This window comes from Aedes aegypti, chromosome 3 (assembly GCF_002204515.2).
Source record: "Aedes aegypti strain LVP_AGWG chromosome 3, AaegL5.0 Primary Assembly, whole genome shotgun sequence".
In the NCBI taxonomy this organism is placed as follows: domain Eukaryota; kingdom Metazoa; phylum Arthropoda; class Insecta; order Diptera; family Culicidae; genus Aedes; species Aedes aegypti.
In genome coordinates this window covers 295,507,574-295,795,931 of record NC_035109.1, presented here as the reverse complement: position 1 = coordinate 295,795,931, position 288,358 = coordinate 295,507,574, and the positions used below count along the sequence as shown (strand labels likewise).

The following is a 288,358-nucleotide window of genomic DNA, read 5'->3' as shown; positions in this document are numbered from 1 at the left end:
TACTTCCGACCAGGCCCACGTCGTACAGCTGTGAAGGCGTACGTGGCCTTATTTGTTTGTATGTGTACGAAGGCAGTTCATTTGGAACTTGTGACCTATCGACAGACCGCTTTCTGCAAGCATTCAGGAGATTTATAGCCAGGCGAGGACGTTGCACGGATGTGTATTCCGATAACGGGACCAATTTTGTAGGTGCCCGAAATCAACTGGAACAGCTATTTGAACTTCTTCGTAGCAACGATCATCGTCAAAAAATGGTAACGGAGTGTGCCAAAGAAGGTATTACTTGGCATTTTAACCCTCCTAGCGCACCACATTTCGGTGGGCTCTGGGAGGCTGCAGTGCGTTCTGCAAAGGGACACCTTTTGAAGGTTTTAGGTGAGCTCGTCGTTCCATTTGAGGATCTCTGCACTCTCCTAGTCCAAGTAGAGTCCTGTATGAATTCCAGACCGCTAACACCTATGTCAGACGACCCATCTGATCTGGAACCACTCACTCCTGGGTATTTCCTTATCGGTGCTCCACTAGAGCAATTACCGGACCACGACTATACCGATTTTCCGGTGAATAGATTGCACATGTGCCAGTTGATCCAGCAAAAACTGCAGATATTCTGGAAGCGTTGGAGAATGGAGTACCTTACTCAACTGCAAGGTCGGATGAAACGTTGGAAGCCTGCAATACCGATTTCAGTGGGAAAACTGGTAGTGATTAAGGAAGACAATACGCCACCACTTCGGTGGAGGATGGCAAGAATTCAGGAAGTACATCCGGGGGCAGACGGTGTAGTTAGAGTTGTTACCCTGAAGACCGCTTCAGGATTGTTGAAACGCGCGGTAGAGAAAATTTGCCTTCTTCCCCCATCGTCTCAACCTGTTTAAGCCATGAATCGATCAAAACCCACCACCAATTTAGTGTTCGAAGAGGTCATTCTTTATTTTCAGAAATTCCGGAATTTCAGGTTGGGGGAGTATGTACAGTTGTAATAATCACCAGAAATCTGATCGGATGACCCCTTGATTATCGCTGTGGAACCTATTTTTTGACCACAGTATATCAGATCATGGAAACCCAATACTACGTTCGATCTCTAATACAGTGGCCAATGTGTACGAAACGTGTAGGAAGAGAAGAAAAAATGCACTTTTGAAGAGGTCAAGGTACGGAAAAATAGAATTTAAGTTAGTCATAAGATGCCAATCGCTTAGAGCAGTGAACGGTCATGGGACCAAAAATTGTAACTAGAATTAGTGTAATAAATGTTGAATGTTAGTGTAAAATAAATTGAATGTTGAACGTGTAATAAAGTGTTATGTAATTGTAAATAAAGTGTGTATGGAATAAAGTGTATAGTGTCTTCAATAAAAAACTTTGGAACCTTGACTCACCCGAGCAAACAAGACAGCCCAATACTTGGCCTAATTCCGAGGAAGGAGCCTCCCGAATCGCCTGAAATTCACCCAAGGTAAAGGAACCAGTAACCAGGTGCAACAAACAATATATATGTTCAGTGTATGTAAATGCAGTCTACATTCTGGTTGATGAAATAAATAAATAATTAAACAGACTCTCATGATGTGCTGCAGAGCATGATTGTTACAGAGAGCGATAAGCAGGTAATCAGCAGCAATATCTGCCAAAAAAACAGCAAAATTTCCTAACACTTTTCCAAGGGGGTTTTCTAGAGAACTTCTCGAACAGAATTCAGAAAGTATTCCTGTACGACTTTTTAAAGAATTACGTACAGAAAAATTAAAATTCATGGCAGCAATTAAAAATCATTCCTGATGAAAAGAACAAACTGAAAAAGTTCTGAAAAAAACTCAGAGGGATTCGCTGGAGATTCTAGAAACACCTTAATGGAATTCTCGATAATGGAATTTTCTGAAGTAATTCTTGAAGTCATGTCTAGAAGAAATTCACATGGTGGTAACATTTTTTTACTTGTTTTAATTATGAATCGTTGTTTACGGCCAACCAGCCGAGTGGAAGTTTAACAACTACCGAAAAGCTAAACATTACATATAATTTGCAATTGGATTAGATGGACAAATTGATGTGAAGATTTGCGAAAAAGTTACACGTCTTCTCAGTGAGAATCGAACTCACGACTCCCCGATCTCTAGTTGGGGCGCGTTAACCACTACGCCCGTAGAGGACTCATGAACGCAGAAGTTAACCTGAATTCGATTTCAGCTCAATAATCACGTGGTTCTCTTTCGCAAAGTGCACCTCTTTCGGAAGAATTAGATGCCCATCCAAACACAACGCTTTCTATATATATCCAATGCCTAGCCCGAGAGCGCATTGTTTTTTAGATATAGGAATAGCACACTACACTAGCCAGCAACTGCGTTGGCTGAGGTTTCTATTGTGTGGGCTTCCAATGGGTCGCGACGTTCTCAAACGACCGGTTACGGAACATGAGTCCGTTGCTCGATAAATACTTGTTTTAATTATGAATCGTGGTTTACGGCCAACCAGCCGAGTGGAAGTTTAACAACTACCGAAAAGCTAAACATTACATATAATTTGCAATTGGATTAGATGGACAAATTGATGTGAACGGCTGGTTGGCCGTAAACCACGATTCATAATTAAAACAAGTATTTATCGAGCAACGGACTCATGTTCCGTAACCGGTCGTTTGAGAACGTCGCGACCCATTGGAAGCCCACACAATAGAAACCTCAGCCAACGCAGTTGCTGGCTAGTGTAGTGTGCTATTCCTATATCTAAAAAAGTAAGAGGTTGTTTCCGAGATACGACCGCCAAGTTGACGTTGGATAACGTTAGCTTCTTCTATTTCCTGATTTAGGACCGTCACGAACTTATGAAAGATTTACCTAGAAATCTAAAAATCTAATCAATTTCCAAACTATTTGTTGCATGTCAATTCTGATCTATTATGGATATTGAGTGTTATTATTTGGTTGGTTCGGTTAACACTTCAACACCGATAGAACCGGTCGATGGAAGAAAAAGCATGGGCGGTAACTTTTGCTCTCCAAATAAACAGAGAAAACTCTTTCTGTGTTCTGTTTGTAGTATGAAAATGATGTCCGTAATAGGGAATGCATCACCAAACTCGCAACTAATCAATGATCATGACTGCGATAATTGACAAGAAAATTATGAATGAAATGGATCACTTGGGAAATGCGACCGTTCCTTATGAATAATCCCAGAGATAATCATATTCTTTAGTCCTTACATTTAATAGATGGAAATAATATCCTTGGGGGTCATCCATTTATTACATAAAGGTTCATGGGGGGAGGGGGTTTCAGATTTCTCACGCGCTATACAATTTATATTTTAATTTATTATTATTTCTATACAAAAATCAAACGGGGCTGTGTACAAGACCCGATTGCATGACGTTAACTACGCTGCGTCCTCGGAACCAGCCTCAAATTGCCGTATTGTCAATTATTAATAATTAATCAATTATTGTATGATGGAATGAGATGAATTAAGAGATTATAGCAAGTATGTGGTAAACACATTATGGAATATTATACAAATAACTCTTTAAAACACATTTGTTGGCTCTGAAAAGGGCCGATTGAATTGTTGAATTTGCGTAACACGGACACATTTTGACGGCGCACTGGTTTCAATCCTCCTCGCCCGATGAGATTTGCGGTGCGGATGACGATGTGCGCTTCAACAAGCGGCTTTGGTCGATTTTCTTCAGCCATCTCGTACAACAGCTTGCCTCTGGTGGCGAGGAGCTGAGCAGGTTTGGAGGAGCTCTTACCAGCTCGAAAGCGAAAACAGAATCAAACCAGATTCAACGAGGGAGGGATGTTTTATACCCTTAGAATAGCAGATGATGCTCCTCCTTTCATATTCTTCGTTTTCTTATCTGGGAAATAGGCTATATGAAACTGATGTCTGGGTAAGGGATGTACAGATCAGTGATGCCACATACACAGATTTATCTGTAATTACACAGATTTTTTACTGTTCTTGCCTACAGATATCTGTGATCACAGATCACAGATTTTTGAGATAGAAAAAGATTTTAAAGATTTAAGGATATTTAGCGAATTAAGGACATGGTTTTGGGAGATTTAAATCAGAAATGCTATTACTCTATTTAGTTTTTCTCAAAAACTCAAGTTATAATAAGTTTTAGAAACAATAACGCATTTTTATTTTACATCTAGAACAATAAGTTCAAATTAACAATTGTTGACATGCCAAGAACAGCTGAAATACGTTTGTAAAGAGTCTTTTTTTTTTTGAATAAAAGCATTGAAAATTTGATTATTTTACAACACAGATATTTACCAAGATTTTTGGAGGTTGACTTACGATAAAAAAGATTTTTTCAGTCGAAAACACAGATAAGAGTTGGAAAAAATGTGGCAACACTGGTACAGATTAGCATTATGCTGTTATTGCAACCCGACGGCACTGCAGCAGCATCCTCGGAAACAGCTTCAAATTGCCGTATTGTCAATTATTCGTAATAAATCAATTATTGTATGATGCTATGAGATGAATTAAGAGATTATAGCAAGTATGTGGTAAACACATTAGGGAATATTATACAAATAACTCTTTAAAACACATTTGTTGGCTCCGGAAAGGGCCGATTGAATTGTTGAATTTGCGTAACACGGACACATTTTGGCGGCTTTGGTCGATTTTCTTCAGCCATCTCGAACAAATTAAAGAATATTACACAATCAACTCTTTAAAACACATTTGTTGGCTCTGAAAAGTGCCGATTGAATTGTTGAATTTGCGTAACACAGACACACTTTGACGGCGCACTGGTTGCAATCCTCCTCGCCCGATGAGATTTGCGGTGCGGATGACGATGTACGCTTCAACAAGCGGCTTTGGTCGATTTTCTTCAGCCATCTCGAACAAATTAGGGAATATTACACGGACGGTGACGGCTGTGCCGCTCGATCTAATGAACCAGAATGACCACGCTAGCCTCCCGCATGGCAATGACAGCGGAGCAATGGCTGGTAGCGACGATTTCTGGCCGAAAACGATTATGCTGGCTGGTGCACTCAAATGAGCGGCTTCAGTTGCTGCGGCTCCGAAATGCGTGGTTCTTCGGTTCTAATGCGTGTTGTATTCGCGTCCTATTGAAAACTGAACTGAGGACGCGAATGACTCTCGAAATTTGCTTGCCGACCGTGTTCACAGTCTGACGGCAAAAAGAAGAATGAGGGAAGAAGTTTGTTGTTGTTGTTTGAGAGGGACTTTAACCCGAAGGTCATTCGTCCCTAACTGATATGAGGGAAGAAGCAGGGTGCGGTGCGCTTTTATAGTGGGAAGCGGAACCGAAAAATGTGCTTGAACGTGATTGGTTAGATAAGAAAGGGGTCAACGTTTTACGATACTTCAATAGTTTGTTGCTAATAATCAATAGTGTCCTCCATTTGAATCGACGCGTAGATAAATTTCCAATCGATTCATGGATAAATATTGAAAATCTATCGATAAATGACTGAGTTATTAGCGGTCAAAACCTGACCATTTTTCGTTACATGCTCAATTTTTGGTTTTTCTGAATTGTACCCCCATATGTTGCCGTAAGACGTTATCCAACGTCAAAACAATGCGCTCTCGGGCTAGGCATTGGATATATATAGAAAGCGTTGTGTTTGGATGGGCATCTAATTCTTCCGAAAGAGGTGCACTTTGCGAAAGAGAACCACGTGATTATTGAGCTAAAATCGAATTCAGGTTAACTTCTGCGTTCATGAGTCCTCTACGGGCGTAGTGGTTAACGCGCCCCAACTAGAGATCGGGGAGTCGTGAGTTCGATTCTCACTGAGAAGACGTGTAACTTTTTCGCAAATCTTCACATCAATTTGTCCATCTAATCCAATTGCAAATTATATGTAATGTTTAGCTTTTCGGTAACATTTTTTTGTTTTTCAATATTTATGCACCACTTTTCACCAGTTCTAACTATATAAACTATAAATAAACTCTCCTTTTTTTAAAATCTGTGTCTTTTAATCATTGGTCGAATGGATCCGGAGATATTCCGAAGTTCCTTGGGAGACCGATGCGTAGCCTGGGTTATGGCTACATTTTTTTTTCGACCATTCACTTTTCGAAACAATACTCTAATGAGAGTCTGTTGTGAAAATATGAAGCGATTTGGTGCAGCAATTTATAAGTTATGAGTGTTTTTGTTTGTAATTCCCCTCTGGCCGTTGGAAGATCTTGAAAACTTAAAAAAAAAACATCATTTTGTGATTTTCAGATTTCTTGGATATAACTCAACTCATTGGTATGTTTTCACAGAGGAGCTCCTTATTACAAAACATTTTATAGCCCATATTCATATTAGAAACAAAATGGCGGCCAAAGAAATTGTATATGGGGAATGCCGGTCCCCTAAGGAGCATCGGAATATCTTCAAAACCAAATGATCAATGATCAATATCGCCACAGATTTATAAAATAGAAGAGAACTTGTAAAAAATGGTGCATAAATATTGAAAAACAAAAAAAATAACGGTTTGAATTATTGTAGGGTTAAAAATTGAAGGTGCTGATAAACAGATTAATTTCTGTGGATTTCTTTGCTTTATTTTAGCAACGAAACGTGCTTTAGTTATTGATATACGGTTATCAACCAATGGAAATAGAGCGATGATATCATGTTGAAGGTGTGTGGGTTCAACTCCCGATCGGTTCAAGATCTCCTTGATATAAAATTTCTATGACATTGATGGTCAACAATTGATGAAACACATGACAACTTTAGCAAAGAAAGCTTCACAGACAATATACACGCTGTCCGTCGATTTTGGCAACACATCCAAACAATGTCGTGTTGGATAGGGTGATTTAATTGACACAAAACTGGGGTATCACTTTCTCTTCATCTTCTTTCTGGCGTTGCTTCCCAAATACGGCAGAGCCTGCTCATCACCTTAGTGTTCCATTTTCCCTTTCACAGCTATTTAGGTGATTATAAAACGAAACCAAACTTTGAATTTTCAAGTGCACAAGACTGGGGAATCTGACAACAGTTCGCGTTGAAAATCAATCAAATTTGAAAATTTGATTTGTGGCTTCCACCCTAATTGTTTATTTTGTAACAGATACGCGTATTTGGACTAAAATTATAATATTTTTCAATCTCAGTGTCAGCATACATTTCGAAGGATAAACAATAAGAGCAGAATTAAAAGCTATCATATTAAAATCTACTTTGTTAATTTACTTCATTGAGAATCTGCTCAGAGAGTTCAAACACGAAAAAGAGTAATTTCGATTTGAAATAAATCAGATTCACAGCCTGTATATAAAAAGCAATGGGTGATAGTACTAAAGTTATTATTATTATTATCTTAATTAAGGAGATTTTCAGCCCTATGGCTGGTTCATCTCCGTCAGTACTAAAGTTTTCAGTTCCTATCTGCTTGGTGGCATTTAAGTAGAAGTGTCTAAATGAAAACATTCGTTAAGACATTCAGTAAATATAAAACTCAATGATTTTCAAGCTTAACGCAACGTCTCCTAATAGCTCTAGCAAGCTTATTATCTGAAATCACAAACGAAACCCTCTCCCAAAATGACGCAATCTTTTCAAACTGTTGATGAAGGAAATTACCTCCCTAGCTATCGTCTACCATCGAGTGAAATGGACATCATTTTCCTCGCAGGTAACGATTTCACAGTTTCGATCATGCAGCAACTTAGTGTGAAAACTGAGCCTTTTTATTATCATTTAAAAAAATCTTCAAGCAAGATCTGGACAATATATCGCCTCTCTGATATACAAGAATAACGAAATCCACAAGTTATGACTTATGAAGCTCATAACGATTATCGTATCACGAACAATCCCATATCAAATACTGAGATTGAAACCGATACGGCCACCCTACAAAACCGGCAATCCAATGTAAACCAATTTTCCAAACAAATCAATAAAATCACTAAACCACGCGCTTTAATTGCAATCCAATCGACTTCAATTGCATCAAACTGTTGTAAACAACCGCAACCAACAGGGCATCCAGCTGTCCCATGAAGAGCCAATCCAACCCTCCGTTCCCTCGCATCGTCATCGGAAGGGTTGTGTTGTGCAAATATTTTCTATTTGTCCAGGCCCCCGGTGGGCTTTGCGGTGAACGGAACGCTTTCCACGTACTTACACAAAAACCAAAATTTAACCCTCAACCACACACGTGGGCTCTACTACACTGTATAGTTCAATCACATTGGCGCTGAGCAGAAAAGGGTGATAATTTATGGCTAACAGAGCCAGAATTGTCATGGGGATACAAGAGCTTCTGTTGTTCACTTGAATAGGAACATAATTTTTGAGCACATGAAAAAAATGATTTACATAAAATAAAACTACAAACGACTTCAGAAAACTCTCACGTCTTCCAATTAGGACTTCTTTCATGCTTACCAATAAGCGCACGTGAATGGCATTTCCATTATTATATTCCTTTATCAGTATCATTTCAAGCATAACGTACAATATGGCCAGTCTTGAATTTTGTTTTAAAACCAAAAGCTTGTTCTAAACAGAAAGTTTCGATTTTCTGTTATTAATTAGGTACAGACAGACGGGGTTGGTGGTCTGATGGCTACCGCTTCTGCTTCATATGCAGAAGGTCATGGGTTCAATTCCAGGCCCGTCCCTTTCCTCGTACTTTGTAGTGGTATATCTCTCACTTGCTTCTATCTTCCATTCTAAATATATCACACTCAAACTATTCGTTCATAGCAAACGCTAGAACCAGAGACGGACAAGAAACCGTTTCCCTAACGCTTCCCACTTCCACGCGCACGCCTGATACATAGGCAGACTGCTAACCACAAAAGCAAACCTCTCTGCCATGCCTTTCCCCCATCCATACACTCCCGCATGAACTGGCGTGGATGCAGTGGAATATACGGTCTACGTGGGAGCCAGTTCAATGCATTATCAATTCCTCCCCCTTCCCCTCATTGGTCCGCATTCTGACGTGGCAGGTGCCATTGTTGCCTAAAAATAGAAGATCACCAGCACTTATACACTGAGGATGCCTGTTAGTCCCAAGCAGTCATTCGGTTGGTTCCTTGTGTAAGTGCAGCTGATCTGGCGATACTGGAGTGCATCCACGGGCGGCCAATCAAGCTCAAGCTCAAGCTTAATTAGGTACAGACATTTTATATATTTGTTATATTTGGCTAGGTTATCCTCAATATGATCCATGAAAGTTAATTTTTTATCTAAGATGAGCCCTAGATACTAAACTCCATCTGACCAATTTATTAGAACCGCTCTCACCGTGATAACATGTCTACTTGAATGTTTCAAATAAAAGAATTTTATAAACATGTGGGAATATTATTAGTTAAGTTTTGGAAGCATTAGGAGAAATCTTCCATTTTTGCAAGTATGAAGAAAAAATATCCAAACTTTTTTGCAATCGACTACAGATGACACGCAGGCTTAGTCCTTTGGCGGAGAGGCCTGTGTCATCCTCAAACAAAGATTTTTGACATCCCTGAGGTAGCTCAGGTAATTCAGATGTGCCCATATTGAATAATATTGGTCCTAAAATGCTGCCTTGAGGAACACCAGCTCTTACAGGAAGTCTTTCAGACCTGGAGGTCTGATAATTAACCTGAAGTGTACGATTTGACAGATAACTTTGAATTATTCTAACAATGTATGTTGGAAAATTAAAGTTTTTTACAGTGATACCTCCATGAGTCGATGTTCCATGACTCGATATCGACTCATGGAACCATACTAAAACAAAATATCATGGTTACTATGATGGTCCCTAGAAGCAGCTTTCCAAAGGATTGCTGTTCCATGACTGTTCCATGAGTCGATGGTCCCTTCAATATCGACTCATGGAGGTTTCACTGTAATTTTACGATCAAACCTCCATGCCAAACACCGTCGAATGCTTTTTCTATGCCTAGAAGAGCAAGACCAGTATAATAGCCTTCAGATTTGTTGGAACGGATCAAATTTGTTACACGTAAAAGTTGATGAGTGGTCGAATGTCCATGGCGGAATCCGAACTGTTCATTGGCAAAAATTGAATTTTCGTTGATGTGGGCCATCATTCTGTTCAAAATGACCTTTTCAAAAAGTTTGCTGATGGAGGAAAGCAAACTGATTGGACGATAGCTAGAAGCTTCTGCAGGATTTTTGTCTGGTTTTAAAATTGCAACAACCTTAGCATTTTTCCATTTGTCAGGAAAATATGCTAATTGAAAACATTTGTTAAATATATCAACTAGAAATGATAAGCTACTTTCTGGAAGTTTCTAGATGAGGATGTAGAAAATTCCATCATCGCTAGGAGCTTTCATATTTTTGAATTTTTTAATAATAGTTCTCACTTCTTCCAACTCAGTCTCACAGGAATTTTCGAAAACGTTCTCTTGATTGAATGAATGAATTGTCTTTATTAACGAGACTTTCAGCCCTTGGCTGGTTCGTCTCTTTCTCTTGATTGAGAATATTTTCGAAGTCCTGAGTAACTTGATTTTCAATTGGACTAGTAAGTCCTAAATTAAAATTGTGTGCGCTTTCAAACTGCATAGCAAGTTTTTGAGCTTTTTCGCAACTAGTTAGTAATTTTTTTTCCTCTTTCAATGCCGGTATTGGCTTCTGAGGTTTTTTCAAAATTTTAGATAATTTCCGAAAGGGCTTAGAGCCAGGGTCCAATTGAGAAATTTCATTTTCAAAATTTATGTTTCTTAATTATGAAAATCGATTTCTTTCTGCAAGTCCTGCCATATAATTTTCATAGCAAGATCGCAAGTGCGTTGAAATTGCCTTCTCCTCACGTTCTTTAGACGGATTAAGAGTTTAAGATCATCGTCTATAATCACAGATTCAAATTCAAACATTTTGGAATTTGTTAAACTTCTAAGATCATTATCGATATCAAGCTTTGTTTGTAAAGAAATGATCAAGATTAGAATCAATATATGTTTCATATATATTCCAGTCGGCTCGAAAATAATTGAAAGTGGAGCTTATAGGATTGAGAATCACTTCATGAAATATTTGAAATGTAACAGGGACATGATCAGAATCAAAATCAGCATGAGTAAACAGTTGGCTACAAAAATTACTACAGTCGGTTGAGACCAAATTATTCGTAGATGGGTTTCTAGAAGAGGAAAAACATGTAGGGGTATTGAATTGAGAAATATCCTGAAAAGCAATCATCAAATAAAATTCTGCCGTTAGAATTACTTGTGAATATTTCCAGGACCGATTTTTGGCATTAGTCACCAATGACAAATAATTTTGACTTATTGCGAGTCAATTTTCGCAAGTCAGTTTGGAGCAAATTAACTTTCTGCCCAGAGCATTGAAAAGGCAAATAGGCAGCTATGAAAGTATATTTATCAAGCTGTTTTTTTCCACAGAACCATCTAAAGTTTTCAAAATTTTAGTTTTAAATGACGGAAACAGTTGATGTTTTATACGCCTATGAATGATAATTGCCCCATCAAGTCGATCGTTACGATAAACGAAAAAGGTAGGATATTTTTAAAGTTTGGATCCAGGTTTTAAATAGGTTGCTGCTATATGTATGTTATTAACTGTAAGAAAATTAAACAGCTCGTCCTCTTTAGCATGCAAAGAACGAGAATTTCAATTTAAAGTATTTAAATTATAATTTATTGGATCCATTAGAAAAACGTAATCCAATAATAATTTGATTAGTAAATTTTACACCAACTTGAACTGCATCAGTCATTATTGGTGGCTTTGAACATTGCATCAATCATAGTACGAATAGGAGAGGTGTTCAAATTACCTGCTATGATATCGGCAAAGGATTTTCCTTGAGTAGATACATTCGAAATTGAAAGATTCGATCAGCCCGACAGATCAAAATTAGTTTGTGAATGAGCATGAGCATTCCTGATTGGTATGATTCTCAATCAAGCGATCATTAACTGAAAAATGCGCATTGTTCGATATTCAACCAGGGAATGTCCGGAAACGACCGTTAGCGTAACGGACATTACCGTTCATCTGCCTGGCGCGAGCCTCGACAACTCGCCTACGCGAAGGGCATGCCCAAAAGTAAGACTTATGATTGCCTCCGCGATTTGCGCATATGAACCTATCGGTATCATCCTTCACTGGACAAAAGTCCTTAGCGAGAGAAGAACCTCCGCAAGTCATGCATTTAGCATCCATGCGACAATTTTTTGTACCATAACTCCACTTTTGGCACCGACAGCACTGAGCGGGGTTCTGGTAATTTCCTCCAGGTTTCTGGAAATGTTCCCATGTCACACGGACATCAAACATAAGTCTAGCATTTTCTAAAGCTTTAATATTATTTAGTTCTTTTTTGTTAAAGTGAACTAAATAATATTCTTGACAAAGCCCTTTTCGAACAATGCCCGATTGGGTTCTCTTTTTCATAATGATTACTTGGACTGATGAAATCCAAGTAAATCATTTATTCCATTTTTGATCTTTTCAGGTGACTTATAGTCACTTGAGAGATCATTCAAGATGACTTTGATCAAACGTTCAGTTTTGTCGTCATAAGTAAAAAAAAAATGTGCTTCTTCTCTTCAAGATGTTTGAGAAGAAGTTCGCGATCTTTAAGACTTTCCGGCAAACGCAACAGTCTCCTTTTTTGCGATTTAGAAGGAAACCTGGATTCCCCTAATGGAGTTCAAGATCTCCTGCCTAAATCCTCCAAATTCGGAACAATTGACCACGATAGGTGGCACTCTTTGTTTCCTCACTTGAAGCTAACTGTCTGTCATTCAGAGTTTCATTTAATTTCAAACCCTTCAACATTATTACCATATTTATTGGTGCCACTTTTTTCACTTACGACATCCGAACCAACTCGTTGTTGGGAGAGATAAGTTCATTATGCTACCTTTTCGTTGCTGTTGCTGTTGTTTCCCTGTGTGGGGACCAATAATTTCATTTATCAACCTTTTTGTGCGAGTTTCATTATTTTTTATTATCCCGTTGTGGTATCTGTATTGCTGCGCTTAATATTTCTCGCAAACATGATTGTGCATATTTATTTTCGTGCACTCACATACCTACGCATTCTTTAATTTCCGCTGTCAACTCGAGCCTTTTCTGCTGTACCGTTGGTCAAGAATATTTTTCATCATTTATGCTCAACTATAAATATTGCCGGAAATTCGATGCCTATAAATAATCATCAAGCCAAAATGCACCGGGAAAGAGCAGCGGGACCGGACAGGGTGGTGTGGGAATATCGTTATAACAAGGGATAAATTTATTCACAGAAGTGCGGGAAAATACGCTCGTGGTGATAAGGCGGCAATCGAAATATAAAGAGAAATTGAATATTTTTGCTTGCAGTTATTTAATGTTTGAAAGTTATGGGAAGTTCACAGAAATATGGAGTCTGGTAAATCTGCTGAAGGAAGTTTTGATACTACTGAAGGACTGAAGCTCAGTGCCACATAAAAAAGTGGATGCCGTAATCCGGGGTAAGATTGATGGGAATGGCTAATCTCGTAAAAAGTTTGAATCATCATTTATTGATGGTACATTTTCGAACCATGAATTGATATACAATAAGGTATTTGCGCAAATTAAGTTTAATTCATATGTAAAATAGTCAAATTTTCGAAACAATGATTTCATGCATCACATAAGTTCTGCAATCGATATTACCAAGATAAATGCAATTCAACGTGAGAACTTTGAATGCATCAGCACGTGTTGGGCTCCTGTCGGCGTGAACGTGGCTGAAAACCGGAAAACGTGAATTCCGAGTGGCGGATCCCATCGCCAACACTTCATTCTAGTACCATATCTACTACAGCGAAGACGACAGAGAAGAACGTGGAGTTAACTTCATAGTGATCGGAAAGTAGGTAAAGCGAGTTATTCGATGGACAAGTTTTTCAACTCCAGCATGATCATATGCGCCAACGAACGGCATGAATAAAAACTTCTATAAGAGCCTAGATAAGGCCTATCAAAAATCTCCAATAGAATATGTCAAGACAGTTATCGGTGACGCATATGCGCAGTTCGGGAAAAAAATCTTCCAACCCGTCATTGGAACGAGAAGCCTCCATTCTGTTACCACAGGTCCGCGGCTTGGGCCATCCCTCTTCGCTGCTGCTAGAGGGATGGCCCGAATGGCGATGCATGCTCCTCAATAGACTACGTGCTGGTTAATGGGCGACATTATCCGCGGTTATCCAACGTCTGGAGTTTCAGAACTAAAAGAACGCTGCGCTTCCATACCCAACGATTGTCGACTGATGGGGAGCGGTTGGGGAAAATGTACGTTTTTATAGATGTCAACCGCCTGTGCAACATTATCCACGAAGTTGTAACTTCAACGGTGTAGGAAGCGATCAACGACGAAGACGACTGGGCAGAACAGAACGCGGTACAGGACAACTAGAGCTGAAGGAAAGTGAATCCACCTCAGAAAGGAAAGGCAGCACGAAGAAAGTGTGGTAGCTGAAGCTCAAGATCATTGGCGTAGGAACAGGGGGGGCCAGGGGGGCCTGGCCCCCTCCAGAATCATCCAGGCCCCCCCCAGATTTTTTGGTGATAATAACAAGAAAAAAACAATTAAACATGAAACAAAATTTTCTGAATCATGTTATTGACAAAAATCTCTTCAGTAGTTATGTTACTTTATGTTGTCAAAATATAGTGAGAAAACCTCGCTTGTCTTACACAGCATCAACGTGGCGGTTCTGACTTCGGTGAATCGCGCGACAACCGAAAGCTTAACCATCTGCTGTCGATCGATTGATTTCTGTTAGAATTAGCTTCTTGTTGTATGCAATAAGCGCAATTTTCCGACATCTCCGTTGCAAAACTTACCGTGGTACAAACAAGCGTCAAAAAAAGCAGCATTAAGCCAATGTGCTGTAATACCACATTGGCATTAAGCAGCATATTCACTGCATTCAGATTTCTCATGTTTTGAAATAGTGATGATTTTTCTTATGAGAATTCAATTAAGAAACCCATACATTAACTTCAACTCGTATATTGTTCCAAAAAAATAATTGAAAAATTAGACAAAATTACTAAAGGAATTTCTCATACAATACATAGCGGGAATGTCGAACAATAAGACTTAACTTTCAAGGAATTTTGGCCCCGGCAATATCATTTGCTGAAACCATTTCAGCAATACACAGTTTTGCTGATATACAGCACTTTTTCATTTGTTTGCTGAAATTCAGCAATATCACTTGCTGGATAATTGTCAACGTTTTCGGATTTGCTGATTTTCAGTAATTTATTTGACGGATTTTAAAAATTGCCGTAAATCAGTAAACAAAATTGCTGAACTTACATCAGTAATCATGTTTTTACTGAAAACCAGCAATCTGTTCGATCTGTCAAACGATAAACTTCGCAAACAAATCAGATTTGTTTTCACGCGTGAGATCTGACTGTCTTGAGCTTTCGATGAAGTCAATATTTAAATATATGTTTTTTTTTTCAAAATTTTTGAGTTTTCCGATGGATAATCCAACTCCAAGTAATTTCCAGTAAGTACAAATCATGTAATTATTGCTTAATTTTAATTTGTGATTGTATTACAGAATGGCGACAAAATTAGAAAGGCGAAAGATTATACGGCTCTACCACCTTCCTAAAAGCGCACAACATCGGTTTTCTTTTATTTGATCAAAATGTTAGATTGTTTTATTGGAATAAAAGTGTATAAAATATGTAAAAACTTATTGTCTTACAATTTGCGAGGGCCATAAAAATCAACTATTTTTACAAACGGGTTAAATTTTCAATTGCTGGAAAGCAGCACAAATTTGCAGATTCCCAATTACTGATCAACCAGCAAAATGAAAAACAATTTGCTGGACGGTCAGCAAAACAGCTGTCAGTTTTATGCGAATTCGCTTTGCTGAAAGATCCAGCAAATTTCATTTTGCTGGATCGATTGCTGAATTTACAGCACAAAAAAAATCAGCAAAAATTTGCTGGTTTACAGCAATAAAATTTTGGTGTGTAGTTTTCTTCAGATGAATAGCAGAAATTTTACCTGATGTGAAAAATGTAACAAAATTGACAACAGTGTTATATCCCAGCAATTAATTCTCTCTTTGATTTTGATTTATTTTTTTTAAGTATTTCCGCATGAATAAATTTATTGCTTAAACTATATGTTTCCAAGAAAACTTATTATTTCATAGATTATTCATTTTTTTTATAAATCCAACAAATTTGCAACAAAAATGCTCAAAAAAAATTTCGATATTCTTTATAGAATTAAATCAAATTTCTAAAGGAATATTCAATGGTAGCTTCAGAACTTTTGCAAACCTCTTAAAAATGAATCAACCAACATTGTGGAACTTGTTCATACTTTCAAAATAAATTCCTCATGGTGAACATCCATTCCTTCTATTTCTACTTTTGATTACAAAATTGATTCCGGAATATGTTTGCACATTTACCTAAAAACTGTTACCTAATCATTAAAAAGTTCAGTTTTCTCTCGCAATTCCTCCAAAAAATAGTTGATTCTGTCAAATCTAACGCAGAGATAATTTCTGACAACTCTATTATAAATTCTTCTGTGATTTTTTTTAAATAGTATTCACTCTTAACAATAATGGAAATTACTGTGGACGTAATTCATAGTATGACTGAATGACACATGATGTAAATGATAAAACGACACAAAAATGTGTCCTTGCAGATGTATTGAACAAAAAATGTAATTTTACATGTTAAAGGACACGAAAACGATGTCACTATGATCGGCAGATTCTACCCCATTACCCCGAATGCCATTTCCCCAAATCACATCACCCCGAATTCCATTACCCCGAATGCACCATAGCCCCGAATTCCATCACCCCGAATGCTATTTCCCCGAATTCCCAATTATCTTCACATGATGATATTGATGACATTTCCCAATGATTTTGAAATTCGGGGTAATGTCATTCGGGGTGATGGGTCGTTCGGGGTTTTGGAATTCGGGGTAATGGCGTTCGGGTTAATGGCATTCGGGGTAATGGGATTCGGGGTAATGGGGTAGAATCGATCGGCATTTCCCGAATCAGACGTTATGGTATTTAAATGTGACATAAATTCACGTCATACGGCTCGCTTCTTTTATGTGCATCCAAAAGACGTAAAATCACATGGTTTTTTCGGAGTGTGTTCTCAAACATTTATTTCCAAATTCTCCCGCGAACCCAAGTAACCAAATTGCACTTTATTTCGCCCTGCGTGCTAATATAGTGCTATAATACAGTTGACATACCCTATATTGGCCGTATAATAGCCTTATAAGGCCAAAAAGGCGAATTAGAGGGCTAATGGTTGGGGATGGGAAGTTAAGTCCTTAAGAAATATTTCCAAAATACTATTGCGTCAAAAATTCTTTCATGTCTCTTGCCTTCGAACCTTCAGAGAACATTTGTTGAAACCCCCCTGGAAAACTTTTGCTTCCGAAATTAGCGTATCGGTAAAGGAATCTGTAGAGACTAATTCTATAGAAATAATTTTATCAATTATTGGAAAAATCCATTTGGTTTGAATTTTTGTCTGATACGAGGGCGGAATTCATAGAGACTATCTGACAGAATTTTAGAAAACCAGAAATCAAGGTAGGATAGATTTCAAGAATAATTTCTAAATAAAATTCTGATGGACCTTCTTGAGAAATTTGTTGTATTTGTAAATTCATTAGAGATGTTTTAACAATCCTGTAATTTACCCGTATAGAAAAGATTATAAATTATCTTTTATTGTACCATTGCCCATATATTGCCTGTGGCATATAGTGCCTGCTTCAACATTTTGTTGTTTCTCCTCCCTTCGCATGACGCTTTGAGGAGTTTTGTACAATAATCTTTCCATACTTCAGAATGCAATATTCTAAATAATATAAAAAATGTAGGAGTTTAGAAAAATTGCAGAAATTTCTCAACAAATTTTCAAAGTAATGCAAAAGTTTCCCCTAATATTTAAATGCATTTAAATCGCACATTACGAGCTTTACCACAATGCATCTTAGACCATAGTTTCCCAATATGTGGGTTGCGATGTGAGCTGATGTCTGGTGGGCCACGAAAAATATTCTAAGTTTGCATTTATTTTCTACGTTTTCGAAATTCTACCAAGCCTTCTTGAGATCAAGTATCATTGTATCATTTTTGGCTTCAATGATTGGTTATCTTGAATCGGTAATTTTAAATTTACTTGAGAGTATCTAAATTTGAAATATCCGTATGATAATTTTCAGAAACTATGACCATGAAAAATGGTCAACAATAGAACTGACATCTGGCAGAGTATTTTTTTCGAAACAAACTGCACATATCATATTTAAAATGCATTGTGACAATATGTAGGATTATTTCAAAGAATTTAACGATTGGATTTCAGTGAATTTTTTTCACTGACTATCACTTTTTTGGTTAAATTTCAAACTCAGCTAAATTTACCTGACTATGTTAACAAAAATAAGTCTCAGTGTGTCAATTTGTTACTAAAGTTGTGGATGACGTTAATAATTCTTTGTTTTTCTGTTCAGAAAGCTATACATTTTTTCGTTTCAAACGTGGTGAAGGTTTCCTGTTTATATCGGAAAGATTTTTCTCTAAAGTTCATTCATCCTCAATGCAAGAAATGGTCACTCTGATGTTGAACGATGATATTTTGACGTTTATTTAATTGTATGGAAATACAAATCTGTGAGGTACACTGTCAACAAGTTTAAGAAATTCTACGGTTTAAATCTTGAATTTTACGACAGAAATTGAGTAAATTTATCCAAATTATATTTAAGCTGCAATTGTTCAAAAAAAAAAACAACAGAGATCTTTTGAATCTATAAAAAATATTGAAATATTCCTGGAGTAGTTTTAGAACCAAATAATGGAGAATGGATGAATACTTAAAAAGTTTTTTATTGAAGAATCCTGAGATTAGCATTAGCCAAAAAATTGGAGTTATTGCTTATTTCTTGAATCTCCAAGAATACTTGATGGCACTTTTAGAGAATTTTTTTAAAAAGTTCAAGAATTGCGAAATCTTTGTAAATCTGGTGGAATTTTTTTTTAAATCCCAAAAGAATCGTTAGTGCTGTTCAAAGGAAAAAATATCTGGAAAATTCTTAGTTGAATCTCTGGTTTTTGTTTTGTTAAGATCCTTACAATAATATTCTACAATCCTAATATTCTAACAATAATAAGGGTATTCACTTAACAGCGTAAAACGCTGCGTAAATCATGATAATTTGATTATATTAAATCTTTCACAAAATTGTGTAAACTGCACATGAAACATTTCCAGCTGTCAAAAATCGACACAAAATCGATCAAAGAATGCGTTCGTCGTCGTAACAACTATTATCAGAAGAAATAAACATTCCACTCATGTTCCATTACGACGCTCATGATGGAAGTAAGTTTACTTGAGCAACTATTTAACTAATCTTTATTGCAAGGACCACTGGTGTACTGAAGCTACCTGAAAATATTTTTAACGGAATGTCCCATAATGCCGTATTATTAATGAACATTTCAAGTTTATGGCATCATATATCATGTTTCAGGTATCGCATGTTCACAAATCGGTGATCGGTGAAAGCTATCGAAAGAGCTGCTATTGGGCAAGGTTTTGTGTAGTTCAGATTACTTGAGTATCTCGGATCAAATGAAATAACCTCTTAATATTTTATATGACCTATTCCTATTGATTTATTAGAGCTAAAATTTACTATACATGTTTTATAATGCAATTAGAAGCACTCCACTAAAAAGAGTGGAATCAACTGCAAAATGAACGGTGGCTCCGAATTCTTCACTGGTAGTAGGAATCCGATTAGAAGAACGAGAATAGCTTACGGTAGCGCTTGTGATGGTATATTTGCACCAGTTGGAAGCGAATCTTCGAGTCGTGGAACTGCTGAACGCAACGCGCAATGACCTAATATTCCACCAACACTTCTTAAGCTCTAATATTGAGTGCGCGTCCTGAAGGAATTGCAATAGTTTATGGGTACCACGAATAAAAATGCACACAGTCTTATAAAATATGAACCGAGATTAAACAATAACAAATTCTTGAAACGTTTTTGGTTGGGTGACTAGATTATAACCTCATCAACGGTCAGTCAAGAAAGGAAGTATTTCATTTGAAATATTTCTTTTGCCAATATTACGCAGAACCTTAGTTACGCAGCTTTAAGTGAATACCCCTAATATAATTCTCTAAGAAATCCATGAACGGATTACTCGAGAAGTGTTTGAGTATTTTCTCGGAAAAGTTTTTGAAAGAACAGTTGAACGTATTCCTCTAGGAACTTTATAGAAATGTTAGAATTCTTCAAACATGTCTCATTTAGGATTTTTTGGAAAAATAAAATCAATAGAGTTTTGTAGGAATTCGAGATGTTGCTTCTAGATTTTTGATATATCTAAAAAATAATTACCTGTTAAAAACTACAGATAGGTCTGCGGATAACTTCTCTTAGAAATCATCAATAACATATTACCAATTGAATTCTTTTTAATTGCTCATTAAATGCTTGTGGAATATTCACCCTCATTCTTGTTTACGGCGGATCCAACTTTCGATCGAACCCTATTCGTTCGAATCCATTGCCCATTTGATTTTGCTGGCGTAAACGAGAATGCGAAAGGGTTTTCGATCGAAAGCGCATTCGTACGTAAACAAGAATAGGGGTGATTACGAGGAATCCTTACAGTAACACCTGGAAGAGTCATTTTTTTTTTGCAGAAAGTTGTTGTTGCGTTTTTGTTGGTGTTTTTTTTGTTGCGATTCTTCCAACAATCCTATAGAGAAACTTTAAAAATAATTTGAAAAGTAAAGTTTGAAATACTGTTGGCGTACTCTCTGAATAATTCGTAGAATAAATCCTTGCTTGGTAATGTTGAAGACAATTTTGGTGAGGCTCCTAGAACTTTTGTACTATTTTTTGGAGAAATGCTTAGTAATTTCTGAAAATCCTAAAAAAATTATCAATGAACACAGGAGGATTCTTTGAACAAACAATTGGAATTTATATGTAATAAGTACCCAGAGGTCCTTCCAGGAGAAATGATTAAGGCGAAGAAGGCCGTCATTGACATTTGTACGCGTCGTTGATGATTGTTGCTAATTCATCTCACGATTCCTAATCAAAGATAATCCGTTGGGTTTGCACTGATACAGCTGAAAAAGTATAAGCATACATTATGCATGTTAGCGCGTACAGTGATACTTTATCAAGTCAATATAAACTATCAAGACTGAGTTTTTTCACTTTGAAAAGCAAGCTGAAAAGTCATAATTTTTGCCAAAACGAATGACGGGCTACTTAGCCTTAAAATAATGTCCAATACATTTTCTGGCGGAATTCTTCAAGAGATTTTTTAAGCAATTCGATAGAGATTCTCCGAGAAATTTTCTGGTGAGATCAGAAAGTCTGGGAATGATTTTCCATGTGAATCCTAGGACAAACTCAATTGAAATTGGTAAAGGAGTTCTTGGAGAAGGAATTGAAAAGTAAGAAATAAATTCATAATGAACCTCCTGTGTGAATTCTCAGAGTTTGTTTGTTGTTTGTTTTGTTTATTTGAGATATTCTACACCAAAATGGTGCATTCATGTCTAATTCTCAGAGGAATCTCTTCAAAGCATATGGTTGAATACCTGAAAAGTTCGTAGAAGAATCACAAAGGACATTTCTTCTGAGTTTGTTTGCTTAAATTCTTGAAAGATTTTTTACTGGATTACAAAAAGAATGAATCTTTTTCGTAGCAAAAATTGAAATTTGCAAATATCTCTGATCTGCCGCAAAATGAGACAAAATAACAAATAAATAAAATGAATATAAATCTGTCAAAACTACGAAATTTGAAAAAAATCGTGATTATTGCGACCGACATTACTTCTATAAAAGCAGTATTTTCTAGGCCCCCCCTGGGCCCCCTCCAGAAAAAAATCCTAGCTACGCCAATGCTCAAGATAGCATGAACCGGAACGATATGGGGAGATTTTATGCAACGGTCAATGGCATGCGGCACAATACAGTACCGGTGCCCGCCATTTTCCATGATTGAGAAGGTAATTTGCTGACCGATAAAACGGCGGTGGCTGCCAGGTGAGAGGATCACTTTCAGAAGTTGTTAAACGATGAAAACGGCAATGTGGCGAGACACAAGGTGAAAATTGATGATGACGATCGAGCTGTGGACCCACCGACTATAGGAGAGGTTAAAAAGGGTGTCAGTGAGCTGGAGATCTGTAAGGACGAGATCCCGATCGAGCTTCTCGTGTACGGAAATGAGCAGCTTTATCAATCAGTCCACAAAGTACGCCTGGAGGTATGGGAGGGTGAAAAAATGCCCACCAGCTGGTTGGATGACCTCATACGCCCAATCTACAAAAACGGGCACCGCACGCTATGTCCAAATCAGCAGATTATGAAAATTGAATGTACTGTAACGGGACTAGAGGCGGCAAAAACCTCGGATGTAATACTACCTCCGCTCAAGCGCCAGACAAGTGTTATCTTGCCGCGAAGGAGCGAGTTGTCTCAAACAAAGAATCCCGACCCGGCTGCGAGACCTCAGGGCGAGTCCTTAATCACGACCGTAACATCAGTACACGACCTCCAACGAATAAAAACAAACTATCAAGAAAACGATTTTAACACTTCAGGGTGGATGGGTTTCCTTTGAAGGTTTTCCCACCCAGAGCCTATTCTACTCGTCCCGAAAATCGAAATCCGGAAATACTAGCTTTCCTTTATCTAAATGTACGAACACTAAAATCTTGCCAAGGCTTGAAAATGCATTAGGTACCTTTTTGTTCAATTTAAGATTTGCTCATGGCTTTATAATTATCTTCTTATAATGTAAGGGAGGTTAGTATTCACAATTTTTGGTAGCGCTTACTTGATCCTTTCCCATTGTCCTTATTCCTTATCCTTCCTTTCTTGATCCAACGAATCCTTTTCCTTTACACTCCGAATCCTTTCTCCGTTCCACTCTCCTCGGTTCGAATTCCTTTTTGGTCGGGTACCGTACCCGTGCCATCGTTTCAAATTCTCACGGCCCTCTAGTGACCGCTAGCGAAGACAGTGCGTTACGTTTTGAGTGTCACACACACTTCGCGCTGTGACGTTTTCGGAAGCGTGGTGAATTTGCGGTTGTTGTTGTTGGCCGAAATAATTATGATGGTGGTCCTGGTTACGGCGATCTGTTACTCGCTACATCGACACGAGGCTGATTATGCTGCGCTGGCACTATGCTCATCGGCCCAACGTACATCACGTCGATGAATACTGTCGACGGTGGGGGCTTTGGACAATCCGCCCCGTCCTAAGGGTGAACCTTCACTTGAAGGAAAGTTCTTCAAGCGAGACAGTATTTGGAGTTAGATTCTAAATTTGTTTTTCGTTGGATCGCAAGAGTTACATGATTGCAAACAAGCACGATACCACCAGCACTAATCTAAACATTTGTTTGTTATTTTAACAAAATTGGAAAATTTTTACTTCTACTAAATCTTACTTTTTAAGGGGGGTCTGTAGCCTTGAGGTTACGCTTTCGCTTCATATGCGGAAGGTCATGGGTTCAATTCCCAGCCCCTCCACAAAAAAAACCGTCCAGCCACCAGAAGACGCCTCACGGAGGACCGTGCTTTGGAGAGCACATCCATCCTTCGTCAGTATCAGAGACAAACTGACCCTCTTCGCAGGCAGCTAGCCTCACTAACAGCAGAGCTCTCTCCTACCTGCTCGGTGTGAGAGTATAAAAGTAGGAGAGAGTGGAAAGCAGATGTAAATATAGATAAGTTAAAAATAGCTACAGATCAAATGATTCCGGCACAGTAGTGGCCACGAGCACGGAGTGCCTTAAAAAAAATCTTACTTTTCAACTGCATATATATACCTTTCACTCTTAATTAGATTGAGCTTGAGCTTGAGCTTGATTGGCCGCCCGTGGATGCTACTCCAGTATCGCCAGATCAGCTGCGCTTATACAAGGAACCAACCGAATGACTGCTTGGGACTAACAGGCATCCTCAGTGTATAAGTGCTGGAGATCTTCTATTTTAAGACGACAATGGTACCTGCCACGTCAGAATGCAGACCAATGTGGGGAAGGAGTAGGAATCGATGATGCATTATACTGGCTCCCACGTAGACCGTATGTACCACTGCATCTACGCCAGTTCATGCGGGAGGGTTTGGATTGGGGGAAATGCATGGCAGAGAGGTTTGCTTTTGTGGTTAGCAGACTGCCTATGAATCAGGCGTAAGGAAAGGCATGCGCGTGGAAGAATGGAAGCGTTAGGGAAACGGTTTCTTGGCCGTCTCTGGTTCTAGCGTTTGCTATGAACGAATAGTTTGAGTGTGACAGATTTAGAATGGAAGATAGAAGCAAGTGAGAGATACACAACTACAAAGTACGAGGAAAGGGACGGGCCTGGGATTGAACCCATGACCTTCTGCTTATGAAGCAGAAGAGGTAGCCATCAGACCACCAACCCCGTCCCTTTCACTTTTAATTAGATTCTATTAAATCACTGATTGACTTTCAATTTTATATTTAACTTTTTACACAGAGCGTCCTAACTGTTCGACGGTTTAGATTAAGGTGAAGATGAATCGAAGCAAAACTTCAAATTTTCAAGAGCACGGATCTGGAGAACCAAACACCAGTTTGAGCTGAAAACTTAATCGATTGGTCACCACCAGCGAGTGACCAATCGATTAAGTTTTCAGCTTAAACTGATGTTTGGTTCTCCAGATCCATGCTCTTGAAAATTTGAGGTTTGGCTTCGATTCATCTTCACCTTAAAGAGGATGGCTATTTCAGAAATTTTGGGCTAATACCCTGCACCGGCGGTACCCGAGTTCGTGAATGTTCGTCGTTTTTCGTGTACTTCCTTTAAGAGGACTCCTTCCAAGAGTTCAGTATATGGGTTAAATTTTCATAATCGGAAGGTTTTAAAATATTCCATCGGTGAAATTTTGATTTTTTCCACTTCTTAACTATTTTTTCATATACAACCCATGAAAATCACATTTTTTATGCATTTCAGCTCATACAAAATGTATGGAAAAAAAATCACCGATAGAATATTTTAAAACTTTTCAAATATGAAATTACAGATCAAATACTGATATCCAGCGGGAAAAAATCTTCGGTACATTAGATCTTTACAATCTGCTTGTTTATATATAGCGTGCACCGACTGGAGTGTACCAATTACAGAGCGATTACCCTACTGAAAAAGTATGCTGCCGGTAGCAAAGCTTATATGATTCCATGCAAAACTTTCTCCAGAAATCATGCTATCAATTTTTCCAGAAACCCATTCAGATATTTTCTAAGGTTGCACCCATTACACAGCGCAGCTATAATAACATTTTTGCATCTCTCAAGGATTAAATTATGAGTCTCTAGTAAATTTGGGATAACGAAATATAATATTGCTCGCAGAAATGCTCCAGCACGTTACAAATTTTAGCTAAAGGTCTCCGAAGTTGTATGAAACAATGATTATTTTCAAGATATCATGAACTAAAATTTATGATTGTTTGAACATTTTATGTGTTTGGTTTAAATGGCTCGATGAAATTTAGATTAAATAAACTTTTTCAACATGTTTGCAGTCTCCTTCCAAATATTTAGTTTCTTTTATAAGAAAAACTACACTGCTACTAAATCGTCAAAAAATTGTTTGTGCATCAAAAATATTATAAACTTTGTTGATTAATATTCTTCAACACAAAAAGCTGAAATTTAGTAGCAAATTCAACTAATAAATTGTAATGCAGACAGTTGACTAAAATCGCCAAATTCTACATTTTCAGCAGCCAATAATTCAGAAACTTGTCGTGGTATGATATTTTCGAAAACAGCGGTTGCTCAGTAACAATAGGCTTAGTTGGTAAAGCACTCGTCTAGCATACAAGAGTCCTGGGTTCAAATCCCAGCCGAGCACGTGGATTTTTTTCATAATTTCACCCATAATTTGTCCATCTTTACCACGCGTAATGAATTAATTAATTTAATAACCATGCGGATTGGAAGCGTCAATTTATAAGTAAATAGCTGTTTTGGGTGCTTGCAATAAAAAATTGTTCCGCAATGTAATTCGTCATCAAACGTCAACATCCCACCGCAAAATCGCTAGTGTTTGGAGGGGATTTTAAGGTGAAGATGAATCGAAGCCAAACTTCAAATTTTCAAGAGCTGAAAACTTAATCGATTGGTTACCACCAGCTAGTGACCAATCGATTAAGTTTTCAGCTTAAACGAATGTTTGGTTCTCCAGATTTGTGCTCTTGAAAATTTGAGGTTTGGCTTCGATTCATCTTCACCTTAACCTCCAAATTGCCAAATAATCTCCAAATCATCACCTCCAAGTTAGTTCTAATACCATCCGTTATATGAAATATGGTGGCGCGTCGATTGTCTCAAGTTTATCGTTAAACAGTCACAGGGTGTCTACTCGTTTACCGAAATGAAATTCCCTGATAATTCCAGGTTTTTCCAGGTCTTGAAAAAAAAAATACCAGATCAAAAACAAATTCTAAAAAAATACATAAATGATCGACGAATAGTTAGTTTTAGATGACCAAAAATATATATTCAAAGAAATAATGTAACGATAAATTTGAAAGTATTGTTCCTTTCTAAAACCTATCTGTTTTGTTCTAAAAGTTTAAGCAACATAGGAAAACCATTCGAAAAATATGATGATTTTTACTCAATTTCCACAAAACACAAGAATGTTTATCAACTGATTTGAAAATGCTATTATTCATCAAAGTCAGATATTCCCCAGTCTATTCGATCTTAAGGAAAAACTAATCTTTCGTTTAAAATGAAATTAAGATAATAAATCTTCGAGCTGTTTAGTAGAATACCTATAATTAGATGAAAAACCGAATTTAGTACTATACCATTTAATTCCTCCGACGAAAGTCGAGTCTAGTACAAGTACACGACACTGAAGACGGCCCTACAGTTGAGGTCGAAATACGCGTATCTGTCAAAGGATATAAACTCTAGTGGAATTAAATGGTATAGTACTAAAATCGGTTTCTTCATCTAATGAAATTAAGATTTATGAACATCAGCGACATAGGGGGGCTGGGGGCAAGAAGGACACCTTAAGATATATAGGTTCAAATCATGGTTGATAAGCACAATTTTTGAAGATTATTCCAGTGTAGGGGCAAGCTCAGCTCTTGTTCTTAATTATGTTATCGATAGATTTCAAAAATATAAGAAACACATGATGATTTGAGATTTTTGAAAATGTCCCTCCTTATGAGGTTTTTAAATGAGGCACGGGGCAAGAGTGTCACTCGTATGGGGCAAAAAGACCACCAGAGCAAAATGTCACAAATTTTGTATATTATTATTTACCCGCCTAAAGGATAAATTGTAGAGTAAGTAAGGATAAAAACTGAGGGATAAAAGTTGACTTATAGTAAAAAAGTAATTTTACGAAATTAATTTAGTTTTCATCTTATTTGACTGTAACAATAATAGTTAAAATTTTCAGAAACCATTTTAAATGTCCAAGATGGTTTATTTTGATTTTATTTAGTAGGAAACATTGATTGAATGCAATGTTAAACAAGAAAAATAAAAGTTCATTTGATTTTATATGAGAAAATTGCGGTGTCCCTCTTGCCCCATAAGACATACTGTTATTATATATGTAAAATTTAATGTCAAAAGGACTTTTTCGAATAAAATTCCTCACAGCTATATTAAACAATTGAAAATCATCAATACTGTGCGGAAAAATCAATATGTTTTGTATTTATTGGGAGTCAAACCTTGTTTTCCAGTCTTACATTCTTATAATATTTTGCATATTTTGCGTTGGTGAGTTTAAGACATTTTTCTATTTTTTTGTAGTAAACATTTTTAACTGCAATATTTACACAACCCTCAATTAGTACTCAATTTATACTTATCCTGCGTTAAACATAAAAAAATTGATTTGAACTACGTGAAATTAGAGGTGGCACTCTTGCCCCGGGTGTCCTTCTTGTCCCATGTCCCCCTACCCAGAATATTTCTCTGTAGAACATTTTGTATTTTTTCGTTATTGACATATTGGAAAACCCTAGGCTGGTAGCGACTTATCGTCTTGAAAATAAGAACTTGAGAGACCTCTTGTTTGAAAAAAAAAGAAACAATTACGAACTAAAACGAGGTCTTACTTACATGAATTATGAATACAAAAAGCAACCTAACAGGAACCACGACATGAGAGTTAGATTCCTAAGTTGAACAGACATTTTTAAAAGACTATTTCTAAGACTTTTTTGGAATTCCTTGTGACATTACAAATAAAACTGCTCGTTTTACTGTGGATCACGAACTCTATAAATAATTCTTCCAAAAAAAAAATGTTTTGAATACCTTCGAAAATTCAATCTAGATTTATTTACAGAAATTACTATGAAGATTCCATAAAGAATCAGACATTTTTCAATTATGGATCAAATTCACCAAAAAATATTCCATTGATTTCCCTATGACTTTCTTTAGCATTCCCGATTAGGAGGGCACATTCAAAAATACAAAACTCCTTCAGAAATCCTTCCATTTTTTTTAATTACTCAAGGAGGTCTTCAAAGAATTTTTCATGTCATGTGTTATGTGAGTTCTAAGTATGCATTGATGAATTTCTACATGGATTTTTGAATGAACTCCTATATTTTTGATAAAATTATTCTTAGAATGTTCTTGATAAATTGCTAAGATAACTAGAAACAATTACAATCTCGGAGTAATGTCCTACAAGAAGTTTTGAAAAATTCGGACTTAATCCATAAAAAAAACTATCTATGAATCATCAGAGCGATACCTCTAATAATTGCTATAGTATTAACTGGTGTGGAATCTTGAATAGAGTTTTGAATAAGCCATAGAGATATGGAAATTTTAAATATTTTTTTTTAGAGAAATCTTTGAACCGCAGCAATAATATTTTGATAAAATGCTGAAGAAATGCAGTGAGAAAATTCTGAAGGAACTTAATGAGGAATCCCAGGTCAAATTTATCGAGGAATATTTGGAAAAGTTTATAACAGATTTCATCGAACAATGTCTGAATGATTTTTGGAGCGATTCCTGAGAGTAATCGTGAATAAATTTGCCTAAATGAAAAATAGGCATAGGAATTATTGTAGGGGGTTTCTTAGAAAAATGTTGGGACCGATTTTTTTTTTAAACTCTGGAATAAAAAAGAGAACCTGCAGGGTCTGTGGGAAATCTTCTAAACTAACCATCTAAATAAGGAATAAACAGGAAATATTGGTGAAAAATTCTGTGGAAAAGCATCTGGAGGAAATCCTGGGAAAATCTTTGTGAAAATTCTGCATTTTTTTTTTCAACTCTGAAATAAACGTTTGTGGAAGCGTTGGATTGCACTAAAAATCGTTGGTATTATTCCTGGAAGTTTTCCAGAAGAATTTGGAAGAAAATTTAGAATGTTTACACTTATGTTTCATATGCTCATGAACGACACCCAACTGGAACTATACTTGCCTTTACCGATTTGGCAATCTGTTCGTTGTCTAAACATGTTTTATGCTGAATAATTAAAAAACGTTAAAAAATCATATATATCAACTAACGTTTTGATAGCGGCGCAGCAGAAAATTTTTTGATTGAATGCTACCATGTACTACTGCTTCAAAATAATTTCCCTGAGTGTAGCCGAAATTCCCTGAGAATTCCAGGTTTTTTCCAGGTTGAATCAAATTCCCTGATAATTCCAGGTTTTCCAGGTTTTTCCAGGTAGTAGACACCCTGCAGTCAATACCCGCTGTTCTTGTTATTTTTTTCAAGAGCATTTCCAGGAGTGCTTCAAAAAATTTCAAAAGATGTTTATTTTGTTTCTATCAGAGCTGCTCTATGGATAAAACCAAAGTACCTTCAGAGTTACGTTTGGACCTTTGATTGTGATGCTTGCTCCTGCTGGAGCGCGCAATTTGCGATTTGCAGATACAAAAAAGTGGACCAAATCGAACTTACTGGAATCTATCGCAAAGCTTCGGAGTAGGCGTACGTGCCTCCAAAAAGAGAGACAAAGAGATTAGGGTTGACCATCAATTCCACTAACACCAAATACATGGTCGCTGCTAGAGACAGATACACCCTAATGATGTTGATGCCGAGGTAGTGTTTGATAAGGATGTGTTTTAATTTGTTGCTGATATTCCAGCACAACGTGTAATAAACAATATTCGTGTGAAATCCTAAAAATTCACGATACAGATTCATGATTCACGAGCTGTATCGAGTGCTTAAAGAAGCAAATATTATGAGAAGCACTGCATACGACAGACTTCAGTTGGATGGTCGCTAACTGCGTGGCATTCGAACACTGGTTTATTGGCTTTTATCCCAAATATATAGCCCAGCTAACAAGCGAATTCACTGAGGATAATATTTGGGTCCTAAAATTTTTAATGGAATCTTGTTTTTATTCAATAACACGAAAGAGCATTTTACTGCAACTACTTTAGCAATATGTCCCGCTCAAATAACGACTATATCATGTTTAAACTTTAATTTAAAAATTGGGTCCATAAATGAACCTTGACACTTAAGATCATGTTTGACGTTCGATTAGTCGACAAAAACACCACTGGGGTTTTATTTTTACCACTGGGATTGTTCCTATCTGACATTTCGGAAGGAACACGGAAAACAAAATACACCCAAAATTTGAGTTTAAGCCAAGGAGTGTGACAAAATCTAAAAAAATGTTTTTTGGACTCAAACCAACGGAAAACATTAGAAAATTGAGTAAACATGTGTTATTGGCCTAAACTTAAGCGTTTGGCACTAAAATTGGGACAAGGCTTTAGGACCCTATTTCCATAAGCTTCAAATTATCTGCGCTGTAAGACTGTCGCAACAATGTTCTCACATTATCCCCATGGGGTGATGTGCTAATATCCATCGTATTAAGCATTGGTCAGTGAGAACTGCAATTTTCCCAGTATTGCGGTGAATGATGCTGATACAAACCGATGCCAAACTATTTTTTCTCAAAACGGTTTTAGCATTGTACAATAACATTTTGATAAATCTTGATCTCTTTTAGGAAATAATGCAAAGAAAATGCATCTTACCGTATTCTCAGTCCGTCGTATCGTTTTCAACTCCGTCGCGATCAGTTTCCAGATTCGTCTCACAACTTACGGCTCACTGTGTGTATTGTATGGTTAAAACACAACATATCAACGCTATAATAAAATGTTTTACTAGAATATATAAATCTACGGGCATCTCCCTCCATTCCTTCAGCATGATGGAATATACCAATTTCCTTTAAAATTAATTGTTCGTCATCATAATTCAGCCCAAACATATGAACACAATACTTTTTGACCGTACAATTATGGCATTTGCTCACAGTACAGCGAAAACAACACAATCAAAGGAACTGTATTTTTACGTCGAGTGTCGCGCACACATTGATGCGCACAAGCTTTTTTTTTTCTCAGTACGACGGATTGAGCTTTGTTTACATTCTCAATTATACGCGGCGGTTGAGGAAATTTCGTAAAATTTTTTGATTTATTGAAGTTTTACGGCATGTGATTGGAATGAAATCTCGCGGAACATTACTAAAGGACCTATGAACAAATGAGAAATTCTCTCCTCTCTCGTTCTCTTTCGATTATAACAGTGGAACACTACAGATTTTGAGAAGTTTTTCACTATAGATCGAAAGTCAATTTACTTGACTAGCGTTTCATACAAAAAACGCAACAGAAGAGATTAATGTGACTCATTTATTAATGAAAGAGAAAGTAAACAAAGAGAGCCTCTCAATGTTAGATAGGTCCTTTAATAATGTTCCGCGAGAAATCCTTCAGTGAAGAAGTACGAAGGTTTTCCATAGTGAAAATAAGTGCCCGGCGAAGTAAGTCACCCACGGGGCGGGAAGAAACTTGTGTTAGAAAGTGGTGTGGCTCAGAAGATCGCTAAGCATTTCTTTCAAATCGTGTTCGTCCATGCGATTTCGATGAAAAAGTGCAAAGTGGATAATTGAATTGAAGTTATTTACCGAAATACAGTAGTTTTATTGCATTTTTGGTGTACAAGTGTACAAACCATAACAGCTGTCACAAAATTACACTTGGATAATGAATCTATGTTGCAGGTAAGTTCGAATATCCACCGTAGTGAACATTTAAAGTTTGATACGACGAATAGTAGCGCTTACGTCGAAGTAAAACAAAGCCCTACCTATTTATACCGCAATTAGCAATCGATTCAGTGATCAAACTAGTTAAGATAACACGACTCAATACCACGAAACGCCGTCTTTCGTTTATCCCAAACAAATACATTAATCGAGATTTGAAGGCGATGATCAAACCTCCACAGCATCGACCGGCATGGCATGAACAACTTTGGTAAATTGCATGAATAAATTAGTAAACCTGGGACGTCAGGCGTGTGGCTGCTGTTGCCAGTTGTTGCACTTTCTCCGTCATCGCAATGTATCGGTTGGAGCAAATGGGTGAGGCCACTTATGCCAAGCTTTCGCAAATATGTATAAGTAGGTACCGTAATCCAGGGGAAAATTGATCACTGGGGGCGAAATTGTCCATTTCGAAACCGAATTACAATTACTCTCATGGATGCTAACCATTTCGTGTGCATTACAGATGTTCTAAGTTTCCTAGGTTATGGAATGCCAATAATGTTCTAAAGCTATTTTATTTTTCAAAATGTTTAGATTGCATAAAATTATTCAAAGTATTCGAAGTAATGTAATCAACATTGTTGACAAAGTCAGTAACGTTAAATGGGGTGAAGTAGATCAATGAAGATTCTGTTAGGTATATAATATTTTGTGTGATGCTTGTATTATAAACCAAATATTTTTGAAACCTGATATTTAGTATTAATTAGTTGTTTGTCGAGTTTTGCAAACATTTTTGACAAATTTAGTTTTTCTTCATTTGTATACACTATAGCAGTTCCAAAACACTGATCAATTTCCCCCCGGTTTCCGGTATATACGATTGCATTTTCATTGCCACGCACATCGGATTCCACCCCGGTTAAGCTCGAGTACGTGTTCTGCATGAAAAACTTCATTTTCCTGTATTGTGACACAACTGCGGAAGAGCAAATTACAACCGGGGTGTCAGGATCCACCACATGGCGTATGTTGTCACCTCTAGCTGGGCTGGCACGGACTACAATTTCAACGTCATTAAAACCAATTTAGATGCAGAGCTTCTCTGCAGGTACCCACTACTTGAACTAAACTCTCGTGTGACAAGCAATTAACTCATTTAATTTGTTCGGTTGTGTTGCCTGGAAGGACTGACTACTACACACTAGAACTGAAGCATGAACCGTAGCTTTGTGATACGCTATGTTTGAGCATGGGATATGTGGTTATCAATGGTGGTGTACAATTTACGCACAGGATTTGAACAGAATACTAATCAGACGCAGTTTGCACCAGTACTTATGAGATTTATTATAAGTTATTGTTATTTGAAGCATTGGTCCCGTTTGTAACAATATTAATTCCAATCTGCTTCACAAAATTGCATGATCATCCAGCAGCTTACAATGTTGACCGCTGCCTTGCAATCAGGAGCTAAGCAAGTTTGGCAAAATTAGCTGCCGTGATTTAATTAAAATATCCAATCAACTGAAGCAATGCAGTTGATGGTAGTAAAGCACAATGGCATACTCTCTTGCCAAAATGAGAACCCGTCCTGTTTAAATGCACAAGCTTGAATCAAGTTAAAATACCACGTCAGCTTTACTAGGAACGCGTAATTTTCGCATGGATAGGCCCAATTTGAACGCGACAATTCGATATAGAATGTAACACTCTGATTACAGTTTTATGAACCGTAAAACGGGGTAACTTTGATAGTTTTTTTCCAAGAAAACTTGAAAATTTATGCATGCTGTTTTAAAGAATTTTAATTTATATTTTTGAATCCAAGCTATCGATGGATTACTATCTATGGATATATAATTTTTCATATAATCGAAAGTCGGTTTTCTGTTTTGGGGTTACTTTGATAATGGAGTATAAATCGAACAAATTTGAATGAATAATCTAACATTTATAGGGTATTGCATACCTCTAGGCGTTTAACATTATATGGAAATTTATGACTTAGATTACAAAAATGGTCCCAGTTTGTGAAAATGGTTTTCGCTAAGAGATTTGAGACCGTATTCAAGTTCTATAATAACTAGGCTGTCAGAGATAAGTGACCAACTATTCAAAATTTCATCAAATAGTGATCGTAGAAGATTGTTTGTAAGCGTTTCGAAAATGCTAAAATCGTATCTATTTTTAATATTCGTATATAAAGCCTCAAATGTTCTCCATTCGATTGAAAACAGCTTTTACATGAAGTGTCATACTAATGTTCTTGAGTTTTACATTCGTTTTGCTTAACCGATAAACAGAAATTATGATATTTCGTTTAGTATGTGGTGGATAACGCACTATCAAAACTACCCGCTTTATCAAAGATACCCCGTTTTACGGTATTTTTTTTTTTAAAAGACACCTACACGTTAATGCTTCCAGTGAGCCATTTTGCCCTTTGAAGGAAGCACCACACTAGACAACGGACTAGCATGCTACGCCCAGTGGTACAGTCGGAGAACATTCCTCACGAAAAGTTTTCCGGCCTGCAGCGGGAATCGAACCCACACACCTTAGCACGATGCGGCTAAATGCCTGGTGACACTAACCGCACGGCTACGAAGTCGTGTATTTCAAAACGGTTACGAGAAAATTGGTAGCCATAACCCCATCGATGACCGCAGATGCCATCAGTAAAGCCATAGTACCGTAAAACGGGGTATATTTGATAATGCGGGTAATTTTGATAGTGTGGGATTCACAACAAACTCAACGATATCACATAATTTCTGTAAATCAGTTAAGAAAAAGGTATTCAAAAATAAATAATAGGAGTATTCACTTAACAGCGTGAAATGTTGCGTAAGTCACGGTGAACTGATTGTTTTAAATGTTTCACGACATTGTGTAAACTGTGATTGGAATATTTCAATCTGTCAGAATTCAACACATGATCGATCAAAGTACGCGTTGGTTGTCGTAACAACTATTATTTGAAAACCAACAACCCTTCAAATAATTCATTTATCGACAACCGGAGCAGAAAATTATCAAACATTTCCATAAAATGGCATCAAAGATACGGTGCGCTATAACAGACTTAAAATCGATTGTTTGGTGCAGGCTTCTACTTAACAATTAATTATTCCCTGAAACGTTGTTCCCTGTTCTCGTTTAACACACTATACGAAAAAAAAACAAATTCACAAGAGCATTTAATTTATTGTGACCAACATCATTCGAAGGAACATTTTCTACCGATGTTCGAAGGTGTACAACAAGATGACTGTCGGTGGTTTAAAATAGTTGAGTAATGTGGATTCAGGGCTGGATGATCATTTTTTCATTATTGATTACTGTGGTGATTTGATTTCTCGGAATCAAAATTTACCCTAATGGAACGTCCATAAATGATGTAGCATTATTTGGCAGAGTTCTGACACCCTCTCTACCCTATCGTAGCCTATTTGCCTCCATTCCCCCCTAAAATACAACGTTATTTATGGACGGTCACAAACTGAAACTGTGCTAAACACAGTCATATCACAGATAAAATAAGTGCTGTTCGCTGGCGTATTGAATTGGTTTTTGGACAGTGTTGCCACAAGTACAGATATATCTGGAAAGGTACAGATTTTCTGATAGATTTTGGTACAGATTCTGTACGGTACAGATTACAGATTTTCACGAAAAGGTACAGATTGGTACAGATTTTTGAAATTGACGATTTTTGTAACAGGATACGTGAAATTGGAACTGATTTCCTAAAAACCATTAGTGCAAGGTACTATTTTTATTGAATTTTATAACAGTTATATAATAAGTGAAATAATATCTCGCATACTCTGAGATAACGCCCTAAAAGCCATTGGTAGCCATGTGTGTATAGAAATAATGAGCTACACACATGGTTACCAATGGCTTTTAGGGCGAGATCATAAGTTATGCGAGATATCAATAAAAACTATATGAAATTTCCAATTTAATTTGGATTTCTTCCAACAATTTATGTTGGATGTGGTACAGATTTTGGGTACAGATTTTTAGAATCACTGGTACAGATAAAAAAGATTTTTGAGCCTTCGGTACAGATAGAAATGTGGCAACACTCGTGCTTATTCTGCGCGGCGTGTGAGTCGAAACAAGTTGCTCTCACGGCGAGTGACGTGAGACGACTAATGTTTTTCAAATGGGAGCGAGTCGACAATTGTCACCTCATTCGACTCGTGTCACCTCACACGCCGCGCAGAATAGGCACGACTGTTTTTGGATGCCGCAAAGAAAACGATCACTACCGAAAGTGAATCCCAGATGAAAACTATCCAATAAAATTTGACGCGAGCCTCAAGCAACAAGAAATTCTAAGAATGTGCTTGATTGGTTACGATTAAAAATGTGTCATTTGTCAACGCTAAGAGGAATTATTTCATTTGAAATGTTTCTTTGCCATTTTTACGCAGATTCTTATTGCAATTTTAGAGATAACTTTCCGTTCTACGTTTGAACAGAAAGCTACCGAAGCCGTCACATTACTGATTTTCACAAAACATCATCGATCGGCTGCGATGATACCTTGGAAACCACGCCAATGACTGTTGTTTTCTGCCGTGTTTCAACGCTTGGGACTCTACAAGCATACTTTGATTAGATGGTTTCGTTCAATGATACAATGATTTTCAAGCCTGCGGTAGAACTTTGACAGCTGCGGTAGAACTTGGCGGCTACCGCAGAACGGAAAATTTTCAAAAGAACCGTAATATTTACGCAGCTTTAAATGAATACCCCTAATATCATTATGACACTTCATGTCACTTAGCTCAATTTGAAATAATTTGCAACTCTATATTCGAATAATAGAAATTGATGAGATTTTACCATTTTGGAGACGCTTACGAGTAATATGTTGTAGTCTATATGATGATGCTAAATATAAAGAATTCGCCACTTACACAGAAAGAAAAATCTATGTAAATTTCAGCGTAAAATCGTGCACATAAAGGGAGAGCCAGATCTGTCACAAATTTACATGACATAAAATTACATCAACATCATGTAAATTTATGCCAATTGTCGCGTAATCGGTTATATTACACGATGTTTAGCGGAAACTTACTTGATGTTATTGTAATTTTACACGATGTGACGTGTAAATTTGCGACATTTCTGGCATTCCCTTCATGTGCATGATTTTACTCTGAAATTTACATGGATTTTTCTTTCTGTGTATCCTTGACAGCTTAGTTGTAGTAGAGCTTGAATTAAGTACCAAATCTGATAGCAGCACTTTGAGTTTATGGAGGTAATTGTAACAAAATTAAAACAAAATCAGTTATAATAGCAAAAACTGTTTCAAATGTGTTTCAATTTAAAAAATAATTGTAATACAATTTGTTATGAAAAATCTGAGAGCAATTGCTTGTACATGCATGCTTATGGTCATGTAAAGAAAGTAACAAATCGTGTTAAAATTCAGTTATGGAAAAGAACAAAATAATATATTTTTGTTAGATTTGAAGCATAATGAGTTACAATTTTATTTATATTATAACATACTTTGTTTCAATTTTGTTTAGTGTAGAGGAAATTGTGTTATAATTTTTATTATTTTAACTACTAACCAGCCAAAATTATAAGACATTTTGTTAGACAGAACGCGCTAACTAAATAGCAAAACCTGTTATAACTCTGTTGTAATCCACTGGTCGGGTATGCAAAGCCTTGAGTTGAGTTGAGTTGAGTTGAGTTGAGTTGAGTTGAGTTGAGTTGAGTTGAGTTGAGTTGAGTTGAGTTGAGTTGAGTTGAGTTGAGTTGAGTTGAGTTGAGTTGAGTTGAGTTGAGTTGAGTTGAGTTGAGTTGAGTTGAGTTGAGTTGAGTTGAGTTGAGTTGAGTTGAGTTGAGTTGAGTTGAGTTGAGTTGAGTTGAGTTGAGTTGAGTTGAGTTGAGTTGAGTTGAGTTGAGTTGAGTTGAGTTGAGTTGAGTTGAGTTGAGTTGAGTTGAGTTGAGTTGAGTTGAGTTGAGTTGAGTTGAGTTGAGTTGAGTTGAGTTGAGTTGAGTTGAGTTGAGTTGAGTTGAGTTGAGTTGAGTTGAGTTGAGTTGAGTTGAGTTGAGTTGAGTTGAGTTGAGTTGAGTTGAGTTGAGTTGAGTTGAGTTGAGTTGAGTTGAGTTGAGTTGAGTTGAGTTGAGTTGAGTTTGAGTTGAGTTGAGTTGAGTTGAGTTGAGTTGAGTTGAGTTGAGTTGAGTTGAGTTGAGTTGAGTTGAGTTGAGTTGAGTTGAGTTGAGTTGAGTTGAGGTGAGTTGAGTTGAGTTGAGTTTGAGTGAGTTGAGTTGAGTTGAGTTGAGTTGAGTTGAGTTGAGTTGAGTTGAGTTGAGTTGAGTTGAGTTGAGTTGAGTTGAGTTGAGTTGAGTTGAGTTGAGTTGAGTTGAGTTGAGTTTGAGTTGAGTTGAGTTGAGTTGATTGAGTTGATTGGAGTTGAGTTTGAGGTTGAGTTGAGTTTGAGTTGAGTTGAAGTTGAGTTGAGTTTGAGTTGAGTTGAGTTGAGTTGAGTTGAGTTGAGTTGAGTTGAGGTGGTTTGAGTTGAGTTGAGTTGGAAGTGAGGTTGAGTTTGAGTTTGAGTTTGAGTTGATTTGAGTTGAGGTTGAGTTGAGTTGAGCTTGAGTTGAGTGAGTTTGAGGTGAAGTTGAGTTGAGTTGAGTTGAGTTGAGTTGGAGTTGAGTTGAGGTGAGTTTGAGTTGAGTTGAGTTGAGCTTGAGTTGAGTTGAGTTGAGTTGAGTTTGAGTTGAGTTGAGTTGAGTGACGTTGAGTTTGAGTTGAGTTGAGTTGAGTTGAGTTGAGTTGAGTTGAGTTGAGTTGAGTTGAGTTGAGTTGAGTTGAGTTGAGTTGAGTTGAGTTGAGTTGAGTTGAGTTAGTGAGTTGAGTTGAGTTGAGTTGAGTTGAGTTGAGTTGAGTTGAGTGGTTGAGTTGAGTTGAGTTGAGTTGAGTTGAGTTGAGTTTGAGTTGAGTTGAGTTGAGTTGAGTTGAGTTGAGTTGAGTTGAGTTGAGTTGAGTTGAGTTGAGTTGAGTTGAGTGAGTTGAGTTGAGTTGAGTTGAGTTGAGTTGAGTTGAGTTGAGTTGAGTTGAGTTGAGTTGAGTTGAGTTGAGTTGAGTGAGTTGAGTTGAGTTGAGTTGAGTTGAGTTGAGTTGAGTTGAGTAGTTGAGTTGAGTTGAGTTGAGTTGAGTTGAGTTGAGTTGAGTTGAGTTGAGTTGAGTTGAGTTGAGTTGAGTTGAGTTGAGTTGAGTTGAGTTGAGTTGAGTTGAGTTGAGTTGAGTTTGGCATAATTGCCGTTTGGCATAATGATCTAACTCAATAATTATGCCAATATCGGCATTTTCGAGGCTTTTACCGAGATCAGCACCACTGAGCCCATAGCAAAAAGAACATAAAGTATCGTTGAGCTGTTGCGATACACATATTTGAAAATAGTAAATTGGCAAAGAAAGTTCGCAGTTATTAATAAAGGGAACGCACATATTTTGCTGCAAATAAACTGTCCCAGTTTGTACGTAACACTTGATGAAAATTACTTGGTAGAAGAAGGAAAAATTTATTTGCAAAATATTAAAAGCTCTTATCAAAAGATCTATTACTGCAGCATAATACAAAAATAGCCTATATACGACAGCAGATTATTTTTCGTTTAAAATGTGAAAGGCTCTAACACTACATATCTTCTCACAACATAACTTAAATGAACAACACATTTTTGAAAGAAAATATATGTGGCAAAACTTTTGAACGATTCAATATAAATTTTAATTTTGAAAGTGTACATCAAAAACACTGGAAAAGTAGCACAACCCATAAAAATAACTGCAATAATCGATTTCTCTTTTCGCTGATTACTTGAGCAGATCAATGTTATCAATTGCCGCCATTTTGTCAGATGGAAACAACAAAATATTTAAAAAATAAAGAAATCTTAAAAGAACAGCCTATGTATAGAAGAAGGTGAAATTTGTTTCAATTTCAAATGAACAGTGTTTATGCCTATAATTGGTTACATCATATTTAAAAAAAAACAATTTTTGAAAGAAGGGTAAATTAGTGCTATTTATATCAAAATCTTCAGTGCAAAAAAATATTCCAATAGCGGAACTCAAAAGAAGAATTAATATTTGAAAGAAGGGTAATTTCTGCATAAATTATAAAATATTATTGACAATAACTTTCCTAATATGCTTTAGTTTATTCAAGAACGTATGTTTGTAGAATAAAGTGACATTTTGTATCTATTATTGTCAATTATTGACTCCAAAACAAGCCCGAATCTCATCTTAAAAAAATCTTGGTTTTAGACTCATTATGCCAAACGACTATTATGCCAAACGACCATTATGCCAAACGACTTTATGCCAAACGGCTTTATGCCAAACGACTTTATGCCAAATGACCTACCACCATTTGAAACACGGTAAACTACAGCATGCTCATCGATTTCAAATCAACCAACTTGAACATGGTGATCATGACACAAGATAACCATAAGTAAAACACACTGAATCCGTGTAGGGTGATGATCTATGCACCCATAGATTGACGCATACGAATCTGAAATGGAAAGCTTCAAGAACTTATGTGGAAATCTATGGAATTCATGTTGTCGGTTCATGAATCAGTTCATGAAAGCAAAACTAAAGAATTGTATGTGTAACACACACGAAGTTTCTAAGAAAATCACAACAAATCGATATAGACGTTCAAGAATCGATCCATAGTTTTTAACACACGGATCAAACGTGTGGATTTTTATCAGTGTACTATACAAATACACGCTAAATGCATGATTGATAGAGTCTCTTCTCTCGGGTTTTTTTAGCAAATTGAAAATATACAACACAGAAATGGCACATTTGCCTTAAATAGTGTCTTTGAAAACTTTTTTGTAAATAAAATGAACTGCAATAAATAATGAAGCTGTACAAATCTAGGGTTGTTTTCCATGTTTTAATTTGCATTTTGCTTATCGCGATTAAATTCAGACTGGTATGTCGGCACACTGATATTTTCATAAACCAATAGAATTAAAATCCGCAAACAATATTGATTATAATGATAAAAGGTAATGTCCGTTTCTTGCTCTAGCGATTGCTAAAACATATGATTGAGTGAGAATCCAATGGAAGATGGCAACGATTGATTAATATATAATGATCCCATAACCTGTAATTTCCATAAATCATCACTTATTACATAAACCATGAACAGGATCTCGACTATTGTTCCAAAGCTTTCAATCCTATCCAACGAAAAACTCTTTGTTGACTGGTAGCGTATTACCAAACGAGCAGCGATTTTCGCATCAAGGGAATAACCGCGCTGTCAGATTTGATTTTGATGTAATGGAATTTTGATAAATTTTCGGCAATATTTAACGGAGCTTATCGCTGATCCAATCATATAATCGTTGGGATTTCTTTTTTGAAAGGTGGAATTAAACTTGACGTTTTACTCTTCTCACTCCAAGCAGCTCGAAGGCAATGCAAGGTTAATATAAAGAAGTGGTTTGGCTTTGTATCAGCCTAACAGAATTTAATTTGCCCTGTAACTTAGTCTTCGTTTGATTCTTGAAATTAATACCAGCGTGTTCAATAGTTTAGCAGGTACTCATCAATTGCCAATTTGTCGGTAATGATATTGACACGTGATTGATGCTGATTACCTATATCATCCATATCAGATGACACCCGACAGCCCAATGATCCACTCAAATAGGCAATTTCAAGGAATCAGGACGGATTGACTGGCGGTGTATCACTTACGATGAATCCATTATTGTATTGGTCATCACCAATCGTGACCCTACAGCCGAGACTATCGCTTCCACATGTTCGAGGTTAATTATGACACGGCCGGATTGATAAACGATGGTTGATGCAAATGTCCGCAAGGCTTCATTTGACGTTCCGGTGAACATTCTGATTTGTTAGGTCGAGCGATGAGCGCTGTGGTTTTAGATACTGTTGATTTTTCTTCCGGAATTCTGAAAATTTATGGAAAATTTATTTATGGTGGTTGATTAATATGTAGCAAATTCAAGGTTTCTAATCATCGATTACAAGCGGAACATGCTTTATCTCAAGCAGAAAAATATCGCTATTTTCTTAGTTTGAGGTCTGGTTTTTAAAATATTAATAATTATAAAGGCATTATTTATCGATTTCAGTCAACTTGCATGCATGTTTACCAGCGTTTATGCGGATTTATGTGCTTAATTTACAACTTAAATCAGTTTTTCTGTTCTAAAGAATCCTTATCAACGTTTTTTTGTAATGTTTTCGTGCTTCAAAAGGTACTTTTTGACGATTTGTGATATTATTGTATCTTATAGAAGTAACGATAATATTTTTGACATGATCAATCAGATGTATGAAAACAATGTGAGTTCTCATTTGCTTCGCTGCCGATACGATCAATAAAGCTTGTTAACGGCTGCTTGGGCACGTCAGGAGTTAATCATCAATATTAACCTCCTTTTCCCGAGCAGCCTAGATCATAGTTTCCCAAACTGTGGGTCGCGACCCCCAGGGGGGTCGTGAGCTGACCTCTGGTGGGTCGCGAAAAAATCTGAAGTTGCATTTATTTTTAATGTTCTTGAAAGTCAAACTGTTCTCATATATAGTTTAAAAGAATCAGTGGTTAGGCATTGGATCAGTTTTGGTTTTAATGATTTATTATTCTGGAAATTTTCATTTCAAATAAGATTTGGAATATCTAAAGCCAAAACATCTGAATAATCATTTTCAGAAAATATGATCATAAAAATTTCAACAATAGATCTGACAAAGTCATTTGTTAGGAACAAACATCACTTATCGTATTTAAAAGTTTTTGCGAAAATACAGTGAATTTTTTTTTTCAATTTCTTTAGTATCATTCCAAACATTACATTCATTTCTTATATCTAGGTATTCTGTGTTATTAGACAACACTATCATCCTAATTTGGTAAAACAAATTTATGATTTTATTAACATTTTGTTAACAACATATTACTTTTCATTTGCCGTAGCAGTTCAGATTTTTTACAGGTGAGTCGATTTCACCTGCTTATAAGAGAAAAAAACTTAACCTAACTTAACCTAAACATATAACGCATTAATCATGGCAATAGAAGATTGTAACGATTTTTGCCTGAAAAAATATGGTGAATTATTTTATACCAACGCAAGTGTACGTGGAATTTATGTGTATGTCGAAACATGCACTGTGTCTGTGGTAAATTACAGAAAAAACAGCTGTTTTTTCTGAAATAATATTTTGAAAATTTTTCTGGTGAAATCCACAACAATTGTTATATGTTTCGTGGTTTTTACTGTCTATCAGCACTTTTTGCTTAAATTTCCAAACAAGTAATGATGTGTAGTAAATCTTCGAGCTGTTTAGAAGAACATCTTCTTTTATTTAATAGTGTGTACTTTTCTTACAAAGGTGGGGATCAACGTAGACATTTTTATTTTTCAGTTTGGAGTGCTAGAAATTTAATTTTCTTGTTTGGCCAGCCTTGGTTTTAGGTAGGGTTTAAACCCGCTTAAAAACGTTAATTATTTTATTTAACTTCTTTCGTGATAGTTGCTTATTTGCTCCAAGATTAAACCCGTGGTGTTAATTCAAGACTCACTCACCCCCATTTCAAAAATTGCTCTTTCTGATGGTTAAAGATGATACTTCGTCGATGTTAACGTTGCACTCTATTTTTTTTTGAACGCCTTAATAGCTTCAATATTAAACAAATTACTTTTCTGTTCATTTTGGTGGGTCGCAAGGAATATGCTTGATCGCTAGGTGGGTCGTGCTCAAAAAAAGTTTGGGAACCTATGGCCTAGATAGCCGCGTAGTGTCGGTAGCGGTTGTTTCAACTGGCTAAGAATTAACACTACGGACTGCCTGTTCCGGTGGTAAAAGTCCACCTCACAGGTGACCCCTAATTTATGGTGTGATGCGTACCGTGCCTAAGAATGAATGGTTAGGGGGGTCTAAATAAAACCTAACCGCAAACGGAGCCTGTGGGGTACCAGGGCGCCCTCCACAGTATTGAGTCCTTCCTGTGCTACCCGGAGCAATGGTGCAGGTGACCTTGTGTTTCTCCGAGATAATCGGCTGCCCTTCTTCAGTCTCTATCTTGAGGCTTAATAAGGGTGGGATTATGAATATGTTGACATTTAATTTAAATTATCACCTATATGGATTCGCATTATGCGTTTTACACAGTGTATTCTGTGCTCTCTCGCCTTTGGCGACTTTAAATAGATACCGATCTGGTTTTTTCGTTGCTGGTCTTTTTCGTGCTGAGATTGCAAAAAGCTTAATCCTGCCTAGTTTGGGTAGTGGCTACGGTTAGGTTAGCTCAGATCAATCTTCAGCATAAAAGAACAGCAACGATCAATCTTTGCAGACTCATGCAAAATGGTGCAGCCCAAGTGGCGCTAGTTCAAGAACCCTACTTTCGTAGAGGGAACTTCTATCTAGGTAACCTTGTGGACCCAGTTTTTGCTACTTTTAGCAAGCTTGAAATGGCAAACTCGCGCTTCATCCCGAGCAGGAACAAATAACTCCCCAATAACTTATGCATACCATATTTTGATATCATACCAAAATTAGGTATTGTTCAGTTATCAATACCTCATTTTGGTATTACAATGGTATTTGAAAAGAATGTTTAAAACAATTAAAAATACTTCATTTTGGTATTCGACAGGTATTGAGGACTGCTGGAGGTATTGAACTAGTATTGAAAAGTTTCACTTTTATATAAAAATCCATCAAGTATTATTTAGGTATTACAATACCTGATCTAGTTATCAGCTTGGTATTTGTAGAATATGCAGAAGGTATTATTTGAGGTATTTTACCTCTTATGCAGGGCTCATTCATACCTCATTCAGGTTGTAAGTATTGGAAATTATCTGGTATGGAATACCTCAATTTGGTATTCAGTAGTTATTTTCTTCTGCTCGGGATGCCCCGCGCATGCGTGCTCGTTAATAAAGCAATCGTTGCTACACTCATTTCTGAGTTAACTACCAGAGATGTATGTGCTGTCACAATCGATGTTTCTGTTGGTGACCTCAACAGGAAATACGTCTATTGTTCGGTATATTTACCACATGATGAACCATCCCCAACGGATGACTTCAAACGAGTTGTCGTACACTGCGTAACAAAAGGCCTTCCGCTGATTGTGGGCAGTGATGCCAATGCTCATCACATCATCTGGGGCAGCTCGGATATCAATTTGAGAGGCTCCAGTCTGATGGAATACTTAAGTAGTACAGACCTTGGATTACTTAACATAGGCAATCGCCCAACCTTCATGGTTTCTAATAGAGAAGAAGTGTTAGACATAACGCTCTGCTCGAATAGAATCAGTCACGAGTTGACGAATTGGCATGTATCAGATGAGGAATCATTATCTGATCATCGCTACATCTTCTTTGAACATTCAAATGTAACTGCGCAGACTTTGCGTTTTAGGAATCCCCGGTCAACAAACTGGGAACTCTACATTGAATTGGTTGCGACCAAATTTCATGGATATTCTCCGTCCATTGAAAATCCAAGTGATCTGGATGATGCCGTTGATACTACAACATCCTACATTATGGAAGCTTTTGAAGAAGCATGTCCTCTGCGGTCTGTAAAGACTACAAGAGGGACCCCATGGTGGAATTCCGATCTGACTAGACTCAGGAAACAATGTAGAAGGAGTTGGAACAGACGCCGTTCAGCTGGATCAGAGTCGTTCAAGTCAGCTCGCAAGGCTTACAAGAAGGCTCTTCGTTCTGCTGAACGATCCGGCTGGAAAAACCTTTGTACAAATGTTTCCAGTTTGAGTGAAGTCAGTCGGTTGAACAAAATTCTTGCAAAATCTAAGGATTTCCAAGTGAACGAAATTCGCTTACCTAATGGTGACTTTACTTCTTCCGATGAAGAAGTTTTAGAATGTTTATTCAATACACACTTCCCCGGATGTGTGGACATAGCATCTACGGATGAACCAAATGTCTTATCATGTAGTTACGAGTCTCTGGCCTCGGCTCGCAGTATCGTAACTACTGAATCGATTCAATGGGCACTTAATAGTTTTGCTCCTTTCAAATCTCCAGGAGCGGATGGGATTTATCCTGTTCTGCTCCAAAAGGGATTTGAGTCTATCAAACATGTTTTGAAAAAGCTACTTGTAAGCAGTTTTGCTACCGGGTACATTCCCAAATCCTGGCGTGATATTACTGTAAAGTTTATCCCAAAAGGAGGACGTGCGTCGTATGAGGAAGCGAAGAGTTTTAGACCAATCAGTCTGACCTCTTTTCTTCTGAAATGTCTGGAACGCATTATCGATCATCACATCCGTGATGTTTATTTGGCAAACATGCCTCTTCATGTGAATCAACATGCTTACCAATCTGGAAAGTCCACTATGACTCTTTTACACAAAGTTGTATACGATATCGAGAAAGCATTCGCTCAGAAGCAATCGTGCTTGGGTGTTTTCTTGGATATTGAGGGTGCCTTTGATAACGTGTCTTTCGATGCCATATTGGAAGCCGCACGAAACCATGGGCTACCTACAATGATTACCAATTGGATTCATCAAATGCTCAAAAACCGACATCTCTTCTCGACATTGCGTCAAGCAGCGATTCGAAAATTGAGTGTTTGCGGATGCCCCCAAGGGGGAGTCTTATCACCACTTTTGTGGAATCTCGTAGCAGATACGCTATTGAGGCAACTCAATAATTGCGGTTTTCCAACTTATGGATTTGCCGACGACTATCTAGCTCTGATAGTTGGTATGTGCATAAGCACCCTATTCGACCTGATGCAAAGTGCTCTTCAGGTAGTCGAGAGTTGGTGTCGCCAATATGGCCTTTCGGTTAACCCGAATAAAACATCTATTGTTCTTTTTACGGAAAGACGAAACCGCGATGGAATTCGACCATTACGTCTTTTTGGCACTGAGATTAATGTGACTGATCAAGTAAAGTATGTCGGAGTCATTCTAGATTCCAAACTTTTATGGACAGCTCACATTGATTTCAGAGTCAAAAAAACTTGTATGGCCTTCGGTCAATGCCGGCGAACCTTTGGTAAAACTTGGGGCCTCAAACCCAAATATATCAAATGGATTTACACAACAGTTGTTCGACCAATATTGGCATATGGATGTCTTGTGTGGTGGCAAAAGGGCGAAGTGAGAACAATCCAATCAAAATTGGGCCATCTCCAAAGGATGTGCTTGATGGCGATGTCTGGTGCGTTCTCTACAACTCCCACAGCAGCGCTCGAGGCCCTTTTCGACGTTGCGCCACTACACATATATCTTAAACAAGAAGCACTTTCTTGCTCTTACCGTTTATGGGTACTGGATCTACTGGAGAAAAATCCAGTGAATCGTAGATCTACACACACTTCGTTGTTTCCACTTTTGATGAATTGGGACAAAATTGTCCTTGCTCCAAGTGATCTCACAATTGCTTGTAACTTTCCTTACAGGAAGTATATCAAACAATATAGTATGTTACACTGATGGCTCCCTTCTTGAAGGTAGAGCTGGTACAGGAGTATATTCTCGTGAGCTAAGGCTGAATCAGTTTTACTCACTTGGTAGAAACTGCACCGTTTTTCAGGCGGAAATATTTGCTCTTATGTGTGGAGTGCAATCAGCACTTCAACAGCGCGTAATGGGTAAAGTCATATACTTCTGTTCAGATAGTCAGGCTGCTATAAAAGCTCTCGCTTCGGCCAACTCAAGGTCGAAGCTTGTTATCGCATGTCGAACTCAAATTGAGGAACTGAATTCAGTCAACTCTGTAAACCTTGTATGGGTACCTGGCCATTCTTCCATCGCTGGAAATGAATTGGCTGATGAGCTAGCTCGCGATGGAGCATCGCATGACTTCATTGGCCCTGAGCCGGCTATTCCAATTTCGAAGTGCTGGGTGAAGCTTCAGATAAACTCTTGGGCGGCAACTCAGCACAAGCAATATTGGAATAGTTTGGAGTCGTGTCGTCAAACAAAATTATATATTACTGAGCCATCTCCAAAGGTGGCGAAGTATTTAACAAATCTGTCAAAGCAGAATTGCAGTCTCTTGGTCAGAGCGTTGACAGGCCACTGCCGACTCAACTATCACATGGCAAATATTCAGCGTGCTGACTCATTTGTGTGTGATAGTTGTGACTCCGATTATGGAACTTCGTATCACCTGATATGTAACTGTCCAGTTTTTGCGCAAATGCGATTCCAATTACTTGGTAAACACTTATTAAGTGAAACTGAATACAGAAGCCTGAATCTTCAGGACATCCTGTTATTCTTAACCCGCTGTGGTAATGAGCTATAGGCTCTCTTTACGCTCATGCGTTTTGCAGTGCCCTTTTTAGGGCGCTGTTCGAACCCATTTGTGGTAAGGAGCTACATGCTCTCATTTCGCTTATGCGATCTTCCCTCTTCAAGGGACCCCACTCCTATTTCCTCCCATCTTTCCCTTCCCTTTCCTCTCCCATCGGGTAGATGATGAAATAGGCTCAAATATGGCGATGGCACAAATCTCCCAACTGGTGGGGAACGTGCCTTTGGAGCCGGCCTTCTGATACCTGTATACGCAGTTTTATATGACCGTGCAAATAAATTCGCAGCATACAAACTGAGCTCCTATTGCATTCTAGACATTGGCAAACAAGATATACACAAAAGCAGTCCTCTCAATACGCTATCCATTTCACTATTCGTTAGAAGTAGCACTTCTTAACCCGTATTGGCCTGAGTGAAAGAAAAATAACTAAAAATCTCACCACTCAGCGATTTTTTATTTCCGTACAAAATGGGCCGAAAGGTCTCAGATTTTCATGAAACTTTATCCACAGGCAGGGCTCATCAATACATGAATAAAAAAATTGAGAAAAATTCAGGATCGCTTATTTTCCCGGAAAACTCAGTTGGAATTTTTTTGTTTTCCTATGACACTACTTACTTTGAAAAATCATAACTCAAGAACGAAGCATCATAGAAACAAAGTTTTTTTTTATAAAAATGAAAGCAAATTTTCTCAGGAATAAAAAAAAAATATTAACTGGAAAAAGTTTTCCACAAAATTTTCCACCGTTGAGAAAATTCGTAAAGAAAAGCCGGAAAAACTATGCTCCAACTCGTGGAAAATTTTCAAAAAAATATTTTTGAGAAAATTATTTCATAAGCTTTAATCGCTGAAATTTTTGAAATGTACTTTTTTTTCGTTTTTGAGTTATGCCCAATTTTGTAAAAAATGCCATTTTGAGCCTTTTCTTTGAAAAATCATAACTCAAGAAAGAAGCATCGTAGAAACAAAAGTTTTTTTTTATGAAAATGAAAGCAAATTTTCTCAGGAATAAAAAAAATATTAACTGGAAACAGTTTTCCACAAAACTTTCCACCGTTGAGAAAATTCGTAAGAAAAGCCGGAAAAACTATGTTCCAATTAGTGGAAAACTTTCAAAAATATATTTTTGAGAAGGTAATTTCATAAGCTTTAATCGCTGAAATTTTCGAAAAGTACTTTTTTTTCGTTTTTGAGTTATGGCCAATTTTGTGGAAAAGGACCATATAAGCCTTTTCTTTGAAAACCCATATTTCAATCGCAGCATCGGAAAAACAAATATTTTTTATCAAAGCAATTGCAAATTTTCTAAAACATCTGAAAAAAGATATGGGATTGGTTTTAATGAAGTATAAGTTGGAATTAGAGTTACTGTGCACGTGCTGTAGCCTTACGTGCAGGAGGCCTCATTGCTTGCAAGCGCATGGGCGCGCTGTACATTGTGAGCCCTTTTTTGGTGCGCCTCATTTTTCTTGAGATGTGTCTCAATGCGGTCTCATGCGCTCCGTCACATGTGCTGTTTAAAATTCTGCGCAATAATTGAAGTGATTACAAAAGTTTTCAACGAGGATCGAAATTGTAACTTTTGGATCGCGAGACTTCGACCATATCATGTAGGCCATCTAGACACCTGCATAATGAGGCGAAAATAGTTGTAGAGGCTCTTCGTTACTAAGCAGTTGTTTCACAACTTGGATACCGATGGCAAACCGTAGCGCTGAGCAGCGCATGAGACGAGTCTCCCCGAGTGCACATCATCTAGCGCACGCTTTCAAAATTCTCGTGAGCCTCCGTCTAGCGCAGCACACTAGGGTTCCGATGAGCTGAGAGACGGTTTGGTCAGTAGATTTATGTGCTCCTGAGAAATATGTAACTCTAGTCGGAATGGATGATATTTTTCATGAAAAATTACACCGCTAAGAAAAACTGAAAAAAACTGTTTCTGCCTCAATTTTTCATTACACTGAAAAGGGATTCTTTCTTTTCTATGGAACAAATAAGATTATTATTTTTTTGACGTTGGATAACGTCTTACGGCAACATATGGGGGTACAATTCAGAAAAACGAAAAATTGAGCATGTAACGAAAAATGGTCAGGTTTTGACCGCTAATAACTCAGTCATTTATCGATAGATTTTCAATATTTATCCATGAATCGATTGGAAATTTATCTACGCGTCGATCCAAATGGAGGACACTATTGATTATTAGCAACAAACTATTGAAACATCGTAAAACGTTGACCCCTTTCTTATCTAACCAATCACGTTCAAGCACATTTTTCGGTTCCGCTTCCCACTATAAAAGCGCACCGCACCCTGCTTCTTCCCTCATTCCAGTCCGTACGTTCGATCTGATCGGACGTGTTTCGGTACTCGTCTTTCCGAACCAGTTTGGTGAAAGTATATTTTGCGGTGACTGTTCGTCTTGCATCCGGATCCCCACCATGGGTGACTCGGCGGCCAATCCGGCCGCGAAAGCAACGAAGCGTTCCAAGAAAGAGGTTGGAAATCAACAGAGCGAGTCTCTCGCCAGTCGCTCCCATTCGACGAGCAGGAAGAAGAAGAAAAAGTAAGAGGTTGTTTCCGAGATACGACCGCCAAGTTGACGTTGGATAACGTTAGCTTCTTCTATTTACTGGCTTGAGACAGTCACAAACTTATGAAACATTTCTTTTGCTAAAAATCCAATTAATTTTCACACTATTTGTTGCATGTCAATTCTGATTTATTATAGACATTGTGTGTTATTATTTTGTGTTAATACAAAGTAATAACTTTACATGTATTCAGAAGCTTAGGCGATTATATTGAAGAATTGTTTTTCAAATGTATTAATTCAAAATAACTCTTTTTCATTGATTTTGTGGCCCTGAAAAGGGGAAATTAGGGAATATTACACAATCAACTCTTTAAAACACATTTGTTGGCTCTGAAAATGGCCGATTGATGAATTATTGAATTTGCGTAACACGGACACATTTTGACGGCGCACTGGTTTCAATCCTCCTCGCCCGATGAGATTTGCGGTGCGGATGACGATGTGCGCTTCAACAAGCGGCTTTGGTCGATTTTCTTCAGCCATCTCGTACAACAGCTTGCCTCTGGTGGCGAGGAGCTGAGCAGGTTTGGAGAAGCTCTTACTAGCTCGAAAGCGAAAACAGAATGATACCAGATTCAACGAAGGAGGGATGCTTTATACCCTTAGAATAGCAGATGATGCTCCTCCTTTCATTTTCTTCGTTTTCTTATCTGGAAAATAGGCTATATGAAACTGATGTCTGGGTAAGGGATGTACAGATTAGCATTATGCTGTTATTGCAACCCGACGGCACTGCAGCAGCATCCTCGGAAACAGCTTCAAATTGCCGTATTGTCAATTATTCGTAATAAATCAATTATTGTATGATGCTATGAGATGAATTAAGAGATTATAGCAAGTATGTGGTAAACACATTAGGGAATATTATTCAAATAACTCTTTAAAACACATTTGTTGGCTCTCAAAAGGGCCGATTGAGTTGTTGAATTTGCGTAACACGGACACATTTTGACGGCGCACTGGTTTCAATCTGCCTCGCCCGATGAGATTTGCGGTGCGGATGACGATGTGCGCTCCAACAAGCGGCTTTGGTCGATTTTCTTCAGCCATCTCGTACAAATTAGGGAATATTACACGGACGGTGACGGCTGTGCCGCTCGATCTAATGAACCAGAATGACCGCGCTAGCCTCCCGCATGGCAATGACAGCGGAGCACTGGCTGGTAGCGACGATTTCTGGCCGAAAACGATTATGTTGGCTGGTGCACTCAAATGAGCGGCTTCAGTTGCTGCGGCTCCGAAATGCGTGGTTCTTCGGTTCTAATGCGTGTTGTATTCGCGTCCTATTGAAAACTGAACTGAGGACGCGAATGACTCTCGAAATTTGCTCGCCGACCGTGTTCACAGTCTGACGGCAAAAAGAAGAATGAGGGAAGAAGCTTTGTTTTTTTTTGTTTAAATGTTATTTATTTCAATGTTTTTGTTCGATACATTTGAATGGTACATGAGTGGTCAGCCAATTGGCTCTTCAGCTCTGATAATTTTTGGTCGTAAATATTTACGATATTGGATGTGTGCTTGTTAAAAACCTGATACTAGCTATCATTTAATGATGTTTATTTTAATTGGATAATTTGATAACCTACCTAAGAAACTGCCAGCCAAGGTGAGCTGGAATGTGAACCGACCAGATCCACTCTAGAAGGCGTTTTCTATAACGAAAAGGCCTAATGCGTAGATCTGGTCGATTCTGGACTTACAGCCACGAAGACGGGCAACCAATTGATGGAAGATAGTCACCAACTGTTCTGCCGTAAACAGTGTGCTTCCATCTTCTTCGGGAAGTGGTTCGGATGTCGCTTGACGCTGGAATCCTGGTGGTTTAGCTAGCCATTGGGATGGTGGTGTCTGTCGAGCCTCGGAACTAGGAGCCGATACAGCACCAAGCGCCGGGCGTTGAGGTTGAAGAGCTGGAAAGTTCGCTTCGTTGAGGACCGGGGCAGCCTTCCTCCTCTTCGGCTGGTTGTTGATTGCGGACTTCTTTCGCATCGCGATGAATTCCGCACGTTTTGGACATTCTTTGGAGCTTGCTAGATGCCCGCCTTCGCAGTTAGCACACTTCGGTGGCTCCATGTTGCATCTATCGGCAGTGTGATGCTCGCCGCAGTCGATACATCGTCGGCCCATACGGCAGTTTCTCATGCCGTGGCCGAAACGTTGACACCTCAGGCATTGGGTGACTTCTCGGTGTATCGGGTTGTACCGTTCCCAAGTTATTGCGCAGTCGTCGTAGGTCCTCACCTTCTGAAGTTCCTTCAGGGTAGCCGTTCCTTTTACAAGGTGCACGAGGTACGGCTGGTCCCGGTATTTTCTCGTCGTGTCACGTCGAGAGATTTTGTGGACGGCGAGCGGGACGAGTCCGTTTTCCTTCAGGTCCAGTTTCAGTTGTTCAGTGTCCATGTCCTCCAGGCCACGGAGCACCACTTTCAATGGCCTTGTTGCCGGATCGTCGTGGGTGTAGTGCTCAACCCATGGTTTCACCAGGTACTCCAAAGCTCGATGGTAGCAAGCTTTTGAGTCGAAGATTAACTTGACTCCACCAGTGCATAACCGGAATGTGCACGTAGCGGGGTCGTCACGATCTAATAACAAGGGCCGCAGGAACGCCGGGTTCTTGTTAGGAACGTAGATTGGCGGGCACTTCTCCTTCCGCTGAATATTTCCTGGCTGGGCCGGCGGATTGCCGGTCGCATCGTCCACTAGCGCGTGGAAAGTATTGCTTTCGAGTAATTCCTTCTCGCGTTGCTTATCGGGCGGAATGCCAGCTGGATCCGTCTTTTGACGTTGGATAACGTCTTACGGCAACATATGGGGGTACAATTCAGAAAAACGAAAAATTGAGCATGTAACGAAAAATGGTCAGGTTTTGACCGCTAATAACTCAGTCATTTATCGATAGATTTTCAATATTTATCCATGAATCGATTGGAAATTTATCTACGCGTCGATCCAAATGGAGGACACTATTGATTATTAGCAACAAACTATTGAAACATCGTAAAACGTTGACCCCTTTCTTATCTAACCAATCACGTTCAAGCACATTTTTCGGTTCCGCTTCCCACTATAAAAGCGCACCGCACCCTGCTTCTTCCCTCATTCCAGTCCGTACGTTCGATCTGATCGGACGTGTTTCGGTACTCGTCTTTCCGAACCAGTTTGGTGAAAGTATATTTTGCGGTAACTGTTCGTCTTGCATCCGGATCCCCACCATGGGTGACTCGGCGGCCAATCCGGCCGCGAAAGCAACGAAGCGTTCCAAGAAAGAGGTTGGAAATCAACAGAGCGAGTCTCTCGCCAGTCGCTCCCATTCGACGAGCAGGAAGAAGAAGAAAAAGACGGATCCAGCTGGCATTCCGCCCGATAAGCAACGCGAGAAGGAATTACTCGAAAGCAATACTTTCCACGCGCTAGTGGACGATGCGACCGGCAATCCGCCGGCCCAGCAAGGAAATATTCAGCGGAAGGAGAAGTGCCCGCCAATCTACGTTCCTAACAAGAACCCGGCGTTCCTGCGGCCCTTGTTATTAGATCGTGACGACCCCGCTACGTGCACATTCCGGTTATGCACTGGTGGAGTCAAGTTAATCTTCGACTCAAAAGCTTGCTACCATCGAGCTTTGGAGTACCTGGTGAAACCATGGGTTGAGCACTACACCCACGACGATCCGGCAACAAGGCCATTGAAAGTGGTGCTCCGTGGCCTGGAGGACATGGACACTGAACAACTGAAACTGGACCTGAAGGAAAACGGACTCGTCCCGCTCGCCGTCCACAAAATCTCTCGACGTGACACGACGAGAAAATACCGGGACCAGCCGTACCTCGTGCACCTTGTAAAAGGAACGGCTACCCTGAAGGAACTTCAGAAGGTGAGGACCTACGACGACTGCGCAATAACTTGGGAACGGTACAACCCGATACACCGAGAAGTCACCCAATGCCTGAGGTGTCAACGTTTCGGCCACGGCATGAGAAACTGCCGTATGGGCCGACGATGTATCGACTGCGGCGAGCATCACACTGCCGATAGATGCAACATGGAGCCACCGAAGTGTGCTAACTGCGAAGGCGGGCATCTAGCAAGCTCCAAAGAATGTCCAAAACGTGCGGAATTCATCGCGATGCGAAAGAAGTCCGCAATCAACAACCAGCCGAAGAGGAGGAAGGCTGCCCCGGTCCTCAACGAAGCGAACTTTCCAGCTCTTCAACCTCAACGCCCGGCGCTTGGTGCTGTATCGGCTCCTAGTTCCGAGGCTCGACAGACACCACCATCCCAATGGCTAGCTAAACCACCAGGATTCCAGCGTCAAGCGACATCCGAACCACTTCCCGAAGAAGATGGAAGCACACTGTTTACGGCAGAACAGTTGGTGACTATCTTCCATCAATTGGTTGCCCGTCTTCGTGGCTGTAAGTCCAGAATCGACCAGATCTACGCATTAGGCCTTTTCGTTATAGAAAACGCCTTCTAGAGTGGATCTGGTCGGTTCACATTCCAGCTCACCTTGGCTGGCAGTTTCTTAGGTAGGTTATCAAATTATCCAATTAAAATAAACATCATTAAATGATAGCTAGTATCAGGTTTTTAACAAGCACACATCCAATATCGTAAATATTTACGACCAAAAATTATCAGAGCTGAAGAGCCAATTGGCTGACCACTCATGTACCATTCAAATGTATCGAACAAAAACATTGAAATAAATAACATTTAAACAAAAAAAAACAAAGCTTCTTCCCTCATTCTTCTTTTTGCCGTCAGACTGTGAACACGGTCGGCGAGCAAATTTCGAGAGTCATTCGCGTCCTCAGTTCAGTTTTCAATAGGACGCGAATACAACACGCATTAGAACCGAAGAACCACGCATTTCGGAGCCGCAGCAACTGAAGCCGCTCATTTGAGTGCACCAGCCAACATAATCGTTTTCGGCCAGAAATCGTCGCTACCAGCCAGTGCTCCGCTGTCATTGCCATGCGGGAGGCTAGCGCGGTCATTCTGGTTCATTAGATCGAGCGGCACAGCCGTCACCGTCCGTGTAATATTCCCTAATTTGTACGAGATGGCTGAAGAAAATCGACCAAAGCCGCTTGTTGGAGCGCACATCGTCATCCGCACCGCAAATCTCATCGGGCGAGGCAGATTGAAACCAGTGCGCCGTCAAAATGTGTCCGTGTTACGCAAATTCAACAACTCAATCGGCCCTTTTGAGAGCCAACAAATGTGTTTTAAAGAGTTATTTGAATAATATTCCCTAATGTGTTTACCACATACTTGCTATAATCTCTTAATTCATCTCATAGCATCATACAATAATTGATTTATTACGAATAATTGACAATACGGCAATTTGAAGCTGTTTCCGAGGATGCTGCTGCAGTGCCGTCGGGTTGCAATAACAGCATAATGCTAATCTGTACATCCCTTACCCAGACATCAGTTTCATATAGCCTATTTTCCAGATAAGAAAACGAAGAAAATGAAAGGAGGAGCATCATCTGCTATTCTAAGGGTATAAAGCATCCCTCCTTCGTTGAATCTGGTATCATTCTGTTTTCGCTTTCGAGCTAGTAAGAGCTTCTCCAAACCTGCTCAGCTCCTCGCCACCAGAGGCAAGCTGTTGTACGAGATGGCTGAAGAAAATCGACCAAAGCCGCTTGTTGAAGCGCACATCGTCATCCGCACCGCAAATCTCATCGGGCGAGGAGGATTGAAACCAGTGCACAGTGGGACGGATTGGGGTTTTAGGAGGAAAGATGGAACTCACGCCTTCAATTGTGATTTTACGTAAAAATGATGTTCTACAAAGTTGTTTCTATTATAAAAACAATTTTTTTGGTCGTAACGAAAATTAGGGTGACCCTTTGTAAAAAAAAATAACCATCAAAACTTTTTTATTTTAAGGAATATTGAAATAGTTTGTTCTACAAAGTTAAAGATCGGAAAATTTAAAGCTGATTTGACAAAAAAAAGTTTTTTCCTAGCTCGAAAATTGACCGTTTTAGAGCATTTTTCGCTATTGATGTAGGGTGGCCCTTCAAAAATAGGTTTTTGTGTGTTTTTTTAGATTTCTCAGCAAAGTTGTCTTCCCTTCATATTTAGAGCCGATTGAGACGCATGTTTCGAGGTCTGTACAATTGTGTAGGTGATAGTTATAAACATTTTTCATATAAAACAAACGTCAAAAGAGTTCAGCAATAAAAATAAGGAGAAAAGTCTTTTGAAAATAAATTCTAAATTTACCACACGGTTGAATTTCCCGGCATGGCTCCTCCCAAACATCCAAGTACTTCTGTTTTGGGATTTGTCAGGCTTTTTGGGAAACATTCTGATTGGAAGTTACGAATGCTTAATTGATGCAAATCCGTTTACAAGTAATTTGTCCACCGTAGGAGATATATCGTATCTGAAACGGTATATTACTAAAGTACGATTCCTGATTATGACGCTGACTTTCAAGCCTAGATTAAGGAGAATAACTAAATGCATTATTTGATCATGTTTAGATGTTTTGACTAATTAAGGCTATAATTTAGAGATAGTTAATTTGAGAGTTCTTTTAAAAATCTGTTATTAACGGTTATTAACATATGAACCAGTCATATTGTTAGCAAACAGATCCACCGAAGAATAATACGATTTTTATTCACATTTTCAAGCTATCGTCATGTCAACACATTTTTTTTTCCCAGCTAAACCAACATATAGAAAATGTTTTTTTTTTTTTTGTTATTAAGAAGTCTTTAACTTTTCATCATAAAAAATTGTATCAATTTTCTTTTTTTTTTGGCATTGCGTCCCCGCTGGAACAGATCATACTTCTCAGGTTATTGTTGTTAAGAGCACTTCCACAGTTTTTAACTGAGAGCTTTCTTTGCCATTTTTGTCATTTTGCACTCGTGTATCGTATGTATTAGTATCGATGATACTTTATGTCCAAGGAAGTAAATTAAATTTTCATTACGAAAACACTCTTGTATCTATTTGTTTCCATTAGCTATATCTTTTATGTTTGCGTTTTAATTAGCTCGAAAAGTGATGGGAAGACAGTTTTGCTGAGAAACTTGAAATAATAAAAATAAAACACAACAACCAATTTTTGAAGGGCCACCCTACATCAATAGCGAAAAATGCTCTAAAACGGTCAATTTTTGAGCTAGGAAAAAACTTTTTTTGTCAAATCAGCTTAAAATTTTCCGATCTTCAACTTTGTAGAACAAACTATTTCAATATTCCTTAAAATAAAAAAGTTTTGATGGTTATCTTTTTTTACAAATGGCCACCCTAATTTTCGTTCCGACCAAAAAAATTGTTTTTATAATAGAAACAACTTTGTAGAACATCATTTTTACGTAAAATCACAATTGAAGGCGTGAGTTCCATCTTTCCTCCTAAAACCCCAATCCGTCCCACTGTGCAGTGCGCCGTCAAAATGTGTCCGTGTTACGCAAATTCAATAATTCATCAATCGGCCATTTTCAGAGCCAACAAATGTGTTTTAAAGAGTTGATTGTGTAATATTCCCTAATTTCCCCTTTTCAGGGCCACAAAATCAATGAAAAAGAGTTATTTTGAATTAATACATTTGAAAAACAATTCTTCAATATAATCGCCTAAGCTTCTGAATACATGTAAAGTTATTACTTTGTATTAACACAAAATAATAACACACAATGTCTATAATAAATCAGAATTGACATGCAACAAATAGTGTGAAAATTAATTGGATTTTTAGCAAAAGAAATGTTTCATAAGTTTGTGACTGTCTCAAGCCAGTAAATAGAAGAAGCTAACGTTATCCAACGTCAACTTGGCGGTCGTATCTCGGAAACAACCTCTTACTTTTTTTATTTTATTAATTCAATTATTCAGTATATAACTCACATTTTCATCTTAATACTATCTATTTTTTCAACCGGGAAGATTGTCTTTGGTTGCTAACACCAGAAGATTTTCGTTCCTTTGTATTATTAAGAACGAAGCATGCTGTATTTTCTTGGTTTTCATGTGCATCTGAGAATTCACTTGCAAAAATGCTTCGTTCGTCTTTTAGTATAAATGAATGATATTTTTTTGTTCCAGGAATTGGAACAAGGTTAGAAAATCTTTCCTGAAGAAATTTTTCAGCCTCTGAATAGTCATTTTCAGTTGCATAGATAAATTCCCAATCTTTTTTAAATTTGTCTTTCACCTTTTGCGACACAGCCCAAGCGAAAAGTTGTTTGGCGTTATTAATTTCTGCTGACTTACTAATACTAGCATCTCTAGCCATTCGCTTAATGTCAAATTTCAAAAATGTATGCAACCATGAAAATTATTTTAAAATTAAAGCAGAATGGCACTTTTTCCCAACCTCACATTGAAAAGGTCCTTGTGATGGTATCGGTGGCAACATTAAGCGAATGGCTAGAGATGCTAGTATTAGTAAGTCAGCAGAAATTAATAATGCCAAACAATTTTTCGACTGGGCTGTGTCGCAAAAGGTGAAAGACAAATTTAAAAAAGATTGGGAATCTATCTATGCAACTGAAAACGACTATTCAGAGGCTGAAAAATATCTTCAGGATAGATTTTCTAACCTTGTTCCAATTCCTGAAACAAAAAAAAATAATTCATTTATACCAAAAGACGAACGAAGCATTTTTGCTAGTGAATTCTCAGATTAACATGAAAACCAAGAAAATACACCATGCTTTGTTCTTAATGATACAAAGAAACGAAAATCTTCTGGTGTTAGCAACCAAAGACAATCTTCCCAGTTGAAAAAATAGATAGTATTAAGATGAAAATGTAAGTTATATACTGAATAATTGAATAAAAAAAATTAAAAAAATAATGATAATCTTATTTGTTCCATAGAAAAGAAAAAACCCCTTTTCAGTGTAATGAAAAATTGAGGCAGAAACAGTTTTTTTCAGTTTTTCTTAGCGATGTAATTTTTCATGAAAAATATCATCCATTCCGACTTATACTTCATTAAAACCAATCCCATATCTTTTTTTCAGATGCTTTAGAAAATTTGCAATTGCTTTGATAAAAAATCTTTGTTTTCCGATGCTTCGATTGAAATATGGGTTTTCAAAGAAATGGCTTATATGGTCATTTTCCACAAAATTGGCCATAACTCAAAAACGAAAAAAAGTACATTTCGAAAATTTCAGTGATTAAAGCTTATGAAATTACCTTCTCAAAAATATATTTTTGAAAGTTTTTCACTAATTGGAACATAGTTTTTCCGGCTTTTCTTTACGAATTTTCTCAATGGTGGAAAATTTTGTGGAAAACTGTTTCCAGTTAATATTTTTTTTATTCCTGAGAAAATTTGCTTTCATTTTCATAAAAAAAACTTTGTTTCTACGATAATTCGTTGTTGAGTTATGATTTTTCAAAGAAAAGGCTCAAAATGGCACATTTGCACATTTTTTACAAAATTGGCCATAACTCAAAAACGAAAAAAAGTACATTTCGAAAATTTCAGTGATTAAAGCTTATGAAATTACCTTCTCAAAAATATATTTTTGAAAGTTTTTCACTAATTGGAACATAGTTCTTCCGGCTTTTCATTACGAATTTTCTCAACGGTGGAAAATTTTGTGGAAAACTTTTTCCAGTTAATTTTTTTTTTATTCCTGAGATAATTTGCTTTCATTTTCATAAAAAAGCTTTGTTTCTATGATGCTTCGTTCTTGAGTTATGCTTTTTCAAAGTAAGTAGTGTCAGGGGAAAACAAAAAAATTCCAACTGAGTTTTCCGGGACAATAGGCGACCCTGATTTTTTCTCATGTTTTTTTTTATTCATATATTGATGAACCCTGCCTGTGGAAAAAAGTTTCATGAAAATCTGAGACCTTTCGGCCCAAACCCGTACGGAAATAAAAAAAATTCCCATGAACGAAATGAGAGCATGTAGCTCCATACCACAATGCACATTGGTCCCAAAGCCATATCTAGAAAGACAAAAATGATTGCGCCTAAACCGTCAATTTTAGACATATGGTGTCTTCGGCAAAGTTTCTCCATTTTTTTCAGAGATGTGAAATTAGGGTGGTCCACATGGTTTACAAGATCAGCACATAAACTTTTTTGCTGACGCATTTAGGACTACACAATGTTCTACAATGTTTTATAACAACCGATTTGGAGCAACTTTGCCGAAGAACCCAAATTTCTATCTCCTATGGTTCGCGAGTTATGATTTTTTTTTAACAAAAAAATTAGGGTGGTACTGAAAAATCAGTTTTTTCTTGACAACTTTTTATACGATAATTTCTCGCAAAAACTTTGTTCCGAGTACTTTTAGAACTTTTGATTGCGCAACTTTTTGCTGAAGAAACTACTGTTCTATCTCTTATGGTTACAGAGTTATCAGAAATTTTCTTCGAAAAAATTGTTGTTTTCAAATGCCGATATCTCCGAAAGGCGCAAACGGATTTTCAATCTTTTGTCAGCATTAGAAAGATTATTTTTTTCTCTGTTTATGCTGAAAAAACTGTGAGGACGTTTTTTGTTTGAAACGATTGACAAAATTTTGAAAATAATATGTTTTTTAACCGAAAATTGTCTATAACTTGAAAAATATTCGAGATAGCTTTTTGGTGCCTTCAGCAAAAATGTGCAAAATTGAAAGTTCTGAAAGTGCTTCATACAAACTATTCATAAAAAATCAACGCTTTAAGATATTTTCACCGTAAACCGAATTTTATATGATAAAGAAAGCGAAAAAAGAGATATTTGCTGGAACAACCGGAATAACTGTATGTAAAATCATTTAAAATTGAAAATATATGTAATGAAATAAGATCGATCACAGTAGCTTAGCTTAGCTTAGCTAAGACTGACTACACATATCAATGGTTGCTATTCCGTGATTGACGAAAGCATGTGTTATTATATTTTACTTATTTGAAAAGAAACAAAAACTCGATTGGCTGGAACATCATAGAACACTCTTATTCTTATGCCGACACTTACAGTGGCGAACCATCCAAAGTTTGTTGAATAAAGTGAACCTTTCGCAAGTCTACACTTGTAGTGTCGAACCATTCAAAGTTTTTTTATAATTACAAAAATATAGATAAAAAAATAGATAAACATAAATAATTCATGAATTAGAGTTTATGTCGATACTCACAGTGACGAACCATTCATAGTTTGTTGAAAATCATATTTACGTCCTACCGTTGTATCGATTAAATGTGCAGTCATACATATTTTATAGATTAGAAATAGTAGCATGAAACGAGCTCACCAATTGATCCGTCATCCTTGACTGAGCAGCCACAATCCACATTCAGGTTAACTCGTTTGCTCGGCTATATAAAAGCACTCAGAGAAAATAGGCGCACAACCCGAGAGGGAAAACAACTGACGACTGCTCCGGCTTTGTTGAAGCACTGCCAAGGAGCAATCGTCAAGGTTGAAGATCAAACAGAACTAACCGATCGCGGAACTTTTTCACTTCACTCGACCGACGCGCGACATGTTTGATCCTGCCCTCGTCACTCGCTCCCGCAGAAGCAAGCGTCAAGGTAGGAAGATCAAACAGAACTCGTAATGAAATAAGATCGATCACAGTAAGCGAAATATTAGGAGTTAGGGAAAATTAGTTGCTGAAGCAGTTTAAAGGGGGCAGGATCCGCCATTGCTTTCAGAATTTTCAAAAGCAGTTTTTTCGTTTAAAATCAAGAAAATTTATAGGAAAATGTGTTCACTGTATTCTATTCTCCAATCGAAACACAGTGAACACATTTTCATCGAATAATTTATTTTTTCGAACAGAAAAACTGCTTTTGAAGTTTCAATGATGACGATGATTACGATGACGGCGCGTTGAACGTTAACAGTGATCCAAGGAACATTAATCCATCAACGTAGTATTGTTATTTCTCGCGACATAATGTTTGTCCCGCTAGCCTATGCCGTGGTTGGTTATAAATTGCTACCGCTTCGGCTTACTAAGCAGAAGGTCGTGCGTTCAATACCGGTCCCGTTTATTATATTATTAACCCTAAACGATAACAAAACGTATACTTTGAAGAATTCCTTCAAATTACCAAAACGTTACTTCCCGTGATATCCTCCCATAGAAATATAGAAGTATCTGCAATTGTTCTATCTGGGCATCCAACTTATGCCATTCAATTCAATCAAATCCAATAAATCTGCCACAACGAATTAGTCAGGGCAGCATTCGCTTGTTGAAGAATGCATGAATCTTGAATTTGAACCAGATATAAATCCCAAATACTTGTCTAAGGTAACGAAACAGAAGGTGGGTCTTGATCACTCGAAAACTGTTTCAGCAAATAATTTTCCGTTTTTCAACTCCTCAGATTCCGCTTACTATGATCGATATCAATACATGATAATTCAATTTTAAATGACTTTACATACAGTTATTTCAATTGTTCTAGCAAATATCTCTTTTTTCGCTTTCTTCAGCGTATCAAATTCGGATTATGGTGAATATATCTTAAAGCGTTGATTTTTTATGAATAGATTGTATGAAGCACTTTCAGAACTTTCAATTTTGCACATTTTTGCTGAAGGCACCAAAGAGCTATCTCGAATATTTTCAAGTTATGGACAATTTTCGGTTAAAAAACATATTATTTTCAAAATTTTGTCAATCTTTTCAAACAAAAAACGTCCTCACAGTTTTTTCACCAGAAACAGAGAAAAAATTAATCTTTCTAATGCCGACAAAATATTGAAAATACGTTTGTGCCTTTCGGAGATATCGGCATTTGAAAACAGCCATTTTGTCGAAGAAAATGTCTGATAACTCTGTAACCATAAGAGATAGAACAGTAGTTTCTTGGGCAAAAAGTTGCGCAATCAAAAGTTCTAAAAGTGCTCGGAACAAAGTTTTTGCGAGAAATTATCGTATAAAAAGTTATCAAGAAAAAACTAATTTTTCAGTACCACCCTAACTTTTTTGTTAAAAAAAATTATAACTCGCGAACCATAGGAGATAGAAATTTGGGTTCTTCGGCAAAGTTGCTCCAAATCGGTTGTTCTAAAACATTGTAGAACACTGTGTCGGTGCGACGGTGGACATGGCCCAATTTTGATTGGATTGTTCTCATTTCGCCTTTTTGCCATCACACAAGATATCCATATGCCAATATTGGTCGAACAACTGTTGTGTAAATCCATTTGATATACTTGGGTTCCAGGCCCCAAGTTTTACCAAAAGTTCGCCGGCATTGACCGAAGGCCATGCCAGCTTTTTCGACTCTGAAATCAATGTGAGGTGTCCAAGAAAGTTTGGAATCCAAAACGACTCCGACATACTTTACCTGATCAATGCCAAAAAGACGTAAAGGTCGAATTCCATCACGCTTTCGTCTTTCCGTAAAAAAAAAACAAAGGATGTGTTATTCGGGTTAACCAAAAGGCGATACCAACTATCGACTACCTGAAGAGCACTTTGCATCAGGGCGAAAAGGGTGCTTATGCACATACCAACAATCAGAGCTAGATAGTCGTCGGCAAATATATAATTTGGAAAACCGCAATTATTGAGTTGCCTCAATAGCGTATCTGCTACGAGATTCCACAAAAGTGGCGACAAGACTCCCCTTGGGGGCATCTGCAAAAACACTCAATTTTTGAATCGCTGCTTGACGAGTATACGGCTCATACGCTGCTAGTGCTAGATGCTGCTGGCAAATAAACATATCGCACTAAATCGTCGTATTTTAATACGCTTTTCATTTGTTCATCATTTTGTTTATTTTACACATCAGCGAGGTATCATTGATGTCTCCTACCCATAAAAATTTTGTTTTGTCCATCCCAAAATAATTAAAACAAGAACACTGATGGCGTCCAGTGCATTGATGTTGGGTTGGAAATTATTGGCTCTTGCCACCCCCCTGTAGCCACACAAATCGCGGCGTCACACCATTTTTCCCAATTCCTAATCGTTTTTCTTGAATCACTTTTAAATTAATCTCTTTTCTACAATATATAACTTCACACGTAATCCTGCACATCCTTACTTGTCCATGTACATTTCTTCGATAAAACACTTGTTATCCCGCCAAATCGATTTCGGCACACCGCAACACGTCTACACGCGACTGACAACCAACGTACAAACAGATGTGATAACACTCAGGATCGATCCATGAGCATGAGAGCCGAATACCATACCACAGCACTAAACCCGCTTGTTCGTCGACTGTTTCCAACGGTCGGGAACAGTTAAGAACTGAACTGAATATTGCGACGCTTATATTAAATCCACATCCAGCGGCGGCGGTAACACGCATAAAATATGCGCACAAACGCAACGTCAAAATTCAAATAGGCTTGGATTTATTCATTCTACAATGACGCGAATGTTCCAAATTTGCTAAAGCTGCAGAATTTGGTCATTTTTATTATCACTGCGACGGAACATCGGCTTTTTAAGATAATCGCGTTTTGTGGATTTTTCTTGCATATCACAATATAAATAAAAAATAACGATCGATCATCAAGACGCAAGGCACTATTTCTCAACAAAAAATAAAAGCAATCCAACATTTTTTGTGTCACAATCATAGTCTCATCTCGATCACTCCGTTCGGTTTATCGGATATCCAATTTGCGGACGTAAAAATGCTTTCCGGGTAAACTGCGTTCTTATGCACTATCGGGTGAGTCCGCGTTCCGTTGATACACATCGCAATCAGTCCGCCAACGATGACCATCGATCCGAAAGCCGTCAGGGGTACCAACTGTCCGAATGGAACCAAAGCTACTATGAACGGGGCCACCAAGAAGCAGGTCTGTATAAAGTATGTCAAAATCCGTGGTCACAATTAGGCTCAATACGTTAAAAAATTGAACTTACCCTTCCAAAAATGGTACACGAATATGTAGCTCCACTCTTCTTGCTCGCGCCCACCAATTCAGCTGTGCAGGTGAAACATAGGGCTAAACAGCAGGAAATGCTTATCTTGGAGATCATTGCCGTTAGCATCAGAAGGGCAATCCGGCTGCTGCCCGTAACTAGAGTAGATGATCATATTCAGTCATTTTTTAGGAGAGTGTTTGGTCATGTTCAAAACAACTAACCTTCTGGTGGAATCAACCATGCCAGGTATGCTACTGAGCCGCTTAAAACGTTCAACAGTCCACACCAAATCCATTTGTTCTTGGTGAACATTATGAGAAATAGTCCGATGAATGTTCCGGTCATCTCCGATACGCCTTTTGAAGGATAAACGTTATTTCAACGAAATATTCTGAATTTTCTTAGCAACCATCTCACCTGCAGCAACAGTGTTGATCTCGATTTTCTCCCTTCCGAAAGCTGTAATATTCAACAGCGTTCCGTAGTACGCAGTTAAGAAAATTCCCCACGCCAGATGTACGCAGATAAGATTCTTCGTCGCTGCCTTCTCCTTCCAAATCGTCCACCAAGCATCGGGCTGTGGCTGCTCAATAGCTGCCTTGGAGAGTGATTCCAACTGCTGATCCAAATTGCTCGGAATGATATCTTCAGTCCCGTTACATCTGGCTGCTTCCAACAAGTATTCCTTGGCTTCTCGCACCCTTCCATGCTTGAGTAGCCACCTCGGAGACTCCGGGATCCATCTGTAGGTAATCAATGCATTAATCCAGATCATATTGTCTAGTTGAAAGATTGACCCACTTATGCAAAACGATGTAGAACAACGTTGGTAACGAGATGGCCAAGTAAAGACCAGACCAGCTGTTCACTATACTGGCGAGTCCTGGGAGCATGATCACACCGATCGCCCAAAACTGCTCAAACATGCAAATTGTAACGGTTTTGAACTTTCCGCCAGTTATGTCGCTCACTTCAATGAAAAGAAAACTCATCTAATGTTTTTGAAACATAACTTCAAGGACAATACTCACTGATAACACTTCCTGCCGTATACATGAAGGCACAGAAAACTGCACTCAAGCATCGGAACATCGCGTGCATCTCGTATGCAGTTACAAAACCGGTGAAACAACCAACTGCGACCTGGATGTACATACCTAAAATGTTGAAGAAATTAGAATAGGATATCTTTTGCACCGGAGAAGAATCCCAACCCATCAGCATCGTATTTCTCGGGCTGATCGTCTTCAACAGCTGAGTTGCGATGATTCCTCCCAGGAGTACGCCAAACAGATGAGCACTTTGCGTAAGTGCTATCAACGGGTATCTGAAGCAGACACGAGAAATAAGTGCAAATTCTTATGGTTTTGTTCTTGTGGAATTACTTATCTGTCATACCTTGAGCACACCAAATCGAATTGGGTAATTATGGAAACGTGTTCCGACAGATGTTCGAAAGCTGCGCAGGGAACAAGCTTGGTGTTGTTACTAGGCTGCTGCCATGATGTGAGGTTTTCGTCATTGTAGTACTGGGATAGAAAAAAGAAAAGATTTGAAAAAATAGTTAATAGTATCTAAATAGAGACTTTTTCAACAAATTTATCCAACGAGACCTGCTGACTTGATAGAAATAGAATCATGCTCGCTCACTGTATAATAGGGTGCAGCTTATTTTTCGAAATGTCTCAGAACGAAGAATTCGTGTGCTCTTCTGAATTCAAATCACATAAAAAAGGGAAACCTCAAATTTTGAGCCAAAGATATTAAGATTTAGAGGTGGCGCAAGCGACTTGAAGATGAATTTTCAAGTTATGAAATATGACCTTCAGTGAAGTCATCATAACTTTGTTATTTTCCAACCAATTCAAAGCTTTTAGCATCATTCTTTTCAAGATTAAATTTATGAAAAGTTTGTAGAATATAAAATTTGTCGAAAATCAAAACTAGTCTAAGTAAAAATTAGTTTTCTCAAAAAATTTCATGTTTTTACTAAAAAAAAACATTTTTATTTGACCATAGTAGGTTTTGAATTGTAGGTACAATAGATGTATTTAAAAATTATTTTGACTTACTTATTTGACAAAAACATGAATTTTCAAATGAAATCATTTTTTTTTTTTCAAAGGTTTTGTCATTTTTTTTTATTGAGTTTAGTTTTAAAAATACAATGTTTGTGTAGGTCCTTAATCTATTTCTCTTTATATTTATCTCTTAGCAATTAGAGCAGTTGACAACTGTCATTTATGCATTTTAAGCTATATTCAAAAAACTACCAAAATGCTTTGCAAACACTTTTCCATTATTCCATCTCATTTCTCTTAACTGTTTTTTAAACACATACAAATTAGGTTCTGAAACTCCTAGATTGTGAGATACAACCCGAATCGTCAGCCAGAGCGCAGATTTTTCTTTTTGAGAGTTCAAATTTATATTGCATGATAACAGTTGTTCAATATCTCTACACTTTATACCTAGGCGACCTCGAACGATCTGGCTGCTCCATCCCCAAACTTTTTTTGTGGCTGGGCAATCTTTTAGCCTATGCTTATTGCTATCATGGTGACCACATCTTTTACAAATATCATCGCTACGAATGCCGTAGGCGCACAATTTACTGTTGTTTGGTATTAAGTCATTTACAAAACAAAAAACCTTTGCACGATCCTGGGTAGGGATGAAATTGTAGTTAATTTTTTTTTCCAAACTGTTGGCCAATCAACGACTACCAAATTCTCAATTTTAGGCGTACAATTATTTCTATCCACCAAACAAGCATACAAAACTTTAGTGCTTGGTAGATCAAACCTCGTTTTTAGTTCATTTGCTTCTTCTAACCAAACCCTAGCATTTTTCGTGAGCCTCTGGGGCATCGAAAAATTTAAAAGGTAGGATTCTTCATGATTGTCGCCTGCATTATCAAGATTATTTAATATGTTTCTAATAAAAAGTGCTTTAATTTTTGACTCTGGGTCCACTAACTGCAGCCCATCTTTTTCATATTCTAAATATAATTGATTTCTTTCTACCTTAAAAATATGCCCGGACCATAAAAACTTTCCACAAGCTGATTTCAATTAAGCTAAATGTCGATTTAAAGGAGGAAAAACTTGAGCAACATACCAAACTTTCGACAAAATAAAAGTATTCACTACCCAACACCTTTCGTACAAATTCAGGTTTCTTACTGAGTGCCTTTGCAATGTCAGCTTTATATTATTAATCACGGTATCATAATTATTTACAATTGTTTTATACAAGCTTCTATGGAAATTTATTCCAAGAATTTTAAGTGCATCAACTTCTTTAACCAATTGAGGTCCAAATCGAGCCTGATTAAATCTCATAAAGGCTGATTTGGAAAAAAATATTTTAATCCTAGCATATTTTGAGAAATTTTCAAATATCATTAAAACCAAATCAAAATCATTATCATTTCTCACAACAATGTTGAAGTCATCAGCATACACTATCACTTTAATAAATTTATCATAAATCCAGAATCCTGTCAAATTTGCGGATAATTGTCGAATAAGAGGTTCTACGTACAACACAAACAAAATCATACTAAGAGGACATCCTTGTCGCACAGAAGTACTTATTTTTATTTCATCTGTCAAAAATCCATTGACTTGTACTCTAGATGAGGCCACTTCATAAATATGTTTAATGCATATTATCAGTTGTTGTGGAAAATTGAACTTTTCCAACACTCTCCACAAATAATTATGATCCACTCGATCAAAGGCTTTTTTCAGATCGATACTCAGAATACTCCCTTTAAACATTTTTGTTTCACATGAACGCGTCAAGATTCTTCGTAAATCCTTCAAGTTATTTATACATGATGAGTTATTTAAACAAGCTGTTTGTCCCGGTCCTAACAATTTATCAAGTATTTTCATTATTCTAGTGGCAATTATCTTCATTAAAAGCTTATAGTCACAATTAAGCAACGAAATCGGACGATAGTCATCCAACGTAGTCGATCGAGTTCCTTTTTTGGTATTAAAATTATTACCCCATCTGAGAAGCCTTTATGTGGCTTAAGGGCTCCCGAAAGATAAGAATTGAAAAGTCTGATCATATCGTCTTTCACACAATTAAAATTCTTGGAGTAGAACTCGTATGAAAGGCCATCTGGGCCCGGTGTACGCTTTTTAGCACAATCTGCAAGTACTTTTTTCAATTCCTCTTCGGATATTTCTTCAACAAGGCTCTGACTATCTTCGGTAGATATTTTCTGTGTAATAAAATTAATCGGATCATTGGAGGCATCGGATGTAATGTTCAAATCAGTGTTGTTAAACCGCAAACTGAAATATTCAAAAGCAATGTTTTTGAGCTTCATTGGATCGACAATTACCGTGTTATCTTGTTTCAATTTAAAAAATCTACTGGAATTATTATATTTAATTTGAGAGGCAATTTGAAAAACATTTATTATCTCTCCTTGTAAATAGGAAGTCTCATTCATACAATTTGACAAATGTTTAAGCCGATCATGTTCAATTTCAATAATTCTAGATTTTATTATCTTGATATCTAGCCAAGTTTCCTCACCCCTCTGTTTTTTATGCATCGATTCATACAGTTTACCGTTTCCTCTCGAATTTTTGAATTTATTTCCCAGCTTTTTGTTTTAAAGAAAGTTTTACTTTTAAAAATTTCCTTCCACCATCGGTCGATGTCATCATTATGGGTTTGCCGTAATTTCCACTCTGTACAAGCAACGGAATACTGCTCGGATGTATTTTCGTTGTTCAAAATCGAGCTATTTATCTTCCAAAAACCTCTTCCCTTAGGTATAATGTCGGTTTGGTTCACCCTAATTTTCATCAAAATTCCGCAGTGGTCAGAAAAAGCCACCGGAACCGTACGAAAATCGCTAATATTACTGATAAAAGAAGCATGGGTATAAAATCTATCAATCCGCGAAGCTGAATTGTTTCTGTGAAACGTGAATTCGTTTTTTCTCAGCGATAGCGCAACATCTTTCCATCCACACATATCTACTAACTGTCTCAGGCCCGTGCAATAATTTTTTGTCTCACCCACACAATCGAATCCATTCAATATGCAGTTCAAATCTCCGCCCACAACATTCGTGGAGGCACCTGGTTTGTTAAGATGTACAGTCAGATCATTCAAAAATAAGGAGTCTCGTTCTTTCTTGCGATTTTTTCCCGAATATGCATAAACGTTTACATAATTAACATTATTAACTACTATTGATGTTATTCTATTACCGATATCAAGCAATGGCTGCGCAATATCGAAAGAAGCTCTCACAAGTATAGCAGTTCCGGAACCGTTTTCATCAACGTTAACAACCGCACGATGAGACGGAACAAAGGAAAAGTTCGCGTATCGCACTTCTTGTAAAAACAAGATATCGATATCATTGACATTAATAAAATCTCTCAGCAAAAACTTATTGACAGTTGTCGTACTGCTATTCAAATTAATGCTACCTACATTATGAATAAAGTTCATGTTGTCTTTCAAATACTATTATCACTCATTGATTCATTAGAAATTTCCTCCATCTCTTCCTCATTCGTCCCTTCGACTGGATCCTCTTTACTTGCTTGCTCACCTGACATAGAAAGTTTTATCTGCTTCGTTTTGCTCCGGGTAATGCGGTCGAGCGCATCGCTCACGTTACCGATCGTGTTGCTCGATTTGGTCCAAGTCTGTGTTTGAGTTGTCCGAGTCAGACAACTGATTTGTATTCTGCCCTTTGTTTCTTGCTTTGTGCCCCCTTTTTGATGAACTCTTTCCGCTTCCCTTCGCTTGCTCTTTTACCACCGACCCTGCGTCTCCATCTCCATCGACGATCGCTTTTTCCCCTCTCGCTACTTGTGATGTAGGGGAACATAGTCCAAGACGCACTGATGGGGTAAAATGGCCCACGTCATTAATCCATTCCTAGATCGTTTCAATTTGTATTCTTTGCCAAACGAAGTTAAAATATGTTTAGCTAAGAGTTGCCGCCACAACCCTTGGACATAAACTCATAGATTTTTCCTCAATTTTCCGGTGAAATTCAACATTTTTCCCTTTTTTGCCTAAACATTAAGGTTTTCCGATGATTTCATAAAGGAATAAGCGTTTCCATACCACAGACCAAACTCATGGAGAAACATGGTTGCTAACTAGTAGTTCTCCATACTAAATGGCATTTTACCCCATCCATTTGGTCATTTTGAACCACCCCCATTTTTCAACCAACTTTTCTACACGATTTAAACCCGTTCTTCTTCTTCTTCTTGGTATTACGTCCTCACTGGGACAGAGCCTGCTTCTCAGCGTAGTGTTCTTATGAGCACTTCCACAGTTGTTAACTGAGAGCTTTCTTTGCCAAAGTTGCCATTTTCGCATTCGTATCTCGTGTGGCAGGTACGATGATACTCTATGCCCTGGGAAGTCAAGGAAATTTCCATTACGAAAAGATCCTGGACCGACCGGGATTCGAACCCAGACACCTTCAGCATGGCTTTGCTTTGTAGCCGCGGACTCTAACCACTCGGCTAAGGAAGGCCCCGATTTAAACCCGTTAAAAAACTCAAATTTGGGAAATGTTTTCATGATGGTAGCTAGCAAATATTGTAAAGTTACTGTTAGGACTTCGAATGGCGTTAAAATGTGGATCTCATTAGGAGAAAACGACACAAATCCTTAAAGTGGCATTTTGGACCATTTTGCCCTACGGTTGCTCTCCTGCTCCACATCGGCACGCAAGTTCATTCGCTGACCTTGAACGACACCCATCTCGGTGCTTTTGAGTGTACCCAGGTTAGGCTTACCAGAAGAATATTTCAGAAAGGAGGACATATTGCTTTACTGGCTTTGACAAAGGAGGACATTTCAAAAATTTTGTCACACCAGAGCAAAAATTGATATTGTTGCTCCTTGAAGAAAAATTCCATAGGAATCATCTAAAACGGATTTTTATCTCTTTCAGTTCTTTGTTGAATAAAAGTAAATGAATGGACCTGAATGTCTCGTTTTTTCATATCACTTTTCCTAATATACAAGAGAGGGCCTTAGCTTAGTTGATAACTTTACCCCAATATAAGATAATTAAAATACATTCATTGCAAGTGAAAAACAAATTTATTGAAACTCCAAAAGCATCTCAACCCTAGATAGCATAAAAAGGAACGTTGTTGACTGAACATGTACAGCAAGATAACAAACAAGAGTTTAAGGACTAATGAAATGTTACCTTCAAAAGAAACCTAAAATACTTTTCATACTTGTCTCTGGGTTGGGTGATAAAAAGTCGAAAGACAAAACGTCGAATGCCAAAACACCGAAAGAACAAAACGTCAAAGGGACAAAACGTCGAAAGGAGAAAATTGTAAAAAAAACGAGAAGAATGATTTTGTTCCAGAAGAATTGTCCAATCGACCACAATGTGAAAAAGTTATCTGAAAAACATCTCCAAATCGGTATTGAAAAATGAATGCTTTCGACGTTTTGTGCTTCCGATGTTTTGTCATTTCGATGGTTTGTCCTTTCGACGTTTTGTATTTTTCGACGTTTTGGGTTTCGACATTTTGGCTTTTGACGTTTTTTTTCGATATTTTGGCCATAAACTATCCCTTTAGGTTCCGTCTTTCTGTAAAAAAAACTGTAATACAAAAAACCGTAGAAAATTTGTTTAAATGTTATTATACTTTGTAGAAAAAAACATTATTCAAAGAATTTGGTAGTAATTTGCATTGATTGATTGTTGATTGATGCTAAAGCAATAGCTCAAGATCTATCTCTCCCGAATCTAAGTCGTGGCTTTGAAGTTTTTCTTGACATGACTCAACCCTTGATCAAAATTGAATTCCTTCCAATAAGCTCAAGAATAAGTAATCAGAAAATTAATGGGGATAAAATTGAATATACGATTAATTTGAAAAGGAGGACATTTTCAGTCCAAAGGAGGACGGGAAGACACATGGTCAAAAAGGAGGACATGTCCTCCCAAAGGATACCATCTGGTAAGCCTAACCCAGGTTCTCTCCAGACTGCTCAGTTGAATGCGTGTTAGTGCCAGACGAAACTGGCTGCTGGTCCATTGTATCAGCACTACCGCCAACAACGTCAACGGCGTCAATAGCTGATTTAGTTGTCGTAGTGGGACTTGTAACAATAGTTACCCCTTTCTGCATAGTTGGCTTGCTCCAACGATTACCATTAGCCACGATCCCGCTGTATGATGGTTAACTGGCATTCGCCATTCTCTCGTTTACAGGTCTCTTCTGTGGACACTCAGCTTTTAAGTGCTCTGCACTACCACACTGATAGCACTTATTCACCAAACCTTTGTAGAATACACGTGCTTTCATATTCCGGACGTTAAGCAACGCAGGAATCTCGACTTTGTCCTTCAACTCTAGGTAGACACCTCGCACAGATGTCCAAATAGGATAACCTGTTTCTTCACCATATTTTTCTCTCACCATTCGAACAATTTTACCGTATTTTCCGAGGACGGCCGCGATTTCACGGTCTTCGATTTCCGGAGGGAGATTAAACAATCTCACATAACGCACAATGGCGTTTGCCGGGGAAAGTTTCACTGTTGCACTTTGATACTTGCTGTATGCGAATTCCATAGTATCCGGGAGATTCCTAAGCGTATTCCTCATATCCTCATCGGTCTTGAATTTGATGATGACCGAGACGTCGTTCTTGTCCTTGTACATAGATAAGAGTTTTTCACTTTTCAGTCCCATTCTTGTCTTCATGAAACCGAAAATGTCGACATCCGATGGTTCTGGGCTACCTCTCTCGAAACGCAACCGCAATGAGTTAGCTCTTAACTCAACATCAGCCATTTCTACAATTCTGTTTTCACTTATTCACTTCAAACCAGAAACCTATACAACAATTCAGCTGAGCTGAAAAACGTGCTCGCTGGACACGTGCTCGATATTTCTCACCGCGCGCTATTGATTTGCGTCCGTTCTATACCGAGTCACCGCACAAACTGATCATTAAAACTTAAGGCGCAACTGGGTTTTATTATTGGTTAAGCCTCAAAAAGGTCTTAGAAGCAATTTTTCATAAACTTTATAACAAACGTATACCGTAAAATGGGGTGTTAAGGACTCGTGGGGTTTTAAGGGATTGAACTTCTCCATCGAGTTTGACAAGTCACAAAAACGTCGAAAGTCGATATATCAGTCATCTGAAATGCTTGATTTGTTCGGAGGATTGTGAACTGCAGTATGCGATAGGGAATGTCAAATAAAATAAAGTATTATGAAGTTTAGATATTGAAAACGATTCAACAATTTTTTGTTCAAATTTTATAGGCTAAATACATTTAGCTACAAAACTATGAAACAATATTAAGATAAATATGTGAGTAACTTAGAAGATAAGTATATTTAATTGAAATCACAATGAAAACAACAAATTTTGAAAATTTTATCTAGATTTCGAGTTTTAATATTTTTTATGGAAAAAGTCTGTTTTTGAAAATACGTGGGGTGTTAAGGGATTATCTTTTCTACTTTTTCCAAGTTACTAAACTCATTCCATTTATGCTGTAATATATTTCAATATATTTTTGGCTTACTCCGTAGAACTGCATTGTAAAAGTTAGGGACCCTGTTTTGTTTGTTACTGAATATCTCCAAAAATGTTCAATCTCAAAAATTGGTTAAACTGGTTGGAAAATCTTGTTAACTACGTATTAAAGTAAATATAGGATTTTTCTAGATATTATTTCCAAAACTTGTTCGAACTTACTGGTAAAATTTTTGATAAGTTAGAAGGATTCTTCTTGCAAAATGGTTTTGCAGCCGTTGTTCCTTTCAGTGGTAATCCTATGAAGTGGTAAACAAAAATAATATTTTGTCATTTCTCAGAGTCTATAAATGAAAAGTTGCGCGAAGAGTTAAAACAAATCTATCGAGCTTTCAAACCGTCCAGCTATCAAACAGATCAGCAAAACAAATAAAGGCTTTTTTCAAAGACGAAGGAGAACAATCATTCAAAGAAGCCTCTTCGCGTAACTCTCTGTACATAGACTCAGTCATTTCTGAGCTCTTTTTGAGAAACTTCGCGGCCCCGTCGGGCACTTAACTTGTTATATAGTGAGCGTTAGATTTCCGCTCCATACTGGAACACTTTTCTTCTTCGGTATTTTTCGACCATGCAAATACTTTGTTTAGTGTGGTGTTATATTTTCAGTACAAATTGACCATTTCCCCTATTAAAAATAAAAGCTTGTTGCAATGATCCTTATACTATAGATTATTTAAGAAGTTGCTCTGCATAGCTTACAGGATTCGTAAACTGTAAATTTTTAGGTTATGGTCCTGTTGCATATAACTATAAAAATCATATCAAGACAATTTTATGATGTTTTGATAGTTCCCAAATAGGATTAATAACTATGAAAAATTTAGCAGTTAAAATGAAACGGTTTGCGTTTGCAGGAGTTCCAAGTTCAATAATATTGATGTATTATCTGATTAAGGTTGAACAAAACTTATAAAATTGAATGAAAGCACCATAGTTATTGACCAAAAATATTATGTTTTGCTGTTTGAAAAATATGGTGTTATTTACGAAACTCAAATTCCTTAACACCCCATTTTGCATTTCTGTCAAAAATCACACATTTTCATTATTATCTCAGAAATCTGTCATGAGACCATTATAATTGTATTTGGCTTTTGATATACACAACGAGAGAATGGTAGAGCAGTACTTTGTTCAATTATTGACATACTAGAAGTTGCTTGAAATTCTAGTTGAAATTTTTTTTCATCCCTTTACACCCCATTTTACATTTTTAATATTTGCATTTTTCAACTTGAAGTTTTAATATGATGCTTCATCATCTTTTGGAAAACATTAAAAATGTAATTTCCGGCGAAAAATAATCAACAATTCGAAAAAAAAAGTTTTCATTAAAAATTTTGTTTTTGGGTAGTTTCTGTTAAATAACTAAGTCAAAATATTTTATAATTGAATTCGTTGTATACACATTATAAAAACAACTAAATCAGCTTCAAAAGCATGTAAAAAGATTTGGAATCGAATGAGTATTCATGAATTTATGGTCAAACAAAAACTATTTTTTTAGTAAAAAGAGGAAAAAAATTTAAGACAACTACTTTTAACTAAGACTAGTTTTGATTTTAGATAGATTTGATATTCTACAAACTACAAATTTAATTTAAAAGAGAATTATGCTAAAAGCTTCAAAATTGGTTGGAAAATGATAAAGTTAAGAAGACTTTACTGAATGTCATACTTCATAACTTGAAAATTCACCTTCAAGTCGCTTGCGCCACATCTAAATCTTTATATTTTTGGCTTGAAATTTAAGGTTTCCATTTTTATGTGATTTGAATTCAGAAGAGCACATGCAGTCTTGGTTTTGAGACATTTCGAAAAACAAGCCACGCCATAATGTATAAGCATTTTTGATTTTCAGAGCAATCCCTGGAAAGATTTGCAGATGAATCCCAAGAAAAATATCCGGAAGAATCCCTACAAGGATTTCCAGAGGAACTTCTGGAAGGAATTCCGGAGGAATCCTGTACCGATTTTCAAGTAATCCCTGGAAGAATTTCCGGAAGAATCCTTGGAAGGATTTCTGGCGGAATCCCTGTAAAGATTTCCGAAGGAATCTCCGGTAGGATTTCCGAAAATCCCTGGAAAAATTTCCGAAGGAATCCCTGTATGGATTGCCAGATGAATCCCTGGAAAGATTTTAAGAGGAATGCCTGAAAGAATTTCCAGAAGAATGCCTAGAAGGATTTCCGGAAGAATCCATGGAAGGATTTCCGCAGAAATCCCTGTAAGGATTTCCGGAGGAATGCCAATAAAGATTTCCGGAGAATTCTTTGGAAGAATTTCTGAACGAAAACCTGGAAGAATTTCCGAATGGATCTCTGGAAAGATTTCCGAAGGAATATCTGGAAGGATTTTCGAAGGAATCTCTGGGATGATTTCCGATGGGATCTCTGATAAGATTTTCATAGCAATATCTGGAAGGATTTCTGAAGGAATCTTTGAAAGGTTTTCCTAAGGAATCTCTGGAATCTCTTGTTGGATTTCCGAAAGAATTTCTGGAAGAATCTCTGGAAGGATTTCCGAAGGAATATTTGGAAGGATTTCCGAAGGAATCTCTGGGAGGATTTCCGAAGAAATCTCTGGTAGAATTTCCGAAGGAATCACTGGTAGGATTACCGAAAAACTCTCCAATAGAATTTCTGGAAGTATTTCCAGAGGAATTCCTGGAAGGGTTTTCGGAGGAAATTCTGGAAGGATTCCCAAAGTAAACTCTGGAAAGGTTTCTGAAGGAATCTCTGGAAGGATTTTGGAGGAATCTCTGGAAGAATTTCTGAAAGAAGCTCTGGGTGGATTTCTGGAGGAATCTCTGGAAGAATTTCCGAAGGAATCCCTGGAAGGATTTCAGAAGGATTCTCTGAAAGAATTTTCAAAGGAATATCTGGAAGGATTTTCAAAGAAATCTCTGGTAGGTTTTCCTAAGGAATCTTTGAAAGGATTTCTGAAGGAATATCTGAAAGGATTTCCAAAGAAATCTCTGGAAGGATTTCCGAAGGAATCTCTGAAAGGATTTTGCAAGGAATATATGAAAGGATTTCAAAAGAAATCTCTAGAAGGATTTCCGAAGGAATCTCTGAAAGGATTTCTGAAGGAGACTCTGGAAGGATTTCTGGAGGAATCTCTGGTAGGATTTCCGAAGAAATCTCTGGCAGGATTTCCGGAGAAATCTCCAAAGGTATTCCTGGAAAGTTTTCCAAAAGAAGCTCTGGAAGGATTTCTGAAGGAATCTCTGGGAGGATTTCCGAAGGAATCTCTGGAAGTAATTCTGAAAGAATCTCTGGAAAAATTTCCGTAGGAATCTCTTCAAGGATTTCCTAATTTCTTCAAGGATTACCAGAGGAATCTTTTCAATGATCTCTGGATGGATTTTGGAGGAATCTCTGGCAGTATTTCTGGAGGAATCTCTGGAGGGATTTCCAAAGGAATCTTTGGAAGGATTTTCGAAGGAATCTCTGGAAGAATTCCCGAAGGAATCTCTGGAAGGTTTCCGAAGAAATCTCTGGAAGGATATCATGGATATCTCTGGAAGGATTTCCAAAGGAATATATGAAAGGATTTCCAGAGGAATAATTGGAAGAATTCTTAGAAGGGTTTTCGGAAAATCCCTAGAATGATTTCCGAAGGAACCTCTTGCAGAATTTTTGAAGGAATCTCTGGAAGGATTTCCGATTAAATCCTTTCAAGGATTTTTGCTGGAACCTCTTGAAGGCATTGCAGAGAAACCCGTGGAAGGATTACCAAAGGATTCTCTGGAAAGATTTGCGAAGGAATCTCTGCAAGGATTTATTTTGTAGTTCTGGAAAGATTTCAGGAGAAATCTCTGGAAAGATTCCTCGAGGAATCTCTGGAAGGGTTTCCGGAAGAATCCACGGAAGGATTTCCAGAGAAATCTCTGGAAGGATTTCCAAAGGATTTCCGAAGGAAACACTGGGAGGGTTTTCAAAGGATTTCCTGGAAGAATTTCCGAAGGAATCCTAGGAATTGTTTCTGAAGGAATCCCTGGAATGATTTCCGAAGAAATTCAAGAAACAATTTCCGGGAAACCCTTGAGAGGATTTTCGAAGGGATCCCTGGAAGGATTTTCTCTGGAAAAAATATTGAAGGAATCTCTGGACGAATTTCCATAGGAATCCCTAGTATCCCTTCAAGTTCATGGAGGAATCACTAGAAAAATATAACTCTAGAAGAACTCCAAAAAAAAGCTCTGGATGAATATCCAAAGGAAACTCTGAAAGGATTTCCATAGGAATCTCTGAAAAGATTCGCATTGGAATCTTCGAAAGGATTCCCACAAAAATCTACGAAAAGATATACACAGGAATCTCACCGTGCCTGCCATATGGGATACAAATGCGGTAGATTTGCATTAAAAAGCATTCAATTAATAATTAAGATTTGTGTTGAAAAGCATTCAATCAATTATTAAAAGTACTTATGGTTTATTGAGCTAATAAGTAAGGATTATTCTATTCGGGAAAAAATTAAGAAGAAATTATTTCAATACTACTGAAAAGTCTTCTTGAAAATAGTTTATTATTTCAAAAATCTGGTAATGTTTCATGCAATGTTTCCTCTAAAGGTTTGAATTTTACTGGGCTTCGAAGTTCAATGGCTATCGTTTCTGCTTTGCACGCAGAAAATTATTTGTGTCTCTTTCCTATTACTTTGTGGTGCTTCTATCTATGGCTGATGTCATTCTCTAATTATATATCTCTTATAGTATTCGCTAGATCCAAAAAAACACGAAACGATATAGTGTTTGATCTTTCATTTTCTACAGTAGTAGCTCTACTACTTTCGTACGCCTCATATATTCTTAACACGTTAACCACAGCGAACATTTACCATGCCAGCTTTAGCCCCAATGCCTATGTAATTCACATGATCAATGCAAAGGATTTGATGGTCTGCATTGAGATAGCAAATGCAAAATCATATCTCCAGTCTTCTTATAATTGGCCCACATCTCGGAGTGGCAGATAGCGTTATTTTCTAAAATTAAAAGATCGCTAAAATTAAAAACACACTGCGATTACCTCTCAGACTGCTGCTACAGTATGGCCCATAAAAAAATGCGAAAATCGTCACATCATGTTTTATGGTAGTTTTTACATAGAAAATGTGAATGAAACATAAATATTATTCATTACTAGTATTGTTTAATCTATTTAGAATCAGATTTTGTTTTGGACACGATTTTTATCTGTTACTTTCACCCTACCAGAGAGGAATTGGAAGCATACCTTCAAATTTTGTCATGCGGACGTCGAGCTCAATATCTGTGTGATGAAAGCTTCTAAAATATCAACGATGGTGTGAGATTCTTCACAGGCCTTGTCTCCAGCATACGCCCATATAAAATGATAAAATTGATTCATACCTGGGTAATTGGAGACTTAAACATATTTTCGAAAAAACAATTCATTTTGGAGAGCTTATATCGAACCTTCATATAAGTGTAATAAGTGGCTTCGTTTTGCTCAAAACCTATGAGCTAGTATTGGTATAAGTTGTCTCTAACCGAAGGAACAAATTTCATCCTCAAAAATTTGTTATAGGCCTCTTATTTTATATTCAACCTTAACAAAAAGTAAAGGCATATCAAATTTATAAGACGCAATTGCCCTGAAAACCATGACCCTGGCAAAATATTTTATTGTCATCGTGAAAAACAGGTTTTCTAAGAACTCCTCCATCCTCTGATACCAAACAAACTAAAATTTTCAACAATAAAGTGTGTTTTTTTTTGAAGGTGGAAAGTTTATCACCAGAGTATACGACAATCAGACGCTGTTTCTAGCTTTGGGCGGACAAAACCTTTGAACTTATTTGCTTTATTACATTATTTAGGACAGTAAAAAATATATGACAAAAATTGTCCTGAATAGCGAAGTTGTGTCAGAATTTACTACAATAATCAGAAATTATATTCACTATCAAAAACAATGAAAACAACGCTTGTGGATGCTATATTCACGTTCAAACAATTTTCGCATTTTTTTATGGGCCATACTGTAATTTGGAGAATATGGAATAGCATCCAGTGATGGTTTATCAATTCAAGCTTAGCGTTCATATGATCAAATCTGATTAGCAGTTTTAAAAATAACTAACTTTCTCAGCAAAGATTTTTGTTCGCGCTGCATTTTTTGCATAGTCAGACCATACGTTCTTCAAATTTCCGGCATATCTTTAAGATTTTAGAATCGTGATATATTGATATCAACCATTCTTGAGTGCAAACAGATTTTTTTTATACTTAAAACACCACTCAAATCAAATGATTTGTAAAAAAAAATGCTCGATATTACGGTAAATTTCCACTGTTGAGTTGTTTGCTCGTAAAAATTGCGAATTTGTGAAAATTCTCACCTGGCTGAGCTGAACAGCTGCGCAAAATTTCTTAAGCATTCGTTTAGCACCTTCCAGTGGAACCGACTTTGGAAACCAATCTTTGATAATCTACGTCGTTGTAATCTCGTAACTGCTAACTATTAGAATTTGAGTAATCTATTGAACATTGTTAATATCACACTTCACAACCTAACTTTTTTTTCATTAGGTACGCTTAATCCTATGTGAAGATACGATTTTTAATCAATTCGACTAACAACGTTCAACCGTTTATTAACATTCCTCTAACCACTCACCTCCAAGTTATTCTCGAACACTTTACAGTAGTCGACGGTATATTCATGATCATTCACTTTCTCCACCACCGGATGAGACGCCTTAATCCATTTGGTCTCGTCGAAGTGTGAACTGACTGACAGCGGGGGCTTGCAGTAGAATTCACCTTAAAACGATTCAAGAGGTTTACCATTCGCAAAGGTTTTATTAGGACACTATCAGTTATTGAAAATGTTCAATCGCCACTCACCGTGTTTGGGAGCAGGAGCCGTATAGATTAAACACGCCATGAACCAAGACGAAGGTATTTTACACAAGTATATCAGCAGTATCGCTCTGAGCTGCCACGGTCCGAAATCTTTCATAATCGACGATAGGATGTCCGCCATTTTGAGTCAGATTTGGAAACAGCGCAATTTAAGAGTGATTGAGAGCACCACATATGTCAATGTGTTCCGGCTTATTTAAGTCTAAAACCTGAACCGTAACTTAAGCGACAGGAGATCAGTATTTGTATTGCAGTTTCTTCGAGCTGATTTGAGATATTCCTTCCGGATTTAAGGGTTACGATGTTCATCCAAGCAGCAAGTAGAATAATAGATTGCTAATGTTAATGTATATCTCACAGCCACCACTTAATTTACAGTATCACTGTTTTTCGATCAATGTATAAAATATATCAGTTCAATACCTCAGTCTGTAGTCTAGGTTCGGGAAATTGCTTTTTATACTTTTGCACATGCTCCTGGAAAAACACGCGAACAAGACTAAAACGTCGCTGCCAAGAATTAATAAATACGCCTCACTAGTGGAGTTTCAATCGCTTTCGAGCACTCAGTAACACCACAGAAAGCTTTGTTTCACGAAATAGTGAGTACGATTTCAAATCTATGAAAGATATCCAACTAGACAATCACTATCTGAACTACCTCCAGATGTTTCTAATTTAGACTGAAAAAGAAATGCGAAGCAAACATAATATACCTCCTTAGGTAAATAAAATGACGTCTTAAAGAGTCTAAGGCAGGCAGGCATGCTAGAAGGAACGTAACGATCGTAAAAGGTTGGCAAGTTCCGGTTGGAAAAGTTCTTTCAGAAAAGTTCAAATACCATAACCAAATAACCGGTACCGACAAGGGGTGCTAGTTTGAGAAACCGAACTTCCAGATAAGTATCGAAGCAAATGATTCCACCGAACGGTTGCGGAAATTAACACCTAACTGCTAAGCTAAGCTCAGGCGACACACCCAATGGAAGACAAAAGTCTGCGTTACACTGATTGGGTTAATTATACTAATCAGATTGGATTATGTAAAATTCACTGTATGGGGTGATTCATACATGACATTCCAAACGTCATTAAAATAGTCTCAAGCTCATTATCCAATTTTCTGAACAATACGCAGCATCGCACATAATTCTAGCGTAGTTACACGTAATTCACCTTATATAATTACCATCGTTTTTGAACGGCCCCTTAATGCACAGTCACGAGATTGATGCACGGATGTAAGAAAACTGGTTGTATCGGAGTTATAAATAAATTTATCAAATCAAAAATTTCCAGTATGGTAAAATTTTCGCTATAGGTTTTCTAGAGATATTCATATTCGGAATACTAATATTTTGCGATCGTTTGCGACCTTTTAATGATCTTGTCTTTCCGTTCAATTTCTTGAATAAGCAAACTTGCCATGATGCAACGATCTGCACAATTTATGACAACCGCGCATTAACTTTTTTCAAATTATTTATCTATGTATATGTATATATATAATATTTTCAATATTACCTATCTCTTAAGAAATTACAAGTAATTTCGGATTCAATTCCTAGAAATCTTGAAGGCTTCTTTTCCTTGTCATACGTTCCCACTGGGACTGAGCTTGCTCATTGGCTAGGCTTAGAAACAAAATGTCGAAGAGCAAAACATCGAAAGACAAAACGTCGAAAAAAAAAATGATGATGAAATAACAAAATGTCGAATTATTTATTCTTTCGAAAAATAATCATTCTTCTAATAAATGTTCGTTTCCTTCCAATTCCCTTTCCGACGTTTTGTTACCCAACTCATCTACTGATCAGTATTCTGTAGGCACTTCCACAGTTAGGCTTGAGAATATTCCTCAACATCACCAGAGTTCGGTAGCATGCTCTAGAGCAGTGATTCCCAATGCGGGCGAATTCGCCCCCATGGGGCGATTTTCAGACTCAAACATGCGAAAGAGCTAACACGGGACCACTGAAAATAATAACTCATAACCTTTGGAGGACACTCATCTGAAGGTTAATCAATTCCAAATTAACCTAATTCCAAGACTATTTCACCTTAGATCGTTATATCTAATTATGGTCTTTTTGAAGTTATAATAGACAAAACTTGATGATTGCCAGACAAAAAATGTTGACTTTATGCATTCAGATTTTTTTTTAAATATTATATGAGTTTTAAGAATGGTTAAGACCTTCCAAAAACGCACAGTTGCAAACAAAATTAATGCAGTTCACTCAAATATGACATATTTATGTGAACAGAAGAGAGTTTGCTCGGAAAATATTCCGTTGGTGCAATTTTGGAGAGCTTCGCCCCCCACTTTGTCACAAGTGGGCGCCTATGCATACATTACATTTATATAGTTGAAACTGAGCCGAACTTGTATCGAAAACTGATTCAGCAGCCTGTAATGCACGCAGGATATTGTTAAAATTGCTATTATAAATTACTGGCCAGTAAATCATTCCTAATAATTGTGGATTATCGATATTCAAGAAGATATTTCAAAACGTACATAATAGTTATAGTATTCCGATTCTATGGATATGCGAGTCGAATACATTGTTTGGCGTACAGCAATTAAATAAAATATTTGAATTACATATCAGGGGGGCAATTCCAGATAAATATTGGCCTCAAGGGGCCGAAATTTCAAAAGCTTGGGAGTCCAGGAATGCTCACGGCACTGTTCTTTGAGAGGGAGCGAAAAAATAGTACGCAGAGAGGCAACAAAAATGAGCGAGGAAGATGCGACATAAAACACAACGGAAGAAAATTCCATCGAAAAAGAGTCCCCTCACAACTTCGCGAGGCCTGTTTTGTTCGGACTGGTCACTCAAGAAGATTCGTGTTGTGAATTTGGAGTTCAATATTTATTCTTCAGCAAAACATTCGAAATCGCCTCAGTTTTGTATCGCAGAGGCGTTTCTATCAAACCTGTCCACAGGTTGAATTGAACGCGTTTTTTGCTTAAGTTGCCATTTTAGCATTTCTGGCAGGTGTGACAGATACGATGAAAAAATAAATACACTCCCGTGCATAAGTTTGGGTTCACCCCCTAAAAAACATGCAAAAGTGTTCTGTCCATATCTCTGTGATTACACTTCCAATTGAAACTCTTTAAGCCGCATTCGAGAAGCAAAGAGTTATTCCTACTTCGTATGTATTTTTCCAAAAATATTTTTTGAAATTTGCATACTAAATTTTTACTTAAAATTGTGACATTTTTAAGACACACTGAAAAATCATATCTAATTTCCTCAGTATTGGATCGACCAAACTTTTAAAACAATATGTCATTAGAATCGTTATCTTATGTTCTTTGAAGAGCACTCATGATTTTTTTGCGGAAAAATCTGAAAAGTATTCAAAATTTAAGAAACAGTCAGTCAAGTCATCGTGCAAAAGTTTGGGTTCACCCCTCAGTATGGTATATCGTGCAAAAGTTTGGGTTCACCTGAACTTAATTAAATCTGTGAAATCTTAAACCAATCATGTACGCGCCATTATTTGCGTTCAAAAAAGCTTTAAACTATTAAAATCGGTTGAAAAATGGCTGAGATATTGACAAAAATGATGCGCGTGCGGCTCAGGTGAACCCAAACTTTTCCACGATTTGCATCATACTGAGGGGTGAACCCAAAGTTTTGCACGATGACCTAACTGACTGTTACATTGATTTTGAATACTTTCCAGATTTTTCCGCCAAAATTTCGTGGGGTCTCTTCAAAGAATATAAGATTACGACTCTAATGACACTTTGATTTAAAATTTTGGTCGACCCAATGCTGAGGAAATTAGATATGATTTTTCAGTGTGTTTTTTTGAAAAATGTCACAACTTTAAGTAAAAATTTAGTATAAAAAATTCTAAAAATGCTTTTGGAAAAATACATACGAAGTAAGAATAACTCTTTGCCTTTCGAATACGGCTTAAAGAGTTTCAACTGGACGTGTAATCACAGAGATATGGACAGAACACTTTTGTATGTTTTTGAGGGGGTGAACCCAAACTTTTGCACGGGAGTATATATATTTAATGGGGTACTTATCATTTTTACCCCCTAACTTCGTTAGTATGAGAGATAGAACAAAGTTTCATGAAATGATGTCGCCCACAATGTTCTCTTAGACAGTTTTCAATTTTGACAATAAATGAAGGAGTTTTTTCTTCTCAATGTATACCACCTAAAGTGAAATTGTTAAATTCTTGAGACATTTTAAGCATCCTTTGAAAAATCGCTGAAAAAAATTTCTGGGAGAAATGATAGATAAATCTCTAGAAAAACTTCTGAAGAGAACTCTGTGGAAGACCCTGACAGAATATTAAATGTAATCACTATGATAATTCCTGAAGCTTTTCCTCAGAAAATCTGAAACGAAATTCTTGAAGAGCCTGCTCTGACAGTTTCTTTGGAGTCTGTACAATTCTGTATCAGGATTCAATCCAAGCAGAATAAGAAAAAAAAAGAGACTTGAGAGACCATTTTGATTGAAATACATACTCTAAAGACCTTCCGTAGAAAGTAGAAACTTCTTGCCTTTACTATCAGTGTGGTTGTTCTTCTTCTTCATTCATTTATTTAGTTAACATCTAAACAGATAACACTGAATCAACAATTTCACACCACAATACTCGGTTCGTTGCCGCATCTCACCATCTTCGGTTCTGTCCCACGCTCGCCAAATCGATACGCACTTGATCCGCCCACCTAGCTCGCTGCGCTCCCCGCCTTCTTGTACCAACCGGATCAAACGCGAACACCATCTTTGCAGGGTTGCTGTCCGGCATTCTTGCAACATGCCCTGCCCATCGCATCCTTCCAGCTTTGGTCACCTTCTGGATACTGGGTTTGCCGTAGAGTTGGGCGAGCTCGTGGTTCATCCTTCGCCGCCACAAACCGTTTTTCTGCACACCGCCAATTATCGTCCTAAGCACCCGACGTTCGAAGACTCCAAGTGCTTGCAGATCGTTCTCGAGCATAGTCCACGTTTGATGCCCGTAGAGGACTACCGGCCCCATGAGCGTTTTGTACATTGTACATTTGGTGCGGGTGTGAATCTTTTTTGACCGCAGCTTCTTCTGGAGGCCATAGTAGGCCCGACTTCCACTGATGATGCGCCTTCGTATTTCACGGCTAACGTTATTGTCAGCCGTCAGCAAGGATCCAAGGTAGACGAACTCGTCGACCACCTCGAACGTATCCCCGTCTATCGTAACACTGCTACCTAGGCGAGCCCTGTCGCGCTCGGCTCCACCAGCTAGCATGTACTTTGTCTTGGACGCATTCACCACCAGTCCAACTTTTGCTGCCCCGCGTTTCAGGCGGGTATACAGGTCTGCCACCTTTTCAAATGTTCGGCCAACAATGTCCATATCATCCGCGAAGCAAACAAATTGACTCGATCTCGTAAAAATCGTACCCCAGCTGTTGAGCTCGGCTCTCCGCCTAACACCTTCTAGCGCAATATTGAAGAACAGGCACGAAAGTCCATCACCTTGTCGTAGTCCCCGGCGGGATCCAAACGAACTGGAAGGTTCGTCTGAAACCTTCCCACAATTTTGCACACCTTCCATCGTCGCTCTTATCAGTCTCGTGAGCTTCCCGGTAAAGCTGTGCTCGTCCATGATTTTCCATTGCTCTACGTGGTCGATACTATTGTATGCTGCCTTGAAATCGATGAAAAGGTGATGCGTTGGGACCTGGTATTCACGACATTTTTGGAGGATTTGCCGTACAGTAAATATCTGGTCCGTTGTCGGTCGGCCGTCAACGAAGCCGGCTTGATAACTTCTCACTACTTAAGGAGACAGACGACGGAAGATGATCTGGGATAATACATTGTAGTTCTCACAATTTAACTTGTAGCCTTTCTTGTAGATGGGGCATATCACCCCTTCCTTCCACTCCTCCGGTAGCTGTTCTGTTTCCCAGATTGTGCCTATCAGCCAGTGCAAACAAATGACCAGCCTCTCCGGGCCCATCTTTATGAGTTCAGCTCCGATACCATCCTTACCAGCAGCTATATTGTTCTTGAGCTGGTCAATGACATCCTTAACCTCCCTCAAAGTGGGGTCTGGTTGGTTTCCATCCTCCGCAGTACTGACGATGGCATTTCCTCCGTTGTCCCGATCTTCATTGCCTGTGCTCTCAGCGCCATTCAGATGTTCGTCGAAGTGCTGCTTTCACCTTTCGATCACCTCACGCTCGTCCGTTAAAATGCTCCCATCCTTATCCGTCGAGCCGAGATGTCAGATGGCACGAAGCCGTTGCGGGATGCGTTGAGCTTCTAATAGAATTTGCGTGTTTCTCGAGACCGGCACAGCTGTTTCATCTCCTCACACTCCGTCTCCTCCAGGCGGAGTTTTTTTTATCCCGAAAGAGGTGGGTCTGCTGTTGCCGTTTACGTCTATAACGCTACACGTTCTGCCGGGTCCCTTGCTGCAGCATGACTACCCGCGCTGCGTTATTCTCCCCCAGAATCTGCCTACATTCCTCGTCGAACCAATCGTTCCGTCGACTCCATCCCACGTACCCGACGTTGCTCTCAGCTGCATTGTTGATGGCTGCCTTCACTCTTCTCCAGCAGTCCTCAAGAGAGGCTTCAACCAACTCACCCTCTTCCGGTAATGCAGCCTCGAGGTGCTGCGCGTATGCCGCTGCGACATCCGGTTGCTTGAGCCGCTCTAAGTCGTGCCGGGGCGGCCGTCGGTACCGTACGTTGTTGACGACAGAGAGTTTTGGGCGCAGTTTAACCATCACCAGATACCCAGACAACCAAAATGTACGCATAACGAAATCACCTGGAGGCTTTGTATGAGCAAAATTTCACTTATAAGATGTCGCGAAAAGGCCTTCTACGTACAAAAGTGGAGGTGATATGCGTGCATATATTATGTGATGATTAATATTATACAATGCGAGTGTATAAATATTCTCCCGAACTAACCTGTTATCTTTTGCGACTTAACTTATGATAACAAATGTTGATTTGACAGCTGCTACGAATTGATTCGACTTACTTTGTACGAGTGTACGGAACGAAACAAAATGTACAAATGAACTCAGAAAAAAAGTATTTTATGCGAGGAAACTCATCAATTTGACGAGTTTATCCACGGTGTTTTGCGGGTTTGATGTAATAAGTATGAATAAACGAGTTATAACGTGAACTTTCATGCGATTTCTGGTTGTCTGGGTAGTTGTCAGAGTCGATATTGGCGCCACGATCCTGACGTCGATAATGTCGGAGAAGTGCCGTCTATCAATCAGAACGTGGTCGATTTGTGATTCTGTTTGCTGTGGTGATCTCCAGGTGTATCGGTATGGAAGGCTGTGCTGGAAGTAGGTGCTACGCATGACCATATTCTAGAAGGCGGCGAAATCATCTAGTCGTAAGCCGTTTTTTTACTGAAGTTGAAGAACCGGCCTTTGAGCCTCAACTTGCACATTCTCTCAGTGATCGGCCACCATCCGATCACGCGCCTCTCCATATCACCCATCACTATAAAAGCTGTTCCCAGCTCGTGTGTGTTGCCGCAGCTCTGGTAGATGGTATGATTACCTCTAAACGTTCGCACCATTGATCCCTTCCAACACACTACCTGCAACGCTACGATGCCGAATCCGTGGTCCTTCAGCACGTTCAACAGTTTACAGTTCTACGTACCGAGCTTCCAATCGCTAGTTCCTTTACGTCGCTGTGGTCTTCGCCGATTGTCCCGGTTCGCATTCTCTCGTTGATTATTCGTTCCTTGATTTTCTTACGGCTGGCTTGCACGGAATTTCCATTACGAAAAGATCCTGGGCCGACCGCTTTGCTTTGTAGCCGCGGACTCTAACCACTTGGCTAATGAAGGCCCCTAGCAACAGTTACTGATCTGCTTGAACTCGTCAGAATCTTGTGACATTCGACGGATGCGGGAGAAGATTAAAATGAATCTGGTTGTCACGGTGGTCAGCATTCTGGAGCAGAGGAGGAACCTTGGTAGCAAATTTCGACAAAAAACGTTAACCATAACGACGATCGTGGTGTAAATGATCCCATGATGAATGAAAACATAAACAAAAATCATCTGTCATGCCAGCTGATCATAAACTCACCACAACGGGGTGGCAAAATCATAGGGGAAAAAGGGGTATGCGTTTTCTCAGGGTGAAATAAATTGTAGGGGACCGAGGGGTAAACTAACGTGCCGCCAGTTTTTTATTGTTTTCCAATAGTTAGAGGCTCCAAAACATATCGGTTCCTTAGGAAAGTTTGTTCAGTAAATTGACAGAAAGCGTACAAGCCAATAAAAAAAAATCACGGAAATGGTCTATTCCGGACGCCCCTCTTCACTATCCATCACCGCGACAGCGAAGGCAAACGGGCGTCAGTGAGAACAAACTAGCGTTGGGCGATTTTGAATCGATGTTCCAAAAATCGATGTTTTCAATCCGATTAATCGATTTTTTGAATCGATGCACATTGGGGAATTCCGAACCCAAAGGTGGAAAAAATTGATAACTTTCACAATAGAAAGATAAAAAATAAGTTTTATAGCTCATTCGAAAGGAAATTTTCTCAGGAATTGATTGGTGGTGATTTCATGAATGTGGGCCACTCTGGGATAAGCTATGGTGCCCGTTTTGCCCCGATTCCTTGAAAATTTCAGATTTTCATGTTGTTTTGAGTAAAATTGTTTTATCATGGAGATTATTTCCCATGAAATCCATTGTTTCTAGTCCATTCAACAATGTTGCACAGAGAACGATTTAAAAAGATGGAAAATTAGGGGATTATGGGGCCAAATGTACAATGAAATATTTTTGAAGAGGAATTTCTGTTTTAAATTTTTTCAAAGTGTTTTTATATTGAAAGGAATTTTAAAATAGTCTAATAATCATGAATATAGCTTGCAGAAATAAGTTGTATTAAAATTTGTAGAATATGTATGATCATTATTTATGCTCTATGCAAAATATTGTGAATAATTTACCTTCTTATATCACAAATTCCAAACATTTCCAAACGATGTGCGACAGTTGGGGTAAACGATATTGATCTAAATGATCGATTGCCGTTAGCCTCATTGATAGGAGATGGTGGGAGCATATGGTTTTTTGGCTATGTTTGCCCCAATTCCCCTAAAAACGATTTCTTTCATAATTAATTGAATAGATATCTCCGAATTAAATTTATTATGTACTAAATTGTTTATTCAGTAGTTGATACAGTATTTAAATCCTTAAACATAGGAGATTATGGGGATCTTTCACATATAAATAAAAAAAAAAAAAAACAAATAAAAAAAATGGATCTATTAAGTAATTATCTGCAGTTTTTTTTCTGATTGAAACAAATCACTCAGAATTAAATTGGTTACACAATCATACTTGAAGAAATTCATGAGAATAAAACTGCATTTTGAGAATAAAATTGCGTGGAAGTGCCCAAGTAGCTATGCCTGCACCCTACTACTGAAAAAGTGATCATAAACAAACAAAGTCTTCCATATATTTCAATATGGCACATTTTGATTGAAGATGTAGTAATACTTAATTCAAAATAAATTGACGCTTATATTGAGCTGTTCAGTAATCCAATCCGCATGGTTATTAAATTAATTAACTCATTACGCGTGGTAAAGATGGACAAATCATGGGTGAAATTATGAAAAAAATCCACGTGCTCGGCTGGGATTTGAACCCAGGACTCTTGTATGCTAGACGAGCACTTTACCAACTAAGCTACCGAGCCCGTAAAGCGCCCATCTAGCATACAAGAGTCCTGGGTTCAAATCCCAGCGGAGCTCGTGGATTTTTTTCATATTTTCACCCATAGTTTGTCCATCTTTACCACGCGTAATGAGTTAATTAATTTAAATTCCTTCATGTTATGCATTTTAGAAGGCTCTTGCTTGAAATTCAGTCAAACAGATGTAACCATTATTACTACAATATTAACAAAGTATGGTTCACCATGAGGAACATTGATGTCAACCAACAAGCAATCTGTTAACAGCAAATGTAGAGGCAACATAACAAACATAGTAACTATAAAATATATTAATGAAATGAATGATCGATTTTGGAGAATCTAGAATTGAGCATTATTAACAACTGCATTATCACTTTTATGATAACTTTTTCTGTAGTGTATGATGGCAATTGGAATATTGAATACCAAATATTCATAAAAAGACAAAATTATTTCCGGAATAATTTCTTGTAAAATGCAATTTGACTCTCATGAAATTGCTACAGTAATGATTGAGTAACTAACCTGATCCTGAGTAATTTGTTGCAATAAAAAAAAAACGGCTGATGATTTCTTGATAGATTCATTTTTGATTTTTTTATTTGATAATTTTTTTGTTTATATGTAAAATATCCCCAACATCTCCTATTTTTTATGATTTAAATATTGTATCAGATACAGAATAAACAATTCAGTACACAATAAATTTGATTTGGGAGAAAAAGTTGAATTAATTACGAAAGAAATCGTGTTTAGGGGAATTGGGGCAAAAATAGCCAAAAAACTATATGCTCCCACTATCTCCTATCAATGAGGCTAATGGCAATCGATCATTTAGATCAATATCGTTTACCCAAACTATCGCACATCGTTTGGAAATGTTTGGAATTTGTGATATGAGAAGGTAAATTATTCACAATATGTTGCATAGAGCATACATAATTATCATACATATTCTACAAATTTTACTACAATATATTTCTGCAAACTATATTCATGATTATTTGACTATTTTAGAATTTATTTCAATAAAAAAACACTGAAAAAATTTAAAACAAAAATTCCTCTTCAAAAATATTTCATTGTACGTTTGGCCCCATAATCCCCTAAATTTCCATCTTTTTATAACGTTCTCTGTGAAACATTGTTGAATGGACTAGAAATGATGGATTTCATGGGAAATAATCTCCACAATAAAATAGTTTTACTCAAAACAACATGAAAATCTAAAATTTTCAAAGAATCGGGGCAAAACGGGCACCATAGCTTATCCTAGAGTGGCCCCACATTCATGAAACCATCACCAATCAATTCCTGAGAAAATTTCCTTTCGAATGAGCTATAAAACTTATTTTTTATCTTTCTATTGTGAAAGTTATCAATTTTTTCCACCTTTGGGTTCGGAATTCCCCAATGTGCGATGTTTAAAGCGTCTGAAATCGGATGAATCGATTATTTTCTTTCGATTTTTTAATTCGATTCATTTTGTTGAACTTGAAGGATATTTATTAACGAGCTGATGGAAATAAATCTAATTTTAAACTAGTCATGCTGTAGTAAATCTTTTCTATAATATTTCAAAACTGATTAAATTTAAGGATGTTAAAATCGAAAGCAAATGCACTTGGTCTCATTTTAAACTTCATAATTTTCAATATGAATTCGATTCGAATCGATTCAAAAACATCGATTCAAAGGATTCGATTAAATCGGTGAATCGATTCGGCAGTTCAATTGTGAATCGATTCAGTAACATCGATGTCATAGACAAATTTGCCCAACGCTAGAACAAACAATAGATTTATATAAACGTGGTCGATGTTATTCGCTGCATTACGGCGTGTTACGGAGTGTTATTTTGCAAAAGTATTTGCATTGGTTCTCCAACTAAAGGACCTGCGTTGGTATCTAACAACGGTAAGCCGTCATGTAATTTCCGAAATTGAACAACACACATCATCCATAGCAAACACCACACAGTGTGTACCGTTTTGATTCATATTACGGACACTTAAGGCCTCAGTGAAGTATAACCCAGTTTGGACCATACCAAATAAATCATTCTGTATGATTTTTTAGCGTTATCGAGCGTCGGAAGCCGTCCGCAACTTGAATAATTTTAAATAAATCGAAACGTGTAGCCTTTTCATGATTCTTATTCCGGACGCTCCCTCATTTTTGTCTCATATTCCGGACGCTTTGATTCGAATTACGGACAGCTCATGATAATCATTAATGGAACAGTCAAATCATCAATTGAAATCGTTCAACCACTTAAGAGACGTCTAAGGTAGTTGGGCATTATAAATTTGCAATGATATTTATGGAAAGAACCTAATAAAACGAGCCTCGAAAATGAGAACTTTTGGACGGCGAAAATTGAAACATTTCGTGTGAAATGTTTCCCATACAAACGAGAGTGTCCGGAATTTGAAGCTGTCCGTAATATGAATCAAAACGGTACTACAGCTAGAAGCTGTAGTTGACTGAAAATCCAGACGGGAGATATCGTCGCCGAAGTTCAAAGCTGATGCGTAATCGTAAACTCTAATCTATGAGTTATTAATTCATTCAGTAATTTGATATCCTAAATTATAAATTTTCTATTGCTACCTAATTTGAAAATCCTAATTAAAACATAGCTTAATTCCATATACCGTTTTGAATCATATTACGGACAGCTTCAAATTCCGGACACTCTACTTTGTATGGGAAACATTTCACGCGAAATGTTTCAATTTTTGCGTTTCAAAAGTTCTCAATTTCAAGGATCGTTTTAGTAAACTTTTTCCATTAATATCTTTGAAAATTTATAATGCCCAACTACCTTAGATGTCTCTTTGGTGGTTTAACGATTTCGATTGATGATTTGACTGTTCCATTAATGATTATCATGAGCTGTCCGGAATTCGATTCAAAGTGTCCGGCGTATGAGGCAAAAGTGAGGAAGCGTCCGGAATAAGAATCATGAAAAGGTCACACATTTCGATTTATTTAAAATTATTGAAGTTGCGGAAGCGTATTCTTCACCCACCGTTCGAAAGTAAAGGACTTCCGACGCTCGATAGCGCTAAGGAATCATACAGAGTGATTTATTTTGTATGCTCTATGCTGGGTTATATTTCCCTGAGTCCTTAAGTGTCCGTAATATGAATCAAAACGGTACATGAAACTGTCCTTATTCTAATACTAAAAATATACATTTACTAGGCAAGCAAGATATTTAGCTGAGCTAAGATCTGTTGTGAGTCGAGGTTTCCCAAATCCCGCAGTAAAATACTGATTGTAAGTCACGAGCTTTGAACCAATAAATGTATTTACAAACTAGTGAATTCTTCAATAAAATTACAGCTTCTAAGCTGCTTCTGTAACGAACTGCTACAAGAAGTGTTTGAATTGCTTTGAAACCTGAACGATCCGCAACACCGCGGTTCTGTGGTATAACCACGGGGTTCTGTGAAGGGGGTACCAAGGTATTACTGCCTTTCACAACTGAGAGCTCCAATTTACACCTGTGTCGTCCAAACACCACACTTACTCTTCCACCTCTATCACTAATGGGAATACTTGGGCAAATGGCCGATTTTATCTACTGCGGAGCTTCAGAGTATTAATCAAGGCCTTGATACCAACGGTTGCTCCCACGGAATTTAGGAAGAATCCTCTGTTGGTCGGTGTCTTGAAGCTATGGGCAGCATTCAACAAAGTGCGTACGGCTGACCAAACCTAGAGTAGAAGTACACAACACAAGCACTTTCCTAAATTACCAATATTTGATCGACACGAAAACTATACTAATTGCGACAAATCTCCAATCTCTGAGGGGGTGTTGAATCCTCTATGACATCTGATAACATTAATAGCCGTATAGAATGGAGCATTTTTCATTTCGTAATGAAAATTTATTTGACTTCCCTGGACATAGAGTATCATTGTACCTGCTTCATAAATACGAAATGTCAAAAAAGCTCTTACTAACGGTGGAAATGCTAATAGAATATTGGACTGAAATCCATGCTATGTCCCAGTACGTACTGCCAAGAAGAATGATAAGAGAGCGGTTCCTCAGAAAATGACGACTTTTTTTCCCAATTTTCATTTTTATATTTTTTGATTTGGATGAAATTTTGCACATGCTTTATTTCTGCCCAAAAATGCCTTTTTGCATCATCGGTTCGCCAAAGAAAAAAATCCTTAAGGGGGCAGGATCCGTCATTGATTTCGGATTTTTCAAAAGCAGTTTCTTCGTTCAAAATTAAGAAAATTTACAGGAAAATATGTCCACTGTATGCTATTCCCCAACCGAAACACAGTGAACACAATTTCATCGAAAAATTTTCAGTTTCGAACAGAAAAACTGCTTTTGAAGTTTTGATGATGGCGATGATTACGATGACGGATGACTTTTATTAATTTTCAAAAAAATTTAACTTAGAAATGGTTTGTCCGATCAGTTTGGTGTCTTCCGCAAAGTTTTATGTTATTGTTGGGACTATCTGGAAAAAAATATACACTGTAAAAAAATGTTGTAATGTTTTATATTTCGAAAAATCAATTTTCTCAAAAATCGTGTTTTTGATTTTTTTTATATGTTAAAGAAGACAAAAATTGAAGTCCTTTGCACAGTGGGTCAAAATTGAGAAATCATGGACAAAAAATTTATGATTTTTTAAAAAAAGGTGAATTTTTGAAAATGGTCATAATAAACTTTTTAAATGTTTTTCAACTCGATTTTATGAAAGGACGCAAAATTTACAACAAAAAAAGGTATACGGGACAATCAGGCTAACTTTTACCGTTTTAAAGATACAGCGATTTTAATACAAAATTATGATATAATTTTCGATTTTCGGTCATTTTCGAATGTTTTTCGAGGCTCATAAGCCTAAAAATTTGTTCATTGTCTGAAAGAGCAGATAATTTTTGACTAAAATGTTTGAAAAAATATTGATTTGGTAATTTTTCATGGTATGAGGCGAAATAAAAAATGTGCCCTGTAAAAATGATTTATTAATTTTTTAACGAAACACAACTTCAACATTCAACATTGTGATATTTTGATATGTAATTATCAAGAAAATATGGAACAAAATGTTAAAATTTAAAAAATAACAAAATAACGAATATAAAGCATTCAATACGTGAAATTCATTTATATCGTTTTAAGATAATGAAATATTTCCATTCGAAAACAAAAGCTTTATCAATAGAATCAACGAACTCCGACTTGAATGTTTCTAGTAAGGAGACATTAGACGCAACGTCAGCAACATAGATTGAGACAACGGATTCCAACGTCCCTGAATATTATTTTCAATGAGTTAATATCAAGTATGCTCGTAGCGCCGATCGATAAGACAAAAATTAGTTCTACTAAATATGTCACGAAAAAATATCACGAGATAGTCAACAGCATTAGACAAAACATCTTTGCGCTAAATAAGGAAGCTAAATTGGATGAAAAAAGAACCGGCGAATTCTATGAAATAATTGAGCAGCTCAAAGAAAAATTTACAAGTGAAGGGACAACAAGGGCAGAGCAATTTCAACTCTTAACTGTATTGCCTAAATCATGGACAGCCGAGACAATTAAGAACACATTTGATACAACTTTATACACGGCAACGGAAGCAAAACAATTACTGAACAAAATCGGCGTGCATTCTACTATTAGTCCATCCAAAAATACCATTCATTTATTCCAGTTTCCGTAAATAGAAGTTAGACAATTTTCAAACTGTAATGATAGTAAAAAAATTGTAAACATTATGAAAAAGTAAGAAATCTGTATCAAAATAGGACGCTCCATCATTGTATAAGAACATGAAATAAAACGCTTTCAGAAAAAAAAATCTTTTTTTTATCAACTCGAAAAACATCCGAAAACAACCAAAAGTTGTGAATTTTCAGTAAATTTAATTTTAAAATCGCTGTATCTCGGTAACGGTAGCAATTAGTAAAATTTTCTCATATACCTTTTTTGTTGTAAATTTTGCGTACTTTCATAAAATCGGGTCGAAAAGCATTCAAAAAGTTTATTTAAACCATATTAAAAAATCAACCTTTTTTTCAAAAATCATAAATTTTTTGTCCATGATTTCTCCATCTTGACCCACTATGCAAAAGACTCCATTTTTTGTCTTCTTTGAAATATAAAAAAATAAAAAATCAAAAAAATGAATTTTTAAGCTTTATTTTCGAAATAAAAAAAAATACAACATTTATTTTTACAGTGTATATTTTTTCCAGATAGTTCCAACAATAACCTAAAACTTTGCGGAAGACACCAAACCGATCAGACAAATAGTTTCTGAGTTTTAATTTTTTGAAAATTGTTAAGGCTTTTTTTCTTAGGCCTTTCTCAAAAGTAACGCTAGGGTAAAAATAACGAACCGATGATGCAAATAGGCATTTTTGGGTATAAAGAAAGCATATACCAAAATTCAGCCAAATCAAAAAATACAAAAGTAAACCGACGTTCGAATTCAAATGGAACCGCCCTAATGAGATAATAAGATTTGTTCGGAAAAAGTAGGAAAAAACAGCTAGATAAAAAGGCCCATATTATGAAAAGTAACCGCATATCAGTCCCACTACAGATTTGCGCACCGTGTAATACAATAATGAACCGTGTTTTGATCATCTTTATATTTTTCTCAGAAAGATATCGTAGTGAGAAGAAAATTGTGAAAGTTTCTTTGAGATTTGAATATGTTTCAATCTGCCCATACTCGCAAAACAGTCCCATTTCAATTTTCATCTCTTTTCAGTTTTCTTCATGAATCATGTTTATTGTTAGTGTACTTCATGGTATCATACTTAAAATTGTATTTTTGTATGGACAAAATGCGAAAAAAATACCAAATCATGTGCGTCCCATATTGAAAGTACCCGCATAACAGTCCCACTAGTAGATTACGCCAAATTCATGTACCCTTATTCCTATTATGATTTCTGTGATCATGCATCGTAGTTTTCATCCCATAAGAAAAAGAAATGTTACAAATTACAGTGTTTTAAACTATCTGCACTTCATAACAAATGTTGTTTTTCATTTTTGTCTAGAATGCTTCTGGTGCGATGAGTGATTGAAACATATCTAATCCTTATGAGAGTCTAAATTAAAAATAAGATAAATAGCTTCCCTCTTAGTCAAACCTATAGCTGTCATAAGTTTTGTCTTCTGACCAATTACCTAAATCTCCGGTAGGTTAATCTTTCTAACGACATGGAGGGTAGGCTTTTTGGGCTAACATGGGAATTAGCATACCACCACTGGTATCGTCGACTGGTCAAGCAGTACGTTTAGCGACACTAATGGTGATAATTAAGAAGGTCCAATGAAAATCCAGCATTATGGATATCTAAGAAATGTCCAACAGCTTTTTCGAAATCAGGCTAATCAAAACTTACCCGCTTTAGTACCTGTGTGTCAGATACTACAACATGCTGCAGGTGAATCCTAAATACTTTTCCTATATGGCCGGCCGCAACGCATTCATCAATCCCAGGAATGTCTTGCGGACTGTCACTATCACCACCATATTATTTTATATTGTATAATAAGTATTTCAATTAAAATATGAAAGCACTATAGTAGCAAAAGGAAAAGTCTCTTGGAATCCATGATAAACTTGGCAATAAATGTGTCAAGATGCGCGATAACTAAGTAAGCGAGTCCCAAGTAATGGGACTGGTATGCGGGTATATTTGAATTTGAAGAGGAAAGTACTCGGATAACGAGTCCCATTGGCAAGTATCTTGAATTTGTATATAAAAAACAACCGCATTCACAATATTTTAGTAGCTGTTCATTTTCTTGTACTCTAATGATAATGTGTTGAGTAATGTCACTAGAATTTTCTGCTGCCTGCAGCGGCGTTACGAAAACCTTTGCAATAATGTTCAATTGCGTTTTTCTCGACATGATGATTTTCCTGATGGGAGTGTATTGCGAGTATGGGCAGCAATCCTCTTGAAAATTTTGAATATTCGTATGGAAAACGATTTTGGAAACTTCACACCCCAGTTTCTCAATGCCTACTTCTTACAGATGGGACTGACTTGCGATTCAAGGCAGTATTGCTCAAAGAATAGGAAAAAATATCTTTATCATGCAGACATCTAATTGGCATTTCGGAAGCTTCAAAAAAATCTCAAGCATTTTCGATTGTTTAATTGTTATTGCTTCAAATCGTTTACGCCTATCGGTTTCTCCGATATCCAGTTTTCCGATGTGGAGATTGTCTCTGGGTAGACTGAGTTTCGCTTTACCACCGGGTGCGTTCGCGTTCCATTGATGCTTCCCGCGATTACGCCCCCGAGGATGGTCAGCGATCCAAACGCCGTCTGGGGTACCAACTGTCCGAACACGATTGTGGCTCCCACAAATGGTGCTCCCAGTAGCCAGAACTGAAAATAGGAGAAAATTCCAAGCTGAAGAGAATTCTTTTCAATCGATATGAGCTAGATATTTGTACTCACCCTCGCCCACACTATAGTTGAATAGACGGCTCCATTCTTTTTGTTTGCACTCACAAGTTCCGAAGTGCACGTTGTCAGTATAGACAAACAAGTAGAAATGCTCATCTTTGAGATCATTGCCGTAAGCATTAGAAGAGCAACTCTTTTGTTCCCTGTAACTGGAGGGGAATATAAATGAATGCAGTCAGTACATATACTCTTTGAAGAAAAAACAGTTTTGAAAGACTTACTTTCTGGTGGTATTAGCCATGCTACATAGGCCACTAGGCCACCAATAATGTTGAACAATCCAGCCCAAAACCATTTGTTCTTCGTGAACATGATCAGATAGAAGCCAATAAAGGTTCCAATTATTTCCGATAATCCTACATTTAGAAGAGGCGTTTCATTGATTATTTTATAATTTGACTCGAAAAACGTTTTGAACCATACCTGCAATTACTGTGTTGATCTGCAGATGCTCTCGCCCAAAAGCTCGGATATTCAGCAGCATTCCGTAGTACACCACGATGAAAATGGACCAAGCCAGATGGACACAAATGAGATCCTTCTTGGATGCTTTCTCCTCCCAAATCTTCCACCAGGGATCGGGATCCGCTTGCACCACTGCCGCATCGGAGAACGTCTTCAGCTGGTGTTCGAAGTCGCTGGGGATGCGATTTTCGGTCCCATTACATCTGGCCGCCTCCATCAGATACGTGTTGGCCTCACGCACTCGTCCACGCTTCAGAAGCCACCGAGGAGAATCAGGGATCCACCTGTTGTTTATTTAAAGGAAGATTTTAATGGCTATGAGTTCGCTGAAGTTAGCAACAACTTCCACCCACCTGTGCAAGATGATCAGCACGAACGTGGGCAGAGAGATCGCCAAATACAGCTGGGACCAGCTGCTCCAGAAGCTGGCCACTCCGGGAAGCATTATCACACCGATTGACCAAAACTGCTCGAACAGACAGATGGTGGCGGTTTTGAACTTGCCGCCGGTGATGTCACTCACTGCAATTGAGGAAGGAACGCATAAGCACTTCTATCAAAGTTGCTTCAATCATTGAAAGACATGGATTTCAAAGTCCCGGAAGGTCCGAGAACGGACAAACAGACATCACACTCTCATCGCTGTCACCAACTTTTTAACGATCGATTCAAACATACGGTAGGTGGTCAATCGACCACCCGCAGCGCTCGCGTCGTTTTTTTTTTTCGTGTTTGATGTTTACACACTACCGCCACCTGTTGGTCCATCAGCCAACTGCAGAGGTTTTAGCATTGGGCGTACATGTTTTCGCGACTATGATCGCATTTTTTTCTAGATGTTACGTCTGTTTCTCTGTATTCAGAACTTGACGGATGTTCCTAGATCCTGGCAATGTTTTGTTAAGGGATGATAAGGTCCACAAAGGTCAGGCATTCACACTAGTCAGCAAGAATCTTCACGGCTCTTCGCAGAACTTCATGGACCTTCGTACACCATAGCGAATCGTCATAGACCTTAGTGGACCTTGCCAAACCTTCTATGACTTTCGCAAACGATCACGGATCTTCACGGATAACTGTGACTTCAGCAGAATTTCTCTTCGGAGTCCATGCAATAATTGAAAACTGTCAATTGATCATTGATTAAGCATGTATATTGAAGGTCTTGGTAAGGAACTCCACAGAGCGCTCAACAATCCTTACAGAAGGCTCATCAAAGGTGATCTTCACAAGAACATCCACTTCAATCCGACCTTAATTCTAGGAAGTTTACTTTCTTGAATAATTGTGACGTAACTATCATCTAGAAATGGTCTCCGATCGAATGTTTGATCGATGAAAGCAATCATGACCTAAGTATTCAAAATTTACTCTGATATCTATTTATAGCCCATACTCACTTATAACGCCTCCCGCTGTATACATAAAGCCACAGCAAATTGCACTCAAACACCGGAACATCATGTGCAGCTCGAAAACGTTGATCAAGCCCGTAAAACAGCCGCTAATGATTTGTGCATACATTCCTGTAAACGCGCAAATGGACCATGTGAGAGGATGATACATCAACTTTTCGGGATTGCTATCTCAAACAGTGTGAAAGTGAACCTACCCAACAACATGATATTTCTGGGGCTTATCGTCTTCAGCAGCTCCGTAGTTATAATTCCTCCCAGTAGAACACCGAAAAGATGGAAAAATTGAGTTGTCGCCACCAGAATGTCCCTGTAATGAAATAATTACGTCAAATCGATCACGTTTTTTTAATGCTTCTAATCATCGAACCTACCTCGAACACACTAGATCGAACTGAGTAATGATAGAGGTGTAGTCAGTGTGATGTTCGAACGACTCACAGGGAATCACTTTGGTGTTGTTGTTCATTGGCTCAACCCAAGGTTTTATGTTCGGCTCATTGAAGTACTGGAAAGAAACAAAGAATAATTGATGAGAAATGTGTTTGCATGGGGCTTCCTTAGCCGAATGTTTAGAGTCCGCGGCTACAAAGCAAAGCCATGCTGAAGGTGTCTGGGTTCGATTCCCGGTCGGTCCAGGATCTTTTCGTAATTGAAAATTTCCTTGACTTCCCTGGGCATAGAGTATCATCGTACCTGCCACACGATATACGAATGCGAAAATGGCAACTTTGGCAAAGAAAGCTATCAGTTAACAGCTGTGGAAGTGCTCATAAGAACACTAAGCTGAGAAGCAAGCTCTGTCCCAGTTTGAACGTAATGCCAAGAAAAAGAATAAGAAGAAGATGTCATCACTTTCAATTTGGATATAGGCAAAAAAGGGCTTCGTAGTGTTTTAAGTGAAAGAAATTCGTATTTAAATCAAACAATTATATTTCTGTATAAACTAATACATGTCATCGGTTAGAATTCGGATTTCTCTTATTGTTTTATCCAATAAACGCTTCAAATTTAGTTGTACTACATGTCGTTGGTTTGATACTTGTTTTAAAGGTACACAGTTGAAACAAATAAGTTTTTTCGTAATTTTCGTAAGTAAAACAAATTTTGAGTGTATCCAAAAATTACTATTTCCGGCCAAACACTAGATTTCTACAAAAGAATTCATGCCACAAAAACTACATGTCATTGCTTTGAACATTGTTTCACGGGCAAACAGGATGGAAACTTAGGGTTTTTCGTAGGTTTTTCAATAAAATAAATTTTGAGCGTAATTCAAAGTTTATATTTCTGCTGAAACCTGTTCACTGAACCTATTCAAAATATTTTATGTTGAAAAACTACATGTTATGATTCTACCCCATTACTCCGAATTTACAATAACCTTCACATGATGACGTTTATGACATTTCCCCATGATATTGGAATTCGGGGTAATGGGGTAGAATCACATGTTATTACTTTCAAGTATGATTTATATGGAAGCATATTAAAAACTAGAAACTTATGAAGTTTTTAGGTATGATCAATTTTGAGTGTAATTTCGTATTTCTATTACTTATTAAGAAATGTTTGCTGGACTATTGCAACCAAATTAATGTCAAAAAAACATTTTGGCAAAAAGTTAAGAAAAAGAGGTATTGTTTAGTTCTTCTCAGTAATTTTAATTTTGAGTGTAATCAAAAGAAAATATGATCTAGATCAGTAACAAGTAATCTAGATCAAAACCAAAGGGATCAAAATGTAGTGCAACTTATTCCAAAATACTTTGTCGAAGATACCAAACCTCTATCATACATATCCAAAGCACTAGAAGTTCAGCTGTCGATATCAGCGACCTACCCTAATTTGCCTCGTTAGGGATGCTCGAATTGTTTGTTTTCTAATACATGAGCTATTCTTCTTATCATTCACGAATATTTAAACTTAAAGTAGTAACTTTTTCAGTAAGATTTGACACGATTCTCATGCAGTTTCAGTTAACAAAAAAATTGTATTGGTGCAATTGCTCTAGTGGAAATTTGAACACCCCTAGGAATAGTTTCTCCCATTCGTACAAAACTTGAGGATAGGATATGGACATAAGATACGTGAAAGAATTTCGAAAATTGGTTGAACCATCACTGAGATATAGCCGAAAATCCATATAGATGTTTTTGACCCCGGGGCTCCGCGTTATACTTTTGATCGCGGGACTCCTAGTTTTAATACTATTTATGTTTTCACTGGCGGAACATTACTCGTTAAATAAGAAAATAGAATATACTCATTAGTTAATCACGATTCTCATTCAAGAACAATAGTTTTCATTTCATACAAAATCTCCATTATTGATATTTTTATATTCTCATTATATAAACTTGATAGCAAAAAAATGCTTGAGACAAATTTCCGTGATGAAGACTTTTTAAATAAGAAAGTTTCTATAAAAAAAAAACAAAGAACAACTTTCGAGCGCAAAAAAGCAATATTTATTTTGTTGAAATAAATACGTTTTGATGATAACATAAGTATCTTGAAATATTTATGATCCATAACTCGATATCGAGATACAAATATCGAATAAGGGAGAGGTGACTGTAGTACCATTCAACATGCTTATACAGTCGACTCTCCACATCTCGATGTTCTACATCTCGATATCTCTCCCTATGTCGATGATTGTTTCGGTTCCTTCATTCTGCATACGATTTCTCTCTCCATATCTCGATATCTCCTTATCTCGAAATGTTCCTGTTGATTTTTTGTTCCCAATTTTCTCTCCATATGTCGATACGAACACACTAGGAGTCAAAGGTTACAAGACCAGATTTCAGCGATTCAGAACAATTTGGAAACTCGAAATGAAGTTTATTATTTGTTTGTTTATTATTTTCCTAGTAACGGAGTGATTTTCAATCTAGTGTTCATTAAATTAAACCGAAAATCCGTCACGATCTCACTTTCTCCTTCACAACTCTACATCTCCTTCGGCTCTCTTAGATGCCCTATTCGACTCTCTTAAGCGTGTCTACGAACAACTGTGAGAGATTTTATTTTTAGCGTCGCACTGTTGCCTTGTTTGTACCACACTACTCATAAAGCCAACGTTGGCTCAATGAGATGGTTAGTATGTGTCCGGCTTTCGACGTGGTCGTATCTTGTCAAATCGACCCCCTTTGCGATAGAGAGATCGGTGCTCTTTTTTTAACAAAATGTCATAAATGCTTGATTAGTTCTATCATATTAGGATGAAATTGTTTTCTAACACAGAACACCTAGATAAAAGAAATGAATGTAATGTTTGGAAGGATACTTATAAAGAACTAGTGGTCCCGGCAAACTTCGTCTTGCCATCAAGTAGGCTGCTGAAAAAGTCATGGAACGTCCTATACGAAATGGCAGTTCCGTTCATTCCCGTTGTTTTCTTACTTTCCTGGTGAATATCCTGTGCCTTTCATACACACAAACACGTCGGATCAGTTCAAAATTATAATTATATAAGATTTTTTTAAATACGCCTTTAAAAGCATTTGAATTGTCAAAAAAAGTTCAGAATTATAATGATATAAGATTTTTTTAAATCCGCCTTTAAAAGCATTTGAATTGTCAAAACCAATAATGTCAAAAATAATGAAACAATAAGTCTCTTGTTATATGTATGTCACCTCGCAAGCAAAAAACATATTTTTAGCATTGGCGTAAATAGGGAGGGGCCAGGGGGCTCAATTCAAATCAAAGCATATAAATACCATAGTGATTTTAATGCTATTCAAGTAAGATACTTTCACTACAAATATCATAAAAATTGTTTAAAAGTTGGAAATTTTTTTGACTACTTGTTGCTATCTGATGTAAAAATTTGTATTTTAGGTCAAAGGTATAATTTAATCCTATGTTCAAATTTTGGTTTCGAGAGGTTTAGAGAAAAGAATCGCTCGCTACAGAGCAACAAAAATTCAAATTAGCAAGCGTTTTTTCCTTCAAAGGCTTGTTTTTTTTGCCTTTTTGGCTTTAAGAGGTTAGATTTTCATATTGATTTTGAACCTCAATTGAACAGATACATTTAAAACTATATCTTGCTTTATAACTCTGCTTAAATTCGAGTTCAAATCGAATTGGAAAGGTAAATTTGTTTCGTGATTAGAGTCTGCTTTTAAATCTTTGTATTTCATTCCAGATATATGTGATTGAGTTGAATACGTCATCTTGGCAATATAAAACAAAAAAAAAAGATTTTTAAATACGAATAGAATAGAATTTTTAAATATTCCATAAAACTGACATTTGGTATCAAAGAAAGTTGATCAATCGATTTTGGGTGATTTTTAGGTTTAGGCTCGGTATGAAAGTGCGCCACTATCCAGCTTTTTACGAGCGCTAATGGCTGCCGCAAACAGGCTCGCTTTCTAGTAGGGATTAAACGATTTGACGTTTAGTTTGGGTCCGTTCAATCCAGCTTTTTACGAGCGCTAATGGCTGCCGCAAACAGACTCGCTTTCTGGTGGGGATCAAACGATAAGTCATTAGTGGTTTTAAAAACCTGGATAATTGATTCACAAATATAATCGAAACAAACATTGTAAAGTTATCTAAATCTTTCACGATTTTTATCTCTCATGAGAAAGGGCCGTGCCCCCCCTCAAGTCTGATGGCTATTTACGCCCATGATTTTTAGTGGGATTATATCTAACAAACAAATTCTACTTAAAATTGTATCTTCGCAATCCTCATTTTCTTCGAGTGAATGTCATACCGGGATAATGATAAATATTGCTTTTATTGCCTTTTTATGTTCCCATAGCCCAGCGGATCATCTTGCTTGTGTAATAATGTGGAAATAGTAGTTTACGCAACAAGTTGCAGAATGATTTTTTTTTTACAGAATGAGTCGTAAATTTATCCTACGAGGCTTTCCAAGTGGGATAATTACGACGAGTGCTGTAAAAATCCAGTTCTGCAACGAGTTGGGTACAACAATTTTTTGCAATTTCGTAGAAGACCACTTGAGGGTATCAGAAATAATATATACTGTCGCCACACGTAATTGAAAAGCAAATTTCACCATGTTTTTTTTTATCGATATGTGATATAAAAAGAAAGCTCTCTGCAAAATTTCAGTGAAAAATCTCTGTTTTCCGATTTCTGACATTTTTCTAGTTTACTGACTTTTTCGGTAGTTCCAAAACCCAGTAAAATTTGACCGACCCCAGTAATTTAATCTAAGTGTGTACTTCAGAGCAAGAAAGTAGGCCGTTTCATGACAGATTGGCCTGATGAAAAACAGCTTATTACGATGAGAAATTGCAAAAATATTTATTAAGGCGAAGTAGGCCGTCATTGAAATTTGTACGCGGTGTTGATGATTGTTACTAATTCATCTCACAATTTCGAATCAAAGAAAATCAGTTGGTTTTGCACTGACACAGCTGAAAAAGAATCACCATACTTTATGCATGTTAGCGCGTACAGTGTTATATTTTCAAGTCATTATAAACTATCAAAACTGAGTTTTATCACTTTGAAATGCAAGCTGAAAAGTCATCATTGTTGCTAAAACGAATGACGGGCTACATAGCCTTAAACACACTAGATACCCTAGAAGACAATGACAATTCATTGTCTTATCCCAAATTATTCGCCATGCAGTGTTTTTAAGGCACCATATTGTTTTTTTTTTATGTTGTAAATATATATATTTGAATCATCATCAGATTTTTGATCTCAAGATTTGAAAACAGTAAAAATAATATTATAAAATTTTATTAGAAATCTAAATAATGAATTTATTTGGCAAATCTAATGATCTTTACTCTCACATATTCACCTGGTTTGATGTCACACAACGTGAATTGAACGATTAATAAAGGCGAACTGGTTTTCTCAGAGCAAAATAGCGTTTTTCATCATCAATTTTGATTCGCACATAAATTTACAGTTAAATAATAATTAACTTCAGTTAAAATCCTACAATAAAGCTTGTCCATGTTTGAACCAGCACATTTTTAATTGCTGACATTGCAATACTTACATCTGCAATACGAACCTATCTATGCATTTGTTTTGCACTTATGTTTTGTTGAACAAAATATAATACATATTTATGTATACCGTAAAACGGGGTAACTTTAATAGATTTTTCGAAGAAAACTTGTATATTTATGCATGCTGTTTCAAAGAATTATAGTTTATATTTTTAAAACAAGTACTGGCATCCCAGCTACCGATTCCAGTTGATAGATTGCCGAAAGATTTATTTTGTATGGATATATAATTTTTCATATAATCGAATGTCGGCTTTCTGTTTTAAGGTAACTTTGATAATCGAACAAAATTGAATGAATTACGTAACATTTATAGGGCATTACATACCTCTAGGCGTTTAACGTTATATGGGAATTTCTGACTTAGATTACAAAAATGGTCCCAGTTTGTGAAAATAGTATTCGCTAAGAGATTTGAGACCATATTCAAGTTCTATGATAACTAGGCTGTCAAAGATTAGTGACCAACTATTCGAAACTACATCAAATAGTGATCGTAGAACAGATTGTTTGTAAGCGTTTCGAAAATGCTAAAAACGTTTCAATTTTTAAAATTCGTATATAAAGCCTCAAATGGTCTCAATTTAAATGAAAACAGCTCTTACATGAAGTGTCATACTAGTATACTTTAGTTTTGCATTCGTTTTACTTAACTGATTAGCAGAAATTATGATATTTGGTTTAGTATGTGATGGGTAACGCATTATCAATGTTACCCGCATTATCAAAATTACCCCGTTTTACGATACCTAAACTCATGCACTGAAAATATTCTACAAGCTGGATCAATGTGTTTCACACGTGAATTTTCACTAATTGTAAAACACATCGATCGATGGTGTAAAACCAGTCGCTATCGGCAATCGAAATTAAAATGTAAAACACGTTAATTTACAAATTATCGAAAACTTTGCAATAGGATTTATTAGTGATTGCTTGATTTTCTGATTCCAGGCACCCATTACGGGCACCCGGTTTCTCCAAAAATAACATGTCATTTAACATGTTACGCGTAGATGGAAAATGTGAGTCCTTGTCATGATAGGCAAACTAGTTCTACTAGTGATGGATATCGCCATTGTAAAACACGTTCAAATCATGTGTAAAAGACTTTGCTATCGAACCAAAGTCAATCCTTCACAGAATCACAAGTTTTACACGTCATTTCACTTTGCAATTCGACACGACAGATCCACGTTGAAAAGAATGTGGATCGAACGTGTGGATTATTTTCAGTGTGTAATATTTACAACAGCTATATGTTGCACAAGCTCCTCCGTCTGCGCTTTTTCCAGTCTTATATAAGTATGAACAGAACATTTTCACTAGTCATATTGGAGTCATTGTGATTTACAAGAGATATGTTGTGTTATTTGGGTGGGTTTGACCTGAGACGAGACTCGCGAAGACGGTCTTCTTTTTTGTGATTGCTGAGTTATTTTCTTATTCGACTTTGTGTTCCATGCGCAAGCCGTTCAAACTCTCACATGAACATCTCAGCAAAAAATGATTCCGTTGGCATCACATCGAATCATAAATAGCCTTTTAAGTGAAATTTCATGCCAGCAAACGTAGCAGGCATTAGAAATAACTAATCTTGTGTTTAGATTTATCAGAAACTTCGAAAAACTCCTCCACCGACTGAGGTTTTTAAATACAATACTTTTCACTTTTTCAGCCATAAAAACGGGGGGGGTGCATTTGACGTTTCGTGACAGCGGAATCTGGGCTGCATATGACGTTGATATTTTTCCTCTTCGCGAGTCTCTTTCAGGGTTTGACATCTAATTACAATTTCATCAAAGTACTACGAAGTTATAAATCAAGTACTGCTTTGAGCCGTTCTGTTCTTATATTATATATAATATTATATATAATATTATATATAAAACACTTACACTGAAGATTGATTATATGTTCATTAAGAATATTAGATAGTACATATAAGTTTGGAAAACCAAAGACATTTTAGTATATTTTTTAATTTGTATGTTATGATTGAATAATTGTATGGTGCATTTGAATCGACGTAACAATTTCAGTACTTTGAGTAGGAAACGCTTTTGTTGTTACCTTGACTTTGACTTTAACAATCAAAATACCTTCAACTACATCAATTTGACATATTAACGTATAATAATTCCGGGAAGTGGATTGAATGCATAAAAGTAAGAGATAAAACATTATGGCATGGAATTTGAACTCATCTTTTTAAGGGGCCGAGAAACAGGCAGTGAATGAGTCTAAAAAGAGCAATCGCAAACAATTTTCATGTCATAACCTTGTCGTTTGATCAGTACGAACTTCTGCCCCGTACAATGCGAGCCCCCACTATAGGGCATTTGACGTGCAATACTAGATGTTATATTTCTTGTAATACAAATGTAACTTTAAAAAAAACTAGTACTATGTTTTGAACGTAGTATGTTAAGATATAACTTGCCCAAGAGCTGAAATACTTTTATCATCTTCATGGCATTACGTCCTCACTGGGACAGAGCCTGCTTCTCAGCTTAGTGTTCTTATGAGCACTTCCACATTTATTAACTGAGAGCTTTCTTTGCCAAAGTTACCATTTTCGCATTCGTATATCGTGTGGCAGGTACGATTATACTATATGCCCAGGAAATTCAAGGAAATTTCCTTTACGAAAAGATCCTGGACCGCCCGGGATTCAAACCCAGACACCTTCAGCATGGCTTTGCTTTGTAGCCGCGGACTCTAACCACTCGACTAAGGAAGGCCCCAAATACTTTGAATACAATTTAAAGAAATTTGGCTTCCTGCCCGTGGGTTTAGTGAGTAGAAGCATTAACCTAAGAATGCTAATGTCGCTGCTGTTCGTGTTACCAACATCTAGTTTGCCACAAACTGACAGCCTGAGTACCGGGCATCAAAGTGTCAAATTACTTATAATAACATAAACAACGACAAGGCATTGAACAAACAATGAAAACCCATAATTAAAGGTAAGAATAATTAAAATCAGTTTTGTGACAACAGCGCTACTAGCGTTCTACTACTTATATTTCTATTGTTTAGTGTTACCGAATATTTACCCACATCGTATCAAGGAGTGTGGGTTCGGTTTCCTCTTCAGTTCGGAAAACTTTTCTTCAGGAAAGTATTTCGACTGTACCCCTAGAGGTTGCATGCTAGCACGTTAATTCGCTTTTTAGGGCTTATAGGGTTTATATATAGCTTATCGGCTTAATAATAGCACTATATTAGCACGCAGGACGAATTAAAGTTCTGTTTGATTACTTGGGTAGTGTGGTGCTTCCTTCAAAGGACAAAATTGTCCACTTGAGTGTTGGTGTCTTCTGCAGAATGTTAGATACGAACTTTTGCACCGCATTACTCTACAAAAAAATTCTTCATCAACTAAGGCTATGTAGCTCGTCAATTGTTTTGACAGCCATGTTGACATTGCAACTCGCAATTTTAAATTAAAACAACTCAGTGATAAATATTAGTTCGAAACAGTATCACTATATATGCTCACATGTGGAAAGCATACTGGTAGGGGAAGCGGTGGTAAAATGAACACCTTAAGGAAATCATCTTGTGTCTGATAGAAAAACGAGGAATTTGTATAGTTCTATCGCATTACATCAAAAATAGGGATGTAATCTATGACAGCGACATAGATTCAGATTAAAATAGCTGAATTTTCACATATTTTCATCGCTATCAAAAAGCGATGCAAATGTTCATTTTACCTGCACTATGTGGGTAAAATGAACAGCGGTTGGTGGTAAAACGAACACCATGCAAAAAACGTGAGCAAAACAAATATTTTTGAAAATTTTTATTGCCCCACCGAAAATACATCCATTAAATATTGTAACCCATTCAAAAAGAATTCTAAAGGTATCAGATTTGACATCATATCATAACGATATTCACCTCACTGAAAAACCTCAAGTCTTCCGAGCTAAAAGTTACGTCAGTTCTAATTTTCAAGCGTGGTTTTCTAAAATCTTAGTTTTCGTTGATATTTTCACTTCAATTGACTTACGTATCAACTTGAACGCTAAGATTTATGCTTTAAATCGTCCGTGCGTGCTAAAAAATCATCGAAATTTGTTTTTTCTCGGTAAAAGGCACGGTGTTCATTTTACCACCCCTGTTCATTTTACCACCGCTTCCCCTACTTTTTTAACGAAGTCAGTGCAAATCACTGATTTTCTTAACTTCGAAATCGTGAGGTGACTTGACAACAATCCACATCGATGCATTCAAATTTCAATGACGGCCTACTTCACCCTCAACTGTTGATGATATCGTCACTAGGGTAACTAGATTATCGCAAATTTAACGAAGGCACATAGATGTTGAAGTTAAGGTGAAGATGAATCGAAGCCAAAGTTCATATTTTCAAAAGCACGGATCTGGAGAACCAAACATCCGTTTATGCTGAAAACCTAATCGATTGGTCACCACTAGCTAGTGACCAATCGATTAAGTTTTCAGCTTCAACGGATGTTTGGTTCTCCAGATCCGTTCTCTTGAAAATATGAAGTTTGGCTTCGATTCATCTTCACCTTAATTTGTCACTGGGTCACTTGGTCGTCAACGGAAGGCTATCAAAAAATTATTTGCTATACAAATTTCTTTAAAAAAAAAAAAAAAAACTATTTTATAAGTCTAATCGATTAAAATAACTCGGCGGAGTCAGTGTAGATCAAAAAATTCGCTCGACACTTCTCGGTCACTCGAGTTTTTCGCCAGTTGTCACTCTGTATGACTGGATTACTATGGCAGTCGAAGGGTGACATCTGAAATATGCGTGCTTGCTTTGATCGACAGTGACTCAATTTATAAAATGGACCTCTTAAAATTATCTAAAGAAAATCAGAAAATTTCTTTACCCATTCGGAAAAGAAATGTTTTTGCTCTCCTTGAACGAAACGGTATACTTAGCGTATCAAGTTAATGTTGAATGATCGGACGATAATTTATCGCTTAAAACCCTGGGGGAATCTAAATTGCATGTTAGTAAATCTATAGAAAAACAAAAAAAGGAATGATTGAAGAACCACTAGAAACATTTTCTGAAGTATTTCTACGAATATGTCTGCCAAAATCAAAGGACATGAATGAACAATCTTCACATCTTGAGATAATGTTGTAGGAATTCAATTGGTAATACCTAAAGCAATGTCTAGGGAAGTCAGAAAAACTATATGGCAAATTTTATGAAAAATGCAGTGAAATTTTTAGAAAAAGCTAATCAGAAACTGTCTAAGAAATCGTTTGTATCGCGTATATTCTAGAAAAATTCCTAGAGGAATATTTTAAGAATTCTAGCTAAAATCCTTGGAGGAAAAAAAGATGAACAACTGGAAAATTTTCTGAGAGATTCAATAATAGATTTGTTTGTAGCGTTCTCTGAAGAAATTTCATGAACAAGTGACTTGAATTCAGTCTAACAAATCGAAATTTTTACATATCATCCACAAAAACTGATGATAATTTTCATATTACCTACATTACGCGGGTATTATCGATGGTGGTAAAATGAACACATCGTCTAAAATATATCTTTGAACAAATGTAATCTATGAAAACATATTAATTTAGCTTTTAAACAGAATTCACTATGCAGTTTTCAAAAGTTATCGTATAAAACGGCATTTATATTCAAAATGAAATCAAGAATACTTAAATAATTGTATATTTACATTATTTTACTAATACCTTGTTATAGACAAATTATTATCATTTCTTGATCATACTTATTTATTTGATTGTTTTATGAAGATTTAAGCTAGGTGTTCGTTTCACGACCACAGGCCATCATACAAGAAATTAGTCACAAAATTTGAATTAGAATAAGGTGGGGCAAAAGTTCAACCTTAGTGGAGTAATCAATATTTCCAGATGAACTATAGCCGTTGAAAAGAAATAAATACCTCACAGTTGCTGAACAAACTTGTGTTCAAATGTTTACCTATTTTTATAACTGATTGTCATAAACGAACTTTTAGGGAAGAGTTCGAATCAAGTGTGGGACAAAAGTTCACTGGCTGAAACACAAAATATCGATACTTTTACTCAAAAAACTGCCATAAACAGGGCTAGGGGAAGATGGGCCAATACGCACTGTTGGAGTAAAATGGCCCGACTCATTGGATCATTCCTAGATCCTTTCAATTTGTATAATTTGAAAAACGATGTTCAAATATGTTTACCCAAGAGTTGCTGCTACAACCCTTCGACATAAACTCATAAATTTTCCTTTAATTTCCCGGTGAAATTTCACATTTTGTTTACGTTTTTGCCTAAGTCGTAAGCTTCTCCGATGATTTTATTAACGAATAAGTATTTCCACGCCACAGAGCAAGCTCATGGGGAAGCATGATTGCTGACTCTTCGATCTCCATACTAAATGGCATTCTACCCCACCCATTTGGTCAATTTGAACAACCCCCATTTTTCAACCAACTTTTCGACACGATTTAAAACCGCAAAAAACTGAAATTTGCGAAATGTTTTCATTGTGTTTGCTAGCAAATATTGTAAAGTTACTGTTAAGACTTCGAATGTCCTTCAAATGTGGATCCTTTTACAAGATAACGACACAAATCCTTATAGTGGCGTTTTGGATCATTTTACCCTAATTGTAGAATATCCAAATATAGCAGTTGTTTGCAAAACCAAGTAAAAACCTGAAATTGTTGTGCCTTTTTCTAACAGTTTTTCTGACAGGCATATTTTGTAATATTAAAGGTAATATGTGAATTTTAGGTAATTTACAAACCTTTCCGCGAAATAATATACGACTCAAACTTTTGCCTCACTATGGGCCAAAAATGGTTATAATGCATTTATACAAACACTGATACACCTTAATGTACCTAGAAACGCCCTTACATAAAAATCGAATAAGGTTCCATTTTCATTTTGTTCCATGCAGCGAAACCTCGACCGGAAATTAAAATGTTTACGTCTAAAACCAATAAACAACCCTAACTTTTTCAAATGTAAATCGGTTTCTATAATACTTGGATTGAAAGTTACCCCCACTAGAACCCCAACTTTTGTCTACGTAACAGTATATATTGCTTAAAACGTCCTTCTTCTTGGCTATTGTCCTCTATGAGGACAGCTTAGAATGTAGTTTAGACTACACTACCTTACTTAGCTCTGGTTACTTTAAAATCAACACTTATTCCCCAGGCTCATTCTTCATACATTTAGCAAACTCACCTGCAAGCTATGCTCCATGGCATCTTCGAACACGTTGCAATAGTCGATGGTGAACTCTTCGTCATGTACTTCCTCCTTGATCGGATGCGAAACCTTGATCCACTCCGTCGTATTAAAGTTGGCATGGATGGGCACCGGGGGCTTACAGAAGAATTCACCTGCAATCGGGAATTGAATTGGGGTCATTCGGAAGACCTTCTCGGATCACTGTGACTAGTTTTCACCACTATCCCACTGTGCTCACTCACCATGCTTAGGAACTGGGGCCGTGAAAATCAGACACGCCATAAACCACGATGAGGGAATTTTGCACAAATAAATTAGCAAGATCGCCCTGAGCTGCCATGAGCCAAAATCTTTCATTATCGACGATAGCAAATCCGCCATTTTGAAACGATTTCTTTGAGCAATGTCGTCTCAATAAAAGAAAAGTATCGAAGTGTGGCTTCTTTTCCTTGAACCGTTTTGCGTTTGTCTTGAGCTTAGTTTAGTTTTGACCTGATTTCCGTGACTTAGGTGACTAGAGGATCTTTTCTGAATAGAGATTTGTACTGTACGATTTCTTTGCAGTCAACTTGATTACACTTTTTTCCAGCTAGTGCTCGCCGAATTTTATCCGAGCGGCCAGTGGGACAAAGTAATCCTCATTTTCGATAAAGATCTCTTGCAATTTCAGACAAATAAAAAAAAAATCACGATATCACTGTACTTTTCAAAGCACTACAACGCAACGGCCACGGGCTGTTCAAGTTAGTCTTGCTTCTGGGAATTGCTCTACGGACTTCGACACATGATCCCGCAAAATTCGCGTAAACTACTAAGCTGCGGTGGCTTATGGGTTACGATTAAATAGGTCCGCCAGGCAAAACTTCGATCGAAGAAGTGCAAATATCCCATCCAAATACTCGATCACCATCCAAGGTGGCTATTCTGATATGGATTCGATTTCGAGGAAAATGACCATATCGTACAAACCTAACCCCATATGACGGTAATAAAATTAACACCTATGCGCTAACTGGAGCAAACGAGAGGTGTTTTCATTAAGAATTTTGTACTTTTCATGTTTGCCAAACTGCTTCTGGTGCTGCTGCTGGACCCAGTCAAAGGTGGCGCTCGAGATAAGAGTCGATCTCAAACAAAGGTAACTTGTATTTCTCCAATCCGGTTTAATTAAACTCTCTATTTGCCACCCGGGACCGCGTTTATTTGTTGCTATTTGCTGTTCAAATATTTCGTCTTTTGAAATCGCAGATTATTGCTAGTGTCTCGTAAATTTTAGCGATATTTTACTACTGTATGTTTGAGAATCATATTTTTCTTAACAACTGCCTTGCAGGAATAATATTTCCAGAACATTCACTGTAAGGTAATGAAAGAAATAGTGTCTGATATACAATGGATCTTTCGTCCAAATGAAAAATCGTACAATGCCTTGCAATCATAGATAAATGTGACAGTTTAAAAAAACAGCCTAATTCAGCCATACGTTCCAAAAGTAACGTGAGTATCTGCCGATTACATCATACAGATTCAAAACATAGTTACTTGAATGACTTAGAGAAACAACTTCAAAGTCCATCTCTATCAATCTAACAACAGATAGGCGCTTCCTATCCGATCACGTTTATGCCCTATTGAATGGATTCGTGAAAATTGTCACAAACAGATTAGGAAGTATGCACAGTGATTCACGTAGGTTATCACTTTTATGTTGACAAATTTATCCAAAATATTGACACACTAAATTGGCGCACTAAACTCATGATGATCGTAACGATATATCCCATATTCTCTGTCGCTGGATAAGATCAATGAAGATTCGAAGCTGGTATGATAGGTAAAGGATGAGATTGCGTATATTTCGAAAACTGTGTCCCAAGCAAACCACGTGGAGGTAATCGAATCATATTCAACAATGTCATTTCATGATGTAGAACAATCGCTCATCTACTTCGAATTCATAAATTTTGGCCTTTTTACTGAAAAAAAAGTCAATACGGAATTTGGTTGAATTTGTACTGAGTTAAAAGCCGCCATGAAACAATAATCACCTTGCGTCTCCATCTAGCTAATTGATGTGTACAGTCTAGAATTTCAAACCATATTCCATGAATTCAATAATCTGATACTTGGGAACAATCAATCAAAATAGGGGAATTGATCTGATGAAAACTAATTTAAATACCTACCTTGTACATTGAAGACTACAGCGTATCATCAGCCATTTGCCGGGTGTAGTGTAGCTCTATAGAGCTCCATCTTCGCCGTGGATGACACTTCTCGAGTTGCCTAAAACGATCAGGTTTCCCAGGTCCCCTTCCACGAATAGGCCTTTTCATGTGACAGATCCGTCTATGCATTTGTTTACATCAGTGGAGGACCGGTGCTAACACGGGCCTGTCATTTTCATAGAAGAACTGTCAAAGTGCTTCCCGATCAGCTGATTTGAGACGTCATGTGAATAGGCCTATACGTTGGCTGTGATATTTGTAGCTTCCACAAATCCATGTATAACCTTCTGGAAGTTATTCTACAATTCTTTACTATGTGACCAGAACCCTGAGAGTCATTTAAAGTATAAGAGTGTTCTTTTTCTAATTATTCTTCTTCTTTTCGTCTTCTTTTCTTCTTCTTCTTCTTCTTCTTCTTCTTCTTCTTCTTCTTCTTCTTCTTCTTCTTCTTAACACTACTTCCCACGTGGACAGAGACTACTTCTCAGCTAGGTCCTCTTTCGTATATTGCGAATATTTTGTAAAATTTTACTTTCGTCGAGTTAGTTGCGCGCCGGCCAGTTACGCGCCAGGGTTACGCGCTGCCCAGATCCATTGTGTGTGGCCAACGAAAACGAGGACAAATGTCAAAACTGGTCTACCAGCTGACCGTTGTGAAGTGTTTATGCATGCTGCAAGGTACGGGTGTAAATTTTGGTCCGTTTAAATAGCAATTGACTGTGATACAAACGTTGCGAAAACTTTTCCTAATTTTTCTGTGGTATTAATAATTGTGCGCCATGTAGTTGCGCGCAGTGTTGTGTGGATTGAATGCTACCGTTAAGGGCAGATTTGCTCTTAGCAGGGAAAATAAGCGCGCTGTCCATGACAAGAGATTCACCCTGGCGCATAACTGGTTGACAGTCACAAAAAAGAGAGAAACTAAAATATATCTCAAGAAGCGCAATAGCTAGCGTATTCGTCATCTTCCACGAAATCGCCTACCTCGACCTGGTTCTCTGTTGGATATAAGTTTCGCAAATCTTTCTTCCGACATGCACACTAAGTGACCAGCCCACTGAAGTCAGCTGTATTTTTCACGCTTAAGGCCTTTTGGTGCGTCATCACAAAATGGCTTCTTCTACAATCATTAACATATTGTTATGATGGTATGGGTATTTGCAGCATCAATGAAATATAACTGCTCATCACCTGATTTTATCGATAATTTATACAAAGAAAAATGCTTCAGGTTGTATTTCAATATTCAATGCACATTTTCAGACACAGCATTATCAATTTAGCGACAATTTACATGAGATTTATATTCTCAAAAAAATCTTATGCCGCTTTTCATTGCCTCACACAACTACACTTGTAAATAGAGAGTGCTTACCTTTTTCATTGTAATTCTGCACCAAACATTTGTGTTTTGGATTTCATATTGCGTTCACAACACTTTCACTGAACAAATGTTCCATTCACTTGCTTCAGAGGAACACATTTCCAACGGGAATCAAATATTTATATAGTTTTATTAACCGCAGCACTCAAAACCATGATGGCGGTGAATTTCACTTGCTGCAAATCGACGACGCGACGGCACACTGAGACATGTCTGTGTTTATAGTCTAAAATTTCCAAAAAAAAAAATTGTGTTGGAGTAATTTTCAGCTCAGAAAGGATGGGCAAAGCATGGAAACTTGAAACTCATACGTTATTTGTTTGCGATTGTTTTAAATTACAGAAACCATTTCTACGAAGCATAAAATCATACCAAAAGTTTAGCAATTTGGACCACTCAAAATATTGACAAGCTCCACAGTGCGATGCGTCGGGACGCATCTACCGTGTGTGCACAATCATCGCGATCGTTGAGAGCAGTGATGTCAGAGTTACTACAGTCGACTCTCCACATCTCGATGTTCTACATCTCGATATCTCTCCCTATGTCGATGATTGCTTCGGTCCCTTCAATCTGTATACGATTTCTCTCTCCATATCTCGATATCCTCCTTATCTCGATATCTCCATATCTCGATGTGTCCCTGTTGATTATTTGTTCCTAATTTTCTCTCCATATGTCGATATGAACATAAACAAAGGTTACTAGACCAGATTTAAGTGATTCAGAACAATTTGGAAACTCGAAATTAAGTTTGTTTGTTTATTCTTTTCCTAATAACGAAGTGATTTTCAATCTAGTGTTCATTAAATTAATGTTCTTTGTCTCGATCTCTCCCTATCTCGATGGTCCCTTCGATATCGAGATGTGGAGAGGCGACTGTATCCGTAAAATCATGGCATTTAATTTGAATTGGGTCCTAAAATTTTTAATAAAATCTTGTTTTTATGCAATAACACGAAAGAGCATGTTACTGCAACTACTTTAGCGTTTTTTCCCGCTCAAATAACGGCTATATCATGTTTAAACTTTAATTTGAAAATTGGGTCCATAAATGAACCTTGACACTTTTGATCATGTTTGACGTTCGCTTAGTCGACAAAAACACCACAGGGGTTTTGGTTTTAACACCGGGGTTGTTCCTATCTGACATTTCGGAAGGGACACGGAAAACAAAATACACCCAAAATTTGAGTTTAAGCCAAGGGGTGTGACAAAATCTAAAAAATATGCATTATTGACATAAACCAACGGAAAACATTATAAAATTGAGTAAACATGTGTTTTTGACCTAAACTTAAGCGTTTGGCACTAAAATTAGGACAGGGCTTTAGGACCCTATTGATCACAAACAACATTAAAATTTTATTAACTCAGTGGTCTGGTGATGAATTTAGTTTTACAAAATGATAAGTTTTTATAATATGCAGCAAATGTTCCGAAAGCAAGCACATAACAATTGGCAGAAAAATATGTCACCTACCACCTGGCAACACCGTCATCTCTTGCAAACATAAACCGTGCCGGTGCATAACAAAAATATGCGATGAATCCAACATAAAACAGAGAAATTCCGTTGCTTTTCATTAAATCATAATATTTTCTTTTGATATGTACGATTGAAGAGTAGATTTTGATTTAGAATACTCCTCAATCTACTAAATTTCCCACGTGTTTATATAAAGATATGTTTAACACAAATGTTATATTATTTGTTTGTTTGTAATATTCGTATTTTTATACATTTGATATAACTCGTAATTCATGCACACACCATTTTCGAGTTTCCCACCGAGTATTGTCCGCAGCACTTTACGCTCGATACCCCGAAGGCTTTCTGGTCTGTCTGTTTCAACGTCCACGCTTCGTGCCCTTAGAGAGCCACCGGAAGAATAAATGTTTTGTACAGGCCGATTCTTGTTTCCGGTTGCAAATTGCGGGAACCGATCAACCTCTGGCAGCACGGTTGTGTATCCATAGGCCTATTCAAATGACGTCTCAAATCAGCTGATCGGGAAGCACATTGACATTTCTTCTATGAAAATGACAGGCCCGTGTTAGCACCGGTCCTCCACCGATGTAAACAAATGCATAGACGGATCTGTCACATGAAAAGGCCTATACAACCGCCGCTACTGTGGTGTGCCCCTACCAGTTAGGCAACACTGTGGTGGCCGTCATTATGTTCCCTCCACTTTGTTATTCTTAAATGTATCTTCGATTAATACAAACGTGTTTAGTTTCTCTCTAAACAAGAGTAGTTCTTTTATTCACTTCCGGTTCCTCCGTGTCGTTCCGAAACCCATTTCAGGTTTTGGGTCCAGTAATCGCGTGGCGCGAATGTAATCGTTTCGTGGAAAGTTGTTCGCGATGGAGGAGGAAAAAGTCGAGCGTGTTTTCCTACCGCTTTTCGACGGCACGAATTTTGCAGCATGAAAGTTCCGCATGCTGATACTCCTGGAGGAGCATGAGCTCGTTGAGTGTGTGGAAACTTACGCTGCTGATGTGCCGGAACTGCAGGAAGAGGCTGGTGATAGTGAAGCAGTGAAGAAGACAAAAGAATTGGCCAGAGAGAGAAGGAAGAAAATGGATCGCAAGAGTAAATCGTTGCTAGTGTCGCGTATACACGATTTGCAGCTGGAATATATTATGCATCCGGTAGAAATCAAGACCAACACTCTTATTTAAAATTTTTGTTTTCTCGGGCCACGAGCGTCGCAGCTACTATGTGAATAGTGTGCTGTGTTCATAAAAATCGTAAAAATGCAGCGCCACACTGATTTCAAAATGCGGCGAGTTGAGGCGCGGCGCGAGTCTCGCTGTTGAGTTGAGGCGCGCGCGATCCGGTTTGGTGGCAGCGCGACAATATCCAGGACAAACCGGCTCCGAAGGATATTTGGAATGCGTTGCGCCGTGTGTTCCCCCGCCGCGAGTGGTGAAGCTGCCCAAGTAACCACGAAGCTATATATGCATACTTTATGTTTGCTTTATAGTGCGCTATCAGATTTTGTTTTAAAGTGACATAACCTTTAAGAGCTTTATAAAGTATAATTAAAGTGGGAAAGGGCCCCACAACAACCAAATTAATGCAATACTTGGTAAAGCAGTTTTAATGCACAAGCCCTACTATGTTTGTATATTTAGGGTTCATGATGTATATTAGCTTCAAATAATATATGTTTAGGGCTTGCGTTAAAAATAAACAAAACAATGAATCCATTGACTACCTTTCAATGGTTTTCTTTACCAGCTTAATGATTTTTTTTATTGGAATCAAGATTCGAACCCACAACTAGGATGATGGTGTGCTGGATGCCTGGCGCGTTGGTGTCCTGTGCTAAAGCTGCTGATGTAATAAGGTAGGGTAAAAGTTCCTTATAAACGAAGCCACTGCGTGTGTTAACATTACTATTGGCCCAGTTATTGCGAATAGAAAGAATTCTCTTCGGCGATTGATTTCCTTTCCTCACCAAATGAAACATCAATAGAAAGAATTTGATCACCATTCTTTCTCGTAGAGGAAATAACAGAACATAACCCACAAAACAAAGCCCAACAAAAAGATTTCAGGGGAGAGAAATTGATCGACATTTTCAAATGTTCTTCTCGCTCCTTATGAGTAAAAGAGTATCATAGATAAAATACAACAATTCTGATTGAATACATATATCCTTAGATCATGAAATGGGGGTTCGAGATGAAATAAATTCATTTCATTATTCTTCCATATCACACAAAACGTAATGAGCGAGTGCGAACGTGCTCGATCGTCTTACTTATTTATTACAGATTCAAGTGCGTTCAATGAGGTTATGCAATCTTGTATGACAGCATAACTGTATATTCACTCTAAACGCTTAGCATAATTCTATATTAAAATAATGCTACAAAGCATTTACAATGTTAATCAAATGCATCATTGCTTGACAGTTATTGAATAAATGCATGATAACATTATTAATGCAAAAAATGTTGACTTTCGACCAAATTAATGCAATAATATAATGCTTGTGGTTACTTGGGTGCTTTTTCCGGCTCGAAGAAGCCACCGAAAACGAACAGAATGAAGTGTTTCGGGTGTGAGCAGGAGGGACACAAGTTGTCGGAATACCCTATGAAGAAGAAGAACAGCAACAAAAGTGAAAAATCGAAAGCGCATCTTGCCGAGCAGGGTGTTGTTTGTTTTATTGGCTGCAGCAGGGGTTCCGAAATACAGTGTAGGTCGCGAAAAGTGAACTGGTTCATTGATTCAGGTTGTTCGGACCACCTGGTGAACGACAAATCGTTGTTCGATGATTAGAAGGTGTTGGACAGTCCGATTGAAATAGCGATCGCGAAGAATGAACAATGTATTGTGGCGAAACATTCCGGAACGGTCCGTGTGTACTCCGTCAACGGGAAACAAATTGAATGCACAGTGAAGGACGTTTTGTGCGTGCCAGAATTAAGATGCAATTTGTTTTCGGTGATGAGAGCGGACGATGCGGGAATGAAAATGATCTACGAGAAAAGCAAAGTGCGAATTAGGCGTGGATAGGAAATCGTCGCCACTGGTGCGCGTGTCGGACGATTGTACGGTTTGAATTTCTCAACCGTCAGAGAAAGTGTGAACGAATCGTTGCTTACGTGCGGTCGAATTCCGATGAGTTTGGAATTGTGGCATCATCGGTTTGGGCATTTGATTGTAAGAAGCCTCGAAAAACTGATACGCGATGAAATGGTTACTGGTTTGAAAGTGGACGGCGCGGTTAAGACTAAGGACATGGTAGTGTGCTAGCCGTGCGTCGTTGGAAAGCAAACTCGGAAGCCTTTCGCGGTACGTGATGGAAAGCGTTCGTCGCGTGTGCTTGAACTGGTCCATTCAGATGTGTGTGGTCCGGTTACGCCGGTTGGAGTATTGGGAGTGAAATACTTCGTAACTCTCACCGATGACTGGAGTCATTTTGCCGTAGTGTTCCTGATCACATCGAAGGATGAAGTGTTCGAGTGCTTCCAGACGTAAGAGGCGTTCGTGTCGGCGAAGTTTGAGCGTAAGATTCACCGTCTGTGTTGCGATAATTGTGGTGAGTACAAAAGCAAACAATTTGAGCGTTTTTGTACGTCCAAGGGGATCCAAGTGGAGTGGACTGTTCCTCACACACCTGAACAAAACGGAGTGAGCGAACGGCTCAATCGAACTCTGGTCGAGAAGGCTCGATCCATGCTAGAAGATTCAGGAGCAGATAAGCGGTTCTGGGGACAGGCGATTCAAACCGCTGCGTATTTGCTGAATCGTAGCCCGTCGTCGGCTATTGCTCCGAACGTGACACCGTATGTGCTGTGGGAAGGTTGCAAGCCAGATGTAAGTAAACTTCGAACGTTCGGATGTGGTGTGTATGTTCACGTCCCGAAGGAGCAGCGAACGAAGCTGGATGCAAAAGCGTGGAAGGGGATTTTCCTGGGATACGCTAACAATGGTTATCGCGTGAGGAACCTCAAAGCAGGAAAAATCGTTCACGCCCGAGATGTAGATTTTCTTGAAGCTAGCGAGGCGAAGTTACAGGTCGACAGAATATTGCCGAATGATATTTTTTTCTGTTCCCAAAAGAAAAGAGCAAAACGACGATAGTGATGATGAGGAAGAAGCAAGTTCCGTATCCGATGGTGAGTCGAATGAAGAGTTGGACAGTTTCCGTGATGATGGTTCATCGGATCCTGGCGAAGGAACGGTGGCGGTCGATGGCACTGAATCAAGCGGAGAAGCAGATCGTAGCAGTGGTGAAACGGGTAGATCACAGCGGAATAGGAAAGTTCCGTCCTGGCACAGGGACTACGAAATCGACTATGCAGCATACGCGCTGAATGCAACAAGCTACGTGAAAGACCTCCCGAATCCCATAGCAGATGCGAAGAGACGAAGCGATTGGAGCTTGTGGCAGGCTGCTATAATAGAGGAAATGGATTCCTTGAAGAAGAACGGAACATGGAAATTGACGAAGCTTCCGGAGAACCGTACACCGATTACCAACAAGTGGGTTTTCAAGGTGAAGCGTGGCGTTGATGGAGCACCGGACCGGTAAAAGGCACGGTTGATGGCTCGGGGATTCAGCCAAAAGTACGGGATAGACTACAGCGAAACGTATTCTACAGTTGCGAAGCTGGATACTCTGCGCACTGTATTGACTCTGGCGAACCAGGAAAAGTTCGTCGTTCATCAAATGGACGTTAAGACGGCCTTCTTAAATGGAACATTGGAGGAAGAGATCTATATAGTGTAACCGGAGGGCTTCGAGCAAGGAAGAGAATTGGTATGTTGTCTGGAGAAATCCATCTATGGGCTGAAGCAGGCATCGCGCGCGTGGAATGAGCGGTTCCACAACTTTGTCGAAGAACGACTCAAGTTCAAACGAAGCGAGAATGACCAATGCCAGTACACTCGAAGGATTGGTTCGGAGAATGACCGATATGGGTAACATCAGAAGCTTTTTGGGAATGAAGATTGACTACGATTTGGAAAAAGGAGTAATGCGGATCACTCAGCAGCAATATCACGAGGATGTTTTGCGAAGATTCGAGATTACGGAATATAAGCCGATTTCAACCCCTCTGGAGCATCGATTGAAGTTACCAAAAGGAATAGAGGATTTCCAAGCCGTATCGTGAGTTGATAGGCTGTTTGACCTATGCGGCAATGACAACGAGACCAGATTTGGCAGCTGCTGTAAACTTCCTGAGTCAGTTTCAGAGCTGTCCAAATGAAATACATTGGGTGCATCTGAAGAGAGTTCTGCGATACATCAAAGGAACTGTCACTGTTGGATTGGTGTACCGCAGAAGATTGAATGTGCCAGCAGTATTTTCAGATGCAGATTGGGCGAACGATCAGTTTGGTAGGCGTTCCGTCAGTGGATGTGTTTTCCAAGTGTTTGGAGCAACGGTCGGTTGGATAACCCGGAAACAACAGACAGTCTCTCTTTCATCAACGGAAGCAGAACTTACCGCATTATGCACGGCGGCATGTCACGAAATGTGGTTAATTCGTTTGCTAGAAGATCTGTGGTGGAAACTGAAAGAAGCAACAACGTTCTACGAGGACAACCAGTCTGCGATGCGGATTATCGAGAGTTCGAAAGATTTCAGACGGCTCAAGCACGTGGACGTGAAATTCCATTTCTTACGAGATCTGGTGAAGCAAGGGTGTATTAGACTTCGGTTCCTGACTTCGTCGGATCAGCCAGCTGTTATGATGACCAAGGGTCTACCGGTGGCAGCTTTCAAAAGACATTGAACTGCTATTGGTCTATCGAGTTGCAGCGGTTGAGCAGGGGTGTTAACGAACAACCTCTGGCAGCACGATTGTGTATCCATACAATCGCCGCTACTGTGGTGTGCCCCTACCAGTTAGGCAACACTGTGGTAGCTGTCATTATTTTCCCTCCACTTTGTTATTCTTAAATGTATCTTCGATTAATACAAACGTGTTTTAGAACAAGAGTAGTTCTTTTATTCACTTCCGGTTCCTCCGTGTCGTTCCGAAACCCATTTCATCGATTTCCGGCATATACTCTTCTGTCCCGCTCCAAAAATACCCATATTGCATGGGTTTCAAGTGATTTTCACAAACCGGAAGTCGTCATCTTGGATTCAAAATGGCGTTGGACATCGATTTCCGTCATCTACTCATCGGTCTCGTTTCAAAAATACCCATATTTAGTGGGTTTCAAGTGATTTTCATAAACCGGAAGTCGCCATCTTGGAATCAGAATGGCGTCAAACTTCGATTTCCGTCATCTACTCATCGGTCCCGTTCCAAAAATACCCATATTTAATGGGTTTCAAGTAATTTTCCCAAACCGGAAGTCACCATCTTGGATTTCAAAATGGCGTCAGCCTTTGGTTTACGTCATCCCTATTGATACCCTTGAGAAGTACCACGGATAAACCCCACCTCTTCGCAAAACTTCTCGAGAAAAAAGCTTTATTACGCCTCTAATGGGGTCCTAAAGCTCTGTCCCAATTTCAGTGTCAAACGCTTAAGTTTAGGCCAAAAACACATGTTTACTCATTTTTTGATGTTTTTCGTTTTTTGTTTTTCGTTCTTATAGCACCCTCCAGGGCCGCAATTATGGAGGGCCGCGGGGACCATGGCCCCCGGGCCCCCACAAATCTGAATATATTATAGTTAAATTTTTACGAATATTTAGAATATAGTACATAATTTTTACTATTGCATCATATGACTTGAAAGATTCAAGGTGTTTCTATGAATCCGACAATTTTTTTTTTATCTTTATTATAGAGGTTTTCAGCTTTCGCAGCTGGTTCGCCTCTTCAAACGTTTAAGGCTAATTTTTATATCTTGTTGTACAATTTGGTTTCTTTCAAAAACTTCAACAATTTCTCCTCTTCATTTACATCATTGCTTAACACGGTTCTTATACTATCTTGTAGGTTCAAATTGTTACGTATATCAGCATATTTTTGACAGTTCAGTAAAATGTGTTCAACAGTCAGAGGGACTGAGCAGGTTTCACAAATTGTTTTAGTTGAATTGGAGATATAGTGTGCATGTGTAACTCTTGTGTGCCCTATTCTTAAACGAGGTAAGATCTTCTGTTCTTTTCGATTTTTTCTGTCTGACCATTCTGACACAGTATTTTTGATTTTTCTCAGAAATTCACCATTGTTGGATTCCCATCTTCGATACCATGCATCCTGTAGTGCATTCTGAATTACTAATTTCATATCTGCCCTAGGTATTCCGAGATTCCATTTGGTTGATGTACGCCCGATGCTAGCGAGCTTGTCTGCTTCCTCGTTTCCTCTAACGCCACTGTGTCCTGGAACCCAGCAAAGAGTCGTGTTGGGTAGAATAGAGTTTTCGATAGCCTGGATTAGGGGATGCTAATCCGACAATATTTATGTAAATAAACTCAAATTGAATTAAAAATATTAGAACATTAAAAATGGGATTTTTCAGACTTTACGAAAAACAAGAGGGTTAAAAAAGATTAAAAATAAAATTTATAAACTAGCAAAGAGCCATTAATTTGCATAAATGCTTAACATATTTATAAAGTGAGTTTTCCAGCTGTAACGGAAGCTTTCTCAACGATGTTTAAGACTAGGTTCGAATGCTTTTTATATATCTTCCGATCAAGTAATAGGATGATTTCTCCAGGAGTTCATTAAATGATTATTTCCAGTAGAATTCCTCAAAGAATTGTGTTTCGAATATCTTAAGAACATAATCCGGATTTTTTACAAAAAAAATATCTGAACTTCTTGAATAGTGTTTGGAAAAAATCGGTGTAATCCCTGTAGAAATTACAGTATGTAATATCGTTGGAGTGTGCAAGGATTTCCTGGAGAGTATCCTCTGAGCATCCTTCGAAAAACCACAGGAAGAATTTCTGGGAGAATTGAAAGAGAATATCTTTGTATTACAGATGTAATCACAGGACAAATCACTAGAAAATTTCTTGAAGTTATTCCTCGAGTCATGTGAGACGAAATTCTTGAAGAACATGCTGCATAGCCGAGTTGCAGTCTTTGAACTTTTCTCTGGAGCGATCAGGAAGAAATCAGGAGAAAAGAAACTTTCGAGACCGTTTTGATTAAAGTAGAGACCTTAAAGGTCTTCAATTGAAAGAGGTTTTTCAGAGACTTGCATTAAAATTTGGATCAAATCTCTAAAAAAGATAGGCCTTCACCAATTTCTTTAACTCAAAACTATTGAGTAAATCTTTATGTTCAAAAACATGAATATTAAAACATGAATAAAACAAGCATAATTTGAGTTAAGTATCAACAAGAAGGAAATCATCAAATCAATTTTGTTGTTGACGAATAAGGCCTATAAAACATTATGTTGAACTTGAAAACATATAAAATTCACAAATATATACAAAATATAAAGGAGACATTAGTTACATTAATTTTAGTTCAAAATTGGTCTAGGTTCATAAGCGATTTAAATCACTTTTTGAAAGCTTTAAAATATTTTAACTTCTGATAAAGAACATTAATAATATCCAGTCTATACTTAAATATTAAAAAGTTTTTCTGGAAAAGGGCCCCCGCAAGATAATGGCCCCTGGGCCCCCATATTTGTAAATCCGGCCCTACTCTCGAATGCAATATTGAACATTAAATTCGAATGTAAGTCTCCCTACTTCAATCTGTTTAACGTCACAAACGAGGTTGACACTTCTTCTGTAATCCGAACACTTTATTTTGAAGCATCCAGCGTAGCACGTATCAGCCTAATTTGTTTCGCCGGAAAACCATGTTCAGACATTATCTTAGTTGCTAAATACTAGACATGGCGTACCATTGGTAACTCGCGTGCCTGATAGACCCCTCTGTGCGGTCTTTAGCCTCCTGCCTAGCAACTCTCATCCTTATCTGCGCTAGGTACTGGCCAGGGTACTAGCAACCTTAAGATCGAGTAGCCAACCCCGGTGGGAACTTTGGTCGTATACTGACAAGAATAAGGGGGGGGTTGCTTATATCAACCTAGAGCGTCTGTACTCCATGTTAGCAGCGGCTCACAATAGCATCTGTTCCCCATATTAGGGCAGCTGATCATCGTCCGAATGCCAGAGAAGGGCTTTACACTAAACTGTGCACTATTGCCCTCCGAACATTTAGAGGGAATGGTCCTTGGTAAATCTAGGGGGTTGGTGTCAAGCCCTGCAAGCATGCAACATCAAGCCACAAATAATCAACGAGAGAATAGGTACGAACCGGACAATCGACGAAGATCACTGCGACGTAAAACGAATAGCGATTGGAAGCTCGGTACGTGGAACTGTAAATCTCTCAACTTCATCGGGAGCACAATATAAAATACGTAGGATATGCAAATCAATTCAAACTTTTTCTTGTAAGTGTTTCTCTGGAAATCTGATATGGAGTGATTCGTAGAGGAATTTGTAAAGCACTGTCGTTCTACGCATATTTGTCCCGCTGTCCATAAAGTTTACATAGAACATGAGACAAGTAGGCGTAGAAGGCAGAGTAATCCCTAAAAAATATTCAGATATACCTGGAGTAGCTTTTGAACCCAAAATGGAGAGTGGATAAATTTTTAAAAGTTATTCATGAAAAATCCTCCATTTACCGTTTGCAAAATAATTGGAGTAATTTCTAGAACCTGAGAGAATACTTGATGGAAGTTCTGAGGAATTTTTTGAGGAGTTCAAGAATGAATTGCAAATTCTTAGTAAATCCAGTGAAAAATTTCTTCAAAAAATCCCAGAAAATGAATGAAAAAAAAATCAATGAAAAAGGTCTATAAAAAAGCTTAGATGAATTTTTGTAAATTTTTCGGAAGAATCCTAGGGAAATAATAATATAACCCTCTAAGAAATCCCTGAACAAATCACTCAGGAAATCTTTATAGGAATCTTTACAGGAATGTTGGAATTCTTTAAACATTTCTTAGTTAGGCATTTTTGAAAAAATAAAAAATAAACATATTTTCAAAAGAGTTTTGAAGGAATGCGAGATTGTTGCTCCTTGATTTTAGATAAAACCTAAAAATAATTACCTTTCAAAAATACAAATAGATTTGTGAAGAACTTCTCTAAGAAATTTTGAATAACATTTACCCAATTGAATTATTTTTAATTGCTAATGAAATTCTTGTGGAATATTAACACCTGAAAAAGTCATTTGATTGTTTTAGGAAGTCTGGATAATTTTTGGTGCGATTTTTTCAAACAATCCTGCAGAGAAACTTCAGAAAAACATTCAAAGTTGAAAAAACTGTTGGTGAACTCTCTGAAGAATTCGTGGAATTAATCCTTGCTTGGTGATTTTGAAGACATTTTTGGCGAGAATCCTAGATTTGTTTGAATTATTTTTGGAGAAATCCTTAAAAAATTCCTGAAAAGCCTAAGCAAATTATTAATGAACACGGGAGGATGCTTTAAAATAACAATTGGAATTTAAATGTAATAAGTACCATTCAGGAGAAATGATTAAAAGAATTTCTAATGAACTCTCTGGCAGAATTCTTCATGAGATTTTTCAAGCAATTCGAAAGAGATTCTTAGAAAAATTTTCTTGTGAGATTCAGATTTTCTGGGAATGATTTTCCGTGGGAAGCCCAATACGAGCTCAGCGAAAACTGGTAAAGTAGTTCTTGGAGAAAGCACTGAAAATTACGAACATAAGGGATAGTACACAAATTATGTCACGCTAAATTTCAACTTTTTTGACCCCCCCCCCTTGTCACACTTTTTATATGAGTCCTCTGAAAAATTTGTAAGGCTTGTCACGCTTGGCTTGACCCCCCCCCCTTAGAGCGTGACGTAATTTGTGCATGACACCTAATTCATAAAGAAATTCCCGTAGGCTTCTCAGAGGAATCTAGCACATGGTTGAATACCTGAAAATATCGAGGAGAAACACAAAGGGCATTCATTATGAGTTTCATTGCTACAATGCTTGAAAAGTTTTCGGCTGGAATAAAAAAATAATGAATCTTTTTCGTAGCGAAAATTTAAATTTACAGAAATGAGACAAAATAACAAATAAACTAAATCAACACAAATCTGTTGGAATTACGAAATTTGTGAAAATTGTGATTATTGCGACTAACATTACTTTTGTAAAACAAGTATTTGCTTGGCCCCCTTCAGAAAAAATCCTAGCTACACCAATGACAATTTATATTGTGATGGCCCATTTCACATAAGGACGTTTCGCATAAAGCGGATTTATGCAATAACAGGTAGCATTTTAACCCTTCTACCGGCAGCTTCTTTTTTACCGCTAAAAATATTCAAATCCCGATAACTTTTTTGTTTCTCGTTATTTTTGCACCATTATTTTACAAGATCTCAAAAACCTCTTCCAGTTTAGGAATCCGTGTCGATATCAATCATTGGTGATCTAGTTTTGAAGATATTCCGATGTTCCTTGGGGGACCGACATTCTCCAAATAAAATGTCTTTGACGGCCATTTTATTTTTGGTCAATTTATCAAAAAAATAAAATGTGGACCATACAATGCCAGGTCATAAGGAGCTATTCTGAAAAAATAATACAAATGGGTTTAGTATTCTTGAAGAAGTCTGAAAATTACGATATGAGGTTTTTTAGAATTTTCAAAATCTTTATTTGTCCAGCGTGGTACCAGAAGCATAAATGCTCATTACTCAAAGACGGCTGCACCAAATTGCTTCATTTTTTCACAACATACTCGCATTAATGTATCATTCCGAGGAATAAATATTCTAATATGATAAAAATTCTGTAGCCTGAGAAATAAACGTGAGTTGTGGTCATCGCATCGGCCCCCCAAGGGATTTTGGAATATCTCCGGATCCAGATGACCAAAGATCAATTTTGACACAGATTCTCAAACTACAAGAGTTTTTTGAGAACTTGTGAAAAAATGGTGCAAAAATATCGAGAAACTAAAAAGTTATCGCGATTTGAATATTTTGTGAACGGTAAAAAACTAAGCTGCCGGTAGAGGGGTTAACAAGCCATAAAATTCTCATTATACGAAATGACCATTATTCCAATTGTCCTTATGTGAAACGACCTTATACGGAACGTCGAAAAGTCCCACCCCATTTATATTTATGAGTGATTTGGAAGAAATCAGTAAATCCGTTATGAAATTGCATAGGAGATGGTATCGACAGTGAATGTTTTATATTGTATTTGTTATGGCTATATCGGTCGTGCGATTCATAGGTAAAGAGAGTCTATAGAAGATGTTTGCAAGTGATGGAAATGAGTAATAAGTTTTATTTAATGCTGTCAGAGTTGATCGCGATCATTTACTTATGAAAAATGTTGAAGTTTCAATTGAGTTCTAATATGCGCATCAATTTTAAGCCAAAGATGACTGCATTGAGCATGTTGCTAATTGGACATGCTGTCTGTCAGCATGGTTGATGTGAAAGCAGATTTATGAGCTGAAATGATGTCATATTACTTTTTGTTGTGTTGCTGTGAAATTGAGAATGGTAAAAACAAAAACCAGAATTCTATCCTGAACAACAGTTCAGCCCGACCCGCTAAATATTAGCAAATAAACGATACAGTCCACTGACAATCTGCTGTTGTGTGGTGGCTTCAAGGTGATATCGCCTTTCCGATTGTTCAAGTCATTTGAAATGGTTTCTCGCACTTCAACCTCTGATTCCCTTAAAAAACAAGCTTTTCGTCAAACATGTTTTTCGATACAGCAACCAAATGCGTCATGTTCGGCATCGTTGCAGAAATTTAGCCATCATTTGGTGCCAATTAGAGCGGGCAACCTGATCTGCATCCGATTTTATTGACACATCACGCACTGCTAAGTAAGGTTGATTGGTTGGCCAAATAAATTATCATAAAAACATCTTTATTTTCGACGAGAATGGTCGAGAAATAAATGCCCACTCACTGCGAACCCTCCGTCTGACTCTCGACTTCCGATAACGCAACCTATGGTGGTGAGGTGTTGTTATAAAGTTTCAGCTACAGTGTGAGCGGCAACTGCGACGAAAAGAGAATATATAAAATTCCCAGAAGCTATTAATTCACTTTAGTCAAATCGTTATTGCATTTGAACTCGTGATTGGAAAAAATCACACAAAAATATATGTCAAAATTCAATTTATGTCTGACGTGATGTGAAAATTTCATTTAAATCACTATAAATAGCTGAGATCTAGCCTACCAAAGTTGATCATTTTGTATGGAAAATCGAAAAAGGTGCTAATGTTGGACAATACTGTATACACGGTTAGAAAATATCACCGACGTCGGTAGTTCGTTTACCGAAATCTCAACAGCTGAACGGTCGGTAATCCGTTCGGTAAACGAAAAGTTTACCGAAAGGACTGTAATTTGAGCCCGACGGATGAGCTGTCAAAACTACCGATAGATCGGTAGTGCTAACCGAAATCCCGCGCTTACTCTGTAATGGTATTTACGCAATCATCGGTTATTTTGGATGGAGGAAGCGAAATTGCAGATATTTGTGAAAAGTAAAAAATCCAATCATACTCTTATTTTCAATACAAAAATTTATTTCTGTGGCATGAATAATCACCTCAGATTGAGGAACCTAACATGCCGGGTGGTTGTTTCATTCACTGACTTCAAATTGGAGGTGCAGAGTCGTCTTAAAAATCACCAATATGCCAGTAGAATAGTAGAAAACAATCGGTTGTATTTTTGTCGAATCGTAGTTTCATAATCACAAATGTCAGCATAACTCCACACATGTTCTACATCATCACAAAATGCTGCTGAATCTAGGCGCATGTTTAAAGGGTCCAGTTTCCTTGGCTTTTGCTATTTTACCAACTGTAGTAAAAATTAAATATATCCATTACAAATCTTAGTCATATGTTAGCCAAAAATAAATTATGTACTAACCTGTAACTGTTAGAGATTCTTAAGGTTGGGAACCTCTATTGTCCCCAACCGGGCTTTGTCCTGGGCCTCAGGGTCGTTTCAAATTCGCTCCAAGAGGAAATTGGGGATCTGGGCGGAATAACTTCCCTTAAAAAGCTCCAACGTAGTCCTACGTCAAAATTTAATATTCTAAGGGTACAAAATGGGAGGAAATTCAGGGGCTAGCTATCAATATTCAAATATCCAATTAGATTATATAATTCATTTTAATTAGCGTGCATTTTGTATTACAAAAATAAAGGTAAATTGGAATGGAAAAAGGAATGTCTTGTTACATTACCACATCTTCTGGAAGGGGGGGGGGGGCGTCTATCGTCGCGTTCGGATCTCAGCACCATCCCCCGCAGTGTTGTCTTCGTTCCATCGTGTACCGGGATCTTCAGTTGGTAGGTCGTATTAACCTCGGCCGGGTCAATCTTATTCACGCGGCCGCGTACTCGCAGGGCAACCGGACTAGATAGCGCTCCGGACCAACCACCGGGGAATCGCCTTTGGTTCCATGGCACAGGGGTTCCACAATGGTTCACTCGAACTAACACAACCCCGTCGGAAGAACTTGATCCTGTTGAGTGGCGCACGGATTTTTCCACAGAAAGCTTTCGAGTTTCCACTTTAACACTAGCCGACCGGGCCAAGAATAGTCAAAATGGCACACCGGGGCTTTATCTTTCACTGTGGGAGGAAAAAACAGAAGCGGGAATAAAACGCGCACTACTTGACGAGATGAAATTTGTTCACCTATTAGAGACCGTTTGTCTGTTGACAAACGGTTTTATTAGATCGCTGCTGTCGAATCGCTACCAACGTCCTGACAGTTGTCGCTGGTAGCGGTGGTGTGTAGTGGTAGACGAATGGGAATAGGGATGGTAGTAGAATGGGAATAGGGATGGGGATGTTCATGTTGGGATTATTTCGATGTTTTTTTTTTTGTATAATTAATTTTTTTGTAATTTCATTTTATTTCAGGTATAAGTATTTCAATTTCAAATTTTAATTCATATTATTTTTAACCAGCCATAATTTTAATACAAATGATAATAATAATAAGGGTAGTAAAAAGAAAAATAATAATGATAAGGATAATAATAAGAGTAATAATTGGAATAATAACAAGAATAATAATGAACAAAAAAACTATTTACAGGTAATATTTACAAAAAACAAATGTAACCATTTTGAGAGGTTACATTCATCCCCCACTCCAGAATAAAAAAAAAACGTTTTTTTTTTTTTTTTTTTTTTAAGAGAAGTCGGGAATGGGAATTTAGGTATAAGGACTTTTGTGGCCCTCCTCTTGTTAAGTGTTAGATTGATTTTGTGCAATGATTTGTCCATGGAGAGGAGCTCTTTTCCACAAAATCACGTAACTCTTAATAATAGAGACTGTCCACTTGAAGGAAATCGGTCAGGGAAAAAGGTCAGTGTGGCCCTCCTCTTGTTAAGTGTTAGATTGATTTTGTGCAATGATTTGTCCATGAAGAGGAGCTCTTTTCCACAAAATCACATAACACTTAATAATAGAGACTGTCCACTAGAAGGAGAAGGTCAAGTAAGGAGTTCTTATTTGGCAGCTCTCTTTTAGCTGAAGGTTATTTTGATTTAGTGGAATGATTTTTCCGTGCAGAGAGGAGCTCTTTTCCACCAAATCACCTAACTTTCAGCCATAGAGTCTGGCTGCCGAACTACGAATCTTATTCCCTCTTAGGATAATTAGTTTGCAGTAAACCTTTTTCTCTTGTTGGTGACTTCCAATCTGGAAAAGTGATTGTTTCCTCGGTGGGAGCTCTTCTTTTCGAGATTAGTAGTCACTGTTTAAGATCAAAGGAATTACCGGGAGAGGCGAACTTCCACGATCCACGATCGAATTGGAGAAGCAGTAGTCCTACTTCCCGAATTCGTGATAGATGCACTGAAAGCTAGTTCTCCTACAGTGGCTCTCTCCCCTGCAATTTAAGTGATAATTTGAAGCAATGATTGATCACGAAAGGAGGCTCTTTTCCTTCAAATTACATGAAATTGCAGAGCGAGCCTGACCACTGTACTCTCTAATTACCATAAGCTGAAATAAGAGGACAATGATTGAGTTGTATCGAAACAATAAGTGAATCTGAAAAATACAGCCTTCCAGAATACAGGTTCGTCAGAATAAAAGCGTTCTTATCCATCCTCTCATCATCAAATCTTTATAAATTAAACTTTTATTTTAAATTAACTCAATTATAACCTATATTAAAGCTAATCTACTATTAGGAGAGAAAATAAACTTTTCGGAAATCTCTTCTTTAGTAATGGAATCATCACCGAGATTTTCTCGGGATTAGATAATATACGCATTCACTCACACATTCATTCCCCCCGCCTTTCATACAAATTCATTCATACATTCATCTCATTCATACGGTTGTCTGGGATAGAACTTTATTTCCCAAGACAACATACAATTCATTCACACGCTATTTATACTAAATTAAGATTCTAGGGTACCCTATTCTAAATAATTTTGAGGAAGCCTAGCGATATCGCTGCAGACCCCTCGGTTGGACCGACGATTTAATCGATCGAAATCCGCCACCGGGGAGGCGTTATGAAAATGGTAAACATTCCCCTTAGTTCGACCCAAAGGCAAAAAAGGTAAACATGGGGAACGGAAGAGAAAGGAAAAAGAAGTGGATGATGCGAACTATGTCGACGAGGAGGACAATCAAAATATGGTTCTGACGACGACGACGGACAGGCATGAATGAATCAGAAACAAAACAAAGCAAACAGGTGAGTATTCGGATGTTTTCACCGATTTATTGAATCCTGGTTAGGGGATTTGAGATTGGAGGTCAGGGAAGAAAGGCGATGCAGATGTTCACCCGGGTTTGAGATGGACGGCTGGCCAAATCCCCAGATTTTTCCCACTGAGGTCTTCCAGCTCGTAGGAAGACGAGCCTATCTTGGCCTTGACTTTACAGGGTAAATACTGCCGCCCTAATTTGGCATTATAGTTTTCAGCAGCCGAAGACTGCTTCATGTTTTTACGGTAAACCAACTGACCTACCGTGAACGACTTGGCGAAAGTACGGTTTCGCAGGTTATAGCGATCCCTGGAAACCTCATGAGATTTTTCTAGGTTCTTGCGAACAATTTCATGGATTTTAGTGAACATCTGCTTGCGTCTTTCCTCCCTGTCTTCCGCAGAAAGTTCCTCACCGTGTCGAGAAAGACGATGGTCGGATCCCTGTTCCGCTAGCTCTTGTCCGTGGGTAATGAAATATGGTGTGAATCCCGTGGAGGAGTGAACACTTGTGTTGAGCATCAGCTCCACCTCCGGGATCTTGGTGTCCCATATTCGCTGGTCCTCTTGGACGTAACTGCGGACGGCCGCGTTTATACTACGGTTCACGCGCTCCACGGGATTCGACTGGGAATGATAGCGGGAGTTCAGCCAGTGTGTGATCTTGAAGTGGTCTATAAGTTCCTTGAACTCTTTCGAAACGAAAGAGCTGCCGTTGTCTGTGATTATGATTTCAGGGACAGAATTTCTATAGAACCACTGATTTTTCAAAATCACACACATGGCTGAACTATCCAGCTTCTTCACCGGCTGAATCATTACCCACTTAGAGAAGTAGTCACTGATGACTAAGATGTGCTGATTCCCCTTACGACTACGTGGCAGAGGACCAATGAAGTCCATGGAAATAATCTGCCACGGTCGAGAAGCACAGCGCATTTTACCCATTTCTGGGGTAGTTTGGACGTAAGAGGGCTTGACCTCTTTACAGGTCGAACAGGCCTGTATGTAGGCTCTAGTATCTTTGGCCATTTTGGGCCAGTAATAGCGCTGTTGGACAAGAGCTAGCGTTTTGTCGAAACCGGGATGAAACTTATCATCATGAGCCTGTTTAAGCACTCCGGAAACTTCCTCGGTTGGCAGAACTTGCTTCCACTCAAACCGAGAGTCGTATGGCACATTTTTGACGGCAATAAACTTGTAAAGTTTGCCGTCTTCGACCTTGAAATCGACATAGTCGTCAGGCCGGCGGGTAACCTTCTCCATCAGAGAAGTGTACCATACTGAAGTTGGTGAATCTTGAACTACAGCAATGCTACGCGACAGGGCATCTGGAACGACATTCTCCTTTCCTTTCCGGTGTACCACTGTCATGTCAAACTGCTGAAAGTCCAAGCTCCACCGACTACATCGAGAACCGACCTTCCACTTCGTTTTAAGAATGTGGGTGAGGGCGGACGAATCCGTCACCAAGGTGAAGTGGTAGCCCTCGATGTAGCCCCGGAATGCTTCGATGGAGAGGAGAGCGGCCAGAGCCTCTTTTTCAGCAGCGTGGTAGTTCTTCTGCGGGGTGGTGAGCTTCCGGGAGAAGTAGGATATCACCCTCTCACCATCCTCCTGCTGCTGAGTGAGAACTCCGGCGACAGCTACATCGCTAGCATCCGTCTGGATAGTAAACTCCCGGGAGAAGTCCGGGCTACCCAGAATCGGTGCACTGATGAGCTGCTCCTTGATGCGACAGAACGCCCCCTCTGCGGCTTTATTCCAGCCGATGATTTTGGTTTTCGACTTCAGGAGATCCGACAAAGGCCCACAAGTCTCGCTGAAGTTTGGGATGAACCGCCGGTAATAATTCGCCATCCCTAGGAATCTTCTAAGTTTAGTGATCGTGGTGGGCCTTTCGTACTCGACGATGGGTCGAATCTTGTCAGGATTCCCACGAAGACCCTCCGAACTCAAAAGATATCCCAGGAAGGGAATTTCCGGCACCCCAAACTGAGACTTCTCCAGGTTTATCATTAGGTTGGCTCTGTTTAATCTGCGTGCAATTTCCTGAAGGAGCTGGACGTGATGCTCAAATGTCTCCGTTACCACGACGATATCGTCGAGGTAAACGAAGACATAAGGTTCCAATACACCGTGGCCCAGAACCCGGTCCATCAGTCTAGCCAACGTGGCCGGACTATTGACAAGGCCAAAGGGCATTCGGGTGTATTGAAACAACCCCTTACCTTGCACGCTAAAGGCCGTATACTTCCGCGAAGCCTTTTCAAGTGGAACTTGAAGGAAAGCTTCCGACAAATCAATCGTCGATAAGTACTTCGCCTGCGGAAGTTGGCCTAAGATTCGACAGGGGTGCGGCAAGGGGTAAGCATCACGAACAGTTCTTTCGTTAATCTTGCGCGCATCCAAACAGAGCCGAACCTTATGAGGTTTGACGACTGGTACACAGTTTAGTGACCAATCAGAGTTACTGGGTTCGATGATACCCGCGTCGAGCAGTCTTTGCAGCTCTACGGACACCAAACCTTGCGTTTTTGGAGACATGACATACGGGAACTGTCTAACCGGAGGCTTATTCCGCCATTCTTCAGCGAGCTCAATTTTGTGCTCCGCCAGTGGAGTGGTGGACAGTTTTCCCGGACGAGCAGGAATAAAAAGGGATTTTATATTGTCGATTGTCTTCTGCTCGGAAGCAGAGAGGACAGATGGTGTACGCAACGGAGACGGAGTGATTTCTGCCCCGGTATATTCAACCATAGCGCACCCTACAACGGTGGGTTGGATCCGGAAGGTCTTCCAGAAATCCATTCCGCAAATGCAATTGATAGCTAGGTTTGGAATTACTAGCGTCGGCACAACCCGAACCCCACCGTTCCATGAAAATGGTAGATAGACCTTCCCACGGACCGTGAGCGCTTCTCCGCTCGCCGTTCGCAGGTTGGGTGGGTCTGGCAGTGGAAACAGTTTTTTGGGTTTAACTCTATTGTACACGGCATCATTTATGAGTGTGAGATTACTTCCACTGTCTAAAAGGGCAGAAACAGTAATCCCATAAATGTCAACCGATATGTAAGGACGGTTGTCGTTCGCACGTGGGTACGTAATGGTGTACGACGCCGGAGTCTCCGAATAAAGATTCTCCGAAGCCGGTTGAAAATACGAAGAAGAGTTTACGCTTAGTAGTTTGGGTTCAGCGGGCGGCGGTTTTGGCTCGCTACCAACGCGTTTTTTACGCAGTATGGACAGTTGTTTGACGGATAGCCTCGAAAACCGCAGTTTTCGCACAGTACCCCTCTCGGGAGCCTGCATTGGTCCATCCGATGCCCAAACTTGCCGCAATTGAAGCAATGTCGGCTTGATAATGGTTGATGAGACTCGATCAAGTCTTCCAAAGTGGTTGGTGCCCGTGCTGATCCGCGAGGAGTATCGGTTCCGGTTTGGGAACCCTTACGACTCTGATTGGTCTGTGTAGGAGGAGTGTGGGCCTTCGAATTTCTCGACGAGGCTTGTTGATGTGGAGTGGGTGGCTTGTTGGAATTATCCTGAGATGAGCACTTTTTCGGTTCAGAAAACTCAACCGCATTAACCGACTTCTCAGGTCCAAACACTTTGTTGTAGACTGAGAAGTTTACGGCATCTATTTTCTGGCCTGCGGACACAAGTGTCGGAAGGTCAGCAATAGGAATGAAATTAAGTTGCTTTTTATAATCAATCCTCATATTCTGAAGAAGGATTTGGACCTTTTCGTGTTCCGGCAAAGGAACACTCATTGTCCCAAAAAGCTCTTCCATACCGTGGTAGAATTGAAGGAAAGTTTCATGGCGTGCTTGCTGACGCTGATAAACCTTCATTTTTATTAAGGTGTCTAGGTCGGGATGCATAAACGTCCGCCTAAGCTCTAGCACCAAATGCTGCCAGTTGACTAACCGGCCTGTAGCGCGCATGGTCATGTACCATTGCAGTGCTGGACCTTTGAAAAGGTGAATCGCTGAATCAAACAGTTCAGCTTCCGAAGCATGTTCAGCAACAGCCATCGCATGAACCATTCCAAGGAACTGGTTCAACTTCAGCCCTTGATCTTCACCGTCATATTTGGCGATGGTCCACTTGGACACCGGCAAGGTGTGACGCACCTGATTGCCAGACGGAACTGGGTTAAATGGTACGAAGTTAGATGAAGGAAAGGCAGTTGAAGTTGAAGCCGAAGTCCCTATAGGATTGTTCCATGGATAAGCTGGCTGACTGACGCTTGGAATCGGATTCCCTAGCCACGGATTCGAAAACTGCCCACTATTCAAGACCGAAGTCCCGAGGCTCGGATTTGAAAATGGTACTGAACTTGCAGCTGGATATCCTAACCACGGATTGGTGACTTGCGGATGAATGGAAGGATTGTTCTGCAGATAGTTATGCCAGGTTGAAGGAGGCTGCGGCTGTGTAGAGAGATGGCTCTGCGGTAACGAGAAGGTTACGCTAGTGATCGGCCTAGAAGGATCGACCGCCCCCGAAGAACTCTGACCCTGTGAAAGGTTCGAGTATATCGGAAGAGAGGGGAAAGAGGAATGTGGAGTTGGATGAGCTTGACTAGCAAGCGACGCACTCACTACAGGCTGCCGACTTCCACTAGGAAGCTCGGATTGTCTGCGTTGAGACTCTTCCTCGCACTGTCTTCCCATTTTAGCCATCTCCGCTTCTAACTCTTTAATGCGAGCTAGTAAAGAGCGCACACAGTCACTGCCTTCAAAACGAGAAGCCACCGAAGTATTTTCTGAAGTAGTATTCACACCAGAAACTACTGTACCTGAATCTGCAATCGATCGGGGATGGGCATCAGGAACAAGCTCAGTACGGAGTAAGTCCATTAAGGTTTGATCCTCCAGTCCCTCTCGATTATGAGATTCAGGTTCAGTTGTTTCAGTGTGGAAATACTGCTTCAGGAGGTTCACCACATCAACAAGCATTTCCTTGAGGAAGCTTTCTGTTTCCCCCGAATCCCTAACCTGATTCAAAAGAAGGACTATCCGATGACCGAAATGCAAAAGCTTTGCTTGTCCCCTCACCCTTAAGTTTTTGTCATTCTGCTGTAGGCCTGCCGATAATTCGTCGAAATTTTGTCGACAGAACTGGATTGTCTCCTCCCAGTTCACCTGTAATTCTACTTCTATTTGATTCTTGTCTTCTTTCTCCAGCTTTAGGTGATCCCTAAGACTCCTACGCTTTCTAGAGTAGGTGGGATCATCCCGAATAACGATCGAGCGAATTTTCAACTCGAAGTCCAACTCCTCAGGCGATAAGTGGTCCACTCTTAAGCTGTGGTACCACTCCCGAATCTTTTCAACAGCGTGTGTGAATTGGATTTCCAGTGATTCAGCCATTTCTCACTTGAGAATAAACAACAAAATCGAAAAAAATGCTTATAAATAAAAATTCAATCAAAAAAAATATTTACAAAAATTTTAAACCTACCATAAACTAAATCAAAAGCTATTTTGCTTAAAAATGCAAAAAAAGTAACAAAAAATCAGAGCTTATTTCTAAAAAAAAAATTAAAAAATGTACAAAAAGCAAAAAAAATCAAATAAATTAAGCATATATTTATGCTTTATCATTAAGCTAGGCACTAATAAATTTAAAAATAAAAAAAAAAAATAAAATAAATAAATTAAAAAAATATAATTTTGGACCACTGTGTAAGACACAAAAACATTTAAAAAAATAAAAAAAAAAAATAATAAAAATTAAAAAAAATAATAATTTTGAACCACTGTGCAATTTAAATTTCTCTAATTATTTATTTAACTCTACTATTCAGATTAATTTATTCTTTAGCTATAAAGAGATAAAAAGGTTAATTTGTAAAGATGAATTGAAAGGAAAAGAACGACTTACAGCAGCAGTTATCATCATCCGAACGATTCCACGAAAAGAAAACACTTTCACTTATCCCTTTCTTATCCCGATACAACTCAATACAATAAATCCTGTATAATAGAACAATTGGAATAAAGGATTCCAATTCCTCCCGGAGCTTATTTGAAAAGGGTTCCACTTCAATAGTGAAGTGGAAACCTTTTCTTATTATTTTTGTTGGGCGCCAATTGTTAGAGATTCTTAAGGTTGGGAACCTCTATTGTCCCCAACCGGGCTTTGTCCTGGGCCTCAGGGTCGTTTCAAATTCGCTCCAAGAGGAAATTGGGGATCTGGGCGGAATAACTTCCCTTAAAAAGCTCCAACGTAGTCCTACGTCAAAATTTAATATTCTAAGGGTACAAAATGGGAGGAAATTCAGGGGCTAGCTATCAATATTCAAATATCCAATTAGATTATATAATTCATTTTAATTAGCGTGCATTTTGTATTACAAAAATAAAGGTAAATTGGAATGGAAAAAGGAATGTCTTGTTACATTACCACATCTTCTGGAAGGGGGGGGGGGCGTCTATCGTCGCGTTCGGATCTCAGCACCATCCCCCGCAGTGTTGTCTTCGTTCCATCGTGTACCGGGATCTTCAGTTGGTAGGTCGTATTAACCTCGGCCGGGTCAATCTTATTCACGCGGCCGCGTACTCGCAGGGCAACCGGACTAGATAGCGCTCCGGACCAACCACCGGGGAATCGCCTTTGGTTCCATGGCACAGGGGTTCCACAATGGTTCACTCGAACTAACACAACCCCGTCGGAAGAACTTGATCCTGTTGAGTGGCGCACGGATTTTTCCACAGAAAGCTTTCGAGTTTCCACTTTAACACTAGCCGACCGGGCCAAGAATAGTCAAAATGGCACACCGGGGCTTTATCTTTCACTGTGGGAGGAAAAAACAGAAGCGGGAATAAAACGCGCACTACTTGACGAGATGAAATTTGTTCACCTATTAGAGACCGTTTGTCTGTTGACAAACGGTTTTATTAGATCGCTGCTGTCGAATCGCTACCAACGTCCTGACAGTTGTCGCTGGTAGCGGTGGTGTGTAGTGGTAGACGAATGGGAATAGGGATGGTAGTAGAATGGGAATAGGGATGGGGATGTTCATGTTGGGATTATTTCGATGTTTTTTTTTTTGTATAATTAATTTTTTTGTAATTTCATTTTATTTCAGGTATAAGTATTTCAATTTCAAATTTTAATTCATATTATTTTTAACCAGCCATAATTTTAATACAAATGATAATAATAATAAGGGTAGTAAAAAGAAAAATAATAATGATAAGGATAATAATAAGAGTAATAATTGGAATAATAACAAGAATAATAATGAACAAAAAAACTATTTACAGGTAATATTTACAAAAAACAAATGTAACCATTTTGAGAGGTTACATAACGACACTTCCCAATCACTTCTTTCGATCACAGATTAAAGAACTTTTTGTGAAAACGGGTTTTGTTCGCGGTTTATTTACAAGAGCTGATTGAAAATACCATTATGGCGGATTTGACGTTTCTTGTTCCAATTTACCGAAAACGGTACTCATTACCGACAGTTCAGCTAAATATTTCGCCGAAGCCAGCACTTGAGCTTGTTTACCGATTGATTGGTAAATATCTTCACCGATATCGTTGATCTTGAATCAATTCACCGAAATTCAGTGATTTTTCCGTAGACTTCAGTAATCAAGCCGGAATACACCGAAACGTCTGTAATTTTTTGGATCACCGATTTTTTTCGGTGATTTCAATTACCGATCTCATAGAGTCTGTTTAAGTGTGTATTCTCAGAGAATGACGAGGTGTTCATTTCGCCCTGTGTGTTCATTATGACCCTAACCCTCTTACAAGATATGAGAGCGATTCAGCGATTATACTTTTATTAAAATTGTAAATGACTCAGATAGGTCATCAGTAAATATTTCCAGACCTTCGAACCGACCGCTAACCACGCACATTGTCGCTGAGCCTTAACACTTCAACTCAAACTGGAAGTTTGCAGAATCTGTTTTTGTCGGCGGTGTCAACAATTTCACACAAGCCACTAATTAGTAGCCCACATGCTTGCACAGAAATGCGGAGAGCGACAAGCCTTTATTTTCAACACTGAAATTGAAGCAAAAATTCAGTTTGCATCGGAAGTTTATTTATTTCCTTTGTTGGTGGACGAGAATTATAACCAGAAACTAGTTTATCTCGACAGGAAGACGCCCGGACGTTTAACATCAAATCTATAAACACACGCGCCCGGACGAACGGTCACGACATTAAATATGTTCTTATGGCAAAAAGAGAAAAGGAGCTTTTAGGCGACACTTTTTGGTGTAGAAATGCAAATAGTCCGGGGGATAGCTAGAACAACTTCTGGTTAATATCTTTTGAATATCAAAAGGAATCCCAAAAGGCATTCCCGGAGAAATCTTGCTTTGATTTATTTAAAGAATATATGGAGGAAAAGATGGTGACATACCCTTTATTTGTTTTTAGGAAATATTTTGAAATTTACCTAAAGGCTTTTCTCATAAATTTCAATAAGATCTCCGATTGGGTTGAAAGTTCGGCCACAATGCCCGCACACTAAAAACTGTTTATTTCGTTCATAACCACTAACAGTTGGCGCCACCGGCAAAAAGTACAGACAACAACGTTTCGAACAATCAGTTTCTCTCACTGGCCGCCGAGCAGCGACACTGATGTTTGTATTCCACTCACTGATCGCGCTACGCTGGATTCTCAAATTTCTCAAACTTTCAACACAAGCGCATGGAAGAATGGTAGTCGAGAACTGTCAAAACGTATGGAAAATAATTAAAAACGTAAATTACTAGCAATTAGGAAACTGGATCAAAAAAGTAGTGATTAGAAATCAAGCGTAATGTGAATAGATAACTTTTTATTTTTAGTTCATCTTCCATGGTGCTTTCTTTGCTTCAGGATTTCGATTTTACCACAGAAAAAGAGCCATCTATTGCCTTTTCAGTTTTGTACATCGCCCTATTAGGAGGAAAGAATAATTTTGACTATGAAGATGATTTTTAGAACAAATTGTCTTCGGCAAAATTGTTACATATGATGAGGACTGCATTTTGATATTTAGTAACATTGAGGTGATCCAACAAAATACAGAAATATTTTTGACAACTTTTATACTCTTCAAGTTAGCGCTTTGAAGTGTTCTAGGAAGTTATTCTTTGTTTAATTTTGAACAACTTTGCCAAAGACGCCAACCTTATAAATCTACTGTAGCCCTTGCTATGTCGTTTTCGATGATAAAGGGTAGGGTGATCCATGAAAAATTGACATTAGGCCCATAACTTTTTAATTTCAAATTGTATCAAAGTTACGTCTTCAACAAAGTTTTGGAACTAGTTGAAACGCACATTTTGGTGGAAGAAATAAATGATTCTATTCATTCGTTAATGAGATATGACCATTTTTATTCGAAAAATAAAATTTTACGAACCTCAATATCTCGAAAAGGGGGAAAAACAGGGATGCCATTTACGCAGGATCTGAAACGAATAAATTAGAAATTCAAATGGTATATTGTATCTTTGGAGGATATATGGGGATTTACAGTATAATTTCGATGTGAATACGAGCATTTTTTACTTAAAAATTCATGATTTTAGTTGAAATATTGAACATTACAACAAACAACTACCGAAAAGCTAAACATTACATATCTTTTGCAATTGGATTAAATGGACAAATTGATGTGAAGTTTTGCGAAAAAGTTACAATGTTTTGGTAGTTGTTAAACTTCCACTCGGCTGGTTAGTGGCCGTAATCCACGATTCATAATTAAAAACAAGTATTTATCGAGCAACGGACTCATGTTCCGTAACCGGTTGTTTGAGAACGTCGCGACCCATTGGAAGCCTACACAATAGAAATCTCAGCCACCACGTCGGCATTTCACTACCTAAAAAATAATGCGCTCTCGGGCTAGGCATTAGATATATATAGAAAGCGTTGTGTTTGGATGGGCATCTAATTCTTCCGAAAGAGGTGCACTTTGCGAAAAAGGACCACGTGATTATTGAGCTGAAATCGAATTCAGGTTAACTTCTGCGTTCATGAGTCCTCTCATGGCGTAGTGGTTAACGCGCCCCAACTAGAGATCGGGGAGTCGTGAGTTCGATTCTCACTGAGAAGACGTGTAACTTTTTCGCAAATCTTCACATCAATTTGTCCATCTAATCCAATTGCAAATTATATGTAATGTCTAGTTTTTCAGAACATTGGTATGTCAATGCGATCGAAAGCTTTACTGAAATCTGTATAGAGAGCTTCCACGTGATTGCCATTATCCATGGCTGTCAAAGAATAATGAATGAGCTCCAGCAAATGTGTGCATGTTGAGCGTCCCTTAAAAAAAAACATGCTGAGTATGAGTTATTCTGTTTTTAACCATATCGAATAAAATTTTATTTATTACTAGTGGTCCCGGCAAACTTCGTCTTGCCATCAAGTAGGCTGTTGGAAAACGTCAAAAAATCCCCTATACAAAATGATACCATAGTCTTCTCCCGTTTTCCCCATTATTCTGGAGACTTTCCTGAACTTTTTCCTCGCACGAACACGTTGCATCCCTTGTGGAGGGCAACAGTGAAAAACTTGCGTCAATCCGTTGACTCGTTCTCGAGCCATTTCGTGACATACAAACACCACTCCATTTTTATTTATATAGAAGATAGATTGCCTCGAAAATCTTAGGAATACAAGAGATAATTACGTATGTTAGATTTTTTGCCACTTTTAAAGATCGGCACTAAAAATGAGCTTTTCCATGTTTCAGGGAAACTACCTGATTGCAGAGACATATTGTAGAGCCAAAATAGCGGAGATGCAAGTTCGATTGATAACATTTTCAAAAATACAGGTGGAATCCCGTCAGGTCCAGCACCTTCGGAGACATCTAGACTTTTTAGTGCATCTACAATATCATGTACTTTGATTTGATTGACGCAAATGTCATTTGGGATTTCCGGAAGAAATGAGAAATATTCACGATTTCGATTATTTTCCGAATAAGTAGTGTAAACGTCTTGAATATATGTTGCAAAAAGATTGCAACTTTCTTCAGGGTTCACACCAATTTTATCATCAAGGTGCATTTCACATGGAAAGTTGTTAGATTTGGTTTTTGTTTTAACTTAATTAAAGAAATTTTTAGGACATGATTTCGATTCACGCACAGTTCGTTCATTATACTCTTCAAATGGGGTATCAATGGCAAGATTTAATTGATCGCAAATATTTAAATAGTTAACTGAATTTTCATCATTTTTAAATTTTTTGTATATTTTATGTGCCTATTGCTTACTATTCTTTAAATTTTTGATTTCTCTACTAAACCATATATAATACCTTGAGTTATGATTCCTTCTTCTTTTTATTAAGGGTATATCGTCGTGCATTATTTCGTTTAAAATTTTGTAAAACATTTTAACGGCAGATTCAATATTTTCTTCGTTTCTTAACACATTTTGCCAACTTACTTGATTGATTTTCTGTCTTATTTGTATTTGTATTTGTATTATATTGTCATTGCTTGCAATTAGGAAAGAGAATCAAAAAAGTAGTGATTAGAAATCAAGTGTAAAGTGAATACATAACTTTTTGTGTTTAGTTCATCTTCCGTGGTGCTTTCTTTGCTTCAGGATTTCGTTTTTACTACCATTGAAAAAGAGCCATCTATTGCCTTTTCAGTTTTGAATATCGCCCTATTCAATCCCAAATATCTTGAAGCGGTTAGTTATAGGAAGATCATTAATATTAGAATTTTGAATTGTTTTTGGATAAAAAATCATATTGCAGCATCAAAACGCCTTTTCTATAACCAGAAATTGAATTTTCAGAAATACACCAAAAGTTGCCCTTAGAAAAACTTTTTTATTTTAAATTGCACCATGTTGAAACTGCCCTTAAAACAAAGGATATTAATGTGGAAAGAGATAAACGTAACATTGTTGGTGAAGCATCTGGAGTAACTTATGAAACGGGCGTATTTTCTGAAGTTTTATGATATTAATATAATTGAATCCTAAATATCTTGAAAACGGCTAGTTTTAGGAAGATCATTGTTATTAGCATTTTGAATTGTTTTTGGATGAAGAATCATATTACAGCATCAAAACGTCTTTTCTACGGCCAGAAATTGAATTTTCAGAAATGCACCAAAAGTTGCTCTCAGAAAAACTTTTTTATTTTAGATTGCACCATGTTGAAACTGTGCTTAAAACATCTGGTTTTACATTGAAATTTTACAGAAAAAATTGAAAAAAATCGAAGATACCTATTTTTTGCAATTTGTGTTTTAAGGTTTAATTTCGATTTTTTCATGAAAATAAAAGTATTTTTTTTTTCAGTGTATATTTTTTTTACAAAGCCTATTTGATTGTCTACCATTCCTCCTCAGACACTTTTTCTCTATAACAAACGGTTTCCGAGGCACATTTTTTTTTAAATGGTGATGCTAAAAATACTTACGCCCTTATCAGAAGTTACTCTTGATTTCAAATGGTTTCTCCACCAGTGGAAAAAACTTATTCTATTATATCGAAACTATGTGCAAAATTCCATTTGAATCCAAGGTAGTCGAGTTTCATCGTTTACCGATTTGGCGTGGAACCGCTCATGCACGAATAAAGAAAACTCAATAGCTGTATGAAAAAGTTCGTTTTTCCATAAGGGAGTCAATGATTTTACCACACAGAAATCTTCATCAGTATTCGTCATTAAGAGATCTAAATAACAGTTTTGCTGATTTTTAACTTGGTTTATATGATTTAGACCTAGACTTGCCGATGTAGTTATAATGTAGTTACATGTAGTTACATATAAATTGCAAAGCCTCATTTTCTCCAAATATTGGCAGCAGGATGCTCTCGTTGTCGACGTCTGGGAAGAAATCAATATCACGTAGATTGAAATCTCCATATATATGCACTTTTGTTTTGGGAGGAGTCAAACAGGCAAAACCTACAAACAGATGATGAGTCTGCAAATTGTACTCCTGGAATTTATCTAGGATCTAGGAACACAGGATATTGATTTTGATCTCACATTTGATCCGTTTTTTATCATCTCTCTAGAAAACCTCAATCTGGATAGAAATCCAGACATGATTTTGAACGCCGAATTAAGGAGTATTATCCCTCGGTAATTGGCGTACTCCAGTCGATGCCCTTTTTTATACAAAGTAGGTACAAATGAGACCATCCAACTAACTAGTTGGCATTTGTTCTTCCTCTCATATCCTCGAAATGATACGGTGAAAGAGCTCGTACAGCTGATCACTTCCGTGTTTCAGAACCTCAGCCGGCGGGGCGTCCTTAGAAACAGCCTTGTTCTTCAGTCCATTAACACCTGTACAACCTACCCCCCTCAGAGAGTCGGAAGTGAAACTTTGACCATGCATATCTTTGTAGTTTTAAAAGCGATTTTCAAAAAAAAAATCAGCAATGGAACCGGACACTATTCAAGATTGATGTGCATTTGGGTTTTTCGTAATAGATGCGTCACCCAAATTTATTCGACGGGGTTGGTGGTCTGATGGCTACCGCTTCTGCTTCATATGCAGAAGGTCATGGGTTCAATCCCAGTCCCGTCCCTTCCCTCGTACTTTGTAGTTGTATATCTCTCACTTGCTTCTATCTCCCATTCTAAATATATCACACTCAAACTATTCGTTCATAGCAAACGCTAGAACCAGAGACGGACAAGAAACCGTTTCCCTAACGCTTCCTACTTCCACGCGCACGCCTTTCTTACGCCTGATACATAGGCAGTCTGCTAACCACAAAAGCAAACCTCTCTGCCATGCCTTTCCCCCAATCCATACACTCCCGCATGAACTGGCGTAGATGCAGTGGTATATACGGTCTACGTGGGAGTCGGTTCAATGCATCATCAATTCCTCCCCCTTCCCCTCATTGGTCTGCATTCTGACGTGGCAGGTGCCATTGTTGCCTAAAAATAGAAGATCACCAGCACTTATACACTGAGGATGCCTGTTAGTCCCAAGCAGTCATTCGGTTGGTTCCTTGTGTAAGTGCAGCTGATCTGGCGATACTGGAGTGCATCCACGGGCGGCCAATCAAGCTCAAGCTCAAGCTCAAGCTAGATGCGTCACCCAAATTTATTAAGCAAAAGCACTTCCTAGTTTTTTTTTTGAAAAACGCATTTTTACCAAATTCAACTGAAACTGATTGTGAAAGTCAAGTTAACATATTTGAGTAATAAAACATATTTTTTGATAACACTCAACATTTATTTTACCCAAAAAACCACACGAAAAACGAATTTCCCGAGCTTTTTTGTCTGTAAATGAAAATTGAAGTATGTAGTTTTTTCGGCATGAATTTACTTGTAGAAGTCAAGTGAACATTTTTCAGCAGAAATTCAAATTTTTTATTATACTCAAAATTTATTTCACTTAAGATAGTACAAAAAACCCTATTTTTTGGACCCGTTTTCCCGTAACTTAAAATTCAAAGCGATGGCCTATAGTTTTTTTCAGCATTAAATTGATTGTTAAAGTCAAGTCAACATTATGGAGTAAAAAATGAATTTATGACAACCCCCCCGCGAAGTGACAGATAACGCAATTTTCACGTACCTACTTTCAACGTAAACAATGGGTCCATCCACCGCTGCCAGCACAATTTTTCACTATGGCAGATCGGAATTTTGTTTCGTTGTTGACGGGTGCAAAACAACGAATGGAATGAAATGAAATAAGGGCGAGTCTGATATTTTCGTCTGCCAATGGAAAGAAATTCAATAAAGTCACCAAGATTAAGTACCAAATGAACTTAAGAGCGTACCAATTCGTTCGGTGAAAAGATTAAATGACGTGTTAGTGCTTTGTTTTGCGGAAAAGTAATCTATAGGAAATTACTTACAATACAGCCTAACTGATTTGTGGATCGCTTTTATGCCTTCAAAAGAAAGCGATGGCCGTAACATAAAATAAAATAAAATATTGTGGGCCTTGTGGCCGTGCGGTTAGTGTCGTTAGGCATTTAAGCGCATCGTGTCATTGGGTGTGGGTTCAATTTCCGCTTCAGCCATTGAAACTTTTCGTCAGGAATGTTTCTCAACTGTGCCACTGGAGCATCCTTCTCCATTGTCTAGTGTTAAGTTACATTCAGTGCAGCTGAATGGCTGAAGACGGTATCCTTATCTTTTTATTTGAGATCGAATCAAGTCGAAAAGTGATATTTTTTTTTATTTGCAGTTATTTTCTATGCGGATTAGAACACTTATTCTCATACTCACCACCAGAGGTCTAAGTTTCAAGCAAATAAGCCTATGAACTAATATACGATGACGTCACGCTGCAACTTTCAGCGTGAAGAAAATCTTTATTGCAGGCGATGTATACAGAAAAATAAACGATATCGTAGCACATTCATCCACGCATTGTTCATCCGGTGAACATTCGTGTTGGCGTGGATGTCATTTTATGTAAACATATTTAGATCGGAAAAAAATCAACAAGAAAAGCAGACCGTGGATTAGTCCATTGGATGAATCCAGCTTTTCCTGCTTTTTAGAAGCGGTAATGGCCACCAAAAGTTAGCTTACTTTCTGGTAGGGATCCAACATATTGACGTTTGGCTTTGGTCCGGTCAATTGACTTGTCCACCGGTGTGATAAATTCACTCGGTTAAAGAATTTTGACACTTTAACGGGTCACGTAGATGCTTCCCACGTGTTTCGGTCAAGTGTCAAAATTCTTGGACTGAGTAAATTTAGTGCACCGGTGGATAAGTTCATATTAAGCAACCCAAGTCAAACGTCAGATCACTAGATCCCTTTTTGTAAAAGTGGGCTAATTTTTGGTGATATTAGCGTTCTCAGATTGATTTCAAGCTTATAACTACAGTCAATTTCCCATAAATTAATGATTATCGTAAATATCTAAGGGATGATTCAAATATTACGTAACGAATAAATTTGCCAATTTAAACCCCCTCCCTCCCTGAAGTAACAGGTTTTATATGGAAAATTTCAATTTATTGTATGAACCGAAACACTACAAAATATCCCTTACCTCCCCTTGTTGTGTCATGTAATATTTGAACGATCCCTAACAAATTTGTCTTGCTTTGAATTTTCAAGTGGTCAAAAAATAATTTCGTAAACAAAGGAACGGTTACTATAAGCAACTTACAGCATGCGGACCACGTCACACCACTATTCAAAACTCGCTCGTGGGCCATACAAAATCTTCCTTTTAGAGAATCGCTATTTGGTGATCACTCGTTTATAATGATGTTACAAATACCAAACAAAAAATGTAAAACTTTTTTATGTCCATCAAGCATAATTCTAGTTTACGCCCTATTTTGAGCACACTCCATGATTTCATTGAGTTTGACAGTACCACGGACCAAAATTTTTCGGTACATTGACGTTGTACTGCAGCTGTCATGATGCTCCCGGGTTGATTTATGATAGCACTCTAAATTTATTCTACCCAGAAATTTGGATTTCGATCGATACCGAAATATGTTTTCTTGACTTTTTCAAACAAGCTGGAGCCGAAAAAATACATATCATAATCTTCGATTTTGATTTACAGGCAAAACAGTTTAGATATATTTTTTTTGAGTTTTTCACTCAATATAAATTTTAGGTGGAGTCAAATATTTACATTTGTTCTCAAACATTCCCACTTTTTTATACAAGTACATTAATGTGCAAATAACAAGTCCTAGATTTGAATTCAAACTGATCCAGAAAATAGGGGGTTTCGTAGTATATTTAATAAAAGAAACAGTCCATAATTTTGATTTACATACAAAAAAGCTCAATTTATACGTTTTCTCTGTGGCTTTCTGGATAAAATAAATTTTGCGTGTTATCGGATTTGTTTTACTAGAACTTGTTCACTTGAGTTACAGGCAAAAAATAGGAATATTCGTGATATTTTAAGTAAAAGCAATTGATTGTAAAATTGAGGGTAAAATAAATTTTGAGTGTAATCGGATTTTTTTTTATTGCTTGTTTAAAGTTGCACTTCCAACTAATTTTGGACCCTCGGTAGTTGGCGTAAGTTTTCATCCCCTTGGTAGAAGAAGAGTTCTGGACAAACATTTCAAAAGGGCACATCGACATTGGTAAACATTGGCTTTGCAAGACGCTGTTGAGCCCAATTCAACTCGATCACGCTCACCAATACCACTATCAGGAAGAGCTAATTTCAATCTTTCTGATAGTGGTGTTAGTTTGCGTGGGCGGGCTGAAAAGGGCTCAACAGCAACGTTATAGAAAGAAGGCTCAAGACCTCTTGGGCCCTTTTCAAATGTTTGTCCAGAAATAGGTTTCTTTATCTCATCTAGCGTTGGAGGTTCTACCGTCATCGATTTGAATAAAAAATAACTGTTTATTAATAATTTGTATTAATTTGTAACAAAAGCTGTGAGCTCGTTCAATGCTCATCAGTTGATAATTCTCCCTCTAATGACAGCCCCACTTTCCTCTCTTTCGTTTCACGTCAACACGAACTCGGTTGCTTGGGCTTCTACAAAGTACTGCTCAAAACACTTCGATCAATCGGATCATCGTCCAGCAAAACCATTTCGAAGTTCTTCTGCCTATTAAAGCTAAGCTCTCGTATTCGAGATAAATTCAAGACTATACATCTTTGGTAAAATCCAAAAAGACTTAAGATCTGTTGATGAGCTGAAATACACGTAATTCTGTTAATCTCATATATAATTTTGTAAATAGAATACTTTCAGCTAATACTCATGAATGTCCGAAGCTACTGAGCACATTATAGCAGGTAGAGGCGAACGCGCAAGTACCCTTAATCAAAAAGCTATTCAATTAATTTAAGTCAGCGAATCAAAACATCTCAATTCCTCTGCCAGATATTTCCAATATAACCAAGCTACTGAAGCTACACAATGTGTACGTAAAGTTGTGTATAACTACAATACTAGATATTCTCATAAGCAGGTGAAATCAACTCACATGTAAAAAATCTGAACTGCTACGGCAAATGAAATGTAAAATATTTTTAACAAAATGTTAATAAAATCTTAAATTTGTTTTACCAAATAAGGATGATAGTCATTGGCGTAAATACGGGGGGGGGGGTGCTTAGACCCCCCTAGAAAATTTAAACTCTCATGCTAAGTATGCATCTTACTTAAGGCATTTGCTTGATCAAAAGGTTCAAGCCCCCTCTAGATTTAAGTTCAAGGTACGCTAACGATGATAGTGTTGTCTAATAACACAGAACACCTAGATCTAAGAAATGAATGTAATGTTTGGAATGATAGTAATAAAAAAAAATTAAAAAAAAAAAAACAATATTAGTCATACACACACCGTTTAGGGTAGATGTACCAATAGTGGATGTACTAAGCACGAATGAACTTCATTTAACCGCCTTAATTCAAAGAGCACAATTAATGTACATGTTAATGTTGTAACGGGAAATAACAACCAGTGACTTGATGAGAAAAATGATTTCATCGCAGTAATCCACGGCATGTCAGTGAAAAATAATACCTCCACTGTTGGTACACTGTTCCTTTAGTTGCGGTAAATTTTTAATTTGTGTTCCTATAGTTGCGGAATCCGATGTTTTCTTATGGGACCCTCAACTATAGGAACACTTCACCGCAACTATTGGTACAAATAGGTAAAGTTTTAGCAATTTTAGTGATATTTCATCAGTTTTGAAGCAATTTCAACGATCTTTTCAACTATTCCGCGTATCAACAAGCCAATACGTCGATTGGCAGTGCCGGTTCGGTGGCTAATATAATAAAATCAGTGAAAACGACACTACCGCAACTATAGGAACACCCACAACTAAGGGAACACTTACCCTATATACACGAATTGCAGCTGGAGCAGCTTGGTTACTCTGGTTATTTTGAAGCATTTATTTTGATAATAGTTCTGGATAGACTATGTGGATGAGCGTGCGTCTCCACAGTCACGCCTCATTTACGGATTGCTCTTGATGATAGAGCCTCATGGAGGCGCAACGTTGATTGTACGTAGATTGCTGCAAACGAAGCTTTTGCGATGAAGTGAAGAGGTCTGAAAATTTTCAATCTAAAATCCAATCTTGTTTTTGAATTATTATTCATTGTAACTACTAGCGGAATTTGGGGCAAGTGTGCCACCTTAAGCAAATTGATTTCTAACTTTGCCTAAAGCTTATAAAATCCACTTATTTAGCCTCATGATGTTAGTTTCACATTTTTTCATAACCACTGTATCATTCAAAAAGAAAATAACTTCAAAAAGTATTAGTTTTGGAGCTTCTCAAATACCATCCAAAATAACCTATTTTTCGACACTATGGGGCAAGTGTGCCACCCATATGGGGCAAGAGGTGCTATCCCGTTAGGCCGAATGCCGATAGGCCGAATGTCGTTAGGCCGAAGGCCGTTAGGCCGAATGTCATTAGGCCGAAAGGGTCGTTAGGCCGAAAGGATCATTAGACCGAAAATGGCTTATAGTCCTAATGGGTTGTTGGGCCGAATAGGCCATTGGGTCGGAAAGGTGAATGAATTGATAGTACAATTAGGTTTCAAGTCAAGCCAAGTGAATTATCATTGAGTATTTCACCGAGATTGGTTTCACTGAATCTATGACATTTGGTCGAAAGACATTTGGTCGAATGACATTTAGTCGAATGACGTTTGGTCGAAGTACATTTGGTCGAACGGACATTTCGTCGAATGGACATTTGGTCGAAAAGGTTTAATTGCAACAGCATTTTGTCGCTCATACGCAGGATAATTGAATAATGGGAAACAAGTATCGACCATTCTACAAACAATCTATATGCGGTTAGCAAAATTTTGTTGTTCAATTTAATGGACTTTATTCTTGCGTTTTTTGACATTTCATTCTCCTTTTTTATTCAGTAGCGATTAGCTGATCTTAAATGGAAGTAAGGCTACTTTTGTCACTACAGTCAACTCGTCCTCCCTTACTCGATACATAGTTAGCACAACTTTCTCGTTTAATTGATAAAAGATTCTAACGCAAACTCTGTTATTCACTCGTGGTCATCAACACCGTCAGCAAAGCCATATATTTTTGTGAAGAATGTTATTAAGATGGAAGTCACAATAAGGCAATTGGCCATAATTAGAGTTATCGATATTTAATATTCACTTCGCCATAAAGATTTCTTTGAAGCAATTTGTTCCTGCCGTTCCATTCAAAAATCTAACCCACGTCCGTGAACTATATGACTCGGAATTCAAAGAAAGATCCCGAGCACTCTTTCCAAATGCTTTCATCAGATGAGGATTATCAGTTCATTACGAAGAACGATGAAATTTTAAAAGAATAATAAATTCAAAATATCACCATGTACACACATTTATGATAAAGAAGCTTGTTGAGTAGTCTTTAAAGAATGATGATATTTTAAAAGAATAATAAATTCACTAGAGCTAAACATTTCAGTCAAGTAATAAAAAACTATTTCTAAAAAGTTGAATAATCATCAATCAAGTAGCAAATCACAAACAAATAGATTTATGAAATTTCGAAATACACCCGATTCTGTTTTTGCACGGATTTTTTTTACATGGCCGTGCAAAAAAAGTTTCCATACACTTTTTTTCCGCCCAAACCTTATTTTTGCATGAAACGTCGAGAAATAGTGTTACTTTTTTTGCACGGTTTTTGAAATTTTGAACTGAAAACTTTTTTTGCACGGTACGCATCCCCGTACAAATGTTCGAATGACATTTAGTCGAAAGTACATTTGGTCGAATGGACATTTCGTCGAATGGACATTTGGTCGAAAAAAATGTTATTGCTTTAAGAAGCATATGATATTTTGTTAAAAGGATTTTTAGTCGAAAATTTTGTCGAATAGGGATTTTTCAGATTATTGTACATTGAACTGAGAGTAACAATCATTACACTAAATCACCATGAGTAGGAAAACATATCATAAAGCTAATACTTTTATATACACTTCGTCAAAATCGATTCGTAAAACCAATGGCCATTAAAGTTAGCCTGTTTATTCTTTGCACAAAACTGCATTATATGAAGACCATTCAAGATGATCAAATTGTTCTATATCCAGCTGTATCAGATCTGGTCCCCGCAAATTTTACCTTTTTATCAAACGTGATTGGTAATAATGGTTCCGAGCACTCACACTGAGGTTAATATATAAAGAACGATGACATTGTGGAAGAATAATAAATTCAACAATGTATAATATTCCAATATCTGAACAGGAGTATTCAGGAGGATTTTTCACAAAGAATGATGATATATTTTAAGAATAATAAATTCAACATTGAGCAATAAAAAGATAAAATAATTTCTAAAATTTTACAAAATTGGATAAAATCCCAATTCAAAAAGGGTGAAGAATAACACTTTCAAGAATAACTAATCATATATAAACGCTAGTACATATACTAATCACGTTGTTAAGCGTAGATAATAATTATCATGTAGATGGATTCGTTACTGACCTCAGATGAAAAATATGTTCATCTAAAATAAACTTTAGATCATCCATTGAACAAAAAATTAGTTTGATTTTATATATATTGAACCAATCGATATTGCGATCAACTATTACTAAAAAATCTTCCTACGAAATTTTCTAAAGCCATTCGACCAAACGTCCATTCGACCATATGTACTTTCGACCAAATGTAATTCGACCAAACATCATTCGACCAAATGTCCTAAAGCCGTCTGAGCGATGTTAGGATTTCAAAAAATTTAGCTTGTCAAAAATGGTAGAGTCAAACAAGTGATACTGTCTGCCTTTAAATGCTACAAATTATGTGTAAGCAAAATATTGTTTATTATGTTTAACGAGTTCATGTTTTATTACAGTTATAGAAAACTAAAATACTTGACATTAAATACTATTTACCTGAGAGAGACTCGCGAAGAGGAAAAATATCAACGTCATATGCAGCCCAGATTCCCCTCTCACGAAACGTCACATGCAGCCAACCGTTTTTATGGCTGAAAAAGTGAAAAGTATTGTGTTCAAAGTAAACTGTTATTAAAAACCTCAGTCGGCGGAGCAGTTTTTTCCAAAGTTGCTGATATATCTAAGCAGAAGATTAATTATTTCTAATGTCTGCTACGTTTGCTGGCATGAAATTTCACTCAAATGGCTATTTATGATTCGATGTGATGCAAACTTAATCATTTTTTGCTGAGAGGTTCATGTGAGGATTTGAACAGCATGCGCATAATTGGTATGCGCATGCGCATAATTGGTATGCACAAAGTGGAATAAGAAAAAAACTCAGCAATCACAGAAAAAGAAGACCGTCTTCGCGAGTCTCGTCTCAGCTATTTACTACTCAGGTTAGATGCTACAGCATTAATATAATCCAATAACTGATATTGCTTGTAATTCTGCACTACTCTCTGGAGGCGTACATCTTTATCAATGGTTTCTTTTCTCTTGCCTGTCGCTCCTCCCGCTAGCCATACTGATGCACGACTAACGGAAGCTTTTTGCTCAAGACGCATCTCCTCGATTATCCGAAGTGTACCCACATGACTCTCTCCGACTAGTTTTGCCCATCGGCTATGCCATGCTTCCACATTATTTGTGGTACGTGGCAAACTGTTCAGTACGTTATTATAAACAGACCAAAGAGCAGGTGAAAACATTGGTTGCGTTCTTAGAGAAGTTCCTGGCTTAATTCTACCCAACACGTACGTATTTTCAAGATACGTTACCAACGGTCGCATCACCTCAGGTATTTGTTTATCCAATAAAGCTAATCCTTGAGGAACATCTTCAGCTGGCAAAAATGCTAAGGCTTGAAGGCGCTTAAAGTGGTCGTTTAAGCCTTGGCTGGAAAATTGAGGAACAAGACCACTTTTTTGAACTTTCTTCCACAAATTTTGGCTGAAGTGGAAAAAACATCCCACCTGTGAGGCACCTTTGAATTCGTGGCTAAACGCGTTTATCATAGCAAGTTCGAAATCGGTCAAAATCATGGTGGGGTTCAACTCTATCCCGATATTGGCTGCCACCTCCGAAACATGTGACAATACTGTTTGGTATAATGATTGTGATTTTTTGGTCATTAACACAAACACTACTGGCACAGTATTCACATGATCCGGACCTACACTTCCATGAACAGTAAAAATTTGCCTAAACTCTCCAGGGACAGTATCAAAGGTGGCATCTGCTAACCAATATCGTGATAAAGCCAATCTCCTGAGATCATCGTCCGCGGCAAAGACTAACGCCTTTCCACCGTTGTCGTCTGTCACTTCACCTCGATAAAATAATCCGCCTTCAAATGTCACTCGACTCTTTTCCGGAATCACAAATTCTTGATTTCCCGGATTTGGCGGTGGCTGAGCAGATGGACGATGGCGCTGGATCACCTTTTTCTGCGCGTTATTGGTGAAGCGTTGATTAACTCCAACCGAAAACTCAGCTGCAACTTCTCGAATGATTCTGGCTGGAGGACCGGAATGATGCTCATTGCCGCTTGAGGTTGTTGCGGAGTTTGAACTCATCAACCGCTGCAGGATCCGGAGCATGATGATGAGAAGCTGGATTTCCCAAAATAATTACGTGGTTGTTGCCCACGAATTTTGTCACCAGTCTGGAAGAACACTTGCTCTCTTGTAGCTTGTTGTGTTTTCTTCGGGAGCATTCCCAGTAGTGGGTATCATCAGCCTGGTAATGAGCCATTTTACGAGACGTTTCGGAACAGCTGATCGCCGCAACGGCGTCAATTGACAGGAGACCTGGGATTAAATCCAGCGTGATTTTCAACAACGCCTCATCTTACCAAACGTGGACATGGAGAAAATGACAAAAATGAGATCCAAAAATGTTCGTTACTACAACATTACACCTATTTATTGTATCAGCTATTTCTTTGTTACCCATATTGCACATAAAAAAGCACTTTTGTGATCAGAAATATTTTAATAATTTTTCTCCATTTAAGTTTTCGCCTGGATGAAAAGCTACGCTAGAAATGCGCACAGTCATCAACCATCATCATCACGAAAACTGACGCCGATGATTGAAAAATCCCAGGTCTCCTGTCATTTGACCAGGCTTCGTAAAATGGCTTATAAGCCATTTTACGAGACGTTTCGGAACAGCTGATCGCCGCAACCGCGTCAATTGACAGGAGACCTGGGATTAAATCCAGCGTGATTTTCAATAACGCCTCACCTTACCAAACGAGGACATGGAGAAAATGACAAAAATGAGATCCAAAAATGTTTGTTACTGCAACATTACACCTAGTTATTGTATCAGCTACCTCTTTGTTACCCATATTGCACATAAAAAAGCACTTTTGTGATCAGAAATATTTCAATAATTTTTCTCCATTTAAGTTTTCGCCTGGATGAAAAGCTACGCTAGAAATGCGCACAGTCATCAACCATCATCATCGCGAAAACTGACGCCGATGATTGAAAAATCCCAGGTCTCCTGTCATTTGACCAGGCTTCGTAAAATGGCTTATACAAAACAATATTAGGTTTAAGTAAATTAATACAGCGTTACTACTTACTTTCTTATTGCGATGATATAAGTAGTCGTTAACTACTAATATTTCGCCACCACGGGAGCTACGCAATACTTCAATATGGTCGGACATTATGACGAAATTCGAATACGCAAAATCGGTTCGTTTGCGACAACGACGAAATGGAAATAATTTTCTTCTACAAAATCAACAAATATGTATCATAGCAACATGCCAAAATACTATAGCAACCACGATGAAATTACTTGTTACGATAATTTTTGTTAAAATGACTCAATGCTTACTTAGTTAATTTGCAGGCACTAGATCATGACAAAAGCTAGTTAGGGATCGTTCATACATTACGTAACGTAACAGGGGGTCTTACATAGTGATACGTTTCACACAAAAATTTAAAATTGTCCACCTTTTGCGTGGGGGAAGTAGGGAGCCTAAAATTGGCAAATTTTGCGCTACGTTACAGTTGAATGAACCCTTAAAGAGAGTTTTACTATTGTCCTGTAGCCTACTGTAAGTATTGGCATGCGTAATTTTGGGAAATTCGAGCTCTCCTAATTTAACGTCTTATCCAAAGATTAGCTGATGTTAATAGAATAAAAATATAAAAGATGAAAATAAAAGCAACTACAAATCCAATAATAACTAGTAAAGAAAACAATCTGCCAGCGTTTAAAGAAGAAATAATATCTGACCCTAGCATTTAGTCAATTACTACTTTGAAGCTTAACATGAAAGAAAAGCCGATGTCTAAAAAAAGGATCATCACTGAAGAAAATGTTAGAAACTTTATTTCAAAAATAAAAATCTTTTTCGCCTTTAGGAAATTTGACATTTTTCATTTTGAATTAATACAGAGCTTTACTGGATGTCAAACAAAAAACCTTAAGGAACCATCCATATATGACGTAGCAGATTCGCGGTTAACGGAAAGTTTACGATTTTGAGACGAACCGTGTATATATATATATATATATATATATATATATATATATATATATATATATATATATATATATATATATATATATATATATATATATATATATATATATATATATATATATATATATATATATATATATTATGTATCAATACATATATATATATTATGTATCAAAATTAAAGGGTAAGATGGGAAAGGGCATTTCAGAAATTGACAAGAAAATGCTGCGTCATTTATGGATGCTAACTAATGAGTTTTTTTTGTCTACTCATCTTAATCACTAAATCTGCATTATCTTTTCTGACCCTGTACATCCGCTGTCAATTATAACTAGAAAGAATAGCCTTCTTTTAAAAGAAGGAAAAAACACTGATTGATGTGTTGGCCATTTAAAAAAATAGTTTGTATTTTGCATCTAAAATAGTCAAATGTCATTTCCATTTGATTAACCCCTCTATCGACAGCTTCATTTTTTACCGCTAAAAAAATCAAATCGCGATAACTTTTTGTTTCTTGTTATTTTTGCACCATTTATTCACAATATCTCAGAAAACTAGTCCAGGAATCCCTGTCGATATTAATCATTGGTGAACTAGGGGCCCAGTTAGCCGTAGCGGTAAACGCGCAGCTAATCAGCAAGACCAAGCTGAGGGTCGTGGGTTCGAATCCCACCGGTCGAGGATCTTTTCGGGTTGGAAATTTTCTCGACTTCCCAGGGCATAAAGTATCTTCGTACCTGCCACACGATATACGCATGCAAAAATGGTCATTGGCACAGTAAACTCTCAGTTAATAACTGTGGAAGAGCTCATAAGAACACTAAGCTGAGAAGCAGGCTCTGTTCCAGTGGGTACGTAATGCCAGAAAGAAGTAGAAGAAGAACTAGTTTAAAAAATATTCCGATGTTCCTTGGGGGACCATATTCTTCATATGAAATGTCTTTGCCAGCCATTTTGATTTTGGTCAATTTATCAAAAAAATAATATGTGTACTATACAATGCCAATTCGGTTCAGTATTCTTAGAGAAATCTGAAAATTACGATATGATGTTTTAAGGGTTTTCAAGATTTTTATTTGTCCAGCGTGGTACCAGAAACATAAATGCTCATTACTCAAAGACGACTGCACCAAATTGCTTCATTTTTTCACAACATAATCGCATTAATGTTTCACTTCGTGGAGTGAAAATCAAAAAACGGGAAAAAAATTGTAGCCTGAGATAGCTTTCGGCCTAATGACCCTTTCGGCCTAACGACCTTTTCGGCCTAACGGCATTCGGCCTAACGACGTTCGGCCTAACGACTTTCGGCCTAACGGCCTGCTCCCGGGGCAAGACGGCCACCGAATGAACATCGCATGTAATTCACCTTGTAATAAAATTTTCTTTATTTCCTAATCATATTACTTACAAAGCATACGCTAATCGATAATTTAAAAAAATAATTTAAGTTTACCGTGACAAGGGGATGATTTATAACAAGGTTCAAAACATGCCTAGCTCTCTATTACTCAATTCGAATAACTTAAATGATTGTTTTTGTCTCCATTCAATAGAATATCTGTATTACCCTTATATTACGGCGGTGTATAATACTACACTAGATCAGCACTATATAACGGTAAAATATTGATGTAGATATGTGAAACGGTACTTAATAAGCCGAAAAACAAGTTATTTTTGAATATTTAGAGAAAAAAATCGCTTTAGGGGCAAAAATGTCAGTTATTCCCCTACTATACTTCAGAAACCACTACTGGTGCCTCATGTTGGTTTATTATTATGATTTTAATGATGATGATTACATTTTTATAAATTTCACTCCAACAATTTTCGTTTACCAAATAGGTGGCACACTTGCCCCAATAAGTATAGAATTCAACCAAACTGGATTTCGTATGTAGAACTAAATACTTTTTTCGTTCAAATGCCACAATAACTTACACATTTGAATAGTTTCATGATCTACAGTACATAAAAAAAATCTGTCAATAATTTACCTTTTACCATGCTATTTAGAAACAACAAAATCTTATAAAAATCCACTCAAATTTGGTAGTCTTTGCAAAAGTCGATGTAAATACGTGAAAAATAAAGCAACTTTCATCATATTTTGATAATTGTTTTGTGAACTATAAGGGAACATATTGTTAAGCTCAAATAGTAAATATATATTGTAGTTTTTATAAAAAGCAGGGGTGGCACACTTGCCCCAAAGTCCGCTAATTGCAAATTAGGATTTTCTCTATAATGGAAACACTTTTCGATTTGCTTTTACAATGAGCTGTATTAAGTACTACTTCTTGGAAAGAATGCAGCTATAGGTAGGTATCATTAGGTGCCGTAACCATAGGTTTGTTTACATTAGTCTTTTGAGGATTCCCAGGGAATTTTATGATAATGCTACGCACACGCCTACACATTACCGATATTAGCCTAGATATTTCGTTTTCACTTTGTCTACGGAAACGGAACAGTGCTATACACTTTTCATTCCATTTTTCGGAATTTTTATCCGATGTTTGCATACATAAAAATATTTCAATTCAAGCCGAATGGTAAACCAAGTATATTTCACGAGAAACCTTGAGAAAATCATGTCTGATAGAATATCTATGAATTTGATGAGTTAATTTTGGACTTTTTGTTCATAACACAGGAAGAAAACGACAATACAAATATTAGGATTATTTATGGAAATATAAATAAACCATATTAGGAAAGGGTTTCACTTTATTTTGTAAGCGTGCGTTTATTATCTCACTAGGTACCGCGCCTACCAAACAGACTTCAACATCTCGGTTGGTTTATATCCTCTTGAATGTTTCTTTTATTGTTACTTATTGCAGTTCGCTTTCGTATTTTTCCATTCCAATCCATTAAAAAATATTTTATAATAAAAGGGGACGTCTTACACAATGATCAGTTCCAGCTGTTTTATTCCCATAAGAAGGAAAGACAAAAAATAGATAAAAATGCTACACACAATAAACCTGATTGTAAAAAAGTATACGCGTACAAAATATAAGAGTAATTGGTAGGAAAAAAACCTTCAGTTCAATAATTCTAGCAATTCTAAAACGGAAAAGTTAAGTAGTCAGTTACTGCTACTAACTGAATAATCTAGCTACAGCTAAGGGCTGGAGATTTCTGGGCTAATCTACAATGCTATTGCTGCCAGTGTTTAAGCTACCGTCTAGTTTCAGGATGCAGGATATAAATAGGGAAGCTAAGTCGCGTAGAAATTAAACCGTTCAAGCAGTGCTCTGACTCGGACTCTCGCTGGACGGTGCAGATTCCGGAATCTCCTTTTTGACAACGGAGGCCTTCTTCTTGGACGATGTTTTCCGAGCTGCCGTTTTGTACTTGCACCGCAGAACATGCTTCGAGATGGCCATCTTGTTCTTGAAGGCCTTTTCGCAGTGATGGCAAAACAGTTCGATCCCATCCATGGCGTGGACTTTGACGTGCTTGGCATAGTTGCTGGCATCCGAGAAGGTTTTGTCGCACTGAGAACATTTGTGAGGTTTGTAGCCTATGTGGCGATATGTGTGAGCTCGATATTGGTCCTTGCGGGCGAACATTTTCCCACAAAGTTCACAGTTGAAGCCCTGGAAGTTCGGGTCGTCCTTGGCGTGCATCGAACTGTGTCGCTTCAGATCGTAGCCTCGTTCGAAATCCTTTCCGCACACGTTACAAACGTGGGGCTTGGGAACCGGATTGAGCATCTGATTGTGCCGTCGAACGTGTTTGTGAAGGTCACCTGAGGAGATGAATGCATACTCACAACCATCGAATGGACATTTGAACGGCCTGATTCCCGTGTGGATTCTAACGTGTCGCGTCAGATCTCCCGTTTGGTTGAAAGTTCGACCGCAATGCGGACAACTGCGCCGTTTCACATCCTTGTGGACAATGTTGACGTGGTCCTGAACCGCCTGGCGAACTTCGAACTCCGATTCACAAATACTGCAAGTGAATATTATTTTACCTTCTTCGTTTGTTTCAACAATTTTAGATCTCTCGAAAGGAGTCATGCCATCGTCCAGCTCTTCAAAGGACAGGGGATCGCTCGAACCAAACTTGGAATTTTCTTTATTTAGGCTTGACCCTTCTGAAGTTCCACTAGTTCCGACCATCAAGGCTGCCTGCTCCAGATATCTGACGACGAACATATTGTTCATCAAGGGTTGCGACGACTGCGACGAGGTACTCGTCGATTCTTCCGAATGCACAGCTGCCGGGGCGTACTCATGCTTGATCCTCATGTCGGCATCGGAATTTATCAGAACCAGTTTCTCCTTGCGTCGTCTCCCTGCCTTCTGTTTTCCAGTAGACATCTTGACCTCCGGATACATCTGCATTGTGGCCGGACTGGGCGTTGAAGCAGCTTCCTTCTCCTCGCGAACCCGCTTAACAACTTGCACCGCATAATCTTCACTTTTCCGCTTACTACTTTCGCCCTCCTCGTCTTCAGTCTTATCGGTTGCTTCATTATTGCCCCCGTCCTCCGCTGAACCTTCCTCCAGCTGGAACTCCTCAAACTCCTGTTCCGTCGTCCCGTCCCCATCCTGGATGCCCTCGTCCAACGTTTGCAAATTCGATAGAAAATGAGCAATATTACTCAAATCAATTCCGTGATAATTCATCAGATGCTTCTTATACCACAGTTCTTTCCTAAACAGCATCGCACATTGTGCGCACTGAATTAAAGTACCCTTCGCCCCCTGGATCACTATCTCCTCTAATACTACCACTTGAGTATTCACGTTCTCCTCCGAACCTCCCTGTCCCTGATCGATTTCACCGACCCCTATTTCTTCTGGAATGTTTTCTGCAGTCTCGTCTGTTACTCCTGTTAGTCCCGATTCGTCCCCTTCCTCCGGCGAAGTGACCTTACCTAAATCCGTGCCTTCATTCTCGATACCGCTATCGCTGCCGGCCGGCGAAGAATCCTTATCGTACGGCTGCTGGGGCACCAACACGTCCGGCACGATCAGTTCCCCTTCGGGGCTCTCCTCCTCCTGCTCTTCCTCCGCCAACTGATTCTGCTGCTCCTGTTCCAACTTCTTCACTACAGGACTTACTTCGTCGATCGGCGCAGGCAAAACCGGAGTAAGCTGTTTGATTTCCTCCTTGATCGTTGGTTTGAGTCTCTCGGAGGTAGCCCTAAGCCGTGTTTTCTTGGGCGACGGACGTGGAGGTGTCTTCTGAGGTTGCTCTGTTTCCAGTTGAACCGATTGAAGTCGTTCAGTGGCTGCCCTGCGCAGTGATCTTTTCGGCGAAGAGCGCTGAGGAGTGGTTGGTTGCGTTTCGGTTGTTGGACGTAGCTCCTCTTCTTGAGCTTGTCCAGGCAGAGTGTCCTCCGATTCGATTGGTTGAAGATTTTCAATGGCCGTCGTTTGCGTCTCTGCCACTGGAAGTTCGTCCTCTTCTGGTTCTGGCGCAGACTGAGATTCCTCTGTTTCGGGAATCGTTGGTTGAGCTTGTTGTTCAGTGATAGCCTTACAGGGTGACTTCTTCGGCGAGGAGCGTGGAAGTGTCTGAAGCCCTTCCTTTTCTGGGGAAGTCGTTGACCGACTAATATCAGTGGCACCCTTGCGTGGTCGCTTTCTGGGTGTCGTTTGCGTTTCTGTCAAAGGAAGTTCTTCTTGTTCTTGGTCTAGCGCAGACTGAGACTGCTCCGTTTCGGGAATGGTTGGTTCAGCAGTTTTTATCGGCGAAGAGCGTGGAGGTGTCTGTTGCGTTTCTGCCTCTGGTAGTTGTACCGCTTCTTGAACTGGCTCAAGCTGACGCTCCTCCGTTTCTAGAGAACTCGACGATCGACTAATATCAATAGCAGCCTTGCGTGGTGATTTTCTGGGCGATGGACATGGAGATGTCGATGGTTGCGTTGTTGGAAGTTGTTCCTCGTCTAGTTCACTTTGTTCAGATTCGGGTTCTTTCGTTTCCGTGCATTTGCTAATTGGTGCGATGTCTACCTCTGGCTGAGGGGAAACTATTTCCTCCGGAGGAATAGGTTGTGGTTGAACTTCGCGCACAGGTTCCTCTTCGAGGGTAGAAGATTCTAGTGGTGGCAGTTCTTTATCTGGGTTTGCTAACTCCAACGGAGGTGTATGTGCTCCAGGATCTGGCTCGCTGATTAGTTCTGGAAAAAGAAATTTCAATAATAGGTATAATATTTAATTTAAAATAATACGTAATATATAATATATACAGTTAAGGCGAAGTAGGCCGTCATTGAAATGTGTACGCATCGTTGATGATTGTTGCTAATTCATCTCACGATTTCAAATCAAAGAAAATTAGTTGGTTTTGCACTGCAACATAGCATAGCATAGCATAGCATAGACTGACTGTACATGTCAATGGTTGCTACTCCGTGATTGATCGGAACTGGTAAGAATTGCACTACGATCCAAATGAATAAGGGATGGGAGTTTCCGCTTACTCTCGAAGTGCAATTTTAGCAGATCTAATATTATTGATCAATAACGGCGCCGGCCAAGTCCTTACAGTCAGTTGGGATGGGGAAGGAATGTTAGGGTGTAATGATTGTTGCTCCTAGAGACCGAGAATACCTCTGCATCTCCACAATCACCACGGGAAGGGTGTTTATTAGTGAGGGAGGAAAAGATCTGGGAGTCACCTCTGGTCGGTGATGCGATCCATGGACAAGGGGGAAATATACGACTTATATTTAAAGTTAGTTTTGTATTTTTGTCTCGAGAAGTTTTTGGTAGAAGCTTTAAAAAATAGGTCAACATCTATAATGTCGAACAATTCAAAAGACGTTTTTATTAATGTCGAAAACTGAAAATTACATGTATATATTTCAAATTATATGAAACAGGAATAATGCCGACACTTGTAGTGACGAACCATACATAGTTTGTTTGAAAATGACATATGAGTATTACTGTGCATTTTGTCTCGATATGGTAGAAGTTTTAAAAAATACGTCAACATTCACAATGTCGAACAATTCAAAAGATAATTTTTAATAATGTCAAAAAGAGAAAAATATATGTATATTGAAATTGTATAAGAAAATAGCATAATGCCGACACTTATAGTGACGAACCATACAAAGTTTGTTTTAATATTACATAAAATTTACGCTTTCAAGAAAAAATGTGTTATCATAAGCATGAAACGAACTCACCAGTTGGTAATCCATTCTCGACTGAACACAAAACTGACACTGACAGCAAAACTTCTTGGCGTTCCGAAAACAAACCGTCTTGCTTGGGCCTTCCCAAATACCTACCCAAAGAAAATTAGTTGGTTTTGCACTGCAACAGATGAAAAAGTATCAGCATACCGTACACTCAAAAAAATCCACACGTCAAGGCTACGAGGAAAATCACGTAAATTGTAAAAAATGAATTTTTCTTCAGTTTACCTGACGACAGTAACAATCACCTAGACGGAGATATATATGAAATGAACCCTCAATAACATTTACTGTTGAAGAACATCACCCTTACGTGAAAAGAACGTACGGGTGAATAAACCGAAATTTTGACAGTTCAACTTCTAGTTCATTCTGTGTTATGGTGAGTTGAAAAAACGCCGGTCGTGGATAATAAATTGCAAGAACTTCAGAACCGCATACAATATTGAAAAATAGTGGTAAGTTAACTTTGTTTAAAATAGACTTTCCCTTTATTGCTTTATTTTTTATTTCTTACAATAGAGCTGAGCGGAGAGTGCAGTACTTTCAACGACAGTCGCGTTTTTGATGATCCACCTGCAATGTATCCGGTTTCGGATGAAAAGCAGCATCGTCTACATGCAAAGCCATGCACCGGACTCAACATTGAAAGCGGATCTACTGGTCTACAAAAGAGTTGGAATCGGATTTGGAGTTGGAGACGATGAGTTGGACCACGATGGCAGACGGATTTTTTTTTCAATGTGTAGCTAGTGTTTTTTTTTGTGTTTGAATAAATGTTCAAATGTTATTGCTTGTTAATTTCAATTTTAATTTCTTTCCAGTAATTCAAAAAAAACTTAGAATAGAGAAAAAGAACCTGAAATTAATGTCTTTCCTATCTAAACTTCCCGTAATTCATACTGAAAAAATGTTTAGAATCCAATGTTACGCTCCGTAAAAGGTACTCACAACCCTGATAACTGCTACGTGAAACTCCGGTGGATCGAAAAAAGTTCATTAACTCGTGAGTTCATTCAGTGCCACCTATGATCCACGTAGCTGCTACGTGAAAAGTGCGATGGAAAAAAACTACGTATGTAGCCTTGACGTGTGGATTATTTTGAGTGTAAGGACTAGCGTTGGGCGATTTTGAATCGATGTTCCGAAAATCGATTATTGCTTTCCGATTAATCGATTTTTTGAATCGATGTTTGGTGCACCTAGAATCGGGTGAATCGATTCTCTTCAATCGATTTTTTTATTCGATTCATTTTGTTGGAATCGTTAAATATTTCTTAATGAGTTTTTGAAAAAAAAAACATATTTAGGACTAATCTTGAAGTAGTAAATCTGTTCGATTGATTTGCGAAACTGATGTGATAGAAAGATGTTGAAATCGAATTCAAATGCATTTGGTCTCATTTAAAGCTTCATAAATGTTAATTTTCATCCGATTCGAATCGATTCGAAAACATCGATTCAAAGGATTCGATTAAATCGGTGAATCGATTCAGCAGCTCAAATGTGAATCGATTCAGTAACATCGATTTTCTGGGCAAATTTGCCCAACGCTAGTAAGGACGCCATTCGCCGCTCATTGAAAAACCTGAACAAATTTTTGCAATAAAAGTCATCAACATGTATTAGTATACCAGAAGGGATTGTATCAGAATAAAATTCATATGATTTAATATTATATAATATTTATGAAACATAATTTTAGGCTGTTTAGGGCGGTAAACATGAGCTCAACAATGATTTTATTATGGCAGATCGAAAAATGCTTCTTAGCTGCCATGCTTTAATTATGTTGTTGTACTATAGTACAAAGATAACAATCAGATAATGAAAGTAAATTAATTCCAACTAGTTGTGTATATAGAGCCTCATACTTACGATGAGCGGTGAATGGCGCCCTACACATGTATAATTGGCATACATGTTATTCGGTACCATTATACGTTGTTCACATTTCAATTTCTTTTCTGCAAAAACAAATGTTTTATCTTGCGTCTAGCGCAAAAAGTTGCAAAAAATATCGAAAAAACCGATTTTTGACAGAATTTAATGTGTTGAAATGCTGTTAAATGAGCGGTGAATGGCGTCCTTACGGTACTTTATGCATGTTAGTGCGTACAGTGATACATTTTCAAGTCAATTTAAACAATCAAGACTGAGTTTTATCACTTTGAAATGCAAGCTGAAAAGTCATCATTGTTGCCAAAACGAATAACGGGCTACTTAGCCTTAACTCTCCCTTACTCGATATTCCATATCTCGATATCGATTTAGAGAACCATAGTAGAAGTTGGTTTTCATGGCTAACTCGATGGTACCTTGGAACGCAGTTGCACTGCTTTTGTGTTCTGTAACTCGATACCTCCCTAACTCGATGGTCCCTTCAATATCGAGTAAGGGAGAGTTAACTGTAGTTGTATATTGATGATATTAAAATACAGCATAAAAACTTCATAAAAGCAAAGGGATCAATTTACTAATCTGTACTGATGTTCTTGAGTATACTTCGTAGAAAAGTGACGTCAAATAAATTTGCGTAAAAACAGACTTCTTTAATTGAGGTTTTAGTAAATTGGAATACGGTACGGATATCGAATAAGGGAGAGTTAACTGTACTTGCGTTTCAAGATACTCAGGCCTATATTTCGTAGAGCAGGGTTTGTTAACCAGTGGTCCGCGGACCCCTAGGGGGCCGTGACGAGCTCTCAGGGGGTCCGCAAAGCCATGGAGAAAAAGCGTCGTTTCTCTTGATTAATGAATAAATGTGAGGAATCTGTTCCTAATATATTATCAACCAGTTGTAAATTTTGCGTTTTTCAAATATGTTTAAGCCGCAACCTTTTTAGATTCTTTCAACTTTGATAATACTGGGAAATATTCTTCAATGTCATTCTATCGCTTTAAAATAGCAAGCCAGAGATAATTACTTAACGCGGATGAATTATAATTGATTTCAATGTGATCTGGAAATAAGTTTAATTCTTGGCAGAGTTTGACAGATTTATGGCGAAATACTCATCAGAACTTTGGCGGCTATTGGAAGGATTGAACAAAGCAAGATTATTCATTGCTTTTACAAAAAAAAAACATTTGCGAAAGCCTTGGGAATCTACCATTAAGTTTTGAAGTAAAATGTTCGATCGATATTTTTCGCAGTAATTTTAGGTAGATTTCTGTAAAGATTCCTAACGGATATCTGACAAAGCTTTCGAAGATTTCCTGGCAACATTTTTTGACAATTTTTCCCCACAGCACGTTGCTTCAACTGGTTGGTGTGCGAACGTATTAGCCGCTAACGATCCTCCAGGAACACGTTGTAGTTCACTCTCCAGATACGCTCGCAGGGGCCCAGATAGCCGTAGCGGTAAACGCGCAGCTATTCAGCTAGACCAAGCTGAGGGTCGTGGGTTCGAATCCCACCGGTCGAGGATCTTTTCGGGTTGGAAATTTTCTCGACTTCCCAGGGCATAAAGTATCATCGTACCTGCCACACGATATACGCATGCAAAAATGGTCATTGGCATAGTAAGCTCTCAGTTAATAACTGTGGAAGTGCTCACAAGAACACTAAGCTGAGAAGCAGGCTCTGTCCCAGTGGGGACGTAACGCCAGAAAGAAGAAGATACGCTCGATAACCGTGGCGGCATGCCACTGCCAAGAGTTACCTTGATGGACTTGATCATACACGGAATCACCGGGAGCGAACTGCCTTGAAACTGCTCCGTGCTTTTTTGTTAAATCGTTGGTTTTGACTCTCTGCCTTCGACTGAGCTGCTGCAGTGAAATAACTTGGTGGAAGTATCATGGACGAAATTGTGCGGATCGGCCGTCCAAACATCACCTCCGCTGGAGACTTTCCACCGAGGTCAGCCGTTGGTGTTGTGCGATACACTTGCAGAAACGTTTGCAATGCTTCTTCCATTGTTTCTCCTCCCGACCGAATTTTGCGTAGGGTGCGCTTCAGGGTGTCCACGAACCTTTCTGCTAACCCGTTTGACTGTGGGTGGTATGGTGCAGTGCGGATGTGGTGAATACTTTACTGCTCGCAGAACGACTGGAACTCGTGACTGGTAAACTGTGTTTCATTATCCGAGACGATGGTTTCTGGTATACCGAAAGTTGCAAAGCTGTTTGTGAGCAGCTTCATCGTTGTGGTTTTCGTTGCGTACACTTCAGGCCATTTGGTGTACGGGTCGACTACCACCAGGTAAAACACGCCATCCACAGGTCCAGCGTAGTCGATATGGATGCGTGACCACGGCTTGTCCGGCATGAGCCATGATTCGAGCGTTGTCTTGACCGGTGTACAGCAGGGGACGCAGTGCCGGACGAAATCGATTCCCGGCCAGTAGACGAAACTTCGTGCAATAGATTTCATGCGAACTATGCCTGGATGTCCGCGATGGAATTGCTTCAGGATTTGCCGTCGGAATTTGCTCGGAACGACAACTCTGTCGTGGAACAAAATACAGCCGTCGACATGGGTGAGGGAGTCCTGCCTGGTGAAGTAGGGACGAACGTCTGGGTTTGTGATTGACCGTGCTTCGTTTGGCCAACCCTCACGGGTGAATTTGAGCACCGCTTGTAGTGCTTTATCTGCCTTCGAGGCAGATTGGATCGCTGCGAAAGATATTGGTACTTGCTTGATAGTGTCACGAATAAAGCTCACCATGTCTTCTTCTAGGGAAATCGCTGCGAAGACGTAATCTTCCTCTGGCTGCTTGGAACGGTCGATCAGTCTGGACAGCATGTCGGCGCAACCAAAGTCGTTTGTGGACACGTGCTGGATTTCAAAATCATAGTTGAGCAGCATCAACGCCCACCGTTGAAGACGATTTGCGGTATGCAATGGAATTCCCTTCTTCGAACCAAAGATTGATAAGAGCGGCTTGTGGTCCGTCTGGAGAGTGAACCGGCGTCCCAGGAGGTACTTGTGAAACTTCGTTACCCCGTAGATGAGCACAACTGCTTCCTTTTCCGGCTGCCCGTAGCCCTGCTCCGCCGGAGTGAGGGATCTTGACGCGTGCTGGATAGCCTTGAGAGACCCGTTGGGGAATTTGTGGAAGATGGCTGCACCGATACCCGTACTGGATGCGTCTGCCGCAACGATGATTGGTAGCTTCGGGTCGTAATGAGTCAGCAACAAATCGGACTGCAGGATTTGCTTGAACTGCTCGAAAGACCGCTGGCAATCGGAGTTCCACTGCCACTTCGAATCCTTCTTGAGAAGCTTGTCGAGGGGATGTCGAAGCTCGTGTATGTTGCGAACGAATCGGCCGTAAAAGTTAACGGCTGCCAGGAATGATCGCAATTCAGACACGTTGGTTGGTGCCGGAATGGAGGCGATGGCTTGAAGCTTCGCCGGATCGGGACGGATGCCATTTTGATCGACGATGTGCCCTAAGTAGCCGATTTCGGTTTGGAAAAAGTGGCACTTTTCCAGCTTGACGTGGAAACCATATTCCTCTAGACGCTGAAGTAGCTTGTCCAGAGACGCCTTGTGTGCTTCCCAGGTTGCTCCAAAAACGATTGCGTCGTCGAGGAACGATCGAACGCCAGGAATGTCAGCAATCATCGTGTCGACGAGCCGTTGGAATGCTCCTGGCGCCGACTTCACCCCTGGGGCGAGGCGATTGAACTGGAAAAGACCCCGGTGCGTGGCGATGGTGAGAAGTTTCTTCGATTCTTCATCTACTCCCACTGCAGGTACGCATCGGAGAGATCTATGATGCTGAACACGGCACTCCCGTTGAGCTGTGCGAAGATCTCCTCCGGTGTAGGCAGAGGATAGTGGTTGGCCTCCAGCGCTTCGTTGAGTCCAGTGGAATAATCCGCACAGATGCGAACCTTACCATTCGGCTTGCGAACTGCAGCGATCGGAGCGGCCCACTCCGAGAAATCGATCGGCGTGATGATTCCCAGCGATTGGAGACGTGTCAGCTCGGCATCCACCAGCGAAATGGTGTTTAACGGAATCGGGCGCTTCGGACAGAAAACGGGTTTGACGTTAGGTTTGAGAAAAAGCTTTACCTTAGTTTTGGTGCAGTGTCCCAGCGAGTTGTCAAAAACCGCTGAATGGTTGGCTTGAAGCTGTGCTGTTACTTCGTCGAAACATGGTCGGGGTTCGGCTGCAAATTGACTGCAGAGCGTGTCGAATGGAATCGACCACAGGTTGAACGCGTCGATCCAATCAATTCCCAACACGTTGAGGTCCGGTGATGAGGTGACGAAACATTTGCCACGCTTGACCATACCGTTGAGTTTGACTTCACAATGGAATTCGCCGATGAGGGCGAGCGGTCCACCGGATGCGTTGGATGCTTCGATCGATGACGGAGCCAGCTTCGGTCGTCCCAGTTGTTGCCATGTTGTCTTGGAAACCACGGTTATATCGCTTGCGGAATTCAATTGCAGCGAAATAGCGACGTCGTTGATGGTGAGGGTCACGTACTTACGCTTTGGAGTGCTGTTTGCGATGTGCTTCACGAAGATTCCTTTGGCTTGAGATCTGGAACCGGTCTTGATCTTCTTCTTTCCGGGTTGAGTTGAAGAGCCGCTTGAAGACTTTTTGATGCAGGTACAATAGCCTTCCTTGTGGCCGGTGCTGTTACATACCTTGCAGAGATGGTCGGCGAATGGACAGTCGCGGACATAGTGCATTTGTCCGCACTGCCAGCAGGGAGTTCGTGGGACGGACTTGCTTTCCGGTTTCGATGGACGTTGATGATGACCGGTTTTCTTCTCGGAGACGCTGCGGACCGAGTTTTTCGAACTTGATTGATGTTCGATCATCGTGGTGTCCGACTTGAGGTTGACGATTCACTGGAATTCGTCGATCAGCGTTTGGAGTGTTACCGGCGCTTGTGCCGTCTCACCTTCGATGCGGGAAAGAAGCCTTGCTCGAATGTCTGCGTAGCGTGGAGCCTTGAGACCGCAGACGAACATCAAGCACTTGAACTGGTCGATCTTCAAGTCTTGAAACTCGAACTCTTCACACGCCCTGTTGATTTTGCCACCGTAGCTGATGATGTCTTCCAACTCGGATTTCACCAGCTGCAAGCACTGGTAGCGCTTGTGGAAAACGGAGGTCTGTCTGCCGAAGATTTTCTTGAGCGTTTTGATGGTATCGGCAAACGTGACGTCCTTCGGTAGCGTCGGAAGGATATAGTTGACGTAGCGACAATACGAGGACGTGTCCAACTTCCGGAGTAGGAGCCGAACTTTGGCAGCGTCGTCCAGATCCGAGTAACGGGCAAACCATTTGTCGAAAGTGGTGCCGTTCTCCGGATCGAAACAGAACTCACTGATGTTGGTCGACAGGGACTAAAAAAATTGCTCTGGGTTGGTTGCTTGTGGAACGGCCATCCGCTGGAGTAACTGGCTCATCTGCACAATCCGGCGAGTTGGAGTTCTTCGTTCGTCGCCATCCTTCCTCGGGTTCAATTCTGGAGCTCTTGATAATTCAGAATAATCCTCGTCGCCAGCTGAAGTGTTCTTCCAGGTACTTCCAAATCAACGGAAGTACTTTTCCAGATTCTTCCGGAAAATAACTAGAGCTTGTTAGAGCTAAGTACAAATACGTTTATTCTATTTGACATTTACACTTCGAATGAAAAATTTTCTTCCCTGGTCGCAGACAGTGGTTACTGCGATCAATGTAGATTGCTTGGATTGAACATTACTTTATTTTTCACATAAAGAGTAATATAATATGTTAATCAAGGGGCCCAGATAGCCGTAGCGGTAAATGCGCAGCTATTCAGCAAGACCAAGCTGAGGGTCGTGGATTCGAATTCCACCGGTCGAGGATCTTTTCGGGTTGGAAATTTTTTCGACATCCCAGGGCATAGAGTATCTTTGTACCTGCCACACGATATACACATGCAAAAATGGTCAATTGGCATAGAAAGCTCTCAGTAAATAACTGTGGAAGTGCTCATAAGAACAGTTAAGCTGAGAAGCAGGCTTTGTCCCAGTGGGGACGTAACGCCAGAAAGAAGAAAGAAGAAGAAGAAAATTACATTTGTTGGAATTTTAACTAAGAAAACTATAACTATTAATGATTTATTACAAAATTATATTGATTGGTAGGAGTCTACAATCAACTTTCATTACGAACCTATAAGTATGAACAATCTAAATGCTCCTCACAGCTCCTGAACATCAATTCTGTGCTTTTTCTGATGAAAATTTGTATTATCCTGACAAAACTGCAATTTTCTTTTCAAATTTGTAAAATATTTTGTCTAAGAAAATTATTCCGTTTTTGTCAACTGAAAATTGCCGGTCGTGTTGATAAAAACGGAACATACCTGTATCATCAATATACAACTACAGTTAACTCTCCCTTACTCGATATTGAAGGGACCATCGATTTAGGGAGGTATCAAAACCAATGCAACTGCGATCCAAGGGACCATCAAGTTAGCCATGAAAACAAACTTTTACTATGGACCGATGCACGGGTTCATTATTTGACGTTTTAGCGATGCCGTGTTATTTAGGTAACCATGGAAACTAGTGAATTCGGCACCGCTCAAACGTCAAATTAGTGAACTCGTGCATCGGTCCATGGTTCTCTAACTCGATATCGAGATACGGAATATCGAGTAAGGGAGAGTTAACTGTAGTTGTATATTGATGATATTAAAAATCGACACAACTCAATACAATACTTCGTTTGGTAATATTGAAATATTGAAGAACTATCTATTGATCACGTTTGTAGATTCAAAGGCCTATTTTCGATTAAGTCTTTGAAGGACCAAGGATACAAATTATAACAATACTCATTCTACTGCAATGAATAGATAAGGGCCTGTGCCATATCAAAAAAAGCATTAATTAATAATTGGTTACGCTAGTAGATCCTAAGGCCTATATTAGATATAGGGGTACCGGGGGCAGAATGGACACCCCCTGTATCTTTGCATATGCGAATAATTTTACACTTTAGATGCAAACAATATTTCAGTTGCCTGTCGAAAGAGTAAGTTGTCCACTAAAATTTCAGAAAAATTGTTTTAAACATTCATTTCAAACCAAAAAATGGAGCATGATTTTATTGGGTTTAAAAATTATAACATTCACACCTCACCAAATAAGGTTTCAGAGGCAAATGACTGCAAGTTGACCGAAAATGTAGCTCTTGACTGAATCTTCAATTATTTATGATAAATTCAAAAATATAGTAGATTTTTTCTGTTACTTTGAGACACTGAAAAACGTATATGAAAATTTCCTATACTGTTGGGGCAATATGGACACCGAGTGACAAAGTAGAGCTGACACTTTAAAGAAAAAGAAATGTAATTTCATACACAAAACTATCCAAAAATATTTAGCGTGCAATGCAAAGATTATGATTCGGAACCACAAATTGGTTGAAAATCGTCAGTTCTGTATTAAAACTAATCTGGAGGCAATATTGAAAGCATCACTACGAAAAATGTCGTAAATTGGTTTTAATCATGTTTTCAGTGGAACAGTGATCTATCACTATGGTTTCCTGAATGTGTACTTCATTTTTCGAGGTTTGGGAATGATCGTGGGACAATTTTCCTATAAATGTTAAGGTGTCCATACTGCCCCATGGGGGTGTCCACTTTGCCCCGCTAGCTTGATGGTTTCTACCAAATATGCGCTTTTTAAACCCCATTTTTGCAAACAAAATATTTTTTTCAAAATTTTGCAACAATTTTTAACAAATGCTTGAGACCTCTAAAAAGCATACTGCACATGAAAAAATGTATAATATTCGTGTCTTTACAGACAAAATAGAAAAATTCCTTAGGGTGTCCATACTGCCCCGTGTTCCCCTAGATCTTGAAGGACTTAGGACATCCACACAAATTAGTACAATACACCGTGAAATCACAGAAATGGTTAGGGGCCTTTGGAGTATTTGAAAACTAACCTCTTATTACAGTGAAACCTCCATGAGTTGATATTGAAGGGACCATCGACTCATGGAAATATCGAGTCAAGGAACAGCAATCCTTCGGAAAGTTGTTTCAAGGTGATGGTAACCATGAAATTTTGTTTCTAGTATGGTTCCATGAGTCGATATCGAGTCATGGAACATCGAGGTTTAACTGTACTTATTACATCGTAGATTACAAGGCATATATTCAATGGAATCCTTGGAGGACCTAGGACATCGCCACAAATTATAGCAATACTCATTTTACTGCTATGAATAGATAAGGGCCTGTGCCATATCAAAAAGCATCCATTGATAATTGGTTACGCTTGTAGATCCTAAGGCCCATACTCGATATAGATCTTGGAGGACCTAGTTCATTCACACAAACTAATACATTACACCGTTTACTCACAGGAATGGTTAGGGGCCTTTGGAGTATTTGAAAACTATCTTCTTATCATTTATTACGGTCATAGATCCCAAGGCCTATATTCTATTGAGTCCTTGGAGGACAAAAACATCCGTGCAAACAAATAAAATATTCCGATGACTTAAGTGAAGCCCTTGGAGGAGCTAGGATATCGGTACAGATTTTAACAATACTCATTTTACTGCTATGAATAGAATATGAATAGAAAAAACATCAAAGGATCGTATTTAGACAGTAAATTGCAGGTATATATTCCAGGAAGTTTTTGGACGAACTAGAACACCATAGCTAAATTTAAATAGCGCGAACAAGCGATTATCACATTCCAACAATCAATCAAATTCAACTAGAATCGAAGTGGATGTCATGACACCATTTTTTATCATCAACTAAAATATGGTAGCAATTATTCACCTGAACTAATATAAAACAACATCTTTTCGTCTTTCATGGCGAAGTGCAACAAACACACAAGAGTCAACCGTATAGGTAAATCTGATAAAACCGGTACACAAGTGAGTTGAAGCAAACATCAAATTATCAAGACGAAGAAACCCAAAATGGTCGAGCGATGGAATGAGGGAACACGAAAAGCCACCATGCGACTCCATCTTGGATAGAGTTCACCGCTACAGCTTTGTTGCTTCTCATTGCTGCTCTGTAACATCCTATCAAGCAGTTTGTGCACTAATTGGCAAATTGATTATTATAACTGTATCTTAAGAGAACGTATGAACTACAAATTGAAATATTACAATAAGTTTTGTTTAGATACCAAAAACATTGCCATCATGTTGTTTATGTAATTTTTACGTAAAATATACGTGCACTATTTTTCCCTTTTTTTAAAGTTCGGCAATCCTAGTACTAAAGAAATAAAGGTCTTATTCAAGGCATTTTACAGAATCCTAGAATCCCCAAAACCCCAAAAACTCACCTCCAATCGGGACTGGCTGCTCTGCTGCTCCATTTTTCGGATCAATAACAACACCAGCTGCTGTCAAACGATGGAGACGGTCGTCGTTTGCTGAATTGCTATCCACGTCTCCGTCCTCTTCCTCCTCGATTCCCCTGGGTGGTTCCCCACCCCCAGCTTCTGGTTCTGGTAAATCAACAGCATCTGCCGGGACGGGGAGCTCCTCTTGTTGTGTATTGCTGTCCTCTTCTGCCAACCGGTTGTTGTCTGATGCCGCGTCGACCGTGACCGCTGGGGAAGGAAATGTTGCTGCTTCTGCTTCGACCTCTTCCGGAGGAACATCAACCGTGACGTCATCACGCTTTACTGTGTCTTCACTTTCTGGGGCCTCTAAGGGGCTCCCGATTGCCATGGATGGCTCTAGGTCATCCACCATTTCTTCCTTCGTCTGTGCCACGATGTCGACGGGAAATTTGCCATCAGTTCCGACATCTTCATCGTCATCATCCACAATCTCCACGGGGCCAACATACAAAGTTTGCACTCCGTCATCGAACTGAACGGTGATTTCACTCAGGAACAAATCCAAATCATCCGGATCTTCCGCACCGGCCACTGGCTTCTGATTCCCAACCATGTCCACTCCGTCCCCGGACAGAAACTCGTTCGTTGTTGGTTTCATCTTCGTTTTCGTTGTCGTCGCCATTATGCTCATCTCGCCAAAAATCTCATGCGTAGTCAAAAAATCACTTTTTGCCGCAAACCATTCGAAAGTTCTGACTTAAAATCACTCGCAACTCGTACACGTTCCCGCACATCACCAACTAAAGGACGATTCCAACCGATTCGAAGACTTCCGGGAGGGAAAAACCGAAAAAAACAAGCGAACGCAAGATGCAACCGAAAAAAAATGAAGCACACGAAAAGAAAATGATTCCGAAAGACGGCGTCACACACGCAACAGGTTGCCTTTCTTGTTTGTTACTGCCGAGTCAAAGCCATCATCAGGCAGTGGTTGTTGTTTCCTCCTCTCAAAAGGGGCGGGGGGAGGGATTGCCAAAATGGAAAGTTTCGTCGAGTTCAGCGGATTCTGTCACTGCAGTGACAGTTGGATCATCGATTCGTCTGAACGAAAAGAAACGTAACGCATGAAGTTTGCCACTAGGGCGCAGGATTCATCGAAAATCATACACGGAACCAGAAATCGACCTAAATTTGATACAGTAATGTCCCGATTTGGTCAGCCCCATGCTGTATTCAGGGTTGACAAAATCGAAAAAGAGCTAAAATCGGGAGGTTTTCGTCACTGACATCCTTTTGCTTCTAATCCCGTCATTTTCATGCCAGTCGTTACCACAAGATTAAGAAAGCTGTTCTTCTTTGAAATGCTGGTAGCGACTAAGTGCCGTAAAAATTGAAAATCGAAATTGAAGACCTCTTGCAAGAAAACAGAGACCAAAAAGAGCTCCAAGAGGAACAAAAATGAGACCGAAAAGAGACCAAACAGAAACCAAGAAAACATGATAAGAGTTTGATTCTAGCATCACAGCAGATATTTCTCAAAGATCTAACACTTTATTTAGAATTTCTCGTGATATTACGATAAGTATTACTGTTCGTCTTTTTCATGGTTTTCTCTAGGAATTTCATCAGAAATTGATTTAAGCATTTGCCTAAACATTCACGGGACGCGACGGAGATAAGACATAACACTTATCGTTCTTACAAATCGTCAAAAAAGTTTTAAAAATTACCTTTTTGCAATTTCTCATCGTAATAGGCTGTTTTTCATCACGCCAATCTGTCACGAAACGGCCTACTTTCCTGCACTGAAGTGTGCAGTGTGGGAATAGTCGTTACCTAACTGAAACCAGTGCTGTAATGATTCATTACGCAACGCTTTCTCATTACACAACTGTTTTGAGTTGCGTAATGAATCATAACACAACAATTTCTCAGAAATTGTAAAATAATGGTGAATGCATTCCGATATAATTTCTGATACCCTCAAGTGGTCTTCTACGAAATTGCAAAAAATATTGTACGTTACTCGTTACAGAACTCGATTTTTACAGCACTCGTCGTAATTATCCTACTCGGCAAGCCTCGTAGGATAAAATTACAACTCGTGCTGTAAAAATCATCATTCTGCACCTTGTTCCGTAAACTATTATTTCGTCGACCGGTTTCGTACGGTGTTCGTACTCGTCCAAGTCGAAGAAATGTTACGTAATTGAGTCCTAAAATGTTCAATGAAACTTGTTTTTATTTAATAACATGAAAAAGCATGTTACTGTAACTACTCTAGCAATTTTTCCCGCTCAAATAATGGCTATATCATGTTAACACTTTAATTTAAAAAATTGGTCCATAAATGAACCTTGACACTTATGATCATGTTTGACGTTCGCTTAGTCGACAAAAACACCACAGGGCTTTTAGTTCGACCACTGGGGTTGTTCCTATCTGACATTTCGTAAGGGACACGGAAAACAAAATACGCCCAAAATTTGAGTTTAAGCCAAAGGATGTGACAAAATCTAATAAAAAAATTTTTGGGCTTAAACCAACGGAAAACATTAGAAAATTGAGTAAACATGTGTTTTTGGCCTAAACTTAAGCGTTTGGCACTAAAATTGGGACAGGGCTTTAGGACCCAATTGGGTGCTATTCTGCTGTGCGATGAAAATAATTAGAGTGTTACGTCTGTTTGTCTGTGGGAATACACTACATCACGGATTTTCAATAACCGAATCGTGCACCACATATCGAAATCAGGGCGTTTTTTTGTTATTCTGTTTGGTCGCCGTTCGCAATATACATTGCTTGACACAGTGACGGGTGGCTGATTTGTACGCATGGTTGTCGAATTGAATGGCACTCTCGATATTGACGACAATTTCATCGAGGGGGGCGCAAGCCGAACTGGATCTGCTCAACAAAGGGTTAAACTTTGCCGTTTCCCCTCAATGTGCCAAGGAAGTACTCCAAGAAGTTTGTTTAGGATACCTCAAGAATTCAACTTGGATTTTCCCAAGGAAAAGCATACTCTTAAAAATAATGAAAATTACTTTGGACGTAATTCACGTTATGACTGAATGACACATGATGTAAATGATGGAACGACACAAACACGTGTTCTTGAAGATGTATTGAACCGATGTACCCCTCAATGTGCCAAGGAATTACTCCAAGAAGTTTGTTTAGGATACCTCAAGAATAGACCATTTTCGTCAGATCTAACCCCCAGTTTTTGTATTTTTCTTCGAAAGACAATAATTTTTAATGAATATTAACGCTTTCAGATTTTGTTTATATGCACTCCCGATTTTCTTACAAATTTTTGAAAACATGGATACTCACCACATTTTGAAAAATAATTCGAGATGCGGCACAGTTTGTTCAACCCTATGGGTATCAGCGTGGTGATTTTGCAACAGTTTTTCGATTCCACCCCTGCATTGGGATGCTTGTTTACATTTGCAAACGTCAAATCAGGTGCGCGCTCAAACTGACCGTGATCCCGGTCAGGGCGCCCCAAACAGGAGCGCCACCGAAACTACGCATACAAACGTTTTTAAACCAGGTTGGAATTGGCGCAACCCGTTCTGAATCACAGTTCCAACTCCAACCCGATTCAAGTATTCCTTTAGGAAAACATATTTTCCTCCACAGTTTCAAAATTCAAAACCACCCCCTAACAACAAATCTCTCATCCACCCAGCAGTTACGGTACCGCTAGTTCTATTAGAGGCTATTTTTTACTATTCATGCCGACAGATAGCCTTAATCTATCTGTTGGCTGCTGATCCGGAAGATTTCCGCCAAGGCAGTAACAGCCGCGCAAGGAAATTTTGAGCGGCTGTTGTTGCCTCTAGGCGGGAATCTTCCGGCATATTCAATCCCTTCAATCCTCGTCGGTACAAAGCAGAGAGATCAGGCATCTGTCGACTACAATCCTTGCGTTACAGAACCGTGTAGTGTTCGCCGAGTGCGGTATAACCACCCGAAGCGGTGAAGGTGGTTTCCGCAGTGATTACGGAAACTTCAGGAGCCGTGAAGGAAGGAGGGAGCGAAACCGCAACGGAGCCCATTATGATGAATGAAAACATAAACAAAAATCATCTGGTCATGCCAGCTGATCGTAAATTCACCACAACGTGGTGGCAAAACCATAAGGTAAGAAGGGGTCTGCATTTTTTCGAGGTGAAACAAATTGTAGGGACCGAGGGGTGCACTAACGTGCCGCAAGTTTTTTATTGTTTTCTTACAGTTAAAGGCTCCAAAACATATCGGTTGCTTAGGAAAGTTTGTTCAGTAAATTGACAGAGAGCATATAAGCCAATAAAAAAAAATTCACGGAAATGGTCTATTCAACTTGGATTTTCCCAAGGAAAAGCACACTCTTAAAAATAATGAAAATTACTTTGGACGTAATTCACGTTATGACTGAATGACACATGATGTAAATGATGGAACGACACAAACACGTGTTCTTGAAGATGTATTGAACAAAAAATGTAAGGGCTCATTCATTTATTTCATAACGCTGAAATTGGCCATTTTTGACACCCACCCACCCCCTTGTAACGTTTTTTGTATGAATATCATTCAGTTTTTGTATGGACCGTAACATCGTTAGGACACCCACCCACCCCCTCCAACGTTATGAAATTTGTGAATAGGCCCTAATTTTAAGCCTGATTTGCTACTGAAAAGGAATCGCTAAAGAAATTTCTCGCCGATTCCTTGCAGAAATTTTCTACAGCGACTCTCATTTGAACTGACATTTCTTTTCAACTGCGTACTGCGATCAGAAAAAAGCGCATTCCTAATCGATTTCTTGCAGAAATTTTCCATGCATCAAGATAGGCCGAGAAATTACTTGTCAGCAGCGAATCGGGCTTTACATGTTAAAGGACAAGAAAACAATGGCACTGTGATCGACATTTTTCGAATCAGACATTAATGTATTTAAAGTTCGGCACAAATTTACGTCATTCGGCTCGCTTCTTTTATGTGTATCCGAAAAACGTAAAATCACATGATTTTTTGGTACTGTGCACAGATATATCACAAACAAACAGACGTAACACTTAGGACAAATCCTGATCAAAATCATAGTCACGATGACATGTACGCCCAATGCTAAAATCGGTGTGTTTGGCCGATGGACCAGCAGATGGCGGTAGTGTGTAAACGTCAAACGCGAACAAAAACGATGCGAGTGCTGCGGGTGGTGGATTGGCCACCTACCATATATTGGAATCGGCTGTTAAAAAGGTGGTCGATGGACATCGGTGAGAGTGTGACGTCTGTTTGTCTGTGGATATATCATTTCTTCGAAGATTATTTCAGAAATCATCTGAATTCCTCCGAAAATTCTTTGAGAAATTTTTCAAGAAGATCGTATTGCGATTTTTTTACCACTTAGATTTTAGTGATCTAAATTTCGTCTTTCTCAGATTTCGCTTTCAATCACCGTTGCCCATGCAATTATCCTGATATTGTGCTCTGCAAGATAAATCCACGTAATGCGATTATCTGAAAATGTCGATATCCAGCTTTTTACGCTCGCCATAAAAACAATATGCTATAAAATATTTGACAGATGCTGACTATCAACACTGAACTGAAACTTGGAAATATATCCTCAGCATGCCTTGACGAACCGTCAAATTTCATTGTTTTTCTTTCTGTCAATCAAATGAAAATTTTGTTTGAATTTGCGGAAATAATCTTATTCGTTATTGTTATATTTAATAATGAAGAACTCTTTATTTTATTTTAGGTTTAAATAAGTTGGTTGACCATACATCCCAACACTTTGAAGGGCTTACAAATTTGTGAAAAAAAGTGGATCAAACATTGTACGATAAATGGCTGGGCATGGCGTATCATTGGTACCTCGCGTGCCTGCAGGAATACTATAGACCCCTTTGTGTGGTCCTTAGCCTCTTGTCTAGCAACTCCTATCCCTACCTCCTCGTGGTACTTGCTGGGGTACGAGTAACCTTTGGGAAGATCGGGTAACCAACCCCGATGGGAACTTTGGTCGTATGCTGACAGGAAAAAGGGGGTTTGCTTTTGCTTTAGCTTCTGAAAACCCGGACATCATTCTCGCAGATTTCATGGCAAGAATTCTCTTGGAATCCAGAGCTGGAGTCTGCAGGCATAATGGCGCAATATTGAGCACGATTTCAACTCTGGGTAATATCCCTGGCAGATGTTTTAACGAAACCTTGTTGAAATTGCACAGTAGCAGAGATCTCAATTTTCCAGACAACAATCCCTAGACTGATTTTCATTCTATTTACGGAAATGTTGTACCGTACTATATTATTTCAATGATGTGGCCTACAGATCAAAAAGGTAATTGCGGCCATGATCTTAATGTAACCTAAAAAACTAAAGGGAATGATTAATGAGCGATTAAAGCATTATCTATGCAAATCGAAATTAGATTTTAGCTTAAGTGACAGAAAAGGAACGAAAATTATTTCAGTGAAAGATGGGTTACTGAGGATTTATTTTCGAGTTTCAGTTCAGTGGTGATAGTCAGCTTCCGTCAAAGATTTTATAGCATGGCTAGCGTAAAAAGCTGGATACCGTCGCAGTGATAATGAAAATCACCAAATGTTTCAGATTTAGCAAATTTGAAACATTTGCGTCCTTGAAGAACGAAAAAATCCAAGCCTACTTGAATTTTGACGTTGCGTTTGAATTGCGCGCATATCTTCTGCGCGTTACCGCCGCCGCTGGATGTGGATTTAATATAAGCGCCGCAATATATCCGGCCAGCTCAGTGTTTACCGTTTCCTCTTTGTTCTCGACCCAACTAACATTCACTCATTTAACAAACACCATTATGGCAGTTTTATCCAGCATCATGTTTTATAACATTTTAATAATTTCCATGGCCAACCTTTGTTAAAGCATTGTTCACACAAATTTGGAGAAACTTTAAAGCATGTCGCTGAATACCAACTTTATTTTTCAGCTTTAAAAACGTTTCACAAGCATTTAGTTCAGCTTTTATACGGCTGGTCTAAAAATAATTAAAGACTAATAAAAACAAAAAATATTTTTCTAGGCACTTTATAAATGTAGTGCGCACTATTATTATGATAGTATAACAATCTTATTTAAAAATCACCTGTATACTGGATTCTAACTCGAGACCTTCCAATCGTCAGCGGTATGCCCTGCCATCTGCGCCATCCTAGAATTGATTATTTTACCGTCCAGTGCAAAATATAAACTTCTCATAGCTGGAAATTGACCATGTTCGAGCTTCTATTCGACAACGTCTAATCAACACATGGTATGCTAATCTACAACTGAACAAGCATATTATTCAGCTGCTGTTTAGTGCTGATCCAAGCTGAGTTCAGTCGGCTATTTTTAGCGCACAGTGAGAAAATTTTTGTCGATGTTGGTCAAAATAATGTTTATTTACACAAAGTAAAAACAGTCTGAAATGATTAATCTAATTTCATAATAAGTTTTAGTTTGTTCAAAACTGATTAATTAACTTAAACAATTTTATAAATTATAGTTTGATTATTTTTTTATTTGTATTTTTCATAAACATTTTTATTTTCGGAAATGGCCAAGTAAATCATTTTTCTTAGAGCGCAGTATTTATTCAGTTGTGAAGAAATGTCATTTGAAATGTAGCTGGCTATAGAAATTTATTTAATCAATTCTGTCAAAGAAATTTCCATTTTTCTTGTACAGAAAAACATCCCGAGCAGGCGAAAAAAGCTTAGCAATAGAAAATATAATATGGATAGCTGAAAGTGATATTAACTTGATAGATATATGATATAAAATATCTGGAAATGATATCTAAAATAAACTACTAGAACAAAATTGGCATGTCATGTTTAGATTCTGCTAGATTTTACCAATAGCTGCGAGCTGTTCATTAGATCTGCGTACATCAAATTTTTCATAGGTTTAGAAGTTCCAGGAACAAAATTTTGATATTGTCTTCAGATATTTTATCTCTTATGTCAATCAAGTCAATATCACGCTTTGTTTGTCAGCACTTTGCTCCTACTCGGAATACATAGCTTAAATGTTAATTTTTGTTTTTCATAATAATTCTGCATTTCTGGAGACTGACCATGTTTATTTTCTGAACAGCTATTTCAAAAGTTTTAAGAAAGCATAATTTATGAGCTTTGAAATGCATTCGGAACTCAACACGAATTTCGGATATTATGTCCATTTTATGAAATTTAGCTATAGTGTGATCGCTTTTACAAGGCTTATTTATTGCTGAACAATGTGTTTGTTAATCGTCATTTTGGCCTCTATTGGATCAACTGTTCTTATAATATACTGAAGCTGAAGAAACATGTCTTGTTCAGCTCATTTGTAGAACAATCTTGACTAGTCGAATGAGAATCTTTGGAAACGTTTAATAAGTGGCGATTCAACTTTTGTTCATTCTAATGCATAACGTTGAACATTGATCTAAGTTTGTGTAAAAAAAGCACCTTCTCAGCTCTTGATAGAGCAAATTTTTTATTCAGCTGCCATTACCATTATTGAACAATAATTAAACATGCATGCTTGTTTGTGGCTCTGAATTGTTAGTTGGGGACTCACCAGCTGGTCTTATTTACACAACAAAATCAGCTGGTACACCGATGTTTGCAGTCATCGTCATTGTTCTCACGCTCCAGCTGATCATGTACTCGCGTCAAAACCAGCTGGCAGTGACTAAAATCAAGAATGAAAGGTAAATGGTGTTTGAAAATGTACCATCAGCACATTATTTGCAGCTTCTCAATTTCGTCATGAAAGTCTAATCTTTCGTGAAAATCACAATATCTCCTCCAAGATTTAATCATTGATTCAACCATCGATTTCACTGAGACATCCTCCAAGACTCCTGGCCAAAACTTCCTCTAAAATTAAATCAGTAACTTATCCAGAAAATGCTCTCATACAAAATAACACCTTGGTCTTGTCCTAATAAAAATATTATTTTTGCATAAACAAAGATCAACTGTTCCCAGCAAAATCAAACAGCAGTATTTTCAACCAGCAAATTTGCGCACGTGTTCGTGACACCGCTCGGCGAGATCTCAATGGAGAGAAGCCAATGACTCTCTTTTGCGTTGAAAACCAAAAGGGTCTAGCCTTGGGCCAAGGCACGCTAACAAAATTAAATTTGGCCTATCTAGCTTTTTACGAGCGCTAATGGCTGCCACAAACAGGCTCGCTTTCTGGTAAGGATTAAACGGTTTGACGTTTAGCTTGGGTCCGTTCAATAGAAAACGAACCAAGCCAAACGTCAAATCGGCATGTCCCTACCAGAAAGCGAGCCTGTTTGTGGCAGCCACTAGCGCTTTTAAAAACCTGGATTAAAAGGCCCATTTCTGGTTGAAAATCGAAAATAGGCCATGCATTAAAACTCATCATATTTTTTAGTAATAGTTAATCGTCACTTCGACCCAACCCGATTCAGGTTCGACTGTACTACAATTTGTTTGACGTTAGTTGGTTATGTGTAGATCACCGACCCAGTTCCTCAAAACGAAAACGACAATAAACACTGTTATATTCGCTACTTTCAATTGTTGACCCAATAGTAAAATCCCGCCAAGGGGGTGGTCACTCTAAACAGTGTGCCTGGCACAACTTAGGCACATCTCGGCACACTGACTGGATCTATTTTCTGTAATGGGTTGCTATAAAAATACAATGAACTGAAATTTCATTCTCAGCAATCATTGATAATTTTAAGTTGTTTGCGTTCTGTCAGCTGATGGAAAAACTAATATGGGCTACAGCAGAACACGCACTGTTTTTATGTTAATTTCCCACTCAACAATTTATTTTTATTTTAGATCGAAGCTTCGGTGATTAAACGTAGACACGTTCTCTTCGATGAGGGTTCGGTTGTTAAGGTGAAACATCTCGGAATCCAAAGATGGCCGGCACAATGGCCAACTTCTCACCCTACTCACGTTGGTTGGTTTGACTTTATTAACGAGATTTTTAGCCCTGGGCTAGTTCATCTTGGGACCAACGGCTTTACTTCCCTTCCGAAGGAAGTCGTCACTATAACTTTTTACGTCATTAGTGACTATGTCGGGGGATGGGATTCGATCCCAGGTCCTCGGCGTGAGTGGCGAGTGTTCTAACCACTACACCAGGTCCGTCCCCACCCTACTCACGTTTTCAAAGGCACAAAACTGGAGAAATAGTTGGCAAACGTTCCTGATCTTCTTATATTAAGCTTTCTGCTAGTACACAAAGCCAAAATAAAAAGTGCACTGTTGTGGGATGCTTTCTTCGCGAGATTTGTGCCTTTTACTGACAAGAAAAGGAATCGCCTATCTCGATGCGTGGAAAATTTCTCCCAAGAAATGGTCGAGAAAATCACTTTTTTCTGATCGCAGTACGCAGTTGAGAAGAAATGTCACTTCAAAGGGGGCTCTCTGTAGGAAATTTCTTGACCCTTTCAGTCAAGAAATTTCTTTACTTTTCTTGAGCAAAACAGCATACTTAGCTTAAGTGCCGAACACATAGCAAGGATGTGGCTACCCATGCTTAATCCCCGGCAGAATTAGCTACAGTGTTGAAGGACACTAAACTAAGCTTGGTTTAGATGTTTAAAAACAAAGTTTACACATTTTATGAAATTTTAAGTGCCCGAGGTAGGAATCAGAAAAATCATATTTATTAGTTCATATTGGCCGGTACGCTGATCATAAGTACTTTGCAAAAGGATAGGACAAGAAACGGTCAAGGAATGATTCCGCTACCGAAATTATTTTATGGTTGGTATCCACTTCGTAAGTACTGTGCAAAAGGATAGGACAAGTAATGGTCAAGAAATACTTCAGCTGTGCAAATTACTTGAACTGTATCCAGTTGACAAGTAGAGCTGATTTCGTAACATTGGTAACGCCTGCTGTACAAATCAAATGGAGCTGTCACTATTCCGTACGGAAAAATGTTCCGCTCAATTATTCCGCAAGTAAAAGTGACACTTTGCTCGTTCTGGATCAGCTGTCAAAATTACTTTGGTAATTTGCAACAAATTGTACTTGACCGCTCTACTTAGGATGTGGATACTAGGCTTTAGCCACAGACAAACAGACGTAACACTTAGAACACATCTCGATCCAAATCATAGTCACGAGGACATGTACGCCCAATGCTAAAATTAGTGTATTTAGCCGACGGGCCAACAGATGGCGGTAGTGTGTAAACGTCAAACGCGAACAAAAACGATGCGAGCGCTGCGGGTGGCGGATTGGCCACCTACCATATTTTTGAATCGATCGTTTAAAAGGTGGTCGATGGACAATGATGAGAGTGTGACGTCTGTTTGTCTGTGTTTTAGCTGTACGCAGCTGAGAAGTAGAGCTGATTTCGTAACGTCGGTAACGCCTGCCGTACAAATCAAAGGGAGCTGTCACTTTTGCGAACGGAAAAATGTGCCGCTCAATTGGGTCCTAAAATTTTTAATGAAATCTTGTTTTTATTTAATAACACGAAAAAGCATGTTACTGTAACTACTTTAGCAATTTTTCCCGCTCAAATAATGGCTATAACATGTTTAAACTTTAATTTAAAAATTTGGTCCATAAATAAACCTTGACACTTTTGATCATGTTTGACGTTCGCTTAGTGGACAAAAACACCACAGGGGCTTTAGTTCGACCACTGCACTCTGAAAAAAGTTAAAACTAGTTCTCGATTACTTTTTCAAATCGACGTAAGTAACTTTTCTACGGTTTTGAGAAAATTAATTAGGAAAAATCACAATCCAACTTCTAAAACTGTTTTAAAATGAATCACCTTTTTAACATTTTTTTGCCGTGTACTTCGCTCAAATTTTGCATACACTGAGCTCACGTTCAAAAACTAGGTAGTTTCTATTATTTCCCACAAAAATAATTATAAGAAAATGATAAGCCGTTTCATTCAGTTACTTTCGACGTTTTTCTACCAGTGTAAAATCGGCTCAAGTAGTGTTTTGTTTTGATTCGTGGTTAAGTCACTTTGTCTCTCCATACAGCGAGGCGGCGAAAGTAGTGGTTAGGTTGCGAAAGTTGAAAATGTTACTTTCGTCATTTTGTAAATCCGGAAATTAAACGTTCTAAAAGTGAAAAGTTGAGTTCGTACAGAGCGGTACGTGTAGAATTCCGCCTGCTTAACACGTAGGATCGATAATGTAATTTTGTATACATTTTTGACTTGAGTCTGTATGAATAAGTTTTCGAGAGTTAGTTTAAAAGACTCACTAAAATGATATTCGCCTGGTTGACCCTAGACTTCGTTTAGGTGCTGACTAGACTGGCCTAGTATAACTTTGACTAAAACATTATCATGTATAGACGAGTTCAAATGATGTCTAGTTTAGCTAGAATTTGATCGGAATTACTTAGAATTGTGATAAAAACAATGTTATTTTATGAAACAAGGAAAACCAAGAACATTAATTCTTTATTTTATACAAAGGCTCCATTATTTAAATACAAACTAATGAATGAAAAAATTGATCAATCTAAACCGGAACATGTTGTTCTTTTTCCGCTATACCCATCGCCCAGCGGATGAATCAGATGTTTGTTGGCACCGGTAATTGGTCAGACTTGGGATTGATACGCTGCTTGCCCTTAGGACCATTGTGTAATCTGCGACTAATTCCAAGATAGTTTCGTCGGTTCTACTCTGTCGTTGCTGGTCGGTGTGTTGTTGTGGAGCAGTATCCCGGGAAATTGAACATCCAGCTCGGAAGGGGGGGAAATTGTAGAAAATATCTCTTGCAAGTTGAAAACGCAATTCCGCCAACTAGTTATATCCAAGTTGTTGCCTTCGCCTATCCAAAGAATGATCCGGCACGGACGGGGGAGGATCCGGAGCATGAATCGAATATATCACGACACAACTTCTCAATGCAGGCATCATGAGCGATGTTTTCGCACTACCGGTACCAAAAAATGAAATACTATTAGTTATTGCAGGGTCACACAACAAATTTACTTACTTCTTTACACAATTGCGACGTACACGACTGAGAATTAGTGAAAATGTTTGGAAACGTTGAACGTAAACAAGAAACATGACAAAGTCTAAAGAATGCACTGAAAAAATATGTTCGCGGTAATCACGCTTAGTATAGTTTATTATCACGAAATTGTATACTTCTTAAACAATATCAAGTTTACAACCCTACAATGATAAAACATATTAAATACAATACGTTTTAAGTTTTGTAAGGATTCTGAGTGTGGGGTTGTTCCTATCTGACATTTCGTAAGGGACACGGAAAACAAAATACACCCAAAATTTGAGTTTAAGCCAAAGGATGTGACAAAATCTAAAAAAATGTTTTTTGGGCTTAAACCAACGGAAAACATTAGAAAATTGAGTAAACATGTGTTTTTGGCCTAAACTTAAGCGTTTGGTACTAAAATTGAGACAGGGCTTTAGGACCCTATTATTCCGCAAGTAAAAGTGACATTTCGCTCACACTGAATCAGCTGTCAAAATTACTTTGGTAAAAAAGAGAAATTTTACTTGAGTGATTTACGTTTCAGGTCCGTACTTGGCTTATTGAACGACAATGGGGCTCTGCACAAAAATCTTTCTCTCTCTTTCACCCCTTCACAAAATTTGTAAATAACAAGGCCAGTAAACGTCAAAATCCTATGCAAAATCAAAACAGTGCAGAGCCCCATAAACACTGTTACATTCGCTACTTTAAATTGTTGACCCAATAGAAAAATCCCGCTCATATATGAGCGTTACGGCTACGGTTATAACGTATAGCACTACCAGCTCCCGGACGTCCGAAACGTCACTCCCCGTATTTTGACGTTTCCCTCCGATCAGCCGTGTCGTCGTCGTCGTGACGCATCATCACCTCCTCCGCCGCTGCCTGGCTACATAAAAGCAAAAAGCTGCGATTTTCGTAAAAGTTTATTCACTTTCTTCGCATCATCCGCCCACGCAAAAGGAAGGCACTCGCGCTAAAGAAATACAGTCTCCGAGTTCGCCGCGCTTCCGATTTGGAGATTAATCTTCGATTGCCGTATTTTTCGGTTTTCGGAAGGTCACTTTTGTTTGACGTAGCAGTTCGGGTCTATAAATAATCAATGGACGACGGCGGAATAAAATCAATCGAACGATAACAAGAGTTTGTTCTATTCGCTAGTGGCTTAACTAGTGTGCGATCTGGAAGTGGTTCCGGAGAGGTGTTTAGTGCGTTTGAATTTTAATTTGTTAATCGTGGTATTTATTGATTGGCAGCTAGTTATATAAGACGGCAAAGTGTTGGACGATTAAGAACAAAGTCACAGTAAGAAAAATGTCCGGCAAAAGTATTATGAGCAAATTTGTGATCCGGAACATTGTCCAGATGGTGGTCAACTGTTCGTACGTTTGCGTGTTCTATCTCATGCTGCTGAGCCTGCTGGACACGGCCGGGGTCGGCGCGAACAAGCTCCCCGAGGAGGACATATCGATGGCCACGGAGACCAACGTAAGTAATAAGTTAGGGAACTTCTCTAAATCACTTCTGGATCGGTGCCTTTGTTGGTTGTTGCCACCAGATAGCAGCGGCAGTTACGTCTGCGGCGAGATAAAACTTATCTGAAAGTAAATGAACGTGTTCCTAGTGCTGCGTTTGGCCATGTTTAACTATGTGCCAGCAAGTCGGCATTCCGATTGATTTATGGCGCTTTATTCTCAATTGAAGTGCAGGTGATCATGAAGAATCAACTTGCACTTCCTTATATATACAAATCTGATAATTAGCTATAAGATTCCTTTTCTTTTGGGGCCTTCCAGAGCCGAGTGGTTAGAGTCCGCGGCTACAAAGCAAAGCCATGCTGAAGGTGTCTGGGTTCGAATCCCGATCTGTCCAGAATCTTTTCGTAATGGGAATTTCCTTGACTTCCCTGGGCATGAAGTATAATCGTACCTGCCGGCAAGACACGATAAACGAATGCGAAAATGGTAACTTTGGCAAAGAAAGCTCTCAGTTAATTAAAGGTGGAAGTGTTCATAAGAACACTAAGCTAAGAAGTAGGCTCTGTCCCAGACGTAATGGCAAGCATAAGAAGAAAAGAAGATTCCTTTTCTTTATTACCTAGTGTGGCTTGCGCTACAAAAGAGTTTTGTAATTGGTAATATTGTAATGGAGTTCTTTCAAATTCTTACCCAAAGTAACTCCAAGTTGTTTAACATCTAACGCCGTTCCAACTTCTTCTTGTCATTATGTTATCACAGAGCCTTCTTCTCAGTTCAGTGTTCAATGAGCACTTACAAAGTTATTCACTGAGAGCTTTCTTTGCCAAGGTTGCCATTTTCACCTTCGTTTATCGTATGTGGCAGGTACGGTACAAATGGCCTGGAAAAATACGGAAAATACCCGGGAAATTGTAGGATGTGTTCTACAATTTCCCGGGTATTTTCCGTATTTTTCCAGGCTATTTTGTAATGGATGGACACCCTGAGAGAAAACCACTGGAAAAATGTTGTCAATAGATGCACGACTGAGTTGTCTCGAAAGACAGTTAACGGTTTCTAGTATAACGTTAGCTAAAATCTTTGATTCCAAAGAGAGATCTTTGGCACATTTTTTCACAATTGTTATAGTTTTTTTGTGGAATCCTTCACAAATCTCTAGATGAATATATTGAGCACAATCGAAGGAGTTCTTAGAAAATATCATTGAGATCATTCAAAACTGTTCAGTACTTTAGAAATGGCAAGGTTTTTGATGCGATGCTTTATTAATTTCTGTTGGATTCATTCAACCTTATTTCTTGAGATGAATTAGTCTAAGGCTGAAAAACTCTTAAATAAAGATAATAATAATAATATTATGATTCATGGCACATTTTGATGACATCGTTTCAGAAATCCTCAATGGGATTAAGGATTCTATAAAAGAGTTTTAGCAGATTTTTCTTGAAATTTTAAGCAAATTTCTATAGAATGGTAAAAACTAAGCTAAAAGACTTTTTTCAATTTCTGATATTTTGGACACTTCATTTGAAATTTCTTCTTGGCAGATTCCTGAAGAAACTGACTTGGATTCTTGAAGAAGTCTTGTTTGGATTATTAACTTGACTAATCTGTGATCTATGACAAAACCCTTGTGAGGTCCCTGACCAGATTGTGTATGGATTTCTGCAGATTTGCAGGGAATTCTTTCTGACATTCTCAACATATTGCTTGTGAGATTCCTAATGAATTCATGGAGAGCTTTCTAATCATATATATAAAATCCCAGAGTTGTCTGTCTGTCAGTAACGCTTTGAAATATTTCACCGAAAAGTTTCACTGAGCGCTAAAACAGCAATTTTAGAAGACTACAACAGTATTGTTAGAACATTACAATTGCAAATTGTAGAGCACTACAACAGTTATTTGACAGAAAATTCTAGAGTTTTATGGACCATGTTTCTTCCTCATTCGTGGAATGTTCTAGAATTTTTCATCATTATCGTTTGCATTTTTGGGAACTTCTCTTTAAAAAAATGAACAAAATCGAGCTCTTCTGGATTCATATATCTTCTTATTATACTGATTGGCATTACGTCCTCACTGGGACAGAGCCTGCTCTCAGCTAAGCTCAGCTATTCCACAGTTATTAACTGAGAGCTTTCATTGCCGTTTTCGCATTCGTATATCGTGTGGCAGGTTCCCTGGGCATAGAGCTAGGAAAGTCAAGGAAATTTCCATTACAAGAAGATCCTGGACTGATCGGGAATAGAATCCAGACACCTTTAACATGGCTTTGCTTTGTAGCCGCGGACTTTAACCACTCGGCTAAGGAAGGCCCCTTTTACCAATATATCTATGTGTAAATTTCACTCACGCTGCAAACTCAGTTTAGTGCTTATTTAAAATAAAAATCATGTTACATTGAAAAGCTTTATATTGCAAGCAAAAGAAATTCAAAAAGAGCAGAATGTGTTGATAAACACAAATAATGTGTTAGTTGAAGTGCTCGATTTTGTTTGAATCGTTCTCAATTTTGAGTGTTATGTTGTTCGGTGATCAAATCGTAAATAAACCAACTTCAAGCAAATTATAGTTCTGTCGAACTTGGATTGGGTTGGAATCAAATATGTGATTCAGAAGTGGTTTCAACAGTTCCAACATATAGGGTAAGTGTTCCCTTAATTGTGGGTGTTCCTATAGTTGCGGTAGTGCCGTTTTCACTGATTTTATTACGTTAGCCACAGAACCGACACTGCCAGTCGACGTATCGGCTTGTTGATACACGGAATAGTTAAAAAAGCGTTCAAATTGCTTTAAAACTGATCAAATATCACTAAAATTGCTAAAACTGTTCATGCTTGTACCAATAGTTGCGGCAAAGTGTTCCTATAGTGGAGGATCCCATAAGAAAACCACGGATACCGCAACTATAGGAACATAAATTAAACATATACCGCAACTAAAGGAACAGTGTACCAATTGTGGAGGTATCAGTTTTCACTGACATGCTGGGGATTACTGCGATGAAATATTTTTTCTCATTAAGTCAATGGTTGTTACTTCCCGTTACAACATTAACATGTACATTAATTGCGCTTCTTGAACTTAGGCGGTTAAATGAAGTTCAAGAGTGCTTAATACCTCCACTATTGGTACATCTACCCTAAACACGAGTTTGACATGTGGAAAAGCAATTTAGACATGGATCAGATTACTGTCCATCGAATTTTTATTTTATCTATAGGGGAACTAAAAATATACTAAAAACAAAATATTACTATGATGGTCCCCATAACAGCTTTCCAAAGCATTCCTGTTCTATGAGTCGATAATTCTTTGCGTCATTACAACTGTGATTTTGAAAGACTCTCTTATGGAACACTGCAACAGCTATTCAGTAGAATATTCGAGAATGTTATTCTCTTTAATTCATAGATTGTTCTGGAATTTTCGAAATGTTTCACAGCTGAAGAAACACTACAACAGCATTATGGCTGTAATTATTCCAGATTAGAACATTACAGCAGCGTTAAGGCCACATGTTTTTCATCAGAGTATACATTTAGGCGATTTGGCGGACATTAGTATCATGCGTGTCAATGTCGGGTCATGTTGATAAAATTATAACCATTATCCTCTACTTCTAACGTTACGCCCAGTGTTGCCACAGGTACAGATTTATCTGGAAAGGTACAGATTTTCTGATAAAGTTTGGTACAGATTCTGTACGGTACAGATTACAGATTTTCATGAAAAAGTACAGATTGGTACAGATTTTTGGAATTGGCGATTTTTGTAACACAAAATCCAAAAGATGCGTAAAATTCGGGATTAATTCCCACGAAACTTTTATTGAAAAATACTATTTTCATAGAATATAACAATATTAATATAATAAGTAAAATTATTACAATAAAAAAAATGATAAATATCCATATTAGTTGGGATTTTGAGGGTTTTTTCATCAATTTATGTTGGATGTGGTACAGATTTTGGTTACAGATTTTTAGAATCTCTGGTACAGATAAAAAAGATTTTTGAGCCTTCGGTACAGATATAAATGTGGCAACACTGGTTACGCCTCCACTGGGACGGAGTATGCTTCTCAGCTCATTATGTTCAGAGCACTTTCACAGTTATGAACAGAGAAATGTATTAGTCCATGTTGTCATTTTGCTGTTAAACATAAAACATTATCAATCCTCGATAGATTATGCATAGCTTTCCGCTTTCAAATTTTGTAAGAGCGTGGCTAGCCACGCTGGGTAAACTAGTGGATGAATAAATGGCAAGGTCCTTTAAGTATACTTGAGCAGATTGTTCATTTCTTGACGAAACACTTGACAAAATTTTTGATAGATAGCTAGGAAGATACTTGTTTATAATATTTCATTGTTTTTTTTTGCGATCAAGCAATCAAATCAAGCATAATTCTTCATTCCGGCGTATCTGCAAAAAATAAACAAATTTTTTTTTTTTTTTTTTTTTAATTTCTTTATTAGTATCATTCCAAACATTACATTCATTTCTTATATCTAGGTGTTCTGTGTTATTTGACAACACTATCATCCTAATTTGGTAAAACAAATTTAAGATTTAATTAACATTTTGTTAACAACATATTACATTTCATTTGCCGTAGCAGTTCAGTTTTTTTTACAGGTGAGTTGATTTCACCTGCTTATAAGAGAAAAAAAAACGTTTTTAATATACTTAACCTAACTTAACCTAAACATATAACGCATTAATCGTGGCAATAGAAGATTGTAACGATTTTTGCCTGAAATTATTAATGATTGTATTTGACATTTGTTCCAATGTTTCAACATTGGATATTCTATGTAACTCATTGGTACTATACCAGGGAGGAAGCCTCAGAATCATTTTCAAAATTTTATTTTGAATTCTCTGCAGAGCTTTCTTCCTGGTATTACAACAGCTAGTCCATATTGGTACAGCATACAACATGGCTGGCCTGAAAATTTGTTTGAATATCAACAGCTTGTTCTTAAGACAAAGTTTTGATTTTCTATTAATAAGGGGATAGAGACATTTTACATATTTATTACATTTGGCTAGAATGCCCTCAATGTGATTTTTGAAAGTTAAATTCTTATCTAGCATGAGTCCTAGATACTTAACTTCATCTGACCAATTTATTGGAACCCCTCTCATCGTGACAACATGTCTACTTGAAGGTTTCAAATAAAGAGCTTTTGGTTTATGTGGGAATATTATCAGTTGAGTTTTGGAAGCATTAGGAGAAATCTTCCATTTTTGCAAGTATGAAGAAAAAATATCCAAACTTTTTTGCAATCGACTACAGATGACACGCAGGCTTCGTCCTTTGGCGGAGAGGCCTGTGTCATCCGCAAACAAAGATTTTTGACATCCCTGAGGTAGCTCAGGTAAGTCAGATGTGAAAATATTGTATAATATTGGTCCCATAATGCTGCCTTGGGGAACACCAGCTCTTACAGGAAGTCTTTCAGATCTGGAGTTCTGATAATTAACCTGAAGTGTACGATTTGACAGATAACTTTGAATTATTCTAACAATGTATGTTGGAAAATTAAAGTTTTTCAATTTTACGATCAAACCTTCATGCCAAACACTGTCGAATGCTTTTTCTATGTCTAGAAGAGCAAGACCAGTAGAGTAGCCTTCAGATTTGTTGGAACGGATCAAATTTGTTACACGTAAAAGTTGATGAGTGGTCGAATGTCCATGGCGGAATCCGAACTGTTCATTGGCAAAAATTGAATTTTCGTTGATGTGGGCCATCATTCTGTTCAAAATAACCTTTTCAAAAAGTTTACTGATGGAGGAAAGCAAACTGATTGGACGATAGCTAGAAGCTTCTGCAGGATTTTTGTCTGGTTTTAAAATTGGAACAACCTTAGCATTTTTCCATTTGTCAGGAAAATATGCTAATTGAAAACATTTGTTAAATATATCAACTAAAAATGATAAGCTACTTTCTGGAAGTTTCTTGATGAGGATGTAGAAAATTCCATCATCGCCAGGAGCTTTCATGTTTTTGAATTTTTTAATAATAGTTCTCACTTCTTCCAAATCAGTCTCCCAGGCATTTTCGAAAACGTTCTCTTGATTGAGAATATTTTCGAACTCCTGAGTAACTTCATTTTCAATTGGACTAGTAAGTCCTAAATTGAAATTGTGCGCACTTTCAAACTGCATAGCAAGTTTTTGAGCTTTTTCGCAATTAGTTAGTAATAATTTGTTTTCCTCTTTCAATGCCGGTATTGGCTTCTGAGGTTTTTTCAAGATTTTCGATAATTTCCAAAAGGGTTTAGAGCCAGGGTCCAATTAAGAAATTTTATTTTCAAAATTTTTGTTTCTTAATTGAGCAAAACGTTTCTTGATTTCTTTCTGCAAATCCTGCCATATAATTTTCAAAACAGGATCGCGAGTGCGTTGAAATTGCCTTCTCCTCACGTTTTTAAGACGGATCAAGAGTTTAAGATCATCGTCTATAATCACGGATTCAAATTTTACTTCACATTTTGGAATTGCAATGTTCCGGGCTTCAACAATGGAATTTGTTAAAGTTTCAAGAGCATTGTCAATATCAAGTTTAGTTTCTAAAGAAATGTTAACATCAAGATTAGAGTCAACATACGTTTTATATATATTCCAGTCGGCTCGTAAATAATTGAAAGTGGAGCTGATAGGATTGAGAATCGCTTCTTGGGATATTTGAAATGTAATAGGGACATGATCAGAATCAAAATCAGCATGAGTAATCATTTGGCTACAAAGATGACTAGAGTCGGTTAAGACCAAATCAATCGTAGATGGATTTTTAGAAGAGGAAAAACATGTGGGGCTATCAGGGTATTGAATTGAGAAATATCCTGAAGAGCACTCATCAAATAAAATTCTGCCGTTGGAATTACTTTGAGAATTATTCCATGACCGATGTTTGGCATTAAAGTCACCAATGACAAAAAATTTTGACTTATTGCGAGTCAATTTTCGCAAGTCAGTTTGGAGCAAATTAACTTGCTGTCCAGAGCATTGAAAAGGCAAATAGGCAGCTATGAAAGTATATTTACCAAAATGTGTTTCAACAGAAACACCTAAAGTTTCAAAAACTTTAGTTTCAAATGATGAAAACAGTTGATGTTTTATACGCCTATGAATGATGATTGCAACTCCCCCACATGCCCCATCAAGTCGATCATTACGATAAACAAAAAAGTTAGGATCTCTTTTGAGTTTAGATCCAGGTTTTAAATACGTTTCGGTAATAACTGCTATATGCACGTTATTAACCGTAAGAAAATTAAACAGCTCGTCCTCTTTACCATTCAGAGAACGAGCATTCCAATTTAAAATATTTAAATTATTATTTGGATCCATTAGAAAAGCGTAATCCAATAACAATTTGATTTGTAAATTTTACACCTACTTGGACTGCTTCAGTCATAGTGGTGGCTTTGAACATTGCATCAATCATTAGATTCAATTGTTCAGTTAGAAAATTAAAATCAGAGGCAGACATGTCATGTGATTTCCCATTGGAATTTCCGGTAGACGAAGAAGCGGAGTTACCTGTGGCGGTAGGGTTTTTTCCATTTGATTTGAAACAAGTAGAATGGGTACCCATGGATCGAACAGGGGAGAAGTTCGAATTTCCTGCTACGATATCGGCAAAGGATTTACCGTGGGTAGATACATTCGAATTAGAAAGATTCGAACGGCTACCCGACGGATTAAAATTAGTTTGTGAATGAGCGTGATTATGATCTTCCTGATGGGTATGATTCATGATCAAGCGATCGTTAACTGAAAAATGAGCATTGTTCGATACTCTACCGGGCAAATTCCGGAAACGACCGTTATCGTAACGGATATTATCTTTCATCTGCCTGGCACGAGCCTCAATGACCTTTTTGCGTGAAGGACAATTCCAAAAATTGGACTTATGGTTAGCCCCGCAATTACAACATATGAATTTGGTGGTATCTTCCTTCACTGGACAGACGTCTTTGGCGTGAGAAGAACCTCCGCAAATCATGCATTTAGCATCCATGCGACAATTTTTTGTACCATGACCCCACTTTTGGCACCGACGGCACTGAGTGGGGTTCTGGTAATTTCCTCCAGGTTTCTGGAAATGTTCCCATGTGACACGGACATCAAACAAAAGTTTTGCTTTTTCTAAAGCTTTAATATTATTTAGTTCTTTTTTGTTAAAGTGAACTAAATAAAATTCTTGAGAAAGCCCTTTCCGAACAATGCCAGATTGGGTTCTCTTTTTCATAATGATTACTTGGACTGGGGAAAATCCAAGTATATCATTTATTCCATTTTTGATCTCTTCAGGTGATTTATAGTCACTTGAGAGACCTTTCAAGACAACTTTGAACAAACGTTCAGTTTTGTCTTCATAAGTAAAAAATTTGTGCTTCTTCTCTTCAAGATGTTTGAGAAGAAGCTCACGATCTTTAAGAGTTTCCGGCAAAACGCGACAGTCTCCTTTCTTTGCGATTTGGAAGGAAACCTTGATTCCCCTAATGGAGTTCAAGATCTCCTGCCTAAATCCCGCAAATTCGGAACAACTGACCACGATAGGCGGCACTCTTTGCTTCCTCACTTGAATCAAAGAGCCTGGGCTAGAGGCTGCTTCGATTTGGTGTTCGGAAAATTTGTCTAGAGCATCGAACTGATTGCTCATTTCGATACAATTATTCATTTCACCCTTGGAAGAAAGTTCGCATTCCGGGGAAACGTCCTTTCTTCCATTCTTGCCACGTGTAGTGACAGTTTTAAAACCCACTTTTTTGGAAGGAAGTAGTGAATTCAGAGATTCACCCTTCCTTTTGTTAGTTGTTGATACCATGTTTAATTAATAAACGAAAGAAGACGTGACCTTCGAAAGGTTTTTTCCCAAGACGGTGTCCAAGAAGGATTACCACCGCTAGCTTTCGCCAACGGGTCCAACGAAAAATCGAAGGCACGGGTCCAAACAAGGATCGTAAAGGGATCAATAGTAGAAAAAATAGTACTGAAAAGTACTGTTTTAGTAGCACTGAAAAGTACCGTTTTTAATTTTAGCACTGAAAAGTACTGTTTTTGTAGCACTGAAAAGTACTGTTTTATTGCTTTAGGTAGTTTTTAAGAAAACTTCCAAGAGCAGAGAGAATTCGTGTACGCACAGCACGAAGGTACGATGCGCACTGGGGAAAAATAAACAAATCGAGATTTTCTTTGCATGGGCTTGACAAACGCATAATCTACATATTGAGTCCAAAAAAGTAATCCTAAAACATTTTTTTTGATTTTTTGAAATAAATTTCAATTCTGCCCTATGTGCACTTTACTCAGTGTTTTTAATTCGGCTACATACACCCTACCATTGCAAAGCGACTCAACTGTCAACATTTTTCATGTTAGCACATACACCGTACATATGCTCGTAGCAAAGCGACCTATTTGCAGAATCAAAACATAAAATTTTAATCAGCAGATACGTCATACTGTTTCCGAATTACTAAACATAGGCCAGGAGAAGTGGATGAACTTGTCATTCATTTTTCTGTCAAATCTCATACAAAATCTACTTTTTCTCTGACAGAAATTCACTCTAGGTGAAATCGAGAGATTCGGATTTTCGCGGCTGCAGTAAGCTGACGGGTCGGCAAACTGATGTGGAACATCATCAGTATTCGGGTTTAGACAATATCTCTCACCAAATTTCTCACAAGAACTGTTCCCCATCTACTTTTGTTACTCACGGCTCCGTCCGGTGCTCCTGTTATTCGAGTTGAAATTGGAAACGTTAAATATTCGTTGTAGTTGAACGTAGAAACTGACGAATAGAACAAACTTTATTATGTTTTATGGGAATTTGCAACAGTGCGCATCGTACCTTCGTGCTGTGCGTACACGAATTCTCTCTGCTCTTGGAAGTTTTCTTAAAAACTACCTAAAGCAATAAAACAGTACTTTTCAGTGCTACAAAAACAGTACTTTCCAGTGCTAAAATTAAAAACGGTACTTTTCAGTGCTACTTAAACAGTACTTTTCAGTACTATTTTTTCTACTATTGATCCCTTTACGATCCTTGTTTGGACCCGTGCCTTCGATTTTTCGTTGGACCCGTTGGCGAAAGCTAGCGGTGGTAATCCTTCTTGGACACCGTCTTGGGAAAAAACCTTTCGAAGGTCACGTCTTCTTTCGTTTATTAATTAAACATGGTATCAACAACTAACAAAAGGAAGGGTGAATCTCTGAATTCACTACTTCCTTCCAAAAAAGTGGGTTTTAAAACTGTCACTACACGTGGCAAGAATGGAAGAAAGGACGTTTCCCCGGAATGCAAACTTTCTTCCAAGTGTGAAATGAATAATTGTATCGAAATGAGCAATCAGTTCGATGCTCTAGACAAATTTTCCGAACACCAAATCGAAGCAGCCTCTAGCCCAGGCTCTTTGATTCAAGTGAGGAAGCAAAGAGTGCCGCCTATCGTGGTCAGTTGTTCCGAATTTGGGGGATTTAGGCAGGAGATCTTGAACTCCATTAGGGGAATCAAGGTTTCCTTCCAAATCGCAAAGAAAGGAGACTGTCGCGTTTTGCCGGAAACTCTTAAAGATCGTGAGCTTCTTCTCAAACATCTCGAAGAGAAGAAGCACAATTTTTTTACTTATGACGACAAAACTGAACGTTTGTTCAAAGTTGTCTTGAAAGGTCTCTCAAGTGACTATAAATCACCTGAAGAGATCAAAAATGGAATAAATGATTTACTTGGATTTTCCCCAATCCAAGTAATCATTATGAAAAAGAGAACCCAATCTGGCATGGTTCGGAAAGGGCTTTCTCAAGAATTTTATTTAGTTCACTTTAACAAAAAAGAACTAAATAATATTAAAGCTTTAGAAAAAGCAAAACTTTTGTTTGATGTCCGTGTGACATGGGAACATTTCCAGAAACCTGGAGGAAATTACCAGAACCCCACTCAGTGCCGTCGGTGCCAAAAGTGGGGTCATGGTACAAAAAATTGTCGCATGGATGCTAAATGCATGATTTGCGGAGGTTCTTCTCACGCCAAAGACGTCTGTCCAGTGAAGGAAGATACCACCAAATTCATATGTTGTAATTGCGGGGCTAACCATAAGTCCAATTTTTGGAATTGTCCTTCACGCAAAAAGGTCATTGAGGCTCGTGCCAGGCAGATGAAAGATAATATCCGTTACGATAACGGTCGTTTCCGGAATTTGCCCGGTAGAGTATCGAACAATGCTCATTTTTCAGTTAACGATCGCTTGATCATGAATCATACCCATCAGGAAGATCATAATCATGCTCATTCACAAACTAATTTTAATCCGTCGGGTAGCCGTTCGAATCTTTCAATTTCGAATGTGTCTACCCACGGTAAATCCTTTGCCGATATCGTAGCAGGAAATTTGAACTCCTCCCCTGTTCGATCCATGGGTACCCATTCTACTTGTTTCAAATCAAATGGAAAAAAAACCCTACCGCCACAGGTAACTACGCTTCTTCGTCTACCGGAAATTCTAATGGGAAATCACATGACATGTCTGCCTCTGATTTTAATTTTCTAACTGAACAATTGAATCTAATGATTGATGCAATGTTAAAAGCCACCACTATGACTGAAGCAGTCCAAGTAGGTGTAAAATTTACAAATCAAATTGTTATTGGATTACGTTTTTCTAATGGATCCAAATAATAATTTAAATATTTTAAATTGGAATGCTCGTTCTCTGAATGGTAAAGAGGACGAGCTGTTTAATTTTCATAGGTTAATAACGTGCATATAGCAGTTATTACCGAAACGTATTTAAAACCTGGATCTAAACTCAAAAGAGATCCTAACTTTTTTGTTTATCGTAATGATCGACTTGATGGGGCATGTGGGGGAGTTGCAATCATCATTCATAGGCGTATAAAACATCAACTGTTTTCATCATTTGAAACTAAAGTTTTTGAAACTTTAGGTGTTTCTGTTGAAACACAGTTTGGTAAATATACTTTCATAGCTGCCTATTTGCCTTTTCAATGCTCTGGGCAGCAAGTTAATTTGCTCCAAACTGACTTGCGTAAATTGACTCGCAATAAGTCAAAATTCTTTGTCATTGGTGACTTTAATGCCAAACATCGGTCATGGAATAATTCTCAAAGTAATTCCAACGGCAGAATTTTATTTGATGAGTGCTCTTCAGGATATTTCTCAATTCAATACCCTGATAGCCCCACATGTTTTTCCTCTTCTAGAAATCCATCTACGATTGATTTGGTCTTAACCGACTCTAGTCATCTTTGTAGCCAAATGATTACTCATGCTGATTTTGATTCTGATCATGTCCCTGTTACATTTCAAATATCCCAAGAAGCGATTCTCAATCCTATCAGCTCCACTTTCAATTATTTACGAGCCGACTGGAATATATATATAAAACGTATGTTGACTCCAATCTTGATGTTAACATTTCTTTAGAAACTAAACTTGATATTGACAATGCTCTTGAAACTTTAACAAATTCCATTGTTGAAGCCCGGAGCATTGCAATTCCAAAATGTGAAGTAAAATTTGAATCCGTGATTATAGACGATGATCTTAAACTCTTGATCCGTCTTAAAAACGTGAGGAGAAGGCAATTTCAACGCACTCGCGATCCTGCTATGAAAATTATATGGCAGGATTTGCAGAAAGAAATCAAGGAACGTTTTGCTCAATTAAGAAACAAAAATTTTGAAAATAAAATTTCTCAATTGGACCCTGGCTCTAAGCCCTTTTGGAAATTATCGAAAATCTTGAAAAAACCTCAGAAGCCAATACCGGCATTGAAAGAGGAAAACAAATTATTACTAACTAATTGCGAAAAAGCTCAAAAACTTGCTATGCAGTTTGAAAGTGCGCACAATTTTAATTTAGGACTTACAAGTCCAATTGAAAATGAAGTTACTCAGGAGTTCGAAAATATTCTCAATCAAGAGAACGTTTTCGAAAATGCCTGGGAGACTGATTTGGAAGAAGTGAGAACTATTATTAAAAAATTCAAAAACATGAAAGCTCCTGGCGATGATGGAATTTTCTACATCCTCATCAAGAAACTTCCAGAAAGTAGCTTATCATTTTTAGTTGATATATTTAACAAATGTTTTCAATTAGCATATTTTCCTGACAAATGGAAAAATGCTAAGGTTGTTCCAATTTTAAAACCAGACAAAAATACTGCAGAAGCTTCTAGCTATCGTCCAATCAGTTTGCTTTCCTCCATCAGTAAACTTTTTGAAAAGGTTATTTTGAACAGAATGATGGCCCACATCAACGAAAATTCAATTTTTGCCAATGAACAGTTCGGATTCCGCCATGGACATTCGACCACTCATCAACTTTTACGTGTAACAAATTTGATCCGTTCCAACAAATCTGAAGGCTATTCTACTGGTCTTGCTCTTCTAGACATAGAAAAAGCATTCGACAGTGTTTGGCATGAAGGTTTGATTGTAAAATTAAAAAACTTTAATTTTCCAACATACATTGTTAGAATAATTCAAAGTTATCTGTCAAATCGTACACTTCAGGTTAATTATCAGAACTCCAGATCTGAAAGACTTCCTGTAAGAGCTGGTGTTCCTCAAGGCAGCATTATGGGACCAATATTATACAATATTTTCACATCTGACTTACCTGAGCTACCTCAGGGATGTCAAAAATCTTTGTTTGCGGATGACACAGGCCTCTCCGCCAAAGGACGAAGCCTGCGTGTCATCTGTAGTCGATTGCAAAAAAGTTTGGATATTTTTTCTTCATACTTGCAAAAATGGAAAATTTCTCCTAATGCTTCCAAAACTCAACTAATAATATTCCCACATAAACCAAAAGCTCTTTATTTGAAACCTTCAAGTAGACATGTTGTCACGATGAGAGGGGTTCCAATAAATTGGTCAGATGAAGTTAAGTATCTAGGGCTCATGCTAGATAAGAATTTAACTTTCAAAAATCACATTGAGGGCATTCAAGCCAAATGTAATAAATATGTAAAATGTCTCTATCCCCTTATTAATAGAAAATCAAAACTTTGTCTTAAGAACAAGCTGTTGATATTCAAACAAATTTTCAGGCCAGCCATGTTGTATGCTGTACCAATATGGACTAGCTGTTGTAATACCAGGAAGAAAGCTCTGCAGAGAATTCAAAACAAAATTTTGAAAATGATTCTGAGGCTTCCTCCCTGGTATAGTACCAATGAGTTACATAGAATATCTAATGTTGAAACATTGGAACAAATGTCAAATACAATCATTAATAATTTCAGGCAAAAATCGTTACAATCTTCTATTGCCACAATTAATGCGTTATATGTTTAGGTTAAGTTAGGTTAAGTATATTAAAAACGTTTTTTTTTTCTCTTATAAGCAGGTGAAATCAACTCATCTGTAAAAAAACTGAACTGCTACGGCAAATGAAATGTAATATGTTGTTAACAAAATGTTAATTAAATCTTAAATTTGTTTTACCAAATTAGGATGATAGTGTTGTCAAATAACACAGAACACCTAGATATAAGAAATGAATGTAATGTTTGGAATAATACTAATAAAAAAAAAAAAAAAAAAAAAAAAAAAAAAAAAAAAAAAAAAAAAAAAAAAAAAAAAAATGGGAATTTGCAAACCGGTGTATGTGCAACTTTAAAACAATACTGGTGTATATGACGTGACGCATGTGATAAATGAACTGTCAAACCGACGCATCAAGCAAGGTATGATATCGACGAATCATCATGGTGTATGTAAGCATCACAAAGCAAAAGGGTTTAATCGATAATTTCACCAGTTTTTCAATCTAATTCAAAACAAATCGGAATTGTTTAATAGTGGTTAGGAACGGTGTTCTTTTTTCAACTTATAGAAGACACAGCAAAAGAAAAATGCAAAACATTTTAAACAGGATTTAAAATGCTTTACAATATATTGCATCGAATTTTTCTCGAATCCTTCCAAGTGTACGGCGATTTGAAAAATTATGCTTGAAATGTATTTCTCGAAAACTTATTCAAACAGACTCAATTCAAAAAAGTATACAAACGTACTTTATCGATTCTACGTGTTTCTCAGACGAAATTCTACACATTTTGCTCTAAACCAAATCGATGTTTCACTTTTAGAACGTTTACTTTCCGGATTTACAAAACGACGAAAGTAGGATTTTCAACTTTCGCTACCTAACCACTACTTTCGCCGCTCCGCTGTATGGAGAGACAAAAAGACTTAACCACGAATCAAAACAAAATACTACTTGAGTCAATTTTACACTGGCTTATAATTTTGTAATAAAATTTTCGTGGGAAATAACAGGAAGTCTCTACCCAACTAACAATTCAGAGCCACAAACAAGCATGCATGTTTAATTATTGTTCAATAATGGTAATGGCAGCTGAATAATAAATTTGCTCTATACAGAGCTGAGAAGGTGCTTTTTTAACACAAACTTAGATCAATGTTCAACGTTATGCATTAGAATGAACAAAAGTTGAATCGCCACTTATTAAACGTTTCCAAAGATTCTCATTCGACCAGTCAAGATTGTTCTACAAATGAGCTGAAGAAGACATGTTTCCCCCAATTAAAAAGCCAATATTCCACTAAACAAATGTATATGTATAGAAGGATATTCAGAAGACGAACTAACGTTTTACTTGCGTCGCACTTCAGCTATTCCCACATGTTTAACATAAGCATGAATAAGAGCTGAATAAGTATCTTATAAAATCCTAATTCAGCTTCAGTATATTATAAGAACAGTTGATCCAATAGAGGCCAAAATGACGATTAACAAACACATTGTTCAGCAATAAATAAGCCTTGTAAAAGCGATCACACTATAGCTAAATTTCATAAAATGGACAAAATATCCGAAATTCGTGTTGAGTTCCGAATGCATTTCAAAACTCATAAATTATGCTTTCTTAAAACTTTTGAAATAGCTGTTCCGAAAATAAACATGGTCAGTCTCTAGAAATGCAGAATTATTGTGATAAACAAAAATAAACATTTAAGCTAAGTATTCCGAGTAGGAGCAAAGTACTGACAAACAAAGCGTGATATTGACTTGATTGACATAAGAGATAAAATATCTGAAGACAATATCAAAATTTTGTTCCTGGAACTTCTAAACCTATGAAAAATTTGATGTACGCAGATCTAATGAATAGCTCACAGCTATTGGTAAAATCTTGCAGAATCTAAATTTGACATGCCAATTTTGTTCTAGTAGTTTATTTTAGATATCATTTCCAGATATTTTATATCATATATCTATCAAGTTAATATCACTTTTAGCTATCCATATTATATTTTCTATTGCTAAGCTTTTTTCGCCTGCTCGGGATGTTTTTCCGTACAAGAAAAATGGATATTTCTTTGACAGAATTGATTAAATAAATTTCTATAGCCAGCTACATTTGAAATGACATTTCTTCACAACTGAATAAACACTGCGCTCTAAGAAAAATGATTTACTTGGCCATTTCCGAAAATAAAATTCGCATCAAAATATTCGAATATTTATCTATTCAGGTGGGTTCTGAGGACTAACCCTTTAAATGATTCAAATATATTCATACAGAGAACTTTTACTTCAATGCATACGTAATAGGTTTATGAAAAATACAAATAAAAAATTAATCAAACTATAATTTATAAAATTATTTAAGTTAATATATCAGTTTTGAACAAACTAAAACTTATTATGAAATTAGATTAATCATTTCAGACTGTTTTTACTTTGTGTAAATAAACATTATTTTGACCAACATCGACATAAATTTTCTCACTGTGCGCTAAAAATAGCCGACTGAACTCAGCTTGGGTCAGCACTAAACAGCAGCTGAATAATATGCTTGTTCAGTTGTAGATTAGCGTACCATGTGTTGATTAGACGTTGTCGAATAGAAGCTCGAACATGGTCAATATTCAGCTATGAGAAGTTTATATTTTGCACTGGACGGTATAATCATCAATTCTTGGATGGCGCAGATGGCAAGGCATACCGCTGACGATTGGAAGGTCTCGAGTTCGAATCCAGTATACAGGCGATTTTTAAATAAGATTGTTATACTATCATAATAATAGTGCACACTACATTTATAAAGTGCCTAGAAAAGTATTTTTTTGTTTTTATTAGTCTTTAATTATTTTTAGACCAGCCGTATAAAAGCTGAACTAAATGCTTGTAAAACGTGTTTAATGCTGAAAAATAAAGTTGGTATTCAACGACATGCTTTAAAGTTTCTCCAAATTTGTGTGAACAATGCTTTAACAAAGGTTGGCCATGGAAATTATTAAAATGTTATAAAACATGATGCTGGATAAAACTGCCATAATGGTGTTTGTTAAATGAGTGAATGTTAGTTGGGTAGTTTTTTAATGCGAGCTTATTATATGCAACATTTAAGCCATGTACATGGCGAAAAAATGTCAAAAAGGTGATTCATTTTAAAACAGTTTTAGAAGACAGGTTGTGATTCTTCTGAATTAATTTTCTCAAAACCGTATGGAAGTTACTTACGTCGATTTGAAAAAGTAATCGAGATTTAGCGAAATATCGTTTCTGCGAGAGTTGCAGCAGATCAATAATTTCTTCAGGAACCAGCTATGGACCATGTCTAACGCATAATTTTAGGCGTTTTTAGTAGATGATATGTTGATCATGGACCGATGCACGGGTTTATTATTTGACGTTTGAGCGGTGCCGTGTTATTTATGTGACCATGGAAACTAGTGAATTCGGAACCGCTCAAACGTCAAATTTGTGAACTCGTGCATCGGTCCATTGTGGTACTTCTTGACTTGACAGCTTGATTAATAAAAGCACGGCGTAATGCTTAACTACCACATCCTCTTTTCTTCGACAGAAGATGTGCTTTTGCTCTCGTGTAGATGGAATAGATGATACTTTGGCGTGTTAGAGACATATTAAGAACTCCATCACTGCTGATGCTATTCTGATGTCTGGGGTACGTTTTTCTGAAACCATTGAAAAACACTTGGTCCAGTCTGTCTGAATAGCGACCATATAGGATCCCAGCCGAGCACGTGGATTTTTTTTTCATAATTTCACCCATAATTTGTCCATCTTTACCACGCGTAATGAGTTAATTAATTTAATAACCATGCGGATTGGATTACCGAACAGCTCAATATAAGCGTCAATTCATATAGGATCGCTATTTTGCTCTAACTAGACAACTTTTATTTCACAGCTAAGTTCAAAATTCTAGTCTGGTCTGGTGGTCTGGCGCCGTTGAACGTTTCTTTCGGAAACTGGCCTCAAATTTGATTTGATTATTTCCTCCTATAGACACAGTTTTTTGGACCCGATTGGTTGGATTCACTAAGAGCACTTCCTGTTGAAGCGAGCATTTGGTTTCGCTAGACCCAATGGATCGTATCCGTACCTTCAACTGTTATCTTCAAATGACACGACAGCTGAAAACTGGCATTAGAACTGCTCCCTTCAAAAGCGAGCGTTTAGGCACATTTTTTATGCGAGTTACACTTGCCTTCCCAGCTGAATTACTCAGCCACTGATGTATCTTATTCCATATGTCTGTCTTTTCAGTTCAGTATTCTGAATTTGATTCTTTTAATAATATGGCCTTTTTCTGAGGTCTGCTTTTCACTTGTCTCTTTCCCATTATGAATAACAGTTTTGCGTTAGTGATCCTTTATAGAGAGATAGGCGGAAGTAAAATGGAATGATTTGGCAACAGACCAGCAGTGCTGATTTTGCTCGGCGTCGAGAATAATATTGTAACACGGACATGACTTCCTCATTGCTATAAAGTGTATTTTGTTTCGTTTTAGATCTTTGAGCTACATATCAAAACTAATAAACAGCCAAAATAATCAAAATCGAAAAGTTTATCGTTTTGAACAATACATTCTAAAACTAACAGTTATATTCACGATTTATATTACCTTTGATATTTGTTAAGGCGTTCCAATGAACAATAACATAAGTAACATGTAAACATGTACTCTTGTTACTTGAATTTTCTTCTGTTCAGTTATGTTTGTTGAAATGATTTGACAACATTATAACTGCAACATTTCCAATGTTAGTGCTTACATCATGGGACAGCAATTGCATTTCTGCTCTGTAGAATTTCCACCGCTCGTTATTTGTTTTTGAGATAGTCGGATATGACATCGGATAACTCTTCGGGAGAAATCAAACGGAATCCTTCAATGAAGTATTTGGAAACTTTCTTATGTGGATAGACCTATACCCCATTTTTATGTTTTGAACTAGCTTTACATAGACATTCCACTAGATTTCCGTACGTTCTCTTATATTGGAACATTTCAATCAACGTCTTCCTTTTAATCGGCTGTCCGAAGTAAACATAATCATATCGTTATATTTGGCAACCTTTTTTTAGAGAAGTTCTATGATTTGGCTATGATAATAGCTTTTAACGCTTTGAGTATAGTGTTTCTTGAATTATCAGCACGTTCTGTTGTTCTATGATAACTGCGAACCTTGTATATTTATAGCTACCTAAAGAGAAAACACAAATTCAATCTCTAATGAGAAACTTTTCACTTGCCCCACCTGATAAGAAAATTGACTGTGTTTCAATTTAGTTATTTTTAGGTCTATGTAGTTTAAAAGTGGTACAGAAAATTATTTTCCGCAACTTTTTTCCGCTGAAAATATTAAAATAAGATTGCACGCCGCCAACTTGTTACGAAGTGATAGTTGACAGGTTAACAATCTTTCGCTCTATTGTGCAATAATGGCTGAAAAATCTCAGAAATCTCTTACCTATCGTAATGTTATCAATGGCCTCAAGGGTTTACGCATGAGTCTAAAACGTTAATTCACATATTTAGTAAAATATACCAATTATTTTCACTTACCCCATTTACCCACTTGCCCCGCGGTACCTTATTTCATTTTTTTGCTTTATACAAAATTACTTTTACTGAAATAATTTCAAGCGGATTACATTACTCCTCAAGAAAAGTTCAAAACAAACATAACGCATGTTCGTTTGGCTCACACTTTGACAGCTCTTGCTGCTCGATTGGCTCACACTTTGACAGAAATGTCAGCTTCCGCGAATCTCTCTTATAAAGGATTTCTATTTTGCGTTACCTGCCATTTTTCTTGCCTTCTCCTACCGATTTTTCAACCGTCGTAAAGGCGTCTCCTTCTCATAGTAAAGTTTTTTTTTACTATTCTCCTTCTCAAGTAAAGTGTTTTTTTTTTTAATTTGAGTTGATATATCTAAAAAAAACAAAACCTGGCCTGAGGATAACTTTAGCAAACTTCAAGTGCAATTCATGAAAGTTTACTTAAAACATCTTTAGTTTTGTTTTTTTTTTTAGATTTTTCAATAGCTGCTTCATACCTGTCTGTCTAAACTTCTTTGCGAAAAACTTGTTTAGTGTTTTAATTTTGATTAGTGATTAGTGATTGGATCCTAATAATTAAAAATATTTATGGAAATGCAATGGTATAGCTAATGCTTTCCAATATTTGACAAATTATAGCAAAAAATGAAATGGTGTTCTGAGGTTATAAAACTGCATAGAGCGATGTTATCAAACTGATCGGCGAAAAAACAATTTTTGTGTTTGATGATATTGCTTCAAAATCCCTATATTTTTGAAACCAATATTTTGAAAATCAAATAACATCAAAACTTTCAATTGTAAAAGTTCAACAAATTTGAAATCGCAGAACTTTGATATCATACGGTTTTAAACTTTTAGGCGTCCGGGAAAAATCCGGCATAGGGTATCATCGTACTTGCCACACGATATACCAATGTGAAAATGGCAACCTTGGAAAAATAAAAATGCTCTCAGTTAATAACTGTGGAAGTGCTCATTGAACACCAAGCTGAGAAGCAGGCTCTGTCCCACTGAGGACGTAATGCCAAGAAGAAGAAGAAAGAGCTACATCCGCATTTAGTAAATGGGATCAGGTGCCCCAAGTTTCAGCTATTTATCCATAACAAATTCCAATTTCCTAATCCTTTTTTTCATTTTCCTCTCTTGCAGAATGCCGACATCGGCAGCAGCGACATGCCCGCGGACAAGTCCGGTGGATTCTTCAACTCCGAAGTGGGCTTCGTCCACGCCTTCATCGCGTCGTTCTCGGTCATCATCGTGTCGGAACTGGGCGATAAGACGTTCTTCATCGCGGCCATCATGGCCATGCGGCATCCCCGGCTGACGGTGTTCACCGGTGCGATTGCCGCCCTGGCCCTGATGACGGTCCTTTCGGCCGTCTTCGGCATGGCCGCCACCATCATTCCCCGGGTGTACACCTACTACATCTCGACGGCGTTGTTTGCGCTATTCGGGCTGAAAATGCTCCGCGATGGCTACTACATGTCGGCCACCGAAGCGGCCGAAGAGCTGGAGGAGGTGCAGTCCGACATCAGAAAACGAGAGGACGAGGTAGGTTCTCGCACCCGCTTGCCAATGCTTCACCATCTCTCACCAATTTACGCGCATTCGGTTGATTGGATCCGAAACTCTTCAGTTGATTCCGTTTTGTAACTAACCCAGTTTATTCTCTTTATTTGCCAAAGTTTTTTCTTCTATTTCCTGTTCTAACCCTTGTTGGCTTTGTCTGTCTTTCAACTATCTTTTCTCAGTTTAGAAATTCCATTTTTGGACCCTAATTGGGTCCAACCGTGATTCGATCTTATAAGCACTATCAAATACGCTCTGCGCGTAATCCAAATGATCGTTCTAATCAGTTTACGTGACATTGTACGTATCATGAATGAATGATTCAAATCAACGCTGTCACGCCATGAATGCTCATTTGGGCAATGCGGAGGGCGATGATAAATCCGGTGCCGCAGCTCGGTTCTTATCGCTGAGAGTGTCGGGCGATATCAGTCAACGTCCAATGTCGTAAAAGTATGCCAATATTCATACGATGATTCGCGTGTGTATCATCTCTTTATGTTTAGTGGAATCTAGGAGAAGAGTTTTTGCTATCAGATTCGTCTCCAAATATACGTGACCTGACGAGCGTAGGCGGTGCTGATCCAGCAGCCTTTCGGAAACTCGTGAGTTTATCTTCTGCTTCGGATGGGGTAGCGAGAGACTCGAGGCTTTATCCACCATTATCAGGGGTGTTTAAGTCTTCCCTCGTGAGTTTGACCACAACCTCGAGAACGTTGTTTGACCAGTGTCAGCTAGATATGTTCTTATCATTTTCGGTAGATTTTTTAGCAACTGCTCTAAATAGCTTACCTACACGCGATACACGATTTGATACTTACACAATAAGGAGGCCCATTGTCATATGAAAAGAATCAAACTGTGAAAATCTTAGATTATACCTCCTAAATTTATTCACCCCAGAAGCTACTGTGAAAGTTTGAACGGAATTTGTCAACTCTAAGAAGGGGGCTAAACGAGTTTGAAGCTTGTAAGGAGAAAACGGATCAAATATATGGGGACATAGTTTTTGAACACAGGGTATGCTGTAGTCGATGACTTTTTCATTAGAATTCTTTTGAAGATTCTCCTATCAATAGATAAGAGACCGCAGCAGACCGCACATCTTTTCGTTAAAAAAAGATCTAGCATTGGTAACTGAAATTCGGCTTTTAGCAGAAAAAATCAGAAAAAAAGTTTCTACTAAGGATGCTAGCAGAAATATCAGGAACTCTTCGTAGGATTCGAAAAAATCCTGACAGTTCTGGGATCATTTTAAGTATTTTCCGGATAAGTGGATAACTTCAAGTATTCTAGAAACATTAGATTTTCATAAAAAAAATCAGCGGGTCAGGAATTTGATAGGACGCCTTCAAGCACTACTCTGAGAAGCGAATCCCGAATAGATCGCTTTGAGGCATCCCAAGTAACCATGGAGCATTACATAATTGCATATATAATGCAGCTGCATTGCCGTAAGCCTACCATTAAAGTAGTTTAAAAGTGGAAAAGGGCACTTTTACAGTTATATTAATGCAAAAAGGACGATAAAGCAATGAAGCAACTTATAAAGTAATCTGACACTTATATTGAGCTGTTCGGTAATCCAATCCGCATGGTTATTAAATTAATTAACTCATTACGCGTGGTAAAGATGGACAAATTATGGGTGAAATTATGAAAAAAATTCACGTGCTCGGCTGGGATTTGAACCCAGGACTCTTGTATGCTAGACGAGCGCTTTACCAGCTAAGCTACCGAGCCACTTGGTGACCCAATAACTGAGTTGGTTACAAGTTTAGAATTCAAATCCCTACAGACCACGCGGACCCCTTTCATAACCAATATCCATCCATCTCATGTTCCTACACACGCGGCGCGAGCGAGTGCGATTTATTTAGTGTTGAAACTGTTTGCCTATCGTACCTACATCGCTTCCACAACAACTGTATTGTGGAAGAGTAAAGATGTGGGAAGGCTATCAACGTGTCGTTCTCACTCAAGTGACGACATGACTACTACAGAGAGGCAGTACACTTTAATATAAACTGACACTTATATTGAGCTGTTAGTTTAAATAATTTTATAAAGTAATATTAATACAGCAGTACAATTTATAAAGTGTTGTTAGTGCATTGATACATTAGTAATGTAGGGTTAATGCTTTATTGCTTGACAGCTCTTGAAATTTGTTGAATAAAAGCAATGTTGCATCAATGGTGTTGATATGCAGTAGAATACGTGCAATGTTATAATGCTTGTGGTTACTTGGGATGTTTCAAGAACGTTGTTTACCTTAAGTAGCTTAATCAGAAGTCTTAGGAAATAAATCACTCCAGCGGATTTTTTAAAAATTCATCCAATAAGTTTGGGCAGTATCACAGTAAAGTCTCTTGAAAAAATATCAATAACTAGTGGGCCCGGCAAACGTTGTATTGCCTTGTAGTAGGCTGTTGTTTTTTGCTCTGTCAGATTTCCATACAAACAGTTTCGTTATGTCCCGTTTTTTCGACTTTCCCGTTGAATATTTACTACTTTTTGTGCACACAAACACGTCGGAACACTTCACGTACACTTTAGTGAAAGAATTTTCAAAATCTGCAAGCCCGTTTGTAAGTCAATTCGTGACATACAAACACCACTCCATTTTTATTTATATAGATAAATAGATATACTACAACATCAAACGAGATGATTGTCTGCAATGTTATCAATTAGGCCAACTCAGCAATACAACAATCATTATGTTTACATTGAAAACGATTTCTGCACAAAATGGGTGTAAAATACCAGCTAATCATTAATACTTGAGTAATTTACTACCTATACTTAGCCCCAAAATTTATTTTTTCTGAAACAAAAAACATCTACAATGCTCCCCGAACAACTTCGTCGACGTGCTCCCTGGGCTGAAAATCTCCCTAATAAAGATAATGATAATAATAATAATTCGTCGACGTTGGCGTAGATTGATTTATATATATGTAGTTTTTATTTAGAAGTGCTATATCGACGCATTTTCTAATTACGCCCGTTTTGCTAAAATCTCGAGAAAAATGGAGTTCACTGCATCCAACCATGCCAATAAACTTGTGAAGTTATTTACAATGTCGAAGTAAATCTAGTAAAACGATATATAGAAAAAAAACAAATGAGGTCACTTGTACCGTTTTGATTCATATTACGGACACTTAAAGCCTCAGTAAAGTATACCTCAACATAGAGCACCCAAAGTATTTTTTCTGTATGATTCCTCAATGTCATCGAGCGTCGAAAACCCTTAACTTTCAAATGATGGGTAAAGAATACGCTTCCGCAAGTTGAATAATTTAAAATAAATCAAAATGTGTGGCTTTTTCATGATTCTTATTCCGGACGCTTACTCACTTTTGCCTCATATTCCGTACACTTTGATTCGAATTTCGGACAGCTCATGCAAATCATTAATAGAAAAGTCAAATCATCAAATGAAATCGTCGAGCCACTAAAGAAATTTGCATACATTTTTGTGGCTTATTAAAAGCTTATTAAAACGAGCCTCGAAAGTGAGAACTTTTGAACGACAAAAATTGAAACATTTCGTGTGAAATGTTTCCCATATAAAGTAGAGTGTCCTGAATTTGAAGCTGTCCGTAATATGAATCAAAACGGTATGTAGGTGAAGATAAATCAAAACCAATTTTCAAGAACTCCTGAAAACCTGAGGTGTAAGAGGTGAGGACTGCCGTGAATCGCAAGTCAGTTCCATCTGCAATTTCGTCAAAATTGAGTTGAGTTCCGTTTTCAACATATCTTCCAGTAGGTACTCTTTCAGCTGCACTAATAAGATAATAAGATTTGTTCGGAAAAATAAGGAAAAAACAGTATGTCAAATTGTCCCATAATGAAAATAACCGCATATCAGTCCTACTACAGGTTCCCGCACACTGTAACACGAAGATGAACCGTGTTTTGGTCATTTTTATATTTTTTTTCGGAAAGATATCGTAGTGAAAAGCAAATTGTTGGAGTTTTATTAAAATTTGAACATGTTCCAATTTTCTGGATTTTTTTGAATATTCGTATGGAAAACGTTTGGAAACTTCGCAGCTCATTTTCTCAATGCCTACTCATTACAGATGGGACTGACTTACGATTCATGGCAGTAAAGCTTTCTTTCTTTCTTTTTCATATTTTTGTTATTTTATTCTGTTTTATTCTTTTTCATACTCAGGAAATCCTCCAAAAATTTAAAGCGGCTTCTTAAGGTGCCCAACTAATTTTCTCACGAAATAATTCTTATAAAGAAAGGCTTTCTGAATAATTACTCGAAAGATTCTTTTTGTATTCCAGAAAATCCAAAAGAATCAGAAATTCTATAAATTTGACTTCAAGCAATCGACTCGACAATATATTGAAACTTTGTGAGTATTTTTGGAGATATTCATAGAAGACCTCAAAGGAGTTTCTTAGAGCATTGTTGGAGGTACGAAAAGTTCAAGAGAAGCATCAGAAGACTTTTACTTACTTTATTAATGCAATTTTTAGCCCTAGACTGGTCGTGTCTCATTGATACGTTTCAATACAGTTTTGGAATACAGGTTTCCGGTCAACCAGTCAGTGATTTTCGATAGCGATCGAGATCGATTCGTTCTGAATCGTTGACGATCGCTATCGCTGGATTAAGATTCATACAGAAATTATAACAGTGGTTGATCGGGTTGTGATTCTTCTTAATTAATTTTCTCCAAACCGTATGAAAGTTACTTACGTCCATTTGAAAAAGTAATCGAGATATTATGAAAAAAAGTCTTTGTGATTTCTGAAAAATGAACGTTTGGCAGTGTTCCCGACATATTTTCAAAAACTCAAAATGTTATACTTGGAGACATTCAAGGCGGAATGGCTGAAAGAAATTCTTGACCATCTTTAGATAAAGCTCTGGAGGTGGTTTCTTAGATTAGAGGAATTCCCTATGAAATCTTTGAATTATTTAATAGAGGAATAATGTGAAAGTTCATAAAACAGTAGATGAAATAATTCCTTGTGATGTTAAAAAAATCTTAGAAAAGTTCCTGGAGAATTATTGGAGATAAATCTGGAAAAAATACGTGGAATGACTAAGGGAAGTAAGGGAATTTTATTTTCAAAATTAAGTCGACCCTCTGATTGCCTGGAATAAATCGACAAATACTTGTAATATTGATGGACAATTTTAATGGTTATATTCCAACTCCAAGCGTGAAAATAACGCCCATTTCAAGGTATCATTATCAATTCCAGTTACTTTGACCCAATGTCACCTCATTCCCGGCGAAGAGAAAAGTGCGTTCGTATTTCGATTTTTATTCCGGACGGTTCCTCACTTTTGCTTCATATTCCGGACACATTTCAAATTCTAAACGGCACATGAAACACATAATTAGAAAACTCAAATGATTAATTGAATTAATCAAATCATTTGAAGAACTTATAAGCTAATTGAAGACTTAGAAATTTTAATAGATATTCGTGGAGCACGTTTATTGAAAAAGCCGACAAACTAGGAACTTTTCACTTCAATCAGAAAAATATTGTCCCAGGCTTTCTATTTTGATTTTCTAATGAAATTATTATTCAGTTTAACCAAAAAAATTTGCTTTGATATTTTTTTAAGAATTAATCCTGTGATTTTCTAGAGATTTCTCTAATATTTTGGATGCCGAAGCTCCTCTAAGAATACTCACAGAATACATTTAGGGGGCTGTCGCGCTGTTGTACTTTGTACAACAGTTGTGATTTATATGCTATCATTTTGTAACGAAGCTATCTATCGACACCAAACCAAAATGTATTCCTCAAGAATCTTCTTAAGAACAATACTTACAGTTTTTATTTACAGTATGGCCCTTTATAACACGGTAAAATCAACAAATGTACATGGAAGTCCCATAAATACGAAATGGAAGTCCCATTTTGTAACGAAGCTATCTATCGACACCAAACCAAAATGTATTCCTCAAGAATCTTCTTAAGAACAATACTTACAGTTTTTATTTACAGTATGGCCCTTTATAACACGGTAAAATCAACAAATGTACATGGAAGTCCCATAATAATGAACGCACTATGTACGGTTCGAGAAAACCACAGTTTGAAATCGTTAGGGGGAGATCCCCCAGTGCCGGACAGCACCCAATACCGGACAAATCCGAAACATTGAGAAATCATGGTCCAATCAAGATGGTGTATTAGTAGAAAAGAAAGCTATTATGTAGACTAATGATTGCGTAGAATAACACATCCTTAAAATATGCATGCCTTTTTATAAAAGTAGAAAAGTTTGAAATTCTTTAAAAAATTGACGTATCCACTTAATTTTGAGCCTATTTAGTAAATATTTTGAATATGAAAAATTACTTTGGATCCCGCAAGCATGATCAAACATAATCCTATTTTGATAGTATGAATGTATTTTGTACCTTAATTGAACTAAATATGAACAAATTACAATTTTGGTTAAGCACCTCCTGTCCCTCAGTTTCGGACAGCTTGATTTGTTATATGATATCTTTGTAATTATTGCATCAGTGTCTCAGAATACTTTCATTTTTCATGGGTTCCGTCGATCATGGTATCAAATATGCAATTAAATTAAGAATAATGAACATTCAGAACAACATCGTAAAATGTGCTATTTTTCATCATATATGAAAGAGGTTTTTGATAGGCATCTTGCAAACTAAGAAAAACTCAAATTATTCTTGTAAATGTATCAAATGCATTGAATTGGTAATTATAAACTATTCCTGTAGTGTACACATTCGATGATGTTCAAATTTACGGGATTCGAGGCATTTCCAGATCTTGTCCGGTATTGGGTGCCACCTTTCGAGATCGATCAATTTGGTACTAAAACTCATCATCAAAATGCAATATCAAAATTCATATTTATATTTTCAAATTTATTTTTATACACTATAAAAATGATAATATTTATCATAAATGGGTAACACGAGCCCATTAAATCAATATTTTTTGAATTATGAATTTAGTGGCTTAAGTGTCCGGTACTGAGGGATCTCCCCCTATATCTTGAAATCCAGATAATATAGAAACTTGGGGTTTTTATTAAAGTTATTCTGGAGATGAAGCGCTATCTGATGGTACCTCATTTAATTCGGAATTTGACCGCTAGGTGGCACTAGTGGGCATGGAAGTTTTACTTTTACTTTGCAGTTATTTCAGGATCCTGACTATTTAGAAGGATGTCGTCTTCGGCAAAGTTGTTAAGTAAGTTGAGGACTATTATTTTTCGAGCTATTTGATTCAAAATTTTGCCACTAGGCGGCGCTAGTGAGCATGAAACTTTTGATTGCAGATATCTCAGGAGCCTGACCACTTAGAAAGATAGTGTCTTCAGCAAAGTAGTTCAGTAGCTCAAGGGCTATCATTATTTGAGCCAAGAAATAGGGTATTTTGCCACCAGACGGCGCTAGTGAGCATGATTTTTTTTTGTTTTGCGGTTACTTGCAGGATATCGATTTTTTAGACAGGCACCTTCGGCAAAGATGTTCAGAAGCTCAGGGACTATCATTATTTTGCAAAATCTTGAACAAAGAAATAATTTGAGCCACTGAACAACTCTGCCGAAGACACCATCTTTCTAAATGATCAGGCTACTGAGATATTTGCGAAATAAATGTTTTATGCTCACTAGCGCCGCCTAGGGATCATTCAAATATTACGTATCGCAGTATGGGGAGGGAGGGGGTCTTATATAGTGTTACGGTCCATACAAAAATTTAAAATTTCGCATACAAAAGCTGTTACGTGGGGGAGGGAGGGGGTCTAAAATTGGCAAATTTTGCGTTACGTAATATTTGAATGAACCCCTAGTGGCAATATTTTGAATCAACTAGCTCAAACAATGATAGTCCTTGAGTTACCGAACAACATTGCCGAAGACGTCATCTTTCTAAGTGGTCAGGATCATGAGATCTGAGAAACAAAAGTTTCATGCTCACTAGCGCCGCCTAGTGGCAAAATCCCGGATTTCTTGGCTATAATAATAATAGCCCTTAAGCTACTGAACAATTTTGCCGAAGACGTCATCTTTCTAAGTGGTCAGACTCCTGAGATATTCGCAAAACCAAGGGTGTTGTACAAAGTAAGAGAAATCAATAGACAAATACTAAGAAAATTCCCAGAATTTTTAAAACTAGTTTATGGAAAAATTTTGGTTGATAACATGGAAAAAAGTCCTTTTATTTTACAAGCAATATTTCAAGAATTTCTGGTCTGTTACTCTGAAATTTCTCGTGAAATAGGTAAATATGTTTCCGGGGTAAAACTGAATGCAATCTCTTCTCTATTGATAGGAGAATCTTCGAAACACTTACGAAATAATTTTTACGACTACAGCACATCCCATGGCACAAAAATGAAGGTGGGATAATTTTTGCTGGAGGTCGCTTTTCTCCCCACAAACTTCTAGCTCGTTATAGTTGACCGACGGATTACGCTCAAACTTCCAGTAGCTTCTATGGGTTCAAATAAAACAAATTGGGGGGTGTATCTTAAGATTTTCGTAGTTTGAGCATAATGGGCCACCCTACTACCTACACAAGTACGTTCATTACTCTGAAAAAAATACGTTTTCTAAATCAATGTATTCCTGTATTCCTTTGAAACCATTCCCCCTCCGTGCATCACGCCCATTCAACCCGATGGCCCGCCCCTTACAGTTGATGCGCTCGATGAACGGCAACCGCAAGGAAACGGTCGAGCTGGTCCCTCTCAACGACCATGACAGTAGCAAGGCCCATTCGTCGCCGGATCGAACCGTCGGCGGAAGCACCATGACTAATGGATCGCTCCACTCGCTCGTCTCGAACGCACACCACCACAACCACGACCTGCCCGGGTCCAAAACGATTCGCCTGTCTGCCTCGGCATCGCATCTCCAGGCATCGAATCAGCATCTCCCCGGGCATCATCTCAGTGATAGTAGTACTAGCATAAGTAGAAGTAAGCATGGTTCGGCGAAAAGCCTGGCCGTAACCCTGGGCGAGCAGAACGAACAACGCCAACGGACGCGATCCGGAATCGTGGCCAACGGAGGAGGGATCAATGCAACCGGTGCGGGCACCGGAGCCAATGGGATCATCTCCATGGGACTGGTCGATGGAAACGACTCAACTGCGGTCGGCTCAACCGGGTCCATCAACCAAAGCAAACGGGTTAGCCAAATCTTGCCACTACGCATTTAGTGAAGCTCCCTTTTGTGTTAACTTCGATAAAACACCACACCCACCACCCGGGACATGCGTTGTTGGTGTTTCCTTTCTGATTATCTTATAATTTTCACTTCCTTACTCGTTCATTTTGGGTTCGTTATTCACACTGCTCATCGCAATCCGTACCAAATCCGATTCCCCATTCCTTCAATTTATCATGTGGTTAATCGGTTTCACCCTCAAATAAATGAACACTCCCACCAAGTTTCCATCGTGCCTCGCCTTCATCTTTCTCATCGTGTTGTTTTAATTTTTCTTAAATAATGTTACACGTAAAAATACTTCCCTATGCACGCCCCGCATTCACCTGATTTCGTTCCTATTTCTGGCTAACCGCATCGGCAGTTTGGCATCGGTTCTTATCTATGATATATATTTCGCATCATTGCTGCCTTCATAACGCTCTAAGAAACGAGGGAGGACCACCTTATTTTTTGAGTGACACTACCAATGATATCACTAATCTTGGCCCAAATACACGCGCACACCTAGTAACAATGAACACAGCAACAGCTCGTTGATGGATTTAGATAAGATTTTGTGAGCCTTTGTTTAATTTCTGATTTGGTATAGATAGCAGATTTCCAAATTTCGCAATTAGCTTTAGGAGCATCCTTCATCATGGAATTACAAATCAGCTGTAAGAAGTGTTTATCTTTTAAATGTTTTCTATTCGAATTTTGATGAATGGTTAATCCAAAGATTTGATTTCATCGATGTACGATCTAACTTGGAACTAACCACGTGGAAACAGAAGGCCGGCTTCAAAGGCACGTTTCCCATCAATTGGGAGATTTGTCCCATCGCCATATTTGAGCGTATTTTCATCATTTACGCGATGGAAGAGAAAAGGGAATGGAAAGATGGAAGGAAATAGGAGTGGGGTTCCTTGAAGAGGAAAAATCGCATAAGTGAAATGAGAGCATGTAGCTTCATACCACAATGGGTTCAAACAGCGCCCTGAAAATGGCACTATAAAACGCATAACCGTAAGAGAGCCTATAGCTCATTACCACAGCGGGCTAAGAATAACAGAATGTCCTGAAGATTAGGGCTTCTGTATTCAGTTTCACTTAATAAGTGTTTACCAAGTAATTAGAATCGCATTTGCGCAAAGAAATGGACAGTTATTTATCAGGCGATACGAAGTTCCATAATCGGAATCGCAACTATCACACACAAATGAGTCAGCCCGTTCAATATTTACCATGTGATAGTTGAGTCGGCAATGGTCAGCCAACGCTCTTGGCAAGAGACTGCAATACTGCTTTGACAGATTTGTTAAATACTTCGCCACCCTTGGAGATGGCTTAGTAACGTACAATATTGTTTGACGAAAAGACTTCAAACTACTCCAATATTGCTGGTACTAAGTTCTCGTCCAAGAATTTATCTGAAGCTTCACCCAACACTTCAAAATCGGACTAGCTGTGGCAGGTACGATTATACTCTATGCCCAGGGAAGTCAAGGAAATTCTTATTACAAAAAGATCCTGTACCGACCGGGAATCTAACCCAGACACCTTCAGCATGGCTTTGCTTTGTATCCGCGGACTCTGAACACTCGGCTAAGGAAGGCCCCACTCCGACATACTTTACCTGATCAGTTACATTAATCTCAGTGCCAAAAAGACGTAAAGGTCGAATTCCATCGCGGTTTCGTCTTTCCGTAAAGAGAACAATAGATGTTTTATTCGGGTTAACCGAAAGGCCACATTGGCGACACCATTTCTCGACTACCTGAAGAGCACTTTGCATCAGGTCGAATAGAGTGCCTATGCACATACCAACTATCAGAGCTAGATAGTCGTCGGCAAATCCATAAGTTGGAAAACCGCAATTATTGAGTTGCCTCAATGGTGTATCTGCTACGAGATTCCACAAAATTGCTGACAAGACTCCCCCTTGGGGGTATCCGCAAACACTCAATTTTCTAATCGTTGCTTGACGCAATGTCGAGAGGAGATATCGATTTCTGAGCCTTTGATGAATACAATTGGTAATCAGTGTAGGCAGCCCATGGTTTCGTACAACTTCCAATATAGCATCGAAAGACACGTTATCAAAGTCACCCTCAATATCCAAGAAAACACCCAAGCAGTATTGCTTCTGAGCGAATGCTTTTTCGATATCGTATACAACTTTGTGTAAAAGAGTAACAGTGGACTGTACTGTACCATTGCTCCGGATATGCATCCCTTATTTCAGTTTTAAATTGTTTGAGCTACACGAGCTTATATTTGTAAACCTTTAAATAGTTCGACATCAAAATTATCGACGCACTGATAGATAACTAATGAAATTAGAGACATGTCCTTTATGAATCGGACATTTATATGGAGGTTTTTAGTTTGATTTTGGACCCCTGGAAAACACTGATTTTGTCGATAAAAGTGCCTAAAACACTGATAAAACACATGTTATATCTTCGTTCTATGATATTGGTTTGATTTTTCTTCAACTGGTTCACTCGTAACTGGATTTAGTGTCCGGGCATAGAGGACACCTAAAAATGTATGCATATTTTTACAAAAAGTGTGATAGCTTTCAAAAACAAATTTTGACGGTTTAACGAGCCATATTTGTGTCCTCCTGTTCAGTCGTAGATCTTTCAATTGTTAAAAAGATTCACGCCAAAAGTAATGTACTTCTGGAATTATGAATTTTCAACGAAAAGTGTCCGAGCATACAGGACTTCCTTCCTAGCATCATTCCCTTCAAAATAAAATTTGCGAAAGCTTTGTAGAACACCAAATTTGTTTGATATCAAAACTAGTTTTGATTAAAAGTAGTTTACTCCAAAATTTCCCTTACTTTACTAAAAATTACATCAAATACCATAACTTCATGAATACTCAACCGATTCCTTATTTCTTTTACATGCTTTTGAAGTTAATTTAATTGTTTTCAAACTGTTCATACGACACATTTTACTAAAACATCGTTTTGGCCAAGTTATTTAACAAAAACTGCACAAAAACATTATTTTTCAACGGAAAATACCAGTTTTTTTAAGCTTTTGGTCAGTTAAGCATTATCTTTAAAGCTGAAACTGGTTTGTCTCATTTGTTAAACCTTTGAAAAGGACTTTGCAACAATTTTTTAAATAATTTTGAAACTCACACATTTTTGCACATGTTAAAAAATATACACACTATTCAACTCGTAATTAAAACAAAATGCTTATAAATTTAAGTTTCATGGAAAAAATGCAATTTCCGTCGGAAATACTTAAATAATCCGAAGAAATTTCATTAAAAATCATGTTTTTGGGTAGTTTTTGTTGAATAACTAAGTCAAAACATTTTTTTAAAGTGTTTTATGAACCGTTTAAAAACAACTGATTTTGCTTCAAGAACATGTAAACAGGTTTGGAATCAGTTAAGTATTTATGAAAGTATGGTCAACCAAAGATGATGTTTTTTAGTAAAATGAGGTAAAAATTGGAGAAAACTATTTTTTAACCAAGACTAGTTTCGATTTTAGACAAATTTGATGTTCTACAAACTTTTTATAAATTTTATTTTGAAGATATTGATGCTAAACGTTTCAAAAATGGTTAGAAAATAACGAAGTTATATTGACTTTACTGAAGGCCATTTTTTATAACATGAAAATTCATCTTGAGTTGACCTTGAAGTTTCTCTTTTTATGTGATTTAAATTCATAAGAGCTCACGAATTTTTGGTTTTGAGAACTTTTGAAAAATAGCCGCACCCTAATCCTCATCCCGAGTAAAGCCTGATTCCTTGTTGACAAGTAATAGGCCAGGGAAAGTGATTCACCTAGCGTGAATTCATAGCAGAGAAAAAGTAGATTTTGTATGAAAATTGACAGGAAAATGAATGACAAGTTCATCCACTTCTCCTGGCCTATTTCTCGGCCTATCTTGATGCATGGAAAATTCCTGCAAGGAATTGATCAAGGAATTGCTTATTTTTCTGATCGCAGTACGCAGTTGTAAAGAGATGTCAGTTCAAACGGGAGTCGCTGTAGAAAATTTCTGCAAGGAATTGGCGAGAAATTTCTTTAGCGTTCCTGTTCAGCAGCAAGTCAAGCTTAACACACATTTATAATTAACCCATATCAACTGATATATGACCAAATCTGGTCACATAAAAGTTATTCAGCCTCAATTATAACATGCGTGCTACTTGGGATGCTCATGCTTTTGCTCTCAGTTTCAGTTTCTTCAGATTGGTATCGTTGATCTGTTCTCACTGCAGATTTACTGCAAAGACTTTTCACTCTAACTTTCATACACAAAATAAGCCACTTTTATATGATTTCAATATTTTTTTCTTATCAAAACTGTAAAATCCAAATCACTTTTAAATGGCAAAACTATAGAGTGATAAATTCTCGACCTGATTGGGGAAAAGAGGTTAATTTTGATGATTAACTCCTGATGTGTCCAATCAGCCGAATCAGGCTCGTAGAGTGACGCTCCCGATACAAAGAGTAAAGAGAACGTTAAAAATGTAATTATGTGATCTGTAATTGGTTTACTTGTGAATTTGTCCTCTATTTATTCAGTTATTATAACAATTTTCGACAAATTTGTTCTCTTCGTCATGTTTTTTTTTGTCTGCTAAACCTTCTGACATTGTGCAGTAGGATGTGATTTGTCTACTAACTAAAATTAAAGTAAAAGTTTGTACTGTTGTGCATCATTTGATATGTTAAGGTGACACGGGAGACCGTGTTATTTTCCCTATCTTTTGTCTCACTCTACAAATTATCATCAAAACTTTGTGGAAGCAAATATCGGGTTTTAGTGAACCGATGAAGCTGAAAATTTATTAGGTTGTGCACTACATATATTGAATCAAAGTGATACATTTTTCGCATCGATATAAGGAGTGGTTTTGGGGATTTGCTTCTTCAAATGGATAGGGTGATTATGATGACGTCCCGTGCGGCCTTAAGCCTGGAATGTTTAATCCCAAAGAGCATTTTGCGAACATGAACAGCAAATACCCAGAGTTGGATAATCTATAGATTAGAAGCACCGGTTTGAAAATCGCGTATGTCAAATTACCGCCCTTCTACGCCTACTTGTACCATGTTCTATGTAAACCATATGGACGGCGGGGCAAATATGCGTAGAACGGCAGTATAGGCCACCAGACCCAGTTCCGACCACATTTAGCCAACCACATTTCCAAAATGGCCATTCAAAATTTCATATTCTGATAATAAATGGCAACACTGCTCGATTGTTGTCAAAGGAGCCAATTATATGGGGGTGTTATATGCAAATACCAAAAGATTTTAAAGATACCGATACTGAATGTTCACCAAAGTTGAAGTCTGCGGTTGAAGGAAGTATTGCGTGCTATACAGTCAGTCGAAACACAAATATTAATGTGGCTGGCAACACTTTTAAGAAAAAATTTCTTTTGTTTAGCGGATATCTCAAGATCCTGACCACTTAGAAAGATGGCGTCTTCGGCAAAGTTGTTCAGTAGCTCAAGGACTTTCTTTATGATAGCCATGAAATTCGGAATTTTGCCACTAGGCGGCGCTAGTGCGTATGAATTATTTTTTGTGGTTATCTCTGGATCCTGACCTCTTAGGAAGATGGCGTTTTTGGCAAAGCTGTTCAGTAACTCAAGGACTATCTTTATTCCATCCAAAAGGTTCAAGATTTTGCCAAAATGCAGCGCTAGTAGATATGGAACTTACTTCGAGATTTTGTTATTAGGCAGTAAGCATGAAACTTTTGGTTTGGCAATATTAAATCTGCCGCCTAGTGGCTGACTTCCGCATTTTAATGATACTTGATGGGCAACAATTCCTTGCTATTGCGTTGAATCTACGCCAAATGAAGATGCCGTCTCCGTTGGACCCGGTCCTGGGCCAATCGCTTTCAGTCGCCCTGAACGTTAAGCGACCTTGAATCCTCCTCAACTGCAAAAAGCCATCTGGTGCGCGGCCTTCCACGGAGGCGACGGCCTCTCCCTGGTTCTCTGCTGCATATTGCCGCATTTTAATGACCACGAATTAAATTAGATTTAATCAGAAATTTCACTAATTAATCACATTTCACTAATTCTCTATGATATTCTTCTAAGGAGTTATTCCAATATAATTTTTGGACACCGATCACGAATTATACAATTATCATTGAAATTCGAATAGAGTATTTTAGATATTATCCTATATATCACCCGAGGATTCTTTCTGGATTTATATCAATAAATTTAGAAGAATTTTCTAGGAAAATTGTTTTCGGACTCATTTTAAGAGTCCATTTTGGATTTTCCAAGACTTACTCCACGCAATGCTATTTTTTCAGCGATTCATGCAGAAATATCTTTAAAAAAAATCTCAGCTATTCCATCGGACATGTTTGCGGAAATTGCTCTGAAAGTTTTTACTCGCTAATCCTTATCCACAATTTTGTTTTATTATGCTAAGGATTAACCATTGATTATATATTAAATCTGTCCCTGATTGAAGCTAAGTTTTTATTGCAAATCATATCTACTAATCACATACCCTACAACACAACACAAACTTGGTTCTGGACAATAATTTCGTACACAATAGTGCTTTTTAATGTTACTTATTTTTCGTTAATTATCCATGTATATCTATCTAAGTATGATTCGCTTTTTTCGCTTGAGCTTTTTTCTTAAACCCGCCAGCTTCTAGTAGTGCTTCTAATGTCCAACCAGTACCCTTTCTGGAATCGAAAACCCATCTAATCGCAATACACTCCCTTCCCTCCAAAAATATCGCAAACAGCTGGAACGTGAAACGTCGGCCACCGTCGTCCAGGATGCGGAAACCGGTGTCATCCGCAAGAACAAGCAACGCAGCGCGTGGAATCTTTTGCTCCGAATCTTCATGCAGGCCTTCACGATGACGTTCCTGGCGGAGTGGGGCGACCGGTCCCAGCTGACCACGATCATCCTGAGTGCCCGCGAAAACGTTTACGGTGTGATCATCGGTGGCGTCATCGGACACGCCATCTGCACCGGGCTTGCCGTGATAGGTGGCCGGATGATCGCGCAGAAAATCTCCGTCAGAACTGGTAGGCATCATTGGGCGCCAATGGTAAGATCTCAACATTCTAATTTCGAACTTCTCTTCCTCTGCTTTCAGTGACTCTTATCGGTGGTGTCGTTTTCCTAATATTCGCGGTCAGTGCACTGTTCTTCAGTCCGGAAGAGGAACCCGTGAAAGTGTCGCCTTAGAGAAAGAAAAAATCAGGACCCCGCCCCTAAAAGGAAACAGGACAATGACCATTCTTAGCCGTATTTACTTTAGTTAGGCCTATTTTTACCACCATTGTGAAACATACACCGCTAGTACCTTTATGCAATAAGTTTAATTTTCATTTGTCAGACCATCAATGTGTGAATAGTCCATCGTCAAGCCGAAAGTGAGCAAAAATATTAGTTTTCGTATACCAACTTAACTTTAGAAAAGCTTAAGTCCAAAACTGTGAAACACACTGAACTTGTAGGATGCAGTGAGGCAGAAAAACTTTTGTAAATTACACAATCTGGCTGTTTATGAACGAAAATCAATCAAATGTTATCAAATAAAGTGGTATGTATTGAAGTATTGAATTGTGAATGTTAGGATTACTGATTTGTCGTCGAAGTTAGATTTTCAATACCAAATCGGTACGCTGTCTTTCAGTCGTAGGTATGTGAATTGCATTTATGGTCGGCTGCAGTCAACTGGCTGAACTACAATTTTGTAGTCGACAAGTTCCAGTGTTGTTATCTGTACATGACCAAATCAATTCGCTTTTGTGTTATAGGTAACTGACGTGATAAAGTCACAAGTGATGTGCTCTGATAACACTGAAAATGTATTATTGGCTAGAAAAGATACGCGAGAATAAACTCCGCTCATTAAAATTGAAAAAAGGGCAATGCTCGGTTTTTGAGATATCCGAAATTCCGTGTTTATGAAGGTCCCATGCTGCTACCTCGGGAAGAGAATATCAGGTGCATTTTTTCTCATCAACTTTGGGTAAACTTTTCTCACAAACTTGTAATATTGTTTGACGGAGTTACATGAGTAGTGACAGATTTCTTTTTGGACTTTTTAGGTCACTATTTTGATAGGTCTATAAAAGTCTCTATTTTTGAAGTAAGGTCTCTGAAGTCTATTTTTTTCCTTGAAAGTGAATCATAGTGCGAAATTTCAATGATTCTTACGCGACTATTCCGCAGGTTCTTCAGGATTTTCGTTGAGGGAAAGTTTCAGAAATATTTTACGTGATTTCTGTTCTGGAACACTTTCTGGGACTGCGCACCAATGTTTCGAGAAATTTGACCATAAATTCCTCCAGCGAGTTCTTAAGGGGCGCCTAGAGGAATTTCTCCAGGAACCCTGTAGTACTCCAACACCTCCAGTAATTTCCACAGGGATTACCTTGAACTTTTCCCCAAAGACCATCCCAGGATTACCTTTTTTGAAGAAATTTGTTTAGGGATTCTTCCGAGAAAACCTATTAGAATTCCTCCAGGAGTTCCTATGACAATTTCTCCAGTTATCCTAATTTTCCGAGTAAAATCTTCACGGATTCTTCTTCATAAGTTCATTTATTGTTATGCTCCAGTAAACACTACAGCATTCATTCCTGTAATTTGTTCTGATCATTCCTAAACATTTTTTTTAAGAATCCCATCCGATGAATTTTTATGAAATCTTTCAGAAATCTCGCAAGATGTTACCCAGAGATTCCATTTATTATTTTTCTTATAATTCTCTTAGACAATTAACTATCTAATCCCCTACGATTTCTTCAAGAGTCAAAAAGTTCTTTTTGAGATCCTCATAGAAATTTGCTGAAATTGGTCATTTTGGACACCCACCCACCCCCTTGTGACGCTTTTTGTATTGATATTTTACTGTTTTTGTACGAACCGTAACATCGTTAGGACACCCACCCACCCCTTCAACGTTATGAAATTTGTGAATGGGCCCTAAGGTCTCTACATAACAAAATGATTGAGAGAACACTGCCCATAAATGCATAATAGTCCCAAGTGAGTTGTCGTCATTTTTTAGTTAATTACGGGAAACGGCATTAATTTGCATGCCTTTTCATGATGTTAGAAGAAAACAATACGTTTGTTCTAGAAATTTTAAAACAACATCGAACTTGGTCTGTCCCACGCATGTCAGTCTCGCGACTCAAGATACAAGTAAAAAAAGAATTGCTACTGGAATAATTTCGCAGTTCACAAACAAAGAAATTTAAAGGAAGTTTTATTGATTTACATTTATTCTACAACAGTTCGAAGAATTTCTAGATTATATCAGTTTTATTCATCATCATCAGTATCATCCAAAATCGCCTTTCCAGCTAAAGTGCGTCTTTGAAAATCTATTCGGTCCACGCTCTGGCGAATATAGCTGGTTTGCTCTCGTAAACTGCCCATAAACGCATGTCAGTCCCATGTTTGCTGGATTTCCTATTCACATGGGACAATTATGGGCAGTAACCCCAATGCCCAAAACACCGTTTTAAGACGAATACGGTCTTCCTTCGAGATTTTGAGCTGTTCATTGTACACCCACAATCGACATGCTTTACTTGGTGCGATAAACGGCGCTTCTTGGCGTTGTATCTCGCTTTCAATTCTTTTTATGTTCTCTTGCGTTTTTTTTTTGTGAATACATCACCGGCCGTATAACTTCCGTCAGAGTCCATTTCAGCTGTCCCATGTCAAATATCTTTTCGGGTTGAAAATTTTCTCGACTTCCCAGGGCATAGAGTATTTTCGTACCTGCCACACGATATACGCATGCAAAAATGGTCATTGGCATAGTAAGCTCTCAGTTAATAACTGTGGAAGTGCTCATAAGAACACTAAGCTGAGAAGCAGGCTCTGTCCCAGTGGGGACGTAACGCCAGAAAAGAAAAAGACATTGCGGACACTAACTGACATGTGAAGACCGATGCATCATAGTATGCACTGATAGGTATGTGTTATGCGTTTATTCTCGTAAATTCAAGAGCAAATAAACGCATATGAGTCAAGCGTATTAACTAATTATTTGAGAACATTAATAAACAAAATGTATGTAATACTGTTATCAATCGTTCATTGCACCATTTGAGTGCAAATTTGGGTGTGAAAACATCGCATTTACAATTTAATTGGAGTAAGGTACCGCGGGGTAAGTGGGTAAATGGGGTAAGTGAAAACAATTGATATATTTTACTGAATATGTGAATTAACGTTTTAAACTCATGCGTAAACCTTTGAGGCCATTGAGAACATTACGATAGGTAACAGATTTCTGAGATTTTTCAGCCATTTTTGCATAATAGAGCGAAAAATTGTTAACCTGTCAACTGTTACTTCGTAACAAGTTGGCGGCGCACAATCTTATTCTAATATTTTCAGTGGAAAAAAGCTGCGGAAAATAATTTCCTGTACCACTTCTTAGTTGTCCTCTGTGACAGTTTCAAACTGCAATAAAAAAGTTTTAGAATTAATTCGACGTAGACCTAAAAATAACTAAATTTAAACACCGTCAATTTTCTTATCAGGTGGGGCAAGTGAAAAGTTTATCATTAGAGATTGAATTTGTGTTTTCTCTTTAAGTAGCCACAAGTAAACATGGTTCGCAATTATCATAGAAAAACATAACGTGCTGATAATTCAAGAAACACTATACTCAAGCGTTAAAAGCTATTAGAAATCATGGAACTTCTCTAAAAGATGTTACTAAACATTACAATATTAATATGTCTACTTCGGGCAGCCAATTAAAAGGAAGACGTTGACTGAAAAGTTGCAATATTAGAGAACACACGGAAATCTTGTGGAATATCTATGTAAAGCTACTTCAAAACATAAAAATGGGGTATAGGTCTATCCACATAAAAAAAAGATTCTTACTACGTTATTGAAGGATTCCGTTTCATTTCTCCTGAAGAGTTATCCGATGTCATATTCGACTTTCTCAAAAACAAATAACGAGCGGTGGAAATTCTACCGAACAGAAATGCATTTGCTGTCCTATAATGTAAGAACTAACATTGGAAATGTTGCAGTTATAATGTTGTCGAATCATTTCAACTAACATACCTGAACAGAAGAAAATTCAAGTGAAAAGAATAACATTGTCTTTGTTTACATGTTACTTATGTTATTGTTCATTGGGAAGCCTTAACAAATGTTAAAGGTAATAGAAATCGTGAATATAACTGTTTGTTTTTGAAATATTAGTTCAAAACGGTAAACTTTTCACTTGCCCCACTTTTGGGGCAAGTGAAAAGTAAAGAGACATTTTTCAAAAACTTTTTCTGTATTTTTTTTTTTCTTAAATTTTTCACAAAAATCAATTTCAGCATGCTGCTTATATTTGGTGGGAGTCAAGCTAACAAATATACACGACTTCATTTGTTTCAATTTAAAGTCTCTAGAATTTGAAGAATCTCAACTATGCGAATTCCATTACCCACTTGCCCCACGGTACCTTAAATAAAACATAAAAGTGTTCACGACTTCTATCGCGTTTTTGTTAGGTGCGCTGTTTTGCTAGTGGGACCGGTATGCATTTATGGGCAGAGCAGCTCTAAATAAATTTTGAAGGTTTCGGCCTATTGACCCTTTCGGCCTTACGTTATTCGGCTTGATAACGGCCTAATGACTGGACACCATTTCCTTTAAAAACGCTCAGGGTGATTATTATTTGCTATATTATTTAATGCTAAGCTTAAGCTTGAAAGTACTTACATGGCTTAGACCACTTGTAACTCAAGACTTTGGATGGTCTGGTGGAATAAAATTATTTATGGCAATAAAAAAGCAAGGAATATCATCTAAGATATACAATATTGTAAACCCATTAATAACATTTATTTATAAATTGACTAACCTGATCACACCAAATGCTACCGTTGGCAGTACACAATTGAAGGACCGGGTTTCACTATCCTAGCACTACCGAAGCATTCCTCATCCTTATAGAACACAGCATATTGACCAGGTGTAATCGCTCGTAACGGTTCATCAAGCTTAACAAACATTCTGTTCCCGTCTTCACTGGACTCAATCAAACTACAATGCACCAGGGGTTTTGTGTGTTGAAACCTAAACTGACAACGAAATACTCCATCAGCCAGTCGGTCTGGCTTATTAATCCACACCGGGTTCTCCACATAGACCATATCCGTCACCAGCAACGGATGATCCGTCCCCGATACCACAAAAATAACATTCCTATTCACATCTTTCTGGAACACAAAATACGGCTGCAAGCATCCTCCGATCTTGGCCTTCTGACCCACTGTCCAGTGGTGGAGCCCTTTATGCGTCCCCACCACCTTCCCCGTATCAAAGTCCACGAAGTCGCCCGGCTTCGTATCGATATACTCAGCGATAAAGTCCTGGAAGCTTCTTTTCCCCACAAAGCAGATGCCCATGCTTTCCTTCTTGCGGGCAAACGCCTCCAGTCCCACTTCGGCCGCGTACTGCTTCACCTGTGCCTTGGTCATGGCACCTATCGGGAACATGGTTCTGCGCAGCGCTTCCGCGCTTATCTGCGACAGGAAGAACGTCTGATCCTTGATGTCATCTACGCCAGCCAGCAATCGAATCGGCCCATGCTCGTCGTATTTCTCCAAAAAAGGGCCAAAGTTGGTCCGGGCGTAATGGCCGGTAGCTATCGCATCGGCCCCCATCTTCTCGCGGGCATGCTTGTAGAAGAGATTGAACTTGATGTGGCGATTGCACAGGATGTCCGGGTTAGGGGTTATACCCGTGTCGTAGTCCTTGAGGAAACTCCTGGAACAATTTGTAATGGCTAGTGCTATGAGTATATAATCAGAAAAGTTGAAGAGTTGTTACCCGAACACCTCCAGCCAATAGTCTTTGACGAAGTTTATCTGCTCGAGTGGGATGCGTAGCTGGCGGCACAGCTTCTGCGCGTCCAACCAATCCTGCTCGCCGGAACAATAACCAGCTTCGTCGATCAGATCCCAGTTTTTCATGCATGCACCACGAACGTCGAAGCCTGGAAAAAGAATGAGAAGAGTTTTATCATCAATTCTTTTCAAATCGATAAAAGTTCTATTACTATCCTAATTTGGTAAACTATATTAAACTAGTATTAACATTATGTTAACGTTATTTCATTATCACATTTTATTTGCCGTAGCAGTTCGGATTATTAAGTGAATTGAATTTACCTGCTTGAATGAAACTTAACCTAAATAGTGTTAAATATATAAGGCACTCAGAAAGCAGGCTCTGTCCCAGTGGGGACGTAACGCCAGAAAGAAGAAGGGACAGAGCCTGCTTCTCAGCTTAGTGTTCTTATGAGCACTTCCACAGTTATTAACTGAGAGCTTACTATGCCCATGACCATTTTTGCATGCGTATATCGTGTGGCAGGTACGAAGATACTCTATGCCCTGGGAGGTCGAGAAAATTTCCAACCCGAAAAGATCCTCGACCGGTGGGATTCGAACCCACAACCCTCAGCTTGGTCTTGCTGAATAGCTGCGCGTTTACCGCTACGGCTATCTGGGCCCCATAACATGTCTACTTAAAGGTTTCAAATAAAGAGCTTTTGGTTTATGTGGGAATATTATTAGTTGAGTTTTGGAAGCATTAGGAGAAACACAGATGACACGCAGACTTCGTCCTTTGGCGAAGAGGCCTGTGTCATCCGCAAACAAGGATTTTTGACACCCCTGAGGCAGAGTCGATTAATGAAGAGTAGCGCGAAGAGTGAAACCAAATCTACAGTATTAGACAAAACATTTGCAACTTTTTCGATTTTCCATATAAAATGACCAATTTTGGTAAGCTATATCTCAGATATTTATGGAACGATTTGAATGAAATTTTGGCAGTACATCAGGTATAACTTGAATTTTAACACATATTTTTGAGATATTTTTTCAATCACAAGTTCAAAAACAGTAACGGTTTGACTAAAATGAATTTTTTGACGATTTTTTATGATGGACATAACTAAACAAATTGAAGAAATAGCTTCATGGTATCTTCAGCAAAGTTGTAGATTTTAACGAGATGAACAAGTTTGCAGAAGACAGTTTTTATGTAGGGCTATCAGATTTTGAGATATTGCAATTTTGGGGAAAACTTATGCAACGGAAAGCTACCGCAACTGTCCCATCACTGATTTGCACTGGTGAATCATCAGTAGGCTTCAATGATACCTTGGATACCGTCTTGATGATCGTTGTTTGTCACTATGGACCGATGCATGAGTTCACTAATTTGACGTTTGAGCGGTGCCGAATTCACTAGTTTCCATGGTGACATAAATAACACGGCACCGCTAAAACGTCAAATAGTGAACCCGTGCATAGGTCCATTTTTCATAGCGTTTTCGCTTTCAAGCATACTATGATTGAATTGTTTGCTTCAATGATGGAATGATTTCGAAGCCTGCGGTAGAACTTTGACAGCTGCGGTAGAACTCTGCGGCTACCGCAAAACCGGAAAATTTTCTTAACAACCGTAATTTTCGTCGAAAATTACACTTTAGTTAAACTGTTATTACTTATAATCTCGTGGTTGGAAAAATTATTCAAAAATATATGTTGAAATTCAAGTTATAACTGATGTTCTGTGAAAGTTTCATTCGAATCGGTCCATAAATAACTGAGATCTAGATTACCAAAGTTGGTCATTTTGTATGGAAAATCGAAAAAGTTGCAAATGTTTTGTCCAATACTGTACCTATCGAACTGTCAAACCGTCTATACCTATCGAGCAGACCTTACCTTCGCGCTACTCTCTTTACATAGACTCTGCCCTGAGGTAACTCAGCTAAGTTAGATGTGAACATATTGTATAATATTGGTTCCAATATGCTGCCTCGAGGAACACCAGGAAGTCTTTTAGACCTAGAGCTCTGATAATTAACCTGAAGTGTACAATTTGACAGATAACTTTGAATCATTCTAACAATGTATGTTTAAAATTAATTTTCTTTTAATTTCACAATCAAGCCTTCATGCCAAACACTGTCGAATGCTTTTTCTATGTCTAGATATGTCTAGAAGACCAAGACCAGTGGTCGGATTTGTTGAAACGAATCAAATTGGTTACACGTAAAAGTTGATGAGTGGTCCATGGCGGAATCCAAACTGTTCATTGGCAAACATTGAATTTTCATTTATGTGGACCATCGTTCTGTTCAAACTGACCTTTTAAAAAAGTTTACTGATGGAGGAAAGCAAGCTGATTGGACGAATGCTAGAAGCTTCTGCAGGATTTTTGTCTGGTTTTAAAATTGGTACAACGTTGCATTTCTCCATTTGTCAGGAAAATATGTCAACTGAAAACATTTGTTGAATATATCAACTAAGAATGATAAGCTACTTTCTGGAAGCTTTTTGATGAGGATGTAGAAAATAATTTTCTACATGGAATTATTCCATCATCGCCAGATAGCTACCGGCTGAAAATGCAGCACTTACCTTTCTGTTTCAGCATGTAAGCTGTGACGGCGCTGTCCACCCCGCCGGACACACCGACCACGACTCGTTTGAACATGGCTCTGGTTCAAGCATAATCCAAAATCGATCCGTCCCTAAAATCAGCAGAAAAATACTACGGTTACAGTTATTTTGAGCTGGACCCGATTAGCACGTAAATACCGGTACCTTGCGTACGCCGAGCGTAGTTACACAACGTAAATCCCATTCAACAATCACACATTCATTCATGTGATTAATTCGTAACGCAAAACAAACACTGGTGCCGTTACAACTTTTGACGTGCGAAAAGCATTTTAAAGGTATCGGCAAATAGGTCAACAGGTCGACGGTAGTGATCCTTTATAGAGAGATAGGCGGAAGTAAAATGGAATGATTTGGCAACAGACCAGCAGTGCTGATTTTGCTCGGCGTCGAGAATAATATTGTAACACGGACATGACTTCCTCATTGCTATAAAGTGTATTTTGTTTCGTTTTAGATCTTTGAGCTACATATCAAAACTAATAAACAGCCAAAATAATCAAAATCGAAAAGTTTATCGTTTTGAACAATACATTCTAAAACTAACAGTTATATTCACGATTTATATTACCTTTGATATTTGTTAAGGCGTTCCAATGAACAATAACATAAGTAACATGTAAACATGTACTCTTGTTACTTGAATTTTCTTCTGTTCAGTTATGTTTGTTGAAATGATTTGACAACATTATAACTGCAACATTTCCAATGTTAGTGCTTACATCATGGGACAGCAATTGCATTTCTGCTCTGTAGAATTTCCACCGCTCGTTATTTGTTTTTGAGATAGTCGGATATGACATCGGATAACTCTTCGGGAGAAATCAAACGGAATCCTTCAATGAAGTATTTGGAAACTTTCTTATGTGGATAGACCTATACCCCATTTTTATGTTTTGAACTAGCTTTACATAGACATTCCACTAGATTTCCGTACGTTCTCTTATATTGGAACATTTCAATCAACGTCTTCCTTTTAATCGGCTGTCCGAAGTAAACATAATCATATCGTTATATTTGGCAACCTTTTTTTAGAGAAGTTCTATGATTTGGCTATGATAATAGCTTTTAACGCTTTGAGTATAGTGTTTCTTGAATTATCAGCACGTTCTGTTGTTCTATGATAACTGCGAACCTTGTATATTTATAGCTACCTAAAGAGAAAACACAAATTCAATCTCTAATGAGAAACTTTTCACTTGCCCCACCTGATAAGAAAATTGACTGTGTTTCAATTTAGTTATTTTTAGGTCTATGTAGTTTAAAAGTGGTACAGAAAATTATTTTCCGCAACTTTTTTCCGCTGAAAATATTAAAATAAGATTGCACGCCGCCAACTTGTTACGAAGTGATAGTTGACAGGTTAACAATCTTTCGCTCTATTGTGCAATAATGGCTGAAAAATCTCAGAAATCTCTTACCTATCGTAATGTTATCAATGGCCTCAAGGGTTTACGCATGAGTCTAAAACGTTAATTCACATATTTAGTAAAATATACCAATTATTTTCACTTACCCCATTTACCCACTTGCCCCGCGGTACCTTATTTCATTTTTTTGCTTTATACAAAATTACTTTTACTGAAATAATTTCAAGCGGATTACATTACTCCTCAAGAAAAGTTCAAAACAAACATAACGCATGTTCGTTTGGCTCACACTTTGACAGCTCTTGCTGCTCGATTGGCTCACACTTTGACAGAAATGTCAGCTTCCGCGAATCTCTCTTATAAAGGATTTCTAGGTCGACGGCATCAACAATAACGCTACCTAACGCACGGTTGACGTGCACCCTCTCAGATTTCGCGCGCGCAAACGACGTCTCCTCCGCGAAGGTGTTTATGTTCGCTTCAGGACGACGACCCGCGCAACTTCACCAGCTCAAAAGTTTAATGAATCTTTTCGTGTGAATTAAGTGGTGTTTTAGAAGCATCATCGCTCCGGGATCATTCTAAATTGAACCAGTTTTGTGCAGTGGCGGATTCGTGGTTTAAATGTTGTCCGGATTGTAACTGATGACTGTTTTTCGACTGAATATTTCGACCCCCCCGAAACGATATCGTTGTGTGTTTCTTTGTGTTGGACTACCTAGATCGTGGCTTGGTGTGTGCAGCACCTGTCCAGTGAACAAGATTGTTGATAGTCCCCCCATTTGGCCCTGATCGAAGCCCTGGTGGTGGTGGTCCGTCTGCCACCCAGCTGATCCGGGAAGCATGTTTGTGGAAGATTTGCGGAGGGATTTCTACGAGCGGCTGATCGGCAAACGGGTTCTGGTGATTGTGAACTACGACGTCGATGCCATCTGCACCAGCAAGATCCTGCAGGCCCTGTTCAAGTATGACAACATGGTGTACTCCATTGTGCCCATCATGGGTTGCAGCGGTTTGGTGCGGGCCTATAATGAGAACAAAGACGACGTGAAGTTTGTGCTGTTTGTCAACTGTGCCGGATGTATCGATATTCTGGAGCTGTTGCAACCGGACGAGGCCATGACCTTCTTCATCTGCGACTCGCACCGGCCGTACGACATCTGCAATGTGTACAGTGAATCACAGGTAATCATCTTAACGGAGTTCCTAAAAAACTACATCAAATTTGTGTTCACCAGTCGATTCTATTTATATAAACTGCGTCTGGATAAAATTACAAAAAAACAGTGCCCCGTTTTCATGTTACATTTTTCTGCTGGTATATGTCCACAATATGCCGCCCATACTAATCAAACTGTAATAATAAGTCCAGTACCGTTGTTCCGCAAATCAGTATACAATTCAATGGGGAAACCGTACCGCTGTCCAGTGAAGTAACGAATCTAGGCCTGAAGCTTGACTGTAACTTGACATGGTCTCGTCAAGTAAATGAAGTTACCCTGAAAACGTATAATGTTCTTCGCACCTTTCGTCGATTTGCCCCGGTGCTATCCATACAAACTCGGCGAAAGCTAATTCAAGCAGTAGTTATGCCCATTTTTATGTATGGGGACGTTGTTTATTACCCAGGGCTTTCGGCAGCCTTGAAACAACAGTTGCATCGTTGCTTTAAAGCAACTTTGCGTTTCATCCACAATCTTCGTCGACGAGATACAACAGCAGCCATAAGAAACTCTATTCTTGGCGTCGACCTACCATCGAACTACTGGCTGAGAATATGCTGTTTCATGAGACAGGCGTACTGTGGAGATCTGCCCGATTATATTCAACAACACCTACAACGTGGACAGCTACAGCGAACCCGCTGCTTCATTATTCCCAGACACTCCAATGCAAGCGGAAAAAGTGTACTGGTTTACGGAGCCACCTGCTGGAATGGAATACCCCTCGATGCCAAACTACAACCAACATTAGCTTCATTTAAAACCTTTATCAAAAATATTGTCTAGCCTTGTATTTTGAGTTTACCCTTGCTTTTTTCTTTAGTTTGACACTGTAATTTAGTTTTCAATTAATAACTATTTTGTACGTTCTATTTGCACATCCTACATATATATTTCAAAATCAGCTTCCTTGACCTTGTAAAAAGTTTTTAAACTAATAGGTTATCGTCACAAATAAATAAACATACATACATAAAAAAAAAATAATGGTAACTTAACATTTAACCCAGGGCTACCCAATGTTCGGCCCACGACTTCATTTGCTTCATTTGTGCAGCCCGGGGAAGGGTTTGAAGATTCTTCTCACATTTGGCGCGTTGATTATTCCACCAAGTTGAAATTAGAACATACCAAGGCTAACTGTGTTACTGCTCAATTGGGCACTGCACAAAAATCATTCGCTCTTTTTCACTCCTTCACGAAGTTAGTCAACAACAAGGCCAGTAAACGTCAAAAACCCATACAAAATCAAAACAGTGCAGAACCCCATTGAGTTTGAAGCTTATATTGTCGCACCGCCACCAAACCGGATCGCGCCAGTGTGACTCGCGACGCGCCTCAACTCGCGACATTTTGAAATCAGTTTTTTAGTGTGGCGCTGCATTCTAACGATTTCTATGAACACAGCGCACTATTCACATATTAGCTGCGACGCTCGGGGCCCGAGAAAATAATAATTTCAAATAAATGTTGGTCTCGATTTCTACCGGATGCATAATATTTAGCTTGGTAATCATTTAAAATTGTTTTTCAAATCTTCTTAAATACTCAATTTAATAAATTATTCGAAGTTTTTCTTTCAAAATTTCAAAATGTTGTTTTGTAGCTAAATTTTAATAATGGGTGAAATTGTTTTACACGTAAATATGACTTGAGTAGATAGATTTAAGATTCATTATAAGAAAAATAAATTCATTAGTTAAATCTTCTTAGAATTCCAACAACACAAAATGTACCGTGACTTTCTTCAACGTTCGATAAATTCTGCACAAAAGTCATCGCCTAAAGGCTACATTTTCAAACATAATTTCATTGAATCATAAGAAGAATATTATTCTCACAGAATCCTGAAAAACAAACACTAACACTTGGAAGTAATTACGCAGAATCTTTGGCAGAAATAAAAAAAGACGGGATTTTCACAAAATCCTGATGGGGATTCTCAAGGAATTCTAGACACGACATGGGCAAGATTCTCACAGAATCTTGAACAGGATTCCATATATTTATGGTTAGGAATTTCATAGAATACAATACGTATTTTTTAAATCCTTCCAAAGGCTACAATATAACCCTTTGTAAGATTTTGACATAATCTTAGGCGAACTTAAAATAGAATTTTGAGCAGGCTTTTTTTAAATACAGAACAACATTCAAAAAAGATTTCAAGGTAGGATTTCGAAATTAATTCCTGTGCAGAATTTTCACTTAACTGTGACCAAAATTTTCGGCATAGCAGGATTTTTACACATTCCGGGTCATGATTCTCACGATGTATGGAAATTTGAAGGGATCGGAGAATTCCTCGAGTTGTAGAGTTGCGGAGAGTCGACTGTATACGAATTATGCAAGCCTAATTAAACCCTTCAAATTTATTCGTTTGGACCCTCAGAGTGTTTGAGCGTAATATATCATCTATAGGTATATCCTACTACACAATTTTCTATGGTTGCTATTGAACTCAAGTTCGACGAACCAACTTGTTTGAATGCACGAATATGTTCCTACAAAATGTTTGCAAGTTGTTCGAGCACATATTAACTGTGTCGCGCAAACATTCGTGCAACTTGCACAAATGTTCGTGAATTGCACGCACTGTTTAATCAAAGGTTGAGGAAAGGTTAGATAAGCTTGAAGTTAGTATGGATTTGGAAAAAAAATGTTCCAACTACATTTTTGACCATTGTACCTAGTTTGTAGTTTGTAAAATGATTTATTAAGTTACTTGAAGATTCTCTCATTAATAGAGAAGAGACTGCAACAAACCAAGAAAATGTCATATCTAGGGATACGGAAATTCGTTTTACTCGGGGTGGGACCAAACACCACCTTAAAAATTTCAATACTTTGTTTTTGGATCGATCGCAGTTTGATGGATCTAGGGATATGCGGGGCACGAAATGCGGTTAAGGAATCAATATTAGTGTATTTTCTCATCATACACTTCTTGTATTATATTTGATTATTGTGTAAATAAAAAGGTAAGAAATAGAGCTTGGCATTGTAAAATGTCGCCTTTGCCGAAACATGTTTTATCACTAACCGAAAGTTGTGGGCGGAACAAAGTGAGCACCCCAGTGCAGTTATGCATTTGAACGCGTTCAGTTTGCGTTCCAGTTCAAATTGTAGAACGGAGAGATCAAGTAGGCTTGATCATTGTTCAGTTCAAAAATGTGAACCCGCGAGAGCTGAAAATTGAACTGAATGCATTTTGGTGGATACATAACACATTTCCACGCCAAAAGAATTTCTCGGCAGTTCAAGACATCGAAATGTACATTATTTAACTATGTGTTGAGTTTGATGGTAACTAAATAACCCATATCATGCGTATGAGCTCTGATCACTGATTTGATCTGAATAGGGGGGTTCTTGAGGAGCGGTGTTCTGTAGCTCGGAAGTTCATTGACTACTGCGTTCTTGAGCAAAAAATGGAACGCGTTCGTTTTTGACTCGCGTTCAGTTCAAATGCATCACTGCTCCAGTGGGGCATAATGAACGAGTTAAGATTTGTAAGTATTAGATATTGTGGAATTTAGTTTGTTAAAGGTCAAGTCTTTATTGAACAGTTCACAAAATGTTGAGAGGATAACCTGGTTCAACACATAAGGTATTGTGGAGTAATATGAGATTTCCGTTCATGCAATTTTCAACGATTCGGAATATCTAACTTTTTAAAATTTATGTTGATAAATTATAATTAAATTTTCAGATGTTTGATAGTATTGATCTTCTTCAAAATTTCAACATTCTTTGATAGTATTGATTATACTGACATAAGAACAATTTGATTTAAAGTCTATGAAGGGGATGCTCACTGATTGTGCTACTTTTCCCGGAACGCCAGTTCCCCGCACATTATTTTCATTCATCATTCTAAATTTAAAATGCAATTCATAATCAACTCCTACCAAATCTCAAAACATTCGAAATGTCTAATGAGGCAGACATACTTCCTCCGGAAGCCAAATGCTTCGATAGCATTCCAAGTATTTTCCTGCACAAACGTCATATATAACTTCTGAAACAAAGTGTGGTCATTATTATATGCATTATTAAGTATATATTAAGACATGAACGAGCTACCCGAGAGGTTATGGTTGGCCTTAAACAATATAGGGTAGAGCGGGGCGTGAATTTTCACGTAGCTTTTACTGAGTGTTTCAATGTATCCTTAAGTTTGCTGAGGGATTAAAAAAATGTCCCATTCTTGAAGGTTCGTCGAATTCGCTTTTCAACGTTTCTTCAGCAATATAAATGATATAAGCTATGAAATATTGTTATCCTCCGATGTCTAACACGTATTTACCTTGGAATCAATCTTAAATGAAGTCCAGCAGCTCCTGGGAAAACTAGCGGCCACCATCTTTAAATTTGCGCACAACAGAGGATGAAAACGATTTGCAGATGTTCAAATGAATTCAAGTGCCTACGTGTTTTCCACGTAAGTGTGATTGGTAGCCACAGTTGAAATCACCGGAACTCCATATGGTGATTATCCATGCTCTAGTAATTACTACCCTAGTCCGGTGAAAAGACGGCAAAATGAATTTGGAATGAGCTACGTGATTTTTCACGTAGCAACGACGTTTGGATTATTTTGAGTGCAGGTGATCCACCGATTTTCGATAAACGCTAGCCAAAGCGAATTGGTAAGATTAGCTCAATAATGATTGAAATAAATGTATGCGCTCCTTATGTCTCAATAAACATTGAAATAAATGACCTAAGGTTCAAACTATTGAAAAACAATTTTATAGTGATTTTGAATAATTTAGCTTATTTATAACAACTTTAGTTCAAGTGCTTTTTTTAGAAACGTTATTTTGACAGTTCTAACAACGAGAGGACAACCAATAAAAACAAACTATTACTCTTTAATGAATGTTCGAATCCTCTGAGCAGAATCTCAAATAGAGAAGGTACTCCATCTACTTTTAAACAAACTATTAGTTAAGGCAACTCAGCGAAGCAGCAAGTTTTCCAGGATATTCAGATATGCTCCATCGGATGAAATGTAGGTTGTCAGCTGCAAGCGATAAATAATCTCTTCACTTATATCTGCTCAGAGATGAATAACACCAATAGAAACCAATTTTCAACCAAGCTTTGACGATATATTCCTTCGATAACAACGGTAAATGAAATACCTACTGTGCATATATTACTGCTTTATTTGAAATTTGTGCTCCTATACCGCCATCGTAGCGATCCCATGATTTTTTTGAAATTTTTCCAGACATGTAGTTCAGCTGTAGAAATCGACTGGTGAGCACAGATTTGATGGTGATTTTTGCTGTTACTAATGGTTTGGGGAGCACGGTGCTGTTCATATTAAACGGAACCATGATTGATAGAAACCTAATTTCTCCCTCACAGGTCCAGATACTAGGTGCACCGAAGAGAGAAGAAGGCATCCCAGAATACGAACAGATTTATCAGGAAACGGACGATGAAGATGACGACGAAGGCGATGACGACGATGAGGTGGACAACAGCGATGAAGAGGAACGGGGCTCTCGAGAAATGAACCGGATTCAACGCATCGAGCAGCAGCTGTTGAAACGTCGAAAAAGGCGCGAATGGGAAGAGAAACGGAACCAGCTCATGTTCGAGTACACCCAGTTCAACTATTACGGGAGAAGTTCGGCGTTGACCATTTTCGAGCTGGCTTGGCGTTTGTCCAAGGACTCGATCGATCTCCTCTGGTGGGCCATCGTTGGGCTGACGGAACAACTGCTGATGGGAAAGATCGAAAGCGCAACTTATACATTAGCTACGGAAAGTGTCCAATCGCACGTGTCCCGTCTCACCAACAAGGCCAGTGATCAGACGATCCAAACGTCCGTTAAGATCCATTACGAAAACGATCTCCACTTAGCACTCTACAGGCATTGGAGCGTTCTGGATTCGTTGAAGTACTCGATCTACCCGGCGTGCAAAATGAAATTGTGGACCTACAAGGGCGAGAAGGTCATGCATGAGTTGCTGGTCGATATGGGGCTCCCTCTGGTGCAAGCCAAGCAGACATTCAACGCCATGGAGCTAGAACTGCGCCGAGAGTTTTACGACAAATTAGAAAAGTTCGCCGAAAAGTACCACATGCCGGAAATAATCTACGGTTCGTTCATCCTTCAGTACGGCTACCGGAACAAGTACTCCGCCGCAGATTACGTCTACTCAATGCTAGCCATTCTGGAATCTATCAAGAAAGACCGCACCCCTGAAACGTGCTTCCTTGAATCGATGGATGCCCTTTCCCGGAACAACAAGGACATCCTCGACAATGGGATCGATATGTGCAAAACCCTGCTGGCGGCCATCTTCAAACAGGTCCAAAGCTCCCTCGAGATGCACGCCGTCTATTCGGCCGGACCGTTCCTTTATTTCATCCTGCAGGAGGAGGTTTCGTTTTTCACCTGTCCGTACGGTTTGCTGATGTTGGCTCGGTTCTTGCTGAACGGACATGTGGCCGTTTCGCGAAATCGTCGAGCGCGGGAACTACCTCTAATTGCGGTGGCACCAATCGACGTGAGTCGTGGTTATTCGCTGCTGGTCGGTGTTCCACCTGTATGCGAGGACAGCAAGAACTTTTTCGGTAGGGCTTTCGAACAGGCGGCGCTCAAAAGTGGCGCTACCATTTCGCAGGACTTTTTCGAACCGACCGTCATCCAGATACGACAGGCCGACTGCACTAAGTTCCTCGATGCACTGACGGTTTTGCTAGGTTAGTTTGATGTCGAACGCGTTTTTTTCGTTGTTGTCTAGGAACTACGTTCGTGTAAGTTTGGATTACGCTTTAGCATAGTTTTACTGTAGGTTTACTTTTACACCTGACTCACACAATATTTACCGATAAGCTGAGGAACCCGACATTATATGAGCTGATTGCAAATTACTCTGGAGATTTCATTCAAATGGTTTGATGACCAGCCTTTCCTACGCAATAACTATTGATTAATATACTACTGGACATATGGGAAAACGGTAAAGTATGGCCACCTCAAGGAGTTTATAAAAGTCTTATAAAGTTTACGAATGAATGGATAATTTTTCAAACCCCCCCTAGGTTGCGCCACTGCAGCTCTAGTCTTAACATAGCATGAGTCTTCAGCGCTCCAAGTATAATTCCGTTATTTCTTTTGACATGGGCGAATGCTCGAGACGAGGCTTGTGAAGCCATTTGGCATAAGGTCATTTGGCATAACGCCCTTTGACATAAAGGACATTCGACAGAATAGTCATTTGGCTTAATGGATATAATTTCGAATCATTTGAATGAATGGGAGCAATTCTCGCTGAAACCAGGCCGCCATCGGCACCCATCGTTAGAATTCCAATTTTATGTCTCTGATCGCTAGCTTTCGATAAAACTTAAGGGTGGTCCTTTTTGTTTTCTCAAATTGGTGGACCCCTCGTACGCCAGCTAGCTAAACAGTTTGCAAAAAAGCCCATTTTTTGATAAATCTTGGGTATTTCTTCACGTGATATGTCTCATATTTCCCTTGGAACACATACCAAACTTAATGGCATCGTATAGAGAAAGGATATAGCTTTCATTTGAAGTTAAAAAAAATCCGGCGGCCATTTTGAATTTGGCCGCCATCTTGAATTTTGTTAGAAAAATCGTTTTTTCACCATTAGCGCACCGCTCGTTTTGAATTCTGAGATCACCATCAGAAAGCTGAGGAAAAATTGCGTAAGATAAGCTACAGAAACTAGGTGTGCAATGGTATTTACCCTATGAAATGAACGATTTTCTAAAACATGTTCCACGATTTTGACGTATATGGCGAGTGCAATCAATGCAAACATCATTTTTGGTACAACAAAGATACAAGTTTTCAATAGTTGGTGTATTTTTCGAGTCAGATGAAGAATAGGAGTATTATTTTGAGTGAAAAAATCTGGCGGCCATCTTGGATTTTGACGCCATCTTGGTTTTAAGTAGTAGAATGAGTTTTCACCTTGATAACACTCAACATGTTGAATTTTAATGCCACCGTTACACTTACTATTCTTCTAGTTCTTCTTTTTCCTGACGTTACGTCCCTACTAAAATAGAGCCAGCCCCTAAGCTTCAAAAATAAATTAACAAGCAGAATTTTTTAACGCTTATTTGCCACCTGAATGATTGTTCTGCATATCTGCGAGTTGAAAAATAGCATTAATTCTTTCATTTATTTGGTCTAAAACCATTGATAGAAATGAACAATCTGTTGAACAGCTAAAATAAGATAAGAAATAAAGAATCTGTTTGTTTTTTTAACGGAGATCTTTAATTAATTAAACATGAAGAGCGCTGAGATGGTAAAAAATCATTCTACTGCTAAAAACTAAGATGGCGTCGAAATCCAAGATGGCCACCAGATTTTCCAAACTCAAAATGATTCACCTGAGTTTCGGCATTACGTCCACATTAGAACAAAGCCTGCTTCTCACCTTTCAATTTCGCTATTTTTCACATGCATGTTGGGTGTTAGTAAAAACAATACTTTATGATTCAGAAAATCAAGGATTTTTTTTGCTTAAAAATTTAAGATTTCCATTCTAAATTAATGCACTTTTGGAAATGTTTTACGTTAAAACTACAGATATTACCACAAAACTTACTAATGTCCCAACACACAATTCGATGACTTCATTCGATGACAAAAAAAAGCATATGGTAAAAAAAAAAATATTTATTTCAATCAATGTTTTTGGACGGTTTTTATTCATTAAATTTATTTATTCATAATAACTGAATTCAAAGATATGTCGAAGAAATATTCTGTTATTAAAAATCGTATTATAAAAGAAAATTCCTATATCATAACCTGTATTTATAACTAATAAAGCTGAGTATCAGGCTCGGTTCCACTAGGGACGTAACGTCAGGAAAATGAAGAATAAGAAGAAGAAGAGTATACGTAACCTTGTTTTTATTGGTAACCTCTAAATTCGACATGTTGAGTGCTATCAAGGTGAAAAATTCATTCTACTAGTCAAAATCAAGATGGCGTCAAAATCCAAGATGGCCGCCAGATTTTATCACTCTAAATAATACTCCTATTCTTCATCTGACTCGAAAAATACACCAACTATTGAAAACTTGTATCTTTGTTGTACAAAAAATGATGTTTGCATTGATTGCACTCGCCATATACGTCAAAATCGTGGAACATGTTTTAGAAAATCGTTCATTTCATAGGGTAAATACCATTGCACACCTAGTTTCTGTAGCTTATCTTACGCAATTTTTCCTCAGCTTTCTGATGGTGATCTCAGAATTCAAAACGAGCGGTGCGCTAATGGTGAAAAAACGATTTTTCTAACAAAATTCAAGATGGCGGCCAAATTCAAAATGGCCGCCGGATTTTTTTTAACTTCAAATGAAAGCTATATCCTTTCTCTATACGATGCCATTAAGTTTGGTATGTGTTCCAAGGGAAATATGAGACATATCACGTGAAGAAATACCCAAGATTTATCAAAAAATGGGCTTTTTTGCAAACTGTTTAGCTAGCTGGCGTACGAGGGGTCCACCAATTTGAGAAAACAAAAAGGACCACCCTTAAGTTTTATCGAAAGCTTGCGATCAGTGACATAAAATTGGAATTCTAACGATGGGTGCCGATGGCGGCCTGGTTTCAGCGAGAATTGCTCACTTATAAAACGATCATTTCAAATTCGCTTTGTTACAAATCTCACAACCAGAGACGCGCGCATCGATTTTCTTCGCGTTTGACGTTTCACACTACCGCCATCTGCCGGTCTTGTTGCACGAAACACCTTTTCGAGCAACCTGCTCACCAGATGATGATGCTGTAAACTGGGCGATGGATTTTGAAGAAATTTGTTCTAAGTGTTACGTCTGTTTGTCTGTGCTTTGGTGTTTTATTCGAGTCAAGTAAAGAATAAGAATATTATTTTTAATGAAAAAATCTGGCGGCCATCTTGGATTTTGACGCCATATTGATTTTAGGTAGTAGAATTATTTTTTCACCTTGATAGCACCCAGCAAGTCGAATTTAGAGGCTACCAATAAAAAAAGGTTACGTATACTCTTCTTCTTATAATTCTTCATTTTACTGACGTTATGTCCCTACTGGAACCAAGCCTGATACTCAGCTTTATTAGTTATAAATCCAGGTTATTAAACAGGAATTTTCTTTTTTAATGCGATTTCTGACAACAGAATAATTCTTCGACATATCTTTGAATTCAGTAATCTATATAAATAAAAATGGAGTGGTGTTTGTATGTCACGAAATGGCTTCCGAACGGGTCAACCGATTTTAATGATTATTTTTCCGTTTTGTTCGTCAAGTGTTCCGACGAGTTTGTGTGTATAAAAATCCCAGGATATTCACCGGGAAAGTCGGAAAAACAAGCGTGAACGGAACTGTCATTTTGTATGGGACGATCCATAGCATTCTTCAACAGCCTACTTGATGGCAAGACGAAGTTTGCCGGGACCACTAGTAATGAATAAATAAATTCAATAAATGAAAACCGTCAAAAAACATTGATTATATTAAACAAACATTTTTTTACCCTGTGCATTGTTGTTCATTGTATGCAGTTTATAGATTGCGTGTCGGGACATTAGTAAGCCTTGTGGTAATATTTGTAGTTCTAACGTAAAACATTGACAAAAGTGCATTAATATATAATGAAAGTCTTAAATTTTGAAGCAAAAAACATCCTTGATTTTCTAAGTCATAAAGTATCGTTTTTAGTACCGCCCAACATGCATGTGAAAAATAGCGAAATTGAATGATGAGAAGCAGGTTTTGTTCTAATGTGGACGTAATGCCGAAAGGCAGGTGTATAATTTCGAGGTTAGAAAAACTGGCGGCCATCTTGGTTTTTAGCAGTTGCATGATTTTTTACCATCTCAGTGCTCATCATGTTGAATTATAAGGCCTCCGTTAAAAAAATCAATCAGATTCTATCTTTCTTATCTTATCTCAGCTGTTCAACTGATTGTTCATTTGTATCAATGGTTTTAGACCAAATAAATGAAAGAAATAATGCTATTTTACAACTCGAAGATATGCAGAAGAATCATTCAGGTAGCAAATAAGCGTTAAAAAATCCTATTTGATAATTTGTTTTTAAAAATAGTTAAGCTGAAGGGCTGGCTCTGTTCCAGTAGGGACGTAACGTGAGGAAAAAGAAGAACAAGAAGAAGAATAAGTGTAACGGTAGCATTGAAATTCAACATGTTGAGTGCTAACAAGGTGAAAACTCATTCTACTACTTAAAACCAAGATGGCGTCAAAATCCAAGATGGCCGCCAGATTTTTTCACTCAAATTAATACTCCTATTCTTCATCTGTCTCAAATAATACACCAACGATTGAAAACTTGTTTCTTTGTTGTACAAAAAAATATGTTTGCATTGATTGCACTCGCCATATACGTCAAAATAGTAGAACATGATTTAGAAAATCGTTCATATCATAGGGTAAATACCTTTGCTCACCTAGTTTCTGTAGCCTATCTTATGCAATTTTTCCTCAGCTTTCTGATGGTGATCTCAGAGTTCAATACTAGCGGTGCGCTAATGGTGAAAAATCGATTTTTCTAAAAAAATTCAAGATGGCGAGAATTGCTCTATCACCTTGGTTTGGGTCCCTTCACATTGCTCGATCCCGGGCTATGAGAAAGCGGACTCGCTCGCCAAAGTGGGCGCTATGGAAGGTGATATTTTTGACCGACAACATGCATTGGTCAGCTGGCAACAAAAATGGGATGCCGAAGAATTGGGTAGGTGGTTACCTTCCGTTCTCCCGCAGGTATCGAAGAAGCCGTGGTCGAGACTTTATTAAGGTAATGTGTCGACTTCTGTCCAACCACTACTCTCTAGGCTCTCATTTCTATCGAATAGGGCTCACATATAGCAATCACTGCAGCTGCGGTGCAGGTTACCAATATATCAACCACGTAGTTTGGGAGTGCCTCGAATACGGTATTTCCAGATCTAATTTGTGTACATTCCTCAGGGCCCAAGGGAAACCAGAAAAGGAAGACATAAGAAATGTGTTGAATAAACTTGACATTGTGTACATGAAGCTTTTGTACGATTTTTTGAAACAAGCTAACATCTGTTTTTGATTCCCCCGTCTCGTCGGTCTACTTGTCCACCTTGTGTCCCCTCGAAATTCGCCTTGTAGTATCGTTACAGGTTGTCATTGTCCACACTACGTTCGACCAGCAGCAAAGCAAACACATCAGATCTTCAAGCTGCTGAATGTCAACGGAACGATCCCATTGTCCTATCCCTTCCTTGAAATTATTGTTACCCCAAACCGCGAGTTTTACGGTTCCTCAAAGCTAACATAGTATATTAAGAAGACATCATGTCGGTTGTTGAGCACAGATCGCTCAACACCTGTCGCGTAGTGATCTCAGATAGAGAACTGCTGTACGAAGAAGACTCGGAAATCGAAAAAGTACTGAAACCACAAGGCGTAACAAAAGTGGAACGAATTATGAGGAAAAGGGATGCGGAACTCCAAAAAACCTCATCCTTCATTGTACACGTAAAAGCCAGTGTCCCCCCATCAAACTTTAAAATTGGAAACAGTGGAAGAAAACCGCAATAAAAGCTGCAAAATCTGTAGCAGCCCTCGATGTCTAAGCAGAAATCTTCAACCACGGAAACAAATGGAACATAGAACCTTTTAAAAAGTGTAGAATTAAGAAGTGAACAACATAATAAGACCAAATTGTATTTAACATGAAATCAACGACCGGAATGACCAAATGGTTAAACGGTCTCTAATAAATATACATACCGTCAAACGGGGTGACTTGCAACACTTTTCAACTTCAATCAACCAAAACCATGATCTAAACATAATCTAAAAATCTAAATTCCTTGTAGATCTTTGAATGGCCGGCTCGCCTATAGAATGAGATGATAGAAAATGGAATCGAATTATTTTGTCATATCAAAAGTCATCAAAAAGGTGAAATTTTTTAAATGTCCTTGTGCGGGGTGACTTGCAACACTCACTGCTAATTTAGTTTTTTCCAACAAAATGTTGATATTTTTTATTAGTCACACTTGTTAAGTATTGTTATTCATGTATTTAAAGCAAGAACATATAGAATACATTTTTGTAAGAAAATAATTGAACTATTTTTGTATGGGAAAAAGAGGCGTTAAATCATCAAGGTCCAATATCTTAACTGAACAATATTTTTAACGAGTGTTTGTAGTTGATTGATGAATTATTACTCTTTTGACTATAAAGTAGACCTAACACAAAAGTTTTTAACTTTTATAAAACTCTAAATTGCTTAGAAATAAAGTGTTGCAAGTCACCCCGCATAGGTACATGTGTATAAAAATTATTTTTATTAAAAAGTTGTTGCTACAATTTCGTAAAATAAAGTTCGTCAGATTATCACTTATTAGTTATAGGAACAACATGTAGAGTATTACTTTTGTACATTAAATCTATCTCATGTTTTCAGGTCACGATTTCGAACCTCCATCAAGTATCAGTTTTCTAGACATTTAAAAGAATTATGTTTATTGTATGATCATATTTATAATAACAGTTTTAATCGTGGCCCCTACTTGAATTGTGAGTCACACGTATTGAAGCACCGATTTAAAACGAATTTTTCTAATGAAAATTGTGTTTTATAGTGAACTTTAGTTGTAAATTACAATGTGTTGCAAGTCACCCCGCCGTTGCAAGTCACCCCGTTTGACGGTACATACATACATCATGAAATTGTTGAAACAATCAAAAGTAGTCGGCTCCGTAATGCCTAATGGCGCATGAGCCTAATAAATAAAAGATTAAGTAAAAAAAAATATAGACAATAGACTTTGGTTCAAAACGATGCAACCTAAATGTATTTCTCACACAAAATTCTAAGCTTTTGTCAAATTATTGTACTCCTTCCACCATTGCATGAACTCTTTAACCCGCTGTTGGGGGTTTCGTTCTCGACTAGGCTTTCGCCAGTCACGGGTTTCCAATCCCAAAATGCCACCAATGGTTTCCTGAAATCGAGAAAAAGTGAACCGTTATACCAAATTCAAGCAATCTCAACGCCAAAATCTCTAACTCACCGAAGCGAACGTCACCGGGAACTCCTCCTGGTCCTCGATAACGTGCGCAAACCCATTTTCTAGGTTGAAATTGACCCAAAAGTAGGGCAAACCCTTCGGGATGGTTCGCCGCACTTCCAGGCCCTGGATGTTGTGCAGCTTCTTGTTCATCGCCCACTCGGTTTCCGACTCCAGGATCGCTTTCTTAAAGTAGAACGGTGCCATCTCGTAGTTGTCCGCCGGGACGCACTGTACGTATGTGTGCGGATTGCGGTTTATGTATCGGACTGTCTCGAAGAAAATAACTTCCTGTTTGTGGGCCGTGAACATGCGTTTTAGTGCTTTGCACGTGTCTATCAGTTCCCGGTAGACCTCTTCGTCCATGTGAGTTAGGGCTGGATAGTGGCCATTAGGAACGATAAGGCAGTGCTTTGGCTGTAGTGCCCTAAAGCTAGGTACTGCCAAGAACACGCTTTCACCCATAGAGATGACATTGTCCTGCAAGAACTGGGATGAGTTGATGCACCTTTCGCAATCCGCTTGCGCCCGACAAAGCTTGTTCATGTCCCGAACAACCTTCTCCTCGTTGGATCGTCCAGAATCGGCCGTGCTGGCGCTGCTGTGACCGAAAATGTTGTCCAAATTGTTGGCTTCTCGATCCAGCTTGGATGATACCTTGAAGAACTGGGCATCCATGTTGTCGTTTTCGAATCGTTCCGATCGGAATTTATCAGCCAAATCTCCTGGGGGAAGATTTTGCTGATACCTTCGTTGTTTCTTATTCTGATGTCGTGCACTATCAGCTGATTTGCTAACTGCAAAGCTGACTTCTTCCGTATCTGGTTCTTTCCGTTTGCTGGAACCAGCACTCGCTTCCGGTTTTGCAGCTGTTTTAATTTCATTCCGGTAAGCCTTGGCCTTCTCTAAACGTTCCTTAAGACTGTTCGCCAAAACAGTGTTGCCCATAATCTCCGCCTTCACTATTTTGGCGCCCAGATCGTTCAACTGTTGATCCGACAGAAACATTCCATCATCATTGGAAGTAGATACCATCTGTTTTGATGTATCTTCCCGGCCTTTCCCGCCATCTCTAGTCTCTTCCGTATGCTTTTCAGTTTTCTTCCAACCACCGCTTTTCCCCGAATCTCTACCAGACGGTTCCTTATTGAAGTTCCTTTTTCCAACATAACCATCATCCTCGTCTTCCACCGGCTTCCGAAAGTTGGGCAAACCAGCTCCTCCGTTCTTCCAATGCGGATTCAACTCCCGGACGCTGGTCTTGGGATCGTACTGTTCCGCCACCGCTTTCTTCTCGTCCTTCTTGGGTTCCTTGCTATACGTAGGAATCAGCATAGAATTCATCCAGTCTTCCCGCTCCAGCCTGTTGCCTTCCGCTTGCTGCGGAAGCACCTTTTCAACCCACTCATCCCGACCCCCTTCGAACGAGGACGATTCGCTGCCACTTCCGGAACTGCTCCTTCGGCGATCGCGCTTTTTGTGTGATTTCTTCTTCTTGTGTTTCTTCTCTTTCTTATGCTTGCGGAATTTCTTTTCTTTCTTTTTGTGCTTCTTGTGGCGCTTCCGGTCGTCGGAATCGCTCTCGGAACCGGTGCTGGAACCCATCGGGGATTGTTGGAAGCCGGTAAATACGTACACTGATAAAAATCCACACGCTCGATCTGTGTGTTTAAAATTATGGATCGATTCATGAACGTCCATATCGATTTGCTATGATTTTCTTGCAAACTTCGTGTGTGTTACACATTAAATTCCTGTGTTTTGCTTCATGGATTGATTCATCAACCGACAACAGGGATTCCATATTTTTCCACATAAGTTCCCGAAGCTTTCTCTTCAGATTCATATGTGTCAACCTATGGACGCATAGATCATCACTCCAACACGGATTCAGTGTGATTTGCTTATGGTTATCTTGTGTCATAATCATCATGTTCAAGTTGGTCGATTCATTGATTTGCGCAATGAGATTGTTATGATGAAATCCATGAGCTATGCTATCGATTTCCATGTTCAAAGCTTCTAAATTGTTTGTAATCAACCCATGGGATGCATAGTGAACTGAATTGCGGTTGGACCTCGTGTCGAACGACAGTCATCATCATGCTTCCAAAGAGAAGAAGCAAATTTTGAAGCTGAAAGTGTTAGATGAAAATTTGTGAATTCGATTTTTCATTTATTAGTGCAGTTGACCGATGTACGAGAATTCTACCTTTCTATAAGAAAACATTGATTATAATGTATAGTTTAGTAGAAAAATCGGATTCCACTAACAGATTTTCCTGGCTTTCAGTTTCGAAAAAAATGGAATATGCTTATCCCTAGCTTCCCAAATTATGGATTTGCGGCGCCCCGCGTGTTGCTGGCTCACGGGTTTGAAAAAAAAATCAAGAGAGCTTGCGACAAGCAGAGGAGCCTCGGATCCATATTTTGGGGAGCAAAAGTTTTTCTACCAAATTTCTTCTTTCAGCCCCATGACATTTATGTTCTATCACACATGACTATCTAAAGCTACTACATTTCGAATTCAATAAGCAAATCAGTTGGGTTTCATGATTTAATATTTGGAAATTCATGTTTGTTTCACATGACAACCTAATGTTGATACACATGTTATTATACCGTGAAATCAATGATGAAATCCATATGGCTACCACACTCAAATCATATGGTTTTCCTCATTGCGCAAATCTATAAGTAAAACACACGACCTTGACGTGTAGATTTTTCTCAGTGTAGAATAATTTTGTACACTGTGAACTCGTCATTACTCTTTAATGTGTGAAATCTACCCATTATTTTCGGGTGTATGAAACGTCAAAATAACGGGTAATTTATTTTTTCACATAATGGGTATTTTGTGCCCTTTTATTTGTTCCAGTCATGTACTCTTTAATGGGTGAAAAATTCCTTGCAATTTATAATATAGCTAAATTCTCCATCAGAACAATGTTTAGTATATACACATGTGTTTATTATTAATAGCAAGAAAAATTATCAGAAATGAGTATAAATCTAAGGTAGGTTTATTAAATAATTTTTCTGTAATGTTCTGATTTGATAAGCAATCAATTTTACAGGATGCTTTAACTGTCGACTAAATACCTTGCATGATGCATTGTCCCACCAATAACAGAAGCCCCATTTTCCAGGCCAGCTAATCCTCGAGCAAATTAACGTTTAATTAAAGATTCGCCAGCATCGGAACATTGTTGATATAGTATTTAATAAAAAGTTTTTATGTATACAAGAGTCTAATGTCGATTATTCAATGAAAATAAATATCAAAAATAAATTAAATTTCCGTATTTGAAAAAGAGTAAATTTTACTCTGTTTCTCAATTTATTAGTTTGGCATAGTGGGTAAAATTTACTCGTCGATCTGACGTACAAGCCGTTTACTCTTTAATGAGTAAAGGCCCTTTACTCTTTTTATGAGTTAAACTAGTTTCTCTCAAAAAGGGTACTTTTTTACCTACCTACCTAGTACTTTGGTCTTACAGTGTACGGGAAATACAACTGTTGTTAAATGAGCAGGAAAAAAAATCGAGCAGGTAAAATTTTTCGAGCAGCCTGCTGGCGCCATCTACATGTGACTCGAGAGCTTTCGGGAGCTTAATTTTTTCCTGCTGGATTCACATTCGAGTAGATTTTTTTTGTTTTCAGATTTATTTATTCAAATGAAGAAACAATTAAAAACTGTTGTTAAATGAGCAGGAAAAAAAATCGAGCAGGTAAAATTTTTCGAGCAGCCTGCTGGCGCCATCTACATGTGACTCAAGAGCTTTCGGGAGCTTAATTTTTCCTGCTGGATTCACATTCGAGTAGATTTTTTTTGTTTTCAGATTTATTTATTCAAAAGAAGAAACAATTAAAACGGCTTTAATATTAACGATATTTTGTAAGTTTCAATAGTTTATATATGGGAGGGCGTCAAATAAAAATTATATAAATTATTTGCATAGTTATACATTTCAGGTAAGTTCCGTGATGTGCAAATAGCTCATGGGAGATAAAAATTTAGATCACTGCTATTTCAACAATATTATAATTCTTGCATAAATTGCATTCCGACTCCAACTTCCAATACTTAAATTCCGCTAATTTTTTATACGTTGAAATAACATGAAAAATAACACTTGATACCCACAAGCACTAATTTCGACGTTATTGTTAACGCATAGAAAAAGCAGCGTCAATGCGTGCCGATGTGTAATCGCCTCCATAAAATTGTTTAGTAGTTATGTGGGTTTTTTCTCGGTAAATTGTCGGAAACACGGCATTTAAAAAAAATGTTTGTTTAAAGAAGGTGGGCAAATTTGTTCTACGGTTTTCAACGTGGATATATTTTTCCTGCTAGGTTCACAGCTAAGGTACAAGATGCATTTTGGGGTTTCTTTTTGGCATGAAGATCAAAATTTAATTTTAAGCGATCGTTTAAACCCTTAGCTTTTAGGTGGGCAAATTTGTTCTACGGTTTTCAACATGGATATATTTTTCCTGCTAGGTTCACAGCTAAGGTACAAGATGCATTTTGGGGTTTCTTTTTGATTGAAAAATAAAAATTTAATTTTAAGCGATCGTTTAAACCCTTAGCTTTTAGGTGGGCAAATTTGTTCTACGGTTTTCAACGTGGATATATTTTTCCTGCTAGGTTCACAGCTAAGGTACAAGATGCATTTTGGGGTTTCTTTTTGATTGAAAAATAAAAATTTAATTTTAAGCGATCGTTTAAACCCTTAGCTTTTAGGGGGTCTGGGTCATTTGGCATAAAGCCATTTGGCATAAGGTCATTTGGCATAACGCCATTTGGCATAAAGGACACATGGCATAACAGCCATTTGGCATAACGGTCATTTGGCATAATTTTGAACAATGTGAAAATAAAGGGTCATTTGGCATAACGGACATTTGGCATAATATCAAACCATCTGAAAAGTAAGGGTTATTTGGTATAATAATACAGATACTCCTTTTTCTATGTGAAAAAACTGTTATAATATTACGCAAAAGAAAAAATCATGTTAAAAAGAAAGGCAAATTCCTATATAATAAAAAAAACGCGTCGAATCGCTATAGCAATAACCCTCGAAAGAATACCTTATGCTTAAAAGAAGGGTAAATCTCTAGATAAATATCATGACTAAACAGGATAACAGAAGATGAACTAGGGTGTCAATCAGTGACGCAATATTTCTTAATTTGAAATTAAAAATTGAAAACAAGGTCATGACTTTGGAAATCAGAAGAAAAAATGCAGTAACATTGAGGCAAAACAACCCCATGGTGCCTTTTATGAGTATTTGTAAAAAAATTGGAAAATATTCGTCAAGGGCGGATAGGAGTGATCCACAACATGCGATTTTACAAATCCAACTTACAGAAAAATGTCTAAATTTTTCTAAAATATTTATAGAATCACCAAAAAGTCGTTTTATTCCTGGGGTGCATATAACCCCTGATACCCTTATTATAAGCTCTAATATGAATAACTATGAGAAATACTTCACTCTTGAAAGATCCTTGAAAGCCTATGATCAAAAGAAGGAAAAATCTCTTATGAAAATTTAGGCAAGTGTAATGCATATAATAGATTTATCAGTACAACTACAAAGAACTTCCGATGGTTTAAAGAAGGTAAAATTCCCAATTAAAATATAAGTTGAACTATTTTCAATAGTAATGAAATCAGTATAAGGCAGCGTCCATTTAACGCAAAAATTGGAAATTTTGGACCCCTCCCCCCTCCATAACGCTTTTTGTACGGAAAATTTCAAATTTTTGTATGAGTCGTAACGCTTTAGCCTACTCCCCCCTCCCCCTAGAGCGCTACGTAATTTGTGGATGCCGCCTAACTCGTATAGCCTATGTGCAAAAGAAGGAAAAAATCTGATGAAATCAATATAACACTTGAAACCTTGTTACACCTTTGGTAATCCAGAGGCGCATTAACCGTCACCTCAGAGTCTTGACGCGATGTGAGGAGTTCACAACTTCGTCCTGAATTAACGGGTCGATTTTATCATTCCCTTAGAGCTCTTATAGAGGGACAAAAAATTACGTCCCGTCACATCATGAAAATCAACAAATTAATTAGCTTATCAGTTATTGGGCAACACATCAGCGGTGTTGTAATTTGATATTTATGTTCATGATTCGGCCAAACGGCATTTGGACAAATGACCAAAAGCAGCGACATCGCACTTTAAATTATAATCAATTTAGCATGAGTGAATACGTGACAGTTCTCCTTCTCCCTGGGGCCTTCCTTAGCCGAGTGGCTAGAGTCCGCGGCTACAAAGCAAAGCCATGCTGAATCCCAAAACCCTGTCGGTTCAGGATCTTTTCGTAATGGAATTTCCTTGACTTCCTTGGGCATAGAGTATCATCGTACCTGCCATGCGACATACGAATGCAAAAATGGTAACTTTGGAAAAGAAACCTTTCAGTTAATAACTGTAGAACTGCTGATAAGAACACTAAGCTTAGAAGCAGGCTCTGTCCCAGTGAGGACGTAATGTCAAGAAGAAGTAGTGACAATTCTCCAAGCTATTATTGATCTTCTGTGACCAACACATAGTTTCAATTCATCTGCAGCATTATCAAACATATCGTATTGATAAGTTTCATTTGCTTAATTTAAAATTGAACTCAACCCATCAGTGATATCAATAGTCTATCACTACTAATGCATTGGTGGTGGCACAGAAGTAGACAGTATGATGTTGATGTGATATAGAATGATCCGTATTGTATCGCAGTCAGCCTGTACAAATTAGTAAGTTTTGGGCGTTGATAGTGACAGCGAGCAACTCTGCAAACGATTAGCTTAAGAGCCGCGATAATTGAGTATTTTTAATACAAAAAAATTGTCGCTCTTATGTGTTTTATTTTTTAAATTTATTGGCCTACTAAGTTCTACAAAGTTTTAATACTTATCATTTGCTACAACTTTGCCATAGTTGTATTTCTTATGGTTTGCATGTTATTTGAGTTTTTCATCTTAAAATTTAATATTTTGTGTGCCTTGTATCTCAACCATGAGCGCCTGAAGAAAATGATATTTTCTATCTCGTTCAAAATTGATTTTACTAATAGACGATATGAGATAAATCCATATTTATTGAATATTCACACATGCTCAACTCACAAAAGTCATCACCTGCGCATATAAAATCAAATATAAAACGTGTATTTATATAGAAAGAAAAAGTACATCGTTTTTCAGTTGTTTTCGATTAACTTGGAAGCTTCTGAAATAAATTCATCATCTTTTCCTTCACCGGTATTTCGTCCATTAGTAAGCGAGATCACCGGATTGGAAGTCAACATAAGTCGTATAAGATACATCTACAAAGTTTACAGTCCGATTGAATTCGGTGGTATGATTTAACCGGAATCTTGTGCTGGATTCATACCGTACTTATTGTGCTTCTTCGGCGGCTTGCCAGAAAAGAGAATAAATAAATTATTATAAAACAGTTTCAGCTGTTACTAAAATAAAACAGTAATAAAATGCTAAAATCTTCAATTTAAGTATATACAGAAAATATATTGAAATTATGCCAAATGTCCGTTATGCCAAATGACCCTCATCTTCCACTTAGTTAAAAATTATGCCAAATGTCCGTTATGCCAAATGACCGTTATGCCAAATGTCCTTTATGCCAAATGGCGTTATGCCAAATGACCTTATGCCAAATGGCTTTATGCCAAATGGCCCGCTCCCGCTTTTAGGTGGGCAAATTTGTTCTACGGTTTTCAACGTGGATATATTTTTCCTGCTAGGTTCACAGCTAAGGTACAAGATGCATTTTGGGGTTTCTTTTTGATTGAAAAATAAAAATTTAATTTTAAGCGATCGTTTAAACCCTTAGCTTTTAGGTGGGCAAATTTGTTCTACGGTTTTCAACATGGATATATTTTTCCTGCTAGGTTCACAGCTAAGGTACAAGATGCATTTTGGGGTTTCTTTTTGGCATGAAGATCAAAATTTAATTTTAAGCGATCGTTTAAACCCTTAGCTTTTAGGTGGGCAAATTTGTTCTACGGTTTTCAACATGGATATATTTTTCCTGCTAGGTTCACAGCTAAGGTACAAGATGCATTTTGGGGTTTCTTTTTGGCATGAAGATCAAAATTTAATTTTAAGCGATCGTTTAAACCCTTAGCTTTTAGGTGGGCAAATTTGTTCTACGGTTTTCAACATGGATATATTTTTCCTGCTAGGTTCACAGCTAAGGTACAAGATGCATTTTGGGGTTTCTTTTTGATTGAAAAATAAAAATTTAATTTTAAGCGATCGTTTAAACCCTTAGCTTTTAGGTGGGCAAATTTGTTCTACGGTTTTCAACATGGATATATTTTTCCTGCTAGGTTCACAGCTAAGGTACAAGATGCATTTTGGGGTTTCTTTTTGATTGAAAAATAAAAATTTAATTTTAAGCGATCGTTTAAACCCTTAGCTTTTAGGTGGGCAAATTTGTTCTACGGTTTTCAACGTGGATATTTTTTTTCCTGCTAGGTTCACAGCTAAGGTACAAGATGCATTTTGGGGTTTCTTTTTGACATGAAGATCAAAATTTAATTTTAAGCGATCGTTTAAACCCTTAGCTTTTAGGTGGGCAAATTTGTTCTACGGTTTTCAACGTGGATATATTTTTCCTGCTAGGTTCACAGCTAAGGTACAAGATGCATTTTGGGGTTTCTTTTTGATTGAAAAATAAAAATTTAATTTTAAGCGATCGTTTAAACCCTTAGCTTTTAGGTGGGCAAATTTGTTCTACGGTTTTCAACGTGGATATATTTTTCCTGCTAGGTTCACAGCTAAGGTACAAGATGCATTTTGGGGTTTCTTTTTGATTGAAAAATAAAAGTTTATTTTTAAGCGATCGTTTAAACCCTTAGCTTTTAGGTGGGCAAATTTGTTCTACGATTTTCAACGTGGATATATTTTTCCTGCTAGGTTCACAGCTAAGGTACAAGATGCATTTTGGGGTTTCTTTTTGACATGAAGATCAAAATTTAATTTTAAGCGATCGTTTAAACCCTTAGCTTTTAGGTGGGCAAATTTGTTCTACGATTTTCAACGTGGATATATTTTTCCTGCTAGGTTCACAGCTAAGGTACAAGATGCATTTTGGGGTTTCTTTTTGACATGAAGATCAAAATTTAATTTTAAGCGATCGTTTAAACCCTTAGCTTTTAGGTGGGCAAATTTGTTCTACGATTTTCAACGTGGATATATTTTTCCTGCTAGGTTCACAGCTAAGGTACAAGATGCATTTTGGGGTTTCTTTTTGATTGAAAAATAAAAGTTTATTTTTAAGCGATCGTTTAAACCCTTAGCTTTTGGGTGGCGTCTGACGAGGGATTTACGAGTCCATACACAACTGAAAAAGTACAATAGCCCTGAAAAAACGGCTATATTATATGCAATTGGATTTTGTCCTACCATTGAATATAAACTTTTTCCTCAGCAAAAATTGTAAGTGGATACCAGGTGATCACGATTATCTATTTGCTACACTGAAATGAATTGCATTGTAAGCCGAACGTTGTTTAAGTAGTTAAATTTACATTGCATGATTGTCATTAAAAATACCATAAAATCAGTTAAAGTAACTGCAATTTCATTGTTTTGAGAATGTTTATGGTCATCTAAATATGTTTAAACTAACGAAAACTGCAGTCAAAACAAACATACAATTTAACAACATTTTATAATATAAACAACTACATTGGATTTAAATTTGAGCATGCATCATTTTTTGAATGTTCGTTGTTGTAAATTTTACCATATTCATAGTACAATCAAAAATATGTGACTAACAAAAATCAACCGAAGTGGCTTGACAGTCAAATCAACTGTAGCAAGATAGTAATTTGTCTGAGTGTTTTGTTACGCACGAGCCGCCATTTTATCATTCATAGCCATTTGCGAGTAAAACCGTGCGGACATTTTTCAACACCTTTGAAAGTTGTGGAAATTCGTGCGAAAATGGATAAAAAAGACGATTGTGAGGTGAAGTTGGTGGAGCTGATTATCACTAATCCGGAGGATATCGAATTTACCGAAGGCAAGGCTAAAAATTATCATTATTACATTTTAAGATTACTTTTCTTTTGTTGTTTATTTTAGATGCCGGTTCGGACTCTGAGGATAACTACGAGCTTCTACAGTTGATAACCGATGATGTTAGTTCATAAATATGCACTCCGCCAAAAACTAACGCTATGGAAGGAAAGTGTACTTTTTCGTGAAGGCGACGCAGAAGCTGCAGCAAGCTGTAGTTACCAAGTTTCAATTAATAACGTGGCAACTTCATCGACAGTCGTATCACTGAAATGTAAGCTGATTCAGACAATTGTTTCGAGAGCATGATGTTTGTAAAAAAATAGAGAAAAAAAAGAATCATCCCGGGTTTTTTTATTTTACCATGAAAATACTATCAAGAAATTTACTATGTTGTAGTATTTCTATAGAAATATCCATTCTAAAATTTACTACAACATGTGTTACCGTTTGTAACAATAAGTCTGTTAGTTTGTAAGTTTTTGTTTTTTTCTATTATTATTATTTATATGTCTCCGTGAAATTTTAAATTTAAATTGGATTGCATGCCATAAAAACACCCCTACACCTGATATAATAGTTAAGTACACTACACTACAATAAAATTAGCCATAAATAAAATTATAACAGTTAGAGTTCAGTGGAGGAAAAGTAAAGAAAAAGACTACCCAACGATAGAGGGATTAGGCATCGGAGAAGGATGGATTCGGTCTATTTCCTACGAGGATCTAATTCGAAGTGGACGTTAGAAGTTAAAAGAAAGTTAAAAAGAAGTTAAAAGATTAATAAAGTGGAAGTAGTAGAGAAGTGAGGAGCGAAGAAGCGAATCAGGACCTGTGGAGTTTAATCCTGGAAACTCCTTCCGGATTGAGTCCCTCAGAGCCCACTAGGGCATTTGAACCCAGGTTGGTAGCAGAACGAAGCCTGCTCCAAGACAATTTGACTGAGAACGCAGAACTCCGTGGCCGACGACCCGGTTTTGAAGGACGCTAACCTCCAGGACAGGTCGTTCTTAGGAGTCGAAGCCAACGAGCGTCCATTCCCGGCACCCCGTTCAGCTTTTCCACGCTGTCAGCTCTGCCGAACAAGCTCCGCAGTCTACAGTGCCGCCATCCCTCCAGGAATTCCCGAACATACCGGCCGGTTAAGTAAAATTATAATTAATAACCACACTACACTATACACCCACCCACATAGTTATGTGCATTTAGGTCAATATAAAAGTAAAATTGTGAACCACTACAGTTTTCATTACACCCATCCCAATATCCGAGGTCTGATTAGCCTACTAGAGAACTCCAGCCGACCTTGAGACCAGAGGGGTGCTCCAGATCGCGCTAGCCAAGAAAAGAGGTCCTTGACGCAACCAACCTCAAAAGGCAGGCCGTTGCCAAGCTTGCTGAGGTCTTTGTCCTGGTAACCCACGTGTTGCCCAACCTAGCAGTAACACATGGTATAAATTGTATATAATTACTTGAATATTACAATTTTTGGCTAGTCCTGTTCACAATTTACTTTGGTTAAATGAACTAGCTAATAGTACAACTAACAGTTAATTTTACTACAATGTGATCAAAATTACTATCTTCACCACAAACTGCAATGGTAGTAAAATATATAATAAATCTTGTTGTTTTAAAGTTAAAATAACTTCAGTTGAAAATCGTTGGTGCTGTTCTGTTGATAGTAACTATACGCATCTCGGCGGAGGTAGATACACGCAAAAACATTGTGCGGTAAAAACTACCATTTTAGGGGGTTAACTTAAGCGCTCGCACCGGCAATTTTCAGCAGACCAGAAATGCGCTTGATTTTACCATGTCTGTAGTCGAAATCAGATTGTTGTAAATTATTTCTGTCAAATGTATCAGTAATGTGGTGGAATGTACCGTAAACATAGTAAATTGGTCTGAAATTCCCAAGGGTGGAACTGGCGGCTCTTTACTGCTACCCCTACGTGTCGCTGGTTCTAAAAAGTAAACAACCATACAAAATTCCGACCAAACAATGGTGAAGGCGTAATCGATTTTCTAGAAAACATCCATTTTGGGAATTACGCCGAATTTGCTGATTAAATTGCCAACAGCGCACTGCAGTAGCACGTAGCAAATAACTGCATGCAAACAATATCTTTCAAGCTTATTGATTACCTGTAATTTTGCGAACAATATTTTTTACTTTTCCGCGTTAAGCCTTAAAACTGGTTCTGGACTTAGGTTGGCGGCTTTTCAATTTTACTCCCATTTGACAGCCGCCCTCCACCCTTGGAAATTCCATGGTAGTTTCAAGAATGGGCGTAGTCAGCTAAAATAGTAATTTTTACCACAGAATTTTTTCCCGTGTATGTTCGCATATATGCTACAGTTTTAGGGAAATTCCAATCTTAGGGACCGCCCATGGATGACGTAGCATTTTGTAAATGATTTTTACACCTCGTTGACGCGCAAACTTAAAACAAGTGAACAATAAAAAATGTAGTAGAGAGTAAAATAAAAAGCTATGTTTGGATTAATGAAGCAAACGCTAATGAGTCAAGGTACAACATATTTTATAATGTTTTGAACAGAAATTTCATTATATAAGAGATTTGTTTGTTTTAAAAATTTGTATTATTAAGAAACAGATTTCACTGAATATGATCAACAAAAAACCTTAGTTTGGACTGGATATCTGTGTTTTCTCCATATTCTAATCTGTTTAGCAAACAGTAGCCAGACATAGTAAAAGAACAAAATATGTTATTTTTTTATTTTTTCGAAAATTTTATCAATTATTATACAAATTACTCATCGTTAATAATGTTTCAACAAAACTTCATTAGTTTAAATAAATAAAATAGGCTCACCTCAAACCACTGAGTAATTTACAAAAAAGAATGACAAGAAAATTTTGATAACACTTGAATTTAATGTCCTCATTATTATTCATTATTTTCCATCAAGAGCATTATTATATCTAAATAAATAGATGAGTTGATTGGGTGAAGATTTCCTATAACATTGAACGCATAATTCATTGAATGATGATTGTTCATCAATCATTGTTTCAATATGATATTGTCAATATTTACCTGAATGACCATATTTTTTTTCTTTTGACAAATAAAGCTGCAACAGAAATTATGAATGAAACTAAAACGGTTTATTATATTTGTATAATGAATAACCAACTAAGTTATAGAAATTGACATTACATTATAATTCGGAACTAAGCTACGTTCGGTTCAACCCCCTAAAATGCTACGCAATTTATGGCCGACCCCTTACCCAGATTTGAGTGAGATACGTCTAGTATGCATACTGCGCTCAAAGAATGTTCTTGCGTGCGTGACAATTCAAAACAAATCTTTTTAAAATACGCATAGAAAAAAAAATGTATCTCTATAGTGCAGAACCACTTGGGCACTTCCATGATTCACTTTGGCATGAGAGGTTTTTCTTGACCGAATTGTATGAAACTTAGCGTTTCATCATCAGTACGATGCATATTGTGGCCAAATATGAGCTCTGTAGATTTCAAAAAACCCCACTGCCGACGTGGATCAAAAGTGCCAAGAATAGGATCCGGCTCCCTATACAGTGAAAAATAAATTCAAACAAGCATCTTTTCTACGATCATTCATTCCACAGGAAATAGTTTTTTCCGCATCCAAGCTCAAATACACACTAAACAGCAGCTTAGCACAGTGGGAACAGGTAAGCGCAGAGAGAAACGTATAAGGTATACAGAGGTGTGTCCCCGTTCGAAACCATGAGTAGGACAAACGTTGGCAAATATTTTGTGCCCAGAGAAACTAAGAAAAATTTTAACCCTGGGCTGGAAATTAAAAGTTACAATATTTGATGGGCTCAAAGGGGTGTCAGTGATATTTTGGTAGGTTTTAAGTTGAGTTGAGTTGAGGAAATTCTACTGTTTTCAGCGATCAAACAATATTTCCTAGTGATTTTTCCACTCAACAGAAAAAAATATAGTTCTCACAAGACTGGCTTGTTTTTTTTGACTACCATACAATTTGTATAGGGAAAGTGTACCAGTTATGGCCATAGTGGTTCCCTATTTAACCATATGTGAAATTATGATAACTTTCACATTTTAAATATTTTTGAATATTTTAACATCAAGATATATCTTAAATCTAACAACTACAACACACAAACATTTTCAAAAATTGAAGACATGAAAGTAATCACGTATAGCGAAATAGGGAACCACTATGTCCATAACTGGTACACCTACCCTAATATGAAAAATTGCTGAAAAACCTCAAAGTATATTTTCTAGGTTTTTGTTACTGACACCCTTTTGCTTCTAACTCGTTCATTTTCATGTCAGTCGTTACCAGAAAGCAAAGAGAGCTTATCGTCTTTACAGGATTGGTAGCGATTGAGTGCCTTAAAAATAGGAAATTGAAGATCTCTTGCCAGAAAAAAAAGACAAAATCACAAGAGGAACTAAATAGAGGCCGAAAAGAAACCAAACAGGAATCAAGAAAACGAAACGTAATAAGAGCCAAGAGAAAGAATTTCATTCAGAGCATCAGACATTTCTCCAGGTATTTGCCCAAGTTTTCAGATATTACTACAGAATTGAAATAAGATTTCAACTAGAGATTTCTCTAAAGATCTCTTCAGAAATTGCTCCAAAGATTCCTTCTGAGATTTCTACAGAAATTCCTCCTGTAATCCTTTCAGATTCCCTCAATTAAGTCTCTGAATTTTTTGTCAGGAATTCCTCCAGGAATGTCTCCAGGGAAATACCAAGGAAATTCGTCGAAAAATAAATCAGTGAAGTATTTCTAAAGAAAGTCCTAAAGTTATCTCTGGTAAAACATAGGTAAATTTTAAAGTCACCCTTAATACCCCTTAAGGATCTCTAAAACAATTCATGAACTCTTATTTAATTTCTTGATGATGTTTTGTTGGGATTTATGTGAAACTTTAATTATTCCTGAAGAATTAATGGGATTTATGTGAAGCTTTTTAGGAAATGTTTGTTAAAACAGCAGTAGGGAAAGTGTACCAGTTATGGCCATAGTGGTTCCCTATTTAACCATATGTGAAATTATGATAACTTTCACATTTTAAATATTTTTGAATATTTTAACATCAAGATATATCTTAAATCTAACTACTACAACACACAAACATTTTCAAAAATTGAAGACATGAAAGTAATCACGTATAGCGAAATAGAGAACCACTATGTCCATAACTGGTACACCTACCCTAGTAATATTTGAATAAAATGCTAAGAAAATTACTAAAAATAATAGAAGAACCCCTTGGAATTTTGGATTTCTGGGAGGAAGCATGGATGAATTCTCGAAGGAATCAACATGAGTAGGGGAAGGGGTGGTAAAATGAACACCTTAAGGAAATCATCTTGTTTCTGATGGAATAACGAGAAATCTCTATAGTTCTTTCGCACAACATCAAAAATAGGGATATAATCTATAGCAGTAACATGGATTCAGACTAAAATAGCTAAATTTTCACATAATTTCATCGCTATCAAAAAGCGATGCAAATGTTCATTTTACCTGCACTATGTGGGTAAAATGAACAGCGGATGGTGGTAAAACGAACACCATGCAAAAAAACGTGAGCAAAACAAATATTTCTGAAAATTTTCATTACCCCACCGAAAATACATCCATTAATGATTGTAACCCATTCAAAAAGAATTCTTAAGGTATCAGTTTTGACATCATATCATAACGATATTCACCTCACCGAAAAACCTCAAGTCTTCCGAGCCAAAAGTTACGTCAGTTCTAATTTTCAAACGTGGTTTTCGAAAATCTTAGTTTTCGTTGATATTTTTACTTCGATTGACCAACGTATCAACTCGAACACTCAGATTTATGCTCTAAATCGTCCGTGCGTGATAAAAATCCATCGAAATTTGTTTTTTCTCGGTAAAAGGCACGGTGTTCATTTTACCACCCCTGTTCATTTTACCACCACTTCCCCTAGGTGGAAGAATTCTTGCAGGGATTCTTGAAAAAAAACCTTAAGCATTTTTTTTCAAACACCCTGGAATTGATCTTTGAAAAAAAAAAATGCTATTGAAATCTTAGAAAGATTTCCTAGAGAAACGACTGGGAAATTAAATTAAAGGCATATTGAAAAAATATCTGGAGGAAATTCTAGAATTGGTAGAGAAATCTCTAGATAAATTTCTTGAGAGATCCCTGTAGGAGTTCCTGGAAGTGCTCTAAATGAAAAAAAAATCAGTATGATAATGAAGTTTTTCCTCGCGGAATCTGAGACGAAATTTTTGAAGAGTTCAACAGGCTCGTTGCAGTCTCTGAAGGTTTCTTTGGGTATTGCATCAGTATTCAATGTAAGCTGAATAAGTAAAAAACAAGACTTTAGAGATCATTCTGGTTGCAATAGATACTTTAGAGACCTTCCTTTAAAAATAGTGACTTTTTACAGACTTGCATTGAAATATCGACAAAGTTGAAAAAACGAAATCAGTCCTTTATTGAATCAAGTTATGTTATCATTCATATAAAAAAAATGTGAGTATTCTTTATATTTATATCCTTCTAAAATTATGTTATTAAATAAATTTGATAATTCTGTGAATTTGTGTGGTTTTTAGAACTTATAGAGAGCGATCTGTGGGAGTTCTATAGGAATTACTCTGAGATTAAGTAATGCTTTGATATATTATATCACGAGTGATCGCAAGTTCAGAAATCGCTACTACCATCACACTCGCGTAGTCTATAATACAGTCCGACTTGTATTAGATTAATCCATTACTTCATCCAAAGATTCTTCAATAATCTTTTGATAATTCTTTATGGATGTTCCAGAAACTGATCAAGAATTACTTAAAGTCATGCTCGCGGGAATTTATCCCAATCAGTGCTGTTAAACGTCAAAAAAAAATGGAAACATTGAAATGTTTATAGCATCTTTCCATGTGAAATATAGTATCAGCAAATATTACCAATCGATAGTAATATGGAAAGGTCACCGGGAAAAACATTTTCCGATGACTTTTTCGCGGGCAACGATGATATTGGGAATATTCAATTGTGTATTGAACAGATAATAAACAGTTTTCAAGTTTTCTGTTGATCTTTTTTTTTGTTAAATCGTGGGTAGGACAATCCTTTGACTGTCCTACCCAGGTGATTTTGTGCGTAGTAGATGTCCTACCTGTCCTACCCACTTCCCGCGCCACTGAAGGTATATAACGAAATGAAAATAGGTAGCGAGAGCATTCCTTAACCATGTTGCACGCTGCCTGTACCTGTCACGCATGCGCTATTTTTGCTACCCGTCGACACTGGTATGCTTTGAAAAATAAATGCTCTTCACAACGGTTTCATTGTTTGACTCAAGTGGTTTGTAGTTACTTGAAGTGTTTTCTTGTGATAAGTGAAGTTTGTGAGGTTCGTGCAGTTGACGAGTAGAGCGAAGTTACGAGACGAGTATTCCTGTAGCAGCAATATCGCCCTCAAGTAAGATGTATTATTACGGCCCTTTTGCAATTGATCCTACTAGTGGATACGTTTTTCCAGTTTATCCTGGTTGGATGACAGGGATGTATTTCTCTCCATTTACGCCGCCATTCTTTTACCAAGAAAGTTATGATAGTTCATTTGCGATGCCATTTAATTTTCCTACATCGACTACTCCTACAATTCCATCCGAATTCAATGCATATAAAAATTATCCAAGTTCTGAACAATCCATGTATGATGCTTTTGTACCACATTATTCACAAAGTGTACCCCAAGGTTCTGCAACTATTAACGCTTTTTCAAAAGCCGAAGCTACTACTTTTTCTTCTTATGACATGAGTGTTGAGTTTCCTCCGAGTGATCCTTCATCAAATATCCCTGTTCCAGTATCATGCAATACGTCTTTTAATAACACGAGTTCTCAACAAGCTATGACTGGTATTTTTGTGCCACAAGCTTTTCAAGGTGCACCTCCAGGGTTTGCTCCCTTGCCTCCGGTTACCACTGAAATTAATATGTCCTCAAAAATAAATGAAATTTATCGGGATGAACAGAATACTGAATATTTCGATAAAGAAAATACAAAACCTTGGCATCAAAATGGAATCAAAATTTCAGAACCATTGTTATTAACATCATTATGTGACACTGGTAAAACTATTGAAAATGATAAAAACATCATTTTTTCGAATTTAAGTACAGATACTTCATTACCTCAGAATTTGAATGTTGAACTACATCCTAACCTTGCAGAAAGTGTAGCTACCATTGGTACTACATTTCCAAAGTTGTCACCTGATGCACAAACACAAAATATAGTTGGTCTAAAAATGATACCAAACTCACAAGTATCGTTAGAACCAACATTATTTCAGTCTAAAAAAATCCTTCTCTAATGTTGAGTGATGAAGACATTTCTTCATTGAACGATAAGGAAATGCTTACCAGCGGTATGCTAGAAATTTGTCTTTATACTGCGTTCGCAGAAAATAAAAATGTTAAAATTTTGTCAATTTACGAATCAAAATCTTTTCTTTGCACTCCAAATAGTGTGTATAATGCAAAGTTAGTACAATATGTGCTTAACTGCAATGTTTTGGTCATACCTATGCACGAACATTTACATTACTTCCTTATTGTATTGGATTTACAAAGTAAAATAGTATACTTTATGAACTCAGGTAATTCAATAAGTATTGATCGTAAGAATGTTTTAGAATATTTCATTGAATCAATGAAACGGTACTCATTACATAGTGATAACGCAAGAATCGTTGTTGGACATAATTGGAGTTTAAGTCCTTTGAACAGTGCTCGTCAAAGTGACTCTTATAACTGTGGTATTTATGTAGTTCATAATGCTATATTTATCGTTAACTGTATTCAAAATGGAATGGAGCATTTTAAAATGGTCGATTCTTTGAATTGGGTCCTAAAATGTTTAATGAATTCTTGTTTTTATTTAATAATACGAAAGAGCATGTTATTGCAACTACTTTAGCAAGTTTTCCAGCTCAAATAACGGCTATAACATTTTTAAACTTCAATTTTAAAAATGGTTTCGAATATGAACCTTGACACTTGTGATCTTGTTTGACATTCACTTTTTCGACAAAAATGCCACAGGGCATATAGTTTGAACACTGGGGTTGTTCCTATCTGACATTTCGGAAGGGACACGGAAAACAAAATATACCCAACATTTGAGTTTAAACCAAAAGGTGTGACAAAATCATAAAAAAATGTTTTTTGTACTTAAACCAATGAAAATCAATTAAAAATTGAGTAAACATGTGTTTCTGCCCTAAACTTAAGCGTTTGGAACTAAAATTGAGACAGGGCTTTAGGACCCTATTGTCACAATAAACGTATTGAATTACAGAAAATGATTAAATCAGACTTTCATGAATACAAATCTGATAGTCATACTGAAACATCAATCGAACGACAAAAAAGCAATAAAAATAATTCTGAAACCCTTTCAGCTATGCCTTATTTCTTTTCTAGTGATTTCGATTCTCCAATGTCACAAGAGATGTCAGTAAATAAAAATAAAACTTGTATGGCTACAGAATTTGCTGATAGAAATAACCGACAATTAAATTTCAAAATGTCAGAATTTTGGTATTCAGGCATTTCATTCAATTGGACTCGAGAGCAACTTAATGAATATTTGAATCCCATTAATAAAAATTATATCAATATAACGAAGGCCATATGAATAGAAAAATGCTTAAAACTATGGTTGATAAGATGAAATATGAAAGTCACCACGACATTCTACGTTGTCCAAACAAAACGTGCCTGGTTTATTTTAAGGGAAAAGACGACTATGTTCCCAAATTAAAGAACGAAAGAACTATCAAAATATATGCAGTCTGTTCTCATCCAACATGCAAAAGGTTCGTTTATCTCAGCACGTTTAGTAAAACAGGAACGGAACCCATAAATATAAAAGTATATCATGATATGGATAAAATTTACCATCCAGAGCCTCTAGCAAATCAATTGAGGGGCAAATCAAGAGCGAAAGTAAAAGATAAATTACTTCACACAAGGCCTCGTCAATTTATTAGAGAAGCAGACAATGAAATTTTTGATAGTGCCAAAGAATTCACTATTACGAAAAATTTAAAAAATTGTGTGTCACACAGTTCAGTGCGGCAAATCGCCACCGAAGCTAGATGTGAGTTCAGAGGAAATAAAGATTGTTGGGAATCACTAGTAGAATTTTCCAAGACACCAGAAACCTATATTTTCCAACTTGATAGAAAACCGTTCAATGTCATTTTAATGAAAAAATGTCACGTAATGTTGATGCGACAAATTGCAAAACGTGATGGCGCTCTTGATATTTATATTGATGCAACTGGTACAAAATGGAAAAAGGTTGTTCCAGGATCTGAAGTATATTATTATAGTATTATAATGAGGTATAAAAATATTAAGTCTGACAGTACTATGACCATTTTTCCGGTAGCAGTATTTTTTACAAATGATCATCATTTGGGTAATCTTTCAAATAATTTTTATCGTATTATCAGATATATGCGTGTAGATTGTCGTATCCAAAGTCTAAGCAATGTCATAAGAACCATAACCACAGATTTTTCATTTGCGCTTATTGGAAGTCTAATTGAAGCATGTAATGGAATGTCAATCATCCAGTACCTCCAGCAAAGCGCCAATTGGATAATGCTTAAAAATAAGAATGAGAATTTTAATTGTGGAAAGGTCATATTGAAGTTATGCACCTCACATGTAACAAAATGTATGTTTAAAGATATTGATGAACACTTCCCTGACAAATCAGATAAAAATAGAAGAATTTGCAAAATAGCACTTTGCAGGGCTTTCAACTGCAATAGTTTGAAAGAATTACATACATTATTTTTGTATACATGGAGTTACCTAATTACGAGATCCCCACATGAAAAAATTCAGTCATATGATAAGCTTAAAAAGTTTGCAGACTATCTTGATGACATGGAACATCAACTAAAAGATATCAAATTCAACGAAAAAGCTGATTTGGATAGATTTTACAGCCAGCCAAATAATGAACCTTTAAAACGAGACACAATATATAATTCAAGTCCTTATTATCTAGATTGCAGAAAAGATTATGAAAACCTTATTGCATCAGAGTATAAAACTAATGAAGAATTGAATGAATTTTACGAAAGCTCTATAAATAAATTCATTAAAAAATTTCTACAAACATATATTACATATTTACCATTCTGGAATCCTTTATCCATACAAAGAGTATTCAGAAATAAACTATATGAAAATTAAACGACAACTTAATCGAGCGAACAATGGTCCGATTGAAGGTTATCATCACGTACTTAAGAAAAACATTGAAGAATCCCCCGCCGTTGGATCAGGAAAGATCAGAATTGATGACCATATTACTCATATTTACATTCCAGATGTCGAGCATAAAATAAATAAATACAAGAATGCCATTCCAAATACAAGAAATACGCGAACTAGCAAACGTGTTAAAAGTAGACCATTGGCTAATTCTACGCCATTGCATAAATCAAGAATTCAAAATCAAAGACATAAAGTCAAAACAGTGACAATTGAAGAAAATTTTATGAAAACTTTAGATAACTCTTCAGAAGTTCTAGCAAACTCTTCTGAAGTTGTGAATAATTCTTCAAAAACTGGAGGTACTTTAAATATTGAAGCTAATTATAAAAAAAATGTGAATAATTCTTTGAAAACTGTAGACAGTTCTTTGGAAACAATAGATAATTCTTCGAAACCAGTAGAAAGTTTTTGGAAACATGTAGATAATTCTTTGGAAATTATAGATAATTCTTCGAAAATTGCAGATAATTTGTTGAAAATTAATGATAGTTGTTTAAAAAGTAGTCCAAATATATCGTCGACAAATAAGAGCATTATGAATGACATGCTAATTAATCAATTACCAAAAGCAAAAGAAACATTCAAAAAGGATAATTTGAAAATGTCCTGCGTAAAAGTAAAACACAAATTGACATTTTTTGACCAATATTTGAAACCAGTTGAAAAGCTTGCAAAAATTATAACAAGCCAAAATAATTCAGATAATTTGGATGGCTTCGACGAATTGAACTCGACGACATCAAGTACTAAAACCATTTTTGTTGCAGAATATGAGAAAAAATTGCAGCGTTTATCGACTATCATTGAAGAAGAAGAAAAAGAAGATGGAGAAATAGAAGAAACTGAACAATATTTTCACGGCTTTGAAGATTCAAGGCTATTTTATGGTTTTGACATCTTCTTTCCAAATATGGTTATTAAAAGTAGCAGTTACTATTTAGACAATACTAATTCTAACTGCAATAATATAAGAATAGTGTTAAATCATCCATTGTCACTTAAATTAATAGATTTCAAAACCCTATGGGCAAACAACTGGCGCAGTTGGGTTTCAAATTTTTTAGTCGAATATTGTATACATATATTTTGTATTTCACATAATCTTCCTGGATGCTACTTAGATTGTGATCAAGGAATGAATTTATTTGGTTTGGGTCGCACACGTCTCTCTAATTTCACATGGAGATCCATTCAAATGAGATTGTTGGGTGATTCCATGGTGATAATTATTCCAATATTAGTATCTAATCACTTTTCGATCGTCATCATTGACAAGCGTAAAAATGCCTTCATATATTTGGACTCTAAACAACTCAACACAACACAAATAATATTTGGAAAACTTATAGCTCAAGTATTCAAATACGAACAAAAATTCCAAAATAAATTAAACAATAAGGGGCAATCTCTAATGAAACTTGTCAATAATTTGAAGATTCAAAATGTATCGTGTCATATCCAAGATGATGAGGTACATTGCGGAATGTATTTGCTGTCAAACTTAGAAAACTATTTAAACGAAAATAATATTACAATGTCCATGTTTAATCCCACCAGCTACAGAATTACGTTGATGAATTTGATTTTAGAATCATCTGAAAATATTCAAAACATGTGTCCATCATGTGGAACAGTTGATAACTCGTCATGGTCAGACGAGTCATCAATCACTACGAATGATGATCAAATAAATGAATTAAAATTTAAGTGGATACGTTGTGATTATTGTAGACGTTGGTGGCATTATAGATGCACACAGTTAACAAAATCGATTGATGTATCCATAATTGAACTAATCCCGTTTTATTGTATACTATGCTTGAGATTTTTCAAAAGATAATCTCGGCGATGTTATGTATGATGATGTGTGTTTAACAGCATTAGAATATGAATTGATTTACTCTTTTTTTCCCTGTTTTATCATTTGTAATCCTACTGATATTACCTCCAACTCAATTGTGAGACACTGTTTTGCAACAACACTGTTCAGAAGTAGTCTAAAATCCAGGAAATTTAAAATTTAATAATTTAAAATAACTACGAATGAAATTGAAAGAAACAAAACTTGAAAAGGCAATGACATATAAAATGTACCCTTATGTTATTGGTAATAGAACAAAATGCGGGCGATTTTGTTTTCAACGGTTAGTTTAGATTCGACTCGATTGATAAAACAGGTTTGATTAATTTTATTATACTACATGATGAATGGACTGTTCAAAACTAATCCATAAACGTAGTTATTTTCCATCTATTCTAAACTGACATTTTTTTTCCATTTTACTACACATAATTCATGTCTTGTTACAAACCCTGAGATTCGTCTCAACTCTTTAATTACGAAAAAAAATAAAATTACCGATCTCATAAGTAAAATTAGAGCTCGATGTAAAATTTTTGTGAACATAAATTATTCACATTCTCAGACAAAATCTTCGGAAAAAGTTAATCGTTTTCCTTCTGAATAAACCCTATTTATTCACCTGACATTCTTCAGTAGAATTAAATAGTGGAATTTCAAATCGAACATTTCGTTATTATGCCGTATAATATGAGTAACGGAAAATAAATAGTCACAAATAGTCAAACAGATTAGCATTCGCACGAAAAAAACAACCATAAACATTATTTTAACAAAACTGTTGTGTTGTTGTACCTCCGTTCATATCCCATTCAATGCTTATGATGTAAAGCTATGGTGAACTTTAAAGGAATATAAAGTTGTAAAGTTGTAAATTATTGAAACATTATTATGGGCTGCAAAATGGTAAGTCGACAACCTGGAAAATAGCATTTAACATAGCTTTGGTCCTTACAAGTCCCTATCTCACGCTTCCACGGGTCAAGCAATGACAATGACCGCCAGTTAAGAGTTGTGTACTTAACTGGTAGTGCAGTCTGGGCACTGTTGTCCTTCTGACATCAGCTAGAGTGAGAAGGTGCGACTCCTAGCATTTTAAATGTCCTAATGTAAATCAATGTTCCGTTAATTTGAATGGTACTTCTAGTCTAGTTAAGTTTAAACCTATTTAAACTGGAACAATGTGCAAATTACCGGGGTGAAAATCTGGAAGTTTTTAGATTAAAAGCGGGTTTAAATGCATTTTGTACCTTAGCTGTTGAAAACCGTAGAACAAATTTGCCCACCTAAAAGCTAAGGGTTTAAACGATCGCTTAAAAATAAACTTTTATTTTTCAATCAAAAAGAAACCCCAAAATGCATCTTGTACCTTAGCTGTGAACCTAGCAGGAAAAATATATCCACGTTGAAAACCGTAGAACAAATTTGCCCACCTAAAAGCTAAGGGTTTAAACGATCGCTTAAAAATAAACTTTTATTTTTCAATCAAAAAGAAACCCCAAAATGCATCTTGTACCTTAGCTGTGAACCTAGCAGGAAAAATATATCCACGTTGAAAACCGTAGAACAAATTTGCCCATCTAAAAGCTAAGGGTTTAAAAGATAACTTAAAATTAAATTTTGATCCTCATGTCAAAAAGAAACCCCAAAATGCATCTTGTACCTTAGCTGTGAACCTAGCAGGAAAAATATATCCACGTTGAAAACCGTAGAACAAATTTGCCCACCTAAAAGCTAAGGGTTTAAACGATCGCTTAAAAATAAACTTTTATTTTTCAATCAAAAAGAAACCCCAAAATGCATCTTGTACCTTAGCTGTGAACCTAGCAGGAAAAATATATCCACGTTGAAAACCGTAGAACAAATTTGCCCACCTAAAAGCTAAGGGTTTAAACGATCGCTTAAAAATAAACTTTTATTTTTCAATCAAAAAGAAACCCCAAAATGCATCTTGTACCTTAGCTGTGAACCTAGCAGGAAAAATATATCCACGTTGAAAACCGTAGAACAAATTTGCCCACCTAAAAGCTAAGGGTTTAAACGATAACTTAAAATTAAATTTTGATCTTCATGTCAAAAAGAAACCCCAAAATGCATCTTGTACCTTAGCTGTGAACCTAGCAGGAAAAATATATCCACGTTGAAAACCGTAGAACAAATTTGCCCACCTAAAAGCTAAGGGTTTAAACGATCGCTTAAAATTAAATTTTGATCTTCATTTCAAAAAGAAACCCCAAAATGCATCTTGTACCTTAGCAGTGAACCTAGTAGGAAAAATATATCCACGTTGAAAACCGTAGAACAAATTTGCCCACCTAAAAGCTAAGGGTTTAAACGATCGCTTAAAATTAAATTTTGATCTTCATGTCAAAAAGAAACCCCAAAATGCATCTTGTACCTTAGCTGTGAACCTAGCAGGAAAAATATATCCACGTTGAAAACCGTAGAACAAATTTGCCCACCTAAAAGCTAAGGGTTTAAACGATAACTTAAAATTAAATTTTGATCTTCATGTCAAAAAGAAACCCCAAAATGCATCTTGTACCTTAGCTGTGAACCTAGCAGGAAAAATATATCCACGTTAAAAACCGTAGAGCAAATTTCCCCATCTTAAAGCTAAGGGTTTAAAGGATAACTTAAAATTAAATTTTGATCTTCATGTCAAAAAGAAACCCCAAAATGCATCTTGTACCTTAGCTGTGAACCTAGCAGGAAAAATATATCCACGTTGAAAACCGTAGAACAAATTTGCCCACCTAAAAGCTAAGGGTTTAAACGATAACTTAAAATTAAATTTTGATCTTCATGTCAAAAAGAAACCCCAAAATGCATCTTGTACCTTAGCTGTGAACCTAGCAGGAAAAATATATCCACGTTGAAAACCGTAGAGCAAATTTCCCCATCTTAAAGCTAAGGGTTTAAAGGATAACTTAAAATTAAATTTTGATCTTCATGTCAAAAAGAAACCCCAAAATGCATCTTGTACCTTAGCTGTGAACCTAGCAGGAAAAATATATCCACGTCGAAAACCGTAGAACAAATTTGTCCAACCAAAAGCTAAGGGTTCAAGCGATTGCTCAAAATTAAATTTGTATTTATATATCAAATAGAAACCCTAAATAGCATCTTGTATCTTAGCTGTTAAGCTAGCAGGAAAAATATATCCACGTTGAAAACCGTAGAATAAATTTGTCCATCCAAAAGCTAAGGGTTTAAACGATCGCTCAAAGTTATTTTTTTTATTTTTCAATCAAAAACAAGCCCCAAAATGCAACATGTATCTTAGCTGGTAAGCCAGCGGGAAAAATGTATCCTCGTTGAAAAACGTAGAACTAACTTCTCCAATTGGGTTGTTTAGTGATGAAAAATACACGGTTTTTTGTAGCTTGATCGAAAGAGCACATTTTTGTAAGTGTAACACGATTTTATTGCGCTTTACTACCTTAATTTTGATATACTAAATGATTGAAAAAGATTTCAATCCGTCGACTCAATGACATTCAAATTTACATAATGACAGCTCGTCCCGAAGTAAAATATGCCGAGGGGTGTTTCAAACGCAATTTCCATACTAAGTTCAGACGTGTTTTAAAAATAGTTCCCGGGCTCGGAAAATTATGAAACTAATTATGGATTCTGGCTCAGCTTTTAACGTAGAATCAGAATTTGTAAAAAACAGGATACCCCTAAACAAGCCAATTGTATGCTTAGCGTTTAAAAGATCGCGCTAATGCAACTGCTTATATACTGTCCATTGGCTTGTTATTTATTGGATGTACTTTTGGCAAAAATCTTCTATGGAATAGCTATTTTTAGCAATTTGTTAGGAGTTTCAAGAGAATTTGCTGGTATAAATTCTGTAAGAATTTTGGTAAGATTTCGTCAGCCAATAAGTTCAGTTCAATAAATTACAATTAAACTCAAAGTCGTTCGTGTTGAAGTGCTTCTTATTGCAAAGTTCCACACAATTTGACCGAGAAAACCACCCTTGCCAAAGTGAATCATGGAAATGCCCATGTAGCTCTGCACCCTATACCTATCATATCCTTATCCTCGGACACTTTTGTTTCAAATTTATAATTCAAAAAGTATATTATTTTTGCGTGAATTTTATGACTCATTAAACCTTTAAATTTTAATTTTGAAGGTTATTACACTTTTTGTACAAATATGCATGCATTTTTAGGTGTCATCTATGCCCAGACACTAAATTCATTAAACTCGTACAAATGAACCAGCTAATGAAAATTCAAACCAATACCGCAGAAGGAAGATGCATGTGTTTTTTTGCACATCAATTTGTTAGTGCTTAAGCACTTTTATCGAGAAACTGATTGCTTTTTCAAAGATCTAAAATCTTGCTAAAACTTCCAATAAAGGGTCCGTGCAATAGAGGGCATGTCTCTAATTGGGTCCTAAAATGTTTAATGAATTCTTGTTTTTATTTAATAATACGAAAGAGCATGTTATTGCAACTACTTTAGCAAGTTTTCCAGCTCAAATAACGGCTATAACATTTTTAAACTTCAATTTTAAAAATGGTTTCGAATATGAACCTTGACACTTGTGATCTTGTTTGACATTCACTTTTTCGACAAAAATGCCACAGGGCATATAGTTTGAACACTGGGGTTGTTCCTATCTGACATTTCGGAAGGGACACGGAAAACAAAATATACCCAACATTTGAGTTTAAACCAAAAGGTGTGACAAAATCATAAAAAAATGTTTTTTGTACTTAAACCAATGAAAATCAATTAAAAATTGAGTAAACATGTGTTTCTGCCCTAAACTTAAGCGTTTGGAACTAAAATTGAGACAGGGCTTTAGGACCCTATTTCATAATATGTGAGGACATAATCGTCATATTTGTGTAAGTTAATAACTGCCTTGTATAATGGTGTTAATATTTTGAAATTACTTTTGGATTCTGAAAAACGTCTAGTGTCCAGGCATACAGACTGTTTTCTCCATACAGGACTTTCCCATAATGTTACCAGTAGTTTTGTTAAAAACTCCTTTCTGGCGCTTTGTTTCTGAGAGTCAAAATATTGTTTGTCATTAGAACGATGAAAATCTGCAAAATAATTGGGTAATGTCTAGTTATTTAAGTTTAAAAATCATATCCAGATTGTCGATTTTTATCGCCTGAAATTAGTGACTTTATCAACCATTTTCGTGAAAAATGTACCTATTCTGCGCGGCGTCGAATCGTCGAATCGCTCCCATTTGATTAACATTAGTCGTCTTACGTCACTCGCGGTGAGAGCGAGTCGTCACGACTCACACGCCGCGCAGAATAAGCACAAAAATGACTAGTTTCTAGGTCTAAATAATGACCATCACAAAACAAAGTTACTCGCTACCATCCCTGCAAGGACTCTACTGACCGGTAACTTGTGATACGGTGCGGTTAGAAAAACAACCCCTGCTCCTTTACCTCTTTTTAAAATAACACATAAAATCTTCCTGTCTTATTCAAATATGAGTCCAATTCGTGGCACAGTCTCCAAAAATAGCTTTGTTTTTAAAAATGTAAAGGAACAACGTTAAAAATCATGTTTTCTATGCCAAAATTTAAAAAAAATCAACTCAGCAGGAAAAAAGCACGACCTGTGAAACAAGCGGGAAAAAAGCTCAGTCATTGTGAAGCCAGCAGGGAAAAAGCTCAAAACTGTGAAGTTAGCAGGAAAGATTTTTTTTCCTGCTCATAGTTCGCACACTGAAACACAGGCGGCGCTTTATGTGAGCTTTTTTCCTGCTCGATTTTTCCTGCTGGATTGGCAGAGGTGAAATACAACAGAAAGTGAGATGCACTGATGCGAGTTTATGACGAATGAACAGACCAAAACAGAAAGTTGATGACGGAGGCAGCCCCAGTGACAAATATACGGAAGTGGATCAACTTGTACACGGTAACGCAATTCTGCACGCAAACAAATAAATTCTAGCGTAACATTTGAAAAGGGCCTATCTGCAAAACGTAAACATTGAGAAATTCTCAATTGAAGATTCCGTACCATATTTATAATTCCTATTTTAAACCCATTCGCATTTTTACTAGTTTCATACCTGTATTCGACACCCATTAAAGTCTGTTGCGTGGCCCATTATGTTTCTAATCTCAAATAACACAACAACTCGTAAAAATTGTTGAATTCAAACATCATCGG

At 37.7% G+C, this 288,358-nt stretch overlaps 7 protein-coding genes and 1 long non-coding RNA gene across 10 annotated transcripts; 2 read left to right on the top strand and 6 right to left on the bottom strand.

The window, feature by feature from the left end:
- Positions 1-65,681: 65,681 nt before the first annotated feature.
- Positions 65,682-83,117, bottom strand: LOC5565021 (organic cation transporter protein). The gene is made up of 11 exons (XM_001649312.2): positions 82,911-83,117; positions 82,470-82,767; positions 82,240-82,385; positions 67,394-67,524; positions 67,210-67,322; positions 67,027-67,152; positions 66,797-66,965; positions 66,413-66,738; positions 66,217-66,351; positions 65,993-66,150; positions 65,682-65,927 (listed from the first exon to the last, which is right to left on the bottom strand). Exons 2-11 carry the CDS (start codon positions 82,606-82,608, stop codon positions 65,697-65,699), a joined length of 1,674 nt encoding a protein of 557 aa, XP_001649362.2. The 5' UTR covers positions 82,609-82,767; positions 82,911-83,117; the 3' UTR covers positions 65,682-65,696.
- A 17,282-nt stretch (positions 83,118-100,399) lies between these two features.
- LOC5577084 (solute carrier family 22 member 8) lies at positions 100,400-116,677 on the bottom strand. Its single transcript, XM_001663123.2, has 10 exons — positions 116,096-116,677; positions 115,848-116,005; positions 102,984-103,117; positions 102,807-102,919; positions 102,595-102,720; positions 101,548-101,716; positions 101,153-101,478; positions 100,951-101,085; positions 100,721-100,878; positions 100,400-100,648 (listed from the first exon to the last, which is right to left on the bottom strand). The coding sequence occupies exons 1-10, from the start codon at positions 116,232-116,234 to the stop codon at positions 100,418-100,420; spliced, it is 1,689 nt and encodes a 562-aa protein (XP_001663173.2). The 5' UTR covers positions 116,235-116,677; the 3' UTR covers positions 100,400-100,417.
- A 48,648-nt stretch (positions 116,678-165,325) lies between these two features.
- On the bottom strand, positions 165,326-182,514 carry LOC5579351. The gene is made up of 2 exons (XM_021855384.1): positions 181,528-182,514; positions 165,326-169,206 (listed from the first exon to the last, which is right to left on the bottom strand). Exons 1-2 carry the CDS (start codon positions 182,219-182,221, stop codon positions 166,313-166,315), a joined length of 3,588 nt encoding a protein of 1,195 aa, XP_021711076.1. The 5' UTR covers positions 182,222-182,514; the 3' UTR covers positions 165,326-166,312.
- An 11,433-nt stretch (positions 182,515-193,947) lies between these two features.
- On the bottom strand, positions 193,948-194,793 carry LOC110678027. The gene is made up of 2 exons (XR_002501395.1): positions 194,528-194,793; positions 193,948-194,464 (listed from the first exon to the last, which is right to left on the bottom strand). It is a non-coding gene; the product is annotated as an uncharacterized LOC110678027 (long non-coding RNA).
- A 566-nt stretch (positions 194,794-195,359) lies between these two features.
- LOC5566185 (transmembrane protein 165) lies at positions 195,360-234,613 on the top strand. The gene is made up of 5 exons (XM_021855030.1): positions 195,360-196,024; positions 217,069-217,470; positions 226,173-226,667; positions 233,478-233,766; positions 233,838-234,613. Exons 1-5 carry the CDS (start codon positions 195,851-195,853, stop codon positions 233,927-233,929), a joined length of 1,452 nt encoding a protein of 483 aa, XP_021710722.1. The 5' UTR covers positions 195,360-195,850; the 3' UTR covers positions 233,930-234,613.
- A 3,938-nt stretch (positions 234,614-238,551) lies between these two features.
- Positions 238,552-242,461, bottom strand: LOC5566184 (mitochondrial tRNA-specific 2-thiouridylase 1). 3 transcript variants are annotated; one of them, XM_021852391.1, is made up of 4 exons: positions 242,356-242,461; positions 242,170-242,282; positions 239,561-239,726; positions 238,552-239,497 (listed from the first exon to the last, which is right to left on the bottom strand). In XM_021852391.1, exons 2-4 carry the CDS (start codon positions 242,243-242,245, stop codon positions 238,606-238,608), a joined length of 1,134 nt encoding a protein of 377 aa, XP_021708083.1. In that variant the 5' UTR covers positions 242,246-242,282; positions 242,356-242,461; the 3' UTR covers positions 238,552-238,605. The 3 variants fall into 3 exon arrangements, with proteins under 3 accessions (XP_021708083.1, XP_021708082.1, XP_021708084.1); XM_021852390.1 differs by having other exon boundaries at positions 242,170-242,302; positions 242,356-242,458; XM_021852392.1 differs by having other exon boundaries at positions 242,350-242,411.
- A 1,546-nt stretch (positions 242,462-244,007) lies between these two features.
- LOC5569841 (cell division control protein 45 homolog) lies at positions 244,008-251,702 on the top strand. The gene is made up of 2 exons (XM_001658678.2): positions 244,008-244,766; positions 250,184-251,702. Exons 1-2 carry the CDS (start codon positions 244,425-244,427, stop codon positions 251,534-251,536), a joined length of 1,695 nt encoding a protein of 564 aa, XP_001658728.1. The 5' UTR covers positions 244,008-244,424; the 3' UTR covers positions 251,537-251,702.
- Positions 251,703-258,640: 6,938 nt separating this feature from the next.
- Positions 258,641-260,538, bottom strand: LOC5569833 (CWF19-like protein 2). The gene is made up of 2 exons (XM_001658677.2): positions 258,888-260,538; positions 258,641-258,818 (listed from the first exon to the last, which is right to left on the bottom strand). Exons 1-2 carry the CDS (start codon positions 260,487-260,489, stop codon positions 258,687-258,689), a joined length of 1,734 nt encoding a protein of 577 aa, XP_001658727.1. The 5' UTR covers positions 260,490-260,538; the 3' UTR covers positions 258,641-258,686.
- Between the last annotated feature and the right edge of the window lie 27,820 nt (positions 260,539-288,358).

Coding starts and splice junctions, on each gene's coding strand:
- LOC5565021 (XM_001649312.2), bottom strand. CDS start 82,608: ATGGCGGACATCCTATCGTCGATTATGAAAGATTTCGGACCGTGGCAG. Junction 66,151..66,216: donor ATGGTTGATTCCACCAGAAG/GTTAGTTGTTTT, acceptor CATCTACTCTAG/TTACGGGCAGCAGCCGGATT. Junction 65,928..65,992: donor CGTGTACCATTTTTGGAAGG/GTAAGTTCAATT, acceptor TACTTTATACAG/ACCTGCTTCTTGGTGGCCCC.
- LOC5577084 (XM_001663123.2), bottom strand. CDS start 116,234: ATGGCGGATTTGCTATCGTCGATAATGAAAGATTTTGGCTCATGGCAG. Junction 116,006..116,095: donor GGCCCCAGTTCCTAAGCATG/GTGAGTGAGCAC, acceptor TCCCGATTGCAG/GTGAATTCTTCTGTAAGCCC. Junction 101,717..102,594: donor TACAGCGGGAGGCGTTATAA/GTGAGTATGGGC, acceptor CCTCAATTGCAG/TGAGTGACATCACCGGCGGC.
- LOC5579351 (XM_021855384.1), bottom strand. CDS start 182,221: ATGAGCATAATGGCGACGACAACGAAAACGAAGATGAAACCAACAACG. Junction 169,207..181,527: donor GCAGCCAGTCCCGATTGGAG/GTGAGTTTTTGG, acceptor TTCTTTTTCCAG/AACTAATCAGCGAGCCAGAT.
- LOC5566185 (XM_021855030.1), top strand. CDS start 195,851: ATGTCCGGCAAAAGTATTATGAGCAAATTTGTGATCCGGAACATTGTC. Junction 217,471..226,172: donor TCAGAAAACGAGAGGACGAG/GTAGGTTCTCGC, acceptor CGCCCCTTACAG/TTGATGCGCTCGATGAACGG. Junction 233,767..233,837: donor GAAAATCTCCGTCAGAACTG/GTAGGCATCATT, acceptor CTCTGCTTTCAG/TGACTCTTATCGGTGGTGTC.
- LOC5566184 (XM_021852391.1), bottom strand. CDS start 242,245: ATGTTCAAACGAGTCGTGGTCGGTGTGTCCGGCGGGGTGGACAGCGCC. Junction 239,727..242,169: donor TTACATGCTGAAACAGAAAG/GTAAGTGCTGCA, acceptor TTCTTTTTCCAG/GCTTCGACGTTCGTGGTGCA. Junction 239,498..239,560: donor TATTGGCTGGAGGTGTTCGG/GTAACAACTCTT, acceptor AAATTGTTCCAG/GAGTTTCCTCAAGGACTACG.
- LOC5569841 (XM_001658678.2), top strand. CDS start 244,425: ATGTTTGTGGAAGATTTGCGGAGGGATTTCTACGAGCGGCTGATCGGC. Junction 244,767..250,183: donor ATGTGTACAGTGAATCACAG/GTAATCATCTTA, acceptor TCTCCCTCACAG/GTCCAGATACTAGGTGCACC.
- LOC5569833 (XM_001658677.2), bottom strand. CDS start 260,489: ATGGGTTCCAGCACCGGTTCCGAGAGCGATTCCGACGACCGGAAGCGC. Junction 258,819..258,887: donor TCCCGGTGACGTTCGCTTCG/GTGAGTTAGAGA, acceptor TCTCGATTTCAG/GAAACCATTGGTGGCATTTT.